Raw genomic sequence first — 288358 nt, 5'->3', positions numbered from 1 at the left:
TTGTTGTTTGGGAAGCCGGTTTCTGGAAAACAGGAGCAAGACAAGGAAATCTTCTCTCCCGGGTAGCCTCCTTAGCACGTTCTAGGAAACGGATGTCAATCCGGGTACCTAGAGACACCAGGTCATCCAGGGTGGTAGGAATGTCCCGGCCGGCTAACTCGTCTTTAATCCGACCGGAAATGCCCTCCCAGAAGGTGGACACCAGGGCCTTGTTGTCCCAGGCAAGCTCTGAAGCGAGGGTACGGAACCGTATGGCATACTGGCCCACGGTGAGACTCCCTTGGCGGAGACAGAGCAATGAGGAGGCAGTAGAAATCCTTCGTCCGGGTTCATTGGAGCGCGTGTCGCTCGACTTGAGGCGGACACAGGTGGAACAGACAGCGTGTCCAGGAGAGAGTTGACAGACTGCAGGTAGGTCAGGATGGTTTCCTGTTGAAATCTCTGACGAGAAACCTCCTGGTACAGGTCAGCAAGCAAAGGTGCCTGGGGGCCACCGGGTTCCATGGCCCGTGCAAACTGTTACGGATCCGGGTGGTGGAACCTCTGTGCTGTGGTGCAAGGAGGGACCAGAGGGGCATAACTAGGCATCAACTCGGACCGACCAAGGTCGTACGGTGGCTCAATCGACTCCGTGACCAGGGAAGGACCGAGCAGAGGGACCAGGGGCTACTCTGGGGACCGACCTTGTATGAGAGCAGGTGACTCCCACGGGTCAAAAGGCAGGGACTGACCAGTACAGCAGATGAGCACGGCAGGCAGGCTGACAGGTGATCCAAGTAGACGGACAGGCAGACACGGCAGGAAACAAGCAGGAGCCTCCAGGTAGGCTGACAGGCAGGCACGGCAGGTAACAAGCAGGAGCCTCCAGGTAGGCTGACAGGTAGGCACGGCAGGTAACAGGCGGGTGCTTCAAGGTAAGCAGGCGGGTTGGCACGGCAGGTAACAGGCAGGTGCTTCCAGGTAAGCAGGCTTGTTGGGCCCATAGACAGACTGGCGGACTGGACTGTAGGCAGGCTGTCGGGTTGGAGAGTAGACAAGCTGGCGGACAGGACTGGTAGTCAGGCTGGCGGGCTGTACTTACTCAATGAGAAAAGAGAGTTTTGACGGCATAAAAGATAAATTTTATTACATCATTAATCAATATAAAAATATACAAGCAGTGATAGAGATAAAGTGCATAGAGATAGCAGCAATAACCACCGGTGTCAATGATCCTATATATAGATAGAGCTCATATATTCCTCAGAAAGTGGGTAAAAAAGGGTATAGCCTAGCCACATTAAATAGCAGATATTTGAGTCAGTCTTAGAATTAATGTATAGATTACTAATGTAAATAAAATAGGTAGTTTCAAACTAAGACTAATAAATTACCCATGTGCTACACAAATCTTGATACATGGCAAGAGAGAGATATCTATTACGAGTTAGATAATTCATCGTTGGTCTTACCAGGTGAGCGGCCAAATAGGCACCAGCGGTTGTGAGACCGCAATGGCGTGCCCTGACGCGCGTTTTGCGGCCACCAATGGCCGCTTCCTCAACTTGTAGTCAGGCTGGCAGGCTGGACTGGTAGTCAGGCTGGCGGGCTGGACTGGTAGGCTAGCAGTGGGACCTGTGGGCTGAAGCAGAGTTTAACACACAAAGGTACAACCTTGCACGGGCACCTCTATTTTGGAGGAGGTGCCTTTTAAATGAGAGGTCCTCTGGCCATTGGCCGGGGACTCCTTAGGACGGCGTGCGTGGCCCCTTTAAGAGGGAGAGAGCCGGCAGCAACAGAGGCAGAAGCGCCGGAGGACGCCGGGCAGGGAGCACGGCAGTAAGTGGGACGGCGTCTCTGCCTGTCAGGGGGCAGAGACGCCGATACTACAGGTATGTAGCCCTTCTTATGTACAGCACCATGGAATCAATGGCGATGTATAAATAAATAAATAATAATAATAATAATAAAAGTTAAATTGTAATTATACCTACTACCCAGCTTTCTACTTTCCTACTACTCTCCTACATAATGTGCAAATGTTCTGTGTTTTATGTGTCTAATGTCAATATGCATGTAAATGTTTGTAGAGACAGGTGGGGTCTGATGGAGAGGGTATAGGCACAAGTCCTGCACAGGGGCCATACATTGTCTGTGGCCGCACCTGAGGTCGGAGGAGCTGATGCCTGTGCCACCGCAGAGGCGGCTGAAGGCTGGTGCCTGGGTGTGATGGACTGTCGTGTGGTCACAATGTGAGACAGCACAGGAGCTGCAGCAGATCAAAGCTGCCAAGAGCTGTGACCGAGGGCACAGGAGTCAGGTGACTGGGAAGCTAGGGGCGTGTCCAGAGTGAGAGCTGGGAGGTCAGGTGACCAGTGGACTGGTGACGTGGGTAGAGAGAGGAAGAGACGAGTACGTTTTGCGCGGGAAAGCGGAGCTGGATCCTGGTCAGGAGAGCAACGTGAGAGGGTCCAGGCTCCTGGCTCCAGTACTGGGAGCAAGAGCCAAGTGCAGAGGACCAGAGAAGTCAAGCCGACTAGAGAAGAGATGCAGGGTCGGTGGAGCCGGGCACGTGAGGTGCCGTGTTATGGACTAGGGGCTCAGCGGGTAAAACCGGAGAACGCCCGCTGCCGCCAGTAGACGGAGCATTGTTTGGGCGGGGAAGCCTGAAGAGACCAATACCGGCATCAGCTGCCAACTGCCAACTGCCTTGTGAGGATAAGAGTCAGCTAAGTGTAAAAACTGTCAATTACAACCGGTTCGACACTGCTATATCTGGTTAAACTGTGAACTGTCAGTTAAAGACTGTTACTTGCCACTTTCCTTGTTTTCCCCCATAATTTCCCCTGTTACTCCCTGCATGGAGATTTACCCTGTTATTATAAACTTCCCCTGTTTATTAACCCCTGCATTGGCTGCTCCGTGTTTCTGTGTCGCTGCATCTAAAGTACCCGTGTTACAGTGCTGCAGCTGTGAGTCCACTGTTGTATATCCCAACTATCTACCGCTTTTTAAAGGGGTTCTCCAAGAATGTCATAAAATGGCACCCTGATATTGACCACAGCCCGCCCTAGTTCCGTGTTGGACATTCTGCTTCTGGGACCTGTGTCTCAATCACAGACCAGAGACCTTAAACGTACAGCCACCTCTCCATTCCCAGCAGTGGCATGAAGCAGGGCCCGATCTGGAGATAGACGAGGATCCTAGTGGTGGAGTTTCCTGCTCTCATCCATTTGTGGAATATCCTGAGGATTTATTATACATTTTATTATTCAATGGTAATGTAGATAGATTTCCAGCAGTCACATATGGCCTCTATTCTTTTTAATACTTTAAGTGGGTTTGTCAGCAGTTTCACAATACACATGGCATGCATTCTTACATAGACCTCATACACCTGATGAGACTGGTGTGCTTACTTTGAAAATCCATGCCACAATAACCTTATAATTTCTTGTGAATGTTTCCCTGTCAGATGATACAATCATTTGCGTCCAGCTGATATTTTAAGATCATGTAGCTATTTAGGAATGGGCTGTCCAAAGAAAGTTCCTCCAGCCTCATCAGGTCTAAGAGCTATTGAAGCTGATAATGGCCGAGCATCATACATGGACGGTGTTTGCTCCTAGGCTCCAACCTTGCATCTTTAACAATTTCCAGCGTGAGATTAAAGTTCCTGCAATCTAACAGGAGCAGTTCTGTCATTCCTGGGGAGAAGACAGAAGTAGCTTATCTCCGCTTCTGTCTTCTCTTTTGTTTGCTAAGTAAATCTCAGTGAGCGCGGGGACAACAGAAGAATTGAAACGGCCAATACTTCTTGGTGATTGTGACCCCCTGGTGCCTGCTGGAGGAGAAGCTTGGTCCCAGCTCAGTGCTCCCGGTGACTTCTCACTATAGGGGGCTGTTTTCCCCTTCAACCGACACTATGAATGCTACAATTATAAAGTAAAAAAAAATAAAGTTCTCCAAAAATCCTTTATCATCTCTTTGGAGACAAATCATGTAAAAAATATAAATATGTTTAAAACTTTATTATTTTTTTTTATGCCTTGTTTTTTATTTTTAAAGTTCCTGAAACAAAAATATGCACAAAACAAAAATAATCTAGAGAATGTATTCAGAAGGTTGTTTGGTGTGTAACGTGAACAGTAAAAAAAATATATAGGCACACAGGCTCAACCAAAAGTTGCTTTTTTTCAATATTTGCTCCACAAAAAAATATATAAATTACACAGTAATATATAATGTACCCTGATACAACACTAAAAACAATATAGTTTGTCGTGCATAAAACCCTCAATCAGCCACAGCAAAAAAACAAAAAATATTGCTGCTGAAAAAAGGACTGAAAGAGAGACTGAAAAAAGGACTGAAAAAGGAGAGGCAAAAACAAAACAATATTGGCTGGTGGTTGTAGCCCATTCCAGCCTGTTGACTAAGGGGTTAATACTGTGTGCGGCTTGTAGTGTGATGTCTGGTGACAGATCCGCTCTATTGTATATCTGATCTTAGTAAGGATAAACTGAGTGACAGAAGAAGATGAAGCAGAAGTCGGGGTTTTGCTGCTGCAGCAGAAAAGTCTCATCTGGAGTTTTCTTACATTCGAGGTTCCAGAAAGAGGAACTGGAGTTACTGTAAAGTGCCTGCGATTCTACAGGAAGCCTTACTGGCAGATGAATGACAGCGGCTGAGAGAGATGATTTTTTTTGTGGAGTGGTATTTTTAGATTGGTCGTTCTCTATTGGACTTGATTAGATCCAGTAAATGATGCCGGTCATCTCCTCCTGCTCGCCACTCGTCATCAGCTCCGGGCAGCGCTGCTCCGGACAGCAGGATCCTGAGCGCTTCATAAAATTCATGTTATGTAAATGTCAGAGTGAAACTGTGACGTCCTCATCTCTCGAAAGAGCCCTTTTAGTGTTTTGAGTTTACACTGGGTGATGGGGGGACTCGTTGTCGGGTCCTGTGATGAAGAGATGGGGTGTAGCCGTGGCCCGGACCCGACCCGTGCTCAGGGCCGTCACATGAAAAGGAAGATGTTGTGGTCTCGTCCGGGCTGAGTGGCTTATTTTAACGACTACGTCACCTGTGGTGCCTGGTGAAGGGTCACCAGCGCCGCTGCAGTCCGCCGAGGCCTGGTGTCGTGGCGGCCTAAGTTCTCACCGCTCCCCACAGGCGGAGCAAGGCCCCAGGGCAGAGGGACAGGATGGAGGGGGTCATAGTAGAGGGAAAAGGGTGCCGCGTCCCGCGGTGTGGCGCAGAAATAACAGTCCGGAGGCTATAGGGGTGAACTTCCAAGGCTTTACTCACGTAGATGGCAAGGGAAGGTGACTCCCTGCTCCCCACGGAGTCCTGCGGTCACCAGGGACGGGGGGTCCGACAACCTCCGGGTAAGTCCAGCATTCAGTCGTGACCTTACACCAGAGTGTTCCTGAACTACAGACCAAAACCTTTCCTGTCCGTGTGTGTGCAAATAGGCCGGGTCTCCCTCTGAGCTCCTCTCAGGACAAGGGCACGGGTGGCAGCTCCGCTCCGTCCGATACCCGGTGGGATCCTCAGGGCCTAACCAGGCTTTCCCGTCCAGGACGTAGAGTAGCAAGTTCGGATGTCAGGGGCAGGTACCCCTTTTGCAGCCGGAGTCCCTCTGAATATATCAGGTTGGTGAGGACAGGTGGCGTACACCGCTCCGTTTGCATCCTGCCTGGGATCCATTTGCTGTGGAGCCACACTCTTAAGCTCCGGGCCTTCTTGATCCTGGTCATTGGCCGGGTTGAGACATTCCTTGTCTGCAACCTACCTCTCGTCCCAAGGCCAGGGTGCGAGGGCTATGTTTCTTGCCGGTGCAGGCCCACACAGGACCTGCGCTCCCGGAGGGAGGTCACATTACACACAGTACATGACAGCACAGAGCAACCAAGACCGACTAGCCAGGTTGCACCGAAAGACCGGCTAACTAGGACCAGCCAAAAGAACCAAGATCAAAGATGCCATTTTATTAAATATGAAATCTAAAGTGTAACTAACTTGTAAGTCCTCCACCCTCACCCACTAACTGGTTCCTACCACTTTGTGTTCCCCAGTCTCCCTGTAACCAGGGGAGCAGCACCTAGTGCATACTAGCTCCCTCTGGTGGAGAAATGTGGTGTTGGATGCAAAAGGTTAGGTCACGGCTATCACACTGTCCTTACCTCAGAGGAGGAACACTACACTCCATTACAGAAGTGCAGCATCCCTGTGGTGGTCGAACCCTCAGGGGCGCCACAAAACAAAAATGAAAAAGGCACAAAAAAAGAGCAGAACCATAATAGGGGAAACATTGATTGCTCCCTGGATCAAAGTTCCACCACAGAATCCAGCACGCATTACCTGTAATGTTATAGTTATCAAGAAAGGCTTCCAGGCATAGTGAAGCAACCAACACAAGACTGTGTGCAGAGCTCCAGAGCAAAGACACTCCCGATTCTTTACTGTACAAGCAATGACACTCCCGGATATTTACTGTAAAAGCAATGAGACTCTGGATTCTTCACTGTACAAGCAATGAGACTCTGGATTCTTCACTGTACAAGCAATGAGACTCTGGATTCTTCACTGTACAAGCAATAAGACTCTGGATTCTTCATTGTACAAGCAATGAGATTCTGGATTCTTCACTGTACAAGCTATGAGACTCTGGATTCTTCACTGTACAAGCAATGAGACTCTGGATTCTTCACTGTACAAGCAATGAGACTCTGGATTCTTCACTGTACAAGCAATGAGACTCTGGATTCTTCACTGTACAAGCAATAAGACTCTGGATTCTTCATTGTACAAGCAATGAGACTCTGGATTCTTCACTGTACAAGCAATGAGACTCTGGATTCTTCACTGTACAAGCAATGAGACTCTGGATTCTTCACTGTACAAGCAATGAGACTCTGGATTCTTCACTGTACAAGCAATGAGACTCTGGATTCTTCACTGTACAAGCAATAAGACTCTGGATTCTTCATTGTACAAGCAATGAGACTCTGGATTCTTCACTGTACAAGCTATGATTGTCTGGATTTTTTACTGTATTGCCAGAGAGACTCTGGACTCATTACAGTATGACCAGTGAAATTATGTATTCTGTACACTTTGAGCAGTGAAATGGAGGCACTGTGGATGCCGTCTGACCTGTGATTTGGGGGTGCCCTTCTTTTTAGACGCGCATAAAAGTGCCGTAGGCCACAGTTTTGTGAACCTCTGAAATAAAGAATGGCCGCTAAACAGACAGAGACAGAGTAACTCTGCTGCCTCATTATAGTGAATCAATCCCTCAGGGTTTCATCTGAATCATGTCACTCTGAGATTTAGATGGACACCACGATATAAGTGCTCAGCGTAGAGCACAGGATAAATGTGATCCAAAATGCTATGTAAAATGTTCCTAACAAAAGCTTCAACTCGATCCACAAAAAAAGCTCCCACTCAGGTTTATTGGAAAAATATAGGGGGCTTCCACATTGCTGATAGTATAAAGGCTCTGGAAAAGCGAAATGGCTCTTTGACCCCCAAAAGAAATCCAGCGAATTCTGCGCTCCCAAATAGAGATGAGCGAACATGTTCTGAAAACGTTAGTTTTTCTTCAAATTCGGCACAAACATTGCACTTTTGGATTCATGATCGGACCCCCGAGTGTTTTTACTGAAAATCAACCCAATTTGGCAAAAGTGCGGTAAATGACTGTGGTTCTACTACTGTATTTTTTATGCCTTGGCTAGGATAGTGGTGTTGTATGTGTATGTGGTGCTGATAGTGTGTGCAGATTCCAGCTAGCCAATCAGGGAACAGGAACCATCCACAACATCCAGAAACAAGGGTTTGTGCCATTGGCTTCCGACATCCCATGTCCCTCTCCATATAAAGAACGGACATGTCGTTTTAGCTCCATTTTGTCAGTGTAACAGTGCAGAGAGGCTGCTCCTGGATACTGAGAGATTGAGATAGTTAGCTAGGCAGTTGCTTCTAAGTCAGAGAGTTTAGATAGGGACCTGTGTGGCTGGGAAATCAACCATCCAACAAATCAATAGTTTTTGCTATTAGGGTGGTCCTGACAGACAGCAGGACACATTTCAGCATAGAATTCTGTTGCGCTAATATTGTGCTCCATGCAGGAGTAAACCCTTGGAACTATTTTTTTCTGTTCCTACCGTGCTACATAAACCAGGTCACATCAGAGCTTGTAATTCTTTTGCGCTGAGATTCAGCTGTATCCAGGGCTCCACAGTAAAATTTTTTTTTTTTTTCTGTTACTACCATGATACATACAGCAGGTCACATCTCAGTTTGTAATTACACTGTGTGCAGAATTATTAGGCAAGTTGTATTTTAGAGGATTACTTTTATTATTGATCAACAACTATGTTCTCAATCAACCCAAAAGACTCATAACTATCCAAGCTTAATATTTTTGGAAGTTGGAGTGTTTTTTTTTAGATTTGGCTATCTTAGGAGGATATCTGTTTGTGCAGGTAACTATTACTGTGCAGAATTATTAGGCAACTAAATAAAACCAAATAAAATCCCATCTCACTTGTTTATTTTCACCAGGTAAACCAATATCAGTGCACAAAATTTAGAAATAAACATTTCTGACATGCAAAAACCAAATCTAAAAAAATTACTGATCAATATAGCCCCCTTTCTTTATGATGACACTCAACAGCCTTCCATCCATAGATTCTGTTAGTTGCTTGATCTGTTTTCGATCAACATTGCGTGCAGCAGTCACCACAGCCTCCCAGACACTGTTCCGAGAGGTGTACTGTTTTCCCTCCCTGTAGATCTCACATTTTATGATGGACCACAGGTTCTCTATGGGGTTCAGATCAGGTGAACAAGGGGGCCATGTCATTATTTTTTCTTCTTTTAGACCTTTACTGCCCAGCCACGCTGTGGAGTAGTTGGATGCATGTGATGGTGTTACAACTCTCCTGTTAGGTTTTTTTTAGTTTGCTGGTCACATGACCATTTTGCCTATTTAATCCGGCTCCGCCCTCCTGGCTTTGCTGGACTTCATTTGTATTTACTACTGTTGAGCTAGCTTTGCTCTATTGCCGTACTCTGTTAGTTTTGCTAGGTCTTTTGACCTCTTTGCTTTTTGTTGTGTGTTTGTCTTTGACTGCTACTATTTCTGCTAGGAGGTGTCCAACTAAATCCCAGTCCTTAGATCTTGTAGGGATCCCTCCCTCTGCGTTCAGACTAGCCGAGGACTTTAGCGGGTCTGATCGCAGGATCAGGTTCCCCGTTACATCGTAGGGATCAAGTTTAGTTCTATTGTAGGGACAGATCTCCTGCCTTTCCTTAGTCTCTGTAGCAGATCATAACAGTAAGTCCAGCCAGTAAAAGAAAAAAAAAATTTTCTCTAAGGAAAGACCTCCAGTTTTCCATCATGGTCTCGGTGCAAGATTTGGCTCAACGCTTACAGGGACTCTCTCTGGAGGTGACCAAGCTCCAACAACACGTGAGTAGCTGTTCTGGAGCGCATTTTGTTGAACCTAAGGTACGTCTTCCTGATCTATTTTTTGGCGAACAACAAGATTTTTTTTTCTTTTAAAAATGCTTGTCTATTATATTTTCGTTTGAGACCCGGATCCTCTGGTGATGAATCACAGCGCATAGGGTTCATAATGTCACTTTTGCGCAAAGATCCTCAGGGATGGGCCTTCTCTCTCCATCCTAGTGATCCGTGCTTTAGATCAGTGGATAGTTTTTTTTCTGCTTTGGGTTTGTTGTACGATGATCCTGATCGTGTCTCATCTGCTGAGTCTGAATTAAGACGTTTGAGGCAGGGATCAGGTAATGTGGAAAAATATTGTTCTCTCTTCCGTCGGTGGTCTGCCCAGGTGGGGTGGAACGATTCTGCTTTGAAAAGCTTGTTTCTTGCAGGGCTATGTGAAAGGGTTAATGTGAGCAAATCCTCTGCTATGTCAGCTTCGAGTTCTGAGAGGTTCAGTGCTGACAATGGAGAGCCGATGGAAATTGGGGCGATGGCACCCCGCTCTCAGGAGAAAGACCGCCGACTTTCTGAAGGCTTGTGTTTCTATTGTGGAAATTCTGGTCATTTTATTAAAAGCTGTGTACTTCGTATGAAGAAAGAAAAAAAAATGGTCAGTCATGCCCGTATTGCCTGTTTAAATTCTAAGGGAGTATTCCTATCTGCCACTACTGCTGCTCAGGATGAATTAATTGAATTTCGGGTATTTGTGGATTGTGGATCTACTCTGAATGTGATTGATGGGGGGTTCTTGGAAAAACTTAAATTAGAACCTAGAACCTTGTCATCCCCTATAGCTGTGGTTTCTGTCGATGGCTCTCCCTTGAAGAGTGTTACTCACAAGGTCTGTGAATTTCCCCTCACTATTAATGGTATTCATCAAGAGAATTTGGATTTGGTGGTATTGGATAATTTGCCTTCTCCAGTAATATTGGGGTTACCCTGGTTGAAATTGCACAATCCTGTGCTGGATTGGTCTACCAATGAAATTAAGTCCTGGAGCCCTAAGTGTTATGACAAGTGTTGTAACGGGCGTATTGCTGCTGTGGATAAAGGGGAATTGCCTGTACCTATTCAGGATTTTTGGAGAGTCTTTTCTGAGGAGGAGTCGCAGGTTTTGCCTCCCCATAGAGACTATGATTTTACCATTGAATTTGTCCCTGGAGCGACTCTTCCTAAGAGTCGTTTATTTAATCTTACTATTCCTGAGAGGAAGGCTTTGGAGGAATACATACAGACAAGCTTGGCCGCCGGTCACATTAGGCCTTCCAAGTCTCCTGTGGCTGTTGGTTTTTTTTTTGTAAAAAAAAGATGGCGGTTTACGTCCTTGTCTGGACTTTCGTGAGATTAATAAAATTACTGTACGCAATCCTTACCCACTGCCATTGATTCCCGATTTATTTAACCAGTTAGTGGGGGCCAAGTGGTTCTCTAAAATTGATCTCCAGGGGGCATACAATTTGTTGCGCATGAAGGAGGGTGATGAATGGAAGACTGCTTTTAACACTCCTGTGGGTCATTTTGAGAATCTGGTGATGCCTTTTGGTCTTACCAATGCTCCTGCATTTTTTCAGAATCTTATTAATGACATCCTTAGACCTTTAATCGGCAAAAATGTGGTTGTGTATTTGGATGACATTTTGATTTATTCGCCGGATCTGGAGTCTCATTGGCGGAGCGTACGTGAGGTATTACAGTTATTAATGGACAATTCGCTTTTTGCTAAGCTGGAGAAATGTGAGTTCGCTGTACAGAGAATTAGTTTTTTGGGCTACATTATCTCCAGTGAAGGTTTTGAGATGGACCCGGTTAAAGTTCAAGCTGTGCAGGAATGGCCTAGGCCTATTGGTTTGAAATCGATACAGAGGTTTTTGGGTTTCGCCAATTATTACAGAAAATTCATAAAAAAATTTTCTATTATTGTCAAACCGCTGACCGATCTCACCAGGAAAGGCGCTAATGCGGTTCAGTGGACTTCTGAGGCCATTGAAGCTTTTGTGTTTTTAAAGGAGAGGTTCACCTCTGCTCCCATCCTTATGCAGCCTGATGTGACTAAGCCGTTTTTGGTTGAGGTTGATGCTTCTTCGGTGGGGGTTGGTGCGGTGTTGTCTCAGGAAAACAAGGATGGAGTACATCCCTGTGCCTTTTTTTCAAAAAAATTTTCCGAGACTGAACTTAATTACGATATTGGTAATCGGGAATTGTTGGCGATTAAACTCGCATTTGAACACTGGCGTCACCTCTTGGAAGGTGCTGAATTTCCCGTTCAGGTTTTTACTGATCATAAAAATCTGATCTATCTTGATGCTGCCAAGCGCTTGAATGCCCGTCAGGCTAGGTGGGCACCTTTTTTCTCGCGGTTTAATTTTTCCGTTACTTACATCCCGGGTACCAAGAATGTTAAAGCGGATGCTTTGTCTCGCAGCTTTTCTCCCATGGTCGGTGTTGAGGAGGAGGAGGAGACCATTTTACAAGAAGGTGTTGTGATTGCTGCTTTGGACTCCGTTTTGGAGGATGAGATTCTTAAACCACAGGAGAATGCCCCATCTAACACTCCCCATGGGAGGTTGTTTGTGCCTAAGACCTTTAGGAGAGATTTGTTTGTTGAGTGTCATGAGTCTCGGTTGGCAGGTCATCCAGGAATTTCTGAGACCAAGAGACTTGTGGGTCACAGTTTTTGGTGGCCTGGATGGCAGAAGGAAGTCATTAAGTGAGTGCGCCAATGTACTGTGTGTGCAAGATCCAAGTCTTCGCATGCTCCTGCTGCGGGGTTGCTTTGCCCTCTGGAGGTTCCTAGTGCACCTTGGACACATCTGGCTATGGACTTTATTACTGACCTTCCTCCCTCTGAAGGTTTCACGGTCATCTGGGTGGTCGTGGACCGTTTTAGCAAGATGTGTCAATTGGTTCCCTTCATCAAACTGCCTTGCGCTAAGACACTCGCTAAGGCCTTTGTCAAGGAGATTGTCAGACTACATGGTGTTCCTACTGACATTGTTTCTGATAGGGGACCTCAGTTCGTGGCTCGTTTTTGGCGTGCCTTTTGTGACAGGTTGGGAGTTCATTTGTCGTTTTCATCCGGATACCATCCTGAGTCTAATGGCCAGACAGAAAGGAAGAACCAGGATGTTGAGCAGCTCTTGCGTTGTTTTGTGGCAGACAATCAAGAGGGGTGGTCTGAGTTTCTGCCACTTGCTGAATTTGCTCTTAACAACCATACATCCTCTTCTGGGTGTTCGCCTTTTTTTTGTTGTTCTGGGAGACATCCGTCTTTTGGGTCATTTTCCAAATTGGTTTCGGCTGTGCCTGAGGAGGAGAGTTTTTCCGGTGATTTGGAGAGAGTTTGGACGGATGTACGTGGTAATCTTCAGGAGGCTAACAAAAAATCTAAGAGGTACTTTGATAGGAAACGGCAAGAGGTTTTGTTTGCTGTTGGTGACATGGTTTGGTTGTCCTCTAAGAATCTGCGATTGAGGATTCCTTCTAAAAAATTGGGTCCCAAGTTCGTAGGGCCTTTTAAGGTACTTCAGATAGTTAACCAATCTGCTGTTAGGCTGGAGGTTCCTACGTCCTGGAGGATTAATCCGGTGTTTCATGTTTCTCTGTTGAAAAAAGCTGATGTGTCGGATGGTGACGCCTTTGCCACTGTTCCTCCGGTGGTGGAGGACGGGGAATATGAAATTTCCCGCATCCTAAATTCTAGACGGTATAGAGGGAGTTTGCAGTATCTCGTCGCTTGGAAGGGTTTCGGACCTGAGGATAACTCATGGGTGAGGGCGGATGATGTTTCTGCCCCCAGACTTGTCCGAGCGTTTCACAGGAGGTTTCCTGGTAAGCCTGGGCCTAGGGGATCCGGAGGATCCTCTTAGAAGAGGGGGTACTGTTACAACTCTCCTGTTAGTTTTTTTTAGTTTGCTGGTCACATGACCATTTTGCCTATTTAATCCGGCTCCGCCCTCCTGGCTTTGCTGGACTTCATTTGTATTTACTACTGTTGAGCTAGCTTTGCTCTATTGCCGTACTCTGTTAGTTTTGCTAGGTCTTTTGACCTCTTTGCTTTTTGTTGTGTGTTTGTCTTTGACTGCTACTATTTCTGTTAGGAGGTGTCCAACTAAATCCCAGTCCTTAGATCTTGTAGGGATCCCTCCCCCACATCTATAGGTCTGCGTTCAGACTAGCTGAGGACTTTAGCGGGTCTGATCGCAGGATCAGGTTCCCCGTTACATCGTAGGGATCAAGTTTAGTTCTATTGTAGGGACAGATCTCCTGCCTTTCCTTAGTCTCTGTAGCAGATCATAACAGATGGAGCATTGTCCTGCATGAAAATCATGTTTTTCTTGAACGATACCGACTTCTTCCTGTACCACTGCTTGAAGAAGTTGTCTTCCAGAAACTGGCAGGAGGTCTGAGAGTTGAGCTTCACTCCATCCTCAACCCGAAAAGGTCCCACAAGTTCATCTTTGATGATACCAGCCCATACCAGTACCCACCTCCACCTTGCTGGCGTCTGAGTCGGAGTGGAGCTCTCTGCCCTTTACTGATCCAGGCTCTGGCCCATCCATCTGGCCCATCAAGAGTCGCTCTCATTTCATCAGTCCATAAAACCGTTGAAAAATCAGTCTTAAGATACTTCTTGGCCCATTCTTGACGTTTTATCTTATGTTTCTTGTTCAAATGTGGTCGTTTTTCAGCCTTCCTTACCTTGGCCATGTCCCTGAGTAGCACACCCCTTGTGCTTTTTGATACTCCAGTAACGTTGCAGCTATGAAATATGGTAAAACTGGTGGTGAATGGCATCTTGGCAGCTTCACGCTTGATTTTCCTCAATTCATGGGCAGTTATTTTGCGCCTTTTTTGGCCAACACGCTTCTTGCGACCCTATTGGCTATTTGCCATGAAACGCTTGATTGTTCGGTGATCACGCTTCAAAAGTTTGGAAATTTCAAGACTGCTGCATCCCTCTGCAAGATATCTCACAATTTTGGTCTTTTCAGAGCTCGTCAAATCTCTCTTCTGACCCATTTTGCCAAAGGAAAGGAAGTTGCCTAATAATTAAGCACACCTAATATAGGGTGTTGATGTCATTAGTCAACACCCCTCCTCATTACAGAGATGCACATCACCAGATTTACTTAATTGGGAGTTGGCTCTCAAGCCTATGCAGCTTGGAGTAGGACAACATGTATAAAAAGTATCATGTGATCAAAATACGCATTTGCTTAATAATTCGGCACACAATGTATTTGGCTCTGTATCCAAGCCTCGTCCACAGTAAAAAAAATCTAATATTTTCTGCTACTACTGTTCTACAGAAACCATGCCACATTTGATCTTTTAATTCTTTGGTGCTGATATTGTACTCCATACAGGGGTTCACATTATAAAATCTAAATTTGTTGTGTTACTAACGTACTACAGAAACTAGGCCACTTTTCAGCTTTTAATTTTGTGCTAGCATTGTGCTCCAGCCAGGAGTCCACATTTCACAATATAAATTCTTTGTGCTAATAGCATGGTCCTGAAACCATGACACATTTCAGCATTAGACAGGGTTTGGTGCAGCATTTCTAGCTTAAACTTTGATCAGTAACTGGTGGATAAGTGACAGTTGTAATCCTGGTGCTCTGAGAGTTCTGCCAAATTCAGGCAACACACATGAAGGAAACCCAACTTGGACACCAAACATTTCAAGTAATTATGGGCAGATACCACTAAAGTGGCATCAATTTCTATTTATTTATTTATTTTACTCACTTATCTAGCGCAAATTATTCCACAGTGCTTTATATTTCCCAATAGTAGAAATAGTATAATGGGGCTCTGATAACCCTTTCACTACAGGCAATCCATCAGATAGAGTCCCAACTTGGAGTCTGCACATTTGCAAACAATGTTAGTAACATCAGCAGCACTAGCAACAACATGCACAGAAGCCGCAACAGGTGTCAGACTGCAATAACGCAAGATCAATGCAGCACACTAAAAACTACACCATCGCCTAGTCTTCCTGGTCTGCGACTGGAGTGCAAAAGTCAGTGGAGATCAATGACTTGTTCATCTTGATGAAAGTTAGGCGGTCTACACTTTCAGGGGACAGCCGGATGAGCTTTTCCATAAAGACACCAGCAGTAGTGCTGAAGACTCGTTCTGTGAGTACAATGGCTGCCGCCCATGACAAAACGTCCAAGTTTTAAGGTGTGACAGGCGAACTCAGGCCACGCTTCAATTTTTCTAGGCCAAAATTCAAAAGGGTCCAAACTCCCCCTTGATGGCATTGATATTGAACTTGATACTCCTACACCTTCTTCTCCAGTTGTTCACTACACGGCAGGCTTGTACTCTGTTCTGCAGGTGCATGGTCTGGTCTAAAAAAGGAGTGAAACGACTCCTAGAATTTTTTTTTATTATTATTTATTTTACTCATATATCGCCATTAATTCCACAGCGCTGTACAGACATTTACAGCCATTAGTGGCACTGTCCCCATTTGGGCTGACAAGCTAAATTTCCTATCAGTATGTTTTTGGAATGTGGGAAGAAAAATGAGTATCCGGTGGAAACCCTCACAAACATGGGGAGAACATACAAACTCCTTGCAGATGTTGTCCTTGGTGGGGTTGGAATGCAGGACCCTAGCGCTGAAAGGCTGCTAATGTTTTTGCGTTGACGACTCAATGTTCCCGGGGGTGTGAAGTCTATAACTGCGTTGCACACTGTGTGCCTCACTGCTGACTTGGGGAAAACTACTCTCAAACATGTTTTGATACTCCAGCATGGGCGTGTCCCCTTTTCGGGGGGGAAACGTCTGGAAAAACTTACTCTTGTACCGTGGATTGAACAGAGTGGCAACCCAGTAGTCAGCACTCAGCACTATTTCTAATTCTACAATATGGGCAACAATCATGTTGCAGATAGTGCTGCAAGAAGGCGTTCATGGGTCGGTCTCCTTCATGAGGTTCAAGTCCATAGAGTGTTGCTGGCGGGATGCTTCCTTCATCCCCTCCTGGCAATCACGAACAACAGAGATGGGATTATTGTCTTCATCTCCTACTTGTTGAGCGTCCATCACCTCTTTCTCCTCGTCCTCCTCCATTTGTTCCTCAGCTTCTCCACCTTCACTAACAGTTTGTCTGATACCATGAGCCCCCTTAATCACTGTAATCCAACCTCCCATGGCAACTGTGTGGAGCAGATGAAGAGCTGTCATCATGGTGGAGACAGGGAAGTGTTGGCTGTAGGGACCTTGCCACATATGGCCGACATTGCATACCGCTGCCTTTCCTGTGACCCTCACGATACATTCATTTTTGCCCAAAAAGAGTTTTGGTTGTTCACCCTGCTAGATCCATACTATAAGAAGGAGAACGTGCATCTCTTCTTCCTGAGAAGGTCTTCTAAAATGGTGCTATACCAGAAGGCCATTGTGAAAATTATTTTCAACTAATTCCCATCAGACAATGCTAGTGGCAGGGGGAAAGCTTCATTGCCCAACCAAGGAGGAGAGCCGGGGGGAGGCACAGCAGAGGCAGGGGCACACTCTCATAGGCGTGGGCCAATTTCATGACACCAGTCCAGCGCCCAATGCCTGATGATCGGGTATTTTTGTCAAGGAGGGAAAAGTTTTTATAGATGGTCAAGTAATACCTGGCTGACCAAAACAGCATTCTCCTTAATTTCTCTGTGACTTTCAACTATTGGGTCTGAAAGCTGGACCCCTGGCATGAGCTGTCCCTCTATGCCTTGGAGGTGTTGTGCTGCCCTGCCGCTAGTGTCTGGTCTGAGAGGGGGTTTAGTGCCGCCAGGGGGGCTGTCATAACAAACAGGGGCATTCGCCTGTCAACAGAGACCGCTGACAGGCTCCTTCTCATAAAAATGAACAAAGCCTGGATTAGACAGCACTTTTCCACACCACCAGATGACGGCAGCACATAAAGTGATTTTAATATTCAATATTTTAATGAAGCCCGCCAGTTTTTTGTCTTTCAGGGGTCTATGGATGACCCTCCTTATAATGTTTGTCTGGCTTTGCACTTCCTATATGACTGTATCAGTACATCAATCACACTTTAAAAATGTTTCCATTCAAAACATTTTATGGATTCAATGACTCCTCCATACAGTTTAACACGGTTATTGTTACATTATATATTATATAATTATATTATAATAATAATAATAATAACATTATGGTGGTGTGTAAAACTTACCAAAAGCCTGGATAAGTATCTCTGGATTAGATTACTCATCCATAGGGTATTACGTGCTTTCTGTCACATTTTGATGGCATATATCACTCCAAAAAAACATCTCAGGCTTGTTTAGTATGTCTGTAAACCTAAATACGAATCCCAAAATATCATGATATAGATATGTGTTGTACTGAACACAGACAAAATAGAATCTGAAAAGGAAAACTACTTGAACAATGATATAGACAATAGAATTATTCCACATGATAAGACTAATTAACCCCATTCTGACGTAGGGCCTAATAATACATACCTGCGCCCTGGGCCTTATTGACGCACAGGCTGTGCAGGGCGATCGCTGCTGGGCGTCAGCTATGTGCCAGGAGTGGTCCCGCATTGCTCCCGGCACAGTAACCTCCCCGAAATGCTGCAATCGAAGTTGATTGCAGCATTTAAGGGGCAAGCAGAGGTAAGAGCATCCCTCTTACTTTGAATCGGAGACCCCGCGCCAGATCGTTGCCATGGTGACCCGGATGTCGTCATGATGACATTCGGGTCACCAGGCATCACGAAGTTAGATTGTGCGTAGTGCACGATCAATCTAACTTGTGCGCAGTGCAGTGCATTGTATCCATAAATATTATGAAAAAAATAAAAACAATAAAAGTACACATATTTGGTATCGCCGCATCCGGAACGACCGAACGACTGACCTATAAAACTGTTCCACTAGTTAACCCCTTTAGTGAACATGGTAAAAAAAATAAGAACCAAAGCAAGAAACGATGCTTTATCATCATACCGCCAAACAAAAAATGGAATAAAACGCGATCAAAAAGACTAATGTAAATAAAAATGGTACCACTAAAAACGTCATCTTGTCCCGCAAAAAACAAGCCACCATACAGCTCCATCAGCCGAAAAATAAAAAAGTTATAGCTCTCAGAATAAAGCGATGCAAACATTATTTTTTCTATAAAAGTTTTTATGTAAAAGCATCAAAACATAAAAAACAATATAAATGTGGTACCGCTGTAAACGTACTGACCCGAAGAATAAAGCTGCCTTATCAATTTTACCACACGCGAAGTAGAATAAAAAAAAATTCCTGCATTGTTGGTTTTTGTTTATTCTGCCTCCCAAAAATCTGAATAGAAAGCGATGAAAAAATGTCTCGTGCCCGAAAATGGCACCAATAAAAACGTCAACTCGTCCCGCAAAAAACAAGCCGTCACATGACTCTGTTGGCCGAAATATGGAAAAATTATTGCAAAAACAATTTTTTGCAAAAAAAAAAAAAGTCTTTTAGCGTGTGACAGCTGCCAAACATAAAAACCCGATATAAATCTGGTATCTCAGTAATCGCACCGACCCGAAGAATAGTCATCTAATCAGTTATGCCACATGAGGAACAGCGTTAAAAAAACCTCTAGGGTTACGATTGTATTAGGGTTGTGCTAGGATTGTATTAGGGTTGGAGTTGTGTTAGGATTGTATTAGGGTTGGGGTTGTGCTAGGATTGTATTAGGGTTGTGCTAGGATTGTATTAGGGTTGGAGTTGTGTTAGGATTGTATTAGGGTTGGGGTTGTGCTAGGATTGTATTAGGGTTGGGGTTGTGTTAGGATTGTATTAGGGTTGGGGTTGTGTTAGGATTGTATTAGGGTTGGGGTTGTGTTAGGATTGTATTAGGGTTGGGGTTGTGTTAGGATTGTATTAGGGTTGGGGTTTTGTTAGGATTGTATTAGGGTTGGGGTTGTGTTAGGATTGTATTAGGGTTGGGGTTGTGTTAGGATTGTATTAGGGTTGGGGTTGTGTTAGGATTGTATTAGGGTTGGGGTTGTGTTAGGATTGTATTAGGGTTGGGGTTGTGTTAGGATTGTATTAGGGTTGGGGTTTTGTTAGGATTGTATTAGGGTTGGGGTTGTGTTAGGATTGTATTAGGGTTGGGGTTGTGTTAGGATTGTATTAGGGTTGGGGTTGTGTTAGGGTTGTGTTAGGGTTGGGGTTTTGTTAGGGTTGGCATTTTTTTCAAAAGTAAAGAAAAAAATTATGACGATATGGCGACTAGTATTGAGCGCAAGTGCTCGCTACTTGAGTTTGCATCGGGTGCTCAGGTATGCACAGAGTATCGCTGGAGCTCGAGTAACATGCTCGAGTCTCCGTCCCATATATTTTGCGGCTGTTATACAGACAAAAAAAACACGCGGAGATTGCCTGCCATGCAAGAGCGATCCCCGCATGCTTTTTTTGGGTGTCTAACAACCGTTAAATATGCGGGGCGGGGACTCGAGCATGTCACTCGAGCACGCGCGATACATGGTGCATATCCGAGTACCTGATGCAAACTCAAGTAGTGAGCACTTGCGCTCAAGACTAATGACAACTTATTCAATATGATGACCTAATGTTATCAAGTTCTGTGTCGTACCTCTGAGTTCAAAATGTTCACTATACCCCTTGCTAAAATCATAGAGGGGTGTAGTTTCCAAAATAGGGTCACTTGTGGGGGGTTTCCACTATGTAGGCACATCAGGGGCTCTCCAAAAGCAACATGGCGTCCGCTCTTGATTCTAGCCAATTTTGCGTTCAAAAAGTCACAGTTCTCCTTCCCTTCTGAACCCTGCCGTGCACCCAAACACTGTATTTTCCCCATATTTGGGATATTGGCGTACTCAGGAGAAATTGCACAAAAGTTTTTGGGGTCCATTTTTTCCTCTTACCCTTGTGAAAATAAAAAATTTGGGACTAAATGATCAGTTTTTTGTAAAAAGTCTTATTTTATCTTATTTTCACGGCTCCATGTTATAAACTTCTGTAAAGCACTTGGGGGTTCAAGGTGCTCACCACACATCTAGATAAGTTCCCTGAGGGGTTTAGTTTCGAAAATGGTGTCATTTGTGGGGGGTTTCCACTGTTTGGGCACATCAGGGGCTCTCCAAACGCAACATGGCGTCCGCTAATTATTCAAGCAAATTTTACATTCAAAAAGTCAAATGGCGCTGCTTCCCTCCCGAGCCCTGCCGTGCGCCCAAACAGTGTTTTTCTCCAACATATGGGGTATCTGCATGCTCAGGAGAAATTGCACAACTAATTTTAGGGTCCATTTGTTCTGTTAACCTTGCGAAAAAAAAAAAATGGGTCTAAAAAAACATTTTTGGGAAAAAAGTTAACTGTTCAGTGTTTTCATCCACATTCCAACAATTCCTGTGAAGCACCTGAAGGGTTAATAAACTTCTTGAATGTGGTTCTGAGCACCTTGAGGGGTGCAGTTTTTAGAATGGTTTCTCTTTTGGGTATTTTCTTTCATAAAACCCCTCAAAGTCACTTAAAATGTGGTGGGGTCCCTAAAAAATTGGTTTTGTAAATGAGAAATTGCTGGTCAACTTTTAACCCTTATAACTTCCTAACAAAAAAAATTTTGGGTTCCAAACTTGTGCTGATGTAAAGTAGACATGTGGGAAATGTTATTTATTAACTATTTTGTGTGACATATCTCTCTGATTTAAGGGCATGAAAATTCAAAGTTTGAATATTGCAAAATTTTAGGCAAATTTCTTATTTTATCACAAAGTAACGCAAGTGATATCGAAGAAATTCTACCACTATCATGAAGTACAATATGTCAGGAAAAAACTATCTCAGAATCAGGGGGATCCTTTGAAGTGTTCCAAAATTATTACCTCATAAAGTGACAGTGGTCAGAACTGTATAAATTGTCCTGGTCATTAATGTACAAACCGCCCTCGGGGGTAAAGGGGTTAAAAAACACAAAATTACAAGACATGATAAAATAGACTACAATTAATTAAAGAGAGGAGACAGGACATCATACACAGCATAATGACAGTAAAAGTAAAGTGGGATGCTTGGTAAAGTGGATTAATATTTAAATTCTCTTAGCAATCGTAATATTTTAATAATCAGAACAGTAGTGGGTGTATATGGGAATATCTAAAGTGCAGCGCACACAATCTACCTGTACTGTAAAGTGCAGCGCACACAATCTACCTGTACTGTAAAGTGCAGTGCATTAATGGTAGTAGTCACACACAGTAAATCATGATTGGAGGACAGTCATGATCAATAATTAGGAATCCGTTTTAGCAGAAAACTCCACATTGCAGATGAAAGGTTACCAACCTAAATTCATGCTGTGCACGCCGTCTCTGCTACCTCACACTCCAACGCGCGTTTCACGCGTTGCTTCCCCAGGGAGTGTTGTTTACATGTCTTACCCATACACTATTCCGTGATTTTGGGGTACATTTCTGTGATCTGCAAAAGTGAAATAAACTCATTTAAAAAATTTGCAGGCTTAAATTTCGCAGCCGTACAGATTCCCGTATTCTTGGATACATTTTGATGGTATATAACCCTCAAAAAACTTGTTGAAAACTTTATCCTTGTTATATTGCTCATGAATTGACTATTCCGTGGTCTGAGATACATTTCATTGGAATATAACCCTCAAAAGTGCGTAGCATTCATTAGTCTAGGAGGGCCACTGTAGCGCCCCGAGGGTTCGGTTGCTACAGGGGTATTGCACCTCAACCAGAGGTGTGATATTCCACTCCCAGGTAAGGATGGAGTATGGACCAGGTCTCAGATAGCTGCATACACCACACGCACCCCATTTCCGGGGGACAGCTCAACGGTGCTCCCATTTATATATATGCAGGCACAACCATGTCCCTGGCTGGAGTGGGGAGGGGGGAGAGAACCTTGTGATGTAGGAGCAGAAGGGGACAGTTTCTGGAGCATAGGAAGGAGCTCATTGGTTGCAGGTCACCTGAGCTCAGACACAGTGAAGCAGATAAATGTGGCCATCTTAGGAGGGAGTTCAGTGAGTAGAGAGAGAGAAGGAGTTCAGCCAGAGAGGGCTGACAGGGAGCTGTGGCTCAGCCTGAGCTCAGCTCCACGAGGCAGGCCTAGGGTGAAGGCCGGAGCCAGAAGGGAGAAGAGGAGAAGGAGAAGGAAGAAAGGTGGAGAGAAAGAGGAGTAGAAAAGCTCCAGAAACAAGAAGGCAGAAGGGACCCTAAGAACCCACGAGATAACGGGTGAAGGGTCGGGCAGAAAAAGGGTATAGGATTCCCAAGTTGGTGGAGGTAAATCATCCCTCAGCCAAAGACCGGAGGTCGTGATCATCTATTGGTGCGACCCCCTGCTACACCCACTAGGAAGGCACCACATAGGGTCAGGGAAACCGGCGACAGGTTTAACCAAGAGAAGGCCCGAGGCAGCCGGACAGAAGCGTGCTCACTGGTGGGGCACGAGAGGCCAGAGAAAGGACAGAAGGGGGTCCTGTGCCATACTCCTGAATTGCCTGGGGGTTGACCGAGCTCCTCACCTGGTGGACGCAGCTCGGCTCGGGCAGTCATTCCCTGCAGAAGTGACTCGGATAACAACTGTGAGTAAAAGACCCTGGACTGCATCACTGACTCTGTGTGATTTATGCTGCGCCTGCACCACAACCCCCACCATCTACGCTCACTGCCCTGAGGCTACACTCCTCCCGTGGGGAGTTATACTACCCTCTGCTGCCACCACAACACCAGTCTCAGCGGTCTGCTCTGCAGCGGTGGTTCACTCTGACCGCAATGCACGGGTGGCGTAGTCGGACATTAACCTAAAACATATGAAAGATTGCCACTGATCTGACCACCCTGAGCCACGGGATCGGGTCGCCACTACTACCCCCATCATTGCGCATAAAAGCCTGGTTCCGAGTGCCCCACGGCCCAGGGGGTGAGTCACCACTACCTGAGAATTTGAACAGAATGTTTATGAAGCCCTCCTTTATGTCTAATACAGGGTGTATCGGAGTCCCTCTGAGTCCCTAATTTTTGGTCTTTCTTGCTTCCTTCATAAATGAAACTGAAAGTTCCTATTTTTAATAAAAAATAAAATTTTAGTTTACTTAAATTATAATGGTTTTAAAATCCTTTTTTAAATTTGTCCTTATATACAAGTTATTATACAGGAAAAAAAATTAACCTTTTTATTCCTGTAAAATGCAATTTCTTGTTGGTTTGGAATGTTTTATTGTCAGCCCTTAAAGTGGAGGAAAGGTGTGACAGCATTGTCCTCAGCAGCGAACTGGAAGTCAGATATGCTTTCAGGGGTCTTCCCCCATGCTGTTCTCCTTCCATTCAGCACTTTTCCCATCCATTGGAACATTTTCACTGCCCCCCAGACCTCCTTGTAGGGTCTGCCGGAAAAAAAAGCTTGGCTTTCCCATTGACTCCCATTATACTCGTTACTCGAAATGAGTATAAGGAATTGCTCGATTCCAGAAACGAGCACCCGAGCATTTTAGTGCTCGCTCATCTCTATTTATGAACCTTATGGACTGAGAACATTATCAGAATTCAACAATAAAATCAATCATCAAAAATACAAATTGTCTAATAAGTCTGCACAGAGTATACAGCAGAACATGGAGTTCCTCCAGCACAAGGGTGGTAGAGATGACCTGTGCTGTCCATGAGCGCGACTCTAAGAATTGAGGCAAGATTCATACTCAGCCATCGTTTCCTCTTGCTCTGATTATATTTTAACCTTAGAATATCAGAATTCACCTCGAAATGTTCCGAGAAAACGTAAAAGATATTTTCTAATTCTGTATGTTATTATTATTTATTTTTATAGCGCCATTGATTCCATGGTGCTGTACATGAGAAGAGGTTACATACCAGATACAGATATCACTTACAGTAAACTAACAATGATAGACGGGTACAGAGGGAGGAGGACCCTGCCCCTGCGGGCTTACATCCTACAGATACATTGTATATTATTATTATTTATATAGCGCCATTGATTCCATGGTGCTGTACATGAGAAGAGGTTACATACCAGATACAGATATCACTTACAGTAACTAACAATGATAGACGGGTACAGAGGGAGGAGGACCCTGCCCCTGCGGGCTTACATTCTACAGATACATTGTATATTATTATTATTATTTATATAGCTCCATTGATTCCATGGTGCTGTACATGAGAAGGGGTTACATACCAGATACAGATATCACTTACAGTAAAGAACTAACAATGATAGACGGGTACAGAGGGAGGAGGACCCTGCCCCTGCAGGCTTACATTCTACAGATACATTGTATATTATTATTATTTATATAGAGCCATTGATTCCATGGTGCTGTACATGAGAAGGGGTTACATACCAGATACAGATATCACTTACAGTAAAGAACTAACAATGATAGACGGGTACAGAGGGAGGAGGACCCTGACCCTGTGGGCTTACATTCTACAGATACATTGTATATTATTATCATTTATATAGCGCCATTGATGCCATGGTGCTGTACATGAGAAGGGGTTACATACCAGATACAGATATCACTTACAGTAAAGAACTAACAATGATAGACGGGTACAGAGGGAGGAGGACCCTGCCCCTGCGGGCTTACATTCTACAGATACATTGTATATTATTATTATTTATATAGCGCCATTGATTCCATGGTGCTGTACATGAGAAGAGGTTACATACCAGATACAGATATCCCTTACAGTAAAGAACTAACAATGATAGACGGGTACAGAGGGAGGAGGACGCTGCCCCTGCGGGCTTACATTCTACAGATACATTGTATATTATTATTATTTATATAGCTCCATTGATTCCATGGTGCTGTACATGAGAAGGGGTTACATACCAGATACAGATATCACTTACAGTAACTAACAATGATAGACGGGTACAGAGGGAGGAGGACCCTGCCCCTGGGGGCTTACATTCTACAGATACATTGTATATTATTATTATTTATATAGCGCTATTGATGCCATGGTGCTGTACATGAGAAGGGGTTGCATACCAGATACAGATATCACTTACAGTAAAGAACTAACAATGATAGACGGGTACAGAGGGAGGAGGACCCTGCCCTTGCAGGCTTAAATTCTACATATACAGTGTATATTATTATTATTTATATAGCGCCATTGATTCCATGGAGCTGTACATGAGAAGGGATTACATACCAGATACAGATATCACTTACAGTAAAGAACTAACAATGATAGACGGGTACAGAGGGAGGAGGACCCTGCCCCTGGGGGCTTACATTCTACAGATACATTGTATATTATTATTATTTATATAGCGCCATTGATTCCATGGCGCTGTACATGAGAAGTGGTTACATACCAGATACAGATATCACTTACAGTAAAGAACTAACAATGATAGACGGGTACAGAGGGAGGAGGAACCTGCCCCTGGGGGCTTACATTCTACAGATACATTGTATATTATTATTATTTATATAGCTCCATTGATTCCATGGTGCTGTACATGAGAAGGGGTTACATACCAGATACAGATATCACTTACAGTAAAGAACTAACAATGATAGACGGGTACAGAGGGAGGAGGAACCTGCCCCTGGGGGCTTACATTCTACAGATACATTGTATATTATTATTATTTATATAGCGCCATTGATTCCATGGTGCTGTACATGAGAAGGGGTTACATACCAGATACAGATATCACTTACAGTAAAGAACTAACAATGATAGACGGGTACAGAGGGAGGAGGAACCTGCCCCTGCGGGCTTACATTCTACAGATACATTGTATATTATTATTATTTATATAGCGCCATTGATTCCATGGTGCTGTACATGAGAAGGGGTTACATACCAGATACAGATATCACTTACAGTAAAGAACTAACAATGATAGACGGGTACAGAGGGAGGAGGAACCTGCCCCTGGGGGCTTACATTCTACAGATACATTGTATATTATTATTATTTATATAGCTCCATTGATTCCATGGTGCTGTACATGAGAAGGGGTTACATACCAGATACAGATATCACTTACAGTAACTAACAATGATAGACGGGTACAGAGGGAGGAGGACCCTGACCCTGCGGACTTACATTCTACAGATACATTGTATATTATTATTATTTATATAGCGCCATTGATTCCATGGTGCTGTACATGAGAAGAGGTTACATACCAGATATAGATATCACTTACAGTAAAGAACTAACAATGATAGACGGGTACAGAGGGAGGAGGACCCTGCCCCTGTGGGCTTACATTCTACAGATACATTGTATAGTATTATTATTTATATAGAGCCATTGATTCCATGGCGCTGTACATGAGAAGTGGTTACATACCAGATACAGATATCACTTACAGTAAAGAACTAACAATGATAGACGGGTACAGAGGGAGGAGGAACCTGCCCCTGGGAGCTTACATTCTACAGATACATTGTATATTACTATTATTTATATAGCTCCATTGATTCCATGGTGCTGTACATGAGAAGGGGTTACATACCAGATACAGATATCACTTACAGTAACTAACAATGATAGACGGGTACAGAGGGAGGAGGACCCTGCCCCTGCGGACTTACATTCTACAGATACATTGTATATTATTATTATTTATATAGCGCCATTGATTCTATGGTGCTGTACATGAGAAGAGGTTACATACCAGATATAGATATCACTTACAGTAAAGAACTAACAATGATAGACGGGTACAGAGGGAGGAGGACCCTGCCCCTGCGGGCTTACATTCTACAGATATTTTGTATATTATTATTATTTATATAGCGCCATTGATTCCATGGTGCTGTACATGAGAAGAGGTTACATACCAGATATAGATATCACTTACAGTAAAGAACTAACAATGATAGACGGGTACAGAGGGAGGAGGACCCTGCCCCTGCGGGCTTACATTCTACAGATACATTGTATATTATTATTATTCATATAGCGCCATTGATTCCATGGTGCTGTACATGAGAAGAGGTTACATACCAGATACAGTTATCACTTACAGTAAAGAACTAACAATGATAGACGGGTACAGAGGGAGGAGGACCCTGCCCCTGCGGGCTTACATTCTACAGATACATTGTATATTATTATTATTATTTATATAGCGCCATTGATTCCATGGTGCTGTACATGAGAAGAGGTTACATACCAGATACAGATATCACTTACAGTAACTAACAATGATAGACGGGTACAGAGGGAGGAGGACCCTGCCCCTGCAGGCTTACATTCTACAGATACATTGTATATTATTATTATTTATATAGCGCCATTGATTCCATGGTGCTGTACATGAGAAGAGGTTACATACCAGATATAGATATCACTTACAGTAAAGAACTAACAATGATAGACGGGTACAGAGGGAGGAGGACCCTGCCCCTGCGGGCTTACATTCTACAGATACATTGTATATTATTATTATTTATATAGCACCATTGATTCCATGGTGCTGTACATGAGAAGAGGTTACATACCAGATACAGATATCACTTACAGTAACTAACAATGATAGACGGGTACAGAGGGAGGAGGACCCTGCCCCTGCAGGCTTACATTCTACAGATACATTGTATATTATTATTATTTATATAGCTCCATTGATTCCATGGTGCTGTACATGAGAAGGGGTTACATACCAGATAGAGATATCACTTACAGTAAAGAACTAACAATGATAGACGGGTACAGAGGGAGGTGGACCCTGCCCCTGGGGGCTTACATTCTACAGATACATTGTATATTATTATTATTTATTTAGCTCCATTGATTCCATGGTGCTGTACATGAGGAGGGGTTACATACCAGATACAGATATCACTTACAGTAAAGAACTAACAATGATAGATGGGTACAGAGGGAGGAGGACCCTGCCCCTGGGGGCTTACATTCTACAGATACATTGTATATTATTATTATTTATATAGCGCCATTGATTCCATGGCGCTGTACATGAGAAGGGGTTACACACCAGATACAGATATCGCTTACAGTAAAGAACTAACAATGATAGACGGGTACAGAGGGAGGAGGACCCTGCCCCTGCGGGCTTACATTCTACAGATACATTGTATATTATTATTATTTATATAGCTCCATTGATTCCATGGCGCTGTACATGAGAAGCGGTTACATACCAGATACAGATACCACTTACAGTAAAGAACTAACAATGATAGACGGGTACAGAGGGAGGAGGACCCTGCCCCTGCAGGCTTACATTCTACAGATACTTTGTATATTATTATTATTTATATAGCGCCATTGATTCCATGGTGCTGTACATGAGAGGGGGTTACATACCAGATACAGATATCACTTACAGTAAAGAACTAACAATGATAGACGGGTACAGAGGGAGGAGGACCCTGCCCCTGCGGGCTTACATTCTACAGATACATTGTATATTATTATTATTTATATATCTCCATTGATTCCATGGTGCTGTACATGAGAAGCGGTTACATACCAGATACAGATACCACTTACAGTAAAGAACTAACAATGATAGACGGGTACAGAGGGAGGAGGACCCTGCCCCTGCAGGCTTACATTCTACAGATACATTGTATATTATTATTATTTATATAGCGCCATTGATTCCATGGTGCTGTACATGAGAAGGGGTTACATACCAGATACAGATATCACTTACAGTAAAGAACTAACAATGATAGACGGGTACAGAGGGAGGAGGACCCTGCCCCTGGGGGCTTACATTCTACAGATACATTGTATATTATTATTATTTATATATCTCCATTGATTCCATGGTGCTGTACATGAGAAGAGGTTACATACCAGATACAGATATCACTTACAGTAAAGAACTAACAATGATAGACGGGTACAGAGGGAGGAGGACCCTGCCCCTGCAGGCTTACATTCTACAGATACATTGTATATTATTATTATTTATATAGCGCCATTGATTCCAAGGTGCTGTACATGAGAAGGGGTTACATACCAGATACAGATATCACTTACAGTAAAGAACTAACAATGATAGACGGGTACAGAGGGAGGAGGACCCTGCCCCTGCGGGCTTACATTCTACAGATACATTGTATATTATTATTATTTATATATCTCCATTGATTCCATGGTGCTGTACATGAGAAGGGGTTACATACCAGATACAGATATCACTTACAGTAAAGAACTAACAATGATAGACGGGTACAGAGGGAGGAGGACCCTGCCCCTGGGGGCTTACATTCTAGAGAAACATTGTATATTATTATTATTTATATAGCACCATTGATTCCATGGTGCTGTACATGAGAAGGGGTTACATACCAGATACAGATATCACTTACAGTAAACTAACAATGATAGACGGGTACAGAGGGAGGAGGACCCTGCCCCTGGGGGCTTACATTCTACAGATACATTGTATATTATTATTATTTATATAGCTCCATTGATTCCATGGCGCTGTACATGAGAAGAGGTTACATACCAGATACAGATATCACTTACTGTAAAGAACTAACAATGATAGACGGGTACAGAGGGAAGAGGACCCTGCCCCTGGGGGCTTACATTCTACAGATACATTGTATATTATTATTATTTATATAGCGCCATTGATTCCATGGTGCTGTACATGAGAAGAGGTTACATACCAGATACAGATATCACTTACAGTAACTAACGATGATAGACGGGTACAGAGGGAGGAGGACCCTGCCCCTGCAGGCTTACATTCTACAGATACATTGTATATTATTATTATTTATATAGCGCCATTGATTCCATGGTGCTGTACATGAGAAGGGGTTACATACCAGATATAGATATCACTTACAGTAAAGAACTAACAATGATGGACGAGTACAGAGGGAGGAGGACCCTGCCCCTGCGGGCTTACATTCTACAGATACATTGTATATTATTATTATTTATATAGCTCCATTGATTCCATGGTGCTGTACATGAGAAGGGGTTACATACCAGATACAGATATCACTTACAGTAAAGAACTAACAATGATAGACGGGTACAGAGGGAGGAGGACCCTGCCCCTGGGGGCTTACATTCTACAGATACATTGTATATTATTATTATTTATATAGCTCCATTGATTCCATGGCGCTGTACATGAGAAGAGGTTACATACCAGATACAGATATCACTTACAGTAACTAACGATGATAGACGGGTACAGAGGGAGGAGGACCCTGCCCCTGCAGGCTTACATTCTACAGATACATTGTATATTATTATTATTTATATAGCGCCATTGATTCCATGGTGCTGTACATGAGAAGGGGTTACATACCAGATATAGATATCACTTACAGTAAAGAACTAACAATGATGGACGAGTATAGAGGGAGGAGGACCCTGCCCCTGCGGGCTTACATTCTACAGATACATTGTATATTATTATTATTTATATAGCTCCATTGATTCCATGGTGCTGTACATGAGAAGGGGTTACATACCAGATACAGATATCACTTACAGTAAAGAACTAACAATGATAGACGGGTACAGAGGGAGGAGGACCCTGCCCCTGGGGGCTTACATTCTACAGATACATTGTATATTATTATTATTTATATAGCTCCATTGATTCCATGGCGCTGTACATGAGAAGAGGTTACATACCAGATACAGATATCACTTACTGTAAAGAACTAACAATGATAGACGGGTACAGAGGGAAGAGGACCCTGCCCCTGGGGGCTTACATTCTACAGATACATTGTATATTATTATTATTTATATAGCACCATTGATTCCATGGTGCTGTACATGAGAAGAGGTTACATACCAGATACAGATATCACTTACAGTAACTAACGATGATAGACGGGTACAGAGGGAGGAGGACCCTGCCCCTGCAGGCTTACATTCTACAGATACATTGTATATTATTATTATTTATATAGCGCCTTTGATTCCATGGTGCTGTACATGAGAAGGGGTTACATACCAGATATAGATATCACTTACAGTAAAGAACTAACAATGATGGACGAGTACAGAGGGAGGAGGACCCTGCCCCTGCGGGCTTACATTCTACAGATACATTGTATATTATTATTATTTATATAGCTCCATTGATTCCATGGTGCTGTACATGAGAAGGGGTTACATACCAGATACAGATATCACTTACAGTAAAGAACTAACAATGATAGACGGGTACAGAGGGAGGAGGACCCTGCCCCTGGCGGTTTACATTCTACAGATACATTGTATATTATTATTATTTATATAGCTCCATTGATTCCATGGTGCTGTACATGAGAAGGGGTTACATACCAGATACAGATATCACTTACAGTAAAGAACTAACAATGATAGACGGGTACAGAGGGAGGAGGACCCTGCCCCTGCAGGCTTACATTCTACAGATACATTGTATATTATTATTATTTATATAGCGCCATTGATTCCATGGTGCTGTACATGAGAAGGGGTTACATACCAGATACAGATATCACTTACAGTAAAGAACTAACAATGATAGACGGGTACAGAGGGAGGAGGACCCTGCCCCTGCGGGCTTACATTCTACAGATACATTGTATATTATTATTATTTATATAGCACCATTGATTCCATGGTGCTGTACATGAGAAGAGGTTACATACCAGATATAGATATCACAGTAAACAAACTAACAATGATAGACGGGTACAGAGGGAGGAGGATCCTGCCCCTGCGGGCTTACATTCTACAGATACATTGTATATTATTATTATTTATATAGCTCCATTGATTCCATGGCGCTGTACATGAGAAGGGGTTACATACCAGATACAGATATCACTTACAGTAAAGAACTAACAATGATAGACGGGTACAGAGGGAGGAGGACCCTGCCCCTGCGGGCTTACATTCTACAGATACATTGTATATTATTATTATTTATATAGTGCCATTGATTCCATGGTGGTGTACATGAGAAGAGGTTACATACCAGATACAGATATCACTTACAGTAAAGAACTAACAATGATAGACGGGTACAGAGGGAGGAGGACCCTGCCACTGCAGGCTTACATTCTACAGATACATTGTATATTATTATTATTTATATAGCGCCATTGATTCCATGGCGCTGTACATGAGAAGGGGTTACATACCAGATACAGATATCACTTACAGTAAAGAACTAACAATGATAGACGGGTACAGAGGGAGGAGGAACCTGCCCCTGGGGGCTTACATTCTACAGATACATTGTATATTATTATTATTTATATAGCTCCATTGATTCCATGGTGCTGTACATGAGAAGGGGTTACATACCAGATACAGATATCACTTACAGTAAAGAACTAACAATGATAGACGGGTACAGAGGGAGGAGGAACCTGCCCCTGGGGGCTTACATTCTACAGATACATTGTATATTATTATTATTTATATAGCTCCATTGATTCCATGGTGCTGTACATGAGAAGGGGTTACATACCAGATACAGATATCACTTACAGTAACTAACAATGATAGACGGGTACAGAGGGAGGAGGACCCTGACCCTGCGGACTTACATTCTACAGATACATTGTATATTATTATTATTTATATAGCGCCATTGATTCTATGGTGCTGTACATGAGAAGAGGTTACATACCAGATATAGATATCACTTACAGTAAAGAACTAACAATGATAGACGGGTACAGAGGGAGGAGGACCCTGCCCCTGCGGGCTTACATTCTACAGATATTTTGTATATTATTATTATTTATATAGCGCCATTGATTCCATGGTGCTGTACATGAGAAGAGGTTACATACCAGATATAGATATCACTTACAGTAAAGAACTAACAATGATAGATGGGTACAGAGGGAGGAGGACCCTGCCCCTGCGGGCTTACATTCTACAGATACATTGTATATTATTATTATTCATATAGCGCCATTGATTCCATGGTGCTGTACATGAGAAGAGGTTACATACCAGATACAGTTATCACTTACAGTAAAGAACTAACAATGATAGACGGGTACAGAGGGAGGAGGACCCTGCCCCTGCGGGCTTACATTCTACAGATACATTGTATATTATTATTATTATTTATATAGCGCCATTGATTCCATGGTGCTGTACATGAGAAGAGGTTACATACCAGATACAGATATCACTTACAGTAACTAACAATGATAGACGGGTACAGAGGGAGGAGGACCCTGCCCCTGCAGGCTTACATTCTACAGATACATTGTATATTATTATTATTTATATAGCGCCATTGATTCCATGGTGCTGTACATGAGAAGAGGTTACATACCAGATATAGATATCACTTACAGTAAAGAACTAACAATGATAGACGGGTACAGAGGGAGGAGGACCCTGCCCCTGCGGGCTTACATTCTACAGATACATTGTATATTATTATTATTTATATAGCACCATTGATTCCATGGTGCTGTACATGAGAAGAGGTTACATACCAGATACAGATATCACTTACAGTAACTAACAATGATAGACGGGTACAGAGGGAGGAGGACCCTGCCCCTGCAGGCTTACATTCTACAGATACATTGTATATTATTATTATTTATATAGCGCCATTGATTCCATGGTGCTGTACATGAGAAGAGGTTACATACCAGATATAGATATCACTTACAGTAAAAAACTAACAATGATAGACGGGTACAGAGGGAGGAGGACCCTGCCCCTGCGGGCTTACATTCTACAGATACATTGTATATTATTATTATTTATATAGCACCATTGATTCCATGGTGCTGTACATGAGAGGGAGTTACATACCAGATACAGATATCACTTACAGTAAAGAACTAACAATGATAGACGGGTACAGAGGGAGGAGGACCCTGCCCATGCGGGCTTACATTCTACAGATACATTGTATATTATTATTATTTATATAGCTCCATTGATTCCATGGTGCTGTACATGAGAAGGGGTTACATACCAGATAGAGATATCACTTACAGTAAAGAACTAACAATGATAGACGGGTACAGAGGGAGGTGGACCCTGCCCCTGGGGGCTTACATTCTACAGATACATTGTATATTATTATTATTTATTTAGCTCCATTGATTCCATGGTGCTGTACATGAGGAGGGGTTACATACCAGATACAGATATCACTTACAGTAAAGAACTAACAATGATAGATGGGTACAGAGGGAGGAGGACCCTGCCCCTGGGGGCTTACATTCTACAGATACATTGTATATTATTATTATTTATATAGCGCCATTGATTCCATGGCGCTGTACATGAGAAGGGGTTACACACCAGATACAGATATCGCTTACAGTAAAGAACTAACAATGATAGACGGGTACAGAGGGAGGAGGACCCTGCCCCTGCGGGCTTACATTCTACAGATACATTATATATTATTATTATTTATATAGCTCCATTGATTCCATGGCGCTGTACATGAGAAGCGGTTACATACCAGATACAGATACCACTTACAGTAAAGAACTAACAATGATAGACGGGTACAGAGGGAGGAGGACCCTGCCCCTGCAGGCTTACATTCTACAGATACTTTGTATATTATTATTATTTATATAGCGCCATTGATTCCATGGTGCTGTACATGAGAAGGGGTTACATACGAGATACAGATATCACTTACAGTAAAGAACTAACAATGATAGACGGGTACAGAGGGAGGAGGACCCTGCCCCTGCGGGCTTACATTCTACAGATACATTGTATATTATTATTATTTATATATCTCCATTGATTCCATGGTGCTGTACATGAGAAGCGGTTACATACCAGATACAGATACCACTTACAGTAAAGAACTAACAATGATAGACGGGTACAGAGGGAGGAGGACCCTGCCCCTGCAGGCTTACATTCTACAGATACATTGTATATTATTATTATTTATATAGCGCCATTGATTCCATGGTGCTGTACATGAGAAGGGGTTACATACCAGATACAGATATCACTTACAGTAAAGAACTAACAATGATAGACGGGTACAGAGGGAGGAGGACCCTGCCCCTGGGGGCTTACATTCTACAGATACATTGTATATTATTATTATTTATATATCTCCATTGATTCCATGGTGCTGTACATGAGAAGAGGTTACATACCAGATACAGATATCACTTACAGTAAAGAACTAACAATGATAGACGGGTACAGAGGGAGGAGGACCCTGCCCCTGCAGGCTTACATTCTACAGATACATTGTATATTATTATTATTTATATAGCGCCATTGATTCCATGGTGCTGTACATGAGAAGGGGTTACATACCAGATACAGATATCACTTACAGTAAAGAACTAACAATGATAGACGGGTACAGAGGGAGGAGGACCCTGCCCCTGCGGGCTTACATTCTACAGATACATTGTATATTATTATTATTTATATATCTCCATTGATTCCATGGTGCTGTACATGAGAAGGGGTTACATACCAGATACAGATATCACTTACAGTAAAGAACTAACAATGATAGACGGGTACAGAGGGAGGAGGACCCTGCCCCTGGGGGCTTACATTCTAGAGAAACATTGTATATTATTATTATTTATATAGCACCATTGATTCCATGGTGCTGTACATGAGAAGGGGTTACATACCAGATACAGATATCACTTACAGTAAACTAACAATGATAGACGGGTACAGAGGGAGGAGGACCCTGCCCCTGGGGGCTTACATTCTACAGATACATTGTATATTATTATTATTTATATAGCTCCATTGATTCCATTGCGCTGTACATGAGAAGAGGTTACATACCAGATACAGATATCACTTACTGTAAAGAACTAACAATGATAGACGGGTACAGAGGGAAGAGGACCCTGCCCCTGGGGGCTTACATTCTACAGATACATTGTATATTATTATTATTTATATAGCACCATTGATTCCATGGTGCTGTACATGTGAAGAGGTTACATACCAGATACAGATATCACTTACAGTAACTAACGATGATAGACGGGTACAGAGGGAGGAGGACCCTGCCCCTGCAGGCTTACATTCTACAGATACATTGAATATTATTATTATTTATATAGCGCCATTGATTCCATGGTGCTGTACATGAGAAGGGGTTACATACCAGATATAGATATCACTTACAGTAAAGAACTAACAATGATGGACGAGTACAGAGGGAGGAGGACCCTGCCCCTGCGGGCTTACATTCTACAGATACATTGTATATTATTATTATTTATATAGCTCCATTGATTCCATGGTGCTGTACATGAGAAGGGGTTACATACCAGATACAGATATCACTTACATTAAAGAACTAACAATGATAGACGGGTACAGAGGGAGGAGGACCCTGCCCCTGGGGGCTTACATTCTACAGATACATTGTATATTATTATTATTTATATAGCTCCATTGATTCCATGGCGCTGTACATGAGAAGAGGTTACATACCAGATACAGATATCACTTACTGTAAAGAACTAACAATGATAGACGGGTACAGAGGGAAGAGGACCCTGCCCCTGGGGGCTTACATTCTACAGATACATTGTATATTATTATTATTTATATAGCACCATTGATTCCATGGTGCTGTACATGAGAAGAGGTTACATACCAGATACAGATATCACTTACAGTAACTAACGATGATAGACGGGTACAGAGGGAGGAGGACCCTGCCCCTGCAGGCTTACATTCTACAGATACATTGTATATTATTATTATTTATATAGCGCCATTGATTCCATGGTGCTGTACATGAGAAGGGGTTACATACCAGATATAGATATCACTTACAGTAAAGAACTAACAATGATGGACGAGTACAGAGGGAGGAGGACCCTGCCCCTGCGGGCTTACATTCTACAGATACATTGTATATTATTATTATTTATATAGCTCCATTGATTCCATGGTGCTGTACATGAGAAGGGGTTACATACCAGATACAGATATCACTTACAGTAAAGAACTAACAATGATAGACGGGTACAGAGGGAGGAGGACCCTGCCCCTGGCGGTTTACATTCTACAGATACATTGTATATTATTATTATTTATATAGCTCCATTGATTCCATGGTGCTGTACATGAGAAGGGGTTACATACCAGATACAGATATCACTTACAGTAAAGAACTAACAATGATAGACGGGTACAGAGGGAGGAGGACCCTGGCCCTGCAGGCTTACATTCTACAGATACATTGTATATTATTATTATTTATATAGCGCCATTGATTCCATGGTGCTGTACATGAGAAGGGGTTACATACCAGATACAGATATCACTTACAGTAAAGAACTAACAATGATAGACGGGTACAGAGGGAGGAGGACCCTGCCCCTGCGGGCTTACATTCTACAGATACATTGTATATTATTATTATTTATATAGCACCATTGATTCCATGGTGCTGTACATGAGAAGAGGTTACATACCAGATATAGATATCACAGTAAACAAACTAACAATGATAGACGGGTACAGAGGGAGGAGGATCCTGCCCCTGCGGGCTTACATTCTACAGATACATTGTATATTATTGTTATTTATATAGCTCCATTGATTCCATGGCGCTGTACATGAGAAGGGGTTACATACCAGATACAGATATCACTTACAGTAAAGAACTAACAATGATAGACGGGTACAGAGGGAGGAGGACCCTGCGGGCTTACATTCTACAGATACATTGTATATTATTATTATTTATATAGTGCCATTGATTCCATGGTGGTGTACATGAGAAGAGGTTACATACCAGATACAGATATCACTTACAGTAAAGAACTAACAATGATAGACGGGTACAGAGGGAGGAGGACCCTGCCCCTGCGGGCTTACATTCTACAGATACATTGTATATTATTATTGTTTATATAGAGCCATTGATTCCATGGTGCTGTACATGAGAAGAGGCTACATACCAGATACAGATATCACTTACAGTAAAGAACTAACAATGATAGACGGGTACAGAGGGAGGAGGACCCTGCCCCTGGGGGCTTACATTCTACAGATACATTGTATATTATTATTATTTATATAACGCCATTGATTCCATGGTGTTGTACATGAGAAGGGGTTACATACAAAATACAGATATCACTTACAGTAAAGAACTAACAATGATAGACGGTTACAGAGGGAGGAGGAACCTGCCCCTGCGGTCTTACATTCTACAGATACATTGTATATTATTATTATTTATATAGCGCCATTGATTCCATGGTGCTGTACATGAGAAGGGGTTACATACCAGATACAGATATCACTTACAGTAAAGAACTAACAATGATAGACGGGTACAGAGGGAGGAGGACCCTGCCACTGCAGGCTTACATTCTACAGATACATTGTATATTATTATTATTTATATAGCGCCATTGATTCCATGGCGCTGTACATGAGAAGGGGTTACATACCAGATACAGATATCACTTACTGTAAATAGCTGACAATGATAGACGGGTACAGAGGGAGGAGGACCCTGCCCCTGCGGGCTTACATTCTACAGATACATTGTATATTATTATTATTTAAATAGCGACATTGATTCCATGGTGCTGTACATGAGAAGGGGTTACATACCAGATACAGATATCACTTACAGTAAAGAACTAACAATGATAGACGGGTACAGAGGGAGGAGGACCCTGCCCCTGCGGGCTTACATTCTACAGATACATTGTATATTATTATTATTTATATATCTCCATTGATTCCATGGTGCTGTACATGAGAAGGGGTTACATACCAGATACAGATATCACTTACAGTAAAGAACTAACAATGATAGACGGGTACAGAGGGAGGAGGACCCTGCCCCTGGGGGCTTACATTCTAGAGATACATTGTATATTTTTATTATTTATATAGCACCATTGATTCCATGGTGCTGTACATGAGAAGGGGTTACATACCAGATACAGATATCACTTACAGTAAACTAACAATGATAGACGGGTACAGAGGGAGGAGGACCCTGCCCCTGGGGGCTTACATTCTACAGATACATTGTATATTATTATTATTTATATAGCTCCATTGATTCCATGGTGCTGTACATGAGAAGAGGTTACATACCAGATACAGATATCACTTACTGTAAAGAACTAACAATGATAGACGGGTACAGAGGGAAGAGGACCCTGCCCCTGGGGGCTTACATTCTACAGATACATTGTATATTATTATTATTTATATAGCACCATTGATTCCATGGTGCTGTACATGAGAAGAGGTTACATACCAGATACAGATATCACTTACAGTAACTAACGATGATAGACGGGTACAGAGGGAGGAGGACCCTGCCCCTGCAGGCTTGCATTCTACAGATACATTGTGTATTATTATTATTTATATAGCTCCATTGATTCCATGGTGCTGTACATGAGAAGGGGTTACATACCAGATATAGATATCACTTACAGTAAAGAACTAACGATGATGGACGAGTACAGAGGGAGGAGGACCCTGCCCCTGCGGGCTTACATTCTACAGATACATTGTATATTATTATTATTTATATAGCTCCATTGATTCCATGGTGCTGTACATGAGAAGGGGTTACATACCAGATACAGATATCACTTACAGTAAAGAACTAACAATGATAGACGGGTACAGAGGGCGGAGGACCCTGCCCCTGGCGGTTTACATTCTACAGATACATTGTATATTATTATTATTTATATAGCTCCATTGATTCCATGGTGCTGTACATGAGAAGGGGTTACATACCAGATACAGATATCACTTACAGTAAAGAACTAACAATGATAGACGGGTACAGAGGGAGGAGGACCCTGCCCCTGCGGGCTTACATTCTACAGATACATTGTATATTATTATTATTTATATAGCACCATTGATTCCATGGTGCTGTACATGAGAAGAGGTTACATACCAGATATAGATATCACAGTAAACAAACTAACAATGATAGACGGGTACAGAGGGAGGAGGACCCTGCCCCTGCGGGCTTACATTCTACAGACACATTGTATATTATTATTATTTATATAGCTCCATTGATTCCATGGCGCTGTACATGAGAAGGGGTTACATACCGGATACAGATATCACTTCCAGTAAAGAACTAACAATGATAGACGGGTACAGAGGGAGGAGGACCCTGCCCCTGCGGGCTTACATTCTACAGATACATTGTATATTATTATTATTTATATAGTGCCATTGATTCCATGGTGGTGTACATGAGAAGAGGTTACATACCAGATACAGATATCACTTACAGTAAAGAACTAACAATGATAGACGGGTACAGAGGGAGGAGGACCCTGCCCCTGCGGGCTTACATTCTACAGATACATTGTATATTATTATTGTTTATATAGAGCCATTGATTCCATGGTGCTGTACATGAGAAGAGGCTACATACCAGATACAGATATCACTTACAGTAAAGAACTAACAATGATAGACGGGTACAGAGGGAGGAGGACCCTGCCCCTGGGGGCTTACATTCTACAGATACATTGTATATTATTATTATTTATATAGCGCCATTGATTCCATGGTGTTGTACATGAGAAGGGGTTACATACAAAATACAGATATCACTTACAGTAAAGAACTAACAATGATAGACGGTTACAGAGGGAGGAGGACCCTGCCCCTGCGGGATTACATTCTACAGATACATTGTATATTATTATTATTTATATAGCGCCATTGATTCCATGGTGCTGTACATGAGAAGGGGTTACATACCAGATACAGATATCACTTACAGTAAAGAACTAACAATGATAGACGGGTACAGAGGGAGGAGGACCCTGCCACTGCAGGCTTACATTCTACAGATACATTGTATATTATTATTATTTATATAGCGCCATTGATTCCATGGTGCTGTACATGAGAAGGGGTTACATACCAGATACAGATATCACTTACAGTAAAGAACTAACAATGATAGACGGGTACAGAGAGAGGAGGACCCTGCCCCTGCGGGCTTACATTCTACAGATACATTGTATATTATTATTATTTATATAGCGCCATTGATTCCATGGTGCTGTACATGAGAAGGGGTTACATACCAGATACAGATATCACTTACTGTAAAGAGCTAACAATGATAGACGGGTACAGAGGGAGGAGGACCCTGCCCCTGCGGGCTTACATTCTACAGATACATTGTATATTATTATTATTTAAATAGCGACATTGATTCCATGGTGCTGTACATGAGAAGGGGTTACATACCAGATACAGATATCACTTACAGTAAAGAACTAACAATGATAGACGGGTACAGAGGGAGGAGGACCCTGCCCCTGGGGGCTTACATTCTACAGATACATTGTATATTATTATTATTTATATAGCTCCATTCATTCCATGGCGCTGTACATGAGAAGAGGTTACATACCAGATACAGATATCACTTACAGTAAAGAACTAACAATGATAGACGGGTACAGAGGGAGGAGGACCCTGCCACTGCAAGCTTACATTCTACAGATACATTGTATATTATTATTATTTATATAGCTCCATTGATTCCATGGTGCTGTACATGAGAAGGGGTTACATACCAAATACAGATATCACTTACAGTAAAGAACTAACAATGATAGACGGGTACAGAGGGAGGAGGACCCTGCCCCTGCGGGCTTACATTCTACAGATACATTGTATATTATTATTATTTATATAGCGCCATTGATTCCATGGTGCTGTACATGAGAAGGGGTTACATACCAGATACAGATATCACTTACTGTAAAGAGCTAACAATGATAGACGGGTACAGAGGGAGGAGGACCCTGCCCCTGCGGGCTTACATTCTACAGATACATTGTATATTATTATTATTTAAATAGCGACATTGATTCCATGGTGCTGTACATGAGAAGGGGTTACATACCAGATACAGATATCACTTACAGTAAAGAACTAACAATGATAGACGGGTACAGAGGGAGGAGGACCCTGCCCCTGGGGGCTTACATTCTACAGATACATTGTATATTATTATTATTTATATAGCTCCATTGATTCCATGGCGCTGTACATGAGAAGAGGTTACATACCAGATACAGATATCACTTACAGTAAAGAACTAACAATGATAGACGGGTACAGAGGGAGGAGGACCCTGCCCCTGCAGGCTTACATTCTACAGATACATTGTATATTATTATTATATATATAGCACCATTGATTCCATGGTGCTGTACATGAGAAGAGGTTACATACCAGATACAGATATCACTTACAGTAACTAACAATGATAGACGGTTACAGAGGGAGGAGGTCCCTGCCCCTGCGGGCTTACATTCTACAGATACATTGTATATTGTTATTTATATAGCGCCATTGATTCCATGGTGCTGTACATGAGAAGAGGTTACATACCAGATATAGATATCACTTACAGTAAACTAACAATGATAGACGGGTACAGAGGGAGGAGGACCCTGCCCCTGCGGGCTTACATTCTACAGATACATTGTATATTATTATTATTTATATAGCGCCATTGATTCCATGGTGCTGTACATGAGAAGAGGTTACATACCAGATACAGATATCACTTACAGTAAACTAACAATGATAGACGGGTACAGAGGGAGGAGGACCCTGCCCCTGCGGGCTTACATTCTACAGATACATTGTATATTATTATTATTTATATAGCGCCATTGATTCCATGGTGCTGTACATGAGAAGAGGTTACATACTAGATACAGATATCACTTACAGTAAACTAACAATGATAGACGGGTACAGAGGGAGGAGGACCCTGCCCCTGGGGGCTTACATTCTACAGATACATTGTATATTATTATTATTTATATAGCACCATTGATTCCATGGTGCTGTACATGAGAAGGGGTTACATACCAGATACAGATATCACTTACAGTAAAGAACTAACAATGATAGACGGGTACAGAGGGAGGAGGACCCTGACCCTGCGGGCTTACATTCTACAGATACATTGTATATTATTATTATTTATATAGCGCCATTGATTCCATGGTGCTGTACATGAGAAGGGGTTACATACCAGATACAGATATCACTTACTGTAAAGAGCTAACAATGATAGACGGGTACAGAGGGAGGAGGATCCTGCCCCTGCGGGCTTACATTCTACAGATACATTGTATATTATTATTATTTAAATAGCGACATTGATTCCATGGTGCTGTACATGAGAAGGAGTTACATACCAGATACAGATATCACTTACAGTAAAGAACTAACAATGATAGACGGGTACAGAGGGAGGAGGACCCTGCCCCTGCGGGCTTACATTCTACAGATACATTGTATATTATTATTATTTAAATAGCGACATTGATTCCATGGTGCTGTACATGAGAAGGGGTTACATACCAGATACAGATATCACTTACAGCAAAGAACTAACAATGATAGACGGGTACAGAGGGAGGAGGACCCTGACCCTGCGGGCTTACATTCTACAGATACATTGTATATTATTATTATTTATATAGCGCCATTGATTCCATGGTGCTGTACATGAGAAGGGGTTACATACCAGATACAGATATCACTTACTGTAAAGAGCTAACAATGATAGACGGGTACAGAGGGAGGAGGATCCTGCCCCTGCGGGCTTACATTCTACAGATACATTGTATATTATTATTATTTAAATAGCGACATTGATTCCATGGTGCTGTACATGAGAAGGGGTTACATACCAGATACAGATATCACTTACAGTAAAGAACTAACAATGATAGACGGGTACAGAGGGAGGAGGACCCTGCCCCTGGGGGCTTACATTCTACAGATACATTGTATATTATTATTATTTATATAGCTCCATTGATTCCATGGCGCTGTACATAAGAAGAGGTTACATACCAGATACAGATATCACTTACAGTAAAGAACTAACAATGATAGACGGGTACAGAGGGAGGAGGACCCTGCCACTGCAGGCTTACATTCTACAGATACATTGTATATTATTATTATTTATATAGCGCCATTGATTCCATGGTGCTGTACATGAGAAGGGGTTACATACCAGATACAGATATCACTTACAGTAAAGAACTAACAATGATAGACGGGTACAGAGGGAGGAGGACCCTGCCCCTGCGGGCTTACATTCTACAGATACATTGTATATTATTATTATTTATATAGCGCCATTGATTCCATGGTGCTGTACATGAGAAGGGGTTACATACCAGATACAGATATCACTTACTGTAAAGAGCTAACAATGATAGACGGGTACAGAGGGAGGAGGACCCTGCCCCTGCAGGCTTACATTCTACAGATACATTGTATATTATTATTATTTAAATAGCGACATTGATTCCATGGTGCTGTACATGAGAAGGGGTTACATACCAGATACAGATATCACTTACAGTAAAGAACTAATAATGATAGACGGGTACAGAGGGAGGAGGACCCTGCCCCTGGGGGCTTACATTCTACAGATACATTGTATATTATTATTATTTATATAGCTCCATTGATTCCATGGCGCTGTACATGAGAAGAGGTTACATACCAGATACAGATATCACTTACAGTAAAGAACTAACAATGATAGACGGGTACAGAGGGAGGAGGACCCTGCCCCTGCAGGCTTACATTCTACAGATACATTGTATATTATTATTATTTATATAGCACCATTGATTCCATGGTGCTGTACATGAGAAGGGGTTACATACCAGATACAGATATCACTTACAGTAACTAACAATGATAGACGGGTACAGAGGGAGGAGGACCCTGCCCCTGCAGGCTTACATTCTACAGATACATTGTATATTATTATTATTTATATAGCTCCATTGATTCCATGGTGCTGTACATGAGAAGAGGTTACATACCAGATACAGATATCACTTACAGTAACTAACAATGATAGACGGGTACAGAGGGAGGAGGACCCTGCCCCTGGGGGCTTACATTCTACAGATACATTGTATATTATTATTATTTATATAGCACCATTGATGCCATGGTGCTGTACATGAGAAGAGGTTACATACCAGATATAGATATCACAGTAAACAAACTAACAATGATAGATGGGTACAGAGGGAGGAGGACCCTGTCCTTGGGGGCTTCCATTCTACAGTATGTAAGATTTTATATTTTATCGACCGTCTACACATCTGAGTTAATGCGCGGACATTAAACCATAAAACACACTGAGGATGAGAACACAACAGAGCGTGGTCTAGGTGGAGTATATTTACTTCATTCGTAGTTTCCGGGTTTCGGCAGATGTGGTAGAGCTGAAGATAAACCACAAAGGAGGAAGAAAGCAGCTGCACTTTGTTCACGGCTCCTCATCACGGAGCTGGTTTCCTCTCATTGTGATGAACCGAATGATGAATTAAACACAATTCTGAGACTCCAGGACCCAAACTCCTACCGAGCCCGGCTCACCATGTCCCCCGTGTGACATTGTCTGCTGAGCCTCATTGGGTCGGTCCTGTCTGGATTAGGAGATGACGGCGGAACTCAAGGAGCAGGTATGGATCTTCTTTGGTTCCCACTTTGGTCTTATGTCATGTTTTTCAGTTTCGGGCTTCTCGTATGTTGTAGATCCTGCACTGGCGCAGACATTACACTCATTATCAAGTCATTTGCACTTCAATATTTTTTTTTTTATTCATTTTTTTTAAGCCAAAGCTATGAATGGATTCTAAATACAGAAGCAATCTAGTAAAACATTTCTACTTGATTTCTTTCCTGATTCTATTCCGGAATGAACAAATAGATGATAAATGTCGATCCTACACTGAAGTGTGAATGAGCCGTCCAGTGACATAATGCTGCCCCTGAGCAGGACCAGACGGGGGTCTTCAGACCACACTTATACATAGAAGCATCTGTACGTGTTGTCCGAGCCTCTGTCCACCCTAATTCACATGATGATATGCTGCACTTCTGGTCATAGACATGACATAAAGTTATGAGTGAGGAATGGGTGCAGGTTGTTGGTGATGGTGACTAGCCTCCTCCAACTCCGAGTTACGAGAGTAAACTTTTTAGTTTAACCTACAATATAAATATCAGCAAAAGTCATAAACTTTACACTTATCTATAATAAAGAGGACAAAATAGTACTGTAAGTGCACAAGGAGCTTTCATGAGATGGTCAAAAATGATTCGTTTTTGGGTATGTGCACATAACGTATTTTTGAAGCGAAGTCGGCCTGAAAATATGCCACAAAACCGCCACAAAAAATGACCACAAAGCACAGCAATGTAAAAAAAGCAACTGCAGTGTACATGTTCTGTATTTTTTGTATCTCTTTTTAACCACTTCAGGGTTCGGAAATCATGAAGAGTTTCAAAGAAGTAACGTGTTCATTCTTCGGTTGTTCATGTGGAAGCCGCCCTCTCTTTGTAGTTAAAAGTATAGCAAAAAGACGTCGGTGGTGGAGCCACCTCAAAGGGATACAGTCACTAAAGGAAAAAGACCGCCTGCTTTTTCCTGAAGCGGCATCACCTAGGAAAACGTTGTCTCCGCCAGTGTCATAAAGATATCTTGTGAACGTAGTCTTCTGGTGGAAGCCACTTAAGGAAACGCTCATCCTTTCAGGAATTCTTGAAGGCATTTTTGGCTTCAAGAAGCAATTTTAAGTAATTCTTCAGGCGTTTGTGAGACCGGGCCCACTCCTAAGAACTCCCCCAAAGATTATTTGTGCTCAAAGCATCATATATCTATCTCTGCTCTACTTGTTTTCACTTTTCTGCATCCAGTTTCTGCTCATTTAAGATCTGCGATGGATTAGTGACGAGAGCGAGAGCGAGATCCCGGTAACGACAATATAAACCAAGTTCTTCAGTAATCCGATCGTTCAGATGATTATAGTCTTTTCTGGCCGATTTACACAGGTTTCTGTACGTTCACTCTTTGAGGTTATATTTTAGACGCTCTGGCATGGTGACACAGGAATCCAAAGCTTTTTTCCTTGACAGCCCATTAAAATGTAAAGTCTACTGAGATATCAAGAGAAATTAAATCTTCAATAGAGAAAGACAAATCTCTAGTTCATCTTTGATTCATTTGGATAGACTGTCATAGAAGGTGGACAGGAGAGCATCAATGTTCCAGGCCAACTCCGCGGACAGGCTACTGAACTGGATGGCATAATGTCCCATAGTGAGCACTTAGTCTGAGCTGCAGTATGGAATCACCAGCTGGGTGGACATGTCCTTATTTGTCAAACACTAAACAAATGTGATTAGAGAATTCCTCATAGGCTCGCCCCGTTACCATAATGGTACCGCCTGAGCCAAAGTATCTCTTGTTAACATAGAAAATATATGTGTCACATTCAACCAGTCAGAAAAAAATTTGCTGGGACAAAGCTCAAAAAGTGGACCGTTCATTGGCTCCCAAAGGCCCAGCAAACTTAGTTTCTCCATAAAAAATGGTCAGGAGAAGGTAAATGTGCAGATGCTCCCCAATCAGAATGTCCTAGGTCAATAATTAGACTATGGCAGGCATTGAGGAGCCAGTGATGAAGCTGCATGAGTCTGAGGCAGTGCTTCATATGGGCTGAAAGATCTTGCATAGTGATGAGGAGCATGCTCGCTACTGCTTGGTACTCGCCCTGCATGTTTGCCGCTCACTGTAATGCTGTAGCCATCTTAGTTGTGGCATAACAGTGATTGGCTGGCCGCACAGCGTCATCGGGCCTATATAAGACTGGGCGCCACCATGCTCGTCACAGTCTAATCTTCAGACAGGCAGAGTAGGGAGAGCTGCTGCTGTGTGAGGGACAGAATTGGCGGTGTAATAGTTAGGTATTCCACACCAGGATACATATCCAGCTGAACTAACAGTCCTTCTGAGGACTAATCCAGCTGCATATATTCAGTGGTGATAGCAGGAGTTAAGCAGGCAGAGAAATTTGTGAACACTATACAGCACAATAGTATCCATTGCACATTCTGTCTGTTCCTGCTGTTACAGATATCCGTAGACATAGCCCCAGATTTCAGGGGCCAGGGCTAATTATTACTTTTTTAGAAAATCCTCAGAATTAGGATAAAAAAAAAAAAGTCCCAACATTTTACTGCTCCATTTGCTTTTTAGCACAGCAGAATACAGCCAAACCTTTTCCATCATCAGATGTGATTCCATATTACAGAGATAAAAATCCAGAAATTTGTAGTGAACGTGGAAAATATTGTCCTCCATTTACAGTTAGGCAGCAGCGTATCAGTGAAGCAATTCACACATGGTCTTAGACAATAATAGGAAACTACTAGTCCACTATTTTAAACCGTAGGTGTCCGTTAGACGTATCCTATATAACTGCGGTACAAATCCAGCCATTTTGAGCAACTGTGCAAAATATTGTCCTCCATTTAGAGTTTGGCAGCAGCGTGTCAGCGAAGCTATTCAGATGTGGTCGCTGTCAATAATAGGAAACTACAAGCCTGCAATTTAAAACCGTGGGCATCCGTCAGACGTATCACATATAACTGCGGTACAAATCCAGACATTTGTAGCAAGCGTGCAAAATATTGTCCTCCATTTAAAATAGGCAAGGCGCTTGCAAACCAATATAACCAATAGGCGCATCCGCCTGTCAACTGAAAATGCTGACAGGCTGACTCTTATAAAAATGAACAAGGGCTGGATAGGGCCAGACTTCTCAACACCACCGAATGATAGCGGCGTAACATAAACTCAAATCCAGTGTCTTTTCTTGGGAGGTGTATTCCCATGCACCTCTTCACACCCACACATGGGTATACGCTTCCTGATTTTGTCTATTTTCTGTTGTCCTCATCCTTCTCCTCATCCTCATCCCCCACCACCCTATCGTCAGGATGTGCAACCTGCGGCAAGGATGTTGCCGACGCAAAATTTCTAACAGTTGAAAGGTCACTTATGAAGCAGTGACCTGGCATTCAGACACCAGCAGCAATCGGAGGGGCCGGAGCGGGAGCCGTAAACCCTACCCAAAGTCCCGCCCCTGTGCACCTAAATCTTATTACCTGAAAACTTCACATGCAAATGATTAAACAACCACAATCTGGATTTCTTCACTAAAGGTATCAATTTAATCTATATAACAGTGATGCCGTTGTGGCCGTGCCTTTACTTTAACTAGCAAAGTCATGCTGACAGATTCTCTATAAATCTGGTGGCAGAATCCACAACAGTGGAAATAGAACCGTCTGAAATAGAAATCACAGGCGTGTGAGGAGATGATGAGGAAACTGGATGGTGGCAAAGTCCAAACAGCCGACCACTGAACACACTACAACCTCAATACTCAGACAGACATAGGGGTGCGCTCAAGCTAGCCTCAGAAGGCCTTGGGAGATGATGCCACTAAGGAAGGCCGAGCCAATTGTAAGACCTGATATGAAGCACAACACAAGGTGGCGGCCATAGTAGAAGAGAGCAGCGCTCAGCCCCGGAGCAAAGACAGTTGTGTAACAGTTGGATCAGAAGTGTCATTGATCTTTGATATCAATAAATAATAATTTGTGACTTTTACATTTTCTGACTTTAATGTCACTTGGTGCAATTAAGGATGCTTTCACATTGCATTTCTACACCCGGTCAGTGGCCTCATCGGAGTTTACATCTGAACACCCTGCAAAATTGGGTTCGGACATATGCGCCGAAGGGGCCATAGACTGTAATGGTGCCAGCAGAGCGAGTGTGCCCTCTGACATGCTTCATTTTTGGGAGTGTACTCCGACTGGAGATGGACACTCAGACGTAGTAGACTGCGTCTGAGTGTCCGTCTCCTGTAGGAGTACACTTCTGAAAATGATGCACATCAGAGGGCACGCTCGCTCTGCTGGCACCATTACAGTCTATGGCCCCGTTGGCGAATATGTCCGAACCCCTTTTGTGGGGGATTTCGTACGTTTTCCCTGAGGGGACCACAAAACGCAATATGAAAGCACCCTACGTCTGGTGTAGATTTGATTTTCTGGGGCCACACAGCTATACGTATACGTGTGCCTACATTAAACAGGTGAAAAGGTGGGCTACCCGATAAATTAGGTGCAGGGTCCGTCATAGGAAGGAACTTTGATACAAAGCAATGAGCCGTGCACCAGGATGAGCTGATCACCATCAGGCTGGTTTTCTGTCTCTGAATGTAATTAGAGAATTTTTATCTTGTAAATAATGAGGAATTGAAAGTCTGTTAGAAAGTTGCAGAACTTTTCCCCACTTGATGATTAAGCTTCATGTAAGTGAAAACGAAAAATCCTCCTGTAATTGCGCTGACATTAGAGAAGTGGAGACGCAGCCGGACGTCAGCACGTTCTGCTCTTCTCTCCTGCGGTGTTACTGTAATTGTGCTATAAATATGCAGGAGATTCTCTAAAATTACCCTTATATGTCTCCACACAACACATGTCCCAGCAGGAGGTTAGAGGATCCGAGGCAGGACTAGTCAGGGAGAAGGTGCCCCTGACCCATCACAAGACCCAGCATAAGGATAGAGGATCTGATGCAGGACTAGTCCCGAGGAAGTGGCGCTCTACCCATCACAAGTCCCAGCATAAGGATAGAGCATCTGAGGCAGGACTAGTCCCGAGGAAGTGGTGCTCTACCCATCGCATGTCACACAATGAGGTTAGAGGATCCAAAGCAGGACTAATCTGGGGGAAGCAGCTCCCGACCCATCACAAGTCCCAGCATGAGGTTAACATATCCAAGGCAGGGTTAGCCCAGGGAAAGCAGCGTTCTACCCATCACATGTCACACTGAGGTCAGAGGATCCGAGGCAGGACTAGTCCACGGGAAGTGGCGCTCTACCGATCACAAATTCCAGCATGAGGTTGGAAGATCCGAGCCAGTCAGAGGGAAGCGGCCCCTGACCCATCACATGCTACACCATGAGGTTAGAGGATGCGAGGCAGAATTAGCCCAGGGGAAGCGGCGCCCGACCCTCCCAAGTCCCCAGCATAAGGATAGATGATCCGAGGCAAGACTAGTCCCGTGTAAGGAAAACGAAAAGGAGAAATTTGCCACTCCAACAGGTAAAATATGAAAAAAACTTTAGTAGATCATTAAAAATGGGGGAAAAATGTAATTTTTCTTCCGCGTTTCTGGCACTAGGGTTGCGCCATTAGTCATAGCGTCCCTCCTGCTAGTCCTGAGGAAGTGGCGCTCTACCCATCGCATGTCACACTTTGGTTAGAGGATCCGAGTCAGGACTAGCCAAGGGGAAGCGGTGCTCTACCCATCACATGTCACACTATGAAGTTAGAGGAGCCGAGGCAGGACTAGTCCAAGGGAAGCGGCGCCCTCCCCATCACAAATCCCAGAATAATATTAGTGGATCAGAGGCAGCGTTATTCCAGGGGAAGCGGTGCTCTACCCACCACATGTCACACTATGAGATAAGAGGAGTTGAGGAAGGACTAGTCACAGGGAAACGGCACCCTACCTATCACATGTCACTCAGTGAGGTTAGAGTAGTCAACCCAGGACTAATCCGGGCAAAGCAGCACCCTACCCATCACAAATCCAAGCATGAGGTTAGAGGATCAGAGGCAGGACTAGCCAAGGGGAAGCGGCGCTCTACCCATCACATGTGACACTATGAAGTTAGAGGAGCCAAGGTAGGACTAGTCCAAGGGAAGCGGTGCCCTCCCCATCACAAATCCCAGCATGAGGTTAACATATCTGAGGCACGGTTAATCCAGGGGAAGTGGCGCACTACCGATCACAAATCCCAGCATGAGGTTAACATATCTGAGGCAGGGTTAATCCAGGGGAAGTGGCGCACTACCGATCACAAATCCCAGCATGAGGTTAGAAGATCTGAGGCAGAACTAGTCAGAGGGAAGCGGTGCCCGACCCATCACATGTCACACCATGAAGTTAGAGGAAGCGAGGCAGGATTAGCCCTGGGCAAGCGGCGCCCTGCTAAACTAGTAGTGACTCATTTTTCACTTGCCGAGCTGCAGATTAAAATAATTGACACAAAAGACTTTCCTAGAAAGCAGTAATTTGTATATACAGCTCTACAGTCACGGGGTGTGACAGGTTACCTTTAATTTAAATAAAACCAAAAAAACCTCCCTAAATTTAGAAAAAAAAGGTTCAAATTAAATAATGAATAAGACACAAAGTTCACTATTAGAGACATTTTTACTGCAGGCAGAGAAAATACTGTACAATGAATTGGGGTCTAGGATGGAACATTTAATGGTCAGAATTAAACGATGAGTTACCAATAATACATGGGATGAAGCCAAAGATATAGCAAAGCTGACTGCTCTGAGTTTGACAGGCACATAGGAATAATAGAGGGCACAGAGCTTTGGATTTTTTTTCTAAATTTAGGGAGGTTTTTTTTGGTTTTGTTTAAATAAAAGGTTCTTAGGCATTCCTCACATATATTAAAGCTGTCAAACAGTCGAAAATCATGCACACAGAGTGACTCAAAGATAACGCCCGAGCACGCTGACGAAAAACCCAAGCATGCTCGTAAATCCGTGTAACTGAGCAACTGAGTAAATGAGCATGCTCGATCATCACTAGCCAGAATAATGAGAGAGAGAATGTTTTAAGGGATTTTTATTACTTACTGCAAAGTAAAAAGTTTCCATCCATTTCATTAGTATTTGGTGCCATCGCCATTAAACTGAATGACTTGGGTCACACGTTTGGGATCTCCTTCCACAAGCTTCTCACAATAGTTGGTGGGAATTTGGGCCGATCCCTCCTGACATAACTGGTGTAACTGATCCAGGTTTGTGGTTCGCCTTGCTCGCAGACTTTTCAGCTTTGGCCATAAATTTTCAAATAGGATTGAGATCAGGGCTTTGTGATGGCCACTCCAAAACATTGACTTTGTTATCAGTAAGCCACTTTACCATTTTGGCAGTATGCTTCGGGTCATTGTCTATTTGAAAGACCCATTTCTGCCCAAGCTTTAACTTCCTGACTGATGTCTTGAGATGTTGCTTCAGTATTACTACATAATCTTCTTTTCTCATGATGCCATCTATTTTGTGAAGTGTACCACTTCCTTCTGCAGCAAAGCAACCCCATAACATGATACTGCTCCCCCCCTCCCCCATGTTTCACAGTTGGGATGGTGTTCTTAGGCTTCCAAGCTTCTCCCTTTATCCTCCAAACGTAACGATAATCATTATGCCCAAAAAGTTCAATTTTAGTCTCAACAGACCACACGATGTGTCTCCAAAAATTAAGTTTTTTGTTCCTGTGTGCATTTGCAAAGATTAATCTGGCTTTTTTATGTTTCTTTTGGAGTAACTGCTTCTTCCTGGCAGAGTGGTCTTTCAGCCCATGTTGATACAGTACTCTTTTCATTGTGATTATTGACACAATCTTACCAGCTTCCACCATCATCTTCATAAAGTCTTTTGCTTTTGTCCTTGGTTTGATATGCACATGTCGGACCAAAGCATGGTCCTCTCTGGGACACAGAACCCATTTCCTTCCTGAGCGGTATGATAGCTGGACATTCCCATCTTGTTTGTACTTGCATATAATTGTTTGTACAGATGAATGAGGCACCTTCAGGTATTTGAAATTGTACCCAAGGATGAGCCACACTTGTGCAAGTCCACAATTTTCTTCCTGATATCTTTGTTGATTTCTTTAGACTTTCTCATGATGCTACACAGAAGCAATGTGTTTCAGGTGTGCATTAAATACATCCACAGGTGTGTAACTCAGATGTTGCAAAAAAACTGTCAGTAGTTTCCAAACACATGATGACATCATATAGCAGTCCAGAATTGTTTAAAGGCATAGTAATCATAGTGTTGGTAAACTTTTGACTTTGCAGTAAGTAATAAAAATGCCTTAAAACATTCTCTCTCTCTCATTATTCTGGCATGACCTAAAATGGGAAAGGTTTATTCTGATTTAATGCCAGATATTGACAAAAACATGAATATGTGTCTTTTTATATAGTGTATGGAAACTTCTGGTTTCAACTGTACATAATAGTATAGACAAAGAAAAAAACACTGATGGCTGAATCTGTTATAGCAGAACTTTTGCTGAGCTTTCTAGTTCTACTAATACTACAGCCTTGCTACTCATAAAAACTGTCACTCAAGGAGGAGAGCTGCCCCCAGAAACCAGGAAGTGACGAGACTGCCTAGCTCTGAGCTGCTCAAATGACGGCTTGAGAACTCCCCTTCAAGTCCTTATTTATAAAGCAATTATAACCAGTTTTCTGGTGTAAAACTGCTCACAAAATTTCCTGCAACTTGTAGTTGTTCAAAAATGTTGCCACTTTTTAGGTCAGTCTTGATACATTGCGGCCTAAGTATCATCCACCTATGTATTATACAACTTTGGCTACTTGCAGTGTGGAGTCATTGAGTCACTGGTAGTGTTGAGCGAGCATGCTCGACACTGCTTGTGTAGCACCCCGAGGACTCGGCTGCTACAGGGGTATTGCACCTCGAGCCAGAGGTGTGGTATTCCACTCCCGGGTAAGGATGGAGTGTGGGACAGAGCTCAGATAGCTGCATGCACTACACTCACCCCATTTCCGGGGGACAGAACAACGGTACTCCCACCAGATAGATGTGCAGGTACGACAGCGTCTGTCCCTGGCTGGAGTGGGGGGGGGAGGAACATCCCAGTAGTGTAGGAGCAGATAGGGGAGGGACTCTGGGCATAGGTAGGAGCCCATTGGGTGCTAGTCACCTGGGCTCGGGTGTCAGAGGGAGTATAAAAGGTGGGCACCATCTTAAGACAGGGTTCAGTTCAGCCTGGAGGAGTGGAGAGAGGAGCTCAGCCAGAGAGGGCTGAGGGGGAGCTGTGGCTCCGTCTGGGCCCAGCTCCAGAGCCAGGCCTGAAGCAGAGAGAGGGAAGATAGAAGAGGAACACAAGGAAAGGCCCAGAGACGCAAGCAGAGGGAACCCTGAGATCCCACGAGTGAACTAAAACGGGTGAAGGGTTGGCAGAGAAGGGTACCAGATCCCAAACTGGTGGAGGTCAATCATCCTTAGGCAGGAACCGGAGGTCGTGGTCAAGCTTTGGCACGACCCCTCGCCACATCCACCAGGAAGGCACGCCACATAGGGTCAGGAAAACCGGAGAGAGGTTTTGCCCCATAAGGCCCGAGGAAGCCGGACATAGGTGGGTCCCTGGTGGGGACGGCCAGTAGGAAGGAAGAGAGGGGAGCTCTGGACCACGCTCTGGAATTGCCTGGGAGTTGGCCGAGTCCCTGACCTGGTGGACGCAGCACGGCTCGGGTGGTCCTACTGTGCACAAGGATCTGATAAAGAACTGTGAGTAAAGCTTTTGAAACTGCACTTCCCGCCTCTGTGTTCCTGTCGTCACACCTGCACCATCAGCTCTGGGACGCCCGCACCATCACTCCCATCATCATCTCTCTACATATCTGCCCTGAGGCCATACTCCTCCCGTGGGGAGTCATCTCATTCTCAGCTGCACAAACAACACCGGCCTCGGCGGTCTGCCGTGCAGCGGCGGTTCCGTGACCGCAATCCACGGGTGGCGTAGTCGAACATTCTAACATCACTGCTAAAGACTGCCGCTCAGTTTGACTCCCTGGGCACGGACCGGGTCACCGCCACGAGACTACTACCCCCATCTGATCCGGCTCCGGGTAAGCCCCCGTGCGCGCGATGCCGCACGACACAGCAGGCCCAGGGGCGCGTCAACTTTGGCGTAGTCGGCAGGATCACGTGCCCGCAACCGACGGGTACTGCGTGCCTGAAGAAAAGTTCACATTTACCGTAAAAAGGAGTCTCCCGCCAATTCCAGAGGGTCCCCGCCATCGGACGCCATCTCGGATCGTTTCCCGCCGTTTGCCCGCCATCTGCAGCCTTTTCCCGCCATCCACGGAGTTTCCCGCCATAAGGAGACGATTCCCGCCATCTGAGACAATTTCCCGCCCTGGCAGAGTGGACTCCATTGTGGGCGTGCCAGAGGGTGGCAAGAGGCCACCTCCCATCGTGGGCCAGGTCCAAGAATGGCGCCAAAAGCGGAAACCGCCCTCACCAGCAGAGACTGAAATGATAGAAATGTCCATCAGCGTGAGGGGGCTGCCCCTGGAACTGACTGTCACCAAGTTGCCCCGGGACCACCCTCAATGGGGGCGGATAGGGAACAAAACAGAGAAGATGGGTGCGGCCTGGAGGAGTCTGGACAGATCGCACCCGGAGATGGAGGAAGAGTCTAGCAGCACCGACCCTGTGGTCCGGAACCTGTTGCAGGCTGCCACCCCAGAAGGCCTGGTGGAGATCCTGGCACAGCTCCCCAGAGATCGGGAGCGTGCACAGACCGCGCTGGAGGCCTTGGCCCGGAAGATGGCCCGGGTACAGCAAGAAGCACTGGCCGAGTGGAGAAGGGAGATGATCCAGCAGGCTGGAACCCGCCAGCAGAAGACGCCACCCGCAACGTGGAGCATGTCTGCCCCTGAGGATGGTGCAGGAGGGACGGAGGCCGGAGACGACGCCGCGGAGGGAGCCGCAGAGATGGAAGCAGGTAATGGGGACGTCATCACCCCGTGCCCAGTAGCCGCAAGCCTGCCCCAGCTCCCCGTCGCAGAGCCCGAAGTTCCACTCACCGCGCCCGTTGCTGCACCGCCGCTGCTCCCGACTACGCCTCGAGCGGCAGGAGCTGCGGTCGCGCCTTCTGTTACGCCACGCCCCTTGACCCTGAGAGCGGCAAAAGAGGAAGTGCCCCCGGCCTGGTCGCAGGGCCGAGTACCCCCGGGCGCCGCAGTCTCCACAGCGCCCTCTACCTCCACAGTGCCACCGGCCTGGTCGCAAGGCCTAGTGGATCCGGGCGCCGCTGCCCCTCCAGCGCCCTCTTTCCCAAAAGTGCCATACTTGAACCCAGACAGGATGCCTACGGCCTGGACGCAAGGCCGAGTACCTCCGGGCGCCGCTGCCCCTCCAGTGCCCTCAACTTCCACAGTGCTGCCCCTGGGTGAAGATCTGTTTGCGCAGCATACTAGCCCGGACGGGCTGCCCTTCATTTGGCCACCGGAGTACGTCAACCCCCGACTCCGGAAGGAACGGCCCCTGTGTGAGCCCCTGATCCCGGCTCCGGCACCCGTCAAAATTGTTCCGCTCCCGCTTGAGGAGGCCCAATTTGCATGGGACCCCACCGGTGAAAACCTCATGGGGTTCACCCAAGAGACCCGGGCGGCCGCAGCCCAGCGTGAAGAGTGTTGCCGACAACAACTGGAAGTCTTTGGGAGGGAACGGCGAGAGAGGCAGATCCGCGAGGAACGGCTGCAGGTCCAAAGCGCGGAGCAGAAACGCCGGGCCCGACGAAACCCCCGTACAGCCCACGGTCCCCGCGCCACCGGGACTGTAATAAAGTTTCAGCTGGAGAATGGCTGGGGCTTTATCCGGGATCACCGAACCCCCGGCGACGTCTTTGTCACCCGCAGGGATGTCGAGTCTCACCTGCCGGAGGGACACCGAGGACGTGACCTTTACTCAGGTGATGAGGTCAGCTTCACCCGGCACCAGTGTGCCAAAGGACCATACGCCCTTCACGTGCACCGGTTGACGGAGGAGGAGTTGCGGTATGAGGAAGATCAAGAGGACCCGGACGGGTCTGAAGACCACCCTCAGGAGGAGACAAGGAGAGGACATCGCTACTAAAGGGGAGTAGCATAAGCAAAGTACTGTAAATAAGTTACCCGTATGGGTATTTGATATGCTGCTAAGTGAAGTGTGTTCCCCGTTGGGACTAGTGTGGAACTGTTTAAAGGAACTGTTTCCTGTGTGCCCCTATCCCTTACCAGGCTGAGGACTGTGAGCAGCCATTTCCTTATTCCCCACTGGCCGAGGACTGAGAGCGGCCATACCCTGTAAATAGTTGCGCTTCCTAAAGCGCCCCCTTCTGGTTTTATAAGGAACTGTTTTTTCTATTAGTGACTGTTGCACTTTACCCGGTCACAAGTTGCACCGTGGCCGGAAGAACAAGAATGTTTTATATACAAAAGTTTAATATGAAAAAGTTTTATAATATAAGAAGTTACCTGTAATGTTATATTTTCTGATAATGTTTTTTATAATGTTTTATATGTTAGTGTATATTTTAAAAATTTTGTATGTTTTATAATGTTTTGCTCTTTTCCAGCCCGAGGACGTGCTGTGGTTTACCGGGGGGGAATGTAGCACCCCGAGGACTCGGCTGCTACAGGGGTATTGCACCTCGAGCCAGAGGTGTGGTATTCCACTCCCGGGTAAGGATGGAGTGTGGGACAGAGCTCAGATAGCTGCATGCACTACACTCACCCCATTTCCGGGGGACAGAACAACGGTACTCCCACCAGATAGATCTGCAGGTACGACAGCGTCTGTCCCTGGCTGGAGTGGGGGGGGAGGAACATCCCAGTAGTGTAGGAGCAGATAGGGGAGGGACTCTGGGCATAGGTAGGAGCCCATTGGGTGCTAGTCACCTGGGCTCGGGTGTCAGAGGGAGTATAAAAGGTGGGCACCATCTTAAGACAGGGTTCAGTTCAGCCTGGAGGAGTGGAGAGAGGAGCTCAGCCAGAGAGGGCTGAGGGGGAGCTGTGGCTCCGTCTGGGCCCAGCTCCAGAGCCAGGCCTGAAGCAGAGAGAGGGAAGGAAGAAGAGGAACACAAGGAAAGGCCCAGAGACGCAAGCAGAGGGAACCCTGAGATCCCACGAGTGAACTAAAACGGGTGAAGGGTTGGCAGAGAAGGGTACCGGATCCCAAACTGGTGGAGGTCAATCATCCTTAGGCAGGAACCGGAGGTCGTGGTCAAGCTTTGGCACGACCCCTCGCCACATCCACCAGGAAGGCACGCCACATAGGGTCAGGAAAACCGGAGAGAGGTTTTGCCCCATAAGGCCCGAGGAAGCCGGACATAGGTGGGTCCCTGGTGGGGACGGCCAGTAGGAAGGAAGAGAGGGGAGCTCTGGACCACGCTCTGGAATCGCCTGGGAGTTGGCCGAGTCCCTGACCTGGTGGACGCAGCACGGCTCGGGTGGTCCTACTGTGCACAAGGATCTGATAAAGAACTGTGAGTAAAGCTTTTGAAACTGCACTTCCCGCCTCTGTGTTCCTGTCGTCACACCTGCACCATCAGCTCTGGGACGCCCGCACCATCACTCCCATCATCATCTCTCTACATATCTGCCCTGAGGCCATACTCCTCCCGTGGGGAGTCATCTCATTCTCAGCTGCACAAACAACACCGGCCTCGGCGGTCTGCCGTGCAGCGGCGGTTCCGTGACCGCAATCCACGGGTGGCGTAGTCGAACATTCTAACATCACTGCTAAAGACTGCCGCTCAGTTTGACTCCCTGGGCACGGACCGGGTCACCGCCACGAGACTACTACCCCCATCTGATCCGGCTCCGGGTAAGCCCCCGTGCGCGCGATGCCGCACGACACAGCAGGCCCAGGGGCGCGTCACTTGCACCGAGCATTTCCGGGTTACTCGGGCGGGAGCTCGGGTCTCCGCCCTGCGCATTTGGCACTCTTTACAGAGCCAATGAACATGCAGGGATTGCCAGCCAGTCACTTTAATGCTGCAGCCATGTTGGTTGTGGGCATTACAGTGATTGGCTGGCCGCACAGCGTCACCTCGAGTATTTAAAACCGGGAGTCACCATCTTGGACACAGACGGCTGCGATCAGACAGTGTAGGGACAGCACTGCTGAGCTAGGGAGAGATTTATACTGCGAAACAGGTAGTGTAGGGTCTCTAAAGCCTGCCAAATCATACAAACAGTCCTTCTCAGGACTAATATCCATCCCAGAGATCAGGCAGGCAGGCAGGCAGGCTGTATAGGAGACACAGTGGTTATACCAGCAAGTGCTGCATTACAGTCCTGTGTGCTCCTGCTTTTCAAATTGCTAGACTTAGCCCCAGGTCTCAGGGGCCAGGAAAAATCCATTTTTTTTTCATCCAAATCCTCTTTTTTTTTCCTCAGTCAGACTGTACAAATACCCGTGTTATTAACCTTTTGGTATCCCCCACCCCCAAAAAAAAAAAATTGAGTGTGTCTGTGAGTGTTCAGACACAAATATATCTGTTTAAAAGAGTCTGGTGTAGGCCAGATAACTAGAACTGTAGTTTTGCAGTTCCACGGTTCAAATCTCTGTATTATCCACTTTTTTTACTTTTTTCCATAAAAAAAAAACATTTTGAGTGTCTCGCTGACTGTTCAGACACAAATATATATGTTTAAAAGATTCTGGTGTAGGCCAGATAACTAGAACTGTGGTTTTCCTCTTCCACGGTTCAAATCTCCTTTTTATTACCCTTTTGCCATTGATAGTGCGAGTGTAAGCTATTTTACTTAATTTACAATGGGCAAGGCGCATGGCAAGGGACGAGGAACCGGACGTTCTGGTGATGGAGCGTGCAGAGGACGGGGCCGTGGCCAAGGTGAAAATGTGCCACAACCAACAGCCACATCTTCTCACTCCCAGTTCTTGACCGAATTACTAGGGAAGCACACAACAGCACCACTATTGCGAACTGATCAGTGTGAACAGGTTATTAATTGGATAGCAGATAATACTTCAAGTTACCTGGGCACCACCACCTCCGGTCTGTCTTCCACACGGTCAATTGTTAGTAGCCGTGAGTCTCGACTGCATACTCCTCCTCACCCTGATGCTCCTTCCTCCCACCATGCCGAGTGTCATCAGACAGCAACTGATTCCACAATTGGACACTCTGAAGAGCTGTTCACTGGTCCATTTCCATATTTGGGCCCCTTGCCTGCTCCGCTTGAAGTGGTGGAAGAGGAGATCCCATGTAGCGATGGCCAAATATTTGAACAGCCACGGCCACAGGAAGGCGAAGCTAGCAATTTGTCACAAGAGGTGGACAATGACGAGACACAATTGCCAGGAAGTGAGGAGGAGGACCGTGGTGTGGAAGTGGAAGAGGAGGAGGTGGTGGATGATCTAGTAACTGACCCAAAGTGGCAGGAGGACATGCAAAGCGAGGCCAGCAGCACACAGGGGGAGGGAGACAGAGTACCCCAACAGGCAGGAAGAAGCAGTGTAGTGGCCAAGACAGAAGGCGGGCAACAGTTCCCTGTAACACCAACACGAGGGACGTTGCCAGTACAACCAGTAGGTCTTCCAGAGTCTGGAATTTTTTTAAAGACTCTGCTGATAACCCCAAAAAGGCCATTTGTACCACCTGTCAGGTCAGCATCAGCAGGGGTGACAAAACTACCAGCCTGACCACCACCAGCATGATCAGGCACATGTCAGCAAAGCACCCGACTTTGTGGGGTGAACCCCAGGGTCCACGACCAGTGTCAGCGGGTGTCACCACTGCTTCTTCCGCTGTTGTGCGTGTAAGAGAACCCCCTGTTGTGCGTGCAAGGCAATCCCCTGTCCATTCTTCACTTGTTATGGCAGTTTCTCAAGAAACAGCATTAACGTCCACGTCCACATCCCACCGCAGCATTCAATTGTCCATATCCCAGACCTTTGAAAGAAAGGCAAATTCACAGCCAACGCCCCACAGGCCACAGTCCTAAATTCGCACATTTCACGACTGCTTGTGTTGGAAATGCTGCCTTTTAGGCTGGTGGAGACGGAATCCTTCCGCAACGTTATGGAGGTGGCCGTCCCTTGGTACTTGGTCCCCAGCGACACTATTTTGCCCGGTGTGCCATCCCCGCACTACACAAGCATGTGTCCCAAAACATCTGCCGTGCCCTCAACAACGCAGTTACTGGGAGAGTCCACCTGACAACGGACACGTGGACAAGTGCTTGTGGCCAGGGGTGGTACATCTCCCTGACGTCACACTGGGTAAACATAGTGGAAGCCGGGACCCAGTCGGACCTTGGGACGGAACACATCCTCCCCACACCGAGGATTGCGGGCCCTATGTCAGTCAGAGTTGCCCCCACAGTGTACAGCTCCTGCGCATCATCCTCCTCCTCCTCCTCATGTTCAGCCTCCATCTCAGATATCACCACATCAGTTACAAGCTGGAAGCATTGCAGTACTGCCTAAGCCAAGCGGCAACAGGCTGTGCTGAAACTCGTAAGCTTAAGTGATAAATCTCACACTGCTTGTGAGTTGTGGACAGCTGTGAAATAGCAGTCAGATCTGTTGCTGAGACCGCTGAACCTACATCCAGGCATGGTTGTGTGTGACAATGGCCGTAACCTGGTGGCGGCTCTGAGGCGAGGCGAGATCACAAACGGACCATGCCTGGCTCATGTGCTTAACCTCATGGTTCAGCAGTTTCTTAAATCGTACCCCAAGTTGCCAGATCTGCTCGTCAAAGTACACCGCCTGTCAGCTCATTTTTGGAAGTCGGCTACAGCTTCCGCCGCCCTTGCTGTGTTGCAGCAGCGTTTGCAGCTTCCGGCACACCAACTGGTGTGTGATGTCCCCACACGTTGGAACTCTACCCTCCACATGTTGCAAAGGATTTGTGAGCAGAAGAGAGCAGTTGTGGGGTACCAGCTGCAACAAGGCCATCGATATTCAGGTCAGACTCCACACATAAGACCTTAGGAGTGGACCTGGATGTCTGACATATGTACCATCCTGACAAACTTTGAGGAGGCCACCAAGATGGTGAGTGGCGATGACGCCATCATTAGCGTCAGCATCCCACTTGTCTGTCTTTTGCAACGTTCTCTGCAGAGAATTAAAGAGGAGGCATTGCAGCCAGAGTATGATGAGATGGATCAAGAAGCTGTAGCGGGCGATTACACACAGCCCAGCCTCATCTCATCCCAATGTGTGACTCGCCCAGGTGGGATATAGGGGAAACTCGGTACTCGGGCCTTTACCTTCTTTGTAGGATGTCACGGCTGTCGGCTCCCGGGCCCGTCCTCTGGGGTCACTCTTTAAAACGGGGGTTTTTGTTAACAGTTCGTCACCTGACGCCACCTGTGGTTCCCGGTAATGAATACCGGCGCTGCTGCAGACCTCGGGGGGTGATGGGATGGCAGCTGGGATGTTTCTGCTCCCCACAGGTGGAGCGGGCCCCCGGGGCAGGGTTGATGGAAAGGATGCAGGTGAGAGGTGGCCCGGTCGGGTCAGGGTGAATGACGGACATGCACACAGGGGATTCACTTCCGTACCTTTACTGGTGTAACGGCAGGTAGGGTCCAGGGTACTTAATAGTAAGGGTGCACTTCGGGACTCTCCCCGGTGAGCGGGTTGTAGGCCTCCTGTCCGTGTCTTCCTCTCTCTAAGTTTCTGGCCAGCCTGGAACTTGGCCTAGCTTCTATGTTGTTTTGCTCTCTCACCTGACTGCTTGGTAGTAGGACTTTTCTCTGGCAACCACTATCCCTGAATGCTGGGGCCTTCGTGGTTCCTAGTCCTGTAATTGATGGTAGCTTCAGGATGACCAGGGGTCTGGAAGACTCCTGGTATGCCGGTTGACCCTGCTGGGTGTACAGAACCCTGCAGGCGTGGACCCAGTGTCCGGATTGTGTCTTGGGGAGAGCTTCAGATGCTCCTCTGCCCCTCAACTCCTCTCTCCTATCTCCTTGCCTCGGCCACACTCGGAGCCCTCAACACAGCAGCAGACGTACTGCGTCTTCACTGCTCTCAGTGTCAGCACACTCTCTCTCAGACTGAGACTGATTGCCTAACTCCACCTTCTATATATATATATATATATATATATATATATATATATATATATATATATATATAAATATATATATATATCCCTAACAGGGCTCCCTCTGGTGGTATGAGGTGGAAGGGTGGAGGTGTCTGTTTGTAGTGAGGGCCTCTTGTGGGGAAGTCCATCCATGCACCCTTTTGGGTCCTGTGGTACCTGTAGTAGCAGGATGCCACACGTGCATTGGGGGACAATGAGGGAGAGGAGGAGGAAGAACAGGAGCTGGTATCATGCGCTGTAGACGGTAGTACCTGTACAACTGTCATACCGTCAGTTCAGTGGGGGTGGCCTGAGGACAGGGGGGAGGAGGAGGAGAGCATGGTCAGTCGTCATCTTGGTGAGGACACGGAAGTCTTGCCCGTTACCATTCTGGCACACACGGCTGACTTTGTTACACTGCCTTAACCGTGACCCTCCGCTGTCAAAATGTTCTGTGACAGTCATTACTGGTTGGTGACACTTTTAGACCCCCGCTACAAGGAGAACTTTCACTCTCTTATTCCTGAGGTGGAGAGGTCTACAAAAATGGGGCAGTACCAGAAGGCCCTTGCTGCAGAACTGTTAAAAATATTCCTATCTGAACACGCTAGCGGCAGAGGTCACAGTTCGTTGACCAACCAAGGCGTACAGGCGAGAGAGACGCAACTCCAATCCAGAAGAGGCAGGGGAACACTGTCAACGTTCTGGGACAGTTTTCTGAGACCCACCCAGCTTACAGGCCCTGAGGCGTGGGGCACTCACAAGGAGTGGAAAGTTTAAAAAGATGGTGAGGGAGTACCTTGCCGACCGTACCAGCGTACTCCATGATTCCTATGTGCCTTTTAATTATTGGGTATCCAAGCTGGACACTTGGAATGAACTCGCTCTGTACACCTTTGAGGTCCTGACCTGCCCTGCCGCTAGCATGTTATCGGAGTGTGTTTTTAGTGCCGCTGGGGGAATTATAACTGATAAGCACACTCGCCTGTCAACTAACAATGCTGACAAGCTGACCCTTATCAAAATGAACAAGGGCTGGATTGGGCCAGACTTCTCATCACCACCAAATGCAACAGAGTAACATAAAGTCAAATCCACTGTGTTATTTCGGGAGGTGTATTCCCATGCACTGCTTCACACCCACACATGGGTATACGCTTCCTCATTTCGGCTGTTTTTTGCTCTTCTCCTTATCCTCAGCCTCCACCACCACTATACCACCAGGGTGACCATGGTCCATGTTGCCAGCATTGCAAGTTCCTCCGTCCTCATTTTTGGTAGCTTTTGCTTGGAAGGCATAGGCAAAGACTATAGGAGACTCACTCCCCAATAATGGTAATAGTGTTTTTAATATACCGTACTGCATGGCTCTTGTAAGGGGCATGAAAATTGTCTTGTTAAGCTACTGGGACCTCCACGTTTCTTCCAAGGGGCATTAAAACCATCTTGTTAAACCACTCTGAACTCCACGTCTCTTCCAAGGGGCATTAAAACCGTCTTGTTAAACCACTCTGAACTCCACGTCTCTTCCAAGGGGCATTAAAACCGTCTTGTTAAACCACTCTGAACTCCACGTCTCTTCCAAGGGGCATTAAAACCGTCTTGTTAAACCACTCTGAACTCCACGTCTCTTCCAAGGGGCATTAAAACCATCTTGTTAAGCAACTGTGACCTCCATGCTGTTCCAAGGGGCATTAAAACCGTCTTGTTAAACCACCTTGAACTCCACGTCTCTTCCAAGGGGCATTAAAACCGTCTTGTTAAACCACTCTGAACTCCACGTCTCTTCGAAGGGGCATTAAAACCATCTTGTTAAGCTACTGTGACCTCCACGTCTCTTCCAAGGGGCATTAAAACTGTCTTGTTAAACCACTCTGAATCCACGTCTCTTCCAAGGGGCATTAAAACCGTCTTGTTAAACCACTCTGAACTCCACAGCTCTTCCAAGGGTCATTGAAATGTTGTTTTTAATTACCTCTAACCTCCACGACTCTTCCAACAGGCATTGCATTTCCTCCTAATTTTAGTCAGCTTTTGCTTTTCAATGCATAGGCGAAAACTAAGGGAGACCCACTCCCCAATAATGGGTAGAAGGTTTTTAGTACGCTGTAATGCACATCTGTTTCATGGGGCATTGCAGTTCCTCATAATTTTTGGAAAGCCTTCCATTCACTGCTTAGGCCAACAGTGTACAGGAGACCCAGTTGCTATAAATGGAAAAAACGGTTTAGTTAAGGCCCTCTGACCTCCATGTCACTTCCAAGGGGCATTGGAGTGCCTCAAAATTTTTGGTAGGCATTGCACTCACTCTATGCCCAATAACTGTGTAGCCGAACCGCTCCTTTTGTTACAGAAACATATCCTACAAGACATGTGTGGTTGGCTGGCCTGATATTGATGTGAATGGTCCCTGTTCCTCCTGCTCTTTCTCCTTTGCCACCACCTCATCCATCATTCATCACCTGAAGCTTTGTTTTAACGGGAATCATAGAACTGGGATAGTAGCAGGAAAACATCCAGCAATCCTCGGAGGAGGTAGGATATGCGCCAAAATGCTGACCACCTCAGGCCTAGCTGCTACTACATACATGCGCTTGCATTCCAAGGAACAGAAAGCTAAGGAGATGGATGGCCTCATGATCATGAATAATTTACTCATTGTGTAGGAGGCCGACCACTGCTGCTGTCTACCTTCTGAACTTTGTGTTGAAGCCTGATTGACCCAGGACCCGCAATCCTCTATGTCTGGAGGACGTGTTGCATCCCAGTGTCCAACTGTGTCCCAGCTTCCACAATATTAACCCAGTATAAAGGCGTCAGTGAGATGGACCATCCCTGGCCAAATTCACTTGTCCACGTGTTTGTGGTTAGGCTGTCCTTCCCACTAAATGCACTGGGGAGGGCACAGGTAATGTTTTGGTATGTGCGCTTGTGTATAAGGCGCACCGGGACAAATGGGGGCGGCTGGGGACCGAGTATGTGTAGCACCCTGAGGATTCGGCTGCTACAGGGGTATTGCACCTCAACCCAGAGGTGTGATATTCCACTCCCGGGTAAGGAAGGAGTGTGGAACTGAGCTCGGTAGGCTGCATGCACTACATACATCCCATTTCCGAGGAGCAGACCGACGGTACTCCCACTTAGAAATATGCAGGTACGACCGAGTCTGTTCCTCGCTGGAGTGGGAGGGGGGTGGTACATCCCAAGTAGTGTAGGGGCAGATAGGGGGAGCAGCCTGGGTAAAGTTAGGAGCTCATTGGGTGCTGGTCACCTGAGCTCACACATAGAGGGTGTATATAAGGTGGGCACCAACTAAGAACAGGGTCAGTTGCAGAGAGAAAGTCAGCGAGCGGAGGAGAAGAGAGACCCAGAGTGAGAGAGGAGAAAGAGAGACCCAGAGGGGGAAACAGAAGAAAGGACTCTAAGACCCCAAATTAAATCCCCGGGTGAAGAGTCGGCACAGGGTACCGGAACCCAAGCTGGTGGGGGCAAAAACACACCCCAGCCAGAGACCGGAGGCCGTGGGCAGCGTCTGCCACGGCCACCCACCACATCCACCCCGAAGGCATACCACGTGGAGGGTCAGGGAACCCAAGGCCAAGGGTCTCCCAACAGAAGGCCCGAGGGAGCTGGACCTGGGTGGATCTCTAGTGGGGACGGCCAGAGAAAGGACAGAAGGAGAGCTCAGGGTCACGCTCCGGACTTATTTGGGGGTTGGCTGGATCCAGAACCTGGTGGACGCAGCACGGCTCGGGAGGTCACTCGAAGCTGGAGTGACCGGAACATCAGCAGTGAGTAAACATCCTAAACTGCATAACCCGACTCTGTCTCTGATTGCCGTCTACACTGCATCACCACAACCCCCATCCTCTGCACCTGATCCCCCTGAGGCTATACCCCTCCCGTTGGGGGTTATCCTATCAAGCTGCACCAACACCACCAGCCTCAGCGGACCCTGCTGCAGCGGCGGCCACAGTGACCGCAACACAACGGGTGGCGTAGTCGACATTAAGAACTTAGTAACATCTGTAGGACTGCCACATACAACTGAGTTTGACACCCTGGGCACGGACCGGGTCACAGCCACTCGGAAGACTACAACCCCCATCTGATCCGGCTCCGGGTATTCCCCTGAAAGAAAGGAATATGTCCCAGGGGGTGCGTCAACTTTGGCGTAGTCGGCAGGATTACGTGCCCGCAACACCCGGGTACTGCGTGCCTGAAGAAAAGAACAAGTTTACCTCAAAAAGAAGTCTCCTGCCGGTTCCGGAGGGTCCCCGCCATCGGACCCCATCACCAGTCGATTCCAGCCGGTTGTCCGCCATTAACAGCGTTTTCCCGCCATCTGCAGAGTTTCCCGCCACTGGGAAGCGATTCCCGCCATTTCCAAAGGTTTCCCGCCTTGGAAGAGCGGACGCCATTATGGGCGTGCCAGAGGGTGGCGAGAGGCCACCTCCCATCGTGGGCCAGGACCGAAAATGGCGCCAAAAGTGGAAACCGCCCCCACCAACAGAGACTGTGATGCTAGAGGTGTCTGTCAGCGTGAAAGAACCGCCCCTGGAGCTGACAATCACCAAGTGGCCCCGGGACCGCCCTCGAAGTGGGAGGAGACGAAAGAAAAGAACAAAGATGGGTGCCGCCTGGAGCAGTCTGGAGCGAGCGCACCCGGAGGCAAGAAGCCTGGAGAAGAGTAGCGGAGGAGCTCACCCGGAGATGGCGAGAGAGCAGAGCAGCACCGGCCCGCTGGCCAGGAGCCTGCTGGAAGAGGAGCAGAGCAGCACCGACCCGTTGGTCAGGAGCCTGCTGGAAACCACGACCCCACTAGGCCTAGTGGAGGTCCTTGCACAGCTCCCCCGAGACCGGGAGTGTGCACAGACTGCCCTGGAGGGCCTCGCACGGAGGATGGCCCGGGTACAGCGAGAGACATTGGCGGAGTGGAGCCGAGAGATGGCCCAGCAAACCAAGACCCGGAGCATGCCAGCCAAGATGAGGAGACAGACCGCCTCTGAGGATGGCGCGGGAGGACCCAAGGCCGGAGACGGCGCCGAGAAGGGAGCCGAACGCATGGAGGCAGGTAAAGGGGACGTCTATACCCCAAACCGGGACACCGCTTACCTGCCCCAGCTCCCCGTCGCAGAGCCCGAAAGTCCCCCTGCTGTGCCCGAAAACGCCATGTCACCGACGCAGACTAGGCCCCAACCGGAAGCCGCCGCCGCGACCCCTGTGACGCCATGCGCACCGACCCCGAGCGTGGCAAAACAGGAAGTAACACCAGCCTGGTCGCAGGGCCTAGAATTCCCGGGCGTCGCATCACCAACAGCGCCCCCTACCTCCGCGGAGCCTCCGGCCTGGCCGCAAGGCCAGGTAGCCCAGGGCGCCGCCGTCCTAACGGTGCCCTTCACCTTCCAGGTGCCCCAGGCCTGGCCGCAAGGCCTGGGCAACCCGGGCGCCACCACCACCGCGCCCGCACCCGTAAAACCAAGGGTGCCGCGTCTGGGAGAGGACTTGTTTGCCCAGCACACGTGGCCGGACGGGCAGCCTTTCATCTGGCCCCGGAAATATTATGAACTGGAGCACCAGAGGAGAGTTGGGGCCATGTGTGCACCCCTGATTCCGGCTCCGAAGCCCGTGATAAGGATCTCGCCCCCGCTTGAAGAGACCCAATTTGAGTGGGACCCCACCGGAGAAGACCTAATGGGGTTCACTCAAGAAACCAGGGCAGCTGCAGCGGAGCGTGCTGAGTGCTGCCGACAGCAGCTCGAGGAGTTTGCGAGGGAGCGGAGAGAGAGGCGGGTCCGGGAACAACAGGCCCAAATAAGGAGCGCCGAGCAGAAGAGCCGAACCAGGAGGGACCCCCGTGCAGCGCACAGTCCCCGCACCACCGGGACTGTAATTAAGTTCAACATGCAGCATGGGTGGGGCTTCATCAGAGACCACAACACCCCCGGCGACGTCTTTGTCACGCGCAGAGATGTGGAGTCCCATCTGCCGGAGGGGCACAGAGGTCGTGACCTTTATATCGGGGACGAGGTCACCTTTACCCGGCACAAGTGTGCCAAAGGACCTTACGCCCTCCATGTGCATCGCCTGACAGAGGAGGAGCTGCGATGTGAGGAGGAAGAGCAAGAGGATCCGGACGGGTCTGAAGCTGAGATCCCCAAAGAAGGAGCAGGAGGAAGACGTTGTTGAGTACAGCGGAGCAGGTGCTGTAAATAGTTACCCGACCGGGGTATAAAGAAACTGTTATTGCTAATATAGTCCCCGTTGGGACCAGCTGAGTGAACTGTTCACCCGTTTACCCTTAATCCCACAGGCTGAGGACTGTGAGCAGCCATTCCCTTTCCCTCCTTAACTGGCCGAGGACTGAGAGCGGCCATACCCTTGTATATAGTTGCGCGTCCTAAAGCGCCCCCTACTGGTTTTACTGTTAAATCATCTTAAAGAAAGGAACTGTCGCACTTTGCCCGGTCAACAGTTGCCCAGTGACCGGAGGAGGAACAAGAGACGACGAGAATGTTTAATGCTGCTAATTTATATAAAGTTTTATATGTTTTATATGTTTATGTTTATATGAAAATTTTTGTATGTTTTGTGATGTTTTTGTCTTACAGCCCGAGGACGTGCTGTGATTTACCGGGGGGGAATGTAGCACCCTGAGGATTCGGCTGCTACAGGGGTATTGCACCTCAACCCAGAGGTGTGATATTCCACTCCCGGGTAAGGAAGGAGTGTGGAACTGAGCTCGGTAGGCTGCATGCACTACATACATCCCATTTCCGAGGAGCAGACCGACGGTACTCCCACTTAGAAATGTGCAGGTACGACCGAGTCTGTTCCTGGCTGGAGTGGGAGGGGGGTGGTACATCCCAAGTAGTGTAGGGGCAGATAGGGGGAGCAGCCTGGGTAAAGTTAGGAGCTCATTGGGTGCTGGTCACCTGAGCTCACACATAGAGGGTGTATATAAGGTGGGCACCAACTAAGAACAGGGTCAGTTGCAGAGAGAAAGTCAGCGAGCGGAGGAGAAGAGAGACCCAGAGTGAGAGAGGAGAAAGAGAGACCCAGAGGGGGAAACAGAAGAAAGGACTCTAAGACCCCAAATTAAATCCCCGGGTGAAGAGTCGGCACAGGGTACCGGAACCCAAGCTGGTGGGGGCAAAAACACACCCCAGCCAGAGACCGGAGGCCGTGGGCAGCGTCTGCCACGGCCACCCACCACATCCACCCCGAAGGCATACCACGTGGAGGGTCAGGGAACCCAAGGCCAAGGGTCTCCCAACAGAAGGCCCGAGGGAGCTGGACCTGGGTGGATCTCTAGTGGGGACGGCCAGAGAAAGGACAGAAGGAGAGCTCAGGGTCACGCTCCGGACTTATTTGGGGGTTGGCTGGATCCAGAACCTGGTGGACGCAGCACGGCTCGGGAGGTCACTCGAAGCTGGAGTGACCGGAACATCAGCAGTGAGTAAACATCCTAAACTGCATAACCCGACTCTGTCTCTGATTGCCGTCTACACTGCATCACCACAACCCCCATCCTCTGCACCTGATCCCCCTGAGGCTATACCCCTCCCGTTGGGGGTTATCCTATCAAGCTGCACCAACACCACCAGCCTCAGCGGACCCTGCTGCAGCGGCGGCCACAGTGACCGCAACACAACGGGTGGCGTAGTCGACATTAAGAACTTAGTAACATCTGTAGGACTGCCACATACAACTGAGTTTGACACCCTGGGCACGGACCGGGTCACAGCCACTCGGAAGACTACAACCCCCATCTGATCCGGCTCCGGGTATTCCCCTGAAAGAAAGGAATATGTCCCAGGGGGTGCGTCATATGGACACCAGGCCGCCCCCTGGCGGCTGGGGACCAAGCGTGGACACCCGGCCGCCGGCGGCCTGGGACTGAGTATGGGTACCAGGCTGCCGATGCAGCCATGATGTGGTGGCCAGATTCCGCCTCCACATGCCTAAAAGGCCCAATTTCAAGGGTAAGCAAGCTAGCAGTATGGTATTGCAGCCTGGGGGTGGGTGGGTGGCAGGTTGCATACTTGCGCTTGCATTGCAAGGAATGGGGGAGGTACAATTGAGCACTGCCCTGGGACAAGGACTTGCACTGGGATAGTTGCAAGCCTGCATCTTCTGATGCGGCAAGGATCACTTATGTTGGGCACACTTTTAGGCAGTGACCTGGGTGTCAGAGATGCTTAAACACCTGAACAAGGAATGTATAAGCGGGGCCCAATTGCAAAACTAGACAACCAACAGAAGATTAGACCCCTAAAATATAACTTTTATTCGAATATGCTAAAAAGGACTCAGTAGTCACCATAACAACAAACACAAAAACAAGACAAAATGCCAGGGAACAGGGATAAGTCACACATCAGTCAGGAAGGATTACGGGCTCTATCTGTCCCTATTTTGTCCCTAAATTGTCTCCCTTCCTGACAGCGGAGGTTGGCACCCTAATTTTTGCTCCGTGGCGCCCCCGCTCAACGTCGGTGTCCCTAATAACCCTGGTAAATCTCTATCTTTATATTTAAAAAACCACAATCGTGAATAAAAGATAGAGAAAAGTGAACGTACAGATTAAGAAGCCGACCATTCATCATAGATATGCATTTAAGGAGACCCAAGTCTATATATTGCGACAATAATAGTAGCCCTGGGAATATTTAGAAGGTAAGATTTGTCTCAAGATAGCTGGTTTATTACATTCATACACAAGCCAGCATATACTAAATAACCAAAGCTAATAAAGCAGGTTCTGTTATATATGAGACTAATCCCCAGAAGTAATGCCCCCAGACCGGTATCACATGTGCATCCTGCTCTATGTCGTTCTGAGTTGTCAGAGCCAGAATGTGATAGAGACTGTAACACATACAGCAAAACAAATGACCAACTCTAAATGCATTATAACAATCTCAATATCATTTAGTAAGGAATAGCATTTATCATTGGTAATGCATTATGTCACATCTCATAGATATCAAAGAAATAACACAAATCATTAGTGATTCCTAATATCCTATGTCAGAAAATACAGGGACTTAGCACTTATCATAGATAGTCCCTTATATCATGTCCCAAATGCAAAGACAGTCTGATATCATAGAAATAGACAGGGAGCAACACTTATCATTGATGATCCCTCATATCTCGTCCCAACGCGTTTCTCCCTGGTACTCTCCAGGGTTCATCAGGGGAACTGGATAGGCAATCAATCCTTCTCTCCAGACGCTCAGTCAGTGCTGCATATGAAGAAATGGGAACATCTCCCACATATATAGACACCCACACTCATCTCCCAATGTTCACTAATTGTACCTGTGATTAGACGCCCCCTTTTTCCACCATGTCACTCACCCTGGCAGTCCAGCGCACGCCATTAAGCTCTCACCACGTGAGTAGTGTACATAAAGCACACACCCACAGTCTGGAAATGTGAGCCCCTGTCTCCGCCAGCAGCACATACCGGAAATGATGTCACTGGAACGCACGCCATGCTGCGTGGAACGCAAACCGGAAGTTCCGCCCCCTAGTGATGTGAACCGGAAGTGAGGTCGCTGGAACGCATACCAGAGTCAGTGGAACACACAGCATGAAAGCACATACATAAATGGTTCTGGCAGCAGCACCAGAAGGTGCCCATAATCGTTTTGCAGTACCAATCTGCAGATAACCACCTCAAATAATCATAAACTCATAGATGGTTAACAAAAGGTACACATATAGTCAAACTAAGGGTATGGTATATTAGATTCACCACTGTGGAAAGCACTAATCTATAAAAGGGATACAGTAAAATGTATTATTGTGTCTCCATTGAAAAATAATGGAAGGCAGGAAAAAATCCCATTTCTATTGTAGGTAAGTCTCAGTTATTCACACATTCTAACTCATCTGCCCTTAAATATTCGTTTATTGTTAAGATAGGGATAAAAATAAAAAAATTCCCATCGTAATAGTGGGTGTAAAGAAGTGATAGCCCTCACGGGCGATTGTCACCAAAGCTGATTTCTTCTTGCCCCCTAATATCCTACTCTGGATTAAATGAAACTCGAGAAGCTCAACTGCTCATTAAGACCCCCTGGGGCCATCGACTCCATCCAAAAAATCCAACGGGCTTCCCGCTGGAGAATTCTCTTATTCCAATCTCCCCTCCTGATAGATTGTTCCACAACCTCCAAAGCTCTAAATGAGATACATTCAACGTCACCCCCATGCTTTGAATTCACATGCCTGGCAAGTGGTGTGCCCCTGCCGTGTCTTATATCTCCAAGATGTTCACCAATTCGAACACGTAGTTCACGTTTGGTTTTCCCAATGTAATCCATTGGACATGTACACGTACAGAGATACACCACTCCTGACGTTCTGCAGTTCGCAAAACCTCTCATGTCGTACACCCGGTTTGTCACTGCACTTTTGAAGCTCTTTGATGGTGTCACAAATTTACAGAAAGAGCAGTGCCCACACCTAAACGTTCCATTAGACCTGTTTTGTAGCCACGTATCCCCCTTTTTTTTCCTTGGAGTAAAGTGGCTATGTACAACGGCATCCCTAACCGATCTCCCTCTCCTATACGTCACCGAGGGTGTTTTGGAGACAAGGCTCGCCACATCTGGATCGACCTGCAAAATACTCCAATGTCTTTTAAGGATATCCATGACTCGTCTCGACTGATCATCATAGGTACCGATCAGGCGTGTAATGACATTTTCTGACATAGGATATTAGGAATCACTAATGATTTGTGTTATTTCTTTGATATCTATGAGATGTGACATAATGCATTACCAATGATAAATGCTATTCCTTACTACATGATATTGAGATTGTTATAATGCATTTAGAGTTGGTCATTTGTTTTGCTTGTATGTGTTACAGTCTCTATCACATTCTGGCTCTGACAACTCAGAACGACATAGAGCAGGATGCACATGTGATACCGGTCTGGGGGCATTACTTCTGGGGATCAGTCTCATATATAACAGAACCTGCTTTATTAGCTTTGGTTATTTAGTATATGCTGGTTTATGTATGAATGTAATAAACCAGCTATCTTGAGACAAATCTTACCTTCTAAATATTCCCAGGGCTACTATTATTGTCGCAATATATAGACTTGGGTCTCCTTAAATGCATATCTATGATGAATGGTCGGCTTCTTAATCTGTACGTTCACTTTTCTCTATCTTTTATTCACGATTGTGTTTTTTTAAATATAAAGATAGAGATTTACCAGGGTTATTAGGGACACCGACGTTGAGCGGGGGCGCCACGGAGCAAAAATTAGGGTGCCAACCTCCGCTGTCAGGAAGGGAGACAATTTAGGGACAAAATAGGGACAGATAGAGCCCGTAATCCTTCCTGACTGATGTGTGACTTATCCCTGTTCCCTGGCATTTTGTCTTGTTTTTGTGTTTGTTGTTATGGTGACTACTGAGTCCTTTTTAGCATATTCGAATAAAAGTTATATTTTAGGGGTCTAATCTTCTGTTGGTTGTCCTGTCAGAGATGCTTCCAGGGGTCTTCCCCATGCTGTTCCCATGTCTTTTCAGCACTGTATGCATGTGTCACACACCACATGGCCAGATAAGGTTGTAAAATGTTAAAATGACATTTCCCGGTGAATGCATTTGTCACGGATGAAAGCAATACAAAAGTGCAAAAACGCATAAAAAATGCTGCTAGTGAGCATAGTCCAAGGTGTGGAGGAGTATTTTTGTTTTTGGTTATTTATTTTACCTTATACACAAGTCTTTACCCTGGAAAGGAAATTCCTTAACATATTTCACAGGAAAACAGTTTCAGTTTAGTTTTTGAACGTTTTATTGTGAGCTCCTAAAAGTTGCTTAAGGCTGAGTTCACACGATGTGTATTTAATGCGTTTTCCGCGGCGTTTTTGCAGTTGCGTAAACGCCGCGGAAACGCATGAAAAACGCATGGTAGAAGGGCAGCAATGTTCCCCAATTGAAATCCGCATGTGCTGTGCCCATGATGCGGATTTTTCCGCAGCGTAAACGCTGCGCTCAAAAATCCGCAGCATGTCAATTAATTTTGCGGAAAAGCTGCTCTTTTGCCGCCATTGACTTGCATTAGACCGCATGGAATTCGCATCACTGTATATGTTGATGCGCTTTTCATGCGGTCTAATGTGCGGATGGTACCCGGGTGTGGAGGAGAGGACTCGCATCCAGACCCAGGTACCATTAAAAAAAAAAAGAATAAAATAAAAAATATATATATTCTCACCTTCTGACGGCCCGCGCAGCGATCCTGCTTGGTTCGCGGCACTTCGGGGTTGAATGAAGAAGGACCATCGCTGACGTCAGAGTCATGTGACGGGTCACGTGACGCTGACGTCGAAAGGTCCTAAAGTCTTCACTGCCGGCAGCCGGGACCGATGAAGCAGGACACCGGGGACCATCAGAGGGCAAAGTATATATTTATTTTTTATTTTTTGACATTCACACACTATATAAATCCATGCCGGTTGCCGGCTGCATGGATTTATATAGTGTAAAGTTGACAAGCACTTTCCAAGTGATGCTAAAATCGCTTGGGAAGCGCTTGTCAACCCGCATGCGGAAATGAAAGTGAAGACCGCTTCATTTCCGCGTGTCCCTGGCAGGAAACCGCATGTACAATCTGCATGTACAAACCGCATGCGTTTTTTCCTGCCAGAGAGATGCAGAAACGCTCAGGAAAAAATCCTGAGCATTTCTGCATCGTGTGCACATACCCTAATACCTCTGACCACGTTGTTGACAGCAGTGACCTAGGGGTCAGAAATGTTTCCTGGGGCGATGCCCATGCTGTCCCCATGTCTTTTGAGCACTGTCACTATCGTATTGTGCACTTTTTAGGCTTTCTACAGACTGCCGGGGGAGCCGCCACAAAAATGCTCGGGTCTCCCATAGACTAACATTGGGCTCGTTGCTCTGGTCGAGCAACCGAGTTTCACGGTGAGCTCGGCCCGAGCTTCGAGCACCCGAGCATTTTAGTGCTCGCTCAACACTAGTCAATGGTAATTGCTGCTTTTAGAGATGTATGTAGAAAACCCTTAAGTTTTCCTCAGACTTCTTGTCCAGCAGCTTTCTAGGGCTCTTGATTCAAAGCATCTTATATATTCAGCGCACATATCTATGCATTTGGCTCATCACAAATTAATCTTCAAACTCAGTTTAGTAATTTGAAGCTCAGCAAGCGTCACCGTATTTGAGGAGCAAGAATGTCATGGGTCCATTTTAAGCAGTTTAATAGAGGCCTTGGAAGCCTTCAGACCTTTGTTTGGACCCTGGAACATTAGTAAGAGGTTGGTGACTCTTCTCCAAGACCTGGTTACTGAAAGGTCATTTAGAATTGCTCTTGTGTCCACCGCATAAAACTTCCTTTCTATTTCTCACTCGGCTTGTTACAAAATGATGGAGGTATTATATCCTGCAACCTATGGAAACATGACAACACCTTGGGCAAGAAGAATAGTTTCAACTTCAGGGTGACTGTTGTCAGAAATAAAAAGATACAGTATGGTTAATGGATTGATAGGGCCTGGAATTTTACTCTTCTGGCTTTGGTGATATGGTATGTAAATATCTGAGGTTGTGGGTCGTAAGTAATCACCTTGGCAGGTTAACAATGCAATAATATTTTATTAATCACATCCATGGTAATACAGCAATTCCAGGTAAATGGCCAAAATACAGTTCTCTCAGTCCTTAAGTTCTCAACCTGGGATCAGTAGTTCCACTGGCTTTGTACCAGGCCATACTCACTGTCTCCCAACTTTTTTCTTGGCCCACAGATTTCATATCTCTAGCCAGTATAGTCTGTAGCCACAGTCCACGATCCTCTAGACAACAGATAAATCAATAGAAACACCAGTATCTAGTAGCCATAATCGTTTACAAGAGTTTAAATCCAAACGACATATGCCATAATGATAACATGTTTATCCATCCATCTTTTCAAGTCCACAGACTCCATCCTCTTCCTTCAATGTCCTTCCACACACTCCTCACTAAAGCATGTGTCCGTTTTCCTCCCTGGGGTCAGCCCCTTCCCCCTTAAGCATTTACTTTAGCTGAAACAATGAAGAATATTCCAAGAGCCTTCATCTGAAACTGCTTGTAAGACCTCCTGGTGGTGGCTCCACTGTGTCCACTCTTTCCATCTACATAAGGGGTCCGTTGGCTGAGAGAACAATGGGCCAAGGCCCCTGAGATAAGGTCACTGAATGAAATTGATATCTGAGGTTGAACTGATGAGCAAACAAATCACTAACAAAACAAAGCAAGCAAATTTCTAACAAAACACAAAAATAAGATCAACGAAAATGGGTGCTCAATGCTGGAAAAGAATTTAGTAAGTGGTCAGTTCCTCAAAATCAATAAAAAACAATAGGCTCAAAGGTAGTCATAGTTAGCCCAATCAGGACCCAATTCAGGTTCCAGGGAAAGGTCAATTTTTTTTTTCTCTTCAGTCTTGCCAACGCTTTAAAAGAATCTTCTCATCCAGCGATGATCTACAAGCTGATCGAAAATTGAACTAAAGGCCGATACCAGGACTTTAAGTGTGCTTAGGAAGAGACCTTTATCTAAACCAGATTGTAAAAAATCTAAGATTCTAACTATATACGGAGATGATGGACAGGGTTACCTGGGTAACATACAAACACCTGAACATAACAGGTCCCTGTTCAGACTAGCAAAGACCCTAATCTGACCCTTATTTATCCCTGACTGACTGTAGAGGTTGGCACCCTAAGCATGCGCAATGGCGTCCCCACTCAAAGTCAACTTACCCTGAATGTCCTTAACTGCACCCTCTCTAATGTGCAACAGTAAAACAATAATAACTAAATAGAGAAATACACAACAATCTGAGGAAAAGGCTATGAATATGTTAACACAGACACATAGGAAAGACAGAAGAAAATAAGAAGCACACAACCAATGGAATTCGTGGAAAACCTCCCAGACCCCAAATGTAAAAGAAAGGAAAGGGTGCTGGGGAGGAAGACAAACAAACCATAGGAAAAGCTACAGAGATTAACAAAGTAAGATAATCCCTAGCTGAGGCGCTGGCTCTCCAAACACCATCTGTCTAGAAACATAGCCAGCAAAGAAGGCAGGTGGTGGGAGGGTATAAATAGCCCCTCCTAAGATGTGATAGGACAAACCAAACGAGGAAGTGAAAACACCTGCACAGAAGAAACATAATAAAGCAAAGACAAGAGCATTATCTGCATTTGGACATAGGCAACACAGACTGTGGTCCTAGAGAGAAACCGACCACACAGCAAGAGGTCACCGGATCGAGCCCCGGAGATGAGCCATAGCAAAATGGTTCTTGGTTCCAACTTTTTCTCTACCTTCAAATTATTGGGGACGGCACCAAGCAGGATCTCAGTGTCATCTGAAAGGAAATAATAATTTTTATCCTCTTCCATTGACATATTGACTGAATTCCTCTCTTCCTCTGAGGAGGATTTGTTCTAAGTCTGAACCTGACACTTCTTTGGTTCTGGGCCTATTTGAAGAAGGATGAGAGCTTTCAGACATGGAACTACTTTACTTTATTTGTACATGATTTACAAAGGGGTTTCTTATGAGTCCACTAAATTTTTGATGTAAATAGCACTTTCCTAACTTTAAGCTTAGATTTTTGCACACCCTACAAAGTATTATACAACGCTAAATCACGGCTGCACTAGTTTACCATAGTAACCAGGCAGCAAATGCCTTTAAAATAAGTAAGTGCACCCATCGAACAGATATTTACTGGGCTGGGAATGTTAAACTGCTCCGAAGATTCAGAGCAGGGTAACAATCTATTCATGGCTTCCAATGCTAGCCCACCATCGTGATCACAAAGTCATCTCCTACCTTATATCATGGGCTCCAATAGAAAGCGTCCACCCCTGTCCCAAATGGCTCCTTCTAGTTCTGATTTAGAATTTTGCACCATTGACTTTCGGGATAACACCTTCAATAGTCTCCTGATCTTGACGTCAATACGACGTGTCTCCTGTGATGCAACCAGACACATGACTGAAGAGCCAGCAAGTGCTATAGCCTCCTCGGAACGCAGTGTGGAACAGGAAAACAAGGGGCAGGAAGTCCTCTGAGACCTAGTGCAATCCAGATTGGAAGGACACCACAAAGTATTGCTCCTGGATCGCTGGGCTAAAGGAAAGTTCAAGTATCAAGGTTCCATAGTACTGTTAATGCTACAAAACGTGTCATCCCCTGACAGCCTGGGATAAGCTGAGAAACTTGTATGATACAGTTCACACATCTCCATGTGAACCCTGCTAGTGGTCACAGTTGTGTCTATTGCCCCAACACTTCCAATGTCCACCCCCTCTCGCCCCAATGGTTACAGTAGTGTCCTTCCCACATCAGTATCCTCCCTGTTACCCCAGTGCTCAGAGCAACAACATCTTCTCACCCCAATGGTCATGGCAGTGTCTTCCTTTCGCCCTGTAGCTGAAGAGCTCCGTGCACTCATTAAGCAAAAGAAAGCTGCCATCCAGGGTCTTATGGAAGGTTCTAGATCTCAATCAGTCATCAGGTTTTTTCCTGCTCTGAATATGAGCATAAAGTTCTTCTTGTACATGATCTTCATTTGAAGATGCCTCCACCAGGACGTAGACTTGTGGTCACAGATACATAATTGCTTTCAGTCCATTCATGGTGATTTCTTATTTTGCAGGTTGGTGTCGGCGTCCATCTGGTGAAGGAATGATCCAGGCGACGGAGGAGTTTTATAATGTGAGTGACTCTCTGACAGTGCAATGTGAGGCTGGATATCGCCCGTCACAGGAGAAGATCACGTGTGTAAATGGACCGAATGGTCATCAGTGGGATCAGTCCCCGATGTGCATCGGTGAGTAGCTCCTACATATCGCTCAAAGGGGGTTTTCTAGAGAAGAGAAAGAGAGAGATCACTAAAAGAAAAGTCATTATAATTACAGTAATAAATGCTTTAACTCAGCAAATCCCACTGGTTATGTGTAGGGAGGAAATTGCTTATGAATATAAAATGAAGGTGGCCGTTATCTTGTTATACTTAGGCTTTATTCACACATCAGTATTTTATCAGTATTTGTATGCCATAAACTAGAGTGTCTTCAAAACACAGGACAAGTGTTAATTTTCAATTATCTTTTTTTTCTGTAAGTTCCACTCCTTGTTTTGGTATAAAAACACTGATACAAAATACTGAACAACTACTGATGTGTGAATGAGGTCTTAAGGAAACCTATCCTGCAATGTTAATAAGACAAGAGCGAGTGAGCATGTGCAGTAGGAAGCTCCGCCCTTTCCCCTCATGCTCCGTAGGAAGTTCTTCCCCTTCCTTCTGTGTGCATCAGGAACCTCCTCCCCCTCCATCCATGTGTAAGGGGATGGACATACTGCCCACGTCCCCCCCCCTTGAAGAAACAAGTAATATGTTATGTGCTCTAATGTGAACTGTGATGTATAATGTGAATTTTGATTTGTGTTAGTACTGTAATATTGATAATTTGTGTAGTTTATTAGTAGGGATAGTGAGCATTAATGCTTGGGACTAGCCCAGGGTGGGAGGGGCTAAGTTGAAGGGAAAGTGACAGTTTCCCCTCAGTGAGTCATATAGGGCCTGAGAGTGCATACACAAAGACCTAAGGTCCAATGTGAACTGTGCCGCATTCTGAGATGTCACTAAAGTAAAAGAAGACTGGAGGAAAGGGATAGTGAGTAGAGATGAGCGAATCTTTCAATGTTTGGTTCGGATCGGCGAATTTCCCGATGTTCGCCGAACAGTTCGTCGAACATATCCAAACCTCATTAAATTTAATGGGAGGCAAAACCAAACGCATAGACAACACCTTCAGGGGGTGCCAAAAGCTGCCAAAACAGCTCAAATTAGGGGCAGACACCAGAAAAAGAAGCATCAATTGACCCAGAGTACAAATAGTATAATTGCGCAGCATGGATGAATGGGGCAGGGCCTGGGACAGCATTTCTAGCTTAAAGATTGATCAGTAACTGGTGGGTGAGTTACAGGTATAGGCCTGGTGCTCTGAGAGCCCTGCAAAATTCAGGCAACATACATGAAGGAGACCCAGCTTGAAGTCCAAACAATTCCAAAAATTAGGGGCAGACACCAGGAAAAGTGGCACCAATTGACCCACAGTAGATATTTTGGAATAGTACAGCAGCAATTAGCCATGGGCCATACATGAGGTATTAAGTCTGGACCAGAATTTACAGCTTTGAATTTAGGTTTAAATTAAGATGCTGGTGAGGGATCAGTGTAGACCTCCTGTGCTGGGAGCCCTGATACCACATGCAGCAGCAAAAGCTGCTTTTCTGCTAAGCCGCACTCAGGTGGTAGAAAAATCAGCTTCGTACACTACTATGTAAAATGTAAGGATAGTAGCACAGGTAGTTGACTGAAAGTAAGTGCAAACCTGACGGTCTGTGAGCCCTACTGCCAGAGGCAACACACATGAAAGAGGCCCAACTTGGAGTCAAAACATTTCCAAAAATTATGGGAAGACAAACACCACTAAAGTGAAATCAATTTCCACAGTGTACAAATAGTATAATGGGGCTCTGACACCCCTTCCCCTACAGGCAAACTACCATATAGAGACCCAACTCGGAGTCTCCACATTTCAAAAAATTGTTAGTAACTAGTGATGAGCGAGCATGCTAACAACTGCTCGGATCCCTGCCCGGCATGTTTGTCGCTCTTTAGAGAGCCAATGAACATGCAGGTGTGGCGCCCAGCTGCGCTTGGTACCACAGATTCTAGAGGGGTGCATTACTGGATTTCTCCACAAGAGGCCCCCACAGCATACACACTCCTCCACCTTCCACCTCAGACCACCAGAGGGAGCCCGATAGGGATATAAATAGGGAAGGTGGAGCTAGGCAGCTCAGTGATTCAGCAGTTCCTGCTCAGACACAGGAGTCAGTGCAGTCGAGCCAGAGCCTAGCAGTTCCTGCAGAAAGAGTTCAGTATAGTCTGTAGAGTGAGTCCAGACTAGAACTCACAGAGCTCAGGATAGAGAGCTAGGAGTGTGCCGACACTCTGAGAGCGGCGAAGAAGAGCAGCGTCCCGGCTGCAGTGTGTGTAGCCTAGTGAGGGCCCGAGCGGGTGTCACGGGTGTGCCGCCACGAAGATCGTCGCGACTATACAGCCTGACTTCTCGCAGCTGAGTTTTTGGTGTTTTGTGTTTTTCGGCAGTGAGGGAGTTAACTCTCTCTCTCTGTGCTAGACGAGGTCCAGCCTCGCCCAGCTGCAATCAATGCTGCAGTAGTGGGACTCCTTCATATGCCTGCCGGTCTGTTAAGGAAGTGTTGGTGAAAGCATTTCATACAGACAAACAGAGCGGATCGTGGTATTTTGGAGTTCTGAGCTAAGTGTATTTTGTGTGGTTTTTCCCTTCCTCGCTTTATCATTTATCTCCTTTCCCGTTGGTGTTCCCTCTGTAGTTGTGGTGTAGTTCTATAATTAATCCGGTGGCATTCCGTCTTGACCTTCCCCCTACGTTTAAAATTCACAACGTGTTCCACAGATCGTTGCTTAAGAGGTATGTGGCGCCGGTGATACCGTCACCTTTACCTCCCCCTCCAGTGGTGGTCAATGGTAACTTGGAGTTCCAGGTATCGAAGGTCATCGATTCACGCTTTAATCGCCGGTCCCTTCAGTACCTGGCTCATTGGAAGGGGTATGGTCCTGAGGAGAGGATGTGGGTTCCTGCGTCGGATATTAACGCAGACCGATTAGTTCGGGCCTTCCATACGACTCACCCGGATAAACCTAGCCCTGAGGGTCCGGAGGCCCCTCCTAGAAGGGGGGGTACTGTCACGGGTGTGTCGCCACGAAGATCGTCGCGACTATACAGCCTGACTTCTCGCAGCTGAGTTTTTGGTGTTTTGTGTTTTTCGGCAGTGAGGGAGTTAACTCTCTCTCTCTGTGCTAGACGAGGTCCAGCCTCGCCCAGCTGCAATCAATGCTGCAGTAGTGGGACTCCTTCATATGCCTGCCGGTCTGTTAAGGAAGTGTTGGTGAAAGCATTTCATACAGACAAACAGAGCGGATCGTGGTATTTTGGAGTTCGGAGCTAAATGTATTTGGTGTGGTTTTTCCCTTCCTCGCTTTATCATTTATCTCCTTTCCCGTTGGTGTTCCCTCTGTAGTTGTGGTGTAGTTTTTGTATGCAAGGTGGTTTTTGGTTTGACCCTTGTACTGTCTCGTTCGTCTAAGTACTGAGTGTTGGCATATTATTTCCTGTCCCCTATTGTTGTGATCGGGGTCCTTCTCAGGACTAGATTACTGAGGTGCAGGGATCCTCAGGAGGTAGGGGTTACGCTGGCGGCCTGGACCTCTGTACCTTTAACAGTACCTCCAGGTAGAGGGATTAGTCAGGGCCCCAGCTTAGGGTCAGTTTAGGCCCCTGACCTCCTGTACGCAGAGTCAGTGTGACATTGGGGCCGAAGGCGAGTGGAAAGTGAGTAACATAGGGGGCAGAGGAGCTTAACCAGCTCACCCTGAAGGATATACCGGACACCGGGTCCAAGTCTACATGGATCTTCATGACCAGTAGAAAACAAACGGAACCCCTGGTGAACTACATGTCCCAGGATCACCAAAAGCTGATACGTACCAGGGTCAGGAATCACGGAGACCCCAGAGAATAGGGAGAGTGATCTCCAACAGAAGGCCCAATCACCAAGTCAGCAGGTGCAGAACAGAAACCAAGTTAGGCCCAGCTCCAGGTAGGTCAGTAACTTACTACACAGAGGCGAGAAACAGGAGGCCCTACACCCGCTCATTGGGGAGGATCCTGATATGCACCCTTCACCCTACAGTGCTCCGGGATGTGCCTGAACTACCACCAGTAAAAGGTGCTGAAGTGACTACCGTGTCGGTCCCCGTTCTTGCTCTGACCCGGCTGGGTCTCGCCTGTCCTTCATCCCCCTCTCCGTACGCTGCCCTGAGGCCTAGCTCCACCTGTGGGGAGCTATACCATCGAGCTGCCTTATCACCGGCCTCAGTGGACTGCCGCAGCGCTGGTGATTCTCACCAGAAACCACAGGTGGCGTCACGAACTTCCATAAAATTAACAAACTATCTCCTTTTAAAATCTGACCACAGGGTACGGGCCCGGGAGCCGACCACCGCGACATCCCCAAGGCCAGGCAAATGCCCGGGTACTGAGTCATCCCCATCCCCCTGGGCTAGTCACAGGGATTGCTTGCCACCCACTGTAAATCCGTAGCCATGTTGGTTGTGTGCATTACAGTGATTGGCTGGCTGCATAGAGTCATCGGGTCTATATAAGACCTGGCACCGCCATGCTCGTCACAGTCACTACGGATCAAACAGTGTAGTGAGAGGTGCTGCTGTGTGAGGGACAGTTAGATATACAGTACAGACCAAAAGTTTGGACACACCTTCACATTTAAAGATTTTTCTGTATTTTCATGACTATGAAAATTGTACATTCACACTGAAGGCATCAAAACTATGAATTACCACATGTGGAATTATATACTTAACAAAAAAGTGTGAAACAACTGAAAATATGTCCTATATTCTAGGTTCTGCAAAGTAGCCACCTTTTGCTTTGATGACTACTTTGCACACTCTTGGCATACTCTTGATGAGCTTCAAGAGGTAGTCACCGGAAATGGTCTTCCAACAATCTTGAAGGAGTTCCCAGAGATGCTTAGCACTTGTTGGCCCTTTTGCCTTCACTCTGCGGTCGAGCTCACCCCAAACTATCTCCATTGGGTTCAGGTCTGGTGACTGTGGAGGCCAGGTCATCTGGCGTAGCACCCCATCACTCTCCTTCTTGGTCAAATAGCCCTTACACAGCCGGGAGGTGTGTTTGGGGTCATTGTCCTGTTGAAAAATAAATGATGGTCCAACTAAACGCAAACTGGATGAAATAGCATGCCGCTGCAAGATGCTGTGGTAGCCATGCTGGTTCAGTATGCCTTCAAATTTGAATAAATCCCCAACAGTGTCACCAGCAAAGCACCCCCACACCATCACACCTCCTCCTCCATGCTTCACGGTGGGAACCAGGCATGTAGAGTCCATCCGTTCACCTTTTCTGCGTCGCACAAAGACACGGTGGTTGAAAGCAAAGATCTCAAATTTGGACTCATCAGACCAAAGCACAGATTTCCACTGGTCTAATATCCATTCCTTATGTTCTTTAGCCCAAACAAGTCTCTTCTGCTTGTTGCCTGATCTTAGCAGTGGTTTCCTAGCAGCTATTTTGCCTGCTGCACAAAGTCTCCTCTTAACAGTTGTTGTAGAGATGTGTCTGCTGCTAGAACTCTGTGTTGCATAGACCTGGTCTCTAATCTGAGCTGCTGTTAACCTGCGATTTCTGAGGCTGGTGACTCGGATAAACTTATCCTCAGAAGCAGAGGTGACTCTTGGTCTTCCTTTCCTGGGGCGGTCCTCTTGTGAGCCAGTTTCTTTGTAACGCTTGATGGTTTTTGCAACTGCACTTGGGGACACTTTCAAAGTTTGCCCAATTTTTCGGACTGACTGACCTTCATTTCTTAAAGTAATGATGGCCACTCATTTTTCTTTACTTAGCTGCTTTTTTCTTGCCATAATACAAATTCTGACTATACAGTAGGACTATCAGCTGTGTATCCACCAGACTTCTGCACAACACAACTGATGGTCCCAACCTCATTTATAAGGCAAGAAATCCCACTTATTAAACCTGACAGGGCACACTTGTGAAGTGAAAACCATTTCCGGTGACTACCTCTTGAAGTTCATCAAGAGAATGTCAAGAGTGTGCAAAGCAGTCATCAAAGCCAAAGGTGGCTACTTTGAAGAATCTAGAATATAAGACATATTTTCAGTTGTTTCACACTTTTTTGTTAAGTATATAATTCCACATGTGTTAATTCATAGTTTTGATGCCTTCAGTGTAAAAGTACAATTTTCATTGTCATGAAAATACAGAAAAATCTTTAAATGAGAAGGTGTGTCCAAACTTTTGGTCTGTACTGTATATTTACAAGTCAGTTTAAACACAATAGTGTACTTCTCTTGGCTTAACAAATCTAAATGTCTGTGTCAGGGAGATATTGATGTCAGGAAAATATTCTTCCACATTTCCCTGACATGGATATTGACCATTTGTAACGGGTCTGGGAGGTGGAACCTCTGAGCAACTATACAAGGGGGCAGTCCTTGTAAGGAAGCGGGTGGCTCCCAGGGAAGGCGGGCAGGTAGTCACGGCTAGTGACGGGGACAGTCACTGGGTAGAAGGGCAGGAGGTCACGGCAAGTGACGGGGACAGTCTCCTGACAGGCGGGTGGTCACGGTAAGTGACGGCAGAGCCTCCAGGTAGGCTAGCAGGCAGGTAGCAGGTGAGCGCTCCCAGGTGCGCGGGCAAGAGTCTCTGGACAGGCAGGTGGTCACAGCACGTGACGGCGGAGCCTCTAGGTAGGCTAGCAGACAGGTAGTAGGTGAGCGCTCCCAGGTGAGCGGGCAGGCTGGTCCATAGACAGACTGACAGGTGTCGGAAGGCAGACCGTCGGACCGCAGGCTTGCAAGCAGGTAAGCGGATAGCAGGCAGGTAACAAGCAGGAATCTGGCAGGTGACTGGCAGGTAACAAGCAGGAATCTGGCAGGTGACTGGCAGGTAACTGGTAAGGGGACCTGAGGGCTGAAGCAGAGTGAAGGCTTTGCAACAACATTGCTCGGGCACCTCCATTTTGGAGGAGGTGCCTTATATATGGGAGGTCCTCCGGCAATTGGATGGGGACTCCTTAGGACGGCGCGCGCGGTCCCTTTAAGAGAGGGGGAGCGCGCGCGCCCTAAGCACACTGCCGGGGAAGGAGCGCGTGCCGGAAGCAGCGGGGAGAGAAGCGCTGGAGGACGCCGCGCCAGGAGCGGGGAGGTGAGAGGGACGGCATCTCTGCCTAGTACGGGGCAGTGACGCCGATGCTACACCATTTATCCCTTTTGTCAGTACCAAGCTGTCTACATAAAAACCTCAGCACAAGCCCTAATTAATACAGTCATGAGTAAGGCCTTAAACCAATTGCTGTCAGCCAAGAAGTGTTACAAGCTACTTAGAATGCGAGCCTCTTGTCCCTGAAAGACAGAAGGGGGAATTAGTGGCAGGGTTGCAATAATGCTCGTGTAACTGTTGGAGCTTGCTTCCCGAGCTTCAAAGAAGAAATCTATAGACACACCGACTCCGATATGAAATATGAAATATTGTGAGTTCCATACGTCCGGCAATAATGGGACCTATATTTTTGTGGCAGAGTCAGCCCAGAAATGTATTCATAGTTTTCCATGGCTGTAAGCAGAATCAGGGAGCTGTAGCGCAAAAAACATCAGAATAGCAGACTGCAGGTATGCGATGTGTGGTCTCTAAATGAAGGTAAAATCATAAAGGAAAAAATGGCATAATTTGCAAGCTTCTGTGATTAACGAGCGATGAGTTATTGCAGAAGTTAGCATTTTTAATAAAAATGTACAGGTTGGAGACCGGCCCGCATGATGTCACCACAAGGGGCGTGTGGACAGATCTCCCCTTAGGTATAAGAGAACCCATGGACAATAAGGGAGCACTCATTGCCAGGGGGGTATAAGCATTATAAGCAATGGGTCGTGTTCGATTACGCTCAAATCAAACTGGGGAGCCCCTCCACCACCCACCTATATGGAATTGTCGCAGCGATCTTTATAGAGCTTATGTATTTTAATGTCTCCTTTGTAACATTTTTGTATATATTTTTCTCAAACACTGCCTCTCTTTTGGATTAAATATAAAATTTAATAGTTCTGTTTCTTTTGTCCTGTAATCGTTCCCTTCCCTGAAGCCATATACGCTACCAAAATGCAGGCGTCCGGCCAGGCCTGTATTATATTTCAAACGGTAGTGGCAGAGAATAAAAATAATTGGGCTATCGTGTAGCTGACAATGACCGTATGGAGGGCATAAACACGTATTCCATGCTTTGGAACCCAGAGGTGTGACGCCATACGCTCACTGGTTGCTTGCCGGTACCCATGTGGCGAGTAGTCTGGATCGTGTGCTCGCGATTCTGGACGAAATACTGACAGCGTGACGGCAACGGCAAGATATTGCGTGATCTCCCCGGTGTCGTCCCTGTGGAGTTCCTGACAGTCTGGCTTATTAAGATTTTACTCTGTGTCGTCACAAACGTTTTCTGGGCTTTACTAATTTTTACCAGAAATTCATCCAAAATTACTCTGTTATAGTGAAACCCCTTACTGACAGGACTAAGAAGGTGTCTGATTTTTCCAAATGGTTGGATGCTTCCCTCCAGGCTTTTTCTTCCTTAAAAAATCATTTTGCCACTGCACCTATACTCAGTCAACCTGATGTTTCTCAACCCTTTATTGTGAAGGTTGATGCATCGGATGTCGGGGTTGGGGCTGTGTTGTCTCAGGGTTCGTCCCCTGGTAAATGGTGTCCATGCGCCTTCTTTTCTAAAAAATTGTCTTCAGCTGAGTGAAATTATGACGTGGGTAATAGCGAACTTTTGTCAATCAAATTGGAATTCGAGGAATGGCGACATTTGTTGGAGGGGGCTGTCCATCGTATTACTGTTATTACTGAACAGTAAGAACCTGTTATATCTCCAGTAGGCTAAATGTCTCAACCAGCCAGATGGTCCCTGTTTTTACTAGGTTCAATTTTGTTGCCACTTTTCGTCAGGGGTCAAAAATGTCAAGGTTGATGCTTTGTCCGGAGCTTCCCTTGTGGTGGTGACCATGAGAACCCTGCCCCCTACCAGAAAGGGGTAGTCATTTCGGCACTTTCTCCTGAACTGGAGGGTGAGGTGTTGAAGTGTTGTCTCCTGCCCTTCAGGAAAGTTATTTGTACCATCTAATCTGTGCCGCAAAGTAATTAAGGAATATCATAACTCTGTGCTTGCAGGGCATCCTGGTCGTAAGGCAACCGTGGACTTCCTCTCTCGTTGTTTTTGGTGGTTGGGGTTGCATCGGGATGTAATTAAACACGTAGCTGCTTGTAGTATTTGCGGCCGTTCTAAGGTTTTGCATACCCGTCCGTCTAGTACTCTTCTTCTGCTACTTATCCCTAGTAGGCCATGAACACACTTGTCCATGGATTTTATTACTGACCTACCGGTTTCTGCAGGCAAAATGGTGGTTTTGGTGGTAGTAGAAAGGTTCAGTAAAATGGTTCATTTTGTTGCATTGACTGCACTTCAAAATGCCAAGACACTTGCTCTGGTGTTTATAAATGAGATCGTGTCAGATTGGGGGACCCAGTTTGTTTCCAAGTTCTGGAAGACCGCTATCCTTTTCCTCTGCCTTCCACCCCCAGTCGAATGGACAAACCGAGTGTGTGAATCAGAATTTGGAGACCTACCTCAGGTGTTTCGTTTCCGAAAATCAGGAGGATTGGGCATCCTACCTACCGCTGGCAGAATTTGCCATTAATAATCATCGTCAAGAATCCACTGGCAGGTCACTGTTCTTTGGTGCATACGGTTATCACCCACATTTTGGTACCTTTAGTGGGGGAGGAGCTTCAGGAGTTTCTGAGGAGGAACAGTTTGTTCGTCGCTCTCCTCGGTATGGCAGGGTTTGCTGAGTACCGTATATTCCGGCGTATAAGACGACCTGGTGTATAAGACGACCCCCCTACTTTCCTGTTAAAATATAGAGTTTAGGATATATTCACCGTATAAGACTACCCCTTTTCCAACGCATACCAAACACCGGTAAAAATTTAAAAAAAACAGATTTGAATTTAACATGGTCCTTTTTTAATTTAAATTCTTATGACATGCAGGTATATAGCAGGAAAACTGTCACTCATAAACATATTAAAATAGGGGGGACCCCACGTCATTTTTTGGGGGGGTCCCTCATTCTAATAGCTAGTAAAGGCTAGGTATTCAGCTGGGGGCTGATATTAGTAGCCTGGGAAGCTCCTTGGGTATTACCCCCTTCCCAGACTTCAAACATCTGCCCCAGCCGTCTGCTTAACCTCCGCTAGAGACTATAATGATGGGGGATCCCACGCCAATTTTCTTTTTAAAAAATCCTTTATTTTAACACTAAATGACAATTGAGGGGTTAATAAAGATGCAGTCCCTAAATTATTATTAATTTTGTAATAAATTTTTCCCAAAAATGTTGACGTGGGCTTCGCCATATTTTTGTGTCCAGCCAGGTACAGCAGGCAGGAACGGGCTGCCCCCAACCACCAGCTGACTATTTGTACCTGGCCGGACACAACAATATAGGGAAGCCCTTTTTTTTTTAATTATTTCATGAAATAATTTTAAAAAAAAAGACGTGGGGCTTCGCCCTATTTTTGTGTCCAGCCAGGTACAACTAGGCAGCTGGGGGCTGGAATCTGCAGCGCAGGGAGGCCCAAGCTTTCTGCCCCCCCCGCTGCAAATTGCAGTCCGCAGCCACCCCAGAAAATGGCGCGTTCATAGAAGCGCCATCTTCTGGTGCTGTACCCAACTCATCCAGGGCCCTGGTGCGGTGGCTCACTGGGTAATAAAGGGGTTAGGGCCAGCTTGGCATTATCAGCTGGCCCTAAGCCTGAAATTCATGGGGTCACGCCAATATTAGACATGACCGCCATGAATTTCTAGTAAAGTAATTAAAAAAAACACAACACCCAGAATAAAGTCCTTTAATTGAAATAAACACACAATTCTTTATTGTTCTAAATTAAACCATACTTACCATCACGCCCATTCCAGCTGAAGCCAACGATCTCCTGCAATAAAAGTAAAATAATAAAGCAACCTCATCCTTACCTTTCCATGGTTCCCAGGACCGGTCCAGCTCTGCTACATTCACATGACAGGCTGGAGCGCAGCAGAACGCTGCCATCCAGCCTGTCATCCCGCAGACACTGAGAAGCGCAGGCATGCTTGTGCTCCTCAGTGTCTCGCTGTGACAGCATCCAGATGAGCCGAGATCATGTCCAATGAACTCGACTCACCTCATGCACGTCACTGACAGCGTGGGAAAATTCTCCTGCTCCCCGCATGCGCAGTAGAAGTTTCCCACGCTGTCAGTGACGGACGTCCAGGAGGTGAGCTGAGTTCATTGTCGGCTCATCTGGATGCCGTCACAGAGAGACACTGAGGAGCGCAAGCATGCCTGCTCTTCTCAGTGTCTGCGGGATGACAGGCTGGATGGCAGCGTTCTGCTGCGGTCCAGCCTGTCATCTCGATGTAGCAGAGCTGGACCCGTCCTGGGAACCATGGAGAGGTAAGGATGAGGTTGCTTTATTATTTTACTTTTATTGCAGGAGATCGTTGGCTTCAGCTGGAATGGGCGTGATGGTAAGTATGGTTTAATTTAGAACAATAAATAATTGTGTGTTTATTTCAATTAAAGGACTTTATTCTGGGTGTTTGTGTTTTCTTTTAACTTTGACTATGGGGTTAGTAATGGGGGTGTCTTATAGACTCCTCTCCATTACTAACCTGGGCTTGATGTCAGCTGGCATTATAAGCTGACATCAACCCCAGCCCTATTACCCCACTGCCACCGCTACAGGGCAGTGGGAAGAGCGAGGCTAAGTGCCAGAATTGGCGCATCCTATGGATGCGCCATTTCTGGGGCGGCTGACGGCTGGTGTTTCTAGCCTGGGAGGGGGCCAATATTCATGGCACCCTTCCTGGGCTATTAATATCAGCCTCCAGCTGTCTGCCTAGCCTTTGCTAGCTATTAAAATAGGGGGGACCCCACGTCATTTTTTTGGGATCCCCCATTTTAATAGCTAGTAAAGGCTAGGTATTCAGCTGGGGGCTGATATTAGTAGCCTGGGAAGCTCCGTGGGTATTAACCCCTTCCCAGGCTTCAAACATCTGCCCCAGCCGTCTGCTTAACCTCCGCTAGAGACTAAAATTACGGGGAACCCCACGCCAATTTTTTTTTAAATAAATCCTTTATTTTAACACTAAATGACAAGTACAGTAACCAACACTATCACTGTACTTCATATATATGTGACTGACATGTTTCTATCTATCTAATCTATGTGTGATGCTCTATTCTTTCTGTTATAAATTGTCGGGTACAGATGCTGAATTGCCGGCCGGCTTTTTTAAAGAGACGGTGCATGAAAACACTATTATTTTTATTAATAAATCCTTTGCAGTAAATGACAAGTACAGTAAGCAACACTGTCACTGTACTTCATATATATGTGACTGACATGTTTCTATCTATCTAATCTATGTGTGAAGCTCTATTCTTTCTATTCTAAATTGTCGGGTGCCGGCTTATGCCGCTGCTGAATTGCCGGCTTTTCATATATTGTCACAGAAGCGATGCGAACTTCCCTGCTCCGGACACAGCGCAGCGCTTCTGTGACAAGTGAAAGCTGTCGGCACAGAAGCCCTGCGCTGTGTCCGGAGCTGGGAATACGCAGCGATATGTCAGTTTCAGCACAGAAGCGCTGACTGTCTGGACCTACCGCCGCCGTATTTTAACTCCCTCCACCTTATATTAACTCCGACATGGCAGGGATACGGCCATGGCAGCTTATTAACACCCCCAGAGTATCCACGCATGTCAATTTCTGAAAGTTCAAAAGCATTACCGGCGTATAAGACGACCCCAGACTAGACAGAAGATTTTTCAGTCTTCAAAAGTCGTCTTATACGCCGGAATATACGGTAATTTAAAGATCATGGGAGACAAGTATAAAAATATGGCTGACAGAAAATGCTTGCCAGGTCCGGACCTGAATGCGAATGACTGTGTGTGGTTGTCTACCAGGAATATAAGATTGAAATTTCCTTCCTGGAAGCTGGGACCTAGGTTTATTAGTCCCTATAAAATAACTGCTGTCATTAACCCAGCAGCATTTTGTCTTGAACTTCCTCAGGCCTTTAAAGTCCACAACGTGTTCCATAGGTCCTTACTTAAGAAATATGTGGAACCTCTTGAGCCCTCACCTCTACCACCACCCCCAGTAATGGTTGATAGTAATCTGGAGTTCCAGATTTCGAGGATTGTAGATTCTTATCTCCAACATTGTTCTCTACAATACTTGGTGCACTGGAAAGGCTATGGTCCAGAGGAGAGGATGTGGGTTTCAACAGCAAAGGTGAACACTTCCAGATTGGTTCACTCATTTCCTGAGAAACTCGGTCCTGAGTGTCCGGAGGCCACTCGTAGAGAGGGGGTACTGTCACGGTTGTGTCAGAGGTGACAGACAGTCGCCCTGCAATTAGTTGCAGGAGATCTCTACGTTTGGCATTACAGGCATCTTCTTAGAGGCTGTCTCTAGGACCCGGCGGCTACCTCCCTCTGGCTAATTAGCTCCCTGGCCTGGGTGTATAAATACATGGTCTGTCTGAGAGGGAGGTGCCGGCGATATTCATTACTACTTGTGAGGCTTTAGCAAGAGCAGTACTTTGTCCTCTCGTGAGCTTGAGGCCGTGTGCGCATTTGTCTGGAGTCGTCTAAAGCTAAGCAATCCTCCCCTGTTTGTCTACCCTTGTTGTCTATAGATTTTAGTGGAGATCTAATAGTGCTCTTCTCCTCCCGTCCCTAGCCTTAGCCATACGCCAGAGAAAGTGAGAGAGAGGCACGCTTGTGGCGATTTGTGAAGAACCAATATAGGGACGATAGTTGAGACAGGGTGACACTAGACCAGACTAGAAGGTCTCCCCTTCCCCCTTTCCCTAGGGTCTGGGCTTCCTTTCCCTCTTCCCTTTGTGTTGCACTAAGTCTTTCCACACCTTGCATGACACAATCCAAGCTGCTTGATGTCTAGTGTGAAGATTCCACAATCAGTGATGGTTTGGGGAGCCATGTCATCTGCTGGTGGAGGTCCACTTTGTTTTATCAAGATCAAAGTCAGCGCCGCCGTCTACCAGGACATTTTACAGCCCTTCATGCTTCCCTCTGCCGACAAGCTTTTTGGAGATGGAAATGTCATTTTCCAGCAGGACTTGGCACCTGTCCACACGGCCAAAAGTACCAATACCTGGTTTACACACAACAGTATCACTGTGCTTGATTGTCAGCAAACTCGCCTGACCTTAACCCCATAGAGGATCTATTATAGAGAATCTATGGGGTATTGTCAAGAGGAAGATGAGACCCCAGACCCAACAATGCAGACGAGCTGAAGGCTGCTATCAAAGCCACCTGGGCTTCCATAACCCCTCAGCAGGGCCACAGGCTGATCCCTCCATGCCACATTGCCGCATTGATGCAGTAATTGATGCACAAGGAGCCCGACCAAGAATTGAGGCATTTACTGAACAGACATTTCAGTAGGAGGACATTTCAGATTTTAAAATCATTTTTCAAGCTGTTATAAAGTATTCTAATTTACTGAGATAACGACTTTTGTATTTTCATTGGCTGTAACCATAATCATCAACATTACCCGAAATAAACATGTGAAATAGATCCCTCTGTGTGTAATGACTCTATATAATAGATCCCTCTGTGTGTAATGACTCTATATAATAGATCGCTCTGTGTGTAATGAATCTATAGAATAGATCACTCTGTGTGTAATAACTCTATATAATAGACCCCTCTGCATGTAATGATTCTATATAATAGATCCCTCTGTGTGTAATGACTCTATATAATAAATCGCTCTGTGTGTAATGACTCTATATAATAGATCCCGCTGTGTGTAATGACTCTATATAATAGATCCCTCTGTGTGTAATGACTCTATATAATAGATCACTGTGTGTAATGACTCCATATAATAGATCCCTCTGTGTGTAATGACTCTATATAATAGATCCCTCTGTGTGTAATGACTCTATATAATAGATCCCTCTGTGTGTAATGACTCTATATAATAGATCCCTCTGTGTGTAATGACTCTATATAATAGATCGCTCTGTGTGTAATGACTCTATATAATAGATCGCTCTGTGTGTAATGACTATATAATAGATCCCTCTGTGTGTAATGACTCTATATAATGGATCCCTCTGTGTGTAATAACTCTATATAATAGATCCCTCTGTGTGTAATGACTCTATATAATAGATACCTCTGTGTGTAATGACTCTATATAATAAATCGTTCTGTGTAATGACTCTATATAATAGATCGCTCTGTGTGTAATTACTCTATATAATAGATCCCTCTGTGTGTAATGACTCTATATAATAGATCCCTCTGTGTGTAATGACTCTATATAATAGATCCCTCTGTGTGTAAAGACTCTATATAATAGATCCCTCTGCGTGTAATGACTCTATATAATAGATCTCTCTGCGTGTAATGACTCTATATAATAGATCCCTCTGCGTGTAATGACTCTATATAACAGATCCCTCTGTGTGTAATGACTCTATATAATAGATCCCTCTGCGTGTAATGACTCTATATAATAGATCCCTCTGTGTGTAATGACTCTATATAATAGATCACTCTGCGTGTAATGATTCTATATAATAGATTGCTCTGTGTGTAATGACTCTATATAATAGATCGCTCTGTGTGTAATGACTCTATATAATAGATTCCTCTGTGTGTAATGACTCTATATAATAGATCGCTCTGTGTGTAATGACTCTATATAATAGATCCCTCTGCGTGTAATGACTCTATATAATAGATCCCTCTGTGTGTAATGACTCTATATAATAGATCCCTCTGCGTGTAATGACTCTATATAATAGATCCCTCTGCGTGTAATGACTCTATATAATAGATCCCTCTGTGTGCAATCCCTCTGTGTGTAATGACTCTATATAATAGATCCCTCTGTGTGTAATGACTCTATGTAATAGATCGCTCTGTGTGTAATGACTCTATATAATAGATCCCTCTGCGTGTAATGACTCTATATAATAGATCCCTCTGCGTGTAATGACTCTATATAATAGATCCCTCTGCGTGTAATGACTCTATATAATAGATCCCTCTGTGTGTAATGACTCTATATAATAGATCCCTCTGAGTGTAATGACTCTATATAATAGATCCCTCTGTGTGTAATGACTCTATATAATAGATCCCTCTGTGTGTAATGACTCTATATAATAGATCCCTCTGCGTGTAATGACTCTATATAATAGATCCCGCTGTGTGTAATGACTCTATATAATAGATTGCTCTGTGTGTAATGACTCTATGTAATAGATCCCTCTGTGTGTAATGACTCTATATAATAGATCCCTCTGCGTGTAATGACTCTATATAATAGATAGCTCTGCGTGTAATGACTCTATATAATAGATCCATCTATGTGTAATGACTCTATATAATAGATCGCACTGTGTGTAATGACTCTATATAATAGATCGCTCTGTGTGTAATGACTCTATATAGTAGATCCTTCTGTGTGTAATGACTCTATATAATAGATCCCTCTGTGTGTAATGACTCTATATAATAGATCCCTCTGTGTGTAATGACTCTATATAATAGATCGCTCTGTGTGTAATGACTCTATATAATAGATCCCTCTGTGTGTAATGACTCTATATAATAGATCCCTCTGTGTGTAATAACTCTATATAATAGATCCCTCTGTGTGTAATGACTCTATATAATAGATACCTCTGTGTGTAATAACTCTATATAATAGATCCCTCTGTGTGTAATGACTCTATATAATAGATACCTCTGTGTGTAATAACTCTATATAATAGATCCCTCTGTGTGTAATGACTCTATATAATAGATCGCTCTGTGTGTAATGACTCTATATAATAGATCCCTCTGTGTGTAATGACTCTATATAATAGATCCCTCTGTGTGTAATAACTCTATATAATAGATCCCTCTGTATGTAATGACTCTATATAATAGATACCTCTGTGTGTAATGACTCTATATAATAAATCGTTCTGTGTAATGACTCTATATAATAGATCGCTCTGTGTGTAATGACTCTATATAATAGATCCCTCTGTGTGTAATGACTCTATATAATAGATCCCTCTGTGTGTAATGACTCTATATAATAGATCCCTCTGCGTGTAATTACTCTATATAATAGATCCCTCTGTGTGTAATGACTCTATATAACAGATCGCTCTGTGTGTAATGACTCTATAAAATAGATCCCTCTGTGTGTAATGACTCTATATAATAGATCCCTCTGCATGTAATGACTCTATATAATAAATAGCTCTGCGTGTAATGACTCTATATAATAGATCCATCTATGTGTAATGACTCTATATAATAGATCCCTCTGTGTGTAATGACTCTATATAATAGATCCCTCTGCGTGTAATGACTCTATATAATAGATCCCTCTGTGTGTAATGACTCTATATAATAGATCCCTCTGCGTGTAATGACTCTATATAATAGATCCCTCTGTGTGTAATGACTCTATATAATAGATTGCTCTGTGTGTAATGACTCTATGTAATAGATCCCTCTGTGTGTAATGACTCTATATAATAGATCCCTCTACGTGTAATGACTCTATATAATAGATAGCTCTGCGTGTAATGACTCTATATAATAGATCCATCTATGTGTAATGACTCTATATAATAGATCGCACTGTGTGTAATGACTCTATATAATAGATCGCTCTGTGTGTAATGACTCTATATAGTAGATCCTTCTGTGTGTAATGACTCTATATAATAGATCCCTCTGTGTGTAATGACTCTATATAATAGATCCCCCTTTGTGTAATGACTCTATATAATAGATCGCTCTGTGTGTAATGACTCTATATAATAGATCCCTCTGTGTGTAATGACTCTATATAATAGATCCCTCTGTGTGTAATAACTCTATATAATAGATCCCTCTCTGTGTAATGACTCTATATAATAGATACCTCTGTGTGTAATAACTCTATATAATAGATCCCTCTGTGTGTAATGACTCTATATAATAGATACCTCTGTGTGTAATAACTCTATATAATAGATCCCTCTGTGTGTAATGACTCTATATAATAGATCGCTCTGTGTGTAATGACTCTATATAATAGATCCCTCTGTGTGTAATGACTAGTGTTGAGCCACCCCCGTAGTGTTCGAGTTCGGTTCGTCGAACACCCGTGTGTTCGCCGAACTGTTCATCGAACTGTTCGTCGAACACCTTCGAACACCGTTAAAACCAATGGCAGGCAAACAAAAACACATAGAAACACATAGAAAACACCTTCAAAGGTGTCCAAAAGCTGACAAACTGCTCAGAAGACACAACTAACACATGGAAAAGTGACAAGTACATATAGTCATGCGAAAAGAAAAGAGGTGGAGGAGTAAAAGGAGGGGGAGACACAGATATAGGCATGTCATGCCCTTCTAAAATCCAAAAAGCGAGAAGCCGACACGGCCAGTCCACTCCTGCCCGTGCCACCTCCGTGTCGCCGGGTTTGTGCCAGAGCCGAGGTGAACCCTCATGGCCAGCCCCCCTCTCCCAATACTGGTGCCTGTCCGCTGGTGGGTCGAGCGAGCCCCCCTGTGGTGGAGGCAGCTCTAAGCTTTTTAATTTAAATTGTCTCTCTAATTTGAATGAATACACTTTAAATCCATTTACAAGGATCTATTGGAGGGCAAGTCTCATGCCAGCAGCCACGTAATTCCAGCTCCAGTAGCGTCCACTAAAGCTGCTGCAGTTAAAAAGCTTTTATAAGGATCGAGCTCGGCTGTCCACCGCAAGGCATCCTACTGCCAGTCCCAGCCCTTATGCCTTGGGGTGCCTCCTGATGCTCTTCACTGAGTATCCCATGGTCCCGAAGCATTTCCTTTGAAAAAATTAAGTGTCTAAACTACAGGTGGTGTAGCTTGCTTAACAGCCGGGATAATCCGCTGACTAGCAGACACTGCTACTAGGCACAAAGTATTTCCTGGGCTAGATGCAGTTAAAAATTTGTAATTAGATACTCTCGTTGGATGCTGAGAAAGCATTGCATAGAGTCTCCTGGCACGCCATATATGATTCTCTTAAAAAGCTTGGGTTAGGGGTCTAGGGGACCCTTTTATAGCCAAAATCACGGCCCTGTATCGCAATACGTCACCTAGGCTGAAGATAAATGGAACTGTAGCACCCTGAGGGCTCGGTTGCTACAGACGTATTGCACCTCACCCAGAGGTGTGATATCTCACTCTCAGGTAAGGATGGAGTGTGGATCAGGACCCCGACACCTGCATGCATTACACCACATTGCCGTGGGGCAGGGCGACCAATATGCCCCTGAGATGGGCACGACAGTCCCTGTCCCTGGCTGGAGTGGGGGGAGGGAATACTGAGGAAGGGGAACCCTGTAGTGCAGGAGCAGGGAGGAAGCAGTTCCTGGGTGCATTGAGAAGGGAGTATAAAAGCTGGGCACCATCTTAGTTCAGTGCAGAGAAGCCTGAGCAGAAGTGAGAGGGAGCAGGGGCTCTGCATGAGCTCTGCTCCAGAGGCGGGCAAAGTAACAGAGGCCCAGGCCTGGAAGAGGGAGAAGGAAGGAAGAGGAGCGGAGAAGGCTCCAGGAACGAGGAATGAAGGGATCCCAGGTGTGCGGACGGGCGAGTCGCCACCGCACGCCCGAATCCACCTGCGTGGAGGGGTCAGGCCAAAGGGGGAGACCGGTCCCCGAACTAGTGGAGGCAGGAAACGACCCTCAGCTAGAAACCGGAGGCTCTGACATTTTATGTGGCCCTCGCTACACCCGCTAGGAAGGCACCACATAGGGTCAGGGAAACTGGTGCCAAGTTTACCAAGAGGAGGCCCGAGGCAGCCGGACAGAAGTGTTGGTAAGAAAGGCCAGACAAAGGACACACAAAGGGGGTCCTGTGAAGTGCTCCAAAGTTATCTGGGAGTTGTCTGAGCCCCTCACCTGGTGAGCACAGTACGACGTGGGCAGCCGTTACCTGCAGACGTTGTCTGGATAATAAGAACTGTGAGTAAAGGCCCTGGACTGCATCACTGACTCCGTGTCGTTACTGCTGCTGCCCTGCACCATCACCCCCATCCTCCGCATACACTGCCCTGAGGCTATACTCCTCCCGTGGGGAGTTATGCTACGCTCTGCTGCACCCACAACACCAGCCTCAGCGGTCTGCCCTGTAGCGGCGGTTCACTCTGACCGCAATCCACGGGTGGCGTAGTCGGACATTTAAACATCAAAACCACATAAATAGTTCCGCCACTGGTTTGACCGCCCTGAGCCACGGAACCGGGTCGCCGCCACGAAGACTACAACCACCAGCATCCACCAAAAAGGGTCCGGCTCCGGGTGTCCCAAGGCCCAGGGGGTGCATCAGAACATTTTCATCACCTTTCACAATCACCAATGGGACAAGGCAGGGATGTCCTCTGTCCCCTCTCTTATACATCCTAGTGACGGAGCACCTGCTCTCATCAATTCGCCATAACCCCAATATTAGGTGGATTGAGGTGGGAGGCACCGAGTACAAGTGCTCTCTATTTGCTGATGATGTCCTAGTATATATCACTCAATCACATATATCCATCCATGCTGTTATGGCTGAAATAGATCACTTTGTTACATGGTAAAATTTTAAAATCAATGCAGCGAAGTCTGAGGCCCTCGATGTCTCCCTCCCCAAATCCATATAGGATTCCATCCAGTCCAACTTTCCCTTTGCCTGGCCCTCACAGGGTATCAAATACTTAGGAATTCCTATTCATAGAGACCTCTCCCATCTATGTTATCTTAATTTTGGGCCCTTTATTGAACAATTCCATACAGACCACGGTTGGCAAGTTAGAACTGTAAGATTCACTACGTGAACCGCTGGTGTTTTGTGGAAAAGCACATGTACACTGTGTTCCAAATTATTATGCAAAAAGTGTTTAGGAGTGATAAGGGAAGAATTTGTTTGTTTGTCAGTTAAACTCATTGATGGTGATGTGTGTCAGGGCTCTTTATATCACTGTAAGCAATTGCAGACACCTGTGCTAATTAGTTTGGCAGGTGTGTCCAATGAAAGGCAAGACTACTTAAGAAGGCTGTCTCACATTATTAAGCAGCCTACATTTTCTGCCAAAATGGGAAAGAAAAAGGATGTGTCGGCTGCTGAGAAGCAACAAATTGTGGAGTGTTTAGGTCAAGGCATGACTACAATCAACATTGTGCGATGATCAGGATGAAGTGTCTTGGCAATCAAGAAGTATGTAGCTGATTCACAGTACACACGTGTGCGTGCTGATAAGGGCAAATTGAGGACTCTTTCCTACAGGCAATTACGTCAGGTTGAAAGAGCAGCGGCAAAAAAGCCTTGTCATAGCAGCAGACAAGTTTTTGAAGCTGCTTGTGCCTCCAACGTCCCCCGAACAACAAGATGCAGGGTCCTTCAGAGGTTTGCAGCTGTGCATACGCCATCCTGTCGACCTCCTCTATCCACTTCACACAAGCAGAAACGGCTCCAGTGGGCCAAACATTACATGAAGACTGATTTCAAAACTGTTTTGTTCACGGATGAGTGCCGTGCAGCGCTCGATGGTCCAGATGGATGGAGTGGAGGATGGCTGGTTGATGGACACCCCACGCAAACACGGCTACAGCGCCAACAAGGAGGAGGTGGAGTAATGTTTTGGGCTGGAATCATGGGGAGAGAGATTGTCGGCCCCTTTAGGATCCCTGAAGGCGCTAAAGATGAACTCCATAATGTATGTGGATTTTCTCAAACAGCACTTCCTGCCATGGTTCAAGAAGAAGAACCGTGTATTTCACAGCAAGATCATTTTTCTGCATGATAATGCACCATCTCATGCTGCACATAAAACATCTGCATCTCTGGCTGATATGGGCATAAAAGGGGACAAACTTATGGTGTGACCCCCATGCTCCCCTGACCTCTACCCCATTCAGAACCTTTGGAGCATCATTAAAAGGAGTGTCTATGATGGCGGGAGGCAGTTCACATCTAAGCAACAGCTCTGGGAGGGTATTCTGTCCTCATGCAAAACAATTGAAGCAGAAACCATCCAAAACCTGACAAATTCAATGGACGAGAGAGTTCAGAAGCTCCTTTCGAACAAGGGGTCCTATGTGAAAATGTAACATCACCTAGAATAAAGTTTTGAGTTGAAAACTGTTTGATTTCAGTTTCTAACAACCTGCTAATGCTTATAATTTCAAAAATGACCATTTTTTTGGTCTTTATTAAAATGAAAAGGTTGATCGAAAAGTTTGGGGGATCTAAGAGTGTGGCAACCCAGTAGTCATGATTACTTCGAATTCTGACAATATGAGGGTCATGCTGCAGGTAGTGCAGCAAGAAGGCACTTATGTGTCTTGCGCATCTCGGAGCCCCAAAATTATTTTCCGGGCTAGATGCAGCTAAAAATTATTTTTAATTTTAAATCTGGTGGAGCTTATTATAGATGGCCTAATAGGATCAGTGCTGCACACTGCTACAAAGCCCAAATTATTTTCCATTCAAGATACAGATAAACATGATTAGTAATTTGAAAGCTTAAAACGTTTGGTAGGGTGATTTTAACCAATCATCAAGCTTTTACTCTCCCCAGGATGACACAGGGGTAGAAAAGTCGTTTTGGATCCATGATTTGTTCATCTTTATGAACGTGAGTCTGTCTACATTATCAGTGGAGAGCCGCGTGCGCTTATCTGTCAGCACACCACCAGCAGCGCTGAACACACGTTCAGACAGAACGCTGGCTGCGGGGCATGACAAGATCTCCAAGGCGTAAGTGGCTAGCTCCGGCCATTTATCCAGATTGGAAGCCCAAAAAGAGCAAGGGTCCAGTGACACAGTCGTGGCTTCAATGTTTACTTGGAGATACTCCTGTACCATCGTCTCTAGGCGTTGACTATGTGTCAGACTTCTTGTCTCCTGTGGCCTTGCAAAGGATGGGCTAAAAAAGTGGTGAAATGATTCCGCAAAATTGATGTTACCACCAGATACTGTGGTTCTGTTACGGTTTGAGTGCTGAACACTTGACGGTCCCACGGTTGGCAAGTTGGAACTGTAAGATTCACTACGTGCACCACTGGTATTTTGTGGAAAAGCACATGTAAGATTCTGCAACAGTCTCTGCTGATACTCCTGCATGCGTGCATCCCTTTCTATGGCAGGAATAATTTCTGCAAATTTACTTTTGTACCGGGGATCTAACAGTGTGGCAACCCAGTAGTCAGGATTATTTCTAATTCTCACAATTCGAGGGTCATGTTGCAGGTAGTGCAGCAAGAAGGCACTCATGTGTGTTGCGCATCCAGGAGCACCAAGTCCCTGTTGTGTTGGTGGCGAGGTAACAATCATGCTTCCTTCCTCTGTCCTCTCCCCCCAACCTCGCACAACAGAAATGTGATCAAGGTCTCCCTCATCTGATGAGTCTTCCATCAGTTCGTCCTCCACTTCTTCCTGGGCTCCTGCACCTTCCTCACTAGTTTGGCTGCTACCATGCGCCCTGGTAAAACCATCTCCCCCACCCTCACATGCCTGCCGCCTTGGTGCTGCCGACCTTCTGGACCTTGCAGATGTTAGCCCTTCCGCATACAACTCCTCCTCCTCTACTTCCTCCACCTCCTCTTGTGCCACCACCTGACTCCGAATTCTGTTTAACATGTGCTCCAGCATGTAAATCACCGGAATAGTCATGCTGATAATGGCATCGTCAGCACTAAACATCTTCGTCGCCATTTCAAAACTGTGCAGAAGGGTGCATAGGTCCCTGATCTGAGACCACTCCTGCAGCGTGATTTGCCCCACCTCTGGATCTCGTTGGCCCAGGCTATACGTCAGAACGTATTGCACCAGGGCTTGTCGGTGCTGCCACAGTCGCTGCAACATGTGCAGAGTTGAATTCCACCGGGTAGGCACATCGCATTTTAGCCGGTGAAGTAGCAGGCCCAACGACTTCTGTAGAGATGTAAGTCGCTGAGCTGCGGGATGCGAACGGCGGAAGTGAGCACACAGCGACCGTGCCCTCTGCAGAAGGCCATCTAGTCTGGGATAGTGGGCTAAAAATTGCAGGACAACCAGGTTCAACACGTGAGCCATACAAGGCACGTGTGTGACATTGCCCCGGCGAAGGGCCGCACCCAGGTTTGCAGCATTGTCGCACACGGCCTTACCTGGTTTCAGGTCCAGTGGAGACAACCATTCATGAAATTGGTTCTCCAGAGCTGACCACAACTCCTCAGCTGTGTGACTCACATTTCCCAGACATTTCAATGTAAAAACCGCCTGATGACGTTGAGCCCTACTGCCAGCATAATAAGGAGGTGTGCAGGATCCCTTCTGCGCAGTTAGAAAGCTTGTGGCATGACCAGACAGGCTTTGGGTGCAGGTGGAAGACCGAGAGGAGGTTGAGGAGGCAGAAGCAGTGGAGGAACTTTGACATAAAGAGGATTGACGCACAACTCGTGGGGACGGCAAGACTTGGACAGCAGCCCCTTGTCCTGCTGTCACCATAGTTACCCAGTGCCCAGTCAGCGACATGTAACGCCCCTGTCCATGCCTACTCGTCCAAGTGTCTGTGGTGAAATGCACCCTGTCACACACAGAGTTTCTCAAAGAAGCGGTGATGTTGTGTGCGACATGCTGGTGGAGCACAGGCACACCTTTCTTTGAGAAGTAGTGCCGACTGGGCATCTGGTACTGGGGCACTGCGACGGACATAAGGTCTCGAAAATCCTCTGTGTCCACCAGGCGGAAAGGCAGCATTTCTGTAGCCAAGAGCTTGCAGATGGTGAAATTCAACCTCTTAGCTTTCTCATGGCTAGGAGGAAATGGTCTTTTACTTGTCCACATCTGAGGGACCGAGGGCTGGCTATTGTGCTTAGACGGGGTTGATAAGGGTGTCCCCGGCAAACTGCCGGTCTGTGAGGAAGATGCAGGCGGACATGTTAGGTTGCCTTGATCCAAAGGTGGTGCTATCGATGTCGGACAGCGCTCAACACCAGCTGGTGTTACCACCTCCAAAGAAAATGATGACCTGCCAATCACGCTGGCTGTTGCGGGTAAAGAGGTGGCAGGTCTGCGCCCCAAAACAGGTGTGACTGCTGTCCCCCCAGTCACAGAGGATGAAGAGGCCGCGGATGCACAAGATATGGCAGACGGTGGATGGCCCGGCTGGCTAGGCCGCATTGTAGCACACTGAGCTTCCCACTGCAACTTATGCTTCATGTCCATGTGCCGGTTCATGCATGAAGTACTCAAACTATGTATTTTTTGGCCTCTACTTAGCTTTTGCTGACAAATGTTACGGATAACACGAGTTGGGTCATCTTTATCGATCTGAAAAAATGCCCAGGCTATGCAAGGCTTAGCACCCATGCGACCTGAAGAGCCACCACGACTTGTGGTGAGAGGCAGAGTTGTGTTTGAGGATGCAGTTGTTGACGTGCTTCCAGTACTACGTCTCTGTCCAGGAAGGCGCAACCTGACCTCGTCGTCACTAGCATCTTCCTCCACCTCCTCTGCTGACCTCATCTCTTGGCTGACTGTGGGTTGACAGTAAGTGGGATCTCCGACCTCATCATCATCACCCTGTGCGTTATCACACCCGTCGTCCTCAGAGCCAACCTGTTCCTGCCCTGACAAAAAACTAAAGTTGTCGCTCCAATCAGGTATTTGAGTCTTATCATCGTCTTCCTCATTGTCTCCACCAACAGGAGTTACAGTTTGGGAATGAGGGTCTACATTATGGTCAGAACCTTCTGCGTCTGGTCCTGGATCCGACTCATAAAGATTCTGGGCATCAGTGCAGATCATTTCCTCGTCTGGATTCACAGAAGCGCTGGAGTCGACCTCTGATTCCCAGGCTATAGTATGAGTAAACAGCTCTGCAGACTCAACCATCTGTTCTACCTCATACTCAGATGGGCAGCTGGAGATTTGGGAGCTGTGAGGAAGCAAGTGCGATTTGGGTGACACCTTTGAGGACTGGAGTATTTGTGATGTTGAAGTTGATGTGGAGGAGAGCCCACTTAAAGGAGCACTTGATATCCGTTGAAGCACCTGCTGTTTTTGTGCCTCATCTGGAATTTGTAGCGATTGGCGTGGCCGTAAGAAAGGGATCTTATCACATTGTCCGCTAAAAGAAGTAGACATTTTAGTTTGGCTGGAAGATGGTCTTTCTTCTGCAGATGTTACTGTTGCTTTAACACCTACCCCACGGACACAACCTTTTTTCCCCTTCCCAACACGCCTATTCCCCTTTCCACCAGCAGCAGGCCTTTTTCCACTCATTTTGGTGGTTAACTAATTCACAACTCTGGAGTTGTTTGCACAAAAAAACAATGGATGGGAACCGAGCAGAGCTGAGTGGCCAAACTGTGGTATTAGGCCAAAACTATTGGCTGGGTTAGATGCAGAAAAAAATTATTTTGAATTTGCAACCTGATGGAGGTCAGTATAGATGGACTAATACAACAAGTCCCGCACACAGCTAGAAGCCCAAATATTTTTTCAGAGGTACTGTAGATGCAGATAAAAATTATTTTTAATTTGCAACCTGATGGAGGTCAGTATAGATGGACTAATAGAGAAAGTCCGACACACTACTAGAAGGCCAAATATTTTTTCAGAGGTAGATGCAGAAAAAAATATATTCAGTTTGCAACCTGATGGAGGTCAGTATAGATGGACTAATAGAACAAGTCCCACACACTGCTAGAAGCCCAAATATTTTTCAGAGGTACTGTAGATGCAGATAAAAATTAGTTTTAATTTGCAAGCTGATGGAAGTCAGTATAGATGGACTAATAGAATGATGCTATGCCCAAAAGATTTTACTTCACTAGGTGCAGTAAAAAAATTGGTATTCTATACACAGGTGGTATATCTTGCAACACAGATAGGCTACTCCACTGACTAACACACTCTGCAATAGGCCAAAAAGGATTAGCTTTGCTAGATTCAGCCAAATGCTGTGAAAAAAACTTGCACAGCACTGGCACAGACCTGCCTGGCAAAAACTGATAGGAACTGATGTAACCTAGTCCTGAAAAGGACTGCAATTACAATTAGTCTTTACTCCCACAATCTATCTATTTAAGAGCACAGACCTGCCTGATAAAAGTCGTAGGAAATGCTGTAACCTAGTCCTTAAAAGGACTGCAATCACAACTATTCCCTACTCCCAAGCTATCTGTAGATTTGTGCGAAAATTGGCTTGAAATTAACAAGGTATAGCGCACACAGCAACAGCGGTGCCGTCTAACACGCAGCTGCAGCAGTGAGAAAATGGTGGCGACGGGGAAAATGGCTTGGTCTTATAGGGCAAGGACATGTGACATACACTGCCAATGACACATGCCCTTGCTTGTGTGAAAAAAAGCACTTCGCTCCGTGTGTGCGCTGCTGATAGGCTGACAGATTGCACCTCCCCACTGTAAATGCGGGAAAGAGAAAAAAAAATGGAGATCTTCATTGTTCCTGCAGAGATCCATCCCCTGCCCCTCCCCCTGCCCCGCTGTACACTCAAACTGCGGATTAACATTAATTTTCATCATTACTGAGAAAAAATCCAGTTATGATTTTGGTGCACGAACAGTTATCGAACATAACCTCGAACAGCCGAATTTTTCTCAAATTGTTCGTGTTCGCCGAACGGCTCGAACACCGCCCAAAACAGCTCGAATTTGAGATTGGCGAACAGTTCGAGTAGAACAATGCTCATCTCTAGTAATGACTCTATATAATAGACCCCTCTGTGTGTAATGACTCTATATAATAGATACCTCTGTGTGTAATGACTCTATATAATAAATCGTTCTGTGTAATGACTCTATATAATAGATCGCTCTGTGTGTAATGACTCTATATAATAGATCCCTCTGAGTGTAATGACTCTATATAATAGATCCCTCTGTTTGTAATGACTCTATATAATAGATCCCTCTGTGTGTAATGACTCTATATAATAGATCCCTCTGCGTGTAATTACTCTATATAATAGATCCCTCTGCGTGTAATGACTCTATGTAATAGATCCCTCTGCGTGTAATGACTCTATATAATAGATCCCTCTGTGTGTAATGACTCTATATAATAGATCCCTCTGAGTGTAATGACTCTATATAATAGATCCCTCTGTTTGTAATGACTCTATATAATAGATCCCGCTGTGTGTAATGACTCTATATAATAGATCCCTCTGCGTGTAATGACTCTATATAATAGATCCCTCTGTGTGTAATGACTCTATATAATAGATCGCTCTGTGTGTAATGACTCTATATAATAGATCCCTCTGTGTGTAATGACTCTATATAATAGATCCCTCTGTGTGTAATGACTCTATATAATAGATCCCTCTGTGTATAATGACTCTATATAATAGATCCCTCTGTGTGTAATGACTCTATATAATAGATCCCTCTGTGTGTAATGACTCTATATAATAGATCCCTCTGTGTGTAATGACTATATAATAGATCCCTCTGTGTGTAATGACTCTATATAATAGATCCCTCTGTGTGTAATGACTCTATATAATAGATCCCTCTGTGTGTAATGACTCTATAAAATAGATCTCTCTGTGTGTAATGACTCTATATAATAGATCACTCTGTGTGTAATGACTCTATATAATAGATCCCTCTGCGTGTAATGACTCTATATAATAGATCCCTCTGTGTGTAATGACTCTATATAATAGATCCCTCTGTGTGTAATGACTCTATAAAATAGATCCCTCTGTGTGTAATGACTCTATATAATAGAACTCTCTGTGTGTAATAACTCTATATAATAAATCCCTCTGTGTGTAATGACTCTATGTAATAGATCCCTCTGCGTGTAATGACTCTATATAATAGATCGCACTGTGTGTAATGACTCTATATAATAGATCCCTCTGTGTGTAATGACTCTATATAATAGATCCCTCTGCGTGTAATGACTCTATATAATAGATCCCTCTGTGTGTAATGACTCTATATAATAGAACTCTCTGTGTGTAATGACTCTATATAATAAATCCCTCTGTGTGTAATGACTCTATATAAAAGATCCCTCTGTGTGTAATGACTCTATATAATAGATCCCTCTGTGTATAATGACTCTATATAATAGATCGCTCTGTGTGTAATGACTCTATATAATAGATCCCTCTGTGTGTAATGACTCTATATAATAGATCCCTCTGCGTGTAATGACTCTATATAATAGATCCCTCTGTGTGTAATGACTCTATGTAATAGATCCCTCTGCGTGTAATGACTATATAATAGATCGCACTGTGTGTAATGACTCTATATAATAGATCCCTCTGTGTGTAATGACTCTATATAATAGATCCCTCTGCGTGTAATGACTCTATATAATAGATCCCTCTGTGTGTAATGACTCTATATAATAGATCGCTCTGTGTGTAATGACTCTATATAATAGATCACTCTGTGTGTAATGACTCTATATAATAGATCCCTCTGTGTGTAATGACTCTATATAATAGATCCCTCTGTGTGTAATGACTCTATATAATAGATCCCTCTGTGTGTAATGACTCTATATAATAGATCCCTCTGTGTGTAATGACTCTATATAATAGATCCCTCTGTGTGTAATGACTCTATAAAATAGATCTCTCTGTGTGTAATGACTCTATATAATAGATCCCTCTGTGTGTAATGACTCTATATAATAGATAGTATAATGGGGCTCTGACACCCCTTTCCCTACAGGCAAAACCACCATATGGAGACCAAGCTTGGAGTCTCCACATTTCAAAAAATTGTTAGTAACATCAGCAGCAGCAGCAACAGCAACAACATGCACAGAAGCCACAACAGGTGTCAGACTGCAATAACGCAAGATCAATGCAGCACACTAAAAACTACACCATCGCCTAGTCTGCACAGTCTGCCACTGGAGTGCAAAAGTCATTAGAGATTCATGACTTGTTCATCTTGATGAAAGTTAGGCAGTCTACACTTTCAGGGGGCAGTCTGCTGCTCTTATCCATCAGGACACCACCAGCAGCGCTGAAGACTCGTTCTGAGAGAACTCTGGATACTGGTCATGATAAAACCTCCAAGACGTCACCGGCAAGCTCAGGCCACTCATCCATTTTTGAAGCGTAAAATGCAAAAGGGTCCAACCCCCCCTGATGGCATCGATATTGAGCTTGAGATACAGTACTTCTGCCACTTACACTGTTGCTGCTGCTAATGTTTTTACGTTGACGATTCGATGTTACTGAGGTTGGATGTTTAGAGCTGTGATGCACACTGTGCCTTACTGCTGTCTTGGGAAAACCTCTTAAGGTTGTGTAAAAGTGTGTTTCGATTGTCTAAATGCGCGTTTCGATACTCCAGCATGCGTGCGTCCCTTTCCAGGGAGGAAGGATCTGGCAAAATTTACTCTTGTGCCGTGGATATAACAGAGTGGCAACCCAGTAGTCAGCACTATTTCTAATCCTAACAATACGGGCATCATGTTGCAGATAGTGCAACAAGAAGGCACTCATGTGTTGGGCGCTTCCATGAGGTCCAAGTCCATGGTGTGTTGGTGGCGGAGTAACACTCAAGCTTGCTTCCTCCATCCCCTCCCGCTAACCACAGACAACAGAGAAGCAATCATTATACTCTTTATCTCCTGACTGTTTTGTGCCTGTAACCTCTTCCAACTCGTCCTCCTCTATTTCTTCCTCGGCTCCTGCACCTTCACTAACAGTTTTTCTGGTAACATGAGCCCCCATCGATCGCAGTAATCCATCCTCCCTCAGCACCCGCCTGTGTGACAACAGTCCGGAACTTAGAGATATTGTTATTCCTTCTGCATCCTCCTCTGCTTCCTTCTATTTCTCTGGGATCACCACCTCCTCTCACAGATTATTCAAAGTTTGCTCCAGCGTGTAGATGTCCGAAATAGTGATGCTTATGATGGCATCATCAGCGCTAACCATCTTAGTAGCCATTTTGAAAGAAGGGTGCAGTGGTCCTTAAACTGTGCCTACTCCATAAGAGTGATTTGCACCACGTTCATACTGAGTTGGCTCGGGCTATGTAAAATGACATACTGCACCAGGGCTTGTTGCTGCTGCCACAGTTGCTGCAACATGTGCAGAGTGAAATTCCTCCATTTCGGCACATTGCATATCAACCGGTAGGCCGAAAGACCTCTGTAGTGATGCAAGTCAATGACCCGTGGGGTGTGAATGGAGGAAGTGAGCACACAGCAACCATGCTTTGTACAGCAGTGAATCCAGGCAGGAATAGTGGTAGAGAAATTGCTGTACCACCAGGTCGAGGACGTGAGCAATGCAAGGCACATGTGTGAGGTTGCCCCCACATAGGGCCACAACCAGGTTCGCACAGTTATCGCACACATCCTTCTCTTGCTCCAGGTTCAGTGGAGACAGTAATTGCTCAAACTCTGTCTGGATAGCTGTCCACAACTCTTGAGCTGTGTGACTGCGATCTCCAAGGTATACTAACTTAAACACTGCCTGATTGCGGTGATCCCTGGCTGCCCAGTACCGAGGTGAGGGGGGATTCTCTCTGCATTGTTGGCACGCGTGTCTCATTAAGGGAGAGGTTGAGGGTGCAGGTGGAGGCCATAGAAGAGGTGGAGGAGCCAGAAGTAGTGGAGGAAGTGTTACATACAGAGGTTTGTCCCGCATGCCTTGAGGTTTCCATGACCTGTGGTAGATGAAGCTGGTGATAACTCAGAACAGGTCAGATCAGCGGCGCGCTGTTTTTTTTTTTTTTTCATGTAGGTGGTAACTTTAAGTCAGGAAAGTGCGGCTAGCCAATCAGAGTGCAGGAAGCATCCACAGTGTCCTAGACACAAGGGCTTTTGCAACTGGCTGCTGAAATCACATGTCCTCTCCATATGAAAACCGGCCATGTTCCCTCAGCCCCATTTTATGCATGTCACTGCAGAGCAGAAAAAAAACTTTTTTTTTTCATTTGCTAACGTGATAGTGCGAGCTGTGTTAGTCCAGTTTGGCATTTTTTTGGTGGGTGAACTTCAGCTTTATGCACAGTAAAGCAAATATTTTTTTTCTGTTGCTAGCCACAGTCCACCAAAGATTTTTTTGTGTGGCAAACGTGATGCAGTCTGCTAAAATCCACCTACTATCTTAGTGGCGGTGAACCTCAGCTGTTTTCAAAGTAAAAAAATAGATTTTTTTGTCTTGCTAGGCAGAGTCCACCAAAATTCATACCAAACGTCATACACTCTGCTATACTATGCAAAAATGCAAGAGCATAATAGGGTCTTATCCAATTAATAAATGTTACATAAAAGTATTAAAAACTGCTCACCTAGTGGGGTTGTGTGGGACACAACACCTATAAAGCCTGGACTCCAGAGGCTGCAGCGTCCTATGGCTATGTCAGATATAGATGCTGGGAAAGGAAGTTGTTTCTGCGCTCTCTGGAGTCACGACAAACCATTAGTATAACTTGGTTATGTATGGTTGTCCTGAGGTAGGAGTCAGTGGACTCTGAAACGCGTAGACAATAAACCTACATTTTTATCCATACTAATGGTTTGTCGTGACTCCAGAGAGCGCAGAAACAACTTCCTTTCCCAGCATCTATCTCTGACACTCTGCTATACGTCAGCTACTACATTAGTGGTGGTGAACTTCAGCTGTTTTCACAGTAGTAAAAGATTTTTTCTGTTGCTTTCCACAGTCCAAAAAATATTTTTTTCTGTCACAAAAGTGTTACACTCTGCAATAAGCCACGTAGTCCTTTTAGTGGTGGTGAAATTCAGCTGTATTCAGAGCTTGTGCAGAGTCTTCTGTTACTAACGTCATACACTAGAGGAATCTCAGGGTGAGAAGGGAGGGTGGTTCACTGCGATCAAGGGGGGTTGGAAATACCAGAAAAACTGTTAGTGAAGGTTTTAGTGAAGGCGAGGAACAAATGGAAGAGGAAGAGGTGATGGGCAAGTAACAGTCAGAACATGAAGAGGATAATCATCCCATCTCTGTGTTTGGTGGGAGGGGACTGAGGAAACAAACATCAGAATTACCCAGCCACCAACACGGCATTGGCTTGAATCTCTTGAAAGAGCCAGACATATGAATGCCTTCTTGCAACATGATCTCAGTATAGTTATGATTCAAAATAGTGCTGACTACTGGGTTGCCACTCTATTAGATCCACGTTATAAGAGTAAATTTTGCAATATACATCCTGCCCTGGAAAGGGACTCCCAAATGCTGGAGTATCGAAACACTCTTTTACACAACCTTAAGATAGGTTTTCTCCAAGTCAGCAGTGAGGCACTCAGTCATCGCAGCTCTACACTTCCAACAGTAGTGTAAGTGGCAGAAGCAATTTCTGGTAGTGCTTTCACACATTTTTTAGACCAGCTCGTGCACCTGCACAACAGAGTACAAGTCTGACACGTGGTGAACGACTGGAGAGGATGATGCACTCCTGATTGATTCTCCATTTGCTGAGTTGGCTGTAGTGGAAGAGGTTTCTGTCCCATTATAATACTTCTAATCTACTGAAATTGATGCCACTTCGGTGGTGTCAGGCCCATTTTTTTTTTAATGTGAACACTCCTGGTTGGTTCTCCATTTACTGGGTTGACTGTAGTGGAAGAGATTTTGGTCTCCATCATAATAGTTATACTCTAGTGAAATTATTTTTTGGTGCAGAAATGGTTCTCAACACAAGGGTACACAAACATGATAAACTTAAAATTGGTTTTCAATAAGCAACCATCAGCTGCCCCATCAAACGCATCTGCTGCTTCTTCATCCTCCTCTGTTACTGAGCCAAATATTGTCACGCAGATCTCTCACCGCAGAACCTCTGGTTGTATACCTGCTCCAGTCAGGCTGAGTGACAGCCCGTCAGCTGTAATGGAAGCGGACACACCTGCTGTGTTTGTTTTACCGAGCACTCCACACATTTCTCAATCCACCGTAACATCTACACCTGTACCTCACTCACGGTCTATCGGTTTGTCCATTTCACCATACTCTGCCCTCTCTCAGCACTGCAGCCAGCCCTCGGTCCCACTGTTGTGTTCACATAAAAGATTGTTTCCTCCTACACATGACAAAGCTAAGAGGTGGAACTCCACCATTTCCAATCTGTTGGCCATGGAAATGGTGGTCTTAGGCCCTAATTTTTTTAAATGTGAACAGTTCTGATTGTGTCTCCAACTGCTGAGTTGGCTGTAGTGGAAGAGGTGTCAGTCTTCATTATACTACTTCTACTCTAATGAAATTGATGCCACTTTAGTGGTTTTAGGCCCTAATTTATTAAAATGTGAACACTCCTGATTGAGTCTCCATTTATTGGGTTGGCTGTACTGGAAGAGGTTTCGGTCTCCATTAAACTATTTCTACTCCAGTGAAATTGATGCCACTTTGCTGGTGTCTGCCACTAATTTTTGGAAATGTGGGAAATCCTGATAGGGTCTCCATCTACTGGGTTGGCTGTAGGGGAAGAGGTGTCATTCCTAATTCTACAATTTGTACTGTACTGAAATTGATGCCACTTTGGTGGTGTATGCCTCTAATTTTTGGAAATCTAGGTGTGATGAAAGCCGGCCGGTGGGTGCAGCTCTCTGGCGCCCCCTTACCTCTCAGGTCAGTCAAGGTACTGCACCTAGAGAAAGTAGTGCCAGGAAGCTGCAACCAGCGCAGGGAACACGGTAGAGTGTTCCCCTTCAACGTCACTAAACCGTAACGTCACTACACAGCACAACTCGCTAGCGCCCTCTTAGCCTCAGGTCAGTCAAGGAACTGCACCTAGGATAAGCGGTCGCCAGAGAGACTGTCCTGTAACCTACTGGGTATCGGGGCCCTCTGTAGTGAGGGCGGTATATATATCTTCCTTGGCCGCGCCAGGAATATATATATCTGAACCTCCGACCGTCACTACCAGCCTTCCCCAATCCCCAGTTGGTATGCTGCCACCAGTCCCTATTTTAGATATACGCCCAGTCCGTGAATGGGCCTATATCGGGTCAGGAACCAACCCTGGGTAGCGTTTTGGCTTGAGCCGAGCTCACACGGACGTGCGTTCGTTATGCAGAATAAAAGGCAGGCCCACAATTACTTGAGGTAATTGATTATAATAATACACTAGATACACGATATACAACTAAATATACACAGGTATAAGGTCAGGCTAAACTATACAACAATGGAATACAACACACAGAATCACCACAGCATATCAGTTACCGGTTTCTTGATTTTCTTGTGACGCAGGGAGAGGATTCTGCGGTCGCAGGCACGGTTCTTTGTTACAGGCTGAGGCCTACCACCGCATGGTCAAACTGCTCCTCCCCTTGGTGGCCTCAGCTGGTGCTCAGATGTTCAGCACACCACTCTTGGGTCAAGACTGACTTGTCTCTTGTCTGTCCTGCTATCTTACCTGCCCTGTCCCGCCCACTGCTGGTGAGGTCAGCTGGCTCAGTCTCCACCCTCAGGTCTAACTTCGATCAGAAGCCCAAATTCTATGGAACCCAATAACTTCTTCTGGGATGGTCTCATGATACCCCCAGGGGTTCCCATGGATTCGGGCCGCCGTAACCGACCTTTTGATATCAATTATGATACCATACGGTCCTCAGGAATGGCTCCGCGCTATATCTTGGCTTCCAGAGCACGTACAAACGTCTACCGCGGAGGCTTGTGTGCGCAATGGCTCCGGGACGCCGTGATATTTTTTTATTGGCCCATCCCACGCAACATGCGTGTACTATTCATGTTTCTATATCTTATGCCTCCATGCTTGTGACAGACAAAGAAACTAGTCCTATGGGACAAATGGTCAGGTACAGATAGACGAAGCACCCCCACCTGCTGGCTGTGTTTCCTCTCGAAGTCTTTGAAGCTCCTAGCATTCAAGTGTTAAGTAGGCTTCTTATCGTACAGGAGCCTGGATGGGGGGAAACTATCTAGTTGACGTTTTAACAGAAGGTCCCAAGGGTGGGGGCTGCTGAAGTGTGGCCATCCCTGGATATGATTTATCATTACCAAGATGGCGGCTACAGGTTCATCACACTAGGGAATCCTGATTGGTTCTCCATCTATTGGGTTGGCTGTAGTGGAAGAGATGTTGGTCCCCATTATACTACTTCTACTCTAGTGAAATTGATGCCACTTTGGTGGTTTTAGGCCCTAATTTTTTAAAATGTGAACTCTCCTGATTGGGTCTCCATCTATTGGGTTGGCTGTACTGGAAGAGATTTCGGTCTACATTAAACTAGTTCTACTGAAGTGAAATTAATTCTTTGGTGCATATATTTTTGTCACATGGGTACACAAGGTATAATCGGAATTGTTTTTCTTAGTACCATGGTATATAAAGGTAATGTTCTGGGACCCATGCTTGTGGAAGGTGGGGACAACACCGGGAGAAATAGTGGCAGCTGGGGACCGAATATGGAGACCTGACCGCTGCCGTCATGAGGTTGTGAAAAGCTTCCGCCTCCATGAGCCTAAAAGGCCACATTTCAAGTGCAAGAAGCTGTCCAGAAATGTGGCAGTTTGGTATTGCGGCCTGTGGGTAGCTGGCTGCATACTTGTGCTTGCATTCCAAGTAACAGAAAACTAAGGAGATGGATGGCCTCATCATCATCACAACCTGAAGGGTTTGCGCTATGAACTCTCCTGATGGAGAAGCCAGGGCCCACCTTAGGAGTCTCCGATTCTCTGATGGGCCTGTCCTACCCTGCCGAGAAGCAGCCCTGGCTAAGAAAAGTGTGTGGGAAGGTTCCCGGACACTCTATGGCTGCTTTTTTACTGTTTGCTGGCTCCAGCAATCCATAGGATTGCAATCTATAAGATCCCTTCACTGGCTCCCAATTGTCCAGTGTATCCAGTTCAAACTACTAACACTGACGTACAAAGCCACCCATAACCTTTCTTCTCTGTACATCTCTGAACTAATCTCCCAATATATTCCCTTACGTAATCTCCGGTCCTCCCAAGACCTCCTTCTTTCCACACTTATTTTTTCCTCACCCAATCACCTCCAATACTTCTACCAAATATGCCCCATCCTCTGGAATTCTGTGCCTCAACACATCCGATTAGCCACCACATTCGTATCCTTCAGACACAACCTGAAAACCCATCTCTTCAAGACAGCCCGCTATTACCTTGCTGCCACCTCACCTCAACACCACAATCTGTTGCTAATGCAACTCCATAACCTACTGTCTCCTTCCCCACCATCCTGTAGAATGTAAGGCAGCAAGTGCAGGGTCTATAAGACTTAAGATTCAATATGGCACCTTGGCAAAGCCCAGTTATGTTCTCCCTCTGATATCTAACAATAACAAACAGGTCATGCTGGAGAAACTTGCACCTACTGTCACTCAGTGTTTTCAGCTCCTTTGTGAGAAACTAATGTTTGCTCAGTCTGTCTACCAAATAAAATTCCTGAGGTACGGAAATTGTGGACGGCTTTGCTTCTGGTACTGGGTGCTAATACCTGTTAGAACCCTCCTGTTTGTTTTTTCCATCTTGTGTTTGCGGTCACGTGACCACCTGCCTTTATATTCCAGCTCCGTCTGTTTGCTGTGCTGGACTTCAGTGTTGTTTGACTATTTTGCTAGCCAGGTGCTTCGGTGCCTATATCTCTCAGTTCGCTTGGTCCTTTTGGGACCTCTAGTACCTTTTTGTCAGTTTTTCTTTTGTGTTCTGCAACAACCTTCTCTGTTCAGGAGGTGTCCCATTTTGTTCCAGTCCTTAGTTCTTTTAGGGACCCCTTCCCTTTATTCTATAGGTCTTCATTCAGACTAGCCTAGGACTAAGGCGGGTCTGTTCGCTAGGAACAGGCAGCCTGCTACATCGTAGGGATTCAGCTTAGTCTTACTGTAGGGAAAGCTTTCCCCTTCTTTCCTTAGTACATGTTTGCAGATCTTACCAGTAAGTCCAGCCCAAAAAATAAGGAAAATTATTATGGGGATCAGTATGGCTTCTGTCCAGGATTTGGCTCGACGTTTGCAGGGGTTGACTCTGGAGGTGGCCGAGCTCCAGCAACACGTGAGTAGCTGTCCTGGAGCGCATTTTGTCGAACCCAAGGTAGGACTGCCTGATGTTTTTAATGGTAAACAGCAAGATTTTTTTTAATTTTTAAAAATGCTTGTTTGTTATATTTTCGTTTGAGACCAAGGTCCTCTGGGAATGAATCACAGCGCATTGGTTTTATTATGTCACTATTGCTTAATGAACCACAAGGGTTGGCATTTTCTCTTCAACCTAATGATCCATGTTTGAGGTCGGTATAAGAATTTTTTTCTGCTATGGGTCTATTATATGATGATCCTGATCGAATCTCATCTGCTGATGCAGAACTCAGCTGTTTGAATCAGTGGTCAGGTGATGTTGAAAATTATTGCACACACTTTATAAGGTGGGCTTCTGAAGTCAGATGGAATGATCCTGCGCTGAAATGTTTATTTCTTGCTGGTCTGAGTGAAAGGGTTAAGAATTTGCTAATTGCATTCCCTGCACCTGAGACTCTGCAGGATGCCATGCAATTATCTGTTCGTGTGGATAGGAGGCTGAGATTTAGGCAGAATGAGGTAAAGACTCCTGTATTGCCAGGTCCTAGTCCCCAGAAAATCTGCTCAGACGGCGGAGAACCGATGGAGGTTTGGACGATGTCGCTCCGCTCTCAGGAAAGAGACTGGAGGTTCGCCAAGGGATTGTGTCTTTATTGTGGTAAAGCTGACCATTTGATTAAGTATTGTGAGCTTTGTTTAAGTTAAGAAAAAAAAAGGTCAGATGCGCCCTTATAGCTTGTTTACACTGTGCAGGAGTATTTCTTTCAGGGAGTACTACTTTGCAGGAAAATTTGATTGAATTTCAGGTATTTGTGGATTGTGGTTCAACACTTAATGTGATTGATAAAGGGTTTTTGGAATAACTTAAATTGAAATCCAAACCTTTGTCATCACCTATTTCTGTGATTGCAATTGATAACACTCCCTTGAAATGTATTACTCACAAGACTGCTGCATTTCCCCTCACTATCAATGGACTTCACCAAGAAATTTTGGACTTGGTTGTATTAGATAATTTACCCTCTCCGGTCGTTCTAGGATTGCCTTAGTTAAAACTGCACAATTCTTTGCTGGACTAGTCTACTAATATGATAAAGTCTTGGAGTCCGAAGTGCTATGATAAATGTTGTAATGGTCGCATTGTGGCTGTGGAAAAAGGGGAATTACCGGTACCTATTCAAGATTTTTGGAGGGTTTTTTCGGAGGAGGAGTAGCAGGTTTTGCCTCCTCATAGGGATTATGATTGCGCCATTGAGTTTGTTCCGGGAGCTACTCTTCCCAAAAGTCGCTTGTTTAATCTGACTATCCCTGAGAGAAAGGTCTTGGAGGAATACATACAGAGTAGCCTGGCCGCCGGTCACATTAGAACTTCTAAGTCGCCTGTGGCAGTTGGATTTTTCTTTGTTTAAAAAAAGGACGGGGGTTTGCGTCCGTGTCTGGATTTTCGTGAAATTAATAAGATTACCGTACGCAATTCCTACCCATTGCCGTTAATTCCTGACTTGTTTAGCCAGTTAGTGGGAGCCAAGTGGCTCTCTAAGATTGATCTCCGGGGGGCATAAAATTTGTTACGAGTGAAGGAGGGTGATGAATGGAAAACTGCTTTTAACACTCCAGAAGGTCATTTTGAGAATCTGGTGATGCCTTTTGGTCTTACCAATGCACCTGCATTTTTTCAGAACCTTATTACACTGTGTTCCAAATTATTATGCAAATAATATTTTCTCAGATTTTCCCAAATTACCTATATGAATTGCAGTCATTGTAATTTTCCAGTCAAATAACTATTAGAGTACAATGGAAAGGTTTTAGTACAAACTGCCTATGATAACAGGATATTTTTTTAAAAATAAAAAACTCAAACTGCACTCAAAATGCATGTTCCAAATGATTATGAACAGCAGAGTTTTCAACCTTTTCATTTTAATAAAGAACAAAAAAATTGTCATTTTTGAAATTATAAGCATTAGCAGGTTATTACAAACTGAAATCAAAACTTTATTCTAGGTGATGTTACATTTGCACATAGGACCCCTTGTTCGAAAGGAGCTTCTGAACTCTCTCGTCCATTGAATTTGTCAGGTTTTGGATGGTTTCTGCTTCCAGTTGTTTTGCATGAGGACAGAATACCCTCCCAGAGCTGTTGCTTAGTTGTGAACTGCCTCCCGCCATCATAGACACTCCTTTTGATGATGCTCCAGAGGTTCTCAATGGGGTTGAGGTCAGGGGAGCATGGGGGCCACACCATAAGTTTGTCCCCTTTTATGCCCATAGCAGCCAGAGATGCAGATGTGTTATGTGCAGCATGCGACGGGGCATTATCATGCATGAAATGATCTCGATGGTCCAGATTGATGGAGTGGAGGATGGCTGGTTGATGGACACCCCATGCAAACACGGCTACGGCGCTAACAAGGAGGAGGTGGAGCAATGTTTTGGGCTGGAATCATGGGGAGAGAGATTGTAGGCCCTTTTAGGATCCCTGAAGGGGTAAAGATGAACTCCATAATGTATGTTGAGTTTCTCAAACAGCACTTCCTTCCATGGTTCAAGAAGAAGAACCGTGCATTCCGCAGAGATGTACGGAGGAGAGAGATTATGGATGGCTTTGTAGGTCAGTGTTAGTAGCTTAAACTGGATACGCTGGGCAATTGGGAGCCAGTGAAAGGCTTTGCAAAGGGGGATAACAGAGGAGTAGGAAAGCAAGTGATTAACTAGTTGCACAGCAGAGTTAAGGATCGACTGGAGGGGTGTGAGAGTGTTAGCAGGTAGGCCACAGAGGAGGGTGTTGCAGTAGTCGAGGCGGGAGATGATGAGGGCATGCACAAGCAGTTTAGTAGATTGAGGGTTGAGGAAAGGACGGATTCTGGAAATATTTCTGAGCTGGAGGTGTCAGGAGGTGGCAAGGGCTTGGATGTGGGTTTGAAGGACAGGGCAGAGTCAAGGGTTACTCCGAGGCAGCAGATTGCCGGTACAGGGGAAAGTGTGATGTCATTTATTGTGATAGAAAGATCAGGTGGGGAAGATATGCGGGACTATTAGTTTAGTTCTCCGTATTCTAGTGTGTATTTATTTCGTTCTCCAACCTATCCATACCCACTCCCAGTGGTTAACATCTGGTGATGAGGGTTTGGATTCTTCTTGGACCCTACTTTGTCCTGGCATGGATCAACTGAAAAAAAATGTGGGCATTGCTACACATGCTTCCCCCCTCTTGAGTCTGTGAAGCTTTGGATCAGACCTCTGATGCCTCGAAATAGAATGTGTTAACAGCTCTGCAGACTCACCCATCTGTGCTTCCTCATAGTCAGTTGGCCGGTTGGAGAGTTGTGACATGGGTGAAAACAAGGGTTAATGGGGTGGCACCTCTGAGGACTGTACTGTGTGTGATGTTAAGGTGGAGGAAGAAGAGCAGAGGCCACTTGATGCAGTGCTTGTCATCTACTGGAGCACATGTTCTTACTGCCCCTCATCTACAAGGCATACCGCTGTGTGACTGCCAAAGAAAGGGAGTGGAGTCCAGTAACAGAAGTTTTCAAAATGCTGCACAATTGCTCACTGCAGCAAAACAAACCTACTTCTGATCTCTCATATCATACGTGTCTCACAGCCCTAAACAGCTATTCAGTACTTTCAAGTCCCTCCTCTGTCCACCAGCTCCCCCTCCCTCTCCTCTCCTCTCCTCTCATCTCAGCTGAAGACTTAGCGTCATTCTTCAAGCTGAAGATTGACAACATAGGGCAAAGATTTTGCTTAAAGTCCCAACAGCCCCTTCTCATAACGACTCAACTCTCCTCCAAAACCAGCTTCTCCGCCATCATGGAAGATCATCTTTACTCTCCAAATCACATCTCACCACCTGTGAACTTGACCTAATACCATCCCACCTCATTCCAAACTGTACCACAGTCTTCATCCCAAGCCTAACCCTCTTCTTCTACCTGTCACTAACAACTGGCTTCCCCTCATGATTCAAACATACCTCGATCACGCCCATCCTCCAAAAGCCCTCCCTTGATTCATCCTATGTTTAGCTATCGGCCAATCTCACTTCTCACCTATGCCTCCAAACTACTGGATCAACACATCTATTTTGAACTGTCCTCCCACCTCTCCTCTTGCTCCCTCTTATAATCAGGCTTACGACCTCACCATTCCACTGAAACTGCCCTGACTAAAGTCACCAACAATCTACTAACTGCCAAATCAAAGCCAGACTACTCTGTCTTCCTCCTCCTCGACCTGTCATCTGCCTTCGATACAGTAGATCATACCCTTTTACTTGAGACTCTCATCTCTCGGCATCACAGACTTGGCCCTGTCTTGGATCTTTTCATACCTTACTGACAGGACATTCAGTGTCTTCCACTCACACACCACCTCCTCATCTCATCCCCTATGTGTCGGTGTCCCCTAAGGTTCAGTTGTAGGACCCAGGCTCTTCTCCATCTACCCCTTCGTCCTGGGACAGCTCAAGGTCTCACGGCTTTCAGTATCACCTCTATGCTGATGACACACAGACCTACCTCTCTGGACCTGATATCACCTCCTTACTAACCAGAATCCCGCAATGTGTGTCCTGTATTTCATCTTTCTTCTCTGCTACATTTGTAAAAATGAACATGGATAAAACAGAATGCATCATCTTTCCACCATCTCATTCACCCCCCCCCCAACTGACCTATCAGTGAATGCCTGCCCACTCTCCCCAGTCCCACAAGCTTGACTCTGATCTGTCTTTCAAACCACAGATCCAAGCCCTTTCCACTTGCTGCTGACTCCACCTCCAAAGTATCTTGGGGATCCGCACATTCCTCAACCATGAATGTAGAAAAACACCAGGGCACGCCCTCATCATCTCCCGCCTCGACTACTACAAGCTCCTGCTCTGTGGCCTCCCTTCTATCACTCTCGCACCCCTCCAATCTATCCTAAACTGTGTTGGCCGACTAATCCACCTGTCCCCCCGCTATTCCCAGGCTTCTCCCCTCTGTCAATCCCTGCGCTGGCTCTCTGTTGCCCAGTGACTCCAGTTGAAAAGTCTAACTTTGGCATACCAAGCCATCGAAAACCTGTCTCCTCCATACATGTGTGACCTAGTCTCCCTGTACTAGTTACCTGCACGCAACCTCCCATCCTTCCAAGATCTCCTTCTCTACTTCCCTCTTATCTCTTCTTGTCACAATCCCATACAAGATTTGTCCCGTGCATCTCCCCTACTGTGATAACGCTGTACCCCAACACATCAGACGGTCGCCTACCGTGGAAACCTTGAAAAGGAAGCTGAAGACCCACTTCTTGTGACAAGCGTACAATCTGCGGTAACCCTCACTCCACCATACCGCTGCACGGCTAGCTGTACCCTGACCTACTGTATCCTCACCCATCCCTTCCAGATTGTGCGCCTTTGCGGGCAGGGTCCTTTCTCCTCTTGTATCAGTTGGTGACTCCTTTTCACATGTAAAGCGCCACGGAATAAATTTCGCTGTAATAGTAATAATAATTATAGTACTTGTACTCTGGGTCAATTGATGGCACTTTCCAGGTGTCTACCCCTAATTTGATGTGTTTTGGAAGTTTTTGGGCCCGTTTTAAGGTGTTGTGTATGCATTTTTTTTGTCCCCCCCCATTGAATCCTATGGTGTTCGGTAACGTTTGACGATCATTCGACGAATAAATCGGCGAATATTGCAAATTCGGTGATCGTAATACAAATCGAATATTGAAACATTTGCTCATCTCTAGTTACTAGCTTGGATATTTTAGTCAAAATATCAACTAAGACCTTATGCATTTTTTTGTAGCCAGGCCCTGAAGGTTTGGAATGGGGTGTATGGTTTTTGTAGGATGCAGATATAGAGTGCTGTCAAGCCCATCTGATCTAATAGTATGGGTGTGATCAATAGACTGTAAGTCAGCATGGTGCACTACACCTAAGTGTGTTACTGGCCCCTTATATATGTCTCATCTATGTGTATCTATAATATTAAGCATCCACCCCCACTCCCTAATGGATGATAGGAGTGTGACTGTAAGATAGGTGTGTGAGTTGTTCTTCATCAGAATTCTGCACCTGTGCTGCCTCCACCTTTTTTTATTATGGGGGTCTGCTGCATCCTGCACACATCCTTGTTGAAATAGTCCAATATTAGACCCATACATGTCTCCCAAATACCACTGCTAGCTACCACCCATTACCAGCCATTTTACCCATGGCCAGATAATGTGCAGATGACCTGAACCTAATAAAACTGTGTTTGCATTAAAAAGCTCAATAGGGGTTTAATATACTCCTAGGAGAGCTCAGAGTATTAGAATTGTATTTTATGGAGAATTAGGGACTTTTCAGAATTGATATTCGTGAATTTATTTGCCAAAAATCTAATTTTGGGGGAAAATTCAGCAAAGCTGGAAAACTCAAATTTCAAGAGATCCTTCTACCTCTTCTCATGATCTATTGTTTCAATTAGGTTTATATCTTTTTAATTATTTTTATATCACTGTATGTAATTTTCACAATGGCCACTTACAAAAATCTTACAACCACTAGCGATATCTACAGCTCCAACATTCCTACAACCCGAGCAGATTAAAACACTTAAAAAAAAGCCAGTGCGCTGGAGACCCATCGGACTGAGCCTCATCCAATCCTTATCTCCTATTAATACAGTTATATAGTGCCCCAAATGTACAATATCTATAATATAATCGCACAAGCGTCCCTCTGTCTGAAGCCTCTATAGACTGCGCAAGCGCGACGCGCCTGGCAAGTCTGGACCCCACAGAGGAATGCAACGACATCCTAAGCGAGGAGTTTAGGATGATGATTGTGGCCCCGGAGATCGCGGTATGCGTAAGCACTGAATTGGAGGATGAGAGGGCCACACATACCAGGATTGGGGGATGAGGGGGCCACACATACCAGGATTGGGGGATGAGGGGGCCACACATACCAGGATTGGGGGATGAGGGGGCCACACATACCAGGATTGGGGGATGAGGGGTACCATACATACCAGGATTGGAGGATGAGGGATACCATGCATACCAGGATTGGGGGATGAGGGGTACCATGCATAGCAGGATTTGGGGGATGAGGGGTACCATGCATACCAGGATTGGGGATGAAGGGTGCCATGCATACCAGGATTGGGGATGAGGCATGCCATGCATACCAGGATTGGGGATGAGGGGTGCTATGCATATCAGGATTAGTGGTGAGGGGTGCCATGCATACCAGGATGGGGGGTGAGGGGCCCATGCATACCAGGATAGTGATGAGGGATGCCATGCATACCAGGATTGGGGATGAGGGGTGCCATGCGTCCCTCTGTCTGAAGCCTCTATAGACTGCGCAAGCGCGACGCGCCTGGCAAGTCTGGACCCCACAGAGTAATGCAACGACATCCTAAGCGAGGAGTTTAGGATGATGATTGTGGCCCCGGAGATCGCGGTATGCATAAGCACTGAATTGGAGGATGAGAGGGCCACACATACCAGGATTGGGGGATGAGGGGGCCACACATACCAGGATTGTGGGATGAGGGGGCCACACATACCAGGATTGGGGGATGAGGGGGCCACACATACCAGGATTGGGGGATGAGGGCTACCATACATACCAGGATTGGAGGATGAGGGATACCATGCATACCAGGATTGGGGGATGAGGGGTACCATGCATAGCAGGATTTGGGGGATGAGGGGTACCATGCATACCAGGATTGGGGATGAGGGATGCCATGCATACCAGGATTGGGGATGAGGCATGCCATGCATACCAGGATTGGGGATGAGGGGTGCTATGCATATCAGGATTAGTGGTGAGGGGTGCCATGCATACCAGGATGGGGGGTGAGGGGCCCATGCATACCAGGATAGTGATGAGGGATGCCATGCATACCAGGATTGGGGATGAGGGGTGCCATGCATACCAGGATTGGGGGATGAGGGGGTACCATTCATACCAGGATTGGGGGATGAGGGGGTACCATGCATACCAGGATTGGGGATGAGGGGTGCCATGCATACCAGGATAGGGATGAGAGGTGCCATGCATACTAGGATAGGGATGAGGGGTGCCATGCATACCAGGATGGGGATGAGGGGTGCCATGCATACCATGATTGGGGATGAGGGGTGCCATGCATACCAGAATTGGGGATGAGGGGTGCCATGCATACCAGGATAGGGATGAGGGGTGCCATGCATACCAGGATTGGGTATGAGGGGGCCATGCATACCAGGATAGGGATGAGGGTGCCATGCATACCAGGATAGGGATGAGGGGGTACCATGCATACCAGGATAGGGATGAGGGGTGCCATGAATACCAGGATAGGGATGAGGGGGTACCATGCATACCAGGAATGGGGATGAGGGGTGTCATGCATACCAGGATAGGGATGAGGGGGGCCATGCATACCAGGATTGGGGATGAGGGGGCCATGCATACCAGGATAGGGGGATGAGAGGGTACCATGCATACCAGGATTGGGGGATAAGGGGTACCATGCATACCAGGATTGGGGATGAGGCGTGCCATGCATACCAGGATAGGGAAGAGGGGAAAATCTGCAGATAAAACTCCGCGTACCCGCAAGACACAATGATGTGTAGTAGATTTGAAATACGCACCGTAGGTCAGTTTACACTGAGTAAAAGAAAAAGCGCAGTGTGCATGAGATCTCTATAAATCCATCCACTTTGCTGAAACTATAGGATGCTGTGTTTGATGTTCATTGTGATTTTTATTTCATTGTGTGCACAGAGCCTAAAGGTAAGTGCACATGTTAAATATTTGTTGTAGACGTTTCTGCATCAAAAATATCTCTTGGCAGTAAAAAACTATATTAAAACTGTGTTTTTGATGCGTTTTTTCCCGCATTCATTGGTGAGGGTGAAAAATGCTGCAAAACCGCTGAAGTGATTGAAGGGTTGCAGATTTGAAACTGCTTAAATTCTGATAGAAAAAATAAGCAACGTGTGGAGGAGATTTCCGAGATCTCATTTACTTTGCTGGAACAGTAAAATGCTGTGATTTTTTTGCTCCACAAATGTGCAGAAAAAGCAACAAAAACATTACATGTGAACATACCCTTAAATAGCAAATTATCTTTTTCAGAAATATTTTATACTCCACGTCACAAGGAACAATGAACAAGGTCCGGGAGGCATGAAACAGTATTTTGAATATTCTGATGTATTTTGCACCTATCTGTGGTGGATTAATAAATTTTCAATGCAATCATAGAGCGGTGACTAATTCCCTAAATATCGTTCCATAGATTTTCCATCTTTGAGAACTGATTATATACAACTGTGCCAACCATAAAAAAAATACATAGAACCTTGATGATCCATGGATTCCCTCTCATCGTAGCCTCTTCTTCTATGGACCCTTCTAATATTTTACCCCAGAAATGGTGGGTCTAGTATCCCTCTGATATCCCAATCCAATGGCAAAATAATGGAAAATAGGATGGTTGGATGCCAAATGCTGTATGCATGGGTGAGTACGACCCCCGCGTGTCCTGTGTGTATAGGAGAGTACGACCCCCGCGTGTCCTGTATGTATAGAAGAGTACGACCCCCGCGTGTCCTGTATGTATAGGAGAGTACGACCCCCGCGTGTCCTGTATGTACAGAAGAGTACAATCCCCGTGTGTCCTGTGTGTACAGAAGAGTACAGCCCCCGCGTGTCCTGTGTGTATAGGAGAGTACGACCCCCGCGTGTCCTGTGTGTATAGGAGAGTACGACCCCCACGTGTCCTGTGTGTATAGGTGAGTACGACCCCCGCATGTCCTGTGTGTATAGGAGAGTACGACCCCTGCGCGTCCTATATGTATAGGAGAGTACGACCCCCGCGTGTCCTGTGTGTATAGGAGAGTACGACCCCCGCGTGTCCTATATGTATAGGAGAGTACGACCCCCACGTGTCCTGTGTGTATAGGAGAGTACGACCCCCGCGTGTCCTGTATGTACAGAAGAGTACAATCCCCGCGTGTCCCGTGTGTAGAGGAGAGTGCGACCCCCGCGTGTCCCGTGTGTAGAGGGGAGTGCGACCCCCGCGCGTCCCATGTGTAGAGGGGAGTGCGACCCCCGCGCGTCCCGTGTGCAGAGGGGAGTGCGACCCCCGCGCGTCCCGTGTGCAGAGGGGAGTGCGACCCCCGCGCGTCCCGTGTGCAGAGGGGAGTGCGACCCCCGAGCGTCCCGTGTGCAGAGGGGAGTGCGACCCCCGCGCGTCCCGTGTGCAGAGGGGAGTGCGACCCCCGCGCGTCCCGTGTGCAGAGGGGAGTGCGACCCCCGCGCGTCCCGTGTGCAGAGGGGAGTGCGACCCCCGCGCGTCCCGTGTGCAGAGGGGAGTGCGACCCCCGCGCGTCCCGTGTGTAGAGGGGAGTGCGACCCCCGCGCGTCCCGTGTGTAGAGGGGAGTGCGACCCCCGCGCGTCCCGTGTGTAGAGGGGAGTGCGACCCCCGCGCGTCCCGTGTGTAGAGGGGAGTGCGACCCCCGCGCGTCCCGTGTGTAGAGGGGAGTGCGACCCCCGCGCGTCCCGTGTGTAGAGGGGAGTGCGACCCCCGCGCGTCCCGTGTGTAGAGGGGAGTGCGACCCCCGCGCGTCCCGTGTGTAGAGGGGAGTGCGACCCCCGCGCGTCCCGTGTGTAGAGGGGAGTGCGACCCCCGCGCGTCCCGTGTGTAGAGGGGAGTGCGACCCCCTCGCGTCCCGTTCGTAGAGGGGAGTGCGACCCCCGCGCGTCCCGTGTGTAGAGGGGAGTGCGACCCCCTCGCGTCCCGTGTGTAGAGGGGAGCGCGACTCCCGCGCGTCCCGTGTGTAGATGAGAGCGCGACCCCCGCGCGTCCCGTGTGTAGAGGAGAGCGCGATCCCCGCGCGTCCCGCGTGTAGAGGAGAGCGCGACCCCCGCGCGTCCCGTGTGTAGAGGAGAGCGCGACCCCCGCGCGTGCCGCGTGTAGAGGAGAGCGCGACCCCCGCGCGTCCCGCGTGTAGAGGAGAGCGCGACCCCCGCGCGTCCCGCGTGTAGAGGAGAGCGCGACCCCCGCGCGTCCCGCGTGTAGAGGAGAGTGCGACCCCCGCGTGTAGAGGAGAGTGCGACCCCCGCGTGTAGAGGAGAGTGCGACCCCCGCGTGTAGAGGAGAGTGCGACCCCCGCGTGTAGAGGAGAGTGCGACCCCCGCGCGTCCCGTGTGTAGAGGAGAGTGCGACCCCCGCGCGTCCCGTGTGTAGAGGAGAGTGCGACCCCCGCGCGTCCCGTGTGTAGAGGAGAGTGCGACCCCCGCGCGTCCCGTGTGTAGAGGAGAGTGCGACGTCCCGTGTGTAGAGGAGAGTGCGACGTCCCGTGTGTAGAGGAGAGTGCGACGTCCCGTGTGTAGAGGAGAGTGCGACGTCCCGTGTGTAGAGGAGAGTGCGACCCCCGCGCGTCCCGTGTGTAGAGGAGAGTGCGACTCCTTTATCACCCGCTGTATTGGTTTTTGGGTCTCCCATATATCAGGATACATTTAGATTCTCCTAGATCCATCTACATCAGACACACGATCCCCGAGTCCAGGGAGAACCTCCACCAGGCCGATCATTGTGGATCCATTACTATTATTTTGTCTCCTCTTCCTTATATTTGGACCAGGTGAGATGAAGGAAGGAATGAGGAGGCTCCATGGCTACTTTACTCTTTTCCATAGCCCGAGGATCCAGGTTTTCATTTCATTCACCTTTTCTGGTGATGTGGCCTTTTAGATGACATTTTCCAGTAACATATGAAGGCTGAACGTTGGGATTTAATAGGGTTTTTTTATCGAGATTTTGCCATACCTTCTGGTAAAATACACCAACTAATGTAGATTTTTTGCTTTGGCGGAAAATATGAAGGAATGAGAATGAAGAGGTAAAAGCTGCAGACGTGAACTCAAATTGGCAATCATTAAAGTGAACCTGACAGCTGATACACGCTGCACAATCCACGGGCATCATGTTTTTGGAGTGTTTCAGATTGAGATTTGTCATCTGCTTTATTTCTATTTACAGAAAATTTTACATGAATATTTCTCAGTTTTATGTTAGGAGTGAATGTGACGGCCCCAGAGGTGACCTCTACCAGCATCAGACTGCGGATCGTTTGCTCCCCGGATCAGTGCCACAACCCCAGCACGTCTTATATATACTCCTGTATATACCTCAGAGAGGTCAACATAGGATGTGTATATAGAATCATAGAATCATAGAATCATAGAATGGTAGAGTTGGAAGGGACCTCCTGGGTCATCTGGTCCAACCCCCTGCTCAAAGCAGGATTCACTAAATCATCTCAGACAGATGTCTGTCCAGCCTCTGTTTGAAGACGTCCATTGAAGGGGAACTCACCACCTCTCGTGGCAGCCTGTTCCACTCATTAATCACCCTAACTGTCAAAAAGTTTTTTCTAATATCTAATCTGTGTCTCCTCCCATTTAGTTTCATCCCATTGCTTCTAGTCTTTCCTTGTGCAAATGAGAATAAAGATGATCCTTCTACAATGTGACAGCCCTTGACATATTTGTAGACAGCTATTAAGTCTCCTCTCAGTCTTCTTTTTTGCAAGCTAAACATTCCCAAATCCTGCAACCGTTCCTCATAGGACATGGTTTGCAGACCAGTCACCATTCTGGTCGCTCTTCTCTGAACTTGCTCCAGTTTGTCTATGTCTTTTTTAAAATGTGGTGCCCAAAACTGTACACAGTATTCCAGATGAGGTCTGACCAAAGAGGAGTAAAGACCGATAATGACTTCACGTGATCTAGACTGTATGCTTCTGTTAATACATCCCAGAATTGTATTTGCCTTTTTTGCTGCTGCATCACACTGTTGACTCATGTTCAGTCTATGATCTATTAGTATACCTAAGTCTTTTTCACATGTACTGTTGCTTAGCTCTATTCCTCCCATTCTGTATATGCTTTTTTCATTTTTATTGCCCAGATGTAGTACTTTGCATTTTTCCCTGTTAAAAACCATTCTGTTGGTTGCTGCCCACTGCTCCAGTTTATTTAGGTCTTTTTGAATCCTCTCTCTCTCTTCTCTAGTATTAGCTATCCCTCCTAGCTTTGTGTCATCAGCAAATTTAATCAGTTTACCCTCAATTCCTTCATCTAAATCATTGATAAAGATGTTGAACAATACAGGTCCCAGGACGGAGCCCTGTGGTACCCCACTTGAGACATTCATCCAGCTGGATGTGAAGCCATTTACAACCACCCTTTGAGTCCGATCACTAAGCCAGTTATGAATCCACCTAACAGTTGCCTGGTCCATTGCATACTTGGTCATTTTTTCAATAAGGATGGTGTGAGATACTTTGTCAAATGCTTTGCTGAAGTCAAGATATACTATATCTACAGCATTTCCCTGATCCACCCAGTCAGTGATTCTGTCATAGAAGGAAATTAAGTTAGTCTGACATGACTTGTTAGTTACAAACCCATGCTGACTCTGGTTAATCACTTCATTCTTATCCATGTACTTACATACATGTTGTTTAATAATTTGTTCAAAGATCTTTCCTGGTATAGAAGTCAGACTCACCGGCCTATAGTTCCCTGGGTCCACCTTCTTCCCCTTTTTGAAGATAGGAACAACATTTGCTCTTCTCCAGTCTTCTGGGACTTCTCCTGTTCTCCAAGAATTTTCAAAGATTATGGAGAGTGGTTCTAAAATTTCTTCTATGATCTCCTTCAGTACTCTGGGGTGTAATTCATCTGGACCTGGAGACTTGAACTCATTTATGTTAGCTAAATATTCCCTCACAATCTTTCTGTTTACAGATAACTTGGATTCCTCTATTCCTCTAAAAGGACAGTGAAGATCAGTTGATGTTACATTTTCTTTCTGAGAGAAAACAGATGCAAAATAGGAATTAAAAAGTTCGGCCTTCTCAACATCCTCTCTTACCATTTCTCCATTTTCATCCTGTAAAAATCCTATAGCATCTTTGACTTTTCTTTTACTTTTGACATACCCCCAAAATCCTTTTTTATTGCTTTTGACATCTCTTGCAAGCCTTAATTCATTGTCAGCTTTAGCTAACCTGATACGTGCCCTACAGGATCTGCAGACTGCATTATAATCTTCTTTAGATATGCCTCCCTCTTTCCATTTAATAAACATTTCTTTCTTTCTTTTTAGCATGTGTTTAAGTTCTGTGTTCATCCATCCTGGTTTCCTTAAATGCTTCCCATTCTTCCTACTTTTCGGGATTGTTAACGATTGTGCTTTGAGAATCTCATTTTTAAAAATTTCCCATCCTTCCTGGACATTTTTGTCCTTAAGGACATCCAGCCATTGGATCCCTCCTATTCTCTTTCTGAGTCTCTTAAAATCTGCCTTTCTAAAATCTAACCTTGAAGTTTGAGTCTTCACATGTCTTCCTCCTCTAGTTATCCAAAATTCTATAATAGCATGATCGCTGCCTCCTAGGGTCCCAGCCACCTTTACCTCCTCAACCATTTCCTCCCTGTTTATAAGGATTAGATCCAAAGTAGCAGATCCCCTTGTTTTCTCCCCTACCTTTTGGAAGATAAAGTTGTCAGCAAGAGAGGATAAGAATTTGCTTGACCTGTTAGTTTTACTTGAGAGAGATTCCCAACAAATGTCTGGATAGTTGAAATCTCCCATGACCACTACGTCATATTTTGTGGAGAACTTGGTCATTTGATACATAAAGAGTTCATCCATATCTTCAGCTTGCCCAGGTGGCCTGTAGTAAATGCCTACAATGGTGTCCTTTCCGTTGTTCTCTCCTTGTATTCTTACCCAAACAGTTTCCACAGAACTCCCAGTCTCTGAAGCTTCAATCTCTGTGCAGATATACGCTTTTCTAACATACAATGCGACACCTCCTCCTCGTTTATCAAGTCTGTTTCTTGCAAATAAGTTGTATCCTTTTAGCCTTTTATTTCAATCATGTGTATCGTCCCACCAAGTTTCAGTGATTCCAATGACATCATATTCCTTTTCCTGCGTTAGTAGTTCCAATTCTCCTTGTTTGTTGCCCATGCTTTGTGCATTTGTATAAAAACATTTTAGTTTGTGATTGGTTTCTCTTCCTCCCATATTTTTATTATTTAAATTGTTTTGTCTTTGTTCTTCCTTTCCACTTCCAGTAGCAGAGATCTCAATAGTATTTGTCAGCTGTATGGCTTTTTCTGGCCTTTTGCTTCCCTTCCCACATTGTTCTAGTTTAAAGCTCTTCTGATGAGTGTAGCAAGGCGACTTCCAAATACATGTTTTCCAGTCTTCGTAAGGTGCACCCCATCTCTAGCAAGTAGTCCATCGTATAGGTAATTCATTCCGTGATCCAGAAATCCAAATCCTTGTTGACGGCACCATCGACGTAGCCAGTTGTTCACCTGTAGAATCTTATTCCACCTCATTGTTCCATGGCCATCCACTGGGATGATGGATGAGAAGACCACCTGCGCTCCCAATTCTTTCACTTTCTTGCCTAAGACTTCAAAGTCACTGCAGATGGTTTCCAGGTCCTTTCTTGTGGTGTCATTTGTCCCCACATGTATTAGCAGGAATGGGTAGTGATCTGTAGGTCTGAAGAGTCTTGATATCCTGTCAGACACATCTTTAATTTTTGCTCCTGGAAGACAGCACATTTCTCTTGAGGTTATGTCTGGTCTGCAGATAGCGGCCTCTGTTCCTCTTAACAGGGAATCCCCCATGACCACCACTCTCCGTTTTTTCTTCACAACATTCTTCTTTCTCCATCCAGGAGGATTCTGAGGGCTTACAAGGTTATTCATTGCTGGCAAAGTCTTATTTTGCTGTATTTCTTCATGGTTCTCCTGCGTGAGAACCATGAAGAAAGATGTATGGCAAAGATGTGACCTTCTCTGGTCTGGAGCCTGTTACACAATATGAAATCCGCGTTATCCTAGTCTATGGTCGGTCAGTGCTTCTTCTGGAGACATTAACCATCACTACTGGTGAATCAGGTGAGACCACCATACACTGTACTGATAATATCTGTACCCCGGACCTCATACATCACATTATACATCACTACTGGGGATCAGGTGAGACCACCGTACACTATACTGATAATATCTGTATCCTGGACCTCATACATCACATTATACATCACTACTGGGGGATCAGGTGAGACCACCGTACACTGTACTGATAATATCTGTACCCCGGACCTCATACATCACATTATACATCACTACTGGAGAATCAGGTGAGACCACCGTACACTGTACTGATAATATCTGTACCCCGGACCTCATACATCACATTATACATCACTACTGGAGAATCAGGTGAGACCACCGTACACTATACTGATAATATCTGTATCCTGGACCTCATACATCACATTATACATCACTACTGGGGGATCAGGTGAGACCACCGTACACTATACTGATAATATCTGTACCCCGGACCTCATACATCACATTATACATCACTACTGGGGATCAGGTGAGACCACCGTACACTATACTGATAATATCTGTACCCCGGACCTCATACATCACATTATGCATCACTACTGGGGGATCAGGTGAGACCACCGTACACTATACTGATAATATCTGTACCCCGGACCCCATACATCACATTATACATCACTACTGGGGATCAGGTGAGACCACCATACACTATACTGATAATATCTGTACCCCGGACCCCATACATCACATTATACATCACTACTGGGGATCAGGTGAGACCACCATACACTATACTGATAATATCTGTACCCCGGACCTCATACATCACATTATGCATCACTACTGGGGGATCAGGTGAGACCACCGTACACTATACTGATAATATCTGTACCCCGGACCTCATACATCACATTATGCATCACTACTGGGGGATCAGGTGAGACCACCGTACACTATACTGATAATATCTGTACCCCGGACCCCATACATCACATTATACATCACTACTGGGGATCAGGTGAGACCACCATACACTATACTGATAATATCTGTACCCCGAACCACATACATCACATTATACATCACTACTGGGGATCAGGTGAGACCACCATACACTATACTGATAATATCTGTAACCCGGACCTCATACATCTCATTATACATCACTACAGGGGGATCAGGTGAGACCACCGTACACTATGCTGATAATATCTGTACCCCGGACCCTGTACATCTCATTATACATCACTACTGGGGGATCAGGTGAGACCACCGTACACTATACTGATAATATCTGTAACCCGGACCCCATACATCACATTATACATCACTACTGGGGATCAGGTGAGACCACCGTACACTATGCTGATAATATCTGTACCCCGGACCTCATACATAACATTATACATCACTACTGGGGGATCAGGTGAGACCACCGTACACTATACTGATAATATCTGTACCCCGGACCCCATACATCACATTATACATCATTACTGGGGGACCAGGTGAGACCACCGTACACTATACTGATAATATCTGTACCCCGGACCCCATACATCACATTATACATCATTACTGGGGGACCAGGTGAGACCACCGTACACTGTACTGATAATATCTGTAACCCAGACCTCATATATCACATTATACATCACTACTGGGGATCACGTGAGACCACCGTACACTATACTGATAATATCTGTAACCCGGACCCCATACATCACATTATACATCACTACTGGGGGATCAGGTGAGACCACCGTACACTATACTGATAATATCTGTACCCCGGACCTCATATATCACATTATACATCACTACTGGGGGATCAGGTGAGACCACCGTACACTATACTGATAATATCTGTAACCCGGACCTCATACATCTCATTATACATCACTACTGGGGGATCAGGTGAGACCACCGTACACTATACTGATAATATCTGTACCCTGGACCTCATACATCTCATTATACATCACTACTGGGGGATCAGGTGAGACCACCGTACACTATGCTGATAATATCTGTACCCCGGACCCCATACATCACATTATTGGCTTGGTGACATGTAGCACTCCTGATATAAGGGTGAAAACTACATGTGCCATAATTCATAGCACTCACCTCACAGGCAGCATTGTCCCGGACCCCTGAGCTCCAGCATGCTGTGCCTGACTACCACTCCATCTCAGAGTCTGACCTCCGCTCTTGGTTCTCTGAAGCCACCGCCTAACACTTGGCTTGTTGACATGTAGCACTCCTGGTCCAAGGGTGAAAACTGCATGTCCCTTAATTCATAGCACTCACCTCACTGATCCTCTCAGCTCCAGCGTGCAGTACCCACCACTCCATTCCAGAGCAGTGATTGGCACTGGGATACCTATACTCTGAGCTACAGGGACTACTGTGTCCTTGCCAGTCCCATTCATGTGATTTCACACGGAAGGACACAGGTCAAATAATCACATCTCCTGTGAATAGTGACTAGTGTTGAGCGAGCACTACACTGTGTGCAGAATTATTAGGCAAATTGTATTTTAGAGGATTATTTTTATTATTGATCAACAACTATGTTCTCAATCAACCCAAAAGACTCATAAATATCCAAGCTTAATATTTTTGGAAGTTGGAGTGGTTTTTTTTTTAGGTTTGGCTATCTTAGGAGGATATCTGTTTGTGCAGGTAACTATTACTGTGCAGAATTATTAGGTAACTTAATAAAAACCAAATATAATCCCATCTCACTGGTTTATTTTCACCAGGTAAGCCAATATCAGTGCACAAAATTTAGAAATAACATTTCTGACATGCAAAAACCGAAACCAAAATAATTAGTGATCAGTATAGCCCCCTTTCTTTATGATGACACTCAGCAGCCTCCATCCATAGATTCCGTCAGTTGCTTGATCTGTTTTCGATTAACATTGCGTGCAACAGCCACCACAGCCTCCCAGACACTTTTTCCAGATGTGTACTGTTTTCCCTCCCTGTAGATCTCACCATAGCCTCCCAGACACTGTTCCGAGAGGTGTACTGTTTTCCCTCCCTGTAGATATCACATTTTATGATGGACCACAGGCTCTCTATAGGGTTCAGACCAGGTGAACAAGGGGGCCATGTCATTATTTGTTCTTCTTTTAGACCTTTACTAGCCAGCCACGCTGTGGAGTAGTTGGATGCATGTGATGGAGCATTGTCCTGCATGAAAATCATGTTTTTCTTGAACGATACTGACTTCTTCCTGTACCACTGCTTGAAGAAGTTGTCTTCCAGAAACTGGCAGTAGGTCTGGGAGTTGAGCTTCACTCCATCCTCAACCCGAAAAGGTCCCACAAATTCATCTTTGATGATATCAGCCCATACCAGTACCTCACCTCCACCTTGCTGGCGTCTGAGTCGGAGTGGAGCTCTCTGCCCTTTACTGATCCAGCCTCTGACCCATCCATCTAGTCCATCAAGAGTCACGCTCATTTCATCAGTCCATAAAACCTTTGAAAAATCAGTCTTAAGATATTTCTTGGCCCATTCTTGAAGTTTTATCTTAAGTTTCTTGTTCAAAGGTGGTGGTTTTTCAGCCTTCCTTACCTTGGCCATGTCCCTGAGTATCGCACACCTTGTGCTTTTTGATACTCCAGTAACGTTGCAGCTCTGATATATGGCAAAACTGGTAGCGAATGGCATCTTGGCAGCTTCACGCTTGATTTTCCTCAATTCATGGGCAGTTGTTTTGCGCCTTTTTTGGCTAACACGCTTCTTGCGATCCTGTTGGCTATTTGCCATGAAACGCTTGATTGTTCAGTGATCACGCTTCAAAAGTTTGGAAATTTCAAGACTGCTGCATCCCTCGACAAGACATCTCACAATTTTGGACTTTTCAGAGCCCGTCAAATCTCTCTTCTTACCCATTTTGCCAAGGGAAAGGAAGTTGCCTAATAATTAAGCACACCTTATATAGGGTATTGATGTCATTAGTCAACACCCCTCCTCATTACAGAGATGCACATCACCAGATTTACTTAATTGGTAGTTGACTCTCAAGCCTATGCAGCTTGGAGTAGGACAACATGTATAAAAAGTATCATGTGATCAAAATACTCATTTGCCTAATAATTTTGCACACAGTGTAAAATGCTCGGGTGCTCGAAGCTCGGGCCTAGCTCGCCGTGATACTCGGGTGCTCGACCCGAGCAACGAGCCCAATGTTAGTCTATGGGAGACCCGAGCATTTTTGGGGCGGCACCCCCGGCAGTCTGTAGAAAGCCTAAAAAGTGCCCAAAACGATAGTGACAGTGCTTAAATGACATGGGGACAGCATGGAGTTCACCCCAGGAAGCATTTCTGACCCCCAGGTCACTGCTGTCAACAACGTGGTCAGAGGTATTAAGCCACTTTTAAGGGCTCACAATAAAACGTTCAAAAACGAAACTGAAACTGCTTTCCTGTGAAATATGTTAAGGAACTTCCTTTCCAGGGTAAAGACTTGTGTATAAGGTAAAATAAATAACCAAAAACAAAAATACTCCTCGACACCTTGGGCTATGTTCACAAGTAGCATTTTTTATGCGTTTTTGCACTTTTGTATTGCTTTCAACCGTGACAAATGCATTCACCAGGAAATGTCATTTTAACATTTTACAACCTTATCTGGCCATGTGCTGTGTGACACATGCATACAGTGCTGAAAAGACATGGGGACAGCATGGGGAAGACCCCTGGAAGCATCTCTGACACCCAGGTCCCTGCCTAAAAGTGTGCCCATCAGAAGTCATCCTTGCCGCATCAGAAGATGCAGACTTGCAACTATCCCCATGCAAGTTCTTGTCCCAGGGCAGTGTTCAATTGTATCTCCCCCATTCCTTGCTATGCAAGCGCAAGTATGCAGCCAACCACCCACCCACCCCCAGGCTGCAATCCCATACTGCTAGCTTGCACTTGAAATGGGGCCTTTTAGTTTGGAGGAGGCCGAAGCTGGCCACTACCTCATGGCTGCTTCGGCAGCGAGGTATCCATACTCAGTCCACCGCCGCCCAGCGGCCGGGTGTCCATACTCGGTCCACAGCCACCCCTATTTGTCACGGTAACCTTCCCCACACTTTTCTTAGCCTGGCCTGCTTTAGGGCAGCATTGGCCGAGCCCTCCAGACAACCAGACTCCTCCGGTGGGCCCTGGCTTCTCCATCAGGGGAGTTGAGAGTGCCAAGGTGAGGAGCATGATGATGATGATGATAGAAGTTAGCATCTGCTTTGTTTTCTTGGAATGCAAGCGTAAGTGTGCAGCCTGCCACCCACCCACCCCCAGGCGACAATACCATACTGCTTGCTTGCTTGCACTTGAAATTGGGCCTTTTAGGCATGTGGAGGCGGAATCTGGCCACCACGTCATGGCTGCGTTGGCGGCCTGGTATCCATACTCAGTCCCCAGCCACCCGACGGCCAGGTGTCCACACTCGGTCCCCAGCCACCAGGGGGCAGCCGGGTGTCCATACTCTGTCCCCAGCCTCCCGCGGCCGGGTGTCCACACACGGTCCCCAGCCGCCTGGGGGAAGCCGGGTGTCCATAAACGGTCCCCAGCCGCCCCTATTTCTCCTTGGAACATCCCCCCACACACTTTTCTTAGACTGGCCTGCTTTAGGGCAGCATTGGCCGAGCCCTCCAGACAACCAGACTCCTCCGGTGGGCCCTGGCTTCTCCATCAGGGAAGTTGAGAGTGCCAAGGTGAGGAGCATGATGATGATGATAGAAGTTAGCATCTGCTTTGTTTTCAAGGAATGCAAGCGCATGTATGTAGTAGCGGCTAGGCCTGAGGTGGTCAGCGTTTTGGCGCTTATCCTACATCCTCCGAGGATTGCTGGATGTTTTCCTGCTACTATCCCAGTTCTATGACTCCTGTTAAAACAAAGCTTCAGGTGATGAATGATGGATGAGGTGGTGGCAAAGGAGAAAGAGCAGGAGGAACAGGGACCATTCACATCAATATCAGGCTAGTCAGCCACACATGTCTTGTATGATATGTGTTATGTTCTGCTACCAAAGCTAAGGAAAGAGAGGAGATCTGTCCCTACTATAAGACTCAGCTGAATCCCTACGATGTAACAGGGAACCTGATCCTGCGATCAGACCTGCTAAAGTCCTAATCTAGTCTGTACGGAGACCTATAGATGTGAGGAGGGAATCCCTACAAGTACTAAGGACTGGGAGGAATATGGGACACCTCCTAACAGAAATAGTAGCAGACAGACGAACAAACAAAATAGATAGAACATAGAGGTCCGTAGACCAAGCAAACTAACAGAGTTAGATACAGAGCACAGGCTAGCTAGAAAGTAGATATACAATGAAGTCCAGCAAAGCCAGAAGGGCGGAGCAGGATTAAATAGGCCAACAAGGTCATGTGACCAGCAAAGGAAAAAAAACCTAACAGCAAGGTTCTAACAGTACCCCCCCTTCTAAGAGGATCCTCCGGATCCCCTAGGACCAGGCTTATCAGGAAATCTCCTGTGAAACGCTCTGATAAGTCTGGACGCGGAAACATCATCTGACCTCACCCAAGAGTTATCCTCGGGTCCGAAACCTTTCCAGGCCACAAGATACTGCAAACTACCTCTATACCGTCTAGAGTCAAGGATGCGAGAAATTTCATATTCCCCGTCCTCCACCACCGGAGGAACAGAGGCAGAGGCGTCACCATCCGACACAACAGCTTTTTTTAACAGAGAGACATGAAAGACCGGATTAATTCTCCAGGAGGTAGGAACCTCCAACCTAACAGCAGATTGGTTGACAACCTGAAGCACCTTAAAGGGCCCTACAAACTTGGGACCCAATTTCTTAGAAGGAATCCTCAACCGCAGATTCCTAGAGGACAACCAAACCATGTCACCAACAGCGAACAAAACCTCCTGTCGTTTCCTATCAAAGTAGTCTTTAGATTTTCTGTTGGCCTCCTGAAGATTACCACACACATCCGTCCAAACTCTTTCCAAATCACCGGAAAAATTCTCCTCCTCAGGCACGGCAGATCCCAACTTGGAGAACGACCCAAACGACGGATGTCTCCCAGAACAACAAAAAAAAGGCGAACAACCAGCAGAAGAAGATGTATGATTGTTCAGAGCAAATTCGGCAAGTGGCAGAAACTCAGACCACCCCTCTTGATTGTCTGCCACAAAACAACGCAAGAACTGCTCAACATCCTGGTTTTTCCTTTCTGTCTGGCCATTAGATTCAGGATGATATCCGGACGAAAACGACAAATGAATTCCCAACCTGTCACAAAAGGCACGCCAAAAACGAGCCACGAACTGAGGACCCCTATCAGAAACAATGTCAGTAGGAACGCCATGAAGTCTGACAATTTCCTTGACAAAGGCCTTAGCGAGAGTTTTAGCGCAGGGCAGTTTGACGAAGGGAACCAAGTGACACATCTTGCTAAAACGGTCCACGACCACCCAGATGACAGTAAAACCCTCAGAGGAGGGAAGGTCAGTTATAAAGTCCATAGCCAAATGTGTCCAAGGAGCACTGGGGACCTCCAAAGGACAAAGCAACCCCGCAGCAGGAGTATGTGAGGACTTAGATCTAGCACATATAGTACATTGGCGCACCCACTTAATGAATTCCTTCTGCCATCCAGGCCACCAAAAACTGCGACCCACCAGTCTCTTGGTCTCAGAGATTCCGGGATGACCTGCCAACCGAGATTCGTGACACTCAACAAACAAATCTCTCCTAAAGGTCCCAGGCACAAACAACCTCCCATGAGGAGTGTTAGATGGGGCATTCTCCTGTGCTTTAAGAATCTCATCTTCCAAAACGGAGTCTAAAGCAGCTATCACAACACCTTCTTGTAAAATGTTTTCCTCTTTCTCAGCACCAACTATGGGAGAAAAACTGCGAGACAAGGCATCCGCCTTAACATTCTTAGTACCAGGGATGTAAGTAACGGAGAAATTAAACCGCGAGAAAAACAGTGCCCACCTAGCCTGACGGGCATTCAGGCGCTTGGCAGCATCAAGATATATCAGATTTTTATGATCCGTAAGAACCTGAACGGGAAATTCCGCACCTTCCAAGAAGTGGCGCCAGTGTTCAAATGCGAGTTTAATAGCCAATAATTCCCGATTACCAATATCGTAATTCAGTTCAGTCTCCGAAAATTTTTTGGAAAAAAAGGCACAGGGATGTAATCCATCCCCGTTATCCTGAGACAATACTGCGCCAACCCCCACAGAGGAAGCATCAACCTCAACCAAAAACGGCCTAGTAACATCAGGCTGCATAAGGATGGGAGCAGAGGTGAACCTCTCCTTGAGATACACAAAAGCTTCAATGGCCTCAGAAGACCACTGAACCGCATCAGCACCTTTCCTGGTGAGATCGGTCAGAGGTTTGACAATACTAGAAAAAATTTTTATGAATTTTCTGTAGTAATTGGCGAAACCCAAAAACCTCTGTATCGATTTCAAACCAATAGGCCTAGGCCATTCCTGCACAGCCTGAACCTTAACCGGATCCATCTCAAAACCTTTGCTGGAGATAATGTAGCCCAAAAAACTAATTCTCTGTACAGCGAACTCACATTTCTCCAGCTTAGCAAAAAGCGAATTGTCCATTAATAACTGTAATACCTCACGCACGCTCCGCCAATGAGACTCCAGATCTGGCGAATAAATCAAAATGTCATCCAAATACACAACCACATTTTTACCGATCAAAGGTCTAAGGATGTCATTAATCAGATTCTGAAAAAATGCAGGAGCATTAGTAAGACCAAAAGGCATAACCAGATTCTCAAAATGACCCACAGGAGTGTTAAAAGCAGTCTTCCATTCATCACCCTCCTTCATGCGCAACAGATTGTATGCCCCCTTAAGGTCAATTTTAGAGAACCACTTGGCCCCCAATAACTGGTTAAACAGATCAGGAATCAATGGCAGTGGGTAAGGATTGCGTACCGTAATTTTGTTAATCTCACGAAAATCCAGACAAGGACGTAAACCGCCGTCCTTTTTTTTTACAAAAAAAAATCCAACCGCCACAGGAGACTTAGAGGGCCTAATGTGACCGGCGGCCAAACTTGTCTGTATGTATTCCTCCAAAGCCTTCCTCTCAGGAATGGTAAGGTTAAATAAACGACTTTTAGGAAGAGTCGCTCCAGGGACAAATTCAATAGAACAATCATAGTCTCTATGGGGAGGCAAAACCTGCGATTCCTTCTCAGAAAAAACTCTCCAAAAATCCTGAATAGGAACAGGCAATTCTCCCCTATCCAAAGCTGCAATACGCCCGTTACAACACTTGTCATAACATTTATGGCTCCAGGATTTAATTTCACTGGTAGACCAATCCAGTACAGGATTGTGAAATTTTAACCAGGGCAAACCCAATATTACTGGAGAAGGCAAGTTATTCAACACTACCAAATCCAATTTCTCATGGTGAACACCATTAATAGTGAGAGGAAATTCACTGACCTTGAGAGTAATATTCTTCAAAGGGGAACCATCCACAGAAACCACAGCAATGGGGGATGATAAAGGTTCAGGTTTTAAATTGAGTTTTTCCACGAATCCCCCATCAATTACATTCAGTGTAGACCCGCAATCAACAAACACCCGAAATTCCATTAATTTTTCCTGAGCAATCGTGGAAGCAGCTAAAAATATACCCTTGGAATTTAAACAGGCAATACGGGCGTGACTGACCATTTTTTTTTCTTTCTTCATACGAAGCTCACAGCCTTTAATCAAATGACCAGATTTTCCGCAATAGAAACACAAGCCTTCTGAAAAACGACGGTCTTTTTCTTGAGAGCGAGGTGCCACCGATCCAATCTCCATCGGTTCACCACTGTTAGTACACACATTATCATAACCAGAAACTGACATAGCAGAGGATTTGCTCTCATTAACCCTAGCACGCAGTCTTCTATCCACCCGTATAGCTAATTGCATAGCCTGTTGCAAATCCTCAGGTGTAGGATAAGCAATTAGCAGGTCTTTAACCCTTTCACTGAGCCCAGCAAGAAATAGACTTTTCAGAGCAGAATCGTTCCACCCTGTTTGAGTGGACCAACGACGAAAATGAGTACAATATTTTTCGACATTACCTGATCCTTGTTTTAAACGTCTCAACTCAGTCTCAGCTGATGCCACACGGTCAGGATCATCATATAATAGTCCTAAAGCAGAAAAAAAACTATCCACTGATCTGAAGCATGTATCACTAGGTTGCAAAGAAAAGGCCCACTCCTGAGGCTCTTTGCGCAAAAGTGACATTATGAACCCTACGCGCTGGGATTCATCCCCAGAGGACTTGGGTCTCAAACGAAAATACAATAAGCAAGCATTTTTAAATGAAAAAAATTCTCGATGTTCACCAAAAAATAAATCCGGCAAACATACCTTAGGCTCCAAGAAATATGCTCCAGGACAGTTACTCACGTGCTGACGGAGCTCGGCCACTTCCAGAGAGAGTCCCTGCAGGTGTTTAGCCAAATCCTGAACCGACACCATGATGGAACAGAAAAAAAAAAAAAAAAAAAAAAAATCTTTCCTTAGAGAATTTGCAGGCTGGACTTACTGTTATGTTCTGCTACCAAAGCTAAGGAAAGAGAGGAGATCTGTCCCTACTATAAGACTCAGCTGAATCCCTACGATGTAACAGGGAACCTGATCCTGCGATCAGACCTGCTAAAGTCCTAATCTAGTCTGTACGGAGACCTATAGATGTGAGGAGGGAATCCCTACAAGTACTAAGGACTGGGAGGAATATGGGACACCTCCTAACAGAAATAGTAGCAGACAGACGAACAAACAAAATAGATAGAACATAGAGGTCCGTAGACCAAGCAAACTAACAGAGTTAGATACAGAGCACAGGCTAGCTAGAAAGTAGATATACAATGAAGTCCAGCAAAGCCAGAAGGGCGGAGCAGGATTAAATAGGCCAACAAGGTCATGTGACCAGCAAAGGAAAAAAAACCTAACAGCAAGGTTCTAACAATATGTTTCTGTACCAAAAGGAGCGGTTCGGCTACACAGTTATAGGGCATACAGTGAGTGCAATGCCTACCAAAAATTTTGAGGCACTCCAATGCCCCTTGGAAGTGACATGGAGGTCAGAGGGCCTTAACTAAACCGTTTTTTCCATTTATAGCAACTGGGTCTCCTGTACACTGTTGGCCTAAGCAGTGAATGGAAGGCTTTCCAAAAATTATGAGGAACTGCAATGCCCCTTGAAACAGACGTGGATTACAGCATATTAAAAACCTTCTACCCATTATTGGGAAGTGGGTCTCCCTTAGTGTTCGCCTATGCATTGAAAAGCCAAAGCTGCCAAAAATTAGGAGGAAATGCAATGCCCATTGGAAGAGTCGTGGAGGTTAGAGGTAATTAAAAACAACATTTCAATGTCCCTTGGAAGAGCTGTGGAGTTCAGAGTGGTTCAACAAGACGCTTTTAATGCCCCTCAGAAGAGATGTGGAGGTCCCAGTAGCTTAACAAGACGGTTTTAATGCCCCTCGGAAAAGTGTTGGAGGTCCCAGTAGCTTAACAAGATGCTTTTAATGCCTCTCAGAAGAGACGTGGAGGTCCCAGTAGCTTAACAAGATGCTTTTAATGCCCCTCGGAAAAGTGGTGGAGGTCGTGAGTACACTATAATACTAAGGGACTGAGCTATACAGTACATAATAAGTGAGTACACTATATACTAAGGGACTGTGCTATACATAATAAGGCTACATTCCTGCATCTGTGTGCATTGTCGGTGTGCTGCCCTGTTTTACTGACGCATGGAGCATGTCCTATTCTAATCCTCAAAATCGGATCAGAACAGGACTTTCTCTGCCCCTCACAGATCTCATTCTCAGATCCGTGATTTTCATGGATGTGTGAATGAATCTATAAAACTGTACGAGTCCGTGGACCATGCGATAAAAAGATCTGGCAGCACACGGACATTTCACACAAATGTGAGAATGTGGCCTAAGAGATTTTACAGATAACATTATCAATCCAAGTCACACAGTGCAGATACAGAATAATATTTACATCCAGGCACTTACCGCTGATGTCTCGTCTGATCAGAGTCGGTTTCTGACTGCTTCTTCTCCATCTGGTCAGACCTTCATGTCCACATCTCCCAACCACGTCTTGTCTTGTCACGATGATCTCCAGCCTAGAAAATAACAAGGTCACATATTGTATGCATACATGTGTCTCCCCCGCTCTGCGTCCTCGAATACAGATATGTAACCCCCCCATTAATATACTATTAGCCACTTAGTAATCAAAATATAAAGTGATAAGCAGCACTGTGCCCCCCATTAACTATAATCTGCACCGGCCAATAATATAAATTATTCAGTCTCTGTGACTCTACCCAATTAACTGTAAGGTTCTGTGCACATGGAAAATATACAAGGCTTTACAGTACAAGCAAAGTGAAACCCCCATAATTGCTCTCTCCCAGCACCCTCTTCATTGCTCTCTCCCACCACCCTCATCGTTGCTCTCTCCCAGCACCCCCATCGTTGCTCTCTCCCAGCACCCCCATCATTGCTCTCTCCCAGCACCCCCATCATTGCTCTCTCCCAGCACCCCCATCATTGCTCTCTCTCAGCACCCGCATCATTGCTCTGTCCCACCACCCCATCATTGCTCTGTCCCAGAACCTCCATCATTGCTCTCTCCCAGCACTCCCATCATTGCTCTCTCCCAGCACCCCCATCCCCATCATTGCTCTCCCCAGCCCCATCATTCCTCTCCCCAGCCCCATCATTGCTCTCACTAGCCCCATCATCCCATTATTCCTCTCCCCAGCCCCATCAACCCCATTATTCCTCTCCCCAGTCCCATCATTCCTCTTCCCGGCCCCATTATTGCTCTTCCCAGCCCCATTATTGCTATTGCCAGCCCCATTAGTCCCATTATTCCTATCCAAGCCCCATCATTCCTCTCTCCAGCCCCATCAGCCCCATTATTGCTCTCCCCAGCCCCATCAACCCCATTATTCCTCTCCCCAGCCCCAATATTTCTCTCCCCAGCCCCATCATAGCTCTCCCCAGTCCCACCAGCCCCATTATTACTCTTCCCAGCCCCATTATTGCTCTCCCCAGCCCCATCAGCCCCATTATTGCTCTCTCCAGCCCCATCAACCCCATTATTCCTCTCCCCAGCCCCAACAGCCCTATTATTGCTCTCCCCAGCCCCATCAACCCCATTATTCCTCTCCCCAGCCCCATCAGCCCCATTATTGCTCTCCCCAGCCCCATCAACCCCATTATTCCTCTTCCCAGCCCCATCAACCCCATTATTCCTCTTCCCAGCCCCATCATTCCTCTCCCCAGCCCCACTATCCCACCATTGCTCTCCAGCATTTCAGTAAAAAAAAAAAAAACAACAACTTACCTCAGCTCGCTCCCCTGCAGCAGCATCCTCCTGGTTGCCGGCAGCTTTCTTCCTGACCCAGGCGCGCGCTGCATGATGACGTCATCAAACTGCGCACACCTGGGTCAGGGAGGAAGCAGAGGACGAACCCTCCAGCTCTGCTGCTATTCTCCTCCTGACAGCAGTGGAGCTGCAGGGATCGCTTCCTGACCGCCGCGTGCAGGGAGCAGCTGCACCTTGCGGGCCCCTTGGTGCAGCTGCATGGTGGGGACTCGGCGCAGCTGCACCGGCAGCGGTATGTCCTCCCCTGGACTGCTATGGGGCCCCATAGCAGTCGCGTGGTCTGCTTGCTTTGGCGGTACGCCACTGCTTCCTGTGTTCTGGCACCTGTTCTGTTGTCATAGCGATCACTTCCTCTCCAGAATCCTCTGCTCCCTTCTAACTACACTTCTCATCACTCCTTGTGCAGGGCTGCAAGCCAGCAGTGAGCTCAGACCTGTAACCATACCTCCCAACTTTTGAAGAACAGAAAGACAGATCATGCAGCGCGCCGCAGCAAATATTGAACACCCCAATCCACGCCCATTTGCCATTTCTTCTTTCTCACCTGGCAGGAGAAGTTGTCAGAGGGGCAGTGGTAGTGAGGGAATACAGCAGACACCTGAGACTGCAGGGTGTAGACCCAAATTGAGGACTGTCCACTGTACCCATGGGGGGGGGCTGTCTGGTGAATCTGGGACTGTCCGCTGTATGCGGGACAGAAAACTGGAGAACCGGAGGAAACCCATGCAAACATGGGGAGAACATACAAACTCCTTGCAGATGTTGTCCTTGGTGGGATTTGAACCCAAGACCCAGTGCTGCAAAGCTGCAGGGCTAACCACTGAGCCACCATGCTGCCCCAGTGCTACCTGGCGGCTAGACAGGAGGCAGCAAATCTCTAACCTTCCAGCGTCCCGGCACAGCCTCATTAGCTAAGGCCGGTGTGACGTTATCTGTGCGCCCTGCTCATCTCTTGATGGGAGTCAGTCATAGTCGGAGTTGCCAGAACTTCTCATCTTTATGTAGCTTCAGTACGTGACATCCGGCTTCTAGTCTCTGTAAGGTCGTTGAATAAATCCTGTGTTTTTTTTCTTTTTGCAGAATCTGCACCAAACTCCACAATAACAATCTTCTCCTCCTTATTTGATGCGTTTCTTGTGCAAATGTGAAGCCGCGTTTTTAATGTTTTTTTTTATAGTTCAGAAAAGCTTTGATTCTGCACTTATTAAATATCTGCAGTTTCTTACTTGTGTTTTTTTAGTCTCCACATAGAAGACAAGAGAGAGAAAAAAGCACCAAAACCGCAGTTCAGTTCAGTGACGTCTTTAGACCACAGGGGGCGCAGTTCTCATGGGATCACATCCACTTTGTTTGCACAGTTAAACAGCAGAATTTTTGTGCAAAAAATAAAAAATAAAAAGGCAGCAGAAAATGCGCAGCATTTACCCTACGTGTGAACATGGTCTAAATGTCTAAGCAAAGTGGATGTGATTCCATAATCTCCACAACCTGTGGTCTGAACACTCTGCTGACCTCTGCAGTTTTGGTTCTCTTTCTCTCTATAGGCTTCTTCTGAAAAAAACGCATGAAAAAAAAAAACGCTGCATTTTTAAGCACAGAATCAAAGTTTTTCTGAATTAAAAAAGCTCTAAAAACTCTGCTTCAAATCTGCACCAAAAACACATCAAATAAGGGGAAAATGCATAAAAGAAACACCGCAAACACTACACATACTATGAACTAGTGGAGCGAATTATGTGGTTGGTTTTGAAGTGGATACATGTCGTGACACACGGGTGTCAGCATTGATCTAATCAGAATTTATATCTGCATTCATTTTTTACTTTAACAGCAATTGTTATGCAATACAGATACAGATATGCATTTTCTCATGGACTTTTTCCAGTTTATTTTTGTTTGAAGTCATTTCAGTTTTATACCACTAGGTAGAAGTATTGTACCATTTATGTTAAAACTCATTCTAATTATTTTTCTATTTATTCTTTGGCATACCTTTCTCCACGTGGGTCCCTAACATTATTTTTACAGATTTATTTTTGAACATGAAATTGTTTATATTATACAGTGGGTACGGAAAGTATTCAGACCACTTTAAATTTTTCACTCTTTGTTTCATTGCAGCCATTTGGTAAATTCTAAAAAGTTCATTTTTTTCTCATTAATGTACACTCTGTCCCCATCTTGACTGAAAAAAAACAGAAATGTAGAAATTTTTGCAAATTTATTAAAAAAGAAAAACTGAAATATCACATGGTCATAAGTATTCATCCCCATTTGCACATGTGTGGAATCTGCAGCTTCGCCGGCACAAAGATGAAATATGGAATATCAGAAGTTCTATACTTCCGATAATATTGGGACACATATTTTTAGCGGCAGGGTCAGCTAAGGAACAATATGCATATTTTGCCAGACCTGTACACCCTTCCAGTGAGCTATAATGTAAAATTACAAAATAACAGACCGCAGCTATGCCATGTGTAGTCTCTAAAGAAAGTTAAATTCATAATAAAAATATGGTATCACTTGCGAGCTTCTGCAATGAACCAGTGAGGAGTTATCGCAGAATTTAGAGTTTTTAATAAAAACATGAAGGGTGGAGCCCCGCCCACGTGAGGTGTGGGCAGGTCCCCACTAAGGCATAAAAGACCCAGATGAAGATGGGTCCATACTTGTGATGACAATTATGCCAGACAAATTCAGTAAGCCAGGAGCCATATGCTTTTATCTTCATGTTGACTTTTGCATTGGTGTTCTACTTTAGTTGATTAACACAGGCTATTGTTTGAATAATCCTGAATGTTGACACTTGAGTTGAGATGTACTGTAACATACTGTCTGCAAATCTTGCAAGATAGAGACATGGAGCAATACTGTGATAATATGCTGATTACATATTATACCAAACCATGCAAGTTGATTAAATGCACAAACAATGAGTCATGAGCCCTTTCCACCTTGATCCCTGACCCTTGACCTGTGAATGACGGCTGAAAGGACAACTGTGATCTATAAAAAAAAAGGGGTCTCTGCCTCTATTCTGCGTCATTCTACAGAATGTCAGCTTAGGGGACTTCGGCCCCAGCTGAAGGAATACAGATCGGCTCCATTGACCGTTGCTGAACCCTCAGAGAACAATCAGGTCACCTGGCCTCAGACTTCACTGCTCTCGGCTAGTGTCCTAAGCTTGTCGTTGCCTTCTCTCGGTGGCCTGCCAAAAGCAGGGTGCCACTGGTGGGGGTAGTCGGCCCTGGAAGCCCCGAAATCGCAGCTACTCTATTTTTGACGGGCCAGTGGAAGGGTATGGACTGTGTAATGTTGCACCATCTTGGGTACTTGCTGGGACTGTTCTATGTGTTTATTGTCCGCTTTGTGGTTCAATAAAGTATTGCCACGCTGTTTTACCCTCATACTGTGTTGTCTGAGTAGCGTTACGCCCACGGAAGACCCCAGGTCTTCACATGTTGGTGGCAGCGGTGGGATACTACTCAGCCCAGCCTACCTGGGGGAGCTGCAGGGGACTGGTGTTTGCAGAAACCGTACAGGGGCTCCACAACCAGGGAGGCATATAGACAGACCCAGCAGACCGTAGGTGAGGCATATACAGCAGGTTTCAGATGGTACTATGTCCAACCCCACCAGCCTGGCCTTGGAAAGAGGACCAGAGTGGATGTATAGCCGCAACAAGAAACTGCAACTACAGGAGCTATGCCAGCTTCGACAGATTGAATACCGGGCCACCGACACTCAGTTGGATTTTATCAAGGAATTGGTCCGTTGGGATGCCCAGAACGTCGTGGAGGATGAAGAAAACTCTGCTGAGATGGACCCATGGAATTGCCAGAGCAAGGACCCAGTGGCGGTCTGGATTCAACCCAGTCCCCAGCAGCCCAAATCCAGGAGTTGTTTGTTGCATTAGTACCTGGAGCCTCAAGTGGAGAAAGGGCTTGTGTTATGGAATCAGTTTTGGGAGTTCCAGTATCCCTACCACGAGTGCTGGGCCCTACCCCCATGATGGTTCCCCACCAAGGAACTCATCTCCGCTACAGAGATGTGCCAGTGTTTAATGAGTCAAACACTGAAGTCGATGAACATCTGCAAGATTTTGAGACTCTGATGCTGATGCACCAGGTGCCCACAGCTGATTGGGCTAAATACCTGTGGACTAGCTTGACTGGCCGGGCACAGGATGCTGCCCGGTCGCTTGGGCCTCAGGACTGCCTTGACTGTGAAACTATTAACAACACTCTGCTGGCCCTTTTTATCATCACCCCAGAGAGATATCGCACTAAGTTCCGGGCATTGTCTCGCCAGTGGGTCTCCTATGTACAATTTGGCAGTCAACTCCGATGACACTGCAAACGCTGGCTCGACGGTAGAACTGCCCACTTTGCTGCTGCCCTATGGGACTTGATCGTGCTCAAGCAACTTAAGGAGAAAATGGCCCCAGAAATACGAGAGTGGGTAGCCGACCGGAAGCCCGACACCCCAGAGCAAGCAGCCTGATTGGCCGATGAGTTTAAAGACAATCGACCCTGCTGGAGAACTGATATGCCCACCGATCCCAGAAAACCCCTCACCCAAAGATTAGACCGGCCACCGGTCACTCAAACAGGAGTATCTGGCTACCCAGCAGAAAACCCACCAGGACCAAGGGTCACCAACAGTACCCTTGATTTGCCCAACTTACGGCGCTGTTATACATGCGGACGCCTTGGACACGTGGCCAAAGATTGTCCCCAGGTCCGGGGCCCCATACCTGCAGCCTGTCTGCCAGCCCAGCCAGTCAACATCTGCCAAGCGAGCCAGTCAGGTCTGAAGCACGCTATCCCCAGGACACACGAGCAGCAGAGGAAGTGGTATATCCCACCCATACTCTATGGCGGGTTGGCCACCCTACACCAGCCTACCTCCATCGTCACATCCAGCCCGTCAAGGTCGGTGATATCCAGGCCCAGGGACTTCAGGACATTGGGTCTTCCATCACCCTGGTTAGCCCAGATATTGTCCCACCAGAACACTATTTACCCAACCACCAAGTGACCATCTCTCTGGCTGGAGGTCAGCACTAGGACATTCCTCTTGTACGTCTGCAGTTGGACTGGGGTACTGACTAGGGAGAAGTCGAAGTGGGACTCATGGACTGCCTCCCCACACCTGTTATTTTGGGGAACGACCTAGGCCAAGGACTGTCCAGCCAATTTGTCAGTCATCACCCGCAGCCAAGCCAATCAACTTTCTGATGTGGATCATTCTGACACTCCTCCCGAGGATAACCCGCACTCCATGATTCAATTATCCACCTCTGAGCCGGCGGCATTGAGTACCCCTGACCAGACTGTGTCCATTGACTGGGGGGAAACAGATTGCAAAGACTTTAGGGAAGCCCAACTCACAGACCCCAACCTAGAGCTTGCCCGCAGTGCATCTGCTCGACCTTGGGAAAGAAATAAGGGGGAGGTGTATAGATAGGAGAATGGACTGTTATATCGGGAAAACCCCGCATCCTGCCCCTGAGAGACCCTGGTCCGATGTACATCAACTTATGGTTCCCCAGCAGTACTGATCCCAACTCCTGCGCTTGGCCCATGACGTCCCTTCAGCTGGGCACATGGGTGTCAATAAGACCCGGGCCCATCTGCTACGTACTTTCCTTTAACCAAGGATCAATCAAGAGGTGCGGAAATACCGAGCCTCTTGTCCTGTTTGTCAATGGATGGAGGGAGCACCTTGTCGTACCCCGCTCCAATCCATGCCCTTGATAGGGGAGCCATTCCAGAGGGTTTCCATCAATTTAATGGGCCCCTAAGCTGTTCCCAGCCGCAGTGGAAAAAGGTTTTTCCTCACCCTGGTCAACTTTGCCACCCGCTACCCGGAGGCCGTTGCTCTGTCATCCATAGATGCAGAGCACGTGGATCAACTGGACATTTTAGTAGGGTTTCTGCAGGAGGTGTTGACCGACCAGGGGACCCAGTTCCAAAGTGAGCTGATTCAGACCCTCAGGGTGAAACATGGGGTCCACCCCATACCACCCTGAGGGTGAGCGTTTCAACGGAGCACTCAAGCAGCTCATTAGTCAATATGTGGTGTCCGAGGGAGGAGACTGGGAGAAAAACTTGCAGCAGCTCTTGTTCGCCTACCGGGAGGTGCCGCAGTATTCTACCGGGTCCTCTCCTTTTGAATTGCTGTACGGCCGAAAAGTGCGAGGGCAACTGGAGTTAGTACGAGAGAGTTGGGAGGGCACTTTCCCCACAGAAGAGGTTCACATTCTGGAGTATGTCCAAAAGTTTAGGGAAAAAATGAAGTACCTCATGGCCTTAGCCCATGGGAATACAGAAGTAGCTCAGGAAAGGCAACAACGGTATTACATCCGTGCTGCCAGACTCTGAGAATTTACCTGTGGACAGAAGGTTCTAGTACTAGCTGCAAGCTATGTGGGCTGGTCCGTTCACCATCACCAGGAAACGTGGGGAGACTGACTACACCGTGGTCCTGGATCGAGCAGGTGTACATGAACGGACCTATCATGTCAACAGGCTAAAAGCTTATGAGGAAAGGGAAGTTACCAATTTAGAAGTTTGCTGTCCCCCTTTAGATGACCCAGAAATGGACCAGATCCCCGACTTATTAGTGGAATCCAAAATGGGAACCTGGGTAACGTATTTCCCGTTGGGAGAGAGGCTTGGTCCATCACAGAAGCAGCAGTTAACAAAACTGCTTGGAACATATGGCTCCCTGTTCACAAGTCGGCCTGGTTGAACACCCCTGGTCCAGCATCATGTCAACACTGGGGTAGCCACTCCTCTCAGACAACCCACCAACCAGATGACACCTCCAGTGTTGTCAATGATGAAGGCAGAGGTGGATGACATGTTGAATATGGCGGTCATAGTTCCATCCCATAGCCCATTGGCAGCCTGTGTAGTGTTGGTGCCGAAGAAAGACAAGAGTACTCGCTTATGTGTGGACTATAGGCGACTCAATGAGGTCACCGTTACAGACGCCTACCCCATGCCTCGGGTGGATGAACGACTAGATAGATTAGGAGGATCTTGGTTCATATCTACCACCGATTTGAGCAAGGGATACTGGCAGATCCCACTCACAAAAGAGGCTCAAGAGAATTCTGCATTTATCACCCCTTTTGGCCTGTATGAATTTAGCAGAATGCCATTTGGGATGAAGAACGCCCCGGCTACCTTCCAAAGGATGGTGGACCAGTTACTAAAGGGATGTCCGGGGTATGCGCAGGCTTACCTAGATGACATCGCTATCTTCAGCGACACCTGGGAAGAGCATCTTCAGCATGAGTCCCAGGTGCCGCACCAATTTGAACAAGGAATACTGGCAGATCCCACTCACAAAAGAGGCTCAAGAGAATTCTGCATTTATCACCCCTTTTGGCCTGTATGAATTTAGCAGAATGCCATTTGGGATGAAGAACGCCCCGGCTATCTTCCAAAGAATGGTGGACCAGTTACTAAAGGGATGTCAGGGGTATGCGCAGGATTACCTAGATGACATCGCTATCTTCAGCGACACCTGGGAAGAGCATCTTCAGCATGAGTCCCAAATGGCTGCAACGAAACAAAGAGTGAAAAATTTAAAGGGGTCTGAATACTTTCCATACCCACTGTATTGTCTGCAAATCTTGCAAGATACAGACGTGGAGCAATACTGTGATAATATGCTGATTACGTATTATACCAAACAATGCAAGTTGATAAAATGCTCAACAATGAGTCAGGGGCCCTTCCACCTTGATCCCTGACCCTTGACCTGTGAATGATGGCAGCAAGGACAATAGTGAGTAATAGGGATAGTGTGTGCGCGAATCCCTGACAAACATGACAAAGTGACCGCAGCGGTGGGATATTGTGTGATCCTGCCAGTGTCGATCCTGGCAAATTAGTGTCAAGTGGTGGGATATTACAGATCATCAATGGCTGGTTTGAGCAATCATTCCTGTAGCTGAAAACTTGCATGCTTCTTGCGAGAATTCTGTGCAAAGTTTTAAGGAACCAGACTCAGAGCCCTGGTATCACCAACAGTCGAAGGCGGCTCTCACTGCCCTCTGGAAAAGATTGACCCCATGGGCAAAATCAAGGCCCAATTAATTGCTGAACTGTTGCAAGATGCCACTGAGCCAATCCGACAGCAGAGTCCTGATGATGGGGCGGCCAGCCAAGGCCTGGATGGCGCTGCTCCAGGGGTCCCACCTGTGATTGCCAGCTCTACCCACAGCCAGGGTAGATGGCCTTGGAGAAGCTCGCCACAGACGACCGTGACGGACAGCTGCAGCTGATTCTGAAATTCCAAGAGCGAGCAGAGTATTGGGCCCAAGCTGACCGAGAGGCTGAGAGAGCTGAGCGACAGTTCCAGGTTGAGAGAGCCGAGCGACAGGCCCAAGATGAGCGTCTGTACCAGCTGGAGCTAGCTCGGATTCAGAAGGAGCCATCTCCCCAGTCCCGCGAGACCAACAGTGCCAACTGCTTTAAACCCCATCCGGAGCATTTTCCTGCAATGGAAAAGGATGGGGAATTGGACATATTTCTGCGAGGGTTTGAAAAAGCCTGCAGGCAGTATCAGCTGCCTGAAGACCAGTGGGCCAGATATTTAACTCCAGGGCTTAGAGGGAGAGTTCTGGAAGTCTTTTCTTCTCTCCCTCGAAACCAAGATGGAGACTGAGGCCATCAAGCAGGCCCTGATAAAAAATTACCAGCTAACTCCGGAAGTTTACCGGAAAATGTTTTGAGCCCTCCAGCGTGGACCACATGACAGCTACGGCGATGTGGTGGATGGGTTCAGGATAAACTTTGAGCAGTGAGTCCAAGGACTATCAGTCACCGCCTTTGAGGACTTGAAGGATCTGATGGTGAAGGATTAGTTTCTTCATCTTTGCCCTGTGGAAGTGAGACAGTTTGTGCTGGACCTGGAGCCAAAGGAAGCCGCCAAAGAAGCCCAGATCGCAGATGCCTATGAGGCCAACCATACACCAGAGGTGTGGAAATCAGCCACCACCAGCAGGAAAGGGACATGGAAAGTAGTGTCCGACCCTTTAAAGGGAACCTGTCAGCAAGGACATAGAGACTGAGACACATAATTCAGAGATGTGTCATTTGTTATAGTGCTGCTGTTTACTAACTGTAAAACATTTTTCACTAAGAGATGAACATTGCCGGACTACACGATTCCGGCAACTCCCCCTCCTGTGAGAAGCAGCTCACTGTTTATGGATTTTGTACACAGATAGCCTGGTGTGGGTGGGGGTCAGCTATGGTGTGGGAGGAGGCTGCTATGCTGTGGGAGGGGTCAACTTTGGTGTGTGTGGGGTCAGCTGTGGTGTGGGAGGAGGCTGCTATGCTGTGGGAGGGGTCAACTTTGGTGTGTGTGGGGTCAGCTGTGGTGTGGGCGGAAGAAACTGTGGTGTGGGAGGGATCAGTTGTGCTGTGGGCAGAGGCAGCTGTGGTGTGGGAGGGGTCCGTTGTACTGTGGGTGGAGGCCGCTGTGATGTGTGTGGTCAGCTTTGCTATGGGCAGAGGCAACTATGGTGTAGGCAGAGACATATATGCTGTGGGAGGGGCCAGCTGTGGTGTGAGCAGAGGCTAATGTGGTGTGGGCGGAGGCAGCTGTGGTGTGGGCGGAGTCAGCTGTGGTGTGGGAGGGGTCAGCTCAGCTGTGCTATGGGCAGAGGCAGCTGTGATGTAGGAGGGGTCAGCTGTGGAGTGGGCAGAGGCAGCTGTGGAGTGGGCAGAGGCAGCTGTGGAGTGGGCAGAGGCAGCTGTGGTGTGGGAGGGGTCAGCTGTAGTGTGGGAGGGGTCAGCTGTGCTGTGTTTTGGGATAGCGGTGTTGTGGGCGGGGACAGCTTTCTCAGCTCTGCCTCATGGTAAATCTAAAAGCTCTGATTGTGTCAGAACGGCTGCACTCAGTAACCTAAGTGTTATATCATTGGATTCAGCTTCTCTTTACCTACATCAGGCTGCTCTCAGATGATGTAGTGAAAATCTGATGACAGATTCCCTTTAAGGAAACCAACAGATGTACCAGATATACATTCAGTAAGATTATAGCGGAACACTCCCAAGAATGGGGTTACCCGCTCCCCGCTCTGTCATGTGTGGTCATTCTCCATAATGGTTTCACTAATACCAAATATTTGTGCTCAAAAGATTGGAGGAGGACAACCAGATAATTCAGTGTAGAGAAAGTTTCTTCAAGGTGATTTTAACTAAAATTAGATTTGCCAGAATTAATTTTTGTATAATTAAAGTCACAGAAATGTAGCATGCTGCTGTATCCAAAATGGAGACGCAGATTAAAAGAATAAAAAAAATATTCATAGGAAGCCACTGGTGGATACAGACAGAAGAGACCCCTGTGCAAGAACAGTGTATGGGCCCTTTTCTGTCCAATAACTCCCCATAATGTACAATTGCACCTATTTTGGTGGTAGATGTGGCCCCTTTACCTCTTGGGCCCTGTGCAGCTGCATAGGTTTCACCAATGATATGTCCACCCCAGTAGGGGGCCTCACCTGCCCTCTACTGTCCAGTCACCGGTGTGACCTTCACTGGGCCATCTTTAGCACCTTCTGGAACCCGAGAACTTTGGAGTCTCCTTAATCGAGTAGGTGATGATGTGATAATGTCAGCACATGAGGATGTGGACAATCATCATCCTCCATCCAATGATTATACTTCTTATGTTACAGCTCCGTGTCGGCGTCCGGATGGTGAGGGGGTGATCCTGGCAGAGAAGGAGTTTTATGATAAGGATGAAGATCTACAAGTGAGATGTGAGGATGGATATCATCTGCCGTCATCATCATCTTACATGATGATCCGATGTACAAACCCCCAGATGAATGATGAGTGGTCTCCATCCCCACATTGTATCGGTGAGTAGTGTAAGATATGACTCCAGTATATACAGTTGTGCTCAAAAGTTTACACACCCCGGCAGAATTTTTCCTTTCTTGACTTTGTTTCAGAGAATATGAATGATAACAAAAAAATTTTTTCTCCATTCATGGTTATTGGTTGGGTGAAGCCATTTATTGTCAAACTACTGTGTTTTCTCTTTTTAAATCTTAATGACAACCAAAAACATCCAAATGACACTGATCAAAAGTTCACATACCCCAGTTCTTAATACCGTGTATTGCCCCCCCTATCATCAATGACAGCTTGAAGTCTTTTGTGGTAGTTGTGGATGAGGTTCTTTATTTTCTCAGATGGTAAAGCTGCCCATTCTTGGCAAAAAGCCTCCAGTTCCTGTAAATTCCAGGGCTGTCTAGCATGAGCTGCGCGCTTGAGATCTCCCCAGAGCGGCTCAATGATATTGAGGTCAGAAGACTGAGATGGCCACTCCAGAACCTTCACTTTGTTCTGCTGTAGCCAATGACAGGTCGACTTGGCCTTGTGTTTTGGATCGTTGTCATATTGGAACGTCCAAGTACGTCCCATGCGCAGCTTCCGGGCTGATGAGAGCAAATTTGCCTCCAGTATTTGCTGATAACGTGCTGCATTCATCTTTCCTTCAACTTTTACGAAGTTTCCTGTGCCTTTGTAGCTCACACATCCCCAAAACATCAGCGATCCACCTCCGTGCTTTACTGTAGGAATGGTGTACCTTTCATCATAGGCCTTTTTGACCTCTCTCCAAATGTAATGTTTATGGTCATGGCCAAAAAGTTCAATTTTGGTCTCATCAATCCAACTTACCTTGTTCCAGAAGTTTTGAGGCTTGTCTCTGTGCTGTTTGGCGTATTGTAGGTGAGATACTTTGTGGCATTTGCGCAGAAATGGCTTTCTTCTGGCGACTCGACCACGCAGACCATTTTTCTTCAAGTGCCTCCTTATTGTGCATCTTGAAACAGCCACACAACTAGTTATCAGAGAGTCCTGAATTTCAGCTGATGTTATTTGTGGGGTTTTCTTTGCATCCCGAACAATTTTCCTGGCAGTTGTGGCCGAAATGTTTGTTGGTCTACCTGACCATGGTTTGGTTTTTATAGAGCCCCTGATTTTCCATTTGTTAATCACAGTTTGAACGCTGCTGACTGGCATTATAATTTCTTTGGATTTTTTTTGTATCCCTTTCCTGTGTTTTACAGTTCAACTACCTTTTCCCGTAGATACGTTGACAATTCTTTTGCTTTCCCCATGACTCACAATACAGAAACGTCAGTGCCTGGATGAAAGATGCAAGAGTCTGTCTGGATCCCAGAAACTCACTCAGCTTTTATGCACACACACTGATTACAAGCAAACAGGTCACAGGTGAGGATGTTACCTTTAGTAGCCATTTAAACCCATTTAAGTCAAATTCTGTGCATGTTATCAGGCCAAAATCACCAGGGTATGTGAACTTTTGATCAGGGTCATTTGGATGTTTTTGGTTGTCATTAAGATTTAAAAAGAGAAAACACAGGAGTTTAACAATAAATGGCTTCACCCGACCAATAACCATGAGGGGAGAAAAAGTTTTTTGTTATCATTCATATTCTCTGAAACAAGGCCAAGAAAGGAAAAAATCTGCAGGGGTATGTAAACTTTTGAGCACAACTGTATAAAACGTATCCCCTATTTAGAGTAAAAATCCTTTAAAATGTTGCATGTTAGTCTGTGCAAAAAACTAGAAAAAAAAATACACCAGGGAAATAGTGGCGTACATGTGCATGAAAAAATAAATCACTTTATTTTAAATTGTAAATGATGTATTGGATGGTGTGACAATACAGAGTAAAATCTTAATAAGCCAGACGTTTAAATTTGTTAAGTCAAGAGACATACACTATTGTGTTTAAATTGCCTTGTACATGTTTGCGTATTTCTAAAGGTCAGACCAATATTTGTCTAACCCTGATTGCGGTCTCCTCTTGGGGTTGGAAACAATGTTATTTGCTAATGTGCTAATTGTACTAAAACCATCTATTTGCAATAGCCCCTGTGATATCAACTATGTAAAAAGATTAGCTCAAACAATGATAGGTGAGCCGTGCACCTTTTCCTCTGACATGTGATATACACACTAAGCTTTGGGGGAGGAGGGTGAGAGCAGTTCTGCCATTCAGGGGACTGAGCAAAGAGAAGCAGAAGGGACATGTGTTTCTGAGACAGAGCGAATCTTGGGACAAAGAATCAAGGACGATCAGACAGACTTTGGAAGGAGAATGAGAGACATCCTCCAGGACAGCAGATAATAATAATAATAATAATGTTTATTTTTATAGCGCCAACATATTCCGCAGCACTTTACAACTTTTAGGGGGGACTTATACAGACAATACAGAATAAGCATATCTGTTACGGGTCCGGGTGGTGGAACCTCTGTGCCGTGGTGCAAGGAGGGACCCAGAGGGGCGTGACTAAGTATCAACTCAGACCGACCCTGGTCGTACGGCGGCTAACGACTCCGTGACCAGGGAGGAACCGAGCCGAGGGACCAGGTGCTACTCTGGGGACGACCTTGTAAGAGAGCAGGTGGCTCCCACGGGTCAGATGACTGGGACTGACCGGTATAGCGGGTAGGCACGACAAGCAGGTAGAAGTCTCTGGGTTAGCAGATGGGTGGTCACGGCAAGTGACAGCAGAAGCCTCCAGGTAGGCTATCAGGTGGTCACGCAAGTGACGGCCAAGCAGGCAGGAGTCTCTAGGTTTAGCCGACGGGTGGTCACGGCACGTGACGGCAGAGCAGGCTGAAGTCTCAGGGTTAGCAGACGGGTGGTCACGGCAAGTGACAGCAGGAGCCTCCAGGTAGGCTAGCTGGTAACAGGCAGGTAACAGGCGAGTGCTCCCAGGTGAGCCGGCTAGCAGGCACGGCAGGTAGCAGGCAGGTAACTGGCAGGTGCTTCCTGGTAAGCAGGCGGGCTTGCCCATAGACAGACTGGCGGGTAGAGCGGAAGGCAGACTGTCGGGCTGGAGAGTAGTCAGGCTGGCGGACTGGAACAGTAGTCAGGCTGGCAACAGGACCTGAGGGCTGAAGCAGAGGTAATATACTGTACAACAACTTTTGCTTGGGCACCTCCATTTTGGAGGAGGTGCCTTATATATGGGAGGTCCTCCAGCAATTGGCCGGGGACTCCTTAGGACTGCGCGTGTGGCCCCTTTAAGAGAGAGGAAGCGCGCGCCCTAAGCACAGTGCCCGGGAAGAGGAGCGCTGGAGGACGCCGCACGGGGAGTGGTAAGGTGAGAGGGACGGCGTCTCTGCCTGGCAGGAGGCAAAGACGCCAATGCTACAATATCTCATATCGAAAGGAGTGAGGGCCCTGCTCTCAAGCTTACAGTCTGTGAGGAAATGGGGGAGACAAAAAAGGTAGAATGTACATATATTGTATAATGCAGCCTTAATATACTAAATAGGATAAATAATACATGGACTGGTCACCTGCCAGTATGTGTGCAGTCCTGACCGAGGCTATTATGTGCTTGATTGGTATGAACCTCAAATTGAAGAAGATTTTAATATGGGGGAAAACTGGGACGGACAACTGGGATGGACAGATAGTGTGTGGAGGTGATACGCCAGTCTAAAGAAATGGGTTTTTAGGGTCCGCTTGAAACTGTGGGTATTGGGAATTAATCGAACTGTCCTGGGTAGTGCATTCCAAAGAATTGGCGCAGCACGCGAGAAATCTTGGAGACGGGAGTGGGAAGTTCGCATTATGGAGGATTTTAGTTTTAAGTCACTGGCAGAACGGAGGGCACGTGTAGGGTGGTAGACTGAGACAAGGGAGGAGATGTAGGGGGGTACTGAAGCATGGGACGCTTTATGGGTAAGTGTGATAAGTTTAAATTGAACTCTATATTGGATGAGTAACCAATGCAATGACTGGCACAGGGAAGAGGCATCGGTGTAGCGGTTGACGAGGAATATGATCCTGCTGCATTAAGGATGGATTGGAGAGGGGAGAGTTTAGTAAGAGGGAGCCCGATCAGTAGAGAGTTGCAATAGTCCAGACGGGAATGAATAAGAGCTACGGTAAGGGCTTTTGCCGAGTCAAAGGTGAGAAAAGTCCTGATTCTTGAGATGTTTTTGAGGTGTAGATGACATGAACGAGCGAGTGATTTGCTGTGAGCAGATGGATTGCATTGCATTACCAAAGAGACACAGATTTGAATTCTATATTATTCTAGCCTAAGGGTACCGGCCCTGACTGGAAAGATTCAGATCTGCTCCATTAACCATCAGAGAGACATGGATACGTTTTGGAGAGTCGAGGAGAGGACGAAGAAGTCACCTGGCCCCATGGATATGTTGTTTTGGAGTAGCCAGGAGGGACCCACCAGTCGCCTGGCCCCATGGAAACTCTTGGAGAGGCCAGGTTGGGACCCTCGGGTCTTCTGGTCTTGTACCTCAATGGACTGCTAGCTTCCTAAGCTTGCAGCTATCTTCTCTCTGTGGGGGCACACCAGAAGCGGGGGGGGGGGGGGGCATTGATTGAGGTAGTCAGCCCTGGAAGTCTCCAAAGTCGCAGCTGTTCTATCCCAGGCGGGTGAGACTGTGTAATGTTGTACCATCTTGGGTATTTGCTGGGACTGTTCTGTGTGTTTATTGTCCACTTTGTGGTTCAGTAAAGTATTGCCATGCTGTTTTACCCTCACCCTGCATTGTCTGAGTAGTGTTACACCCATGGAAGACCCTGGGTCTTCACAGATGGGAACATCTGACACTGGCATAAATTCAATGATGATGATCATCAAGTCAAAGAAAAAATAAAGGTAGCACTCACCGATTCTTCTGAAAATATCCTCAGTTCCCTTTCCCCCGCATACCTTTCGGGGTCTCCGTCCTACGCCCCTTGCTAACATGAATTGTTGGCAGAAATAAAGGATATTTTCAGAAGAATCGGTGAGTGCTATCTTTATTTTTTCTTCGACTTGATGATACACATTTACTTGGATGTGCACCACCGTAGATCTGGGAGCATTTACTCTGAGGTGAATTGACTGTTAAATTGAGCAGAGGTGGTGCCGTTAAAACTTCTCTGCGCATGACGATGACGATGACGATGATGATGATGACGATCCTGATGTGTTTGGACATCACAGTGGGCTCATTAATGTGAAAGCCGCTCCAGTCACACCAGTGCTGCTCGGATCTGTCATTCCTCAGCCACAGAGCGGCCGACAATAATTGTGAAGACACCAGAGTCCAGTAATGGGAGCAGCCGTCTTGCCTAGACACCACAGTGACTCCAGTAAAGTATGATGCTGCCGCAATAACCCCAACACATTATAATTACTGCCACTGTAGTATGCCCCTAAAGTGCCCCCACATAGTATGATAGTCCCACAGATCCTCTGTATAAAGCATGGTGGCCCTCACCATCCACACAAAGTTTGATGTCCCCAACAGATCCCACGGTCAGTATAATGTCACCCACAGCCTCGCACAAAGTATGAGGACCCCCACACACAATGTTATGTCCCCTTCAGCATCAATATGCAGTATGAGGCCCCACAACCTTTTACATATGCCAGATGCAGATGCCATTGAAATTGCAACAACAGGTAGGGGGAGTTGGGGAGGTGGTGACACTTAGCATTCGGTCCCCCAACTCACAGGCCCGATAGCAGCCATGTGGTCTGTCTCTATGGGCGGTACACCACTGCCACAACCACACTGCATGCTGTAGTCGCATATTTCTTTCTGGCCATGACTAGTGATGAGCGAATTTGTTCGAAATCCGAACTTCCAACTTAAATTCGAAACGAATATGGCACATTCGGATTCTTGATCGGAAAGGCAAGCATTTTTACTTAAATTCGGGAAAATCGTCAACGTTCGATGAATAAGTGTGGGAAAATGATTGTGGGGCAACTACAGCATTTTTAAGAGTTTGGCTAGCATAGTGCTTGTGTGTGAAGAACGGGGGGGGGGGGGGCGGTGACAGGTCAGATCAGGGGCATGCTTGTAATCTTTTTTTTTTCCCCTGTAACTTTAAGTGAGGAAACCGTGGCTAGCCAATCAGAGCGCAGGAAGCATGACACTGTCCAGACACAATAGCTTCTGGCATTGGCTACTGAAATCACATGTCCTCTCTATAGAAAGAGCGGCCATGTTCCCTCATTGCCATTTTATCCATGTTACTGCTGGAGACAGACACTGCTGAGTGTGCGCCTGTGTACCGAGAGATATTAGCTAGATAGATCGGCGCTTGTGTGGAAGTCAGATAGTGTAGATAAGTCCTGTGCTGTGTGCCTGTTCAGTCGACCTTGCAGCACATTTTTTTTTTGTGCAATTACTGAGATTCTGACAGAAAGAGCAGGGCCTGTGGCATAGCACAGTGTTGTGCACCGGTTGTACTGTCTGTGCTCCTCGCAGGAGTATACCTTCAGTCTATTGTTGCACTTGCTAATGTGATAAAGCAAACAAGCCCTTGTAGGCCACCTTTTGATTTTGTGGGGTTGAAATTGAGCTGTATGCAAACTCTGCAGAGCTTATCAGTGCAGAGCTTCTGAGTGCAGAGCACAAAAAACTTTTTTTTTCATTTGCTAATGTGATGGTGCAAGCTATAGCAGCCCACTTTCATTTTTTGGTGGGTGAAATTCAGCTGTATGCACAGTAAAAAAAAAATGATTTTTTCTCTTGCTAGCTGGAGTCCACCAAAGATTTTTTTTGTGTGACAAACATGATACACTTATAAGCCATCTACTATGTTAGTGGCAGTGAAATTCTGCTGTTTTCAGAGTAAAAAAATATATTTTTTCTGTTGCTATCCGAAGTCCAAAAAATATTTTTTTCTGTCGCATACATGATACACTCTACTATAAGCCACCTAGTCCTTTAGTGGCAGTGAAAATCAGCTGTTTTCAAAGCTTGTGCAGAGTGAAAAAAAATTTATTTTTTGCTGTTCCTAACTTGATAAAGCAGGCTAGATCTGAGTTTGAAATAGTTTGGAGAATATCTCATATGTTATACAGGCCTCATCCACAGCAAAAAAATACTTTGTTTGGTTCCTAACGTTATACAGCAGGGACATCTCAGTTTGAAATAGTTTGGAGAAAATCTCCTATGTTATATAGGCGTCATCCACAGTAAAAAAATATTTTCTTCTGTTAGTAACGTTATACACAGGGCCGGCGTCAGCAACCGGCGCACCCGGGCAAATGCCGGGGCCCTGGGCAGGCGGGGGGGCCCACTCACTGTCGGGCACCCCGCGCGCTATGGGACCTGTGAGCGGTGCAGTGCCGGTGCCAGCGCCTGCTACCCCCAATTGCTCAGGGCCCTGGTACCCGGCGCAATGCTTACCTCTCCCTGTGCCTCCGCAGCAGCTCCGGTCTCTTCCGCGGCTGCTGCACAATGACGTCTCATGTCAGAGAGCGCGGTGACATCTGTACACCATGCTCTATCCTGAGCAGTCACAGCGCAGAGCGGGAAGATGCCAGCGCGCGTGAGGAGTCCGGAGCAGCGGCAGCAGGTGAGAAATGAGGTGAGCATTTGATTTTTTTTTTTATTGTATGGAGGCATGGGGAATTATATGGGGGGTGAGGTGGGGGTGTGAGACATTAGTGTTGAGCCACCCCCGTAGTGTTCGAGTTCGGTTTGTCGAACACCCTTGTGTTCGCCGAACTGTTCGTCGAACTGTTCGTCGAACACCTTCGAACACCGTTAAAACCAATGGCAGGCAAACAAAAACACATAGAAACACATAGAAAACACCTTCAAAGGTGTCCAAAAGCTGACAAACTGCTCAGAAGACATAACTAACACATGGAAAAGTGACAAGTACATATAGTCATGCGAAAAGAAAAGAGGTGGAGGAGTAAAAGGAGGGGGAGACACAGATATAGGCATGTCATGCCCTTCTAAAATCCAAAAAGTGAGAAGCCGACACGGCCAGTCCGTTCCTGCCCGTGCCACCTCCGTGTCGCTGGGTTTGTGCCAGAGCCGCGGTGGACCCCGACGGCCAGCCCCCCTCTCCCAATACTGGTGCCTGTCCGCTGGTGGGTCGAGCCCCCCCGCGGTGTAGGGGAAGTAACATCTGCAGAAGAAAGATCATCTTCCAGCCAAACTAACATGTCGACTTCATTTCGTGGACAATGTGATACGATCCCTTTCTTACGGACATGCCCATCGCTACAAATTCCAGATGAGGCACAAAAACAGCAGGTGCTTCAGCGGATATCAAGTGCTCCTTCAAGTGGGCTCTCCTCCATCTCAATTTCAACATCATAAATACTCCAGTCCTCAGAGGTGTCACCCCAATCGCACTTGCTTCCTCACAGCTCCCAAGTCTCCAGCTGCCCGTCTGAGTATGGGGTAACACAGATGGTTGAGTCTGCAGAGCTGTTTACTCATACTATAGCCTGGGAAACAGAGGTCTGCTCCAGAGCTTCTGTTAATCCAGACGAGGAAATCATAGAATCATAGAATGGTAGAGTTGGAAGGGACCTCCTGGGTCATCTGGTCCAACCCCCTGCTCAAAGCAGGATTCACTAGATCATCTCAGACAGATGTCTGTCCAGCCTCTGTTTGAAGATGTCCATTGAAGGGGAACTCACCACCTCTCGTGGCAGCCTGTTCCACTCATTAATCACCCTAACTGTCAAAAAGTTTTTTCTGCACTGATGCCCAGAATCTTTATAAGTCGGATCCAGGACCAGATGAAGAAGGTTCTGAGCATAATGTAGACCCTCGTTCCCAAACTGTAACTCCTGTTGGTGGAGACAATGATGAAGACGATGATGAGACTCAAATACCTGATTGGAGCGACAACTTGACTTTTCGGTCAGGGCAGGAAGAGGTTGGCTTTGAGGACGACGGGTGTGATAACACACAGGGTGATGATGACGAGGTTGGAGATCCCACTTACTGTCAACCCACAGTCAGCCAGTCGATGAGGTCACCCGGGCCTTTGCCTGGCGTTGGGGATGTCGCGGTGGTCGGCTTCCTGGCCCGTACCCTGGGGTCACTCTTTAAAAGGGTGGATAATTGTTAATTTTATAAGAGTTCATGACGCCACCTGTGGTATCTGGTGAGAAGCACCAGCGCTGCAGCAGTCCACTGAGGCCGGTGATAAGGCAGCTCGATGGTATAGCTCCCCACAGGTGGAGCTAGGTCTCAGGGCAGCGTATGCAGGGGGAATGCAGGACAGGTGAGACCCAGCTGGGTCAGAGCAATAACGGGAACGGACACAGTAGTCACTTCAGTACCTTTTACTGAAGGAAATTCAGGCACATCCCGGAGCACTGTAGGGTGAAGGGTGCATATCAGGATCCTCCCCAATGAGCGGGTGTAGGGCCTCCTGTGTCTTGCCTCTGCGTGGTAAGTTTCTGACCTGCCTGGAGCTAGGCCTAACTTTGTCTCTGTCCTGCGCTGGCTGACCTTGTGGTAGGGCCTTCTCTTGGAGTTCACGCTCCCAGTATGCGGGGCCTAAGCGTCTCCTGGCTCTGTTACGTATCAGCACCTTAGCAATCCTGGGACTTGTAGTTATCCAGGGATTCCGGTTATGCCTTACTGGGTCATAGAGATCCCGGTAAGCTCGGATCCGGTGTCCGGTAAATGCTTCGGGGTGAGCTGGTTAAGCTCCTCTGCCCCTTATGTACTAACTCGCCACTCGCCTTCGGCCTACTCGGGCCCTCACTAGGCTATACACACTAACGGCAGCTTGCCGCGCTTCACCGATCTTATGGCGCCGGCACACCTTAAGCTCTATCTGGGCTCCCTGAATCTAGCTAGCAGGAGCCTCGTGCTCCACTGCTGAACTATTAACGGAGTTCTCTAGACTAGACTGAGCTCCACTGCAGACTGACCTCTCTTAGGCTTCTCTCCTGCAGGAACTCTTCAGAGGAACTGAACTGCCTAGCTCCACCTTCCCTATTTATATCCCTAACGGGCTCCCTCTGCTGGTCTGAGGTGGAAGGTGGAGATGTGTGAATGTTTATGGGGGCCTCTTGTGGAGGATTCCATCAATACACTCTTCTAGGATCTATAATACCAAGCGCAGCGGGGCGTCACAGATGCTATTGACGACGAGGTTAGGTTGCGCCTTCCTGGACAGAAACGGAGTACTGGAAGCACGTCAACAACTGCATCCTCAACCACAACTCTGCCTCTGACCACAAGTCGTAGTGGCTCTTCAGGTCGCATGGGCTCTAAGCCTTGCATAGCGTGGGCATTTATTCAGATCGATAAGGATGACCCAACTCGTGTTATCTGTAATATTTGTCACCAAAAGCTAAGTAGAGGCCAAAAAATCCATAGTTTGAGTACTTCATGCATGTACCGTCACATGGATATGAAGCATAAGTTACTGTGGGAAGCTCACTGTGCTACAATGCGGCCTAGCAGGCTGGGCCAACCACCGTCTGCCCCATCTTGTGCATCCACGGCCTCTTCATCCTCTGCGACTGGGGGTACAGCAGTCCATGTTTTTGGACGCAGACCTGCCACCTCTTTACCTGCAACAGCCAGCGTGATTGGCAGGTCGTCAGTTCATTGGGAAGTGGAAACACCTGCTGGTGTTCAGCGCTCTCTGACATCGAGAGCACCACCTTTGGATCAAGGCAACCTAACATGTCCGCCTGCATCTTCCTCACAGACCGGCAATTTGCCGGGGACACCCTACTCAACCATGTCAAAGCACAACAGCCAGCCCTTGGTCCGTCAGATGTGGAAAAGTAAAAGACCATTTCCTCCTAGCCATGAGAAAGCTAAGAGGTTGAATTTCACCATCTGAAAGCTGTTGGCTACAGAAATGCTGCCTTTCCGCCTGGAGGACACAGTAGATTTTCGAGACCTTATGTCCGTCGCAGTGCCCCAGTACCAGATGCCCAGTCGGCACTACTTCCCAAAGAAAGGAGTGCCTGCGCTCCACCAGCAGGTCGCACACAACATCACCGCTTCTTTGAAAAACTCTGTGTGTGACAGGGTGCATTTCACCACAGACACTTGAACAAGTAGGCATGGACAGGGGCGTTACATGTTGCTGACTGGGCACTGGGTAACTATGGTGACAGCAGGACAAGGGGCTGCTGTCCAAGTCTTACCGTCCCCACGAGTTGTACGTCAATCCTCTTTATCTCGAAGTTCCTCCACTGCTTCTGCCTCCTCAACCTCCTCTCGGTCCTCCACCTGCACCTGCACCCAAAGCCTGTCTGGTAATGCCACCTGCTTTCTAACTGCGCAGAAGGAATCCTGCACACCTCCTTACTATGCTGGCAGCAGGGCTCAACGGCATCAGTGTTTACTTTGAAATGTCTGGGAAATGTGAGTCACACAGCTGAGGACTTGTGGTCAGCTCTGGAGACCCAGTTTCATGAATGGTTGTCTCCACTTGACCTGCAACCAGGGAAGGCCGTGTGCGACAATGCTGCAAACCTGGGTACGGCCCTTCGCCGGGGCAATGTCACACACGTGCCTTGTATGGCTCACGTGTTGAACCTGGTTGTCCATAAATTTTTAGCCCACTATCCCGGACTAGATGGCCTTCTGCAGAGGGCACGGTCGCTGTGTGCTCACTTCCGCCATTCTCATCCCGCAGCTCAACGACTTACATCTCTACAGAAGTCGTTGGGCCTGCCACCGGCTGAAGTGCGATGTGCCGACACGGTGGAATTCAACTCTGCACATGTTGCAGCGACTGTGGCAGCACCGACAAGCCCTGGTGCAATACGTTCTGACGTATAGCCTGGGCCAACGAGGTCCAGAGGTGGGGCAAATCACGCTGCAGGAGTGGTCTCAGATCAGGGACCTATGAAGTTGACGCCGTGGGGTACCCTGAGCGGGCCGGTAGACGCTGGGGGTTGTAGTCACTGTGGCGGTGACCCGGTCCGTGACCCAGGGCGGTCAATCCAACGGTAATTTGTATATATGGATTTTATAATGTCCGACTACGCCACCTGTGGAGTGCGGCCAAAGGGGCCGCCGCTGCGGAACAGTCCTCTGAAGCTGGTGGTTTTGCAGCAATGGTATTATTACTCACCACAGGAAGAGTGTAGCCTCAGGGCAGTGTGGGTGGATGATTGTGGTTGTAGTGCTGGGAGTCAGTAATGAACACAGAGTCCGTGTGATGCAGTCCCAAGATCTTTACTCACAGTTATTGCAGTCCAGATTACAGGTACCAGAGCAATCTCACCCGTCGTGCTGTGCGTACTCAGTGAGGGGCTCAGTCCACCCCCAGATAGCTCCGGAGTACTTAGCAGTACCCCCTTCTGTGTGTCCTTTCTCTGGCCTTCTCCCTGCACCTCACACCCAGTGACACTTTTATCCGGTAGCCTCGGGCCTTGGCGGGCGACTTGTGTTCCGTCCCCTGGGTCCTATGTGGCTACCTTCTTAGTGAGACTGGTGTGGACTTTTGCCTGCAGTACATGAAATGCTGCAGCCTCCGGTTTCTAGTTGAGCCTTGCTGTTTCTCCTCTAGTTGAGGGACCGGTTCCCCTTATCTGGCCTGACCTCCTGGTAGCAGCGGGAGTACGGGTGGCCTTCTGCACTGCCCGTAGCCCTAGGGTCCCTTCGGTTCCTGGAGCCTTCCTGCTCTCACTCCTCTCTTCTCTCCTTCAGTCCTGGGCCTCCCAGGCTAGGCCCGCCTCCGGAGCAGAGCTCATGCCGAGCCTCTGCTCCTGTCACTTTTCCTCCTCTGACTGGCTTGCTCTTTCTAAGATGGCTTCCTATTTATACTCTCCCTGTCATGTGCTCCCCTAAGCTGCTCCCCTAAGCACCCACTACATAGGACCCTCCCACCAGCTAGGAACCTGGGACTGTGCTCTTCCTTAGGTGCAATCTCGCCCTACCCCCACTGCGGGTATGTGTTGGATGCAGGTGTTAGGGTCCCGAGCCATACGCCTTCCTTACCTGAGGGTGAGATACCACACCTCTGGGTGAGATGCAGTAACTCTGTGGCGACTGAACCCTCAGGGGCGCCATACACCCTTCTGCACAGTTTTGAAATTTCGACGAAGATGTTTAGTGCTGACGACGATGCCATTATCAGCATGACTATTCCGGTGATTTACATGCTGAAGCACACATTAAACAGAATTCAGACTCAGGTGGTGGGACAAGAGGAGGTGGAGGAAGTAGAGGAGGAGTCGTATGCGGAAGGGATAACATCTCCAAGGTCCAGATGGTTGGCAGCACCAAGGCGGCAGGCATGGGAGGGTGGGGGAGAGGGATTAACCAGGGCGCATTGGTAGCAGCCAAACTGTTGAGGAAGGTGCAGGAGCCGAGGAAGAAGTGGAGGATGAACTGGCGATGGGTATGGAAGACTCATCAGATGAGGGAGACCTTGATCACATTTCTGTTGTGCGAGGTTGGGGGGAGAGGGCAGAGGAAGGAAGCATGATTCTTACCTCGCTACCAACACAACAAGGACTTGGTCCTCCTGGATGCGAAAGACACACGAGTACCTTCTTGCTGCACTACCTGCAACATGACCCTCAGATTGTCAGAATTTGAAGTAATCCTAACTACTGGGTTGCCACACTCTTAGATCCCCGGTACAAAAGTAAATTTGCCGAAATAATTCCTGCCATAAAAAGGGATTGACGCATGCAGGAGTATCTGCAGACGCTGTTGCAGAATCTTACATGTGCTTTTCCACAAAACACCAGTGGTGCACGTAGTGAATCTCACAGTTCTAACTTGCCAACGGTGGGACTGTCGAGTCTTCATCACTCAAACCGTAACAGTAACACAGTATCTGCTGGTAACAGCAATTTTGTGGAATCGTTTCACCACTTTTTTAGACCATCCTTTGCAAGGCCACAGGAGACAAGAAGTCTGACACATAGTCAATGCCTAGAGAGGATGGTGCAGGAGTATCTCCAAGTGAACATCGAAGCCATGACAGTGTCACTGGACCATTGCTCATTTTGGTATTCCAATCTGGAAAAATGGCCGGAGCTCGCCATTCACGCCTTGGAGATCTTGTCATGCCCTGCAGCCAGTGTTCTCTCTGAACGTGTGTTCAGCGCTGCTGGTGGTGTGCTGACAGTTAAGCGCACGCGGCTGTCCACTGAGAATGTAGACAGACTCACGTTCATAAAGATGAACAAATCATGGATTTGCAAGGACTTTTCTACCCCTGTGTTATCCTTGGGAGACTAAAAGCTTGAGGATTTGGTAAAATCACCTCACCAACTGTTTTAAGCAACTGTGGGGCAATTGATGCCACTTAACCCTAGAACGCATGACCATAAAAATCTACACTTTCATATACCTGGGGTCTTTTAGGCCAGTGTGCAAATAACATGGAATAACTCAAACTCAAATGACAAACAACTATATACATGAAGAATACCTAGAGTTTCAAAATTCTAACTAAAGTAATCTTGCAGAAAATAGAAAACAATTAACAGGGAGGGCCTGCGAGGCCCCAGGTATGCGTTCTACGGTTAAGTGGTGTCTGTGCCACAATTTTGGGAAAAAATGGAGACTCTTTTTGGAGTCCCCTTGCTGTGTCTTACGTGACGTTGGCATTGTCAATTCCAGGTGGGTTGGGTCACTCCCCCCCCTTTTAACTGTAAGAAACTACATACACTATGGCTTGGGGTAACACAGATGGTTGAGTCTGAAGAGCTGTTTACTCAGAGGTCTGCTCCAAATCTTCAGTGTCTGCTAGTCAGCGTAGAATTTTTAACTGCATCTAGCCTAGGCAATACTTTGGGCATAGTAGCCCAGCTGCGAAGCAAGCTGCACCGCCTGTGTATCTAATAAGAATTTTTAAATGCATCTAGCCTAGGCAGACTGTGGGGACCCCCAACCAAACCCAGACGCTCAGCCCCCCTACCGCCCCCCTTTCCTTGACAATACAATAATGTAACTCTTACAACTGGATGGGTGAGGATCGGTCACAGCTTTATTAACTCTTTATACTCATTCCATTAGAAAGGCATGTTATTTCTAAAATAATTCAGCTTGTTGCAGCATGCCCTGGGTCTCCACTCCGGCAACTTGGCCAACAAGTGTAACTCTCCAACATGTCCTTTCTATTTCCAGGCCACGGAGGATCCTGCGTACTCGTATGCAGGACTCTGACCCCCACCCATCACTCTTAATGCTTGTTCCACTCCGTCCTGGAGTCCTGACAGGAATATGTCCAGTCCAATATCCATTAAGTGAACACCGTCGGGCCGTATGAGGCCTGCTTTATCTCCTTCCAGTTGTCGGTGTCATACCACTACACCGCCTCTGTCTCTTCTAAATTTCCGAATATTTATTACCCGCCTTGTCCGTTCGATGGCCGTGATGTCTCGCGCAGCTTGCCATACCACGCTATCGGCACAATCTCTGACCATACTATAGCTAGTTTTGTGAAAAATTCTCTGAAGCGCTCAGTGTCTAGTTTCATTATTGCCATTAGTTATGCGCTCTTGTGATGACCTAGGTTGTTTCCCCCGGCGTGTATAACTAAGATGACCGGACATCTTGCCTCTCTCCCTACCTTGATTACCTCCATTAGTACCTGTGGCCTTAGCAGGCCTCTAATACCTCTCCAGTTGAAATATGTGTTTTGAAACTCTAATTTCCTCCCACCTGGGCGGACTTTCGCCCTTTTTTCTGCCCAATATATATACGAGTGACCTATCACCCACACTGTTGGCATAGCGTCACCTGTAAAAGAAACAAACCACGTTAGGATAACAAGTCCGGTCTTATGTATCTTGCCAAACACGTGGATGTAGCGTCGGCGTCCCTGCCTCCTGCTAGGCAGGGACGCTGTTCCCCTCACCTCTCCGCTCCGAGCCCGGCGTCTTCCTCCCGCTCTGCTGGCAGCACGCGCTCCTTCCCGGCCACGGTGCTTAGGGCGCGCGCGCGCTCCCCCCCTCTTAAAGGGGTCGCGCGCGTCGCCCTAAGGAGTCCCCGGCCAATGGCCGGAGGACTTCACCATATATAAGGCACCTCCTCCAAAATGGAGGTGCCCGAGCAATGTTGTTGCACTGTTCACTACTCTGCTTCAGCCCTCAGGTCCCGTTTCCAGTTACCTGCCAGTTACCTGCCAGTTTGCTGTCTGATTCCTGCCTGTTATCTGCTTACCTGCTTGCTAGCCTGAGGTCTGACGGTCTGCCTTCCGACACCTGTCAGTCTGTCTATGGACCAGCTTGCCCGCTCACCTGGGAGCGCTCACCTGCTACCTGTCTGCTAGCCTACCTGGAGGCTCCGCCATCACGTGCTGTGACCACCTGCCAGTCCAGAGACTCTTGCCCGCTCACCTGGGAGTGCTCATCTGCTACCGGCCTGTTAGCCTACCTGGAGGCTCCGCCGTCACGTGCTGTGACCACCTGCCAGTCCAGAGACTCTTGCCCGCTCACCTGGGAGCGCTCATCTGCTACCTGCCTGTTAGCCTACCTGGAGGCTCCGCCGTCACATGCTGTGACCACCTGCTTATCCAGAGACTCTCGCCTGCTCACCTGGGAGCACACATCTCCCATCTGCCTGCTAGCCTACCTGGAGGCTCAGCCGTCACAGGACGTACCTACCCTTTACCCAGAGACTGTCCCGGTCACTTCCCGTGACCTCCTGCCCGTTTACCCAGAGACTGTCCCGGTCACCTGCTGTGACTACCTGCCTGTCTTCCCTGTTCGCCACCCGCTTCCTTACAAGGACCGCCCCCTTGTATAAGTTGCTCAGAGGTTCCGCCTCCCAGACCTGTAACAGTTTGCTCGGGCCATGGAACCCGGTGGCACCCAAGCTCCCTCGCTCTCGGACCTATGTCATGAACTGTCCCGTCAGAGGTCCCAACAGGAGTCCATCCTGAGTCACCTGCGGAATGTCAACTCCCGCCTGGACACACTGACTGCTCCACCAGCAACCACCGCTAGTGTCATGACTCGCAACCCGGCAGCGTCGCTGCCCACCAACACCATGGTATCCTGTCCTGGACCCCGGCTTTCCGCACCTCCTCGCTTCGGAGGTGACTCCGCCCAAGCTCGGGGCTTCATAAACCAGTGCACCCTGCACTTTGAACTCTTGTCCCACCAGTTTATCTCCGACCGGTCCAAAGTGGCCTTTATCATGTCCCACCTCACGGGGCAGGCTCTGGCTTGGCTAAATCCTCTATGGGAGAGAGGAGACCCCCTGGTGGCCGACTTGTCAGCCTTTCTCACGGCTTTCCGGAAAGTCTTCGATGAACCCGGACGGAAGACCTCATCCGCTTCGTCTCTGCTACGCCTCCGTCAGGGAAGTCTCACCGTGGGCCAATATGCCATACGGTTCCGTACCCTTGCCTCGGAGCTGGCCTGGGATAACGACGCTCTGGTATCTGTCTTCTGGGAGGGTCTTTCCGGCCGTATTAAAGATGAACTCGCCGGTCGGGACGTTCCTACCACTCTCGACGACTTAATAACTCTTGCCGGATTGACCTACGGTTCCAGGAGCGCGCCAAAGAGGTCACCCGTGAGAGGAGGTTTCCACGTCTAGCTCCTACCTTCCAGAAACCCGTCACTCCCTCCGTTACTCCCCAGGCACACTCTCCTGAGCCTATGCAGGTCGACCAGACCAAGATGGTCAAAACCCGTCAAGACTTACGCCGTGCCGAGGGGAGCTGCTTCTACTGTGGCAGTAAGGAGCACCGGATCCGTACCTGCCCGGAAAGGTCGGGAAACGCCTGTGTCTAGGATCGCTCAGAGAGGTCGTCCTAGACAAGAATAAACCCTCTCCATCTCTGCTGCTGTCAGTCTCAATCATCTGCGGGGAGAACCGTTATTTCGAACTAGCCCAACTTGACTCTGGAGCAGCTGGGAATCTTATTTCACTGTCCCTGGTAGAAAAATATCGCATTCCCACCAAACCTCTGGCTGTACCCTTATCTGTCGCTGCCGTGGATGGGGGCCTCTTACCACGTTCCATCCAACTCATCACCGAATCCATTACTCTGCAGGTGGGAATGCTGCATTCTGAGAGCATCTCCTTTCATATTCTGCCTGGACTCTCTCACGCCCTCTTACTAGGCCTACCTTGACTCCAGAAACATGCACCCGTGCTAGACTGGCAGACCGGAGAAGTCCTTCGCTGGGGACAGGACTGCCATAAGACTTGTTTGGTCCCCGTTCATCCCGTCCGTCCTTCTCCTACCCCAACTAATCTACCTGAACTTCCGATTCCTTATTGGTCATATGCTGATGTCTTTAATAAAAAGGAGGCAGAGACATTACCCCCTCATAGACCATACGACTGTCCTATCGACCTGTTACCCGGTACTACTCCTCCCCGTGGGCGTATTTACCCATTGTCCGCTGCTGAGACCCGGTCTATGTCCGAATATATTGAGGAGAATCTGGCCCGGGGATTTATCCGGAAATCTACCTCCCCGGTGGGAGCAGGCTTCTTTTTCGTAAAAAAGAAGGACGGCTCTCTCCGTCCCTGTATAGACTATAGAGGCCTTAACCAGATCACGGTGAAGAATAAGTACCCCCTTCCGCTCATTCCAGAATTATTTGATCATCTGAGGGGGGCTGGAATCTTCACCAAACTGGACCTCCGTGGGGTGTACAACCTGGTCCGTATCCGTCAGGGGGATGAATGGAAGACTGCATTCAACACCCGGGGCGGCCACTATGAATATCTGGTAATGCCCTTTGGTCTTTGTAACGCTCCCACCGTCTTTCAAGAGTTGGTCAATGACATCTTCCGGGACCTTCTCTACTCCTGCGTAGTGGTGTACCTGGACGACATCTTGGACTTCTCTCCGGATCTCCAGACTCACCGGAGGGATGTTCGTCAGGTCCTGCTCAGGCTCAGGCAGAACCACCTCTTCGCTAAATATGAGAAGTGCCTCTTTAAGCAGACCTCGCTTCCGTTTTTGGGCTACATAATTTCTCAGACCGGCCTACGAATGGATCCTGAGAAACTGTCTGCCATCGAGAAGTGGCCTCGACCGGAGGGGTTGAAGGCTATTCAGCGGTTCCTGGGCTTCACTAACTACTACCGTCTCTTCATACCGCACTTCTCTTCCCGGACTGCCCCAATTTCCGCGCTCACCCGTAAGGGCACTAATCCCAGAGAGTGGCCGCCCGAAGCAGAGGAGGCCTTTCTTTCCTTAAAACAGGCCTTCTCTTCCGCCCCGGTGCTGCATCGCCCGGACGGCAACAAGCAGTTCTTCCTGGAAGTTGATGCCTCCTCCTCTGGAGCCGGAGCGGTACTTAGCCAAAAATCATCTTCTGGGAGAATGCCAACTTGTGGCTTCTTCTCCAAACTCTTCTCCTCTTCTGAGCGCAACTATTCCATAGGAGACCGAGAGTTATTTCACCATCAAGCTGGCATTGGAGGAGTGGCGTTACCTGCTCGAGGGGGCTCTTCACCCGGTAATAATTTACACTGACCACAAGAACTTGGCTTACCTCCAGCATGCCCAGAGACTTAACCCGCGCCAAGCCCGGTGGTCCTTGTTTTTTGCTCGCTTTGATTTTGTTCTTCATTTTCGCCCGGCTGACAAAAACATCAAAGCGGACGCCTTGTCCAGATCCTTTCTGGTGTCTGATCTCGAGGAAGAACCTAAACATATCATCGATCCCGCCAGAGTAATGCAGGTGGCTCCCGTGAGTCTAAATCGTCTCCCTCCCGGTAAGACGTTCGTATCGGTACCTGATCGGGAGAAGATCCTACACTGGGGTCACTCGTCTAAACTAGCTGGCCACGCCGGTCAGAAAAAGACCCTCCAGCTTATTACCCGGCACTACTGGTGGCCTACCCTGCACAAGGACGTAATAGACTTTGTTTCTGCCTGTGTGTCCTGCGCCCGCAACAAGGTTCCGAGACACCTGCCAGCCGGTCGCCTCCTTCCTCTGTCAGTACCTGCTGCCCCCTGGCAGCATATAGCTATGGACTTCATAACCGATCTCCCCGTCTCTGCCGGTTGTACGGTCATTTGGGTGGTCGCTGACCGCTTTTCCAAGATGGCTCATTTCGTTCCCCTGCCAGGCCTCCCGTCTGCACCCGAGCTGGCTAAAGACTTTATCCACCACATCTTCCGCCTTCATGGCCTGCCCCTCCACATCGTGTCGGATCGTAGGGTACAGTTCACCTCACGCTTCTGGAGAGCCACTTGTAAACTGCTAGACGTCACCCTGGACTTCTCCTCCGCTTACCACCCTCAGTCTAATGGCCAAGTGGAGCGGATCAATCAGATCCTGACCAGTTACCTCCGGCACTTTGTTAATGCCCACCATTCTGACTGGGTGGATCTCCTGCCATGGGCCGAATTCTCTTACAACAATCACGAGAGCGAATCTTCCTCCAAATCCCCGTTTTTTGTAGTCTTCGGTCAGCATCCTCGGATCCCATTTCCCGTCTCCACCTCGGTGGATAATCCGGCTGCGGAATCTCTTGTTAACAAATTTTCCTCCATGTGGGAGAGTACCCGGTCCGCACTCCTTCTATCATCCGAGCGTATGAAAAGACACGCTGACAAAAAACGTCTGGATCCTCCTCAATTCCGTCCTGGGGATAAAGTCTGGCTCTCGTCCAAGTATGTCCGGCTCAAGATTCCTTCCTATAAGTTAGGGCCTCGGTTCATCGGTCCTCTGGAGGTCATCAGTCAGATCAACCCGGTGGCCTATAAATTGAAACTCCCGGCCAACTTGCGGATCCCTAACTCCTTCCATGTATCTCTCCTCAAACCCGTGGTACTTAACTCTTTTTCCAAGTCTACAGGTACGCCCCCTGCTCCGGTTTCCGCTGAAAACGAGTTTGAGGTAGAGAACATTCTGGCCACCAAAAGGGTAAGAGGAAAGACCCTTTTTCTAGTAGATTGGAAGGGGTTTGGTCCTGAGGAGAGAACGTGGGAGCCCCGGGAGAACATCCATGCCCCTCTCATCCTTGCTAAATTTCTGTCTGGCCTAAAAAAGGGGGGGCCTAAAGGGGGGGGTACTGTAGCGTCGGCGTCCCTGCCTCCTACTAGGCAGGGACGCTGTTCCCCTCACCTCTCCGCTCCGAGCCCGGCGTCTTCCTCCCGCTCTGCTGGCAGCACACTCTCCTTCCCGGCCACGGTGCTTAGGGCGCGCGCGCGCGCGCTCCCCCCCTCTTAAAGGGGTCGTGCGCGTCGTCCTAAGGAGTCCCCGGCCAATGGCCGGAGGACTTCACCATATATAAGGCACCTCCTCCAAAATGGGGGTGCCCGAGCAATGTTGTTGCACTGTTCACTACTCTGCTTCAGCCCTCAGGTCCCGTTTCCAGTTACCTGCCAGTTTCCTGCCAGTTTCCTGCCAGTTTGCTGTCTGATTCCTGCCTGTTATCCGCTTACCTGCTTGCTAGCCTGAGGTCCGACGGTCTGCCTTCCGACACCTGTCAGTCTGTCTATGGACCAGCTTGCCCGCTCACCTAGGAGCGCTCACCTGCTACCTGTCTGCTAGCCTACCTGGAGGCTCCGCCGTCATGTGCTGTGACCACCTGCCAGTCCAGAGACTCTTGCCCGCTCACCTGGGAGCGTTCATCTGCTACCGGCCTGTTAGCCTACCTGGAGTCTCCGCCGTCACGTGCTGTGACCATGTGCCAGTCCAGAGACTCTTGCCCGCTCACCTGGGAGCTCTCATCTGCTACCTGCCTGTTAGTGTACCTGGAGGCTCCGCCGTCACATGCTGTGACCACCTGCCTGTCCAGAGACTCTTGCCCGCTCACCTGGGAGCGTTCATCTGCTACCGGCCTGTTAGCCTACCTGGAGGCTCCGCCGTCACGTGCTGTGACCACCTGCCAGTCCAGAGACTCTTGCCCGCTCACCTGGGAGCGCTCACCTGCTACCTGCCTGTTAGCCTACCTGGAGGCTCCGCCGTCACATGCTGTGACCACCTGCTTATCCAGAGACTCTTGCCCGCTCACCTGGGAGCGCTCATCTGCTACCTGCCTGTTAGCATACCCGGAGGCTCCGCCGTCACATGCTGTGACCACCTGCTTATCCAGAGACTCTCGCCTGCTCACCTGGGAGCACACATCTGCCATCTGCCTGCTAGCCTACCTGGAGGCTCAGCCGTCACAGGACGTACCTACCCTTTACCCAGAGACTGTCCCGGTCACTTGCCGTGACCTCCTGCCCGTTCACCCAGAGACTGCCCCGGTCACTTGCTGTGACCTCCTGCCCGTTTACCCAGAGACTGTCCCGGTCACTTGCCGTGACCTCCTGCCCGTTTACCCAGAGACTGTCCCGGTCACCTGCTGTGACTACCTGCCTGTCTTCCCTGATCGCCACCCGCTTCCTTACAAGGACCGCTCCCTTGTATAAGTTGCTCAGAGGTTCCGCCTCCCAGACCCATTACAGTGGATCGCCATCTCCCTATCCTCTGAACTTCCGTTTCTGACAGTCCTGCTCTTGCTGCTTCCGTGGCCGCAGCTATGCGGAATGAGTGTGTCCCGTAATCTTTGGGGTGGTTCCCTGCCGATGTTATGCATTTATTAAATATAGCTTGGAACAGGTATCTTGATAATGGCGTTCCATCAATGTGTGATAGGAAGAAATTACTTTGTGATCTGATGGTTAGATATGTTTTTACTATTGTTACCCGACTCAGTGTACCGTTTGTGGGTTGTAGAAGTACCCAAGTACCCCTGCGCGCTGGAACCGTTTTCGATTGGTGTATGCGTAGACGTATTGCATTATTGGCTATGACTACGTCCTGGTGTAATAAGCCTCCACTGGTGGTAATTTTGGATTGAGGGACTAATTCACTTATACATAGCGCCCCCAAGAAGGCGATCACAAATGCAGTAGACATTAGTGTTGCTTCAAATTGTGAGTGTCATGTTAATGGTGTTAGGGATAAGATGTGAGAAATCAGTTTTAGTGACACGGGACGGGACGTCTACATTCCTGACTTGGCTGACCCCTTTTCCACCCTTTTATGGATTGTCTGATGATGAATCTTTGTCACATCTCCCCAATTCAGTAGTTGGAAGTGAAATGCTACTCCGGTCAGACACCGCTGCGCTGACGCCCCTGATATGCCCCTCATCATTAGCTGGTGGAGAAATTCTATGGTGACTTGTGATCTGGCTTGTTCACATTGGTCAACCCGTCTGCCTGCTACTAGTCGTGTCCAATCTTCCCATGCCTTACCGTATGCTTGCCATGTCGACAGGGCAACTGACGCTCTGATTAATGGCATCAACTATTCGCCACTAGATCCCATAGGGAGGGTGGGCAACTGTTGCCCGATGGGTGGGCGTTGTGGAAGAGCTCTGTGAAAATCTGCCAATTGAATTGTGATAAAGCGTTAGCAGCAGCTTTATACCCCTCAGCATAGTGGCTAGCGTGGACCCATACATTGTGTTTTAGGCACAGGAATGCTAGCCTGCGTAGTAGGCCTAGCACTGGGAGAGATGATGATGCCATCTTATTAATGCAGTGCGCTAGGCTGGTGTTTTATGTTATGAAGCGTATATTTTTGTTAGCCAGGCGCGCGCCCCATATTTCTATTGCTACCACTATTGGGAAAAATTATTTTCAGGGCTAGATGCAGCTAAAAATTATTATTAATTTCAAAGCTGATGGAGCTTGGTCTAGATGGCCTAATACAATGAGTCCCACACACCGCTAGAAGCCCAAATATTTTTTCAGAGCTAGATGCAGATAAAAATTATATTCAGTTTGCAACCTGATGGAGGTCAGTATAGATGGACTAATAGAATGATGCTATGCCCAAAAGATTTTACTTCACTAGGTGCAGTAAAAAAATTATTATTCTATACACAGGTGGTATATCTTGCAACACAGATAGGCTACTCCACTGACTAACACACTCTGCAATAGGCCAAAAAGGATTAGCTTTGCTAGATTCAGCCAAATGCTGTGAAAAAAACTTGCACAGCACTGGCACAGACCTGCCTGGCAAAAACTGATAGGAACTGATGTAACCTAGTCCTGAAAAGGACTGCAATTACAATTAGTCTTTACTCCCACAACCTATCTATTTAAGAGCACAGACCTGCCTGATAAAAGTCGTAGGAAATGCTGTAACCTAGTCCTTAAAAGGACTGCAATCACAACTATTCCCTACTCCCAAGCTATCTGTATATTTGTGCGAAAATTGGCTTGAAATTAACAAGGTATAGCGCACACAGCAACAGCGGTGCCGTCTAACACGCAGCTGCAGCAGTGAGAAAATGGTGGCGACGGGGAAAATGGCTGGGTCTTATAGGGCAAGGACATGTGACATACACTGCCAATGACACATGCCCTTGCTTGTGTGAAAAAAAGCACTTCGCTCCGTGTGTGCGCTGCTGATAGGCTGACAGATTGCACCTCCCCACTGTAAATGCGGGAAAGAGAAAAAAAAATGGAGATCTTCATTGTTCCTGCAGAGATCCATCCCCTGCCCCTCCCCCCACCCCACTGTACACTCAAACTGCGTATTAACATTAATTTTCATCATTACTGAGAAAAAATCCAGTTATGATTTTGGTGCACGAACAGTTATCGAACATAACCTCGAACAGCCGAATTTTTCTCAAATCGTTCGTGTTCGCCGAACGGCTCGAACACCGCCCAAAACAGCTCGAATTTGAGATTGGCGAACAGTTCGAGTAGAACAATGCTCATCTCTAGTGAGGAGGAGTATGCGGTCGAGAATCACGGTTACTAAAACTTGACCGTGTGGAAGAGAGACCGGAGCTGGTGGTGCCCAGGTAACTAAGTATTATCTGCTATCCAATTAATAACCTGTTCACACTGATCAGTTCGCAATACTGGTGTTGTTCTGTGCTTCCCTAGTAATTCGGTCAAGAAGTGGGAGCGAGAAGATGTGGCTATTGGTTGTGGCACATTTTCACCTTGGCCACGACCCCGTCCTCTGCACGAACCATCACCAGAACGTCCACTTCCACGTCCCTTGCCACGCGGCTTGCCCATTGTAAATGAAGTAAAATAGCTTACACTCGCACTATCAATGGAAAAAGGGTAATAAAGAGTAGATTAGAACCATGGAAGAGGAAAACCACAGTTCTATTTCTCTGGCCTACACCAGACTCTTTTAAACAGATATATTGGTGTCTGAACAGACACAGACACACTCAATTTTTTATTTTTTTTGGGGGGGGGAGGGGGGATACCAAAAGGTTAATAAGACGGGTATTTGTACAGTCTGACTGAGGGAGAAAAAAATTACAGGATTTAGATGAAAAAAAAAAGGATTTTTCCTGGCCCCTGAGACCTGGGGCTAAGTCCAGCAATTTGACCAGCAGGAGCAGCACACAGGACTGTAATGCAGCGTTTGCTGGTATAACCACTGCGTCTCCTATACAGCCTGCCTGCCTGATCTCTGGGATGGATATTAGTCCTGAGAAGGACTGTTCGTTTGATCTGGCAGCCTTTACAGACCCTACACTAACTATTTCGCACTATATATCTCTCCCTATCTCAGCAGCGCTGTCCCTACACTGTCTGATCCGGAGCGACTGTGTCCAAGATGGCGGCGCCCGGTTTTAAATACTCGAGGTGACGCTGTGCGGCCAGCCAATCAATGTAATGCCCACAACCAACATGGCTGCGGCATTAGTGACTGGCTGGCAATCCCTGCATGTTCATTGGCTCTGTAAAGAGCGGCAAACATGTAGGGAGGGGACCCGAGCTCCCGCCCGAGTAACCCGGAAATGCTCGGCGCTCGCTCATCATCGTGAGTACTGTGATGCTCGGGCGAGTACCGAGCAGTCTCCAGCATGCTCGCTAAACACTAATACTTATTTATAATAAAATCGATTTCATGTACAAAAAGAAATCTGTAAAATGTCAGGGACCCACATGGGGAAAGATATATCAATGAATAGAAGAATAAATGGAATGCATATAAATGGTACAATACCTCCATCTACTGGTACAATACTGAAATTACTTCAAACAAAAATGAAGCGGAAAAAGTCTATAGGAAAATTCATATCTGTATTGCATAAAAATTGCTGTTAAAGTGCAAAATGAATGACTATATAAATACTGATTAGATCAATGCTGACATCCAAGTGTCAAGACATGTATCCACTCCAAATACAACCACACACAGTGGGTACTGAAAGTATTCAGACTCCTTTACATTTTTCACTCTTTTTTTCATTGCAGCCATTTGGTAAATTCTAAAAAGTTCATTTTTTTTCTCATTAAAGTACACTCTGCGCCCCATCTTAAAGGAAAAAAAAACAAATGTAGGAATTTTTGCAAACTTATTAAAAAAGAAAAACTGAAATATCACATGGTCATAAGTATTCAGACCCTTTGCTCAGACACTCATATTTTAGTCACATGCTGTCCATTTCCTTGTGATCCTCCTTGAGATTGTTGTTTTTTATTTTTGATTTTTTTACAGGTGACATGGGCATCAGGGATTAGACGTTAAGGTGAGTATTATGTTTTTTTATTTTTTACAGGGGACAAGGGCATTGGGGACTAGGCGTAGGCGAATATAATGTGTTTTTTATTTTTGTTTGAATATTTATTTATAAGTTTTAACTTTTTTTTTACTTGGAGCTTCTTTAAGCACCCAGTGCAGGCGAACAGTGCAAGCTGTAGCCCTGATTCCCTGGCGTGGGTTCAGTGATAAAACACGCCTCCCCCCCCATTCATCATACAGCACCACTATCCTAGTCAAATACCTCCTTAGTGGAAACTCGATCATTTACCAAACTTTGGCTGAATTTTGTCTATTTTGAGGAAAATGCTCAGGAATCCGAACATGAATGTGAATGTGCAATGTTCCTACCGACTTTGAGATTGGAGAACATTTTCCAAACATGTTAGAGGCAGAGACAGAGAATTCAGGGATGTGTCACTTGTCTGTGCTGTTGTTTATAAACTGTGAAATATTTATCACTAAGAGATTAACATTGCCAGACTACACGATTCCATCAGCGCCCCCTCCTGTGATAAGCAGCTCACTGCCAATGGCTTTTGTACACAGAGAGCCTGGTGTGGGCAGGGTCAGCTGTGATGTAGGCAAAGACAGCTGTGATGTGGGCGGGGTCAGCTGTGGTGTGGGTGGGGGTCAGCTGTGGTGTGGGTGGGGATCAGCTGTGGTGTGGGTGAGGGTCAACTGTGGTGTGGGTGGGGATCAGCTGTGGTGTGGGTGGGGGTCAGCTGTGGTGTGGGTGGAGGTCAGCTGTGGTGTGGGTGGGATTAGCTATGGTATGGGTGAAGTAAGCTGTGGTGTGGGTGGGGTCAGCCGTGGTGTGGGCAGGGGTAGCTGTGGTGTGGGTGGGATTAGCTGTGCTTTGGGGGGGGGTCATCCATAGTGTGGGTGAAGTAAGCTGTGGTGTGGGCGGGGTAAGCCGTGATGTGGGTGACGCGCCCAGGGGATGGGGACGACTCGGTACCTGGGCCTTTGCCTGGCCTTGGGGATGTCGCTGTGGTCGGCTCCCGGGCCCGTACCCTGGGGTCACTCTTTAAAAAGGGGAAAATTATATGGAAGTTCGTGACGCCACCTGTGGTATCTGGTGAGAGTCACCAGCACTGCGGCAGCCCGCTGAGGCCGGTGATAAGGCAGCTCGATGGTATAGCTCCCCACAGGTGGAGCTAGGCCTCAGGGCAGCGTATGAAGGGGGGATGCAGGACAGGCGAGACCCAGTTGGGTCTACGGAAGATAGGCAAACACACAGTTCACTTCAGTACCTTTTACTGATGGAAATTCAGGCACATTCCGGAGTACTGTAGGGTGAAGGGTGCATATCAGGATCCTCCCCAATGAGCGGGTGTAGGGCCTCCTGTTTCTTGCCTTTGCGTAGTAAGTTTCTGACCTGCCTGGAGCTAGGCCTAACTTTGTCTCTGTCCTGCACTGACTGACTTTGTGGTAGGGCCTTTTCTTGGAATACACGCTCCCATCTTATGGGGCCTGTGTGTCTCCTGGCTCTGTTATGTATCAGCTCTTGGGTGATCCTGGGACATGTAGTTCTCCAGGGGTTCCGGTTGTCTCTGCTGGATATAGAGAATCCTTGCAGATGCGGACCCGGTGTCCGGTATATGGTTCGGGGTGAGCTGGTTAAGCTCCTCTGCCCCCTATGTTACTCACTTTTCCACTCGCCTTCGGCCATGCTCGGGCCCTCACTAGGCTACACACACTAAAGGCAGCTTGCCGCGCTTCACCGCTCTTATGGCATCGGCACGCCTTGGGCTCACTAACCTGAGCTAGGTGAGTCTGGACTGGGCTTCAGGACTGCTGGAGGCCTAGACTGCCTCGACAGCAACTTGTGTGATGCTCTGCACACTCAACTCCTCACTCTCTGTGGGCTCCAGTCTAACTAACTGCCTAGCTCCACCTTCCCTACTTATATCCCTAACGGGCTCCCTCTGGTGGTCTGAGGTGAAAGGTGGAGGTGTGTGAATGTTTATGAGGGCCTCTTGTGGAGGAATCCGTTCATGCACCTCTCTAGGATCTGTGGTACCAAGCTCAGCTGGGCGCCACATGGGCAGGGGTAGCTGTGGTTTGGGCTGGGTCAGCCGTGGTGTGGGTGAAGTCAGCTGTGGTGTGGGTGGGGTAGCTGTGATGTGGGTGGGATTAGCTGTGGTGTGGGCGGGGTCAGCTAGGATGTTTCACCAATAATATGTCCACCCCTGTAGGGGGCCTCCCCATCCTCTACTTTCCAGTCACCGACGTGATCTTCACTGGGGCCATCTGACTTCTTCTGGGACCCAAGAACTTTGGAGTCTCCTTCATTGACTAAGTCATGATGTGATAATGTCAGCACATGAGGAGGTGAACAATCATCATCCTCCATCCAGTGATTACTTCTTATATTACAGCTCAGTGTCGGCGTCCGGATGGTGAGGGGGTGATCCCAGGAGAGAAGGAATTTTATGATCAGGGTGAAAATGTAGAAGTGAGATGTAAGGATGGATATCGTCTGTTATCAGCAGACACGTGGACCCAGTGTATAAATCCCCGGACATATAATGAGTGGGATCGTTCCCCGCAGTGTATCGGTGAGTAGTGTAAGAAATAACTCCAATGTATATACAAAGTATCTGCCCCAACCACCCGTATACATCATTACATACAGTGGGGAAAATAAGTATTTGATACACAATTTTGCAGTTTTCCCACCTACACAGAATGGAGAGGTCTGTAATTTTTATCGTAGGTCACTTCACCTGTGAGACACAGAATCTAAAAATAATAATGAGAAAATCACATTGTATGATTGTTACATAATTAATTTGCATTTTATTACATGAAAAAAGTCTCTTATCACCTACCAACCAGCAAGAATTCTGGATCTCACAGACCTGTTAGTTTTTCCTTAAGAAGCCCTCCTACTCTGCACTCATTACCTGTATTAATTGCACCTGTTTGAACTCATTACCTGTATAAAATACACCTGTCCACACACTCAATCACACTCCAACCTCTCCACCATGGCCAAGACCAAAGAGCTGTCTAAAGACACCAGGCAAAAAATTATGGACCTGCACAAGGCTGGGATGGGCTACAGGACAATAGGCAGCAGCTTGGTGAGAAGGCAACAAGTGTTAGCACAATTATTAGAAAATTGAGGAAACACAAGATGACTGTCAATCTTCCTCAGTCTGGGGCTCCATGCAGGATCTCGCCTCGTGGGGTAAGACGGATTCTGAGAAATGTCAGGAATCAGCCCAAAACTACAAGGGAGGACCTGGTCAATGGCCTGAAGAGAGCTGGGACCACAGTCTCAAACATTACCATTAGTTAGACACTACACCATCATGGATTAAAATCCTGCAGGGCACACAAGGTACCCCCACCTTCTCCAGCACATGTCCAGACCCGTTTGAAGTTCGCCAATGACCATCTAGATGATCTAGCGTGGGAGATGGTTATGTGATCAGATGAGACCAAAATAGAACTTTTTGATATAAACTCCATTCGCCATGTTAGGAGGAAGAAGGATGAGTACAACCCCAAGAACACCATCCCAACCATGAAGCATGGTGGGAAAAACATCATACTTTGGGGTGGTTTTCTGCACCGTATTGAACGGAGGATGGATGGGGTCATGTATATCAAGATTTTGGCCAACAACCTCCTTCCCTCAATAAGAGCATTGAACATGGATCGTGGCAGGGTCTTCCGCCATTATAATGACCAGAAACACAGTCAGGGCAACTAAGGAGTGGCTCCATAAGAAGCATTTCAAGTTCCTGGAGTGGCCTAGCCAGTCTCCAGACCTGAACCCAATAGGAAATCTTTGGAGGGAGATGAAACTCAATGTTGCCCAGCGAAAGCCCCAAAACCTGAAAGATCTGGAGAAAATCTGTATGGAGGAGGGGGCCAAAATCCCTGCTGCAGTGTGCGCAAACCTGGTCAAAAACTCCAGGAAACGTCTGACCTCTGTAATTTTAACAAAGGTTTCTGCACCAAATATTAAGTTCTGTTTTTCTATTGTATCAAATACTTATTTCATGCAATAAAATGCAAATTAATTGTGTAACAATCATACAGTGGGATTTTCTGGATTTTCTTTTTAGATTCTGTCTCTCACAGGTGAAGTGACCTACGATAAAAATTACAGACCTCTCCATTCTTTGTAGGTGGGAAAACTTGTAAAATCGGCAGAGAATCAAATACTTATTTTCCCCACTGTATATCATCATAATAAATTACCTCGACCTGTGGACAATCATCATCTTCCATCCAGTGATTATACTTCTTATATTGCAGCTCAGTGTCGGCGTCCGGATGGGGAGGGGGTGATCCCGGCAGAGAAGGAGTTTTATGATCAGGGTGAAAATGTAGAAGTGAGATGTAAGGATGGATATTGACGCGCCCCTGGGCCTGCTGTGTCGTGCGGCATCGCGCGCACGGGGCTTACCCGGAGCCGGATCAGATGGGGGTAGTAGTCTCGTGGCGGTGACCCGGTCCGTGCCCAGGGAGTCAAACTGGACGGCAGTATATTTAACAGTAGATGTTGTACGACTACGCCACCCGTTGAATGCAGCTATGGGGCTGCCGCTGCAGGACAGTCCGCTGAGGCCGGTGGTATTATTGTGCAGCGTAGATGGTATAACCCCCAACGGGAGGGGTATGGCCTCAGGGCAGCAGATGTGGATGATGGAGGTAGTGATAGTGCAGCAAGGAGACTCAGAAACGTATGATGCAGTTTCAGGGTGTTTACTCACAGATGTTGCTTTAGTCACTTCGGCCGGGAGTGACCACCCGAGCCGTACTGCGTTCACCAGGTGCGGGACTCGGCTAACCCCCAGGCAGTTCCGGAGCGTGGTCCTGAGCTCCCTTCTCTCTCTCTCTCTCTGCTGGCCGTTCCCACCAGGGATCCACCTTTGTCCGGCTCCCTCGGGCCTCTTGGTGGTAAAACCTTCTCTGGCTTTCCTGACCCTATTCATGGTGTGCCTTTCTGGTGGATGTGGTGAGGGTCGTGGCAAAGCTTGACCACGACCTCCGGTTCCTGGCTGAGGATCATTAGCCTCCACCAGTTTGGGTCCCGGTACCCGTTTCCGCCAACCCTTCACCCTTTTGGCTTAATTCTGGGATCTCAGGGTTCCCTCTTGTCCTGCGTTTCTGGGCCTCTCTTCCTCCTCTTCTCCACTACAGGCCTGGCCCTGGAGCTGGGCCCAGCCGGAGCCACAGCTCCCTGTCAGCCCTCCTGGCTGAGCTCCTCTGCTCTGCTTCTCCTCAGACTGACTGACCCTGTCCTAAGATGGTGCCCACCATATATACTCCCTCTATGTGTGAGCCCAGGTGACTAGCACCCAATGGGCTCCTACCTCTATGCCCAGAGTCCCTCCCCTATCTGCCCCTACACTACTGGGATGTTCCTTCCCCCCTCCCACTCCAGCCAGGGACAGACGCTGTCGTACCTGCACATCTAACTGGTGGGAGTACCGTAGTTCTGTCCCCCGGACATGGGATGAGTGTAGTGCATGCAGCTGTCTGAGCTCAGTCCCACACTCCATCCTTACCCGGGAGTGGAATACCACACCTCTGGTTTGAGGTGCAATACCCCTGTAGCAGTCGAGTCCTCGGGGTGCTACATTCCCCCCTGGTAAATCACAGCACGTCCTCGGGCTGTAAAAGAGCAAAACATACCAAGACATACAATTTTTTTTTTTTTAAAACATACACGAACATATAAAACACTATAAACATTATCAGCAAATACAACATTACGGGTAACTTCTTATATTATAAAACTTTTTGATATAAAACTCTTTCCTATAAAATGTTCTTAATCCTCTGGCCACCGTGCACTTGTGACCAGGTAAAGTGCCACAGTCACTGGAAGAAAACGGCAATCCTCCTATAAAACCGGTAGGGGGCGCCTTAGGAAGCGCAACTATTTACAAGGGTATGGCCACTCTCAGTCCTCGGCCAGGAAAAGGGAAGGAACGACCGCTCTCAGTCCTCGGTCAGTGGGAATAGGGGAATGGCTGCTCACAGTCCTCAGCCTGATTAGGGATAGGAATGGCTGCTCACAGTCCTCAGCCTGGTAAGGGATAGGGACACACAGACAAACAGTTCACACTAGTCCCAACGGGGGACCACACTCTTCATTTACAACAGTTCTTGTACCCCGACGGGTAACTTTATACAGTTCTCTTTACCGTTCAGTGATAACGATGCCCTCCTGCTCCTTCCTGAGGGTAGTCTTCAAACCCGTCCGGGTCCTCTTGATCTCCCTCATACCGCAGCTCTTCCTCCATCAACCGGTGCACATGAAGGGCGTACGGTCCTTTGGCACACTGATGCCGGGTGAAGGTGACCTCATCACCCAGGTAAAGGTCACATCCGCGGTGTCCCTCCGGCAGATGGCTCTCGACATCCCTGCGGGTAACAAAGACGTCGCCGGGGGTTTTGTGATCCCTAATAAAACCCCAGCCGTGCTCCAGTTGGAACTTGATTACAGTCCCGGTGGCGCGGGGACCGTGAGCTGCACGGGGGTTTCGCCGGGTCCGGCTTTTCTGCTCCGCACTCTGGACCTGCAGCCGCTCCTCGCGGACCCGCCTCTCTCGCCGTTCACGGTTGAAGACTTCCAGTTGTTGTCGGCAGCACTCCGCACGCTGGGCTGCGGCCGCCCGGGTCTCCTGGGTGAACCCCATGAGGTTTTCACCGGTGGGGTCCCATGCGAACTGCGCCTCCTCTAACGGGAGTGGGGTGATCTTGGCGGGCGCCGGAGCCGGGATCAGGGGCTCACATAGGGGTCTTTCCTTCCGGAGTCGGGGATTGAGGTACTCCGGTGGCCACTCAAAGGGCTGCCCATCCGGGCAAGTATGTTGGGCGAACAGGTCTTCACCCAAGGGTAGCACGGTGGAGGTTGAGGGCGCGATGGGGACAACGGCGCCCGGATTCACCAGGCCTTGCGACCAGGCCGGTGGCACCCTAAAGGTGAAGGGCACTGTGGAGACGGCGGCGCCCGGGGGTACCCGACCTTGCGACCAGGCCGGTGGCGGTTCCTGCTTGGCCGCGCTCTGGATTGAGGCGCGTGACGTCACCGGGGGCGTGGCCGCGGCTCCTGCCGCTTGAGGCCTAGTTTGGAGCGGTGGCGATGCAGCAACGGGATCGATCAGTGGGACTTCGGGCTCTGCGACGGGGAGCTGAGGCAGGCTTACGGCTTCTGGGCTTGGGGTAGTAATGTCCCCTTTACCTGCTTCCTCCTCAGCTCCTTCCACGGCGTCGTCTCCGGCCTCCGTCCCTTCTGCATCCTCTTCAGGGGCAGGCGTGCTCCTCGTTGCGGGTGGTGTCCTTTGCTGGCGGGTTCCAGCCTGCAGGGCCATTTCTCTGCTCCACTTGGCCAGTACTTCCCGCTGCACTCGGGCCATCCTCCGAGCCAAGCCCTCCAGCGCGGTCTGTGCATGCTCCCGATCTTTAGGGAGCTGTGCCAGGATCTCCACCAGGCCTTCTGGGGTGGCGGCCTGCAACAGGCTCCTGACCAGAGGGTCGGTGCTGCCTGACTCTCCCTCCATCTCCGGGTGCGATCTCTCCAGACTCCTCCAGGCTGCACCCATCCTCTCTCTTTTGTTCTTGATCCGCCCATACTGAGGGCGGTCCCGGGGCAACTTGGTGATTGTCAGTTCCAGGGGCAGACCCCCCACGCTGATGGACATTTCTATCATTGCAGTCTCTGCTGGTGGGTGCGGTTTCCGCTTTTGGCGCCATTCCTGGACCTGGCCCACGATGGGAGGTGGCCTCTTGCCACCCTCTGGCACGCCCATAATGGAGTCCGCTCTGCCAGGGCGGGAAATCGTCTCAGATGGCGGGAATCGTCTCCTTATGGCGGGAAACTCCGTGGATGGCGGGAAAAGGCTGCAGACGGCGGGCAAACGGCGGGAAACGATCCGAGATGGCGTCCGATAGCGGGGACCCTCTGGAATTGGCGGGAGACTTCTTCTTACGGTAACTGTGAACTTTTCTTCAGGCACGAAGTACCCGGTGGTGGCGGGCACGTAATCCTGCCGACTACGCCAAAGTTGACGCGCCCCTGGGCCTGCTGTGTCGTGCGGCATCGCGCGCACGGGGCTTACCCGGAGCCGGATCAGATGGGGGTAGTAGTCTCGTGGCGGTGACCCGGTCCGTGCCCAGGGAGTCAAACTGGACGGCAGTATATTTAACAGTAGATGTTGTACGACTACGCCACCCGTTGAATGCAGCTATGGGGCTGCCGCTGCAGGACAGTCCGCTGAGGCCGGTGATATTATTGTGCAGCGTAGATGGTATAACCCCCACCGGGAGGGGTATGGCCTCAGGGCAGCAGATGTGGATGATGGAGGTAGTGATAGTGCAGCAAGGAGACTCAGAAACGTATGATGCAGTTTCAGGGTGTTTACTCACAGATGTTGCTTTAGTCACTTCGGCCGGGAGTGACCACCCGAGCCGTACTGCGTTCACCAGGTGCGGGACTCGGCTAACCCCCAGGCAGTTCCGGAGCGTGGTCCTGAGCTCCCTCCTCTCTCTCTCTCTGCTGGCCGTTCCCACCAGGGATCCACCTTTGTCCGGCTCCCTCGGGCCTCTTGGTGGTAAAACCTTCTCTGGCTTTCCTGACCCTATTCGTGGTGTGCCTTTCTGGTGGATGTGGTGAGGGTCGTGGCAAAGCTTGACCACGACCTCCGGTTCCTGGCTGAGGATCATTAGCCTCCACCAGTTTGGGTCCCGGTACCCGTTTCCGCCAACCCTTCACCCTTTTGGCTTAATTCTGGGATCTCAGGGTTCCCTCTTGTCCTGCGTCTCTGGGCCTCTCTTCCTCCTCTTCTCCACTACAGGCCTGGCCCTGGAGCTGGGCCCAGCCGGAGCCACAGCTCCCTGTCAGCCCTCCTGGCTGAGCTCCTCTGCTCTGCTTCTCCTCAGACTGACTGACCCTGTCCTAAGATGGTGCCCACCATATATACTCCCTCTATGTGTGAGCCCAGGTGACTAGCACCCAATGGGCTCCTACCTCTATGCCCAGAGTCCCTCCCCTATCTGCCCCTACACTACTGGGATGTTCCTCCCCCCCTCCCACTCCAGCCAGGTACAGACGCTGTCGTACCTGCACATCTAACTGGTGGGAGTACCGTAGTTCTGTCCCCCGGACATGGGATGAGTGTAGTGCATGCAGCTGTCTGAGCTCAGTCCCACACTCCATCCTTACCCGGGAGTGGAATACCACACCTCTGGTTTGAGGTGCAATACCCCTGTAGCAGCCGAGTCCTCGGGGTGCTACAATATCGTCTGTCATCATCATACGCGTGGACCCAGTGTACAAATCCCCGGACAGGCAATGAGTGGTCTCGATCCCTGCAGTGTATCGGTGAGTAGTGTAAGATACAACTCCAGTGTATATACAAAGTGTCCACGACTCCACCCCGTATACATCCTCACATATGTCATCATTATAAATGACCTTGACCTGTGGACAATCATCATCTTCCGTCCAGTGATTATACTTCTTATATTGCAGCTCAGTGTCGGCGTCCGGATGGGGAGAGGGTGATCCCGGCAGAGAAGGAGTTTTATGATCAGGGTGAAAATGCATTAGTGAGATGTAAGGATGGATATCGTCTGTCATCATCATACGCGTGGACCCAGTGTACAACTCCCCGGAAAGGCAATGAGTGGTCTCCATTCCTGCAGTGTATCGGTGAGTAGTGTAAGATATACCGTATTTTTCAGACTAGAAGATGCACTTTTTTCCTCCAAAATTTTGGAGGAAAATGGGGGTGTGTCTTATAGTTCGAATGTTGGGGGGGTGTATATTTATGTGTGGTGTGGGGGGAGCGATATCGGTGGAGGAGCGGGGCACAGGAGGCAGCAGCAGCCTACACTGTCCCCGCTGCTGAAGAAAATGAATATTCACTGCTCCCCACGCCCGTGGGGAGCACTGAATATTCATGCTCCTTAATAGCAGCACACAGTGTAGCCGCGCTGCGGCTCCTGCTGCTGCCGGAATCACCTGTGCCCGCTGTTAAAGGGCATGAATATTCAACCTCTCTCCATGCCCATGGGTGTGGGGAGGGGGTGAATATTCATGCCCTTTAATGAGCGGGCACACGAGATAGCCGTCAGCAGCAGGAGCCGCAGCGCGGCTACACTGTGTGCCGGCTATGAAGGAGAGTGAAGTCACTGCTCCCCGCGCACACAGACCCGGCGTGGGGAGCAGTGACTTCCGGCAGCTGATCACTCCGTGTGAGCCGCGCATGGCAGTGACGTCATGCGCGGCTCACATGGAGAGATCAGTGCAGGCAGACAGGATGCAGCGCTGGAGGAGAGAAGAGAGGTGGGTAGGAGTGTTTATTTTTTTTTAATGTGTAATGACCGGTGGTCCGAGAGAGATCCAGTGAGTCACAAACTGAGACAGAGATAGAAATAAACAACACTTTCCTTACTAAAACAGGGATTAGACTAAAATTCAGTATTGCATGAATCAGTCTCAGGTTCTACCTGGGACACTGTCTCTACTAAATACACACAATCAGCAAAAGCTGAAATCAATGCGCCAATCTCAAGGTTTCCAGCTTATGTGAATTATTCTAAAGATCTGGAACAATTTTACCTAAACACAGTGTCAGTCTAGTGAGGGCGGTCTATAGGGACCCCCTGAGATGGCACACTGAATACAATCCTACCACTATTAACAATAACAATGCATGAAACTATACCAATTGCTCTTATGCCCCTATTTTAAGGATACCCGGGTATCTTAAATTTACGGTACCGTTAACCTCAGATGTGATCTATCACAGGCCTGTGAATCGCGGTGGCTGCAGCTAGTCCCAGAAAACTTTGGCGCCAAAACAAAAGCAACGTTCACAAAAACAGCAAAGGTTCCTTGTCTTGTCGGCCGATGCCGAGCCCACACGCCGGGGACTTTAGTCCTGTAGCCTCAGGTTAAGGTCTGGGAAGATCTCTTCACAAGGCTTGTCAGTATCCTCTCAATGTGAATGGCACCGGACCCCTTCTCTCTTCTCGCAGTCACTCACTCTTTTCCAGACCACCGACCACGTGCTTCGTCACAGTGATGGATTCCTCAGTCTCTTTCCCTTCTCACTCGACACTTGGCTCCTTCAGCACAAAGTCTCTAGTCCACTCAACATGGACATCCACAAAACTCCACAGAGCCACACAGCTTTCCCCAACTCAGCACTTGTTCTTAAGCAGGGACACAGCTTCACCAGGGCCAGGGGTTAACAATCTCCACAGGGAAGCTTGTAGAGACAGCGTCTTGTTGCATCTCAGTTCTCACAGACTTCCTGTCTAGCCTCTCACACAGCAGACACTCTCAGAACACACAGGTTTTCCTGTTCTGCCCCTGCTCTGAGCTCAGCCAGGCAAAAGTCACAAGGTCCTAATGCTCTCCTGCTGCTATCACAGTTCACACTCCCACTAGAGGTTGGCGTCCTCGACACACCTCCCCACTCAAAGTCGTCTTGTGCATAGCGCTGTGGAGGTGTAACCGCCATAGCTCGAGTAGTTCTCCTGGGACCCATCCCAACAGGCTCGGCTTCCGAGGGGGCAGAAGTCTCTTCAACGGGAGCCAATGAGGCTGCTCCCTCCTGAGGTGTGACGCCCTGTGCCACATCATACGGATCAGGTAACTGACCTGATTCCCCGTTCTCTGAAGGACATACCACATTCTCAATACGCTCTCCACACAGGGACAGATTGATCACAGGGGGCAAGTAAGCAGGTGCGGAGGCAGTCCCACCATCAAATTCAAGAGCATTAGGGATGCCCACCCCTCGGGACACGGCCTGTGGTTCAGTGGAAATGGGGACGGCATCTTTAAACCAGCACCGTTGTAGCATGTTACGATGAAGATTATGGGATGGTCCCCCTGTCCCCACCGGCTCGACCTCGTAGACTGGAATCTCAGGGCTCACCCGTTTTTTTACCAGGTACGGAGTCGCCTCCCACCTTTCACTCAGCTTTCCGAACCTTCGTTTGGTTCTCACCAACACTCTATCCCCCGGGGAGAAGGGCTCAGTTTGCACGGGACGCGTGTCCCTATGGGTCACCTGACTGAGTCGATCACCCACCACCTGATACACAACCCTCAATCGCCGCCGGTGTTCCCGAACCCATTCTAATGCGGTCCGAGGGGGATTGGAGGAGGGATCTGGCATGCTCAAATCCTCAATATCCTGCCCTGGCCTCCCGAACATCAACATGTGTGGTGAGTAGCAAGTAGTGCTGTGCACTCTATTATTGTAGGCCCACATCAATTCGGGGAGATACTCAGGCCAGCGTACCTGTTGTTTACCCTCTAACGTCCTCAACATCTGCAATAGAGTCCGATTAAAGCGCTTACAAGCTCCGTTACCTTGGGGATGGTATGGTGTCGTTCTCGACTGTGCGACACCATACAGCTGGTACAGCTCCTTCATCAATGCCCCCTGATCCAAGTGTATTCTTTGCGGACACCCAAACACCTGGATGAAATGTCGACACACGGCTTCAGCCGCTGACTCCGCCGTCTGACCTCTTGTCGGCACTGCTACAGCATACTTGGTGAAGTGGTCTGTCATTACCAAGCAATAGGAATACCCAGATGTTGAATATCCTATCAAGACATAGTCAATCATGAGCAGCTCTAAAGGAGCGGAAGTCTTAATAGATTGCGTGGGCTCCCGCTGCTCAGGGCTCTTACTGAGCCCACAGACCCGGCACTGCCGACACGCCTCTGTCACCATCTCCCCCATTTCAGGACAATAGAGGACTCGCTGTAGCCACTGGAGTGTCTTTTCACTCCCAAAGTGGGCCCCCTTCTCATGCGCCTCGCAAGCGACCACCGGACCCATCCTCATAGGGATTACTAGCTGGTACCGGTGCTGCAGCTCAGATGGCAGGTACACCTTACGGTACAAGAGGCCCTGTTCCACGCACAACTTATCCCACTGTCGCAGTAGTTTCATTCCTTCCACGGACAGCTGGGCCTTTTCCTCTGCACACGGCCAGACCCCATTTTGTACCCAATTGCGCACTAGTGCAATGTCAGGGCAATCGTTCTGGTCCTTCGCCCAATCCGAGGGTGTTTTTCGCAGAACACACGGCATCCCTGACACCACCCCACTTCAATGTACCACACTTCGGAAGATAGGTACCTGCCCCAAGTCAGGGGTTTCAGTGTCCTCAAGCTGGTCATCAACATTTTCCCCCGTGGACCCAAGGGGCACCCTTGAGAGTGCATCCACATTTCTGTTTTCCCGCCCAGAGCGAAACTTAATTCGATAGTTAAACTTAGCAAGGCGAACAACCCACCGCTGCTCCAATGCTCCCAGCTTTGCGTTTTCTAGGTGAGTCAGAGGGTTATTATCAGTCATGACTAGCACCTCAGCTCCCGTTAAATACTCGGCAAAGTGTTCTGTCATCGCCCACACCAAGGCCAGTAGCTCTAGGCGAAACAAGCTGTAGTTAGCTGGGTTGCGTTCAGTGTCTCTTAAAGACCTGCTGCCATAGGCGATTACTCGCTCCTGACCATCCTGCACTTATGCTAGTACTGCCCCCAGCCCATGCAGACTGCCATTGGTGTATAACAGGAAAGGGGAATCAAACCGGGCATACGCTAACAACGGAGCACTCGTTAGGGTGGCCTTCACCTCCTCAAATGCCTTTTGCTGCTGGAGTCCCCATGGGATGGGGTGATTTTGGGGGCCTTGTGCCATCCCTCTTAAGTGCTCATTCAGGGGACTCACTACTTGTGAAAACTTAGGTACAAATCGCTGATAGTACCCCACTAAACCTAAGAAGGCCCAAACCTCTCGCAGGGTACAGGGGGGTGGCCACTTCTGCACAACCATGACCTTACTGGTCACGGGCAGAACCCCGTCCGGAGTCACCACGTGACCTAAATACTCAATCTGACTCTGTAACAGTTGGCACTTCTTTGGTTTTATTTTTAGGCCATAACAACTGAGCCGCCGGAGAACTTGACGTAACTTCTCAAGATGGTCTTCAAATGAGGTCCCGAACACCACGATGTCATCTAGGTATATCAGGACTGATTCAAAATTCAGATCGCCTAAGCAATGTTCCATCAGGCATTGTAAAGTTCCCAGGGCATTAGTGAGCCCGAAGGGCATCCAGTTGAATTCATAGAGCCCCATTGGTAGGACAAACGCCATCTTGGCCCGATCTTTTTCGGCCATTGGTACCTGCCAATAGCCACTTGCTAAATCCAACGTCGAGAAATATTTGGCCCGACCCAATACCGACAGAGACTCTTCTATGCGAGGTAATGGATATGTGTCCCTCACCGTGTGAGCATTCAATTTGCAATAGTCCACACATCCTTCTTCCGCACCAAGACCACAGGGGCCGCCCAGGGGCTCTGGCTCTCTCGGATCACTTGGTTGTCAAGCATACTGACCACCATGCGCTTCACCTCTTGATAGAGCGTTGGGGGGATTTGATGATAACATTCCCTAATAGGAGGAGTATTCCCCGTGGGAATCTCATGCTCAATCGTCTGGGAACAACCGAAATCCTCCGCATGTCGCGAAAAGGTCTCTTGATGTTCCCACAAGACCTTCTCCAGCTGCTCCAAATGCACGGGGGTCAGTTCCTCCCGATCCAATCCCATCTTGTCCATTATCACACGACCATTCCATTCTTCGGTAGGAGGTTCGGTCCGGCCTACTTCGACCGCGAATGTCCAGGAAGACTGTTCATCTGGGCAAAGTTCGAACACTGTCTTGTCAGGCACCTTCCCTGCTGGCCCAAACAGTTCAGCCAGAATGGTCCCAGCAGGAATTGTAACAGCCTCATCTAAAACGTTGATACATCTGACTGGCACTCGTACATTCTTCACAACCGCCAGAGACCGGGCCACATGCGCCTTGGCGAACGAGGGCTTCTCTGGGGCTGGCTCGATGAGTACTTCAAGCTCATTCAGTCTCTGCGCAGCCCCCACCGGTAGCATTAAGAGTTCTTCATGCCGGGGCACTAGCGTAATCGTGGTCCGCGATGGCACTCGACATGGCCCACCCGACCCCCAGGGACCGCACTCTTCAGGAGATTGCAACTCAGCACTAGACAGTGTAACATTCTCTGGGTGGGTCGATAGTGGGTAGCACACGCCCAATATCGGGGTCCCTCACTGGCGTACATCTGATGATTTAAATCTCGCAGAACGTTCATTCCGAGCGTCACCTCCATCCCTCTTCTAGGACGGTAGTCCACCAGCACTATCCCTTTCTGACCCAGCTCTTGACCAAACATTTTCAGTTGCATCCACACGATCCCCTTCACTATCAGTTGGCCATTGTTAGCGGCTGTAAGCCTTATCACTCGGCCGTCCTCGGGAACCACGAGTTGACTTAAGTGCCTTTCGTACACCTCTAAGGGCATTATGGTACATTTGGATCCTGTGTCAACCAAGCATCTCATCTTCCGCCCTTCAAACTCTACTTCCAGTACTGGACTGCATGCGAGCAAATCTTGTCCTTCCCGTCGAGGGCTTTGTGGGGGGTGGGCCGCTGCTGCTCGCCCTTTCATGGCAGTGGCTGGGAGCTTAACGCCAGTGAAGGAGGCTCCGGGGCTGCAGACATCTGGCAGTACGGGGAGATGTATCCCCGACGCCCACACCTCCAGCAGGTGACTGCTCCTCGTGGACGAGAACTTGGATCATTCGAGGAGGGCGACCTGGCAGACTGTGGAACCACCATTCCAGAGGACGGGGTGGTTGGCCCTTCCGTAGGAGTAGGGACCGGCCCAGCTCTGAGTTTAGACACCTCCAGCATTAGCTCCTTGAGTTCAGCACGCAGAGCCTGTACAACGTTTTCCAGTCCTCCTCCTCCTGAAACTGGTGCCGGACCTCTCTCCAGCTGTGCACTGTCAACTGCCCCCTCGGCCACCAGAGTAGACTCCTCCTCCCTTTCCACCGTGGCCCGATAAATCTGCCAGAAGGATAATTCCGGGGTAGCTCGGGACATCTCCATCAGTTTGTCTCGAAGAAGTCTATTAGCTAACCCCGTTATGAATTGATCCCGTAGCAAGCGGTCTACCTCTCGGAATGCCCCCATGGCCCCTGGGTCTAGTCGCTGCACCTCATTCAACGTTTCCTGTAAAGTATTTGAGTACTGCATCAAAGTCTCACATTCCCTTTGGGGCCAATTGAAAAACAAGGAACGAAGCTGGGCCACACGAGCCCGGCCTCCTGAACTCCCCTCTAACAGCTCCAAGATTTTCTCTAACGTGCTCCTCTCTGACTCTGGACGTACCATCATCATCCGCCTAGCGTCACCCTCTAGTGCATTTAATGCCAACTCTGCTCATAATGCGGTGGCCAGATTACACATCCGCAGAACACTCCGGACCCTCTCAACCCAATCCTGCAACGGCATGTTACGCCCGTCGTATTTCGGCATGTGCTGAAGTAAAGCTCCTACCGGCACATATCCTCCCACAGTTGTTGCAGCTGCCAGGGGTTCCGCTACCAGCAGGGGGGGGCTGCTGGTGCGGCAGAGTCATTTCTTCCCTCACCTCAGTCCATGACAAGCACTGGATCCTGCGGACTACGCCAAAAATGTAATGACCGGAGGTCCGAGAGAGATCCAGTGAGTCACAAACTGAGACAGAGACAGAAATAAACACTTTCTTTACTAAAACATGAATTAGACTAAAATTCAGTATTGCATGATTCAGTCTCAGGTTCTACCTGGGACACTGTCCCTACTAAATACACACAATCAACAAAAGCTGAAATCAATGCGCCAATCTCAAGGTTTCCAGCTTATGTGAATTATTCTAGGGATCTGGAACAATTTTACCTAAACACTGTATCAATCTAGTGAGGGTGTTCTATAGGGACCCCTGCGATGGCACACTGAGTACAATCCTACCACTATTAACAATAACAATGCATGAAACTATACCAATTGCTCTTATACCCCTATTTTAAGGATACCCGGGTATCTTAAATTTACGGTACCGTTAACCTCAGATGTGGTCTATCACAGGCCTGTGAATCGCAGTGGCTGCAGCTAGTCCCGGAAAACTTTGGCGCCAAAACAAAAGCAATGTTCACAAAATCAGCAAAGGTTCTTTGTCTTGTCGGCTGATGCCGAGTCCACACGCCAGGGACTTTAGTCCTGTAGCCTCAGGTTAAGGTCTGGGAAGATCTCTTCACAAGGCTTGTCAGTATCCTCTCAATGTGAAAGGCACCAGACCCCTTCTCTCCTCTCGCAGTCACTCACTCTTTTCCAGACCACCGACCATGTGCTCCGTCACAGAAATGGATTCCTCAGTCTCTTTCCCTTCTCACTCGACACTTGGCTCCTTCAGCACAAAGTCTCTAGTCCACTCAGCATGGACTTCCACAAAACTCCACAGAGCCACACAGCTTTCCCCAACTCAGCACTTGTTCTTAAGCAGGGACACAGCTTCACCAGGGCCAGGGGTTAACAATCTCCACAGGGAAGCTTGTAGAGACAGCGTCTTGTTGCAGCTCAGTTCTCACAGACTTCCTGTCTCGCCTCTCACACAGCAGTAGTGATGGGTAGCTCCTGTACGAGCCGGCTCTAAGAGCCGGCTCTTTATAGTGAATCATATGAGTCGGCTCCTGGCAGGGAGCCAATTGAAATTTAAACGGCTCTTTGCCAGTTCAGGTTCCACAGTCAGTCCCCTCTGGCCCCGCCCCTCCTGCCCCGCCCCTCCCGGCCCCTCCCTCCCCTCTGGCCCCGCCCCTCCCGGCCCCTCTCTCCCGGCAGTAGTCACTCTGATCTTATCCAGGAGACTGAGAATGCCTGCTCCTCCTGCTGCCGCACATAGCACTGACTCACAGACCCGCCCCCCTCCAATCTGTGACAAGCAGCAGGCAGGCAGTCAGGCACTTTATTACAGGAACACTGACGTCTGGATTTAGCCTGATTATAGTTATTTACCGCCAGCTTGTAAATCCTCGCTGAGCGAGGGAGAAACAGCGGATGTAAATGTGCGTCCCTTGTTCTCTCCCATTCACTTGAATGATCCAGCGATGCATATGGGCAGATAAGGATCTCCTCTGCAGACATACCATCGCTGGATGGAGCATCACTGGATCGCAGGCTCGGGTGCTGCATGGTCCATGCGGTCAGTCAGCGAGCGCTGGCCGACAACATGGTCGCATCCTGTGTGTCTTTTGCTGAATAGGGCTCCGGCACAGGACAACTTCCATGGAAACCCATGTAAACAGTTCCATAGGTTTTTATGGAATACCAGCAGGATTGAAGCAGAATTTTTAAAATAAGTATATGGAGAATAAACCTATTTTAAAAAGTTCTCTTCAATTAATGGCACTAATGCCCATGTGATCCAACCCCTTTAATGACATTATATTAGTGATGGCAAAAGACATTGGTCCTTGATGGGACACCAAAAAAACAGTCTTTTCCAAAACAGATAATTACAGAGGAAATAAACGGAATCAGTCCATCCAAGCTATGGCACTTAGTTTATCTATCCAATGGGCCCTATAGACAAGTTTAGGCTGCCTTCACACTTTGTGGATTTGCAGCGGAGTTTCCATGCAGATCATCAGCGTGGACATGCCATGGCATTTACAGAAGCCAACAGTGGCAATGGTCTTTACCCAAAACACATTCTCACTTCGTGGAAAAATTCAGAATCTGACAAGAGGTGTGAAATTGGCTTCAGCAGCAGCATGTGAATATGTGCCGAATATCCGAGATGCGGAATTCATTGCAGTCAATGGACGGGTGAATTCCGCAGCAAATTCCTTATCTAAATCCGCCTGGATGCAGATGCCACAGTTCACACTGCAGTTTTGCAGCAGACTGTTTGCAGCAGACTGTTTGCAGCAGACAGCCCACAGCGAACTCGCCAAGTGTGAAGGTAGCTTTAACATGTGGCGCTGATAATTAGGATCTTGTTGGTATTTTGCATGTTCATTTTGTGTTTGTTAAAGTTTTTACAGCAAATAATATAAAATCTGGTTATTCTGGAAACTATTCTGTTTTATGTCATAAATTGGCACATGTGTAGATTTTTACTAAAAGGTATACAATCATGGGTTAAAACATACCAGAATTTGGCTTCAAATTTAAAGCCAAAGGTAATAGGAAATGAAGAGCCATTTTCGGAGCCAAAAGAGCCGGCTCACCAAAAAATCGCATTTTACCCATCACTACACAGCAGACACCCTCAGAACACACAGGGTTTCCTGCTCTGCCCCTGCTCTGAGCTCAGCCAGGCAAAAGTCACAGGGTCCTAATGCTCTCCTGCTGCTATTACAGTTCACACTCTCACAAATGTGCAGCATGATGGGGATTAGGGGGACCATGCATACCAGGATAGGGATTAGGGGGACCATGCATACCAGGATAGGGATTAGGGGGACCATGCATACCAGGACAGGGATTAGGGGTGTCATGCATACCAGGACAGGGATAAGGGGTTCCATGCATACCAGGACAGGGATTAGGGGTGACAAGCATACCAGGACAGGGATTAGGGGTCCCATGCATACCAGGATAGGGATTAGGGGTGCCAAGCATACCAGGACAGGTATTAGGGGTCTCATGCATACTGGGATAGGGATTAGGGGTGCCATGCATACCAGGACAGGGATGAGGGGTGCCATGCATACCAGGACAGGGATGAGGGGGTACCATGAATACCAGGATAGGGATGAGGGGTGCCATGCATACCAGGATAGGGATGATGGGTGCCATGCATACCAGGATAGGGATTAGGGGTCCCATGAATACCAGGATAGGGATTAGGGGTGCCATGCATACCAGGACAGGGGTGAGGGGTGCCATGAATACCAGGACAGGGATTAGGGGTGCCATGCATACCAGGATAGGGATGAGGGGTGCCATGCATACCAGGACAGGGATTAGGGGTCCCATGCATACCAGGATAGGGATTAGGGGTGCCAAGCATACCAGGACAGGTATTAGGGGTCTCATGCATACTGGGATAGGGATTAGGGGTGCCATGAATACCAGGACAGGGATTAGGGGTGCCATACATACCAGGACAGGGATGATGGGTGCCATGCATACCAGGATAGGGATTAGGGGTGCCATGCATACCAGGACAGGGATGAGGGGTACCATGCATACTAGGACAGGAATGAGGGTGCCATGCATATCAGGATAGGTATGAGGGGTGCCATGCATACCAGGATAAGGATGAGGGGTGCCATGCATACCAGGATAGGGATGAGGGGTGCCATGCATACCAGGATAAGGATGAGGGGTGCCATGCATACCAGGACAGGGATGATGGGTGCCATGCATATCAGGATAAGGATGAGGGGTGCCATGCATACCAGGATAGGGATGAGGGGTGCCATGCATACCAGGACAGGGATGATGGGTGCCATGCATACCAGGATAAGGATGAGGGGCGCCATGCATACCAGGATAGGGATGAGGGGTGCCATGCATACCAGGATAAGGATGAGGTGTGCCATGCATATCAGGATAGGGATGAGGGGTGCCATGCATACCAGGATGGGGATGGGGACCACGTATAAAATGAAGGGGGGGGGCATATATACCTGGATGCGGGATATTGTCAGAATTGGTGGACATTACCCTATACCAGTGTCAGCAGAAGACCCCCTCCCCCTTAAAAGTGCATTATGACCACATTTTTTGCTTAAATTTTTATTTTTTTATTTTCCTCCTATAAAACCTAGGTGCTTCTTATGGTCCGAAAAATACGGTAACTCCAGTTTATATACAAAGTGTCCACGACTCCACCCCGTATACATTAGTCATGGTTATAAATTACCTCGACCTGTGGACAATCATCATCCTCCATCCAGTGATTATACTTCTTATATTGCAGCTCAGTGTCGGCGTCCGGATGGGGAGGGGGTGATCCCGGCAGAGAAGGAGTTTTATGATCAGGGTGAAAATGCATTAGTGAGATGTAAGGATGGATATCGTCTGTCATCATCATACGTGTGGACCCAGTGTACAATTCCTCGGACAGGCAATGAGTGGTCTCCATCCCCGCAGTGTGTCGGTGAGTAGTGTAAGATATAACTCCAGCGTATATACAAAGTGTCCACGACTCCACCCCGTATACATTAGTCATGGTTATAAATGACCTTGACCTGTGAACCAATCAGCTTTTCCGGCTGAAGACCCCGCACTTCGCTAAAGAAACAAGAATATAAAGACTCGTGCACACTGATCTCCGAGGCCCTGATCCATCATTTGATGATTTTCTCACCAGTGGATATTGCACCAAGATCATCAAATACTTTCCAATGTTTGATAAGTTTTGCACAAAATGAAAGATGTCCTTTTACTTGTTTTGTTCCTATTTAGAGTAAAAATCCTTTAAATGTTGGATATTAGTCTGTGCAAAAAAATAGAAAAAACGTACAGGGAAACAGTGGAGTACAGGTGCATGAAAAAAATCAGACTTTTTTTTACATTGTAAATGATGTATTGGATGGAAACACCTGACATTGCCACAAATGAGATGATGATGATGATGATTCGGGTCCTGTAGTGTTTGGACATCACAGTGGGCTCATTAGGGTGAAAGTCTCTCCAGACACCCCAGCGCTGCTGGATCCTGACGTTCCTCAGCCACAAAGGGGCCGACAATCATTGTGAAGACACCAGAGTCCAGTAATGGGAGCAACAGTCTAGTCTGGTTTTTAGCAACCAAACACATCACAACCCAGTATTGTACACAGAAATCATGGGGCCCGATAGCAAAAGACCTAATTGGGCCTCCCCACCAAAAAAACCCATATGGCACAGCAGGGGGGGTCATAGCTCCCAACTTTTACAATCAGGGAGAGGGACACATTTTACGGCAGACACACAGTAATTATGCCAACACTGAAGCCCCTTAGTGTTCTCATCAACTATTATACTACTTTCATGACTCTTATCTATAATATAACGCTAGATGCGTGTCTCTGTCTGAAGCCGCTACAGACTGCACAAGCGCGACACACCTGCGCAGTCTGGCTCCAGACAGAAGAATGCATGGAGCCGTTACAGGTAAGAGGAGTGTATGGCGCCGGAGATGGCGGTATACGTAGACACTGAACGTATACCGCGATCTCCAGCGCCATACTTACATACTTACCTGACCGGGAGGAGCATTGCCGCAACGCCTCTGTTCTGGCCAGAGGCCAGGGGTGGACTGTGGTGTTGTAATCGGCGCATGCACATAGCGTGCTATCCGGCGCCATTTTACTGAAGACACATTTGCAGTGTGTCTTCAACAAAATGGCGCCGGACAGCGCTGTATGGACACGTCAGTATAAGTGTTTGTTTGTGTGCAGCGTGATGGGGATGAGGGGCCATACATACCAGGATTGGGGGATGAGGAATACCTTGCTTACCAGGATACGGATGAGGGGCAATACATACCAGGATAGGGATTGTGCTTGTGTGGCCCTGCCGCGTCATTACTACCAGACACAGCCGCACAGCGCACTGAGCGCAGCCATGTCTGGTGAAGTGCCGGCATTCAAGCAGCACCGGCAGTCCTGCAGAGATCCTGGGGGAGCATGTGACGGCTTGTGGGACACCTGATGGTTCAGTGCCATGTCTGTGACTGCCAAAGACACGCCGTCAGCCCTGCACAGCTGGATGGGACACAGGCCGGGGGCAAGTAAGTGAGGCTTGTTGCCAGCTTCCCCAATCCCCATATTAAATATATTTCTAATGTGTTTGTGTGAGTGTATGAAAGTATGATGTGAATGTATGATGTGAATGTATGATGTGTATGTCTGTGTATATATATTTGTATGTTATGTGTTTTTAAGAATTTATGTTCAAATATGTACGTATGTCTGTATGTGTACATATCTGTGTAAATGTTTGTGTATGAGCATGTCTGCGTATTGTATGTGTGCATATCTGTGTACTGTGTGTGTGTATGTCTGCTTACTGTGTGTGCGCGCATGTCTGTGTACCGTGTGCTCGTGCATGTCTGCGCACCGTGTGTGTGTGCGTGTCTGCATATGTGAAGGATGAGGGAACAGCCTGGACCCTGTGTTACATACCTAGATTTCTCCACTGTATCTGTGCATCATGAATTGTGGTAAGCATTAAAGGGGCCACTAAGACTCTTTTGCCCAGGGCCCACGAAAACCTGGAGCCAGCCCTGGTCCCACAGCTCCCCTGTATAAATGATGGAGGCCCCACAGTCCCCTTTACACAGTCTGATGGTCCTCATCACCCACACATAGTATGATGTCCCTAACAGATCCCACAGTCAGTATAATATCACCCACAACCTCCCACAAAGTACAAGGACCCCCACACACAATATGATTAGTGATGAGCGAGAACTAAAATGCTCGGGTACTCGTTGCTCGGGTTGAGCAAATTGGAATACTCGGGTGCTCGACCCGAGCAACGAGCCCAAAGTAAGTCTATGGGAAACTGAAGCATTTTTCAGATGGCTCCCCCCGGCGGTCAGCAGAGGGCCTAAAAGTTGCCCAAATTGATGGGAACAGTGCTCAGATGACATGGGAACAGCATGGGGAAGACCCCTGGAAGCATTTCTGACTCCCAGGTCACTGCTGTTAACAACGTTGTCAGAGTATTACACCACTTTTATGGACTCACAATAAAACATACAAAAACTAAACCAAAATGGATTTTCCTGGGAAATATGTTAAGGAACATCCTTTCCAGGATAATGACTAGTGTTGAGCCACCCCCGTAGTGTTCGAGTTCGGTTCGGTTCGTCAAACACCCGTATGTTCGCCGAACTGATCGTCGAACATCTTCGAACACCATCAAAACCAATGGCAGGCAAACAAAAACACATAGAAACACATAGAAAACACCTTCAAAGGTGTCCAAAAGCTGACAAACTGCTCAGAAGACACAACTAACACATGGAAAAGTGACAAGTACATATAGTCATGCGAAAAGAAAAGAGGTGGAGGAGTAAAAGGAGGGGGAGACACAGATATAGGCATGTCATGCCCTTCTAAAACCAAAAAAGTACGAAGCCGACACGGCCAGTCCGTTCCTGCCCGTGCGACCTCCGTGTCGCCGGGTTTGTGCCAGAGCTGCGGTGGACCCTGACGGCCAGCCCCCATCTCCCAATACTGGTGCCTGTCCGCTGGTGGGTCGAGCGAGCCCCCTTGTGGTGGAGGCAGCTCTAAGCTTTTTAATTTAAATTGTCTCTCTAATTTGAATGAGTACACTTTAAATCCTTTTACAAGGATCTAATGGAGGGCAAGTCTCATGCCAGCAGCCGCGTAATTCCAGCTCCAGTAGCGTCCACTAAAGCTGCTGCAGTTAAAAAGCTTTTATAAGGATCGAGCTCGGCTGTCCACCGCAAGGCGTCCTACCGCCAGTCCCAGCCCCTATGCCTTGGGGTGCCTCCTGATGCTCTTCACTGAGTATCCCGTGGTCCCGAAGCATTTCCTTTGAAAAAATTAAGTGTCCAAACTACAGGTGGTGTAGCTTGCTTAACAGCTGGGATAATCTGCTGACTAGCAGACACTGCTACTAGGCACAAAGTATTTCCTGGGCTAGATGCAGTTAAAAATTTGTAATTAGATACTCTCGTTGGATGCTGAGAAAGCATTCCATAGAGTCTCCTGGCACGCCATATAGTATTCTTTTAAAAAGCTTGGGGTAGGGGTCTAGGAGACCTTTTTATAGGCAAAATCACAGCCCTGTATCGCAATACGTCACCTAGGCTGAAGATAAATGGAACATTTTCATCACCTTTCATAATCACCAATGGGACAAGGCAGGGATGTCCTCTGTCCCCTCTCTTATACATCCTAGTGACGGAGCACCTGCTCTCATCAATTCGCCATAACCCCAATATTAGGTGGATTGAGGTGGGAGGCACCAAGTACTTTTGCTCTGCATTTACTGATGATGTCCTAGTATATATCACTCAATCACATATATCCATCCCTGCTGTTATGGCTGAAATAGATCACTTTGTTACGTGGTCAAATTTTAAAATCAATGCAGCGAAGTCTGAGGCACTCGATGTTTCCCTCCCCAAATCCATACAGGATTCCATCCAGTCCAACTTTCCCTTTGCCTGGCCCTCACAGGGTATCAAATACTTAGGAATTCGTATTCATAGAGACCTCTCCCGTCTATGTTATCTTAATTTTTGGCCCTTTATTGAACAACTCCATACAGACCACGGTTGGCAAGTTAGAACTGTAAGATTCACTACGTGAACCACTGGTGTTTTGTGGAAAAGCACATGTACACTGTGTTCCAAATTATTATGCAAAAAGTGTTTAGGAGTGATAAGGTAAGATTTTTTTTGTTTGTCAGTTAAACTCATTGATGGTGATGTGTGTCAGGGCTCTTTATATCACTGTAAGCAATTGCAGACACCTGTGCTAATTAGTTTGGCAGGTGTGTCCAATGAAAGGCAAGACTACTTAAGAAGGCTGTCCCACATTATTAAGCAGCCTTCATTTTCTGCCAAAAATGGGAAAGAAAAAGGATGTGTCGGCTGCTGAGAAGCAACAAATTGTGGAGTGTTTAGGTCAAGGCATGACTACAATCAACATTGCCAAGACACTTCATCCTGATCATCGCACAATCAAGAAGTATGTAGCTGATTCACAGTACACACGTGTGCGTGCTGATAAGGGAAAATTGAGGACTCTTTCCTACAGGCAATTTCGTCAGGTTAAAAGAGCAGCGGCAAAAAAGCCTTGTCATAGTAGCAGACAAGTTTTTGAAGCTGCTGGTGCCTCCAAGGTCCCCCGAACAACAAGATGCAGAGTCCTTCAGAGGTTTGCCGCTGTGCGTAAGCCATCCTGTCGACCTCTTCTATCCACTGCACACAAGCAGAAGCGGCTCCAGTGGGCCAAACAATACATGAAGACTGACTTCAAAACTGTTTTGTTCACCGATGAGTGCCGTGCAACGCTCGATGGTCCAGATGGATGGAGTGGAGGATGGCTGGTTGATGGACACCCCATGCATACACGGCTACAGCGCCAACAAGGAGGAGGTGGAGTAATGTTTTGGGCTGGAATCATGGGGAGAGAGATTGTCGGCCCCTTTAGGATCCCTGAAGGGGTAAAGATGAACTCCATAATGTATGTGGAGTTTCTCAAACAGCACTTCCTGCCATGGTTCAAGAAGAAGAACCGTGTATTCTGCAGCAAGATCATTTTCATGCATGATAATGCACCGTATCATGCTGCACATAACACATCTGCATCTCTGGCTGATAAAGGCATAAAAGGGGACAAACTTATGGTGTGACCCCCATGCTCCCCTGACCTCAACCCCATTCAGAACCTCTGGAGCATCATCAAAAGGAGTGTCTATGATGGCGGGAGGCAGTTCACATCTAAGCAACAGCTCTGGGAGGGTATTCTGTCCTCATGCAAAACAATTGAAGCAGAAACCATCCAAAACCTGACAAATTCAATGGACGAGAGAGTTCATAAGCTCCTTTTGAACAGAGGGTCCTATGTGCAAATGTAACATCACCTAGAATAAAGTTTTGAGTTGAAAACTGTTTGATTTCAGTTTCTAATAACCTGCTAATGCTTATATTTTCAAAAATGACCATTTTTTTGTTCTTTATTAAAATGAAAAAGTTGATCGAAGAGTGTGGGGGATCTAAGAGTGTGGCAACCCAGTAGTCAGGATTACTTCGAATTCTGACAATATGAGGGTCATGTTGCAGGTAGTGCAGCAAGAAGGCACTTATGTGTCTTGCGCATCTCGGAGCCCCAAAATTATTTTCCGGGCTAGATGCAGCTAAAAATTATTATTAATTTTAAATCTGGTGGAGCTTAGTATAGATGGCCTAATAGAATCAGTACTGCAAACTGCTACAAAGCCCAAATTATTTTCCCGCCAAGATACAGATAAACATGATTAGTAATTTTAAATCTGTTGGAGTTTAGTATAGATGGCCTAATAGAATCAGTACTGCACACTGCTACAAGGCCCAAATTATTTTCCAGCCAAGATACAGATAAACATGATTAGTAATTTGAAAGCTTAAAACGGTTGGTGACGTGATTTTAACCAATCATCAAGCTTTTACTCTCCCCAGGATGGCACAGGGGTAGAAATGTCGTTTCGGATCCATGATTTGTTCATCTTTATGAACGTGAGTCTGTCTACATTATCAGTGGAGAGCCACGTGCGCTTATCTGTCAGCACACCACCAGCAGCGCTGAACACACGTTCAGACAGAACACAGGCTGCGGGGCATGACAAGATCTCCAAGGCGTAAGTGGCGAGCTCCGGCCATTTATCCAGATTGGAAGCCCAAAAAGAGCAAGGGTCCAGTGACACAGTCATGGCTTCAATGTTTACTTGGAGATACTCCTGTACCATCGTCTCTAGGCGTTGACTATGTGTCAGACTTCTTGTCTCCTGTGGCCTTGCAAAGGATGGGCTAAAAAGGTGGTGAAATGATTCCGCAAAATTGATGTTACCAGCAGATACTGTGTTTCTGTTACGGTTTGAGTGCTGAACACTCGACGGTCCCACGGTTGGCAAGTTGGAACTGTGAGATTCACTACGTGCACCACTAGTGTTTTGGGGAAAATCACATGTAAGATTCTGCAACAGTCTCTGCTGATACTCCTGCATGCGTGCATCTCTTTCCATGGCAGGAATAATTTCTGCAAATTTACTTTTATACCGGGGATCTAACAGTGTGGCAACCCAGTAGTCAGGATTATTTCTAATTCTTACAATTCGAGGGTCATGTTGCAGGTAGTGCAGCAAGAAGGCACTCATGTGTCTTGCGCATCCAGGAGCACCAAGTCCCTGTTGTGTTGGTGGCGAGGTAACAATCATGCTTCCTTCCTCTGTCCTCTCCCCCCAACCTCGCACAACAGAAATGTGATCAAGGTCTCCCTCATCTGATGAGTCTTCCATCAGTTCGTCCTCCACTTCTTCCTGGGCTCCTGCACCTTCCTCACTAGTTTGGCTGCTACCATGCGCCCTGGTAAAACCATCTCCCCCACCCTCACATGCCTGCCGCCTTGGTGCTGCCGACCGTCCGGACCTTGCAGATGTTAACCCTTCCGCATACAACTCCTCCTCCTCTACTTCCTCCACCTCCTCTTGTGCTACCACCTGACTCCGAATTCTGTTTAACATGTGCTCCAGCATGTAAATCACCGGAATAGTCATGCTGATAATGGCATCGTCAGCACTAAACATCTTCGTCGCCATTTCAAAACTGTGCAGAAGGGTGCATAGGTCCCTGATCTGAGACCACTCATCCAGCGTGATTTGCCCCACCTCTGGATCTTGTTGGCCCAGGCTATACGTCACAACGTATTGCACCAGGGCTTGTCGGTGCTGCCACAGTCGCTGCAACATGTGCAGAGTTGAATTCCACTGGGTAGGCACATCGCATTTTAGCCGGTGAAGTGGCAGGCCCAACGACTTCTGTAGAGATGTAAGTCGCTGAGCTACGGGATGCGAACGGTGGAAGTGAGCACACAGCGACCGTGCCCTCTGCAGAAGGGCATCTAGTCCGGGATAGTGGGCTAAAAATTGCTGGACAACCAGGCTCAACACGTGAGCCATACAAGGCATGTGTGTGACATTGCCCCGGCGAAGGGCCGCACCGAGGTTTGCAGCATTGTCGCACACGGCCTTCCCTGGTTTCAGGTCCAGTGGAGACAACCATTCATGAAACTGGTTCTCCAGAGCTGACCACAACTCCTCAGCTATGTGACTCACATTTCCCAGACATTTCAAAGTAAAAACCGCCTGATGATGTTGAGCCCTGCTGCCAGCATAGTAAGGAGGTGTGCAGGATCCCTTCTGCGCAGTTAGAAAGCTTGAGGCATGACCAGACAGGCTTTGGGTGCAGGTGGAGGACCGTGAGGAGGTTGAGGAGGCAGAAGCAGTGGAGGAACTTTGAGATAAAGAGGACTAACGCACAACTCGTGGGGACGGCAAGACTTGTACAGCAGCCCCTTGTCCTGCTGTCACCATAGTTACCCAGTGCCCAGTCAGCGACATGTAACGCCCCTGTCCATGCCTACTCGTCCAAGTGTCTGTGGTGAAATGCACCCTGTCACACAGAGTTTCTCAAAGAAGCGGTGATGTTGTGTGCGACCTGCTGGTGGAGAAGTAGTGCCGACTGGGCATCTGGTACTGGGGCACTGAGACGGACATAAGGTTTTGAAAATCCTCTGTGTCCACCAGGCGGAAAGGAAGCATTTCTGTAGCCAATAGCTTGCAGATGGTGAAATTCAACCACTTAGCTTTCTCATGGCTAGGAGGAAATGGTCTTTTACTTTTCCACATCTGAGGGACCAAGGGCTGGCTGTTGTGCTTAGTTGGGGTTGAGAAGGGTGTCCCCAGCAAACTGCCGGTCTGTGAGGAAGATGCAGGCGGACATGTTAGGTTGCCTTGATCCAAAGGTGGTGCTATCGATGTTGGACAGCGCTGAACACCAGCTGGTGTTTCCACCTCCAAAGAAAATGATGACCTGCCAATCACTCTGGCTGTTGCGGGTAAAGAGGTGGCAGGTCTGCGTCCCAAAACAGGTGTGACTGCTGTCCCCCCAGTCACAGAGGATGAAGAGGCCGCGGATGCAGAAGATGTGGCAGACGGTGGTTGGCCCGGCCGGCTAGGTCGCATTGTAGCACAGTGAGCTTCCCACTGCAACTTATGCTTCATATCCATGTGCCGGTTCATGCATAAAGTACTCAAACTATGTATTTTTTGGCCTCTACTTAGCTTTTGCTGACAGATGTTACAGATAACACGAGTTGGGTCATCTTTATCGATCTGAAAAAATGCCCAGGCTATGCAAGGCTTAGCACCCATGCGACCTGAAGAGCCACTACGACTTGTGGTCAGAGGCAGAGTTGTGTTTGAGGATGCAGTTGTTGACGTGCTTCCAGTACTACGTCTCTGTCCAGGAAGGCGCAACCTGACCTCGTCGTCACTAGCATCTTCCTCCACCTCCTCTGCTGACCTCATCTCTTGGTTGACTGTGGGTTGACAGTAAGTGGGATCTCCAACCTCATCATCATCACCCTGTGTGTTATCACACCCGTCATCCTCAGAGCCAACCTGTTCCTGCCCTGACAAAAAACTAAAGTTGTCGCTCCAATCAGGTATTTGAGTCTCATCATCATCTTCCTCATTGTCTCCACCAACTGGAGTTACAGTTTGGAAATGAGGGTCTACATTATGGTCAGAACCTTCTGCGTCTGGTCCTGGGTCCGACTCATAAAGTTTCTGGGCATCAATGCAGATCATTTCCTCGTCTGGATTCATAGAAGCTCTGGAGCCGACCTCTGATTCCCAAGCTATAGTATGAGTAAACAGCTCTGCAGACTCAACCATCTGTTCTACCCCATACTCAGATGGGCAGCTGGAGATTTGGGAGCTGTGAGGAAGCAAGTGCGATTGGTGTGACACCTCTGAGGATTGGAGTATTTGTGATGTTGAAGTTGAGGTGGAGGAGAGCCCACTTAAAGGAGCACTTGATATCCGTTGAAGCACCTGCTGTTTTTGTGCCTCATCTGGAATTTGTAGTGAATGGCGTGGCCGTAAGAAAGGGATCTTATCACATTGTCCGCTAAAAGAAGTAGACATCTTAGTTTGGCTGGAAGATGGTCTTTCTTCTGCAGATGTTACTGTTGCTTTAACACCTACCCCACGGACACAACCTTTTTTTCCCTTCCCAACACGCCTATTCCCCTTTCCACCAGCAGGAGGACTTTTTCCACTCATTTTGGTGGTTAACTAATTCACAACTCTGGAGTTGTTTGCACAAAATGGATGGGAACCGAGCAGAGCTGAGTGGCCAAACTGTGGTATTAGCCCAAAAGTATTGGCTGGGTTAGATGCAGATAAAAATTATATTGAATTTGCAACCTGGTGGAGTTTAGTATAGATGGACTAATAGAACAAGTCCCACACACGGCTACAAGCCGAAATATTTTTTCAGAGCTAGATGCAGAAAAAATTATATTGAATTTGCAACCTGCTGGAGGTTAGTATAGATGGACTAATAGAACAAGTCCCACACACTGCTACAAGCCCAAATATTTTTTCAGAGCTAGATGCAGAAAAAAATTATATTGAATTTGCAACCTGATGGAGGTTAGTATAGATGGACTAATAGAACAAGTCCCACACACTGCTACAAGAAGAAGCACAAATATTTTTTCAGAGCTAGATGCAGATAAAAATTATTTTGAATTTGCAACCTGCTGGAGGTTAGTATAGATGGACTAATAGAACAAGTCCCACACACTACTACAAGCCGAAGCCGAAATATCTTTTCACAGCTATATGCAGATAAAAATTATTTTGAATTTGCAACCTGGTGGAGGTCAGTATAGATGAACTAATAAAATGATGCTATGCCCAAAAGGTTTTACTTCACTAGGTGCAGTAAAAAAAATGGTATTCTATACACAGGTGGTGTAGCTTGCAACACAGATAGGCTTCTCCACTGACTAACACACACTGCAAGAGGACAAAAAGGATTTGCTTAGCTAGATTTAGCCAAATGCTGTGAAAAAAACTTGCACAGCACTGGCACAGACCTGCCTGGCAAAAAGTGATAGGAACTGATGTAACCTAGCCCTGAAAAGGACTGCAATTACAATTAGTCTTTACTCCCAATCTATCTATTTTAGACCACAGACCTGCCTGATAAAAGTGATAGGAACTGATGTAACCTAGCCCTGAAAAGGACTGCAATTACAATTAGTCTTTACTCCCACAACCTATCTATTTAAGAGCACAGACGTGCCTGTTAAAAGTCGTAGGAAATGATGTAACCTAGTCCTGAAAAGGACTGCAATCACAACTATTCCCTACTCCCAAGCTATCTGTAGATTTGTGCGAAAATTGGCTTCAAATTAACAAAGTATAGCGCATACAGCAACAGCGGTGCCGTCTAACACACAGCTGCAGCAGTGAGAAAATGGTGGCGACGGGGAAAATGGCTGGGTCTTATAGGGCAAGGACATGTGACATACACTGCCAATGACACATGCCCTTGCTTGTGTGAAAAAAAGCACTTCGCTCCGTGTGTGCGCTGCTGATAGGCTGACAGATTGCATCTCCACACTGTAAATGCGGGAAAGAGAAAAAAAATGGAGATCTTCATTATTTCTGCAGAGATCCATCCCCTGCCCCTCCCCCCGCCCCGCTGTACACTCAAACTGCGTATTAACATTAATTTTCAGCATTACTGAGAATAAATCCAGTTATGGTTTTGGTGCACGAACAGTTATCGAACATAACCTCGAACAGCCGATTTTTTTTCAAATCGTTCGGGTTCGCCGAACAGCTCGAACACCGCCCAAAACAGCTCGAATTTGAGCTTGGCGAACAGTTCGAGTCGAACACCGCTTATCTCTAGTAATGACTTGTATATAAGGCAAAATAAATAACCAAAACCAAAAATACTCATCCACACCTTGGGCTATGTTCACACGTAGAGTTTTTGATGCGTTTTTGCACTTTTGCATTGATTTCAACCAAAACAAATGCATTCACCAGGAAATGTAATTTTAACATTTTACCACCTTATCTGGCCATGTGGTGTGTGACACATCATCAGACACATGCATAGAGTGCTGAAAAGACATGGGAACAGCATGGGGAAGACCTCTGGAAGCATCTCTGACTCCCAGGTCACTGCCTAAAAGTGTGCCCATCATAAGTGATCCTTGGCGCATGCGAAGATGCCTCCTGCCATGCACCTGTCATTGCAGACTTGCAATAATCCCCGTCCACGTCCTTGTCCCAGTGCAGCATTCAGTTGTCTCTACCCCATTCCTTGAAACGCAAGCGCAAGTATGCAGCCAGCCACCTACCAACCCACAAGCTGCAATACTATACTGCCAAATTTTTGACAGCTGCTTGCACTTGAAATGTGGCCCCAATCTTATGGCGGCGGCGGCCGGGTGTCTATACTCGGTCCCCAGCTGCCACTATTTGTCCCAGTGTCGTCTCCGCCTTCCACAAGCACGGGTCCCACAGCATTACCCGTGCCCTCTCCAGTGCACTTACTGGGAAGGACCGCCTAACCACAAACACGTGGACAGGTGAATGTGGCCAGGGACAGTATGGAGCCAGTCCACAACTTTTTTTGCTGAGAGTTGTATTTCACCACAGCCATATTCTTTAGCTCGAAGAAATGACTGGCATAGAGGGAAACCGTATCTACCCTGGGTGTCATTTCTCCCAGGAAGTCCTCTAATGTACCTTGTTGTAGAAGCAATGGCAGCCCGTCCAACATCAGCTTGCACTTGTCGGTGGTGCTTTGACACACAAACATCTTTCTTTGCACCTTTAATTTCATGACTACAGAGTTGGGCAATGGCCTGATCTGCAATGCAGTTTGAGAAATAACATGCATAAGTACGTCCGATCCACATTAAAAAAGCAGCCATAGAGTGTCCGGGAACCTTCCCACACACTTTTCTTAGCCAGGGCTGCTTCTCGGCAGGGTTGGATGGGCCCACCAAAGAACCGGAGACTCATCCGATGGGCCCTGGCTTCTCCTTCAGGAGAGTTCATATTGCTGAGGTGAGGCCATGATGATGATGGAGGCCACCATCTGCTTAGTTTTCGGTTACTTGTAATGCAAGCGCAAGTATGCAGCCAGCCACCCACAGGCATGCAATACTGAATTGCTAGATTTCTGGGCAGCTGCTTGCACTTTAAATATGGCCTTTTAGGCTTGTGGAGGCGGAAGCTTTTCACAACCTCATGCCGGTGGTGGCCGGGTGTCCATACTCAGTCCCCAGCCGCCACTATGTTGTCTCCGCCTTCTACAAGCATGGGTCCCCGAACATTACTGCTGGTACTTTTCTGTGGGAATCTGCTTGCCTCCTACCAGCCTCGAATATTTCCAGTAAACTATGGTACGACGCCATGGTATTAGCATTGCCCCCAATAGCAGTAGCGAAGCCATCCCCAATTTCCTTCTCAGGAATTTTATTTGGTAGACTGAGTGGCTGCCAAAATAAATTAGTTTCTTACAAAGGAGCTGAAGATAGAGTGGCAGTAGGTGCAAGTTTCTCCAGTCTGTTTGATATCAGAGGGTGAACGGCAGCACATTGGATCAGTGGTTACCACTGAAGCCTTGCAGTGCTGGGATCCTGGATTCAAACCCTAGCAAGGACAACATCTGCAAGGACTTTGTATGTTCTCCCCATGTTTGCGTGGGTTTCCACCTCAGTAAAAAAGCAGCCATAGTGTGGCCTGGAACCTTCCCACACACTTTTCTAAGCCAGGACTGCTTCTCGGCAGGGTTGGACGGTCCCACCAGAGAACCCTCTGGTGTGCCCTGGCTTCTACCTCAAGAGTTCATGATAGCGCTAACTTTGCAGCTGCTATGAGGCTCTTGAGCGGGGGAGAAAGGTGAGCCCTCATAATCAAATCCTCTGGTGGGCACAATGTTTTTCAATCTGAAACAGCTTCTCAATGGGAGTTGTATTTCACCACAGCCATATTCTTTAACTCGGTGAAAGAACTGGCATAGAGGGAAACTGTATCTACTCCGGCAGTCATTTCTCCGTCACCAGGTTCTGCCCATTGTCACACACGACCATGCCTGGCTGTATGTTCAGCGGTGAGAGCCACAGATCAGGCTGCTGTGTTACAGCTTTCAACAACTCTGCAGCGCTGGGCGGTTTGTCACCTAAGAATTAAGCATGTTATCTTCGGCACAGCCTGCTCCCGCTTGCCCAAGTCAGTGCTGCAGTTCTTTCAGCTTGTGACTGAAGTGGTCATTTCGGAGATGGAGGAGGAGGTGCAAGAGCTGAACAATGTGATTACATTGAGGTTATATTGGCGACTCTGTTTTTTATACTAAAGAAAGATCCTAATGATTTTTTTAACGTTATTTTTTAAGATAAATGCATTCACCGGGAAATGTCATTTTAACATTTTACAACCTTATCTGGCAATGTGGTGTGTGACATCATCAGACACATCCTGTTTCATTTATGATAGAGGGACTCTAAAAGTCATAAAGCCTATTTTTATAGGGCCATGAGACGGCCCTTACTATTCTTAAAAGGCCAGCAGTCGGCCCTCGCTATTGTTAGAGAGCCATCAGCCGGCTATGCTTTGTTGTTCCCATTATTAACAAGTGGGTCTCCTATACTGTTATTGCGTATGCAGTGACTGCCAAAAATTCGGACGCAACCCAATACCCCTTTGAAGAGACATAGAGGAGGGTCTCCGTAAAAAAAAATGTTCCCATTGTTAAAGAGCGGACCTCCTATAGTGGTAATGCCCATGCACTAAGTGTATGGGCTGGCTAACATTTACCCCTGGGGAGTATACATGAACATACTGTATAAAAATTTTTTTTACGGGTATCATAAACACCCTTTAAAAAAATTCTGTGGGTGTTGCATCACGGACCACCGTCACCCTGGTGATGTGGTGGTGGAGGATGAGGACAAGAGCAAATAGCAAAAATCAGGAAGCGTAAACCCATGTGTGGGTGTGAAAAGGTGCATGGGAAAACACCTCCCAAAAAATGACACTGGATTTGAGTTTATGTTACGCTGCTATCATTCGGTGGTGGTGAGAAGTCTGGCCCAATCCAGCCCTTGTTCAGCCTGTCAGCATTTTCAGCTGACAGGCAGATGCGCTTATCAGTTATAATTCAACCAGCGGCACTAAAAACACGCTCTGATAAAACGCTGGTGGCAGGGGAGGCCAGGACTTCCAAGGCGTAGAGAGCCAGTTCATTCTACATATCCACCTTGGATAACCAATAATTATAAGGCACAGAGGAATCACGGAGGACGTTGGTATGGTCGGCAAGGTACTCCCTCAGCATCTTACCAGACTTTGCACTTCTTGTCAGAGTACCCCGCGCCTCAGGGCTTGTGCGATGGGAGGGGCTGAGCAAATTCTCCCAGAACTTTGACAGTGTTCCCCTACCTCTGCTGGATTGGAGTTGTGTCTCTCTTGCCTGCACTCCTTGGTTGTCCAACGAACTATGACCTCTGCCGCCAGCGTTTTCAGATGAGAATTTTTTAATAGTTCCGCAACAAGGGCCTCCAGGTACTGCCCCATTTTTGTAGACCTGTCCGCCTCAGGAATAAAAGATATAAAGTTCTCCTTGTAGCGTGGGTCTAGAAGTGTCACCAACCAGTAATGACTGTCACCCAAAATTTTGAGAACGCGAGGGTCATGGGAAAAGCAGTGTAACATAAAATCAGCCATGCGTGCCAGACTGCTAACAGGCAAGACTTCCGTATCCTCACCAGGAGGACGAGTGACCATGCTCTCCTCCTCCTCCTCCTCTCTGTCCTCAGGCCATCCACGCTTAACCGACGGTATGACAGTTGTGCAGGTAGTACCGTCTATAGCGCATGAAACTAGCTCCTGTTCTTCCTCTTCCTCCTCCTTATTGTCACCCAATCCACATTGAGATGAGATGAGGATGGGCTGTGTGTAATCACCCTGTATGGTTCCTTGCTCCATCTCATCAAGCTCCGCCTGCAACGCACCCTCTTTAATTGTGAGCAGAGAGCATTTCAGAAGACAGAGAAGCGGGATGGTGATGCTAATTATGGCGTCATTGTCGCTCACCATCTTGGTGGAGTCCTCAAAGTTTTGGAGGATGGTACAGATGTCTGACATCCATGTCCACTCCTGAGGTCTTATTTGTGGAGTCTGAACTGCATACCGATGGCCTTGTTGATTCTGGTACACAACAACTGCCCTCTTCTGCTCACAAATCCTTCCCAACATCTGCAGTGTAGAGTTCCAACACGCGGGCACATCACACACCAGTCTGTGAGATGGAAGCTGCAAACGCTGCTGAAGCACGGCAAGGGTGGCGGAAGCTGTAGCTGACTTTCTGAAATGGGCTCACAGCAGCGTACTTTGAAAAGCAGATCTGGCAGCTCCGGGTAGGATTTGAGAAATCGCTGAATCACGAGGTTAAGCACATGGGCCAGGCATATTACGAGTGTGAGCTCGCCTCACCTCAGAGCCGCCACGAGGTTCCGGCCATTGTCACACATGACCATGCCTGGCTGTAGGTTCAGTGGTGTGAGCCATAGATCTGCCTGCTCTTTCAGAGCTGTCCACAACTCTTCCGCATTGTGCGGTTTGTCACCTAAGCATATTAGCTTCAACACAGCCTGTTGCCGCTTGGCCGAGGCAGTGCTTCCAGCTTGAAACTGATGTGGTCATTTCGGAGATGGAGGCTGAAGAGGAGGAGGAGGCTGAGGAGGATGAGGTGCAGGAACTGTAGACTGTAGGGGCAAGCCGGATTGACCTAGGGCTTGCGATCCTTGGCATCGGGAGGACGTGTTCCGTCCCAAGGTCCGACTGGGTCCCAACTTCCACTATGTTAACCCAGTGTGCCATCAGCGAGATGTACCTTCCCTGCCCACAAGCACTTGTCCACGTATCATCCACCACCTCTTCTTCTACTTCCACACTCTGGTCCTCCTACTGACTTTCTGGCAATTGTGTCTCATCATCATCCTTGTCTTGTGACACTTTCTCACCATTGCCTGCATGTGACTGTGGCTGCTCAAATATTTGGGCATCGCTACATGCGATCTCCTCTTGCCCCGCTTCAAGTTGACCGGGCGAGAGGCCCGAATCTATAAATGGAAAAGTGAACAGCTCTACGGAGTGTCCAAGTGTGGGATCAGTTGTCTCTGGGCACTCGGCATGGTGGGAGGAAGGAGGTTCAGGGTGAGGAATATGCGGTCCAGACTCACAGCTACTGAGACTTGACCATGTGGAAGACAAGGTGGTGGTGGTGGCTAAGTGACTAGAAGCATTATCCGCTATCCAACCAACAACCTTTTCACACTGCTCTGGGTTCAATAGTGGTGTTCTGTGGTCCCCTATTAATTGGGACAGGAAGGTCGAGCGAGAAGATATGGGTGTTTGTTGTGGCACAATTTCAGCTTGACCACGGCCTCGGCCTCTGCATACACTATCACGTCCAGTTCCCCGCCCCTTGCCACGTGCCTTGCCCATTTTAAATGAAGGACAATATCTTCCACGCTCACTACAAATGACTGAGTTTGGAGCGAACTTATATGTGATCCGTGTGACGGACAAACCACAGATTAAAATACCCGGCTTGTAGGTAACTATTTTGAACAGCAAACTGGTGTCAATAGCTTCACTGACACACTGAAACAAATTTTTATTGGAGGCCAGAAATGGCAGGGTTTTCAGTGCAATTATATGTGATCCGCCTCGGTTTTAAATAGCTGGATTTTTAGCGCTGTAATATGGAAAGGACCTGGCTGTATTCTGCAGTGCCAACAAGCAAATGGCGCAGAACAAATGTGTTCTCTGGATTGCTTTTTAAACAAATAATGAGGATTAAGATCCCCAAAAAAATTATTCCTGGCCCCTGAGACCTGGGCCTATGTCTAGAAATATCTAACAGCAGCAGCAGACGAAACTGGAATGGAGCCTCTTGTGCTATATGCACTGCAGTCTGCTATATACCCTACCTGCCTATATACACTGCCTGCCTGATATCTCTGCAGATGGATTAGTCCTCAGAAGGACTGTTAGTTGAGATGGATATGTGTCCAGAGCGACTGTGAAGAGCATGGCTTCGCCAGGTCTGATATAGACCTGATGACGCTGTGCGGCCAGCCAATCACTGTAATGTCACAAACAACATGGCTATGGCATTACAGTGAGTGGCAGGCAATCCCTGCATGTTCATTGGCTCTATAAAGAGCACCAAACATGCAGGGAGAAGACTTGAGGTCCCGCTGAGCAACCCCGTAAATACTCGGCGAGCGCCGAGCATCTCGAGCAGTGAGATGCTCGAGCGAGCACCGAGCAGCAGCGAGCTTGCTTGCTCATCACTAAATATGATGTCCCCTTCTGTGTTGATATGCAGTATGAGGGCCCCACAACACTCTATATATGCCAGATGCAGATGCCATTGAATTCGTGGCAACAGGTTTGGGGAGTTGGGGAGGTGGTGACACTTGGCATTGGGCCCCCCAGCTCATGGGCCCCATAGCAGCTGTGTGGTCTGACTTCATGAGGGGTACACCGCTACCACAATCACACTGCATGCTGTTGCATGTTTCTTACTAGGCATGACCCTTCGTATAGCTACCTAGCGTATATAGCAAGTTATGGTTACATTGTTGCATATTTAGTCAAGGGGGATAAATGAAACTAAAAAAAAACTAGAATAAAAACCTGTAAACAAAATACAGAAAAAGGTTAAGGTTCTGCAACTGTTCTACTGGTCCAATTCATCCCTTTCCTGACGAGGACAATTTCCATTTTTGCATTTTCATTCTTTCCTCCCTTTTATCTAATTACTTTTCTGGACACAAGAGGGTTTGGTTTTTGCGGGACGAGTTGTACTTTAGAAGACACCATTTACTTTACCACATAGTGCACTCAAAAATGAACAGTGAAATTGTGAAACAAAATGCAATTCTGACATTGTTTTTCGGGAATTGTTTTCACGGTGTATATTTTGTGGTAAAAGTAACCACAATTATGATGATAAAAAGACATTTTTTATGGTGAAAAAAAATCTGAAATCTCAAAAAAAGCTATTTTTTTTTATCTTTTTGTGTCGCCATATTCCAAGTCCTGTAACGTTTTTATTTTTTTGTCCGTGGGGCTGTGCGAGGAATTGTATTTTGTGGTGCGAGTCAGTGTTCTTATTGATATGATTTTTTTGGTAGAGATTGGGTTTTATTTCCCAGAAATAATGCTGTTAACCTGCAAATATGGGGTTAATCTGCAGGTTAACAGCGTTACTAGCCTGCCCAGCACCGGCTTCTAGCCAAATGCAGCGGGGAGAAAATGAACTTTATTCTCCCCGCCAGCATTCGGATTCAGTCACTGCGGCAAGGGGGCCTGACTGACAGCCGGCCTCAATGCAGAGCCAGTGTCCGTCAAGTCCGGGAGTGCGGTTACAGCCGCTGCTCTGTATTCTCAGAGCGGTGACTGAACCCGCGGTGCCCCCGCCCCTGTAACTGAATCTGAAAGCTGGCGGGGAGAATAAAGTAAATCCGATGTAGTCCAAGCGATTCCTCAGTACAAAGCTGTCCTCTGCGTGACCTGGCGTCTCTGATGAGCAGTAATGTTACTGATGTCACCGCTCTTTAGAATCACCGGGTCTCGCGCAGCACAGCATGACGCAAAAGTGGTTCTTTGCTAAGACTATGGTGCTATGGTGCGTCAGAACGAGGCTCCATAGACTTTGTACGTTAAATTCGCTGGATTCGCTTGCAATACTATGGATTTGGTGGACCTCTGTGGGATATTTTTTTTTTTTTTTTAATAAAGTGGTGAACTAACACCAGGGCTTAATGTCAGCTGTGTTTTTTGACAATTCACAGCTGACATCAACCCCAAATCCCATTACCCCGATTACCAATGCACCAGGGCATCTGGAAGAGCTAAGGCGAAGTGCCAAAATTAGAGCATCTCATATGATGCTATCAAGACTCCTGTTGTCCTTCTTCAGTGTGACCACTAGTGGCTGCTATTGTTCACCTTGATAAATTGTGCAGCAATTACACTCCTTACCACTGGAGGCTGCTGTTGTGTTATGTAATTGCCCTTTGCTAAGATGGCAGATTCTGAACCTGTGGAATCCATCTTGTTTCCTGTTTGGGCCTACTTAAAGTCACATGGATCTCTAACTCATTGCTTGAGTATTGTGTCTAGCTCCAGTCTCCAACTCCTGAACTTTTTTACCTAGACTGTTCTCATTTATCTCCAGATTGTTTCCTACAACTCCTTTGCGATCTCCAGGGACTCCTATTATCGCTTGCTGTTCTTACTAATGCTCCCCCAGCCATTGGATTCCAGCAGTGCTACACCAGTAACGTAACAGAGGCGCCACTTCTGGGACAGCTACTGGCTAGTATTTTTAGGCTGAGAAGGGTCCAATAACCATCGACCTTTCCAACCTAATAATATCAGCTCTCAGCTGTTTGCTTTACCTTGACTGGTTACCAAAAATGTGGGGGACCCCACATTTTTTTCATTTATTTGTTGTTAAGGTTAATTCATATAGAGTAAGTGTCACACCTGCAGATGGCGCATGTGGATTTTGGACCCATTGTGCCACGGAGCCGGGGTTTCTTAAGAGGGGTGTAAGGGGGAAGACCGGGGTATAAGTACTTTCAGAGCAAGGGATCCGGAACTTCCGGGGCCGTGCCTCTGGTTGCAGGGGAAGACAGACTGAAAGCACAGGAGTCGGGTGACTGGGAAGCTGGGGGCATGTCCAGGGTGAGAGCTGGGAGGTCAGGTGACCGAGAGACTGGTGACGTGGGTAGAGAGAGGAAGAGACGAGGACATTTGCGCGGGAAAGCGGAGCTGGGTCCTGCTCAGCAGAGCAGCGTGAGAGGGTCTAGGCTCCTGGCTCCAGGACTGGGAGCAAGAGCCGAGTGCAGTGGACCGGAGGAGTCAAGCTGATTAGAGGGAGAAGAGACTCAGGGTCTGTGGAGCCATGCACGTGAGGTGCCGTGTTATGGACTAGGGGCTCAGCGGGTAAAACCGGATACTGCCTGCTGCCGCCAGAAGACGGAGCATTGTTTGGGCGGGGACGCCTGAAGAAATGAGAACCGGAATCAGCTGGCAACTGCCTTGTGGAGGAAAAGAGTCAGCTAAGTGTAAAAACTTTCATTTATAACCGGTTCGACTCTGCTATATCTAGTTAAACTGTGAACTGTCAGTTAAAGACTTTTACTTGCTACTTCCCTTGTTTTCCCCCATATTTTCCCCTGATACTCCCTGCGTGGAGATTTACCCTGTTATTATAAATTTCCCCTGTGTATTAACCCTGTATTGGCTGCTCTGTGTTTCTGTGTCACTGCATCTAAAGTACCCGTGTTACAGGGGCGTAGCTAAGTAGTTACCTGGTTTTCACTGGAGCTCCTGATGGTGGAGTCAGACTTGAGCTGCAGCTAGCTGCCAGGTACCACTCCTAGGCAGTTCCCACTACTGCAACTGTTGACCCCAAGAGTCAGGTTCACAGACATGGATAAGGACTCAGAGTCACTGACAGGCAGGATTCAGTCTCTGTTCACACAACACGAGTTCTGAGTGCTCAGACAGCGCAGCTACTGACACGGAGTCACAGACAGGGCTGGATTCGGATACTGGAACAGGCTCCCACAGTTCAGACTGTAGAACACTAACGAGACAGTCACAGGTGCAAGTTCAAGTACTGACATAACTGTTTCAGGATTCAGATACCACCGGTGCGGTTTCTCAGGGTTCAGGTACGGCCAGTGCAGCTTCTCAAGGTTCAGGTTCCACAAGGTGCAATTTTGAATTCAGGCCCTGGCCACACAAGGACCAGGAGTTTAGGAACAAGCCCTGGCCACACAAGGACGAGGGGTTCAGGTACAAACCCTGGCCACACAAGGACCAGGAGTTCAGTTACAAGATCCTGCCACACAGTAACTAGGGGTTCAGGTATTAGCCCTGACCACACAAGGACAAGGGGTTCAGGTATTAGCCCTGACCACACAAGGACCAGGGGTTCAGGTACGAACCCTTGCCACACAAGGACCAGGGGTTCAGGTATTAGCCCTGACCACACAAGGACCAGGGGTTCAGATATAAGCCCTGGCCACGCAAGGACAAGGGGTTCAGGTATAAGCCCTGGCCACACAAGGATAAGGGGTTGAGGTATAAGCCCTGGCCACACAAGGATAAGGGGTTGAGGTATAAGCCCTGGCCACACAAGGAACAGGGGTTCAGATATAAGCCCTGGCCACACAAGGACAAGGGGTTCAGGTATAAGCCCTGGCCACACAAGGAAAAGGGGTTCAGGTATAAGCCCTGGCCACACAAGGATAAGGGGTTGAGGTATAAGCCCTGGCCACACAAGGACCAGGGGTTCAGATATAAGCCCTGGCCACACAAGGAAAAGGGGTTCAGGTATAAGCCCTGGCCACACAAGGATAAGGGGTTGAGGTATAAGCCCTGGCCACACAAGGACCAGGGGTTCAGATATAAGCCCTGGCCACACAAGGACAAGGGGTTCAGGTATAAGCCCTGGCCACACAAGGAAAAGGGGTTCAGGTATAAGCCCTGGCCACACAAGGAACAGGGGTTCAGGTATAAGCCCTGGTCACACAAGGATGAGGGGTTGAGGTATAAGCCCTGGCCACACAAGGAACAGGGGTTCAGGTATAAGCCCTGGCCACACAAGGACCAGGGGTTCAGGTATAAGTCCTGACCACACAAGGACAAGGGGTTCAGGTATAAGCCCTGGTCACACAAGCATAAGGGGTTCAGGTATAAGCCCTGGCCACAAAAGGATAAGGGGTTCAGGTATAATCCCTGGCCACACAAGGAACAGGGGTTCAAGTATAAGTCCTGACCACACAAGAACCAGGGGTTCAGGTTCAGGATCACTACATGGAATTCTAGGATGAGGGACCTGACAACATACAGTTGCACACAAACAGTACTTCTTAGTGAACTAAATAGAAGGAAATATTCCAAGTGCCGGCAACATAAATAAAATCTTCAAAGCTTTATTCCATTTAGAAAGGCATACAGCATTGAATATTTTATTTATGTTGCCGGCACTTAGAAGGGAAAATTCCATTTGGTTCACCGTGGGTAAGCGGATCATCCTGGAGTGACAACAGATAATTGTGAACAGTTACTTCACTATTAACACTGAGGCAAAAGCGTTTTCTACTTTCTTTTGTACTAGTCAGGGAACTATAGGGATTGCCTAGATACCTCCCTGTTGGGGAGTATGCCTTTTATACAAGATGCCTCCCAGGTATTGGCTGGGGGCATTTTCAAACTACACAAGCTGCCCCTATGAGAGCAGGGGAGTGCGCGCACATGCAGGAAGATGTGCCGAGAGGTGGGGAGGTGACCGTGCGGCCGCGGCAGTGAGTATGTGGGCATCACGGCATGGAGGGGGAAGGGGAACCATGGGGGGACACTGGCATTATCGTTACAGTAAGCTACACATGCAATGCACGAATTATAAATTTCATGGATATCTATCTATTATTATTATCAGTTTGTGTCACTTGGAGAATCTCATAAGGTGACATAATATAGATAAGGGGTAGATATGGTCTGAAGAGATGAATATCAGTGTCTGGTTATTATCTGCATGTTGTGGGGTCAGATCTGTGTAATTATACTTATTTATGACATTTATCCCACAGCTCAGTGTAAGAAGCCGGCAAATACTGACATATCCATGATATCGGCAGAGAAACCTTATTATAATGTGCGGGAATTTGTATCAGTGCAATGTAAAACTGGATACCAACGATTGTATGACCGGGCTGAATAAGGACGACTAGGAAAATCATCCAGAGTGTATAGGTGAATGTCCTCTGGCTCTCTTTACCCTCCATTGCTCCTGTATCCATCCTCCAGTAGCTCGAACACTGTCAGTTGTGCATGCTCAGATGCACCTAATGACCCTGTCTAATAATACACTGCTCAAAAAAATAAAGGGAACACTGAAATACCCCCTCCTTGATCTGAATGAATGAAATATTCTCATTGAATACTTTGTTCTGTACAAAGCTGAATGTGCTGACAACAAAATCACACAAAAATCATCAATGGGAATAACATTTATTAATCAATGGAGGCCTGGATTTGGAGTCACCCCCAAAATTAAAGTGGAAAAACCCACTACAGGCTGATCCAACTGTGATGTAATGTCCTTAAAACAAATCACAATGAGGCGGAGTATAGTGTGTGGCCTCCACGTGCCTGTATGACCTCCCTACAACGCCTGGGCATGCTCCTGATGAGGCTGAGTATTGTGTGTGGCCTCCACGTGCCTGTATGACCTCCCTACAACGCCTGGGCATGCTCCTGATGAGGCAGAGTATTGTGTGTGGCCTCCACGTGCCTGTATGACCTCCCTACAACGCCTGGGCATGCTCCTGATGAGGCAGAGTATTGTGTGTGGCCTCCACGTGCCTGTATGACCTCCCTACAATGCCTGGGCATGCTCCTGAGGAGGTTGTGGATGGTCTCTTGTGGGATCTCCTCCCAGAAAGCATCCGCCAACTCCTGGATGGACAGTCTGTGGTGCAACGTGACTTTGGTGGATGGAGCGATACATGATGTCCCAGATGTGCTCAATTGGATTCAGGTCTGGGGAATGGGCGGCCAGTCCATAGCTTCAATGCCTTCATCTTGCAGGAACTGCTGACACACTCCAGCCACATGAGGTCTGGCATTGTCCTGCATTAGGAGGAACCCAGGGCCAACTGCACCAGCATATGGTCTCAACAAGGGTTCTGAGGGTCTCATCTCGGTACCTAATGGCAGACAGGCTACCTCTGGCAAGCACATGGAGGGCTGTGCGGCCCTCCAAAGACATGCCACCCCACACCATTACTGACCCACTGCCAAACCGGTCATGCTGAAGGATGTTGCAGGCAGCAGATCGCTCTGCACAGCGTCTCCAGACTCTGTCACATCTGTCACATGTGCTCAGTGTGAACCTGCTTTCATCTGTGAAGAGCTCAGGGCGCCAGTGGCCACTTTGCCAATCCTGGCTGTGAGCACAACCCCCATCTGTGGACGTCAGGCCCTCATACCACCCTCATGAAGTCGGATTTTAACCGTTTGTGCAGACACATGCATATTTGTGGCCTGCTGGAGGTCATTTTGCAGGGCTCCTCATGTTCCTCCTTGCACAAAGGCGGAGGTAGTGGTCCTGCTGCTGGGTTGTTGCCCTCCTACGGCCCACTCCACATCTCCTGGTGTTCTGGCCTGTCTCCTGGTAGCGCCTCCAGCCTCTGGACACTACGCTGACAGACACACAGCAAAACTTCTTGCCACAGCTCGCATTGATGTGCCGTCCTGGATGAGCTGCACTACCTGAGCAACTTCTATGGGTTGTAGAGTCTGTCTCATGCTACCATGAGTGTGGAAGCACAACCAACATTCAAAAGTGACCAAAACATCAGCCAGAAAGCATTGGTACTGAGATGTGGTCTGTGGTCCCCACCTGCAGAACCACTCCTTTATTGAGGGTGTCTTGATAATTGCCAATAATTTCCATCTATTGTCTATAACATTTGCACAACAACATGTGAAATTGATTGTCAATCAGTGTTGCTTCCTAAGTTTGATTTCACAGAAGTTTGATCCACTTGGAGTTATATTCTGTTGTTTAAGTGCTCCCTTTATTTTTTTGAGCAGTGTATATATTCAGAGCAATTCCCCTTTTAATTCCCCAAAAATTCATCAATAAGTTACAATTACTACTAAACAAATTCATCTGGAATCAAAAGAGAGCTAGGACGTCCAATAAAATGTTATTTAAGAACAAACTACATGGAGGTCTCGTATTCCCAAACCTAATTATTATTATACTAACTTAATTAAGCAATGTTTAAACTGGATGAATAAAATTTCATCTCCGTCTTGGACAAATCTAGAAGCTTATTCCAATAACAATGTAGCCCCAGTTTCTCTACTTGTGAAGCATATTATTAATCCCCCTCTTACACTTCCCCAACACCCTACTATATCAGCAGTTATTCATGCATGGGAAAAACTTGCTAGTGTTTCAAGTAAAAAAAAGTCAAATTTTGATAAAATCAAAAACCTCTCAATTTATTTTAGCAAAATCATTTCTGGGCAAAAAATTCCCGAATCTTTGGGCTTAAAGATAATCAGGGATTTTCATGATAGAATCAAATTTATTCCCTTCCAAAACCTAAAAATGTGTAATAAGTAGTGATGAGCGAGCATGTTCGCTACTGCTCGGTGCTCGCCCATGTCACTGCTCGAGATGCTCGGCGCTCACCGAGTATTTCCGGGGTTGCTCGGCGGGAACTCGGGTCCCCTCCTTGCATGTTTGGCGCTCTTTAGAGAGCCAAATAACATGCAGGGATTGTCTGCCACACACTGTAATGCCGCAGCCATGTTGGTTGTGGCATTACAGTGATTGGCTGGCCTCACAGCGTCATAAGGTGTATATCAGACCTGGCGCCGCCATGCTCGTCACGGTCTACCCCGGAATCAGGCACACCCACATCTTCTCATCTGACCTTCTTGTCCCAATTTCTAGGGGACCGCAGCACACCACTATTGAACCCAGAGCAGTGTCAAAAGGTTGTTGGTTGGATAGCGGATAATGCTTCTAGTCACTTAGCCACCACCACCTTCACCACCCTTCCACACGGTCAAGTCTCAGTAGCCGTGAGTCTGGACCGCATATTCCTCACCCTGATCCTCCCTCCTCCCACCATGCCGAGTACCCAGAGACAACTGATCCCACACTTGGACACTCTGAAGAGCTGTTCACTTTTCCATTTATAGATTCGGGCCTCTCGTTCGGTCCACTTGAAGGGGGGCAAGAGGAGATCGCGTGTAGCAATGCCCAAATATTTGAGCAGCCACGGTCACATGAAGGCAATGGTGGGAAAGTGTCACAAGAGGTGGACGATGATGAGACACAATTGCCAGAAAGTCAGGAGGAGGACTAGGGTGCGGAAGTGGAAGACGAGGAGGTGGATGATATAGTACCTGACCCAACCTGGCAAGAGGACATGCAGAGCGAGGACAGCAGCACACAGGGGGAGGGAGGCAGAGCACCCCAACAGGCAGGAAGAAGCAGTGTGGTGGCCACAGACAGAGGGCAGGCAACCATTCCCCGTAACACCAACACGAAGGAAGTTGCCAGTACAACTGTTAGGACTTCCCGAGTCTCGTTAATTTTTAAAGACTCTGCCGATAACCCCAAAGAGGCCATTTGCACCACCTGGCAGGCCAGGATCAGCAGGGGTAGCAAAACGACCAGCCTGACCACCACCAGCATGATCAGGCACATGGCAGCAAAGCACCGGACTTTGTGGGCCGAACCCCAGGGTCCAGGAACAGTGTCTGCGGGTGGCACCATTGCTTCTTCCGCTGTTGTGCATGCAAGCCAATCCCCTGTCCATGGTGCATTCGAAGTTGCCTCCTGCCCTGCACCTGTAGTTGCACACTCTCAAGTAGCAGCATCAGGAAGCACGTCCATGTCCTTGTCCCAGCGCAGCGTTCAGTTGTCCATACCCCAGTCCTTGGAACGCAAGCGCAAATATGCAGCCAACGCCCTACAGGCCACACTACTAAATTCTCACATTTCACGACTGCTTGTGCTTTAAATGTTGCCTTTTAGGCTCATGGAAATGGAAGCATTCCGCAACCTGATGGCGGCGGCCGTCCCTCGGTACTTGGTCCCCAGCCGCCACTATTTCTCCCGGTGTGCAGTCCCCGCAATACACAAGCACGTGTCCCAAAACAATAACCGTGCTCTCAACAACACAGTTACCAGTAAATTCCACCTAACCAGGGATGGTATATCTCGCTGACGGTACACTGGGTTAACATAGTGGAAGCCGGGACCCAGTCGGATCTTGGGACGGAACACGTCCTCCCGACGCCAAGGATTGCGGGCCCTAGGTCAATAAGGGTTGCCCCCACATTCTACAGCTCCTGCACCTCATCCTCCTCAACCTCCTCCTCCTCTTCAGCCTCCATCTCCGAAATGACCACATCAGTCACAACTGGAAGCACTGCAGCACTGCCTCGGCCAAGCGCCAACAGGCTGTGCTGAAGCTAATATACTTAGCTGAAAAACCGCACAATGCTGAAGAGTTGTGGACAGCTCTGAAAGAGCAGGCACATCTGTGGCTCACACCACTGAACTACAGCCAGGCATCGTCATTTGTGACAATGGCCGGAACCTGGTGGCGTCTCTAAGGCGAGGCGAGCTCACACACGTACCATGCCTGGCCCATGTGCTTAACCTCGTGGTTCAGCGGTTTCTCAAATCCTACCCTGGAGCTGCCGGATCTGCTAGTTAAAGTACGCCGCCTGTGTGCCCATTTTAGAAAGTCAGCTACAGCTTCCGCCACCCTTGCCGTGTTTCAGCAGCATTTGCAGCTTCCATCTCACAGACTGGTGTGTGATGTCCCCACGTGTTGGAACTCTACACTGCAGATGTTGGGAAGGATTTGTGAGCAGAAGAGGGCAGTTTTTGAGTACCAGCATCAAAAAGGCCGTCGGTATTCAGTTCAGACTCCACACATAAGACCTCAGGAGTGGACATGGATGTCAGACATTTGAACCATCCTCCAAAACTTTGAGGACTCCACCAAAATGGTGAGCGGCGATGACGCCATTATAAGCGTCACCATCCTGCTTCTCTGTCTTCTGAAACGCTCTCTGCTCACAATCAAAGAAGATGCATTGCAGGCGGAGCACGATGAGATGGAGCAAGGAACCATACAGGGTGATTGCACACAGCCAAGCCTCATGTCACCCCAACATGGATTGGGTGACAATGAGGAAGAGGAGGAGGAGGAGGAAGGATAGGAGCTAGTTTCATGCACTATAGATGGTGCTACCAGTAGAGATGAGCGTTGTTCTACTCGAACTGTTCGCCAATCTCAAATTCGAGCTGTTTTGGGCGGTGTTCGAGCCGTTCAGCGAACACGAACGATTTGAGAAAAATTCGGCTGTTCGAGGTTATGTTTGATAACTGTTCGTGCACCAAAATCATAGCTGGATTTTTTATCAGTAATGATGAAAATTAATGTTAATACGCAGTTTGAGTGTACAGCGGGGTGGGGGGAGGGGCAGGGGATGGATCTCTGCAGGAATAATGAAGATCTCCATTTTTTTTTCTCTTTCCCGCATTTACAGTGGGGAGGTGCAATCTGTCAGCCTATCAGCAGCGCACACACGGAGCGAAGTGCTTTTTTTCACACAAGCAAGGGCATGTGTCAATGGCAGTGTATGTCACATGTCCTTGCCCTATAAGACCAAGCCATTTTCCCCGTCGCCACCATTTTCTCACTGCTGCAGCTGCGTGTTAGACGGCACCGCTGTTGCTGTGTGCGCTATACCTTGTTAATTTCAAGCCAATTTTCGCACAAATCTACAGATAGCTTGGGAGTAGGGAATAGTTGTGATTGCAGTCCTTTTAAGGACTAGGTTACAGCATTTCCTACGACTTTTATCAGGCAGGTCTGTGCTCTTAAATAGATAGATTGTGGGAGTAAAGACTAATTGTAATTGCAGTCCTTTTCAGGACTAGGTTACATCAGTTCCTATCAGTTTTTGCCAGGCAGGTCTGTGCCAGTGCTGTGCAAGATTTTTTCACAGCATTTGGCTGAATCTAGCAAAGCTAATTATTTTTGGCCTATTGCAGAGTGTGTTAGTCAGTGGAGTAGCCTATCTGTGTTGCAAGATATACCACCTGTGTATAGAATACCAATTTTTTTACTGCACCTAGTGAAGTAAAATCTTTTGGGCATAGCATCATTCTATTAGTCCATCTATACTGACCTCCATCAGGTTGCAAATTGAATATCATTTTTTTCTGCATCTAGCTCTGAAAAAATATTTGGGCTTCTAGCAGTGTGTGGGACTTTCTCTATTAGTCCATCTATACTGACCTCCATCAGGTTGCAAATTCAAAATAATTTTTATCTGCATCTACAGTACCTCTGAAAAAATATTTGGCCTTCTAGTAGTGTGTCGGACTTTCTCTATTAGTCCATCTATACTGACCTCCATCAGGTTGCAAATTAAAAATATTTTTTATCTGCATCTAGCTCTGAAAAAATATTTGGGCTTCTAGCAGTGTGTGGGACTCATTGTATTAGGCCATCTATACCAAACTCCACCAGCTTTGAAATTAATAATAATTTTTAGCTGCATCTAGCCCTGAAAATAATTTTTCCCAATAGTGGTAGCAATAGAAATATGGGGCGCACGCCTGGCTAACAAAAATATACGCTTCATAACACAAAACACCAGCCTAGCGCACTGCATTAATAAGATGGCATCATCGTCTCTCCCAGTGCTAGGCCTACTACGCAGGCTAGCATTCCTGTGCCTAAAACACAATGTATGGGTCCGCGCTAGCCACTATGCTGAGGGGTATAAAGCTGCTGCTAACGCTTTATAACAATTCAATTGGCAGATTTTCACAGAGCTCTTCCACAAAGCCCACCCATCGGGCAACAGTTGCCCACCCTCCCTATGGGATCTAGTGGCGAATAGTTGATGCCATTAATCAGAGCGTCAGTTGCCCCGTCAACGTGGCAAGCATACGGTAAGGCATGGGAAGAGTGGACACGACTAGTAGCAGGCAGACGGGTTGACCAATGTGAACAAGCCAGATCACAAGTCACCATAGAATTTCTCCACCAGCTAATGATGAGGGGCATATCAGGGGCGTCAGCGCAGCGGTGTCTGACCGGAGTAGCATTTCACTTCAAACTACTGAATTGGGGAGATGTGACAAAGATTCATCATCAGACAATCCATAAAAGGGTGGAAAAGGGGTCAGCCAAGTCAGGAATGTAGACGTCCCGTCCCGTGTCACTAAAACGGATTTCTCACATCTTATCCCTAACACCATTAACATGACACTCACAATTTGAAGCAACACTAATGTCTACTGCATTTGTGATCGCCTTCTTCGGGGCGCTATGTATAAGCGAATTAGTCCCTCAATCCAAAATTACCACCAGTGGAGGCTTATTACACCAGGACGTAGTCATAGCCAATAATGCAATACGTCTACGCATACACCAATCGAAAACGGTTCCAGCGGGCAGGGGTACTTGGGTACTTCTACAACCCACAAACGGTACACTGAGTCGGGTAACAATAGTAAAAACATATCTAACCATCAGATCACAAAGTAATTTCTTCCTATCACACATTGATGGAACGCCATTATCAAGATACCTGTTCCAAGCTATATTTAATAAATGCATAACATCGGCAGGGAACCACCCCAAAGATTACGGGACACACTCATTCCGCATAGGTGCGGCCACGGAAGCAGCAAGAGCAGGACTGTCAGAAACGGAAGTTCAGAGGATAGGGAGATGGCGATCCACGTGTTTGGCGAGATAGATAAGACCGGACTTGTTATCCTAACGTGGTTTGTTTCTTTTACAGGTGACGCTAAGCCAACAGTGTGAGTGATAGGCCACTCGTATATATATTGGGCACAAAAAAGGGCGAAAGTCCGCCCAGGCGGGAGGAAATTAGAGTTTCATAACACATATTTCAACTGGAGAGGTATTAGAGGCCTGCTATGGCCACAGGTACTAATGGAGGTAATCAAGCTAGGGAGAGAGGCAAGAGGTCCGGTCATCTTAGTTATACAGGCCGGGGGAAAAAACCTAGGTCATCACAAGAGCGCATAACTAATGGCAATAATGAAACTAGACATTGAGCGCTTCAGAGAATTTTTCACAAAATTAGCTATAGTATGGTCAGAGATTGTGCCGATAGCGGTATGGCAAGGTGCGTGAGACATCACGGCCATCGAACGGACAAGGCGGGTAATAAATATTCGGATGGCAAAATTTAGAAGAGACTGAGGTGGTGTAGTGATACGACACCGACAACTGGAAGGAGATAAAGCAGGCCTCATACGGCCCGACGGTGTTCACTTAATAGATATTGGACTGGACATATTCCTGTCAGGACTCCAGGACGGAGTGGAACAAGCATTAAGAGTGATGGGTGGGGGTCAGAGTCCTGCATACGAGTACGCTGGATCCTCCGTGGCCTGGAAATATAAAGGACATGTTGGAGAGTTACACTTGTTGGCCAACTTGCCGGAGTGGGGACCCAGGGCATGCTGCAACAAGCTGAATTATTTTAGAAATAAAATGCCTTTCTAATGGAATGAGTATAAAGAGTTAATAAAGCTGTGACCGATCCTCACCCATCCAGTTGTAAGAGTTACATTATTGTATTGTCCATGAAAGGGGGGCGGTAGGGGGGCTGAGCATCTGGGTTTGGTTGGGGGTCCCCACAGTCTGCCTAGGCTAGATTCCTTTAAAAATTCTTATTAGATACACAGGCGGTGCAGCTTGCTTCGCAGCTGGGCTACTACGCCCAAAGTATTCCCTAGGCTAGATGCAGTTAAAAATTCTACGCTGACTAGCATACACTGAAGATTTGTAGCAGACCTCTGAGTAAACAGCTCTAAAGACTCAACCATCTGTGTTACCCCAAGCCATAGTGTATGTAGTTTCTTACAGTTAAAAGGGGGGGGTGCGACCCAACCCACCTGGAATTGACGATGCCAACGTCACGTAAGACACAGAAAGGTGACTCCCAAAATTGTGGCACAGACACCACTTAACCCTAGAACGCATACCTGTGGCCTCGCAGACCGCCCTGTTAATTGTTTTCTATTTTCTGCAAGATTACTTTAGTTAGAATTTTGAAACTCTAGGTATTCTTCATGTATATAGTTGTTTGTCATTTGAGTTTGAGTTATTCCATGTTATTTGCACACGGGCCTAAAAGGCCCCAGGTATGTGAAAGTGTAGATTTTTATGGTCATGCGTTCTAGGGTTAAGTGGCATCAATTGACCCACAGTTTCTTAAAATGGTTGGTGAGGTGATTTTACCAAATCCTCAAGCTTTTAGTCTCCCAAGGATGACACAGGGGAAGAAATGTCCTTGCGAATCCATGATTTGTTCATCTTTATGAACGTGAGTCTGTCTACATTCTCAGTGGACAGCTGCGTGCGCTTAACTGTCAGCACACCACCAGCAGCGCTGAACACACGTTCAGAGAGAACGCTGGCTGCATGGCATGACAAGATCTCCAAGGCGTGAGTGGCGAGCTCCGGCGATTTTTCCAGATTGGAATACCAAAATGAGCAAGGGTCCAGTGACACAGTCATGGCTTCGATGTTCACTTGGAGATTCTCCTGTACCATCCTCTCTAGGCATTGACTATGTGTCAGACTTCTTGTCTCCTGTGGCCTTGCAAAGGATGGTCTAAAAAAGTGGTGAAACTATTCCACAAAATTGCTGTTACCAGCAGATACTGTGTTACTGTTACTGTTTGAGTGATGAAGACTCGACAGTCCCACCGTTGGCAAGTTAGAACTGTGAGATTCACTACGTGCACCACTGGTGTTTTGTGGAAAAGCACATGTAAGATTCTGCAACAGCGTCTGCAGATACTCCTGCATTCGTCAATACCTTTTTATGGCAGGAATTATTTCGGCAAATATACTTTTGTACCGGGGATCTAAGAGTGTGGCAACCCAGTAGTTGGGATTACTTCGAATTCTGACAATCCGGGGGTCATGTTGCAGGTAGTGCAGCAAGAAGGCACTCATGTGTCTTGCGCATCCAGAAGGACCAAGTCCTTGTTGTGTTGGTAGCGAGGTAAGAATCATGCTTCCTTCCTCTGCCCTCTCCCTCCAACCTCGCACAACAGAAATGTGATCAAGGTCTCCCTCATCTGATGAGTCTTCCATGCCCATCGCCAGTTCGTCCTCCACTTCTTCCTCGTCTCCTGCACCTTCCTCAACAGTTTGGCTGCTACCATGCGCCCTGGTTAATCCCTCTCCCCCACCCTCCCATGCCTGTCGCCTTGGTGCTGCCAACCGTCTGGACCTTGGAGATGTTATCCCTTCCGCATACGACTCCTCCTCTACTTCCTCCACCTCCTCTTGTCCCACCACCTGACTCTGAATTCTGTTTAATGTGTGCTCCAGCATGTAAATCACCGGAATAGTCATGCTGATAATGGCATCGTCGTCAACACTAAACATCTTCGTCGCCATTTCAAAACTGTGCAGAAGGGTGTGTGGCGCCCCTGAGGGTTCCGTCGCCACAGAGTTACTGCATCTCACCCAGAGGTGTGGTATCTCACCCTCAGGTAAGGAAGGCGTATGGCTCGGGACCCTAACTCCTGCATCCAACACATACCCGCAGTGGGGGTAGGGCGAGATTGCTCCTAAGGGAAAGCACAGTCCCAGGTCCCTAGCTGGTTTGAGGGTCCTATGTAGTGGGTGCTTAGGGGAGCAGCTTAGGGGAGCACATGACAAGGAGAGTATAAATAGGAAGCCATCTTAGAAAGAGCAAGCCAGACAGAGGAGGAAAAGTGACAGGAGCAGAGACTAGACATGAGCTCTGCTCCGGAGGCGGGCCTAGCCTGGGAGGCCCAGGACTGAAGGAGAGATGAGAGGAGTGGGAGCTGGAAGGCTCCAGGAACCGAAGGGACCCTACGGCTACGGGCCGTGCAGAAGGCCACCCGTACTCCCGCTGCTACCAGGAGGTAGAGGGGTCAGGCCAGATAAGGTGAACCGGTCCCTCAACTAGCGGAGAAACAGCAAGGCTCAACTAGAAACCGGAGGCTGCTGCATTTCATGTACTGCAGGCCAAAGTCCACACCAGTCTCACTAAGAAGGTAGCCACATGGGACCCAGGGGACGGAACACACGTCACCCGCCAAGGCCCGAGGATACCGGATAGAAGTGTCACTGGGTGTGAGGTGCAGGGAGAAGGCCAGAGAAAGGACACACAGAATGGGGTCCTGCTAAGTACTCCGGAGCTATCTGGGGGTGGACTGAGCCCCTCACTGAGTATGCACAGCACGACGGGGGAGATTGCTCTGGTACCTGTAATCTGAACTACAACAACTGTGAGTAATATCTTGAGATGGCATCACACGGACTCTGTGTTCATTACTGACTCCCTGCACTACAACCACCATCATCCACCCACACTGCCCTGAAGCTACACTCTTCCTGTGGTGAGTAATAATACCGTTGCTGCAAAACCACCAGCTTCAGAGGACTGTTCCGCAGCGGCGGCCCCTTTGGCCGCACTCCACAGGTGGATATAAAATCCATATATACAAATTACCCTTGGATTGACCGCCCTGGGTCACGGACTGGGTCACCGCCACAGTGACTACAACCCCCAGCGTCTACTGGCCCGGCTCAGGGTACCCCATGGCCCAGGGGGCGCGTCAACATCATAGGTCCCTGATCTGAGACCACTCCTGCAGCGTGATTTGCCCCACCTCTGGATCTCGTTGGCCCAGGCTATACGTCAGAACGTATTGCACCAGGGCTTGTCGGTGCTGCCACAGTCGCTGCAACATGTGCAGAGTTGAATTCTACGGTGCCGGCACATCGCATTTCAGCCGGTGAACTGGCAGGCCCAACGACTTCTGTAGAGATGTAAGTCGTTGAACTGCGGGATGCGAACGGCGGAGGTGAGCACACAGCGACCGTGCCCTCTGCAGAAGGCCATCTAGTCCGGGATAGTGGGCTAAAAATTGCTGGACAACCAGGTTCAACACGTGAGCCATACAAGGCACGTGTGTGACATTGCCCCGGCGAAGTGCCGCACCCAGGTTTGCAGCATTGTCGCACATGACCTTCCCTGGTTGCAGGTCCAGTGGAGACAACCTTTCATGAAACTGGGTCTCCAGAGCTGACCACAACTCCTCAGCTGTGTGACTCACATTTCCCAGACATTTCAAAGTAAACTCTGATGCCGTTGAGCCCTGCTGCCAGCATAGTAAGGAGGTGTGCAGGATTCCTTCTGCGCAGTTAGAAAGCAGGTGGCATTACCAGACAGGCTTTGGGTGCAGGTGGAGGACCGAGAGGAGGTTGAGGAGGCAGAAGCAGTGGAGGAACTTCGAGATAAAGAGGATTGACGCACAACTCGTGGGGACGGTAAGACTTGGACAGCAGCCCCTTGTCCTGCTGTCACCATAGTTACCCAGTGCCCAGTCAGCGACATGTAACGCCCCTGTCAATGCCTTCTCGTCCAAGTGTCTGTGGTGAAGTGCACCCTGTCACACACAGAGTTTCTCAAAGAAGCGGTGATGTTGTGTGCGACATGCTAGTGGAGCGCAGGCACACCTTTCTTTGAGAAGTAGTGCCGACTGGGCATCTGGTACTGGGGCATTGTGACGGACATAAGGTCTTGAAAATCCTCTGTGTCCTCCAGGTGGAAAGTCAGCATTTCTGTAGCCAACAGCTTGCAGATGGTGAAATTCAACCTCTTAGCTTTCTCATGGCTAGGAGGAAATGGTCTTTTACTTTTCCACATCTGAGGGACCGAGGGCTGGCTGTTGTGCTTAGACGGTGTTGAATAGGGTGTCCCCGGCAAACTGCCGGTCTGTGAGGAAGATGCAGGCGGACATGTTAGGTTGCCTTGATCCAAAGGTGGTGCTCTCGATGTCGGAGAGCGCTCAACACTAGCAGGTGTTTCCACTTCCCAATGAACTGACGACCTGCCAATCACACTAGATGTTGCGGGTAAAGAGGTGGCAGGTCTGCGTCCAAAAACATGTGTGACTGCTGTCCCCCCAGTCACAGAGGATGAAGAGGCTGCGGATGCACAAGATGGGGCAGACGGTGGTTGGCCCAGCCGGCTAGGCCGCATTGTAGCACAGTGAGCTTCCCACTGCAACTTATGCTTCATATCCATGTGACGGTACATGCATGAAGTACTCAAACTATGGATTTTTTGGCCTCTACTTAGCTTTTGCTGACAAATATTACAGATAACACGAGTTGGGTCATCCTTATCCATCTGAATAAATGCCCAGGCTATGCAAGGCTTAGAGCCTATGTGACCTGAAGAGCCACTACGACTTGTGGTCAGAGGCAGAGTTGTGGTTGAGGATGCAGTTGTTGACGTGCTTCCAGTACTCCGTCTCTGTTCAGGAAGGCGCAACCTAACCTCGTCGTCAATAGCATCTGTGATGCCCCGCTGCGCTTGGTATCACAGATCCTAGAAGAGTGCATTGATGGAATCCTCCACAAGAGGCCCCCATAAACATTCACACATCTCCACCTTCCACCTCAGACCATCAGAGGGAGCCCATTAGGGATATAAATAGGGAAGGTGGAGCTAGGCAGTTCAGTTCCTCTGAAGAGTTCCTGCAGTAGAGAAGCCTAAGAGAGGTCAGTCTGCAGTGGAGCTCAGTCTAGTCTAGAGAACGCAGTTAATAGTTCAGCAGTGGAGCACGAGGCTCCTGCTTGCTCGATTCAGGGAGCCCAGAGAGAGCTTAAGGTGTGACGGTGCCGTAAGATCAGTGAAGCGCGGCAAGCTGCCGTTAGTGTGTATAGCCTAGTGAGGGCCCGAGTAGGCCGAAGGCGAGTGGCGAGTTAGTACATAAGGGGCAGAGGAGCTTAACCAGCTCACCCCGAAGCATTTACCGGACACAGGATCCGAGCTTACCGGTATCTCTATGACCCAGTAAGGCATAACCGGAATCCCTGGAGAACTACAAGTCCCAGGATCGCTAAGATGCTGATATGTAACAGAGCCAGGAGACGCTTAGGCCCCGCATACTGGGAGCGTGAACTCCAAGAGAAGGCCCTACCACAAGGTCAGCCAGCGCAGGACAGAGACAAAGTTAGGCCTAGCTCCAGGCAGGTCAGAAACTTACTACGCAGAGGCAAGAAACAGGAGGCCCTACACCCGCTCATTGGGGAGGATCCTGATATGCACCCTTCACCCTACAGTGCTCCGGGATGTGCCTGAATTTCCACCAGTAAAAGGTACTGAAGTGACTACCGTGTCCGTTCCCGTTCTTGCTCTGACCCAGCTGGGTCTCGCCTGTCCTGCATTCCCCCTGCATACGCTGCCCTGAGACCTAGCTCCACCTGTGGGGAGCTATACCATCGAGCTGCCTTATCACCGGCCTCAGTGGACTGCTGCAGCGCTGGTGCTTGTCACCAGATACCACAGGTGGCGTCATGAACTCTTATAAAATTAACAATTATCCACCCTTTTAAAGAGAGACCCCAGGGTACGGACCAGGGACCCAACCACCGCAACATCCCCAAGGCCAGGCAAATGCCCGGGTACCGAGTCATTCCCATCCCCAGGGCTAGTCACATCCTCCTCCACCTCCTCTGCTGACCTCATCGACTGGCTGACTGTGGGTTGACAGTAAGTGGGATCTCCAACCTCGTCATCATCACCCTGTGTGTTATCACACCCGTCGTCCTCAGAGCCAACCTCTTCCTGCCCTGACCGAAAAGTCAAGTTGTCGCTCCAATCAGGTATTTGAGTCTCATCATCGTCTTCATCATTGTCTCCACCAACAGGAGTTACAGTTTGGGAACAAGAGTCTACATTATGCTCAGAACCTTCTTCATCTGGTCCTGGATCCGACTTATAAAGATTCTGGGCATCAGTGCAGATCATTTCCTCGTCTGGATTAACAGAAGCTCTGGAGCAGACCTCCGTTTCCCAGGCTATAGTATGAGTAAACAGCTGTGCAGACTCAACCATCTGTGTTACCCCATACTCAGACGGGCAGCTGGAGACTTGGGAGCTGTGAGGAAGCAAGTGCGATTGGGGTGACACCTCTGAGGACTGGAGTATTTGTGATGTTGAAATTGAGGTGATGGAGAGCCCACTTGAAGGAGCACTTGATATCCGTTGAAGCACCTGCTGTTTTTGTGCCTCATCTAGAATTTGTAGCGATGGGCGTGTCCGTAAGAATGGGATCGTATCACATTGTCCACGAAAAGAAGTCGACATCTTAGTTTGGCTGGAAGATGGTCTTTCTTCTGCAGATGTTACTACCCCCCCACCGTGGGGGGCCTCGACCCACCGGCGGACAGTCACCAGTATTGGGATAGGGGGGCTGGCCGTCAGGGCCCACCGCGGCTCTGGCACAAACCCGGTGACACAGAGGTGGCACGGGCAGGAACGGACTGGCCGTGTCGGCTTCTCACTTTTTGGATTTTAGAAGGGCATGCCATGCCTATATCTGTGTCTCCCCCTCCTTTTACTCCTCCACCTCTTTTCTTTTCGCATGACTATATGTACTTGTCACTTTTCCATGTGTTAGTTGTGTCTTCTGAGCAGTTTGTCAGCTTTTGGACACCTTTGAAGGTATTTTCTATGTGTTTTTGTTTTCCTGCCATTGGTTTTAACGGTGTTCGAAGGTGTTCGACGAACAGTTCGACGAACAGTTCGGCGAACACACGGGTGTTCGACGAACCGAACCGAACTCGAACACTACGGGGGTGGCTTAACACTAACTACCAGTACAGCTGTCATACTGTCTGTTCAGCGTGGATGGCCAGAGGACAGAGAGGAGGAGAAGGAGAGCATGGTCAGTCATCCTCTTGTTGAGGACACGGAAGTCTTGCCTGTTAGTAGTCTGGCACGTATGGCTGAGTTTATGTTACGCTGCCTTTCCCATGACCCTCGCATTCTCAAAATTTTGGGTGAGTCATTACTGGTTAGTGACACTTCTAGACCCACGCTACAAGGAGAAATTTCTATCTCTTATTCCTGAGGCGGACAGGTGTACAAAAATGGGGCAGTACCAGAAGGCCCTTGTTGCGGAACTATTAAAAAGTTCCCATCTGAAAACACTGGCGGCAGAGGCCACACTTCGTTGGACAACCAAGGAGTACAGGTGAGCGAGACACACTTCAATCCAGCAGAGGCAGGAGAACATTGTCAAAGTTCTGGGAAAGTTTTCTCAGACCCTCCCATTGCACAGGCCCTGAGGCGCGGAGTACTCTCACAAGGAGTGCAAAGTTTGGGAAGATCCTGAGGGAGTACCTTGCCGACCGTACCAACGTCCTCCGTGATTCTGCTGTGCCTTATAATTTTTGGGTATCCAAGCTGGATACGTGGAATGACCTGGCTCTCTATGCCTTGGAGGTCCTGGGCTGCCCTGCCGCCAGCGTTTTATCAGAGCAGGTTTTTAGTGCTGCTGGTGGAATTATAACCAATAGGCGCATCCGCCTGTCAACTGAAAATGCTGACAGGCTGACTCTTATAAAAATGAACAAGGGCTGGACTTCTCAACACCACCGAATGATAGCAGCGTAACATAAACTCAAATCCAGTGTCTTTACTTGGGAGGTGTATATTCATGCACCTTTTCACACCCACACATGGGTATACGCTTCCTGATTTTGGATATTTGCTAATGTCCTCCTACTTCTCCTCATCCTCCACCACCATATCACCAGGGTGACCGTGGTCCGTGATGCAACACCCACATAATTTTTTTAAAGGGTGTTTATGATGCCCGTAAAAAAAAATTTTTATACAGTATGTTCATGTATACCCCCCCCCGGGGTAAATGCTTGTCAGCCCATACACTTAGTGCATGGGCATTACAAGTATAGGAGGCCCACTCCTTTCTAATGGGAACATTTTTTTATGAGGCACTCCTCCACGTCTCTTCCAAGGGGCATTTGAGTGCCTCCAAATTTTTGGCTGCCCTTGCATTCACTGCATAGGCCAACACTATGGGAGACTCTCCTTTCTAATGGGAATTTGTCATTACTGTTGCCCTGCTCTATGTGTCTTTAAATTCTTAGTGGGGTTTTTCCTAAAATTGGTCAGCCATGCGACTTACTGCATACCCTATAACTGTATAGCAGACTCTCTCTTTTCTAATGGGAACATGTCGTACATGTTACTGTGGCCCTGCTCCATGTGTCTTTAAAATCTTAGTGGGGTTTTTCCAAAAATTGGTCAGCCGTTGGACTCACTGCATACCCTAATACTGTATAGCCAACCCTCTCCTTTCTAATGGGAACATGTTGTACCTTGTTACTGTGGCCCTGCTCTGTGTGTATTTAAATTCTTAGTGGGGTTTTTCCCAAATTTTGACAGCCCTTGCAATCACAGCATGGGCATTACCACTATAGGAGACCCTCTCCTTTATAATGGGATAATTTTTTTTACTGAGACCCTCCTCTATGTCTCTTCAAAGGGGTATTGGTTGCGTCCAAATTTTTGGCAGCCCTTGCAGTCACTGGATACGCAATAATAGTATAGGAGACCCACTTGTTAATAATGAGAACAACAAAGCATAGCCAGCTGATGGTTCTCTAACAATAGCTAGGGCCGATTGCTAGCCTTTTAAGAATAGTAAGGGCCATTTGATGTCCCTATAAAAATAGGCTTTATGACTTTCAGAGTCCCTCCATCATAAATAAAACAGGATGCATCTGATGATGTGTCATACACCACATTGCCAGATAAGGTTGTAAAATGTTAAAATTACATTTCCTGGTGAATGCATTTGTCTTAAAAAAAATAACGTAAAAAAACCCAAAACAATAGAATCTTTCTTTAGTATAAAAAACAGCGTCACCAATTTAACCTCAATGTAATCACATTGTTCAGCTCATGCACCTTCTCCTCCATCTCCGAAATGACCACATCAGTCACAAGCTGACAGCACTGCAGCACTGCCTTGGCCAAGCGGCAACAAGCTCTGCTGAAGATAACATGCTTAATGCTTAATTGACAAACCGCCCAGCGCAGCAGAGTTGTTGAAAGCTATAACACAGCAGCCTGATCTGTGGCTCTCACCGCTGAACATACAGCCAGGCATGGTCGTGTGTGACAATGGGCGGAACTTGGTGACGGAGAAATGACAGCCAGGGTAGATACAGTTTCCCTCTATGCCAGTCCTTTCATCGAGCTATTTGGCTGTGGTGAAATACTACTCCCACTAAGAAGCTGTTTCAGATTGAAAAACATTGTGCCCACCAGAGGATTTGATTCTGAGGGCTAACCTTTCTCACCCGCTCAAGAGCCCCATAGCAGCTGCAAAGTTAGCGCTATCATGAATTCTCCTGAGGTACAAGCCAAGGCACATCAGAGGATTCTCTGGTTGGACCATCCAACCCTGCCGAGAAGCAGTCGTGGCAAAGAAAAGTGTGTGGGAAGGTTCCTGGACACTCTATGGCTGCTTTTTTTACTGAGGAGGAAACACACACAAACACGGGGAGAACATACAAAGTCCTTGCCGATGTTGTCCTTGCTGGGATTTGAACCCAGGATCCCAGCACTGCAAGGCTTCAGTGCTAACCACTGATCCAATGTGCTCCCGTTCAGCCTCTAATATCTAGCAGGCTGGAGAAACTTGCACCTACTGCCACTTTATCTTCAGCTCCTTTGTGAGAAAATGTATTTGGGCAGCCACTCAGTCTACCAAATAAAATTCCTGAGAAGGAAATTGGGGATGGCTTCGCTACTGGTACTGGGGGCAGTGCTAATACCTTGGCGTCGCACCATAGTTTGCTGTAAATGTTCCAGGCTGGTAGGAGGCAAGCAAATTCCCACAGAAAAGTACCAGCAGTAATGTTCAGATCACATTTCAAGTGCAAGCAGCTTTAGAGGACTTCCTGGGAGAAATGACACGCAGATATGGTTTCCCTCTATGCCAGTCCTTTCACCGAGCTAAATACAACTCTTAGGAATAAAAGTTGTGGACTGGCTCCGTACCGTCCCTGTCCACATGTTTGTGGTTAGGCGGTCATTCCCAGTAAGTGCACTGGGGAGGGCACGGGTAATGTTGTGGGACCCGTGCCTGTGGAAGACGGAGGCGATACCGGGAAATATAGTGCTGGCTGGGGACCGAGTATGGACACCCGGCCACCACCGGCATGAGGTTGTGAAAAGCTTCCACTTCCACGAGCCTAAAAGGACATATTTCAAGTGCAAAGAGCTGCCCAGAAATCTGGCAGTTTAGTGTTGCGGCCTGTGAGTGGGTGGGTGGCTGGCTGCATACTTGCACTTGCATTCCAAGTAACAGAAAACTAAGCAGATGGTGGCCTCTATCAAAATCATGGCCTCACCTCGGCACTATGAATTCTCCTGAGGGAGAAGCCAGGGCCCGCAGGAGGAGTCTCCGGTTCTCTGGTGGGCCCGTCCAACCCTGTCGAAAAACAGCCCTGGCTAAGAAAAGTGTGGGGGAAGGTTCCCGGACACTCTATGGCTGCTTTTTTAATGTGGATCGGCCATGCTTATGCATGTTATTTCTCAAAACGCATTACAGATCAGGCCATTGTCCAACTCTATTCAAGAAATTAAATGCGCAAAGAAAGATATGTGTGTGTCAAAGCACCACTGACAAGTGCGAGTTGATGTTGGACGGGCTGCCATTGCTTCTGCAACAAGCTCAGTTACAGGACTTCCTGGGAGAAATGACACACAGGGTAGATACGGTTTCCCACTATGCCAGTCCTTTCACAGAGTTAAATACTACTCTTAGCAAAAAAAAGTTATGTACTGGCTACGTACCGTTCCTGGCAAACTTCACCTGTCCACGTGTTTGTGGTTAGGCGGTCATTCCCAGTAAGTGCACTGGTGAGGGCATGGGTAATGTTGTGGGACCCGTGCTTGTGGAATGCGGAGGTGATACCGGGAAATATAGTGGCGGCTGGGAACAGAGTATGGACACCCGGCTGCCGCCGGCATGAGGTTGTGAAAAGCTTCCGCCTCCACGAGCCTAAAAGACCACATTTCTAGTGCAAGCAGCTGTCAAAAATTTGGCAGTATAGTATTGCAGCCTGTGGGTGGGTGGGAGGCTGGCTGGCTGCATACTTGCGCTTGCATTCCAAGGAATGGGGTAGGGAGGGACAACTGAACGCTGCAGTGGGACAAGGACGTGGACGGTGATTGTTGCAAGTCTGCAACGACAGGTGCATGGCGGGAGGCATCTTCGCATGCGTCAAGGATCACTTATGATGGGCACACTTTTAGGCAGTGACCTGGAAGTCAGAGATGCTTCCCGAGGTCTTCCCCATGCTGTTCCCATGTCTTTTCAGCACTGTGTGCATGTGTCTGATGATGTGTCACACACCACATGGCCAGATAAGGTTGTAAAATGTTAAAATGATATTTCCTGGTGAATGCATTTGTCACTGTTGAAAGCAATACAAAAGTGCAAAAACGCATCAAAAATGCAACGTGTGAACATAGCCCAAGGTTTGGAGGAGTATTGAAAGCAGCAATCCTACAAGTCACAATCAACCCTTTAACGAGTCATGCAATATGACTTAGGAAAAAAGCCAAATCAGAATCTCAATTTGCTGCTTCCAATAGGTGGCGCTATAGAGTACAAATCCTCTTTTTCTCTGAAGAGGCAATTTGCTTATTAAATTTCCCAGAGGAGCATTGCATGTCGAATAAGCCTCCTTACCTTGACGTGCCAGATCTGGTGTGTCACTCTCCATAAGGAGAAACGTTACCTCTTAAAACTAAAAACTCTAGCAACTGAACCCATTAGATTACTTCTTTGCAATTCAAACAGTAACTTGTTATGGAGCACCAAAAATATATATGATTGCATGAACCAAGATACCTCTTGTGGAAAAACTCACTTTATGTGAAACTGGGAATGAGATTTGAAGAAAACCTTTTCTCCTGAGCGATGGCAAGCGAGCTTAAAATCCACCAACTCATCGAACATCTGCGCCTCCTGACACAAGGCCTTTTACAAAACCGTCTCTAGATGGTATTTTACTCCAAGTACACTAGCAAAGACTTTCCCAAACCAATCTCCTCTTTGTTGGAGGGATTGCGGGCTCAAGGGAGATTTATTACCCATTCTATGGGAATGTCAACATTTTTGGAAAGAAATATCATCACTTATCAATCAAATAACAAGACAGAACATTATTTTACTTCCCCAAATGGCTTTGCTATCTTTAGATTTGGATGTGGTAAATCCATCTTTGAGACCTATATTAATTCACGTTTTTCTAGTATCTAAAAATGCCATAAGCAAATTGGAAAAAAACATCCATTGCCACCATTGAAGATATTGTAGACAAAATAACTCTTCATAATTCTTACGAGAGGAGCCACGCCATATCAAACAATTACTATCCAAAGTACTAGAAGACATGGGGACCCTCGATTAACTTTTCCTCTAATTAGCTAAGTTTTGTTTAAGAGTTTGATAACTTTATGAAATTGTTACTGACTAATATTAAGTTTGATTCTTAATATTTTATGTCTAATATTACAGTATATTTGTTTCTAATACTTTCATATTCTCCTCTGTAAAGTTTTGTGATTTCACTTTAAATTTATGTTCACAAAAATGTTAAACCCTATAAGTATATTTCTAATTTAATATTTTATCCACTGTTAATATTATTACAATATTGCAATTATTCTCCGTTCCTTCCTCTTTTCCCTTCTTTCATTTTCCCTAAGTTTACCCAATAAAGATCAACTTTCTTTCCTTCCCGTACCTGCACCCCTTTCCCTTCTAACAGTTTATTAAACTTTAATAAAATGATTGGAATATAGGAAGGGCTGAATTGTCTCTGTCACTATTGGGTCAAGCACAGTGTGCCAACTATACATGTGATACAAGTGGGATATACGGTCCGGACAGATGAATACTGGGGTCTGGATCTTATCTGCATGTTGTGGGGTCAGATCTGTGTAATTATACTAATACTTATCACTTTTATCCCACAGCTCAGTGTAAGAAGCCGAAAAATACCAACATGTTCACGATATCTGGAGAGAAACCTTATTATAATCTGTGGGAAACTGTATCCGTGCAATGTAAAGCTGGATACCGACCATTGTATGAGAGGATTACATGTGTGACCGGACAGAAGAAGGACAAGTGGGATAATAATCTGCAGTGTATAGGTGAGTGCCTGCTGTATGTATCCTATACATAGATGTAATACGTGATCGTGGACGACAATCGACTGTTCCAGACGTAGAGCGGATAATGCAGCGCCGTCCATTGTATGAGAGGATTAGATGTCACTGAGCAGAATAAGGACCAGTGGATTAATGATGCCCAGTGTATAGGTGAGTGCCCCCTGGCTTGCTTGCTCCTGCCAGGTTGTAGCAAAGCTCAGGATTTTTGTATTCATCTGCACTATTCATGCAGATGAGTGCACGATCATACTCTGAAGATCCCAATTAACCATCCATAAAATGTGGAGTTTATATAAAGTGTCAGAAATTCCAACACACAGGCGAGACGACACCGGGGAGATCACGCAATATCTCATCGTGCCGTCACGCTGTCCATATTTCGTCTGTAGTCGCGAGCACGAGATCCAGACTACTATGGGAGGCAGTGTTTAGGAAAAATATATACAAGGATGTTACAAAGGAGACATTAAAATACATAAGCAGTTACATAAAATAAACAGGGTAAAAAGAAGACAACTTACACTATACAATCACGGAAACGATTCAATGTAGGTGTGGGAGGGGTTCTCCAGTTGGATTATGCTGTTATTGAACAGGACCCGTTGCTTATAATTCTTATTCCCCCTGTCAATGAGTGCTTCTGTACTCCCCTAAGGGGAGATCTGGCCACACGCCCCCTGTGGTGACATCATGTGGACCGGTCTCCATCCTGTATATTTTTATTAAAAACGCTAACTTTTGCAATAACTCATTACTCGTTGATCGCAGAAGCGTGCAAACTACACCATTTTTTCCCTTATGATTTTATCTTTATTTAGAGACCACACATCACATAGCTGCAGTCTGCCATTCTGGTGTTTTTGCGCTACAGCTCCCTGATTTTGCCTACAGCCCTGGAAAACTACCTATACATTCCTGGGCTGATTTGGTCACTACACATATGGGTCCCGTTACTGTCGGACATATGGAACTCATAATATTTCATAGTTCATATCAGACTCAGTTTGTCTGCAAATTTCCCTTTGAGGCTCGGGAAGCAGCCTCACGGTTATACACATATTAGTGCAGCCAGCATTTTAATTACCTCCTGTGTCTTTCAGAGACAAGATGCTTGCTTCCTAACAAAGTTATGACACTCCTTGGCAGGCCTTGTTTGCATAAGCTATTTCTCAGGTGTATGCTAATTGGGGCTTTTGCGCTGAGCAGAATGGGACAGCTCGGTGCTGACAAGTGGTGATAATTTGCAGTAAGACACTATATAATTGTTATCTCTGGACAAACACTACAGGAGAGGGCATGGCAGAAGGGGCTAATATTCTGTTAATATGTCCCTGACATTAATATTTTCCTGACATCTCCCCCTCTTTGAGGTGGCGTAAGGGGTGATTTAAAGATCGCCCCTTTAAGCCACTCTCCTGGCCCACCCTTCCTGCGGATCTGACAAGCTGCAGATTCACTTGCCCACCAACCTGAGGGTCCAGCTTTCCGGTCACCCTGACCGATTTGGGATACATTTTCTCCGCACGTCTGACAGGCTATGGGTACCTTCCTCCTATACTCCTGACAGACAGGGGGATACACTTTCCTGTTACCTTGCCTGGTTATGTGGCCTGCCTTTTTACCTGTCATCATTTTTACCTTGGGAGCTGTGCTCCCAAGAGGGGAGCTGTGACCGGCCATGTCACAGTCCGTTGTGACACTGGTCGTCGGCACGGGACCACTTTTCCTATGATCCCTGTGTTTCTCCCCATCCTTCTACATCACCTCAGGAGCCGTGCTAGCCTAGGGGCAGCTACCACCGACCATGTTACCATCTGGCGTTACACTGGTCACCTGCACGAGACGACCTGCTTCCTGGTGTCCGTGCCTGCTCCCCTAGCCCCTAGCACTTATACTGGCTCGCTTTAGGGGATCCTCAGCAGCATCACCCCGCGGGGTGAGGTGGCTGAGTTCCCCTTTACCACAACACACACTTTTATTAGACATCACCTTAACATTTTTGACAGCGGCATTAAATGACATATCAGATCTGGGAGGGTTGTCAGGGATGTATCGGGCAACCAAGCGTCCCAGATCAGTTCCCAATAGCACATTAGTGGGGAGATTTTCCGACACCCCCACTTCCCTTAACCCCCTCCCTGCACCGCAGTCCAGGAAAATTCGTGTCATCGGTATGGGACGGCGAACACCCACAAACCCGGTGACAGTCAGGGTCTTCCCAGGAATGAGTTCCTCTGGTAACACAAACTCAGGGCAGATCAGGGTGCATTCTGCGCCAGTGTCTTTAAGGCTGACAGTGAGTTTGTTTCCCACTGTAATGGGTTGTAAGTTCTCCCAGGCCCGGCCAACCGCCCCACTCACAAAAAGAATGGCTGCAGTAGACCCTGGGGCCTCAGGTGTGGGGTTCATCTTCTGCCTCTCCGGGCAGACAAGGTAAGGTGACCCGTTTGGTCACAAGTTTAGCACTTACGGGAGTCAAATGCAGTCCAGGTGCTGGAAGAAGGGGCAGAACCCACTGAGGGCCGGCTGGCTGGGACACTGGGGGTGGTTGTAGGCTTACCCCCTTTACAGCTGGCGGTGGCTGACTTCTGCACCTCTGGTGTGTGGTTGGCCTCATAGGCATCTGTGATCTGGGCTGCTTTGGCTGCTTAATTTGGCTCCCGGTCAAGCACAACCTGTCTCACCTCCACAGGACAAAGATAAAGAAACTGGTCCTTCACCATCAGATCCTTCAGGTCCTCGAAGGTGGTAATGTACAATCCTTGGACCCACTGTTCAAGTTGGTTCTGAGCCCATCCACCAAATCACTGTAGCTATCATGGGGTCAACTTTGGAGGGCTCTGAACCTTTTCCAGTAAACCTCCGGAGTCAGCTGGTACTTTCTTATCAGGGCCTGCTTGACGGCCTCATAGTCTCCATCTTGTTCTTGAGGGAGAGAAGCAAACACCTCCAGGGCTTTTCCTCTGAGCCCTGGAGTTAAGTACCTTGCCCACTGGTCAGTGGGCAGCTGATACTGCCTGCAGGCCTTTTCGAAGCCTCGCAGAAATGTGTCCAAGTCCTCATCCTTTTCCATCACAGGGAAATGCTCAGGATGGGGTTTAAAGCAGTTGGCACTGTTGGACTCACTGGTCTGTATGGAGGATGACTCCTTTCGAATCCGGGCTAGCTCCAGCTGGTGTTGTCTGTCATCTTGTGCCTGGCGCTCCTCCCGGTCAGCTCGGGCCTGGCGCTCAGCAGCCTTTTGGTCAGCTTGTGCATGGCACTCAGCAGCCTCTCGGTCAGCTTGCGCCTGGTGCTCTGCTTGCTCCTGGAACTTCAGGATCAGCTGCAGTCATCCGTCATGATCATCTGCGGCAAGCTGTTCCAAGGCCATCTGCAGGTGGGGTTCCACACTACCCTGTCTGCGGGTATGGCTGGCAATCACAGATGGGACCCCTGCAGCAGCGCCATTCAGGCCTTGGCTGGCTGCCCCATCATCAGCACTCTGCTGTAGGACAGGCTCTGCATCACCTTGCAGCAGTTCAGCAATCATTTGGGCCTTGGTTTTGACCATTGGGTCAATCTGCCTCAGCTCACAGAGGGCAGTGATAGTGTCCTCTGACTGCTGGTTATCCCATGGCTCTCCACGTGTAGCCATTATTACCAAATAAAAGATACAACAGAAAAACAAGAGAAGGGAGGAGATGCAACTGCTACACATATGGTAATGTCCCAGATAAAAAAAATATTAAAACACTGAGTCTGATTTCTTAAAACTCTGCACAGAATTCTCGCAAGAACCGTGCAAGTTTTCAGTGACAGGAATGATTGCTCAATCCAGGCACTGATGTTCTGTAATATCCCACCGCTTGCCACCAATTTGTCAGGAATTCCAACACACAGACGAGACGACACCGGGGAGATCACGCAATATCTCACCGTGCCGTCACACTGTCCATATTTCATCTGTAGTCGCGAGCACGTGATCCAGACTACTCTCTACATGGATATTGGCAAGCGACCAGTGAGCATATGGTGCCACACCTTGGGGATTCCAAAGCCTGGAATCCATGTTTAACGCCCTTCGTACGGTCATTGTCAGCTTCACGATAGCCCAATTATTATTATTCTCTGCCACCACTGGCCAAGTTTGAAATATAATACAGGCCTGGCCGGACGCCTGCATTTTGGTAGTGTATATGGCTTCGAGGAAGAAAACGATTACAGAACAAAAGAAACAGAACTATTAAATTTTATATTTAATCCAAAAGGGAGGCTTTGTTTAGGAAAAATATATACAAGGATGTTACAAAGGAGACATTAAAATACATACGCAGTTACATAAAATAAACAGTGTAAAAAGAAGACAACTTACACTATACGATCACGGAGACGATTCAATATATTTGGAGGAGGGGCTCTTCTCTCGGATTATGCTGTTAGTGAACAGGACCCGTTGCTTATAATTCTTATTCCCCCCTGTCAATGAGTCCTTCTGTACTGTCCATGGATTCTCTTATACCTAAGGGAAGATCTGGCCACATGCCCCCTGTGGTGACATCATGTGGGCCGGTCTCCAGCCTGTACATTTTTATTAGAAACGCTAACTTTTGCAATAACTCATCGCTCGTTGATCGCAGAAGCTTGCAAACTACGCCATTTTTTCTCTTATGATTTTATCTTTATTTAGAGACCACACATCACATAGCTGCAGTCTGCTATTCTGGTGTTTTTGCGCTACAGCTCCCTGATTTTGCCTACAGCCCTGGAAAACTACCTATACATTCCTGGACTGATTTGGTCACTACACATATAGGTCCCGTTACTGTCGGACGTATGGAACTCATAATATTTCATAGTTCATATCGGAGTCAGTTCGTCTGCAAATTTCCCTTTGAGGGAGATCAGAGAGGGGCCTGCAACACTGAGGAGAAGCAGGGTGCTGCTGGGGAGCGTAGTTTTATTCAGCACTGTGAAGCTGGAGGCACAGAGGAGCAGAAAAAGATGAAAAAAGACACAAAGGTACAAGAAAACTTCATGTTGGACTAGTACTATACATTAATGAGTCATGCTGATACTGCGCTGTGTAAAAAATATTACCATTGTGGAAATAACCCTTTAATATCACATTTCTATATAATATATACTGCTACGTTGCTGTGTGCAATATGTGGTCTGAACGATGACTCCACGGTCCTCAAATGGTGTCATGATGCAGATATGCAGAAAATGTCAGAAAAGGTCAGCACTAGTGTTGAGCGATACCTTCCGATATCGGGAAATATCGGATCGGATTGGATCGGACCGATACCCAAAAAGTATCGGATATCGCCGATTCCGATACCGGAACCCAATGCAAGTCAATGGGACACAAATATCGGAATAAAAATAAACCCTTTCTTTCCTTGTAGGTTAATTCTACATGAAGGAAAACAACTAAGAATAATGTAGAATGTATTGGGGGAGGTGGGGGAGACAATAAAGGCATAGAGGTTTAGCCCAATCAAATGGAATAGCAGGAATTAATATTTTTTTTAAGACGTTCTGAGTTACGGAAATATTGACTATGTTAAGTATTTTTATATTTTGTCAGATATTTATGTTTCACTACTTCCATGCTCTTCACCTTCTTTTTTACTTCTCCCACACTTTCTCCTTCATCATCCTCAGCATCAGCATGTTTTTCATCAACTTCTTCTTCACCTTCTTCATCTTCTTCTTCACCTTCTTCATATTATTCTTTTTTTTTTACATTCTTCATATTCTTCTTATTCAACTATTATTATTCTTCATATTCTACTTCTTCATCATATTCTTATTTGTGACTGGCATTCCTGTAGTTGTTATCTAAAAAAGTTTGAACATTACACCTTTCGTTCTGCCCATCACAAAATATTTACAACAGGATTTGTCCGCGTTCAGTTTGGCCTGCACCAGCAGGTCTTTTCCAGGGGCACCACGAGGAGGAACGGACTCACCCCAATACACTGCTTAGTCATCTTCTGCTTACAATTTAGATAATATCTTTTGCTCTGATTTTTAGTCTTATGCTTAATGTTCTTCCGCTTTTTGTTCTGCAGCTTCTTGTACTTCTGCTTCTTGGTTTTCTGTCTCTTGTTCTACTGTATCTTGGTGGTTGTCTTCTTGCTCTTTGTCCTCTTGGTCAACTTCTTCAAGGTCATCTTCTTGGTCTTCTTCGGGGTGGTCTTCAGGGTCGTCGTCTTCAAGGTCGTCGTCTTCGGGGTCCTCGTCTTCTTCGGGGTTGTCTTCAGGGTCCTCGTGTTCAGGGTCGTCGTCTTCAGTGTCCTCGTCTTCTTCGGGGTGGTCTTCAGGGTCGTCGTCTTAAGGGTTGTCGTCTTCAGGGTCCTCGTCTTCTTCGGGGTGGTCTTCAGGGTCGTCGTCTTCAAGGTCGTCGTCTTCGGGGTCCTCGTCTTCTTCGGGGTTGTCTTCAGGGTCCTCGTGTTCAGGGTCGTCGTCTTCAGTGTCCTCGTCTTCTTCGGGGTGGTCTTCAGGGTCGTCGTCTTAAGGGTTGTCGTCTTCAGGGTCCTCGTCTTCTTCGGGGTGGTCTTCAGGGTCGTCGTCTTCGGGGTGCTTGTTTTCTTCAGGGTGGTCTTCAGGGTCGTCGTCTTCAGGGTCGTCATCTTCGGGGTCCTCGTCTTCTTCGGGGTGGTCTTCAGGTCCTCGTCTTCGGGGTCCTTGTCTTCATCGGGGTGGCCTTCAGGGTCCTCGTCTTCGGGGTCCTCGTCTTCGGGGTGGTCTTCAGGGTCGTCGTCTTCGGGGTCCTCGTCTTCTTCGGGTTGGTCTTCAGGGTCCTCGTCTTCAGGGTCCTCGTCTTCTTCGGGGTGGTCTTCAGGGTCCTCATCTTCAGGGTCCTCGTCAGGGAGATCCAGAGTGATTAACAAGAACCATTTCAAAATGCTTGAACTTGGAAATGTAGGAGAAGGTACAAGAAGGCTGAGGAACTGCCGAGAACCAGCTGATGGTACTGGAACCCGGATGGGTAGAAGAAGGTACAAGAACCAATGGAACTACCGAGGACCAGCTGACGGTACTGGAACTCGGTTACAAAGCAGGAGGTACCTGTGCCAGAAAGCACTACCAAGGACCAGCAGACATTGCTGGAACTTGGATACCGAGAAGGAGGCCCCTAAGCCAAAGGCACTGCCGAGAACCAGCTGACGGTACTGGAACCCGGATGGGTAGCAGAAGGTACCCATGTAAAAAAAAGTTGCAAGGCCCCCAGCCGGCCGCAGTTACCGAAACCCACAGTCCTACAGGGGGTGCTTGTCTTATTGGCACTATGGAACCAGCCTTCATTGCCAGATCCTGCAGCCCACATAGGAGTCACCTAAACTGCAGGCACCATAGAGTCGGCTAACCGGACCGCAACACGACAGGACAACGCATTGGAGGCAAAGTGACATTGACACTACCCGGAAACAGCTGGCGTGCTGGAACCAGGCTGGGCAGGAGGGAGTACCCGTGCCAAAGACACTGCCAAGAACCAGCTGACGGTACTGGAACCCGGATGGGTAGCAGAAGGTACAAGAGCCAATGGAACTACCAAGGACCTGCTGACGGCACTGGAACTCGGTTACTAAGCAGGAGGTACCTGTGCCAGAAAGCACTACCAAGGACCAGCAGACGTTGGTGGAACATGGATACCGAGAAGGAGGCACCTAAGCCAAAAGCACTGTCGAGAACCAGCTGACGGTACTGGAACCCGGATGGGTAGCAGAAGGAACCCATGTAAAAAAAAGTTGCAAGGCCGCGAGCCGGCCGCAGTTACCGAAACCCACAGTCCTACAGGGGGTGCTTGTCATCTTGGCATTAAGGAACCAGTCTTCATTGGCAGATCCTGCAACCCACATAGGAGTCACCTAAACTGCAGGCACCATAGAGTCGGCTAACCCGACCGCAACATGACAGGACAACGCATTGGAGGCAAAGTGACGTTGACACTACCCGGAAACAGCTGGCGTGCTGGAACCAGGCTGGGCAGGAGGGAGTACCCGTGCCAAAGACACTGCTGGGAAACAGCTGGCGGTGCTGGAACCCAGGGTAAATAATAAAAACAGAGTGGAGCCAGATGCGTAATTGGAGCAACTTTAAAATCTGTAGTAGTGTGAATGTGGACAGAGGAGGAAAATTTGCTGGACACACAGCTGGGGATCAGCTGACGTTATTGAACCCCAATAACACTGGAGCAAGCGTTGACTGTGCAGACGGCACTTCTCAGCAGCAACTAGCGGTATTGGAGCCCAGGGTAAATACTAAAAACAGAGCAGCCAGAGGTGTAATTGGAGCAAGTTTTAAATCCGTAGTACAGTGGATGTGGACAGAGCAGGAGAATTTGCCGGACACACAGCTGGGGACCAGCTGACGTTACTGAACCCCAATAACACTAGAGCAAGTGTTGACTGTGCAGACGGCACTTCTGAGCAGCAACTAGCAGTATTGGAGCCCAGAGTAAATACTAAAAACAGAGGAGCCAGAGGTATAAGTGGAGCAAGTTTTAAATCAGTAGTACAGTGGATGTGGACAAAGCAGGAGAATTTGCCGGACACACAGCTGGGGATCAGCTGACGTTACTGAACCCCAATAACACTGGGACAAGCGTTGACTGTGCAGACGGCACTTCTGAGCAGCAACTAGCGGTATTGGAGCCCAGGGTAAATACTAAAAACAGAGGAGCCAGAGGTGTAATTGGAGAAAGTTTTAAATCAGTAGTACAGTGGATGTGGACAGAGCAGGAGAATTTGCCGGACACACAGCTGGGGATCAGCTGACGTTACTGAACCCCAATAACACTGGAGCAAGCATTGACTGTGCAGACAGCACTTCTGAGTGCCAACTTGAGGTGTTGGAGCTCAGGGATAATACTGAAAACAAAGGAGCCAGAGGTGTAATTGGAGAAACTTTAAAATCTGTAGTAGTGTGAATGTGGACAGAGCAGGAGAAATTGCCATACGCACAGCAGGGGAACAGCTGACGTTACTGAACCCCAATAACACTGGAGCAAGCATTGACTGTGCAGACAGCACTTCTGAGTGCCAACTGGCGGTGTTGGAGCTCAGGGCGAATACTGAAAACAGAGGAGCCAGAGGTGTAATTGGAGCAAGTTTTAAATCAGTAGTACAGTGGTTGTGGCCAGAGCAGGAGAATTTGCCGGACACACAGCTGCGGATCAGCTGACGTTACTGAACCCCAATAACATGGCAGCAAGTGTTGACTGTGCATACGGCACTTCGGAGCGCCAACCGGCGGTGTTGGAGCTCAGGGATAATACTGAAAACAGAGGAGCCAGAGGTGTATTTGCAGCAACTTTAAAATCTGTAGTAGTGTGAATGTGGACAGAGCAGGAGAATTTTCCGGACACACAGCTGGGGATCAGCTGACATTACTGAACCCCAATAACACTGGAGCAAGCGTTGACTGTGCAGACGGCACTTCTGAGCAGCAACTGGCGGTGTTGGAGCTCAGGGATTACAGTTTCGGGTGGTAGAAACATGAACACAACAGGAGACCTGGATGCTGTTGCCAACCAATTATTTATTCTGAGGGCTGGCAAATTCATGCGAGATCTAGGCCTTGTTCATTTTCAGAAAAGTAAGCCGGTCAACGTTATCGGAGGATAGTTGCATGCGACGGTCTGTTAGTACACCACCTGCGGCACTAAAGACGCGTTCAGATAATACACTAGCAGCAGGGCAAGCTAGCACCTCCAATGCATACTGGCTAAGCTCTGGCCATGTATCCAGCTTACAGACCCAAAACTTGAAGGGAGAAGAGCTGTCTGGGAGTACATTGAGAGGGCAAGACATGTAGTCTGTCACCATCTGACGGAAACGTTGCCTCCTGCTGACTGGAGCCGTCTGTGATTGTGTAGATACAGACTACTAGAGCATTGTGTACCTCCCTCCTCTGGACAGATGTCTTCCTCCTCCATTGACTCCTCCTCATCCTCCTCACAAAGTGTCCCCTGCCTAGGCCTTTGTGAGGAATCATGTTGCGCAGACTGTAGAGAAGCAGATGGCATGTGTGACTCCTCATCCTCCACCTCTTCCAAAATCTCGTCCCTTAGTGCTTGCAGTGTTTTTTCAAGCAGGCAGATAAGGGGGTTAGTCATGCTGACTAGTGCATCATCTGCACTCGCCATGGAATAATCGAAGGCACGCAAAACGTGGCAAATGTCCTTCATAGAGGCCCACTCAGTGGTGGTGAAGTGTGAACTGCGACTTGTTTGCGCCTGCTGCAGCTGGTACTCCATTACTGCTGCCTGCTGCTCACACAACCTCTCCAACATATGTAACGTTGAATTCCACCTGGTGGGTAGGTCACATATGATGCGATGTTCCGGAAGACGTAATCGGCGCTGCAGAGCTGCAATGTGTGATCTTGTGTTGCTGGAACGCCGCAAGTGAGCGCACTCTATGCGGACCTTGTGAAGCAGTGCATCAAGATCCAGATAGTCACTCAAAAAGCTCTGCACGACCAAGTTGAGCACATGTGCCAGACATGGGATGTGAGTGAGGTTGCCTAGGCCCAGAGCTGCCACCAGATTTCGGCCATTGTCACACACTACCATGCCTGGCTGGAGATTCGCTGGCACAAACCACACGTCGCTCTGCTGCTTGATGGCATTCCAGAGCTCCTGCGCTGTGTGGCTTCGATTCCCAAAAGAAATTAATTTTAATACGGCCTGTTGACATTTGGCCACGGCTGTGCTCATATCGGTCATCATAACAGGTAACCGTTCATGGGTCGATGTGGAGGTAGACCGTGACGGCTCCTGCAGCGCTGATTCAGAGGAACTGGAATATGAGGAGGAGTCAATGTGTACAGACTGGATTCCTGCAGATCTGTACCCGGCTCCACAACATTTACCCAATGGGCAGTGAGGGAAAGGTATCGTCCCTGTCCATGCTTACTGGTCCACGCATCGGTGGTCAGGTGGACCTTGCTACTGACGGCGTTTTGTAGCGCATGATTAATTTTTCCCTCCACATGCTGTTGCAGGGCAGGGACGGCTTGCCTGCTGAAATAAAAGCGGCTGGGCATGGTGTATTGTGGGACTGCCAATGCCATAAAGTTACGGAAGTTGTCAGTCTCCACCAGCCCGAATGATAGCATCTCAAGGGCCAGTAGTTTAGCAATGCCAGCATTCAGAGCCTGTGCTCGGGGGTGGTTTGCCGAGTATGGGCGCCTTTTCTCCCATGCCTGTGCTAACAATGGCTGTAGACTGGCCAGGGAGTGTGAGGATGACAGGGAAAGTGGTGCTATGGGTGGAATTACACTGTGTCTCTGTACAACAGTGCCAGAGATTCTTCCATGGCGATCCTGTGAGGAAGCCGAACCAGCTGTGTGTGAGCTGGAGGAAGAGGCTACAACACGAGCTGAAGAGGTGGTAGGTGGCGCTGTAGGTTGGCCTAGGTCTTCAGTGTGTTTTTGTAACTCCACCACATCCTTGGTCCGCACATGTTTCCACATATTTGTGGTATTGAGGTTGCTGACACTTTTCCCTCATCTGCAATGTCATCTGCAACTGTGTCAAAAAAGGACCAGGCACTGCAAGTCTTGGGAGCGCCCGCTTTGGATTTTGGAAGAGCCATGCTCCTAATGGGTGCCGAAGTGGAGGCTACAAGTAACCATGTCTGCCCCCTCCCTCTCCCTCCTTTTTGGGTCGTTCGGAGAATCTCTTCCTCAGAGCTGCTCCCACCACCTTCCTGTCCCTCACGCCATGATGAGTCAAGTACCTCATCATCTACACCACCCTCTTCAAATAACGCTTCTCCTTGGTAGTCTCGACAGCACAGTACGCACCAGAAAGTGGCACCTGAGTCTCATCATCAGATGCGTACTGAGGTGTGCTGCTGACCATAGGCACTGGCCCACCCGCCTCTTCAGATTCAGAGAGACAAAACGGTTGCGCATCACTGCATACTACCTCTTCTTCAAATTCTTGAATTCTGCGTGGCTGGCCCCCTCTTTTCAAGCCAAGAGATTCAGAGAACAGAAGTAGAGATGGCTCCTGTCCAGGGCTCTCTGACTGCCTGGGCAATTTGGCAGGTGGTGAATAGACAGATGGGTGCTCTTCAGTGCTCAGGACCTGAGAGGATCTGGAACTAATTGAAGTCGATGCGTTAGCTGCCATCCATCACACAACGGCTTCAATTTGGTCCTCCCGCAGCAGTGGGGTACGGCTAGCTCCTTCAAAGCTGCGCATAAAGGACTGTTCCCTGGTAAAACTGTGGGATGCCGAGTCACTGGTGCCTGCAGCAGGCACAGAATCCCCACGTCCTCTCCCTGCAGTCACAGAATCCTCACGTCCTCTCCCTGCAGAAACTCCACGCCCACGCCCACGACCACATGCCTTACTCCCTGCCTTCTTCATCTTGGTAGACTGATAAAGATAGGCAGAAAAGTACTAAGGGCTTAGTGTGCTTATTCCTGAACAGCTGCTAACAGGTATAAGAAACACTAATTTTATAAAGTGTGGACTAGACTTTAATATGAGCTAATGTGGCCTACACAACTGTAAAGTGGAGTGTTTGGTGAACTTTATTTAGGTTTTTTTTGTCACAAAAAGACACTGGATATGCCCAAAGATGTAATACCGATAGTATCACAAACTTTTTGTAGCTATTACAATGTAGGAAGGTAACCTACAATGCAATAGATGAGGCTACAAAAAATAGGCTAATACTAATCTGGCTGGGGCTGCAGGGCCCAATGCTGCAGAAAGGCTCCTCTATCTACTCCTATATAGTGTGTTTGGAACCAATTTAGCTGAATACGGATGGAACCACAACACTAATAGGAGAAATCAGGAAATATGATCAATTAGCAAAAAAGGACAATGTATGAGGCAGTGACACACACTGAGTGCACTACAACCAGACGTGGCTGAAGCACACACTACAGGGCGAGCTGCACTCACACACCAGACCTTGCAGAAAGCGGTGAACAGCACAGAGAACTGTGCACTAGCGCTGCAAGGCACAGCGATTTATAAAGTAGCTTGGGTAAAGCGGAATAGAGCAAATCGGTAGCTAAAACTGTCCCTCAGAACAACAGCGTCCTATCCCTAACTGAATTCACAGCAGAGTGAGCTCAAAATGGCGGCGGCGGCTTTTATAGTGCATCATGACATCATTTCAGCAGCCAATCACAGCCATGCCATTAGTTAACATGCCTACATGCCTAACAGGATGTGCCCACACTTCTTAGCATCCTCATTGGCTGAATAAAATGAAACTGGCTCATTGCATTATGGGAACTTCTGATTCCGGTATACGATATTGTAAAAGTATCGGAATTAAGTATCGGAATTCCGATACCGCGAATATCGTCCAATACCCGATATTTCAGTATCAGAATGCTCAACACTAGTCAGCACTCCTAGGTATGGCATTAGATTAATGTGCTGATGAACGTACACTATGGACACTATACAGACATATGTACACACACTACGCGTCAGCACACTGCGAGTTATGATACATGAACTCCACTATGGCTATATATGTAACTATTTGAGCTACTAAAACACGTAAAAGCCTCCAACCACAAGAAGATGACCGGATATGGATGGCCCATGCCCAGATAGACATATGGATGGAGCACATGAAGTAACTATGTCCCCCCTTCTGTTACTCTTATTTTTTACCCCCCCCCCACTCAGCACCAATACTCATCCTCCATGGCTTCCTGCCTAGTGATCACTGATCCCATAGGCTCCATTACTGGACTTATGACCACAATGATTGACAAATCACAGCGATCTCGGCAACGTTTGTCTACAAAACATGCACTGAAGTCTGAGCCCCTTCTCGTCCCCCCACAGTGATCTATATGAAGGAGACTTCTTGTATCAGGCAGCAGTGACACAGTGGAAAATGCCACACGTCACACACACACATATATACACACACCTATAGGGGGGAAAATAAGTATTTGATACATTGCTGATTTTGGATGTTTTCCCACCTACAAAGAATGGAGAGGTCTGTAATTTTTATCATAGTTTACTTCACCTGTAATATACATGTGTCTGTATGTACCATATTTTTTGGACTATAAGACGCTCCGGACCATAAGATGCACCTAAGTTTTAGAGGAGGAAAATAGAAAAAAATGCAAGCAAAAATGTGGTCACGATGCACTGTTATGGGGGAGAGGTGCCTGTTTCTGACACTGATATATGGGTAATGTTCCCAAATTCTGATAATATACCCCATCCTTGAATATATGCCGCCCCTTCCTATTATACGTGGCCCCCATCCCCATCCTGGTATGCATGGCACCCCTCCATCCTGATATGCATGACACCTCTCATCCCTATCCTGGTATGTGTGACATTCCTCATCCTTATCCTGGTATGCATGGCACCTCTCATCCCCAATCCTGGTATGCATGGCCCCCTCATCCTTATCTTGGTATGTATGGCCCCCTCATCCTTATCCTGGTATGCATGTCCCCTCATCCCTATCCTGGTATGCATTGTACCCCTCATCCTTATCCTGGTATGCATGGCCCCCTCATCCTTATCCTGGTATGCATGGCCCCTTCATTCCCAATCCTGGTATGTATGGTACCCATCATCCTTATCCTGGTATGCATGGCCCCCTCATCCACATCCTTTTATGCATGGCCCCCTCATCCTTATCCTGGTAAGCATTGCCCCCTCATCCCTATCCTGGTATGCATGGCACCGTTCATCCCCAATCCTGGTATGCATGGCCCTCTCATCCTTATCATGGTATGCATGGCACCTCTCATCCCCAATCCTGGTATGCATGGCCCCCTCATCCTTATCCTGGTATGCATGGCCCCCTCATCCCTATTCTGGTATGCGTGGTACCCCTCATCCTTATCCTGGTATGTATGGTCCCCTCATCCTTATCCTGGTATGCATGGCCCCCTCATCCTTATTCTTGCATGTATGGCTCCATCATCCACATCCTGGTATGCATGGCCCCCTCATCCTTATCCTGGAATGCATGGCAACCTCATCATTATCCTGGTATGCATGGCCCCCTCATCATTATCCTGGTATGCATGGCCCCTTCATCCATATCCTGGTATGTATGGCCACTTCATCCTTATCCTGCTATGCATGGCACCCCTCATCCCTATCCTTGTATGCATGACCCCCTCATCCTTATCCTGGTATGTATGGCCCCTTCATCCTTATCCTGGTATGCATGGCCCCCCCTAATCCCCATCACGCTGCACATATCCAGCGCTGCGTCCTGTCTGCCCACACTGATCTCGCCATGTGAGCCGTGCATGGCGTCTCTGCCATGCGTGGCTCACAAGGAGAGATCAGCTGCCGGAAGGCACTGCTCCCCACGCCAGGACTGTTTGCTCCTTAATAGCTGGCACACTGCTGCTGGACATGAATGGAGGGGAAGGAGCTTCCTGCCGGACATGAAGGGAGGGGGAGGAGCTTCCTGCTGCACATGAAGGGAGGGGGAGGAGCTTCCTGCTGCACATGAAGGGAGGGGAAGGAGCTTCCTGCCGGACATGAAGGGAGGGGAAGGAGCTTCCTGCTGCATATGAAGGGAGGGGGAGAAGAAATGCTAGCACAGGCTTCCAGTATCCGTTGTTTCCAATGCTGCACATCTCATATCTTCACAACATGTGCCAGTTGAATGGCCACCAAAGTCTCCCGATCTGACCCCCTTAGATATTTATCTTTGGGGTCATCTGAAGGCTGTTGTCTATGCGGAAATTGCACGATGCAGTTTGTTGTGCAATTTCTCTTGAGTAAGTAGATACCCCATATGTGGAGGAAAACCACTGTTTGAGCGCACAAACCCCTTATCAAGGGAAGGAGCGCCATTTGACTTTTTGAATGTAAAATTTGCTTGAATAATTAGCGGATGTTCCCCTGATGTGCCTAAACAGTGGAAACCCCCCCACAAGTGACACCATTTTGGAAACTAGACCCCTCAAGGAACTTATCTAGATGTGTGGTGAGCACCCTGAACCCCCAAGTCCTTTACAGAAGTTTATAACATGGAGCCATGAAAATAAAAGAATCAAACTTTTTCCACAAAAATTATGTTTTAGTCCCAATTTTTTTATTTTCACAAGGGTAAGAGGAGAAAATGGACCCCAAAAACTGTTGTCAATTTCTCCTGAGTACGCCAATACCCTATATGTGGGGTTTGGGTGCACGGCAGAGTTCAGAAGGGAAGGAGCTCTGTGTGACTTTTTGAACGCAAAATCGGTTGGAATCGAGAGCGGACGCCATGTTGCGTTTGGAGAGCCCCTGATGTGCGTAAATAGTGGAAACTCCCCACAAGTGACCCCATTTTGGAAACTACACTCCTCAAGGATTTTATAAAGGGGTATAGTGAACATTTTGAACCCAGAGGTACGACACAGAATTTGATAACATTAGGTCATCATATTGAATAAGTTGTCATTAGTCTTGAGCACAAGTGCTCGCTACTTGAGCTTGCATCGGGTATTCAGGTATTCACCATGTATCAAGGGTGCTCGAGTGACATGCTCGAGTCTCCACCCGCATGTTTCACGGTTATTAGACACCCAAAAAAAAAAAAAATGTGGGGATTGCTCATGCATGGCAGGCAACCCCAGCGAGTTTTTTCTGGCCGCGAAGCATATGGGGCGGAGACTCGAGCATGTCACTCGAGCACCAACGATACTCAATTCATATCATCTTTTTTTTTTTTTTACTTTTGAAAAAAATCTCAACCCTAACCCAATCCTAGCCCAACCCTAACCCTAGCTCAACCCTAACCCTAGCCCAATCCTAACCCCAACCCTAACCTTAGCACAACCCTAACCCCAACCCCAGCCCCAACCCTAGCCCTAACCCCAACCCTAACCCCAGCCACAACCCTAGCCCTAACAACCCCAAACCTAACCCTAGCACAATCCTAACCCGAGAGTTTATTTTTTACGCCGTTCCTTGTGTTGTATAAGTGATTAGACGACTTTATTCTTCGGGTCGGTGCGATTACAGAGATACCAGAATCATATCGGGTTTTTATGATTGACAGCTGTCACACACTAAAAGACGCATTTTTTTGTAAAATCTAGTTTTTGCATCGCTATATTTTGAGAGCTATAATTTTTCCACATTTTGGCAGACAGTCATTTGACGGCTTATTTTTTGCGGGATGAGTTGACGTTGTTATTGGTGCCATTTTCAGGCACGTGACATTTTTTAATCGCTTTCTATTCCGATTTTTGGGAGGCAGAATAAACAAAAAACAACAATTCAGGAATTGTTTTTTTTTTTTACATTTTTTTATTCTGCTCCGTATGTGGTAAAATTAATAAGGCAGCTTTATTCTTCGGGTCAGTACATTTACAGCGGTACCACATTTATATAGTTTTTCTATGTTTTGCCGCTTTTACATAATAAAAGCAATTTTATAGATAAAAAAATTTTTTTGCATCGCTTTATTCTGAGAGCTATAACTTTTTTATTTTTTGGCTGATGGAGCTGTATGGTGGCTTGTTTTTTGCTGGACGAGATGACGTTTTCAGCGGTACCATTTTTATTTATATTCGTCTTTTTGATCGCGTGTTATTCCATTTTTTGTTTGGCTGTATGATGATAAAGCATTGTTTTTTATTTTTATTTTTTACCATGTTCACTGAAGGGGTTAACTAGTGGGACAATTTTATAGGTAAGGTCGTTCTGGATGTGGCAATACGAAATATGTGTACTTTCATTGTTCTTTTTTTCATAATAATATTTATTGATGGGTACATTATATTTTTATTTTGGTGGATTATTTTTTTATTTTTTTTTTTTAATATTTTTACAAATTTTTTTTTCACTTTCTCACAGCTTTTTTACTTTTATACTTTGTCCCACTATGGGACTTTCACTTTTTTTACTCTGATCGCCTGCATAGCACAGGAATGCAGCACCATTCCTGTGCTATGCTGGATGTCAGCGCTGCACAGGGAGAAGATAGTTTGGTCATGCACTGCGCATGACCAAAAAACCTTCCTGCTGTCTGGTGACCCGGATATTGTCATGACGACATCGGGTCATCATGGCAACATCCGGGAAGCCACGGCAGACAGCGCTGGAGGCCAGAAGAGGAGGTGAGTATTGCGATCACCCTCCCTTGCTATCGCAATGATGCGATCGACTTAAATCGCAGCATTGCGGGGGTTAATGTGCAGGGAGTGGTGCGGGACCGCTCCCTGCACATAGCACCGGATGTCAGCTGTGACAATCAGCTGACAACCAACGGCAATCGCACCCGCACAGCAATGACGTATTAATACAGGTCAGGCTCTTAAAGCCCAGGGCACAGACGCGTATTAATACGTCTTGGGCTTTAAAGGGGTTAATCAGAGTAAGTCTGTCTGCATTTTCCGTGGAGAGGCGTGTGCACCTATCAGTGATGATTACCCCAGCGGAACTGAAAACACGCTCAGACACCACACTAGCAGCCGGGCAGGCCAGCACCTCTAAGGCATGTAAGGAGTGGTCAGGCCAAGTGTTCAGCTCAGACACCCAATAATTAAAGAGAACTGAAGCGTCAGAAAGGACACATGTATGGTCACTTAAATACCCCTTGACCATGTTCTGCAACTTATCCCTCCTTGGCATTGTTGCAGGCACAGATAGTCCTTGCTATTGTGCTGGTTTATTGAAAATTGCCCAATTTGTGCACATTTTATCCCCACCTCTGTTGACCTGGTGTTCCTGTCTCTCCCCATTATCCATTGGTGTTGAAAAGAGCCGGTTCTTCTGCCACCAGCATTGTCTGAGGGTGATGTTTTCTGCAACTGATCTACAACGGTCCTATTGAACGATTCCATTGTAAAACTCTTTGACTCCAAAAGGAGAGAAGGAAATTTCTCCTTGTACCGTGGATCGAGAAAGGTGGCCAACCAGTATAGGTTGTTGGATAAAATGTGTATCATGCGAGGGTCTTGCCACAGACACTTACACATGAACTGTGCCATGTGGGCCAAGCTGCAAAAAGGCAAATGTTCTGTGTCCCCAACAGTAGAACAAGTACCCATCCTCTCCTCACGCTGACTGGCCTCCTCCTCCTCTTTCACCTCCTCCTCTCCAGCCCATCCAGGCTGGACAGACATGAAGCTTGGGTTCGGTGTCCCCTCTGTAGCATTACGAGTCCCCTCGGTAGCAGAGAAAAACAAGTCCTCTCCCTCCTCATCCTCCTCATCTTCCTCCTCATCACTAGTGTTGAGCCACCCCCGTAGTGTTCGGGTTCGGTTCGGTTCGTCGAACACCGGGATGTTCGAGGAACTGTTCGTCGAACTGTTCGTCGAACACCTTAGAACACCGTCGAACACCGTTGAAACCAATGGCAGGCAAACAAAAACACATAGAAACACATAGAAAACACCTGCAAAGGTGTCCAAAAGCTGACAAACTGCTCAGAAGACACTCTCTTTAAAAAAGCCGGCCGGCAAATTCAGCAGCGGCATACACCGGTACCCGACAATTTAGACAAGAAGGAATAGAGCATCACACATAGATTAGATAGATAGAAACATGTCAGTCACACATATAAGAAGCACAGTGACAGTGTTGGTTACTGCACTTGTCATTTAGTGTAAAGGATTTATTAAAAAAAATATTAGTGTTTTCATGCACTGTCTCTTTAAAAAAGCCGGCCAGCAATTCAGCATCTGTACCCGACAATTTAGAACAGAAAGAATAGAGCTTCACACATAGATTAGATAGATAGAAACATGTCAGTCACATATATATGAAGTACAGTGATAGTGTTGGTTACTGTACTTGTCATTTAGTATTAAAATAAAGGATTTATTATTAAAAAAATTGGCGTGGGGTTCCCCTTAATTTTAGGCTCTAGCGGAGGTTAAGCAGACGGCTGGGGCAGATGTTTGAAGCCTGGGAAGGGGGTAATACCCACGGAGCTTCCCAGGCTACTAATATCAGCCCCCAGCTGAATACATAGCCTTTACTAGCTATTAAAATGGGGGACCCCCCAAAAAAAATGACGTGGGGTCCCCCCTAATTTAATAGCTAGCAAAGGCTAGGCAGACAGCTGGGGGCTGATATTAATAGCCCAGGAAGGGAGCCATGAATATTGGCCCCCTCCCAGGCTAGAAACACCAGCCGTCAGCCGCCCCAGAAATGGCGCATTCATAGGATGCGCCAATTCTGGCACTTAGCCTCGCTCTTCCACGCTGCCCTGGTGCGGTGGCAGGGGGTAATAGGGTTGGGGTTGATGTCAGCTTATAATGCCAGCTGACATCAAGCCCAGGTTAGTAATGGAGAGGCGTCTATAAGACACCCCCATTACTAACCCCATAGTCAAAGTTAAAAAAAACACAAACACCCAGAATAAAGTCCTTTAATTGAAATAAAGACACAATCCTTTATTGTTCTAAATTAAACCATACTTACCATCACGCCCATTCCAGCTGAAGCCAACGATCTCCTGCAATAAAAGAAAAATAATAAAGCAACCTCATCCTTACCTTTCCATGGTTCCCACGACAGCTTCAGCTCTGCTACATCGAGATGACAGGCTGGACCGCAGCAGAACGCTGCCATCCAGCCTGTCATCCCGCAGACACTGAGAAGCGCAGGCTTGCTTGCGCTGCTCAGCGTCTCTCTGTGACGACATGCAGATGAGCCGAGTTCATGTCCAATGAACTCGGCTCACCTCATGCACGTCACTGACAGCGTGGGAAAATTCTCACGCTGAAGCGCTGATTGCAGGAGAATTTTCCCACGCTGTCAGTGACGTGCAGGAGGTGAGCTGAGTTCATTGGACATGAGCTCACCTCATGCACATCACTGACAGCGTGGGAGAATTCTCCTGCACTCAGCACTTCAGCGTGAGAATTTTCCCACGCTGTCAGTGACGTGCATGAGGTGAGCCGAGTTCATTGGACATGACCTCGGCTCATCTGGATGCCGTCACAGCGAGACAGTGAGGAGCGCAAGCATGCCTGCGCTTCTCAGTGTCTGCGGGATGACAGACTGGATGGCAGCGTTCTGCTGCGGTCCAGCCAGTCATCTCGATGTAGCAGAGCTGAAGCTGTCGTGGGAACCATGGAAAGGTAAGGATGAGGTTGGTTTATTATTTTTCTTTTATTGCAGGAGATCGTTGGCTTCAGCTGGAATGGGTGTGATGGTAAGTATGGTTTAATTTAGAACAATAAAGAATTGTGTCTTTATTTCAATTAAAGGACTTTATTCTGGGTGTTGTGTTTTTTTTAAATACTTTACTAGAAATTCATGGCGGTCATGTCTAATACTGGCGTGACCCCATGAATTTTGGGCTTGGGGCCAGCTGATAATACCAAGCTGGCCCTAACCCCTTTATTACCCAGTGAGCCACCGCACCAGGGCCCTGGATGAGTTGGGTACAGCGCCAGAAGATGGCGCTTCTATGAACGCGCCATTTTCCGGGGTGGCTGCGGACTGCAATTTGTAGCGGGGGGGGGGGGCCCAGAAAGCTTGGGCCTCCCTGCGCTGCAGATTCCAGCCCCCAGCTGCCTAGTTGTACCTGGCTGGACACAAAAATAGGGCGAAGCCCCACGTACTTTTTTTTTAATTATTTCAGGAAATTCATGAAATAATTAAAAAAAAATTGACGTGGGGCTTCGCACTATATTTGTGTCCAGCCAGGCACAGCAGGCAGGAACGGGCTGCCCCCAACCACCAGCTGCCTATTTGTACCTGGCCGGACACAACAATATAGGGAAGCCCTTTTTTTCTTAATTATTTCATGAAATAATTTAAAGAAAATTGACGTGGGGCTTCGCCCTGTTTTTGTGTCCAGCCAGGTACAACTAGGCAGCTGGGGGCTGGAATCCGCAGCGCAGGGAGGCCCAAGCTTTCTGGGCCACCCCCGCTGCAAATTGCAGTCCGCAGCCACCCCGGAAAATGGCGCGTTCATAGAAGCGCCATCTTCTGGCGCTGTACCCAACTCATCCAGGGCCCTGATGCGGTGGCTCACTGGGTAATAAAGGGGTTAGGGCCAGCTTGGCATTATCAGCTGGCCCTAAGCCCGAAATTCATGGGGTCACGCCAATATTAGACATGACCACCATGAATTTCCAGTAAAGTATTTAAAAAAAACACAACACCCAGAAAAAAGTCCTTTAATTGAAATAAACACACAATTCTTTATTGTTCTAAATTAAACCATACTTACCATCACGCCCATTCCAGCTGAAGCCAACGATCTCCTGAAATAAAAGAAAAATAATAAAGCAACATCATCCTTACCTTTCCATGGTTCCCATGACAGCTCCAGCTCTGCTACATCGAGATGACAGGCTGGACCGCAGCAGAACGCTGCCATCCAGCCTGTCATCCCGCAGACACTGAGAAGCGCAGGCTTGCTTGCGCTGCTCAGCGTCTCTCTGTGAGGGCATCCAGATGAGCCGAGTTAATGTCCAATGAACTCGGCTCACCTCATGCACGTCACTGACAGCGTGGGAAAATTCTCCTGCACTCAGCGCTTCAGCGTGGGAGAATTCTCACACTGAAGCGCTGAGTGCAGGAGAATTCTCCCACGCTGTCAGTGACGTGCAGGAGGTGAGCTGAGTTCATTGGACATGAGCTCACCTTATGCACGTCACTGACAGCGTTTGAAAATTCTCCTGCACTCAGCGCTTCAGCGGGAGAATTCTCACGCTGAAGCGCTGAGTGCAGGAGAATTCTCCCACGCTGTCAGTGACGTGCAGGAGGTGAGCTGAGTTCGTTGGACATGAGCTCACCTTATGCACGTCACTGACAGCGTGGGAGAATTCTCCTGCACTCACCGCTTCAGCTTGAGAATTTTCCCACGCTGTCAGTGACGTGCATGAGGTGAGCAGAGTTCATTGGACATGAACTCGGCTCATCTGGATGTCGTCACAGAGAGACGCTGAGCAGCGCAAGCAAGCCTGCGCTTCTCAGTGTCTGCGGGATGACAGGCTGGATGGCAGCGTTCTGCTGCGGTCCAACCTGTCATCTCGATGTAGCAGAGCTGAAGCTGTCGTGGGAACCATGGAAAGGTAAGGATGAGGTTGCTTTATTATTTTTCTTTTATTGCAGGAGATCGTTGGCTTCAGCTGGAATGGGGTGACGGTAAGTATGGTTTAATTTAGAACAATAAAGGATTGTGTGTTTATTTCAATTAAAGGACTTTATTCTGGGTGTTTGTGTTTTTTTTAACTTTGACTATGGGGTTAGTAATGGGGGTGTCTTATAGACGCCTCTCCATTACTAACCTGGGCTTGATGTCAGCTGGCATTATAAGCTGACATCAACCCCAACCCTATTACCCCCTGCCACCGCACCAGGGCAGCGTGGAAGAGCGAGGCTAAGTGCCAGAATTGGCGCATCCTATGAATGCGCCATTTCTGGGGCGGCTGACGGCTGGTGTTTCTAGCCTGGGAGGGGGCCAATATTCATGGCTCCCTTCCTGGGCTATTAATATCAGCCCCCAGCTGTCTGCCTAGCCTTTGCTAGCTATTAAATTAGGGGGAACCCCACGTCATTTTTTTTGGGGGGTCCCCCATTTTAATAGCTAGTAAAGGCTATGTATTCAGCTGGGGGCTGATATTAGTAGCCTGGGAAGCTCCGTGGGTATTACCCCCTTCCCAGGCTTCAAACATCTGCCCCAGCCGTCTGCTTAACCTCCGCTAGAGCCTAAAATTAAGGGGAACCCCACGCCAATTTTTTTAATAATAAATCCTTTATTTTAATACTAAATGACAAGTACAGTAACCAACACTATCACTGTACTTCATATATATGTGACTGACATGTTTCTATCTATCTAATCTATGTGTGAAGCTCTATTCTGTCTGTTATAAATTGTCGGGTACAGATGCTGAATTGCCGGCCGGCTTTTTTAAAGAGACGGTGCATGAAAACACTATTTTTTTAAATAAATCCTTTACACTAAATGACAAGTACAGTAATCAACACTGTCACTGTACTTCGTATATATGTGGCTGACATGTTTCTATCTATCTAATCTATGTATGATGCTCTATTCTGTCTGTTATAAATTGTCGGGTACCGCTGCTGAATTGCCGGCCGGCTTTTTTAAAGAGACAGTGCATGAAAACACTATTATTTTTTTAAATAAATCCTTTACACTAAATGACAAGTACAGTAATCAACACTGTCACTGCACTTCTTATATATGTGACTGACATGTTTCTATCTATCTAATCTATGTGTGATTCTCTATTCCTTCTATTCTAAATTGTCGGGTACCGCTGCTGAATTGCCGGCCGGCTTTTTTAAAGAGACGGTGCATGAAAACACTATTATTTTTTTTGATAAATCCTTTACGCTAAATGACAAGTACAGTAAGCAGCACTTTCACTGTACTTCGTATATATGTGGCTGACATGTTTATATCTATCTAATCTATGTGTGAAGCTCTATTCTTTCGGTTCTAAATTGTCGGGTACAGGTGTATGCCGCTGCTGAATTGCCGGCTTTTCATGTTTCACTGTTGGCACTGTTCCCATCGATTTGGGCAATCACTGTAATGCCACAACCATCATGGCTGTGGCATTACAATGAGTGGCAGACAATCCCTGCATGATTGGTGCTCTAAATAGCGCCAGACATGCAGGACACGCTTTTGGTGCACGAACAGTTATCGAACATAACCTCGAACAGCCGAATTTTTTGCAAATCGTTCGGGTTCGTCGAACAACTCGAACACCGCCCAAAACAGCTCGAATTTGAGATTGGCGAACAGTTCAAGTCGAACACCGCTCATCTCTACTCATCACCCATTGTTGCCTCAGAATATTGGCTGGGCTGGGTAGTATCACCCATTGAGAAATATGTCTCCATACTAACATGCTGGGCACACAAAGCTTCCTCTTTGAGATTATGCACTGATTGTTTCAAGAGACACAGCAGCGGGATGGTTACGCTGATAAAAGCCTGATTACCGCTCATGAGGTTGGTGCAGTACGCAAAGTTCTCAAGCACCTCACAAATGTCAGCGACCCACACCCACTGAACAGTTGTTGTGTGTGGTGGCTGACTCTCAGTCTGACCGGCATGCTGAAGCTGGTATTCAGCTACTGCCCTCTACTGTTCACTAATCCTCGCCAACATGTGATACGTGGCGTTCCACCGCGTGGGCAGGTCGCACATGAGTCAGTGACTTGGCAAATTCAAGTGCTTTTGCAGCGCTATAAGAGCAGCAAAAGCGATAAAGGGATGGTGGAAATGGGTGTCAATACGGCGCACCTTCTGAAGTAGGTACGCCAAGTCACGGTAAGTTTTCAGAAATTTCTGAACAACTAGGTTCAGCACGTGAGTCATGCATGGCACGTATACCAGTTTGCCGACCTTTAAAGCCGCCACCAGGTTACGCCCATTATCACAGACGACCAGACCGGGTTGGAGGTGCAGCGGGGAGAGTGTCTGTTTTAAAGCTTGCCACAGCTCTGCTGCAGTGTGTGCTTTCTGACCTAAACAGATCAGCTTCAGTAGAGCATGTTGCCGCTTTGCCGATGCCCTGCTGCACAGGTCCCAGCTTGGCAGTGATGAGGAGGGTAATTCAGCAGAAGATGAGGAGCAGGAGGAGGGTAGATAGATAGACTGAGATAGGGGATACATATTCAATGGAAATGCACTGTCAGTCACTCTATTTGGCAAAAAAACATGCCTGGCTTGTGCCACATTGTGACCGAGATAGGGGATACATATTCAATAGAAATTTACACTGACTATTGATGACCGACTGATGGCCCTCTGAAAACTTGAATTGAGGACCACAACTACTACAGTACTCCATCGTAGATAATGTTTGTCAAGGGAGGCCCTTGTCATGGAATCTTCCTACATCTATGACACAGCCCCCAGGAGTAATTTTTGGAAATACGATGCACGTTCTGCACTGGACCAAGTAGTACAGTATCAAGAAGTCTTCTCTTCCTATATAATCTGGGGAATATTGCCAATCAAAATCTCTGAGCCATTTGGAGAAGCTTCTCCAACCCATCCTGGAGGGGGGCACCATATATCCATTGTCCATTGACTTGCACAAGTGATATATTTGAGTTCGTCATCCAGTTGACTAGTGTAGCTATATTTTTCCGATTCACAGAGTTCAGCTATACCTGAGGATCGCAGGCCGCACTCACGGCTACCTTCTAGTTCTCCATGTCTTTTGGCCATTTTCTCTGTAGTCTCTGCCCTTAGATGAGTAAAATAATAGTGAGGGCCTTACAATACGAATAAGTGAGGGCACTCTCAAATGTACACAAGAGGCACCTCCAAAATCTGTAGAGGAGGGCACTTCAAAATGTATGTTACAGGGCCACATGAGGGCTCTCACAAAACTCAGCTTTCCTGCCACCTGCAGGCCCTCTGAACATTTGAATTTAGGGCGGCAGTATCACATGGTGGTGGAGGAGGAGGAGGAGGGTCAAGCCCAACACTACAATGGGCACATTGTAATCTGCTATGGAATATGTATTCCACTATCTGAGTGTCAATGATGGAGGGACCGCCCAAATGTCTAAGTACCAGCTGTCCCTCCAAAACGCATGTTACAGAGCCACCTGAGGCCTCTCAGGTCAAAGATCAACATACCTACTGGTACGTTCTAGCTGTGCTTGTAAAGTGCTGGGGAATAGCGACTTAGATGATATAGGGACTTCCAGGGGGGCGTCATTAGTGTATTGTCACTTCCGGATCTGTGCGTTCCACGGACCTGTATCCAGTTGTAGACGCCGGATATGTATACTATGGTAGCAAGACATGTGCTATGTTAATTAATTACTAGTGTTGAGCCACCCCCGTAGTGTTCGGGTTCGGTTCGGTTCGTCGAACACCGGGATGTTCGAGGAACTGTTCGTCGAACTGTTCGTCGAACACCTTAGAACACCGTCGAACACCGTTAAAACCAATGGCAGGCAAACAAAAACACATAGAAACACATAGAAAACACCTGCAAAGGTGTCCAAAAGCTGACAAACTGCTCAGAAGACACTCTCTTTAAAAAAGCCGGCCGGCAAATTCAGCAGCGGCATACACCGGTACCCGACAATTTAGACAAGAAGGAATAGAGCATCACACATAGATTAGATAGATAGAAACATGTCAGTCACACATATAAGAAGCACAGTGACAGTGTTGGTTACTGCACTTGTCATTTAGTGTAAAGGATTTATTAAAAAAAATAATAGTGTTTTCATGCACCGTCTCTTTAAAAAAGCCGGCCGGCAATTCAGCATCTGTACCCGACAATTTAGAACAGAAAGAATAGAGCTTCACACATAGATTAGATAGATAAAAACATGTCAGTCACATATATATGAAGTACAGTGACAGTGTTGGTTACTGTACTTGTCATTTAGTATTAAAATAAAGGATTTATTATTAAAAAAATTGGCGTGGGGTTCCCCTTAATTTTAGGCTCTAGCGGAGGTTAAGCAGACGGCTGGGGCAGATGTTTGAAGCCTGGGAAGGGGGTAATACCCACGGAGCTTCCCAGGCTACTAATATCAGCCCCCAGCTGAATACATAGCCTTTACTAGCTATTAAAATGGGGGACCCCCCAAAAAAAATGACGTGGGGTCCCCCCTAATGTAATAGCTAGCAAAGGCTAGGCAGACAGCTGGGGGCTGATATTAATAGCCCAGGAAGGGAGCCATGAATATTGGCCCCCTCCCAGGCTAGAAACACCAGCCGTCAGCCGCCCCAGAAATGGCGCATTCATAGGATGCGCCAATTCTGGCATTTAGCCTCGCTCTTCCACGCTGCCCTGGTGCGGTGGCAGGGGGTAATAGGGTTGGGGTTGATGTCAGCTTATAATGCCAGCTGACATCAAGCCCAGGTTAGTAATGGAGAGGCGTCTATAAGACACCCCCATTACTAACCCCATAGTGTCATCCCGCAGACACTGAGAAGCGCAGGCTTGCTTGCGCTGCTCAGCGTCTCTCTGTGACGACATCCAGATGAGCCGAGTTCATGTCCAATGAACTCAGCTCACCTCATGCACGTCACTGACAGCGTGGGAAAATTCTCACGCTGAAGCGCTGATTGCAGGAGAATTTTCCCACGCTGTCAGTGACGTGCAGGAGGTGAGCTGAGTTCATTGGACATGAGCTCACCTCATGCACATCACTGACAGCGTGGGAGAATTCTCCTGCACTCAGCACTTCAGCGTGAGAATTTTCCCACGCTGTCAGTGACGTGCATGAGGTGAGCCGAGTTCATTGGACATGACCTCGGCTCATCTGGATGCCGTCACAGTGAGACAGTGAGGAGCGCAAGCATGCCTGCGCTTCTCAGTGTCTGCGGGATGACAGACTGGATGGCAGCGTTCTGCTGCGGTCCAGCCAGTCATCTCGATGTAGCAGAGCTGAAGCTGTCGTGGGAACCATGGAAAGGTAAGGATGAGGTTGGTTTATTATTTTTCTTTTATTGCAGGAGATCGTTGGCTTCAGCTGGAATGGGTGTGATGGTAAGTATGGTTTAATTTAGAACAATAAAGAATTGTGTCTTTATTTCAATTAAAGGACTTTTTTCTGGGTGTTGTGTTTTTTTTAAATACTTTACTAGAAAATCATGGCGGTCATGTCTAATACTGGCGTGACCCCATGAATTTTGGGCTTGGGGCCAGCTGATAATACCAAGCTGGCCCTAACCCCTTTATTACCCAGTGAGCCACCGCACCAGGGCCCTGGATGAGTTGGGTACAGCGCCAGAAGATGGCGCTTCTATGAACGCGCCATTTTCCGGGGTGGCTGCGGACTGCAATTTGTAGCGGGGGGGGGGCCCAGAAAGCTTGGGCCTCCCTGCGCTGCAGATTCCAGCCCCCAGCTGCCTAGTTGTACCTGGCTGGACACAAAAATAGGGCGAAGCCCCACGTACTTTTTTTTTAATTATTTCAGGAAATTCATGAAATAATTTAAAAAAAATTGACGTGGGGCGTCGCACTATATTTGTGTCCAGTCAGGTGCAGCAGGCAGGAACGGGCTGCCCCCAACCACCAGCTGCCTATTTGTACCTGGCCGGACACAACAATATAGGGAAGCCCTTTTTTTCTTAATTATTTCATGAAATAATTTAAAGAAAATTGACGTGGGGCTTCGCCCTGTTTTTGTGTCCAGCCAGGTACAACTAGGCAGCTGGGGGCTGGAATCCGCAGCGCAGGGAGGCCCAAGCTTTCTGGGCCACCCCCGCTGCAAATTGCAGTCCGCAGCCACCCCGGAAAATGGCGCGTTCATAGAAGCGCCATCTTCTGGCGCTGTACCCAACTCATCCAGGGCCCTGATGCGGTGGCTCACTGGGTAATAAAGGGGTTAGGGCCAGCTTGGCATTATCAGCTGGCCCTAAGCCCGAAATTCATGGGGTCACGCCAATATTAGACATGACCACCATGAATTTCTAGTAAAGTATTTAAAAAAAACACAACACCCAGAAAAAAGTCCTTTAATTGAAATAAACACACAATTCTTTATTGTTCTAAATTAAACCATACTTACCATCACGCCCATTCCAGCTGAAGCCAACGATCTCCTGAAATAAAAGAAAAATAATAAAGCAACATCATCCTTACCTTTCCATGGTTCCCATGACAGCTTCAGCTCTGCTACATCGAGATGACAGGCTGGACCGCAGCAGAACGCTGCCATCCAGCCTGTCATCCCGCAGACACTGAGAAGCGCAGGCTTGCTTGCGCTCCACAGTGTCTCTCTGTGAGGGCATCCAGATGAGCCGAGTTAATGTCCAATGAACTCGGCTCACCTCATGCACGTCACTGACAGCGTGGGAAAATTCTCCTGCACTCAGCGCTTCAGCGTGGGAGAATTCTCACACTGAAGCGCTGAGTGCAGGAGAATTCTCCCATGCTGTCAGTGACGTGCAGGAGGTGAGCTGAGTTCATTGGACATGAGCTCACCTTATGCACGTCACTGACAGCGTGGGAAAATTCTCCTGCACTCAGCGCTTCAGCGTGGGAGAATTCTCACGCTGAAGCGCTGAGTGCAGGAGAATTCTCCCACGCTGTCAGTGACGTGCAGGAGGTGAGCTGAGTTCATTGGACATGAGCTCACCTTATGCACGTCACTGACAGCGTGGGAGAATTCTCCTGCACTCACCGCTTCAGCGTGAGAATTTTCCCACGCTGTCAGTGACGTGCATGAGGTGAGCCGAGTTCATTGGACATGAACTCGGCTCATCTGGATGTCGTCACAGAGAGACGCTGAGCAGCGCAAGCAAGCCTGCGCTTCTCAGTGTCTGCGGGATGAGAGGCTGGATGGCAGCGTTCTGCTGCGGTCCAGCCTGTCATCTCGATGTAGCAGAGCTGAAGCTGTCGTGGGAACCATGGAAAGGTAAGGATGAGGTTGCTTTATTATTTTTCTTTTATTGCAGGAGATCGTTGGCTTCAGCTGGAATGGGCGTGACGGTAAGTATGGTTTAATTTAGAACAATAAAGGATTGTGTCTTTATTTCAATTAAAGGACTTTATTCTGGGTGTTTGTGTTTTTTTTAACTTTGACTATGGGGTTAGTAATGGGGGTGTCTTATAGACGCCTCTCCATTACTAACCTGGGCTTGATGTCAGCTGGCATTATAAGCTGACATCAACCCCAACCCTATTACCTCCTGCCACCGCACCAGGGCAGCGTGGAAGAGCGAGGCTAAGTGCCAGAATTGGCGCATCCTATGAATGCGCCATTTCTGGGGCGGCTGACGGCTGGTGTTTCTAGCCTGGGAGGGGGCCAATATTCATGGCTCCCTTCCTGGGCTATTAATATCAGCCCCCAGCTGTCTGCCTAGCCTTTGCTAGCTATTAAATTAGGGGGGACCCCACGTCATTTTTTTGGGGGGGTCCCCCATTTTAATAGCTAGTAAAGGCTAGGTATTCAGCTGGGGGCTGATATTAGTAGCCTGGGAAGCTCCGTGGGTATTACCCCCTTCCCAGGCTTCAAACATCTGCCCCAGCCGTCTGCTTAACCTCCGCTAGAGCCTAAAATTAAGGGGAACCCCACGCCAATTTTTTTAATAATAAATCCTTTATTTTAATACTAAATGACAAGTACAGTAACCAACACTATCACTGTACTTCATATATATGTGACTGACATGTTTCTATCTATCTAATCTATGTGTGAAGCTCTATTCTGTCTGTTATAAATTGTCGTGTACAGATGCTGAATTGCCGGCCGGCTTTTTTAAAGAGACGGTGCATGAAAACACTATTACTTTTTTTAATAAATCCTTTACACTAAATGACAAGTACAGTAAGCAACATTGTCACTGTACTTCATATATATGTGACTGACATGTTTCTATCTATCTAATCTATGTGTGATGCTCTATCTTTCTGTTATAAATTGTCGGGTACCGCTGCTGAATTGCCGGCCGGCTTTTTTAAAGAGACGGTGCATGAAAACACTATTATTTTTTTTGATAAATCCTTTACGCTAAATGACAAGTACAGTAAGCAGCACTTTCACTGTACTTCGTATATATGTGGCTGACATGTTTATATCTATCTAATCTATGTGTGAAGCTCTATTCTTTCGGTTCTAAATTGTCGGGTACAGGTGTATGCCGCTGCTGAATTGCCGGCTTTTCAGGTTTCACTGTGGGCACTGTTCCCATCGATTTGGGCAATCACTGTAATGCCACAACCACCATGGCTGTGGCATTACAGTGAGTGGCAGACAATCCCTGCATGATTGGTGCTCTAAATAGCGCCAGACATGCAGGACACGCTTTTGGTGCACGAACAGTTATCGAACATAACCTCGAACAGCCGAATTTTTTGCAAATCGTTCGGGTTCGTCGAACAACTCGAACACCGCCCAAAACAGCTCGAATTTGAGATTGGCGAACAGTTCTAGTCGAACACCGCTCATCTCTATTAATTACATCTGTGGGGGTCACTTTTTTTGATATAAGGAGGGTATACGGTCAAATTCTTATACATGCAGCATTGACTGACAATCTGGGGAGAGGGATTGATGTCCTCCCCAGGTCCCCTGATGAACCCTGGTGGAAACTAGGGGGAAACGCGTTGGGACTAGGGACTACTAACGATAAGTGTTACTTTCTATTTATGAATGAATATTTATTTGTGACTGTTATCTCTAACTGTCTTTAAAGGACTAGGGATTATCGATAAGGAGTGTCATTTTTGACTTACTAGTGAATATCTATGTTGACTGTCATGTCTTTGTCAGAAAATTTGGTTTTGACATTGTGTTATACAGTAGATGTGAGGTCTTATACATGTGGTACCATATTTAGCTAGACAGCCAATGCTAAGTACAAGTATGTTAAGTATGTGTCTACCAACTGATTAACTGTTCTGGCTATAAATTGATGGATCTGGCTGTGGCAGGGAATAGATTGTGCCCCTAAATTTATGAGCACTGATATATATCCTACTATATGTATTTGACCATCTATAACTGGGGAATAAGGCTTATCGGCTTCTTTATCTATACGTTCACTTCCTTTCTTATCGTTTTTCACCATTGTAGTTTTGGTTTATTTAAGTAAGGGTTTTTGTAGGGACATTAGGGACACCGACGTTGAGCGGTGGCGCCATGCAGTACAAATTAGGGTGCCAACCTCCGCTGCTAGGAAGGGAAAGAAATTAGGGACAGAAATAATCAGTATTCCCACCTTTTTTCATGTATTACCTTATCTTTTATGTCCTAATATTATGAATATCTTTGTTGTTTGTCTACGAATTGCCTACAGTCCTTTTTAGAATTTACTATTAAAAGGTATTTTTAGGGGGCTTTTACCTTATGGTTGTCTTTGTCTATTTGGCCCCTTTTTTGATATTTTGTCTAGGTGTCTCATCCTTCCTATACCTAGCATGACAATGGGGCTGTCCAGTCTGATGGGCGTCGCTGGTCTGGGTCCGACGCCTCCTCTCTTCTTGGTTCGTGGGGATGATACGTCCTACGTCACCACACAGTTTCCTCAACATCACGCTCCAGCGCAAGAGAACTTCTCTTCTGCTGAGGGCAGAGAAAAGCACTATAGAGCTCCTGTACATGAGCACAATGCCAAAGACACTGAGTGATGACATAGGACCCATTATCAACACGAACCGAGGAGAGGAGGCGCCGGAGCAAGAGCAGAGATGCCCATCGGACTGCATCGCCCCGTAGGTGAGTATAATAAAAGCTATTTTTTGCTTTATGGAGAGTGGATTGGGGACACACATACAGCATTCTAGAATGCTGTATACTAGGGCACACAGGTGCTGACTGTACTTTATATGGGAAAAAACAGATGACAGTCTCCTTTTTAAAGGCTCTTTTCAATTTTAAGCATTTATGTTGTGATGACCCCTTTTAATCCAATAACATTATCATTGGAATTTAGAATAAAAAGATGATAGTACAGTAATGCAGTAAAGTAATTATAATGTCTTCCATATGGCATAACAGTCATATTTCAGTTGTGATGACCCCTATTAATCCATTTATTGTGTCTTTGTGCGCCATGAAATTAAATCTACCCCAACTGTGCAATGTATGTTCTGTCAATCTATTACATAAATCATAGTAAATCAGATGCTAAACTTACATAGGTCAAACGTCGCAGGGGAGTAAAATTATTATACAAAAGCGGTTTCCAGAAATAAGAGACAGATAGTGCCTTAAATCTGCTATACTGACTTTGTATAACAGACAATTGTATGACAGACAAGTCTTGTCGTTCAGGAGCGACAAGATCAGGGAAATGTTTCCTCTATTCTGACAATTGGGATGACAGATTTCAGCTCTACAGTCAGCAGGATTGAGATCGCAGCTTTATATATACAGTTGTGCTTAAAAGTTTACATACCCCGTGTCAGGAAAATATTAATGTCAGGGACATATTAACAGAATATTAGCCCCTTCTCCCATGCCCTCTGCTGTAGTGTTTGTCCAGAGATGACAATCATACAGTGTCTAATGCAAATTATCACCACTTGTCAGCACCGAGCTGTCCCATTCTGCTCAGCACAAAAGCCCCAATTAGCACACGCCTGGGAAATAGTTTATGCTGGTGGTGGCAGAGAGTATTAATAATTGGGCTAAAGTGAAGCTGACAGTGACCGTACGGAGGGCGATAAACACGGATTCCAGTCTGTGGAACCCAGGGTGTTGCGCCATACGCTCACTGGTCGCTTACCGATACCTACGTAGAGAGTAGTCTGGATCTCGTGCTCGCGACTCCGGACGAAATACGGACAGCGTGACGGCATGGTGAGATATTGCATGATCTCCCTGGTGTCGTCCCTCTGTGTGTGTTGGAAAGTCCTGACACCCCGGCAGAATTTTTGCTTTCTTGGCCTTGTTTCAGAGAATATGAATGATAACAAAAAACCTTTTCCTCCACTCATGGTTATTGGTTGGGTGAAGCCATTTATTGTCAATCTACTGTGTTTTATCTTATTAAATCTTAATGACAACCAAAAACATCCAAATGACCCTGATCAAAAGTTCACATACTCTGGTTATTTTGGCCTGATAACATGCACAGAATTTGACACAAATGGGTTTGAATGGCCACTAAAGGTAACATCCTCACCTGTGACCTGTTTGCTTTTAATTAGTGTGTGTGCATTAAAGCTGAGTGAGTTTCTGGGATCCAGACAGACTCTTACATCTTTCATCCTGCCACTGATATTTCTTGATTGTGAGTCATGCAGAAAGCAAAAGAATTGTCAACGGTTCTATGGGAAAAGGTAGTTGAACTGTATAACACAGGAAAGGGATACAAAATAATATCCAAGGAATTGATAGTGCCAGCCAGCAGCGTTCAAACTGTGATTAGCAAATGGAAAATCAGGGTCTCTGTAAAACCAAACCACGGTCAGGTAGACCAACAAACATTTCGGCCACAACTGCCAGGAAAATTTTTCGGGATGCAAAGAAAACCCACAAATAACATCAACTGAAATTCAGGACTCTCTGAAAACTAGTGGTGTGGCTGTTTCAAGATTCACAATAAGGAGGCACTTGAAGAAAAATGGACTGCATGTTCAAGTTGCCAGAAGAAAGCCATTACTGGGTGTCAGGTTTTCCACAGTGATGACACCGTGGAGATCACACAGTATCTCACCATGCCGGCAGTATGTCACGGATTTTGTCAGGGATCCGCGAGCACACGATCTCGACTACTAACTACGTAGGTATCGGCAAGCGACCAGTGAGCGTATGGCCACCACCGGCCGAGTTTGAAATATAATACAGGCCTTGTCGGACACCTGCATTCTGGTAGCGTATGGTTTCGGTTGAGGGAATGATTAGAGAGCAAAAGAAACAGAACTATTAAATTTTATATTTAATCCAAAAGGGAGGCAGTGTTTGAGAAAAATATACAAGATTTTACAAATGGACATTTACAATACAGAATAGACAGTTACATAAAATAAACAGGATTACAGAAGAAACTTACTATAGAGGGACGAATCAGTATAGCTGGAGGAGGGGCTTGCCGATTTGATTTGAGCATTATCGAACGCGATCCGTTAATTATAGTATCTATACCCCCTGGCAAAGAATGCTCCTCTATCCTCCGTGGATTCTCTTATACCTAAGGGGAGATCTGCCCACACACCCCTGTTGTGACATCTTGGGGGCTTGGGCTCCACCCTTCATGTTTTTATTAAAATAACTAACTTCCGCAATAACGTATCCCTGGTTGATCGCAGAAGCTTGCAAGCGATGCCATTTTTTCTGTTATGAATTTGACGTTCCCAAGAGACCACGCATGGCGTAGCTATGATCTGCTATTTTGCTACTTTTGTGCCACAGGCCCCTGGAGGGGATTACGGCTCCAAAAAATAACCATCTTGTTCCTTTGCTGACCCTGTCACTAAAAATATGGGTCCCATTATTAGCAGAGTTATGAAACTTCCAATATTCCATATTTTTTTTAGTCTCCGAAGATCCTGGGACCCTCTATTAGATTCCCTTTTTTGTCCTGGGAAGCAAGCTTCAACAGCTGCATGTAAATTATCGCAAGTCTGCATCTAATCATCCCCTGCCTCTATCAGGGGAAAACACATTCGCATTTTAAGTAGGTTGGTGGCACCTCTTGTGTGCCAGTGTTTGTTCAAGCTACTTCGGCTATGGGTAATAATTTGCAGAGAGACAGATGCTGGACTGTCAGCTCTCCTATGACAAATTGGGGATAAGGGAGGGGTGAAGAGGGGCTTGGGAAAAAGACTTCTTAATATCTATGACAGGGGGAGAAAGAATATTTTTAATGTTTCTCAATATTTCCCTGACATCTCCCCCTCTTTGAGGTGGCATAGGGGTTGATTTTCAGATCACCCTTTAAGCCCACCTCCTGGCCCACCCTTCCTGCTGATCCGACGTGGCATGGACCCAACTCGCCCACCACTCTGACCGACCAGGCATCCAGCTTTCTGATCACCCTGACCGGTTCAGTGTACATTTTCCCCACACCTCAGGCTATGGGTACCTTCCTGCTAT

At 47.1% G+C, this 288358-nt stretch overlaps 2 protein-coding genes and 1 long non-coding RNA gene across 3 annotated transcripts; all 3 read left to right on the top strand.

Annotated features, from left to right (window-relative positions):
- Positions 1–45789: 45789 nt before the first annotated feature.
- On the top strand, positions 45790–131234 carry LOC141169725 (uncharacterized). Its single transcript, XR_012252299.1, has 3 exons — positions 45790–46019; positions 80825–80998; positions 131104–131234. It is a non-coding gene; the product is annotated as an uncharacterized lncRNA (long non-coding RNA).
- A 3656-nt stretch (positions 131235–134890) lies between these two features.
- On the top strand, positions 134891–190078 carry LOC141153960 (complement factor H-related protein 1-like). Its single transcript, XM_073639319.1, has 4 exons — positions 134891–135017; positions 159146–159331; positions 188084–188263; positions 189978–190078. The coding sequence occupies exons 1-4, from the start codon at positions 134891–134893 to the stop codon at positions 190076–190078; spliced, it is 594 nt and encodes a 197-aa protein (XP_073495420.1).
- Positions 190079–190221: 143 nt separating this feature from the next.
- Positions 190222–284946, top strand: LOC141153895 (C4b-binding protein alpha chain-like). Its single transcript, XM_073639187.1, has 7 exons — positions 190222–190226; positions 194945–195054; positions 195205–195384; positions 206541–206720; positions 251726–251905; positions 284626–284641; positions 284712–284946. The coding sequence occupies exons 1-7, from the start codon at positions 190222–190224 to the stop codon at positions 284944–284946; spliced, it is 906 nt and encodes a 301-aa protein (XP_073495288.1).
- Positions 284947–288358: the final 3412 nt, after the last annotated feature.

Source organism: Phyllobates terribilis, unplaced genomic scaffold (assembly GCF_046119375.1).
Source record: "Phyllobates terribilis strain yellow unplaced genomic scaffold, ASM4611937v1 Scaffold_1__5_contigs__length_1240528914, whole genome shotgun sequence".
Lineage (NCBI taxonomy): Eukaryota > Metazoa > Chordata > Amphibia > Anura > Dendrobatidae > Phyllobates > Phyllobates terribilis.
This window is presented reverse-complemented; position numbering and strand designations above follow the sequence as displayed.

Bases quoted from the DNA above. Each gene is read 5' to 3' on its own strand.
- LOC141153960 (XM_073639319.1), top strand. From the start codon at position 134,891: ATGTATGGCAAAGATGTGACCTTCTCTGGTCTGGAGCCTGTTACACAA. The intron at 135,018-159,145 runs GTGAGACCACCA...CTTATGTTACAG, and splicing joins CATCACTACTGGTGAATCAG to CTCCGTGTCGGCGTCCGGAT. The intron at 188,264-189,977 runs GTGAGTAGTGTA...CTTATATTGCAG, and splicing joins TCGTTCCCCGCAGTGTATCG to CTCAGTGTCGGCGTCCGGAT.
- LOC141153895 (XM_073639187.1), top strand. The intron at 195,385-206,540 runs GTGAGTAGTGTA...CTTATATTGCAG, and splicing joins TCCATTCCTGCAGTGTATCG to CTCAGTGTCGGCGTCCGGAT. The intron at 206,721-251,725 runs GTGAGTAGTGTA...TTTATCCCACAG, and splicing joins TCCATCCCCGCAGTGTGTCG to CTCAGTGTAAGAAGCCGAAA.